Raw genomic sequence first — 255,264 nt, forward strand, 5'->3', positions numbered from 1 at the left:
ACATAACCCTTGCCAAACTCATTATGGAGGTCCTCATATAGTTTTTTTAGAAAAAAATTTCAGCTACCCAATGACACAATATCCATGGACTAATACACATGAAATTGACAAAAGTCGGATAATTTCTTAAAGTTGTGTGGTAAATGAACAAAATTCGTGAGTAAAACTGTTGGACTATACGTAATATTTTTCCAACTCATTACGGTGGTCCTCATATAGTTTTTCTAGAAAAAAGTTTCAGCTGCCCAAAGGCACAGGATCCATGGACTAATACACATCAAATTGACGAAAGTGGGGTATTTTCTAAAAGTTGGCTCGAAAATGTGAAGATATTCGTGAAAAAAACAATGGGACTATACGTAAAGCTTTCCAACTCATTACGGAGGTCCTCATATTATTTTTTATAAAAAAATTTAGCTGCCCAAAAGCGCAAGATCAATTGACTAATACACATGAAATCGTTGAAAGTCAAGTAATTCCTAATAGATGATTCGTAAATGCGAAAATATTTATGAAAGATATTTGGAACTATACTTGATGCTTTTCCAAATCATTATAGAGGTCCTAATATAATTTTTTCAGAAAAAAGTTTCAGATGTTCTCAAGGCGCAAGATCCATGGACTAATATATATGAAATTGTTGAAAGTCGAGTAAATTATTAAAAGTTGACTCGTAAATGCAAAAATATTTATTAAAGATATTAGGGACTATACATAATGCTTTTCCAACTCATTACAGAGGTCTTCATATTTTTTTTTCAGAAAAAAATTTCAGTTGTCTCAGAGGCGCAAGATCCAAAGAGTAATACACATGAAATTGGGGAAAGTTGGGTAATTTTTAAAAGTTGCCTCGTAAATAATGAAATATTCTTAAAAAAAATATGTGGGACTAGACGTAATTCTTTTCCAGCTCATTACGGAGGTCATCAACTTATTTTTTGAGAAAAAATTTTTTGTTGCCCCAAAGGTCCAAGATCCATGGACTAATACACATGAAATTGACGAAAATCGGGTAATTCCTAAAAATTAACTCATAAATGCAAAAATATTTGTGAAAAAAAAATTTGGGGCTATACGTAATGGTTTTGGTACTCATTACGGAGGTCTTCATATAGTTTTTCAGAAAAAAAAATTCAGTTGTCAAAAGGCGCAAGATCCATGGACTAATACACATAAAATTAGCAAAAGTTGGGTAATTCATTAAAGTTGACTCGTAAAAGCGGAAATATTCTTGAAAAAATGGTAGGACTATACGTAATGCTTTCCCAATTCATTACAGAGGTCATCATACAGTTTTTCAGAAAAAAATTTCAGTTGCCAAAGGCGCAAGATCCACTAACTAATACACATGAAATTGATGAAAGTCGGGTAATTCCTAAAAGTTGACTCGTAAGTAATGAAATATTCATGAAAAAAAACTATGGGACTATGCGTAATTTTTTTTCCAACTCATTACATAGGTCCTTATATATTTTGTTTTAAAAAAAATTTCAGTTGCCCCAAAGACGCAAGATCCATGGGCTAATACACATGAAATCAGCGAAAGTCGGTTAATTCCTAAATGTTTGCTCGTAAATGCGGAAATATTCGTGAAATAAACTATAGGACTATACATAATGCTTTCCAACTCATCACAAATGTTTTCATTTAGTTTGTTTATAAAAAAAATTCAGCTGCCCAAAGGCGAAAGATCCATGGACTAATACACATGAAATCACTGAAAGTCGGGTAATTCCTATAAGTTGGCTCGTAAATAAGAAAACATTAGTGATAAAAACTATGGGACTATATATAATTCTTTCCCAACTCATTACGGAAGTCTTCATATAGTTTTTTCGGGAAAAAACATCAGCTACCCCTAAGGCGCAAGATCCATAATTAATACACATGAAATTGGTGGAAGTCGGGTAATTCTAAAAGTTGACTCATAAATGCAAAAATATTTGTCAAAAAAACTATTAGACTATACTTAATGCTTTCCCAACTTATTACGGAGGTTCTTATATAGTTTTTTCGCAACAAAAATTTAGTTTCCCCAAAGGCGTAAGATCCATAGACTAATACACATGAAATTGGTGAAAGTCGAATAATTCCTAAAAGTTGGATCGTAAATGCGGAAATATTCGTGAAAAAAACTATGGGATTATAGATAATGCTTTCCCCACTCATTACAAAGGTCCTTATATAATTTTTCACAAAAAAATTTCAGTTGCACCAAAGGCGCAAGATCCATGGACTATAATACACAAAAAAAATGGCGAAAATCGGGTAATTCCTAAAAGTTTGCTCGTAAATGTAAAAATATTCGTGAAACAAAATTTTGGGACTATATGTAATGCTTTCCAAATTCATTACGGAGGTCCTGATATAGTTTTTTCAGAAAAAAATTTCAGTTGTCCCAAAGGTATAAGATCCATGGACTAATACACATGAAATTGGCGAAAGTTGGGTAATTCCTAAAAGTTGGCTTGTAAATGGGGAAATATTCGTGAAAAAAACTATGGGACTGTACTTAATGCTTTTCCAACTCATTACGGAGGTCCTCATATAGTTTTTTCAGAAAACATTTCAGCTGCTCCAAAGGCGCAAGATCCATGGACTAATACACTTGAAATTGGCGAAAGTCGGGTAATTCCTAAAAGTTGGCTCGTAAATGCGGAAATATTCTTGAAAAAAAACTGTGGGACTATACTTAATGCTTTATCAACTTATCATGGAGGTCCTCATATAGTTTTTTGAGAAAAAAATTTCAGTTACTCCAAAGGCGCAAGATCTATGAAGTAATACACATGAAATTGGCGAAAGTAGGGTAATTCCTAAAAGTTGGCTCGTAAATGTGGAAATATTCGTGGAAAAACTTTGAGACTACACATAATGCTTTCCCTACTCATTACGGAGGTACTCACATAGTTTTTCCAGAAAAATATTGCAGCTGCTCCAGAGGCGAAAGATCCATGGACTAATATACACATAAAATTGGCGAAAGTCGGGTAATTCCTAAAAGTTGGCTCGTAAATGCAAAATATCTGATAAAAAAATTTATTCTTTCACATCTCATACGTAGGTTCTCATATAGTTTTTTAAGAAAAAAGTTCCGGGTGCCCCAATGCGCGAGATCCATGGGCTAATACACACGAAATCGGTAAAAGTTGGATAATTCTTAAAATTTTGCTCGTAAATGAGAAAATATGCATGAAAACACAAAGGGACTATACATAACGCTTCCCCAACTCATTACAAGGAATTGGCTTGGAACTTCTCAACTGAAGTGGTTAGTGTGCACTGCCAGTTAAAAGACACCATTCCCCGTTTGGGATTTGTGATTTCTTTGTTTATCAAAAATGCTTGAACATGTTAACTCTATTGTGAACTATTACATTGAGTAATGAGTGACATAACCCAACGGCGAGTCAGGATTTTCATTATGGAGATTAAAAATATAACAAAGTAAACATACGAAGAAGTCGAGGGAATCAACATCTTAAAGACACAAATTAAGCTTTTCAACAAGATGACCACACAATTCAATATTGCATTACAATGGGTAGATGTCTTGGAATCGAGTCGCACCACCATCCATTATCAAAAAAATAAATAAAAATCAAATGCTTGATCATAATAAGGAATCAAGTCTGCACATGAAAGGGCGTGTTGAAGATATAACTTCTATAGCTTAAGTTCCAAATCAACATCTCCTCCTACTTCAGTATGCAAGTCACTTCCATGAGTTCCTTCTCGACCAATTTGCACCTTTGCAGATGGTAAGAACGCGAGGATCGGCTGTTGAACTGATATGCTTAGACCTGAAGGAGGCATATGCTCTGCAGCCGCTACCTGCGAATTAAAAATACATTCGTTAGATAGTGAAACCGAGATAAAACAGTACATGAACAAGAATATAAGCGTTAAAGGGCCTTTAGTCTCACCTGAGAGGGAACATAGTTGAATAGTTGAAGGCATTGTGGGGCTGAATCAGTTAAAGAACGCCGATTTACTGCTTCTAAATGTGTCGAAGCTGCTGCCGGAGGAGCTAAGCTGAGAAAATCTCCATCGAGAGCTTTAGTTTCTCTCACTGAAATCGATGGTTTGGACTCAGACAAAGCTCTTGACCTTGACACTATTTCGAATGGGTAGGGCCTCTTCACGCCAGCCATCTATATTAAACCAAAAATCAAGTTTCTAATGCAAATACAATAACGAAGAAGTCATGTTGAAAACAATTGATAAGGGAACAAGTAGCAACAACAAATAACACCCCAATACGTATATATATATAGCTCCACATGTTTATCTACGTGATGTACGGATCCCAAAAAGAGGGTCTATTGGACATAACCTTAACCCTGCATTTCTGCAAGAGGTTGTTTCCACATCTCAGCAACTTTACATTACGCCAAGGCTCCCCTTCTAGTTAAATATCATAAAGGAATACTTATAACTCAATGAAGCTGACTTACAGTTGATGTAGAACTAGTTTTCGGATGCTGTTGACGTCTTTGTTGCAGCACACCAGGAGAGTTCAAATTTTGCCCAAAAACAACAACTGGATGATGATCAACATTTTGATTCACACCTTGACTATACTCACCTTTCTGAAGAAATGGGGCAGATTGATTTGGTGTAAAGACACAATCTTTTGAAGAAGAATCAATTCTTGATGATGTTGGTATGAATTCGGGGCATTGAATTGTTTGAAAAATTGAATCTTGTTTGTGTTGTTCCGCTAATCTAATCCTCTCAAGTTGAGCAATACCGAGTCCTCTTTGAGGGACTTTTTTTTTCTCATTCATCTTTTTTGATGCTCTAATATTAGCCATTTTTTGTTGTTGACTATCAAAATGTTGAGCTAAATTTATAGTAAAACCAAAGGGGTATCTATATATGGAAAGAAAATCCATCCAACACAACAGATTATGATACCAAAAAACCTGAGTTTTTTTTGGTAAAACTCCAAATGGAATATGCAAGAGGCATTAAAAAAAATCTAAGGTTTTTCAAAGATCCAAAAAAGTTGTGACTTTTTTTGGTAAAACCTCAAATGGAAAATTTATGTTTTAGGAAAAAAAGTGAATTTCAATTAATTGATTACATCAAATCTTTCTTTAAAGATTCAATCTTTTTATGAAAGCTCTAATATTAGCCCTTTTAAGTTCTTAACCATCAAAAGATGAGAAATTTATACTCATTCCGTTTCAATTTGTTAGTGTTACTTACTTTCCTTTTTAGTCTGTCTTTTTTTAAAATGTCTCTTTTCATTTCTGGTAATTGTTTTATTTTAGTTTTCCACCTAATATGTTTAAGATAACAAGATTTTAATATATTTTTAATACATTCTATATATCTTTAATTTATGAATATTACAGCAGAATGGTTCCTATCTGTGATTATATGGTTTCCATTCTACTCCTACTGTCTTACTTTTTTTTCCATGTAATCCAAAATCCGTATATCGATTGCATTTCACTAACAGAATTCAAAATATAAAGAATGGCATAACACCTAAACAAACACTCAAACTTAGCCTCAGCCGGCTAGTAAGCACTCCAACTTTGAGTATGCACATCCAGACCCCTCAACTCATCTCTATTGTGTCAGTTAAACATTCCAACTTACAAAATGATCAACTAGAAACCTCCAAAAATTCACAAGACACAATGGGGACGAGTTGGAGTGCTTAGTTGCTCGTTGAGACCAAGTTGAGGTGTCTAGATGTGCACTTTCAAAGTTGGAGTACTTACTTGCCTGCTGAGACAAAGTTGGAGTGTTCACATGAAGAAACCAAGAGAATTCAATATCTACTGTAATTTCCAAATGAATCTTCTCGCTATGCCCCTATTGATGATTTTGTTGTGATCTTAATATGTTAAAACTGAAAGCCTTCCGAAAACCACAAGTAATTCTACAGATATTCCAGTCATGGATTCAGAAGAGGAGGCTAGAAAATATATAGCATGAGCATTTTGTAGTAAAAATACTAAAACAAGTGCAAAGATAAGTTTGTGTCAGTACCTGAGCTTAAACAACTTTTCATGTTTATCAGATCAAGAAATTAAAATTATATCGCGACAAGGATTACAAAACGGATGAGGTAATGGAAGAATTTGATCTCGACGATGATGAAATGATCAATATGGATGAATTTGTCAGAGGTTTCACCAGATGGATAGATGAAACAAAGGATGCAATGGGTAAAAGATACAATTCCATAAGATCCTTGAAAGGTATACTTTCCTAACTAGAAGTTGAGCCTTGAAGGCAAAGGTAGAATTCTTCTTCAATGAACTATAGTCTATGTTGCTCGGACTCTTAATGTCAATGGTTGAGTGTCAGATCCTCCAAAATAGTGCATTTTTGTAAGATCTGATACCATGTGCAACATCCTTTTTGGAGAGTCCGAGCATCTTAGCATACAGGTCACGAGTTCGAGCCGTGGAAGCAATGACTGATGCTTGTGTAAGAGTAGGTAGACTGTCTATGTCACACCCCTTGGGGTGCGGCCCTTACCCAAACCCTGTGTGAACACGGAATGCTTCGTGCATCAAGCTACCCTTTTTAAAAGTCGATAAGATATACAAAGAGTAGTAAATTCCACATTGGATTATGCAGATTCTGTAGGCTTGGCTCAAAAAGAAAAGGGAAGAACACGAAATGAGGAAACCTATTTTCTCAAATATTTTTCAACATGTCAAAAATACTGCAGTAGGAACTCTGTATACCGAAGATAGGAAACCAAATATTTCTGCTATTAAAAAAGTGACTAACTACTTGAAATGATCAACTATGTTGCTTGGACTCTTTGAAAAATTCCATCAGGTGCATGTCGGATCCTCCTAAAGTAGTACATTTTGAAAGATCCGACAGGGGTGCAACAACATTTTTTGATGCTGATGAAAAGGTAGACAGAATCATCAAACAATTTGATGTGAGTGGAGATAAGATGATCAGTGTGGAGGAATTTGTTACCGGATTCTCCCAGTGTCTACATGATGTAGGACATTGTTCTCATTTACCACCGGAGTCCAAAGATGATATCTACTAAGTAAGAATAAAGATTGTTGAATGCCTTGAATCGGACCCGCTACAAACAGAAAGGACGGGGATTCTGTATTGGGCCCTTAATTTTCTGTTGATTCTATATGTTGGGCCCAAGCCTTTTAGGGCGTAGCTTAGCACTATATATATAGACGCTATGGGAAATCCTATTCTGTAATTCTGTTTTTGCCTCTCCATAATAAAACTGCTCCCTCTCTTCCCGTGGACGTAGCCAATTTATTGGTGAACCACGTAAATCTGTTGTCTTGTTTTTCGCGTTTATATTTTCTCGTATTATCTCAAATTCCGCACAACAAATTGGTATCAGAGCCTCTCGGTTAATCGGTGTTCTTGGAGAATTCGAGATGTCTGCTTTGAACGTGAAAATCGACAAATTCACAGGGAGGAACAGTTTCAGTTTATGGCAGATCAAGATGCGGGCTTTGTTGAAACAGCAAGGTTTCTGGGTGCCGTTGTCGAAAGACAAGAACGCCGTCGTTACTCCTGAGATGGCGATTCTGGAGGAAAAGGCGCACTCGACGATCATGCTGTGTCTCACGGATGACGTCATCACGGAGGTCTCGGATGAAGAGACTGCTGCTGGTCTGTGGTTGAAGCTGGAGAGTTTGTACATGACAAAATCTCTAACCAACAAGCTGCTTCTGAAACAACGTCTATTCGGTTTACGAATGGCTGAAGGTACACAACTCAGGGAACACTTAGAGCAATTGAATACTTTGCTATTAGAATTGCGTAATATCGATGTGAAGATCGAGGATGAAGATGCTGCCCTGATTCTGTTAGTATCTCTCCCAATGTCGTTTGAGAATTTTGTTCAATCGTTCATTGTTGGGAAAGATACTGTGTCATTGGAAGAAGTCAGATCGGCCCTTCATAGCAGGGAATTACGGCATAAGGCTAACGGCACAAGTACGGACATACAGCCTTCCGGTCTGTTCACCAGTAGCGGAAAGGGAAGGAAAAACGGCGGAAAGAAAAATAAGCCGATGTCGAAGGGTGCAAAGCCGGATGATGTTTGTAATTACTGCAAGGAGAAGGGACATTGGAAATTTGATTGTCCGAAGAAGAAGAAGCAATCGGAAAAACAATCAGTGTCTGCTGCTGTTGCTGAAGAAGACACCAATTCTGAAGAAGATATTGCCCTAGTTGCGGATGAGCACACTCATTATTCAGATGTGTGGATTCTTGATTCTGGGGCATCCTATCACATCTGTCCTAGGAGAGAGTGGTTCACGACTTATGAGCAGGTAGACGGAGGCAGCATCTCGATGGCCAACAGTTCTGTCTGCAAGGTGGTTGGGACAGGCTCGATCAAGATAAGGACACATGACGGTAGCTTCTGCACATTGAACGAGGTCAGACACGTTCCATTGATGACGAAAAATCTGACATCTCTCAGTCTTTTGGACAGCAAGGGATTCAGCTGGTCGGGAAAAGATGGAGTCTTGCGGGTCTGGAAGGGTTCAAATTTGATTCTGAAAGGTGTCATGCGTGGTACTTTGTATTTTCTACAAGGTTCCACGGTTACAGGTTCAGCCCATGTTGCATCGTCAGAATTTCACCAGAAGGATATGACTAAGTTATGGCACATGAGACTTGGTCATATGGGTGAAAGAGGGATGCAAATTCTGTCAAAGGAGGATTTACTTGCTGGTCATAAGGTTAAGAGCCTAGAGTTTTGTGAACATTGTGTTTTTGGAAAACTACATCGCAACAAGTTTCCAAAGGCCATTCATAGAACAAAAGGCACACTTGATTATATCCATTCTGATTGCTGGGGTCCATGCCGTGTTGAGTCTTTGGGAGGCTGCAGATTTTTTGTGTCCATTATTGATGACTACTCAAGGATGACTTGGGTGTACATGATGAAGCATAAAAGTGAAGCCTTCCAGAAGTTCAAGGAGTGGAAAATTTTGATGGAAAGTCAAACAGGGAAGAAGATCAAGAGGTTGCGAACTGATAATGGGCTGGAATTCTGTTGGTCTGAATTTGATCAATTCTGTTAGGATGAAGGGATTGCTCGACATCGTACAGTCAGAAATACACCACAGCAGAACGGTGTAGCTGAGCAGATGAATCAAACACTTCTGGAGAGAGCAAGGTGCATGCTCTCTAATGCTGGGCTAGATAGAAGATTCTGGGCAGAAGCGGTTAGTACAGCTTGCTACTTGATTAACCGCGGACCACATACAGGCATACAGTGCAAGACACCTATGGAGATGTGGTCAGGAAAAGCTGCTGATTATTCAAATCTGAAAGCTTTTGGTTGTACGGCTTACTATCACGTCAATGAAGGTAAGTTAGAACCAAGAGCTAAAAAGGGAGTATTTGTGGGCTACGGAGATGGAGTGAAAGGTTTCAGAATCTGGTCTCCAGCAGAAAAGAGGGTTATTATGAGCAGGAACGTTGTCTTTGATGAAAGTTCTCTGCTTAGAACCATTGTGAAGCCTACAACTACGTCAGAAACTGGGAGTCTTGACAAACAGGTGGAGTTTCAAGTCATTCAGAACGAGAGCGATTTAAAGGAACCTGAAGAGGAGGATCAAGAGCCACAGAAAGAAACTGATATTCCAGAATCTATGCCATCAGATATCCATCAGAGTATAGCTCAAGATCGGCCAAGGAGGGTTGGAGTTCGGCCACCTACGAGGTATGGTTTTGAGGACATGGTGGGTTATGCACTGCAGGTTGCTGAAGAGGTAGATACATCTGAGCCGTCTACTTACAAAGAAGCCATTTTAAGTTCTGATTCTGAAAAATGGTTTGCCGGTATGGGAGATGAGATGGAGTCCCTACACAAGAATCAGACATGGGATCTGGTCATACAGCCTTCGGGGAGAAAGATTATTACTTGCAAATGGGTTTTCAAGAAGAAGGAAGGGATATCACCAGCAGAAGGAGTCAAGTATAAAGCCAGGGTTGTTGCCAGAGGTTTCAACCAAAGAGAGGGAGTGGACTACAATGAGATCTTCTCACCAGTGGTCAGACATACTTCCATCCGAGTGTTACTAGCGATAGTTGCACATCAGAATCTGGAGCTTGAACAACTTGATGTGAAGACAGCGTTTCTACATGGAGAGTTGGAGGAAGAGATATACATGACTCAACCGGATGGTTTCCAAGTTCCAGGGAAGGAAAATCACGTCTGCAAGTTGAAGAAGTCCTTATATGGACTTAAGCAGTCTCCAAGGCAGTGGTATAAAAGGTTTGACAGCTATATGGTGAAGTTGGGCTATACTCGGAGCTCATATGATTGTTGTGTCTACTACAATAGGCTCAATGATGATTTATTCATCTATCTGGTGCTTTATGTAGATGATATGTTGATAGCTGCAAAGAAGAAGTATGACATTCAGAAGCTGAAGGGTTTACTTAGTGCTGAGTTTGAGATGAAGGATTTGGGAGCCGCTTGGAAGATTTTAGGGATGGAGATCATTAGAGACAGAGAGAGAAGGAAACTTTTCTTGTCACAGAGAAGCTACATTCAGAAGGTCTTGGCGAGGTTTGGCATGTCTTCATCTAAGCCCATTGATACCCCCAGTGCTGCCAATATCCATCTCACTGCCATGTTCGCTCCACAGTCAGAAGAAGAGAAGGAGTATATGTCACGAGTCCCTTATGTCAGTGCCGTAGGAAGTTTGATGTATGCTATGGTCTGTACAAGGCCAGATTTAGCACATGCAGTCAGTGTAGTGAGCAGATTCATGGGACAACCAGGGAGAGAACATTGGCAGGCTGTGAAGAGAATTTTCCGGTACCTTAGAGGTACATCTGACGTTGGTCTCATTTATGGAGGTGATACTCAGTGCTTAGTTACTGGCTATTCTGATTCAGACTATGCTGGAGATGTTGACACAAGAAGATCGATGACTGGCTATGTGTTTACCCTTGGAGGATCTGTCGTCAGTTGGAAGGCAACTTTGCAACCTACAGTGACTTTGTCTACTACGGAAGCGGAGTACATGGCCTTGACAGAGGCTGCAAAAGAAGGGATTTGGTTGAAAGGGCTGGTTAGTGATCTTGGTCTGCATCATGATCAGGCTACGGTGTATTGTGACAGTTTGAGCGCAATTTGTCTAGCCAAGGATCAAGTCCATCATGAGAGAACCAAGCATATCGACGTAAGGTATCATTTTCTGAGAAGTGAGAAGAGAATCAAGGTGAAGAAAGTAGGAACTGCTGATAATCCTGCTGATATGTTCACAAAGCCGGTTCCACAGAGCAAGTTTCAACACTGTTTAGACTTGCTCAACATCAGAAGCTGTTAATTGCCCTGCGGGGCAACTCTGAGGAAGAGGGGGAGGCCTGGCACTATCATAGTGCGTCTGAAGAATCTGTTCGGAGAATTCAAGTTAAGGTGGAGATTTGTTGAATGCCTTGAATCGGACCCGCTACAAACAGAAAGGACGGGGATTCTGTATTGGGCCCTTAATTTTCTGTTGATTCTGTATGTTGGGCCCAAGCCTTTTAGGGCGTAGCTTAGCACTATATATATAGACGCTATGGGAAACCCTATTCTGTAATTCTGTTTTTGCCTCTCCATAATAAAACTGCTCCCTCTCTTCCCGTGGACGTAGCCAATTTATTGGTGAACCACGTAAATCTGTTGTCTTGTTTTTCGCGTTTATATTTTCTCGTATTATCTCAAATTCCGCACAACAAAGATGAATGTATGTTGCTTCAAAGTCTAGAATAAAGATGAATGTATGTTGCTTCAGAGTCTATAATCCATGAATATGTCTTATAATGTATGAATGATCAGTATATATAAGAACATATACCGTCAAACATCACTAAAACAGCGTCCTATGTGAATATCTTTTGGCTGCTGTAGCGAAATGTTGTTATGGAGAACATGTAACTATATAAGGCATAATACATAAACAAAACTCAAAATTGTCCTCAACTCGTCTCCATTGTATCAGTTGAACACTCCAACGTACAAAATTATCATCTAGACACCGCCAATATATATGCATAATGTAAGCGTCAAGTGTCCATGAGACACAATGTGGACGGATTGGAGTGTTTAGTTGCAAATCCAGACCAATTTTGAGGTCTCTAGATATGCACTCTCAAAGTTGGAGTGTTTACTTGTCAACTAAGGTCATGTTTGAGTGTTGCTTCTACGTATTATGTCATAATATAACTTAACATGATAAATCGATTCCCAAAAAACTTGGTCATTATAGAGAGGTATAACTGTATAATGAAATGATTTGTGATATGCAGAAGAATTTCGACGGAAAAGCTTCTGCAGAAGGAGACTGATAGATCTGCAATTGCATGAATAAAGACCATACTGTTTCTGGTAATTGGAATAGTAATATTAAGAGCGTAGGGAGTTTCTCCAGAGCGATAAGACTCCCCGTATATTGCAGCCATAATTAAGTAATTGAAAGTGTGTTTCTCTAACGATTTTTACTTTTAGATGAGATGATCACACAATTCACGACAAACATATTAGGTTCAAAATTTGCAACACAGCCTCAGTACATGAACCTAGCAAGATCAAGAAAAACTCAAATCTCCAATCAATAGAACTCAACTGAAAAGCGGAGTCTCGAGTCTAATGAAAACCTCTCTTCTGTAATTCTCATTTCACAATGTTTTTCAAGCACCAACAAGTACATAAAATTATCTACAAACTATGGCAGGACAATCACTCAAAGCAACGCTCTCTATCAAGTAAAAGAATTAAAGCCCCACGGACACACCTCTAACACGAGCCTTATGCACCAGGACATCACAAAAATATGGCATGGACTAACTTCTATAGCTTCAGTTCTAAATCAACATTTCCTCCAACTTCAGTATGAAAGTCACTTCCACGTGTTCCTTCTCGACCTATCTGTGCCTTCGCAGATGGGAAGAATCCGAGGATGGGTTGTTGAACTGATATACTTAGTCCTGAAGCCGGGGTATGCTCTGCAGCTGCAACCTGTAGATTAAACACATTCGGAAGGTAGTGAAGCCGAGTTCAAAGAGCAGAGTATATGAACAAGAATATAAATGCTTTAGTCCTTTTAGTCTCACCCGAGAGGGAACATAGTCGAATAGCTGAAGGCATTGTGGGGCGGAATCAGTTAAAGAACACCGATTTACTTCTCCTAAATGTGGCAATGCTGCTGCTGGAGGAGCTAATCTGAGAAAATCTCCATTGAGAGCTTTACTTTCTCTCAGTGAAATCGATGGTTCGGACTCTGACAAAGCTCTCGACTTTGACACAACTTCTCTGTAAAAAAATCCAAATAACTAATTATCAGGCTTACGAGTATTAAGACTAATCGATTTTCAGGTAAGATATAGAACCTTTTAAGCACATTTCCCTCTTCTACATTAATTGAGCACTCGTTTCTGCTGGAGGCAGATTCGTGTGATCTGGATACAGGGGAAACACAGCACTTTTTGCATTGAAACGAAGGGACATGCGAGTATTCTTGAGAGAACGGATAAGGCCTCTTCACACTCGCCATCTATATTACATCACCAAAAAACCAAACTATAGCTATTCAGAAAAATAGACATCAAATTTATCAAACATAGTATGTACGACAAACAAATTGAAATGGAGGGAGTATTAGTTTGTGGCGACAAAGGGGATTTATTCATTTTTATCAAGCAAACTAATAGAAGTACCTTAACTTCTTCAGGCAAATGATGTAAACATTTACAGCCATAATAACTTTGGTTTGAAGGGGGCTCCATCTGAAAACTTTGTGCAGATGATGATGATGATGAGATATTCACCTAAAATTTCCACAAAAAAAAAAGCAATTCAAACACAAGCCACCAAGAATCTAACCGAGACTTCTGGTTAAGTATATATAAAGAGGTGTTGTCTTGTGCACTAAACTTCTACTACATGCATGGACCGGAACACGGAGGTCTATTATATACAACCTTACCCTGCATTTCTGCAAGAGATTGTTTCCAAATCTATCTTCTGGTTAAGTACGAAGGAATACTTAAAACTCGATGAAGCGGACTTACAATTGATGTAGAAGTAGAAGTTTTCTGATACTGTTGACATCTTTGTTGCAGGACACTAGCAAGATTCAAATTATGCCCAAAAACTAAACCATGATGATCAATTTTTTGACTATACTCACCATTCCACAATTTAGAGGAATTTTCAAGAAAAGGGGTTGATTGATTTGGCGTAAAGACGCAATCTTTCGAAGAAAAATCAATTCTTGATGATGTTGGTATAGATTTTGGGCATTGAATTGTTCGAAAAATTGAATCTTTTTTATGTTGTTCCTCTAATCTAATCCTCTCAAGTTGAGCAACACCAAGTCCTCTTTGTGGGATTTTTTTTTTCTCATTCATCTTTTTTGATGATCTAATATTAGCCATTTTTTTGTTTTTCAACATCAAATATTGATCAAAATTTATAGTAAAGTTAAAAGGGTAGCTATATATGGAAAAAAAATCCATATAATTTTGCAAAGATACAGAAAAATCTGAGTTTTTTTTTTTTTTTTGGGTAAAACCTCAAATGGAAAATATATGGTTTTAGGGGGAAAAAAATTGAATTTTAATCAATTGATTATATTAAATCTTGCAGGTCATGAAGTCAAGATTGTATATTTTTCTAGAATGATGAGAATTTATAATATTTCCGTTTTAATTTATTTGTTTTATTTTTTCTTTTTAATTTGCTTTTTATGGTAATTTTTTTAATTTCAATTTTCTATGTAGTATGTGTAAGACAACAATATTAAAAGAAATTTAATATATTCTATGTATCTTTATAATGTTTGATAATATTTTAATTACAATTTTTTACATAATATGTGTAAGTGAATAATATTAAAACACATTTAGTAATATTTTATATATATTTTTAATTTACGATTATCAGATTCAAAAATCTTATTTATCTGTGTCGAAATGAATTTAAACATAGGAGTATGATTTTTTTTTTAGTAAAAGCCAAAAGGGTAGCTATATATGGAAAGAAAATACATCCAGCACATAGATTATCATTTTCCAAAGATACAGAAAAAAAATGATTTTTTTTTTGGTAAAAACCCAAATGGAAAATTTAAGAGGAATTAAAAAAAAAATCTATGGTTTTAGGGGAATAATAATAATAATAATTGAATTTCAATTTAAATGAAATCTTGCAAGTCAAGATTGGGTATTTAATTATTATGAGAATAATGAACAGTGAATATTTTTTATTTTTTTGATTGTTATAACAATACTATTATAGAAAATATATAATTACATGAGATTTAAAAGATGATGGCAAGGGAAAGTAATAGTGATCTTTCTATAACAAACAATTAATTTATCAAGAAACTTTTTAATTGTTATAGAGAATATATATTTAAAAATCAATTCAAAAAAAGAATTTTACTATTATACTAAAAAATTACTATTATACTAAAAAATTATTGCAAAGAATAATTGTTATAGAAAAGTACTAAAAACACCATATATAGTACGCTGTTTACAGACTACAGAAGACTCTCAATATAATACCCTAATAGACTTAATAAAAAAAATTTAGTGAAAAAATTAAACAAAATCTATATATACCACTAAGACTATATGATTCTATTACGATTAAAATTGATTTTAAAGGAAATTTGGTTGTTATAATAATTATTTTATAATAGCAGTATTTTATAATTCTATATATAGTAAAATATTGTTATAAAAAATATAATATAAAATTATAAATCTATTCCAATAAAATATTATTATGACTATATATTAATAGAAAATCTAGGGGGAAATGTATTTCAATAAATTGATTACATGAAATCTTGCATGTTTTAGAGTCAAATTTTGCCAAATATATGGGAACAATGAATACTACCCATTAATCATAAAAAAAGATTTTGTAACTTAAATGTGATTGATTTGTAGAAATAGGAAAGAAAAATATAATCAAGAACGACAATATTTTTTTTTAAGAAAAAAAAAGAAAATTTTAATTAAGATTTAAACTTTAATGCAAATCTAAAGAAAATTGATGGTCATTTTCAAATATTGTTGACTAAAATGTGGCTATTTTTAAATTTTAAAAAATTGTCTTAATAAGGTTCGTCCAAAAATATACAAATAAAACCTAATCTATGTATATATTATTTTATTTTTTGAAAGGGCATTTGCGACAATATTTATAAAAATAGGAATAGACTTCTCTTTTTGTACTTTTAAGAATATTAATCCATAAAGCAAAAGGCTACAACTCAATCGTCACATAAAAAAAAACATTAAAATCACTATATATATAGTCATTTAAAATTTACGAGGACCATATATAGGTACATAATATCAGTTTTGATCAAAAGCAGATTCAAAATTTACGTATATTTATTGAACTCAACATTTAACTTTTTATCACGTAACTGTTGCATTAATGACGTTATTATACTTTATATGACAATGTTTATTGTATGGAGAGTTTAAGAAAGAAAGAGAGAACATTGGCACGCATACTTTAGTATACGTAAAACTTGTGATCTTACACATGTCATGACATATTTCAATCAAAGTAAAAAGTGATCGACATTGAAAAGCAAATGAAAAGGTTACAGTTAATTAGCTAGTTACCAAATACAGAGAACCGTCCTTCTAATCTAGAAAACATTGAAAAACATGTCCCTTCTTTCTTTGAAAACTACATGCCCTAATGATGTCTAGGGTCAGGTCCTCCAGGACTTAACCGTTTCACGTTATATTTGATTGTATATCTTAATCTTTCCTTAATAATTTGTCGAGCGGTTTCCATCATCGTTATCGTTTCCCCTCTCCTCCGCGAAGATTGCCCGAGCGGACGACTTTCGGAGGGAGGACATGAAAGCAAGATAATAAGAATCAAGCATAACAAAAACCTAAACTTAGCCATTCTTGAAGATAGAGTTATTTTAATTTGCAAGATAACCTTGTAGGTAACTAATTTGCATGAATTAGTGTGTTATAGGTCTCTATTGAGATGTTTGGGGTTTATATAGGCCATTATGATCCTAATTAATTATATTTAATTAAGGAGGGGCATGAATTAACATTAAGTATGCGGCGAAGATGAAAAATGCCACTTAATTAGGTCATCACTACACTTCAACCACTACCTCTGTTCTATTTTACTTGTCACGTTTTTATATTATTCGAGTTAATTTGTCTATTTCTCAAAAATTAGAATTATTATATTGAAAAAACTATACAAAAAGCAGTATTAAAAATTAAAAACTTTCTCATATCAATATGATAAAAAAAATGTATATATTTAAAAATATCGATAATTGAAATTCATATCATTTAACTATAAAAAAAATATGACAAGTATTTTGAAACAGATGGAGTAGATAGTATCATTTAGGTATCAAAGTAGATTTTATATATTGCTAATTTGTTATCTCTTTTTAATTTTTTTCCGTCTTATTTTTATGCATGTCGATCATAATTTTTGTGAGTCGAGAGTCTAATCGAAATAATCTTTTAATCTATCTCATACTGGTAGAGATAAAGGTCTATAAATATTTTATCCTTCTCAAATTTTACTTGTTGCATTATACTGAATATTTTCTCTCTCTCCCTCTCTCTCTCTATATATATATATATTCTTGATGCACCTTGTTTTTTGTTTTTGTTTTTAGTCGATGGTCATTATCACACAGTGAACCAATGCATCTCAAGATTTGTGATGATATAATCATTCATTGCCAAAGGATAATATATATATATACACCTAAGCAATACCACAAACAAAAATTCTTACAAGACGATTTTTAAAAAAAATAAATACATTATTTTGTTTTATATTTATAGTGGCCGCTTCATTCTCCTAACTCCTTCCACTTCTCTCACTATAAATCATAAAAACTACGTCTTGACCTAATTGGTTTCAACGAAGAAATACGTTTATAGGACTTTTCCATCGAGGGAGCATAGATAATGAAAGGTTATAGTTCCGGTCTTTTGCAATGTTGAAAGCTAGCAAAGTTATATAATTTTTCGATAAAAAATGTTTAACCGAATGTTCCTCATAGTATGTGGCTTAGCCACTATACATAATATATATATATATATATATATTTCCCCATTGAGGTTCTGAAAGGTCACTGTTCCTATCTTAGCTCCTTGTCTTCACCAAATATTTATATAAAATTTGTTGAATTAAAGCTTACCTAAGCCTAGATTCCTTTAGGATTGGCAATTCATTGTTTTTTTTTTTTTTTCAAATCTTGCTATTCGTTTAATTTATATAATTCACCTAATTATATAAAGCAGAATATTATATAATTCGATTTTTCATTATATGAATTCAAGATTTGTGTATGTTTAATTATCCTAGCTATTTTTATACGATATAAATATAGTTCACAATAAATTATTCAGTTTGTATATTGGCAACTGTAATATATATACAAACCGCAATCAACATAGCAAATAAAACTATAGCTACAAAGCGCAATTATAAAAACTATAATTACATAGCCTTATTATGACTGTTATTTTTGAAAAAAGAAATCATAATAAAATAAAATAATATAGGGTGATTCTATTATCCAATATCAATGTTTTTTAATTGGAAACTATTTTTTCCATTAATTATTGCTTTCATTTTCGTGGTGCCCCTTCCTTATATATAAACCTAATATATTATTTAGCATTAACTTCTAACTTGTATATACTTAAATTGTTTTTTTGAAAAAAAAGTATAATTAATTGAAGTAGAATATTACTAGTGAAATTGCTTTATACATTACGAAATGTATCAAAACCCTAAATAATAATTAAAAGAAATATAGGGGGGAGGAGTGATGTATTTTAGGATTAAATTTCATAATCAAATAAATCTCGTATAATCCTAAAAGTAAAAGTAGCATTTTTATGGGTTTAACAAAAAGAAAAATTTTAAAAAATTCTTCTACTAATGCATAACTTTTTTTTATTGACATGCATGTTAGAGAAAATAATTCATAAAAAAAATGAAATTATTGATGCATGTCTTTTTCATAGAAAAAAAAAATGTGTGATTCAATAGAATCACAAGTGATCATTAATTATCTTTATAGTGGAATAAATTTACAAATAAATATTTAAAAGTATCAAAAGAATTTTTTGTGATTATTTCTAGTACAAAATGAGTCAATCATCCACTCTGATATCTTATTAATTAGTAAAATTATTCTTCTATTAATTAATAATTTTAATTTTTTAAGAGTATCACGATTATCCAATATAAATAACTTGTAAGGTTAACCATATCATCCTTCATCATAAATCATAATGTTGTATGGCTCTTAAATTACTTTTATAACTAAAATTAAAATAAAAAATTTAAAGTTGACAAGTAATTAGCGAGACTTGATCAAGTGGTTCAATATCTCCATCATCAATCGATGGATTAAAAATTCAAATTACGCGGAAAAAAATGAGAAAATTGTTAATCTTCTTTAGGACTGGATGAAGATTTAAAAAAGACAAAAAAAAAAAAGAGAGAGAAGAAAATCTAAAATTAAACTATTTCTTAATATATGAATCTATTATAATAATAACAATAACATATTTAATATATGTTTATTAAAAAATCTAATAAGAATAAGTGTGTCTCAATATATCCTAAAGTACTCAATAAAAAATTATTTTTAATATCTCAACTCAAGAATCTACTATGACGCATATAACTTTTAAAAATTGTCTTATTATGAACTCCGCAATATTCCACTATATTTAAATAAATAAACGTTGTTTTCTTAAAGGGAAAATGATGCAATTACCAACTAAAAAGTTTTAATCTGATAAGTAATATTAATATTAATACAATATATTTTGGTCAATCTTTGTGCGCATACCAATTTTAGTCCATACATGACCTCTATATTAATTAATTAATGATATGAACAAATAAATATTTTCGATACTAAAATAGTTGTTATATTATATTTTTTAAGAGTTAAATTTTATTAATTTGACTAATATTTTTTTTTTATATATAATGATATTGATATGAAAAAATTATAACTTGTATTACTTGTAAACATAAAATTTAAAATATTATATTAATTCAATCAAGTTCCAAAAATTAAGCGAATATTGAAAAATAGAAAAAGACAATCAATTTGAAATGAAATCAAACATGAAACTATTGTTAGGTGTGCAAATTTGTACACATTATATAAAAACTATTTAGAGTCGATGATTCGATAAAATAGATAAGAAAATAGTAAAGTGAATTAGCTCGATTTAGTGCATTTGCTCGTTTATGCTACCATTTCCGTAACTTTAATTCGTAGACATATATAAATTATCTGTATGAGAATAAAATCTTACGGAAAAAAAAGTTATAACTTATTATTAAAAATTATATGATATCAAACTAATAACTTCTATATCACACCAAGAACTAACATTATAACAATAACTTGGTCATTATATATATTAAAAAAATATTAAAATTACAATATATATATATAAAAGATACCCTAGTGATTTAATTTTTAGGGTTAGGTCCTCTAGGACTTAATCGTTAGACATCGTACTTAATGAATTAGTGCATGTCTCGATCTTATTTTCGTCTCTACCTCCTTTTGCGATTAATGTACCCTAGTGATGTTTAGGGTTAGGTCCACGAGGACTTAGTCGTTTCACGTCATACTTGATTGCATGCCTCATTCTCTCTCGTATAATTTTTCGAGCAGTTTCCATCATCGTTGTCTCCTTTCTCTTCGGAGTAAATAGCCCGAGTGGACGGCTTTCGAAGCGAGGACATGAAAGCAAGATAAGAATGAAGCATAACCAAAACCTAATTGAACTAGCCATTGTTTCTTTGAAGAAAATTAACCTTTTGTTAGGAACTCTTAATAAGGTAATTAATTGCATGAAATGTAAACAATGTTTGGGTTTATATAGACCATTATGATACTAAATTTCATTATATTTAATTAAGGAGGGTCATATATATCAAGTTGCACAAGTATATATGCGGCGTGAAGAATACCACTTGAAACAACAACTCAACTTAGTTTTTTATTACTTTCCATTTTGGTGTATTTGGTTGGCGAAGTTTTACGATTTTTTCATGTTCGATTAGTTAAAATATTTAGAAAATATTCTTGCTAGAAAATAAATTCCATAAAGATGAAGAAATAGACTTTTCTAATGGTCAAGTACGAAAAACAAGTTACACAGGTGACATTCTATATGGATTGTGTCCTTCAAGACCTCCAAACACACCTTATTTTCACGTCAAGAGCAAAACGGGCAAAAAAAAATTGAGCCAAAATTTCAAAAGGGCAATAAAAATTGAGGATCAAACCAAAAGGGCAACACTTGAATGGAAGAATAGATGTTGTTAAATCGTTGGTTGGAAGTCGCACGCTAACATGCCTTCTCGTAAGGAGCATGTTAGCGTGCACCGTTCAATCAAGGATTTAATGACGTTCATCCTTCCATTTAAATATTGTCTTTTGGTTTGATCCTCAATTTTTTATTACTCTTTTAAAAATTTTGCTCAATTTCCCCCGCGCAATCTTCACCTCCCATAATATATAGTTATCTAAATTATATACAAATTTATCATATATATATATATATATATATATATATATATATAACATTTTGAAAAACATTTTTATTTGTACCAAACATTCACTAGCCATTTGAGTATTCAAAAGAAAACAAGTGAATATTTCATGCAACTTTATATATATATATATATAAATAGATAAATATTTTTATTTGTACCAAACACACACTGAAGCCATTTGAATATTCAAAACAAAACAAAAAAGAAATTCAAGTGAATATTCATGCAACTTTTTGTGTTTGTATTTGTTTTTGTTTTTATGTGATGGCGTGTGACATACTTTGGTACCGTCTATTATCCATATGATTTGTGATTATACATATTACTAAAGGATATTTACATATATATATATATATATATATATATATATATATATATTCACATTATTATTTTATATTATATTATTAATTTATTTGTACACATCTAAAATTAATTTAATATATACTCGATAAGTCTTGTGAAAACGCAAAAAAGATTATATTGAGTCACATGATTGGATATCACAATCACTATTTACAAAATCTGAATCAATACTGTTTAAAACTCACCCGACTCTCGAGTCACTTAGTGTACATTATCCTCACTAAAATTTTACCTTTAGACATCATGATTCGCTCAACAAATTTATTTTATTACTCATTATTAAGTCACATATTTAAATGCAATTTACATCATTTTAAAAAGATAATTATAGATGAATCTACTTAATAAATATCTATATTAAATGTAGTAAATAGTAGTACATGATCACATGCCAAATTATGTTAATAATGTAAAAATTATAGACATTGTGGTTTGTCCAAGCCATAATTAACTTATGCTAAGACTTGGACTTTATATTGGCTAGCACACTAATGGAATTACATAACCTTGAAAGGTCAAATGAGTCTTATTATATAGCTTTAGCTCATTTAATTTTCTTCAACAATTATTATTTATTTATTTGGTATCGAATTATTAATTAGCTAAAAGCTAAATTATTCTATTAAAATTGACGTTTGTTTTGTGTTTAGATAAAATATCATCCCCACCACCCACCCATTAGACTATGAGACTATTGGATAACGGATATATATATTTTTGATAGAATAATTAAATATATAATTTATGTAAAAAAAAATGATCGAGTATGAGTTTGTGCATATATATATATATATATATATATGTATATGTATATATATATATATATGTATATATATATATATATCGACCCTCCATTCTATCCTCACAAACAAGATGTTGAGTTAGGAGCCTTTTGCTTGTTAAATTTATTAAATTGTCCTATAATCAAATAACTAAAACGCAAATAATATAACATAAAAGTTATTAATTATAAAAGTTACAGTTTTTCATAAAAAAATAGTAATTTTTTTATAAAAGTCTCATAAATCGCAACTTTTTAGAATCACATCTCTTCATAAAAATCACAATTTTTAATAAAAATCACAATTATTAATAAAATTACAACTTTTCATCAGTCACAGCTCTTTATTTTCTATTTACGCGTTTTAACATTCCAACAGTGCAAAACACAACAATCAAAAACAGAAAATCCACTCAAAACTTTTTTATTTTTTTCCATAAAAAAACCTCCCTTTTTCTTCCCAATAAATATTGCTTTCATTGTCATGAAGCCCCATTTGACTTCTTACATTCAATTTTTTCCCACTTTATTTGACTTATATATATTATAAAATATACTTTTTACTTTGAAAATTATATTTAAACACGAATACTTATTTTAAATATAATTATATATTTAACTCTATCTATATAAAGGCCTACCTAATCTCTTCAACATTATGAGTCAGCAGTCTCCTAATATATAATATTTTCAAATCAAAAGAATCTTTGTTCCATAAGCCTAATAGTATAATATTTTCAACCAATAAAATATTTTTGACTCATCATACTATATTTTGAATGGTATAAATGAACTCATCTAACACATAATAATTTAAAAACACATTTTTATTAATTTTAATATTTTTGACTTATCATACTATATTTTGCATGGTATTATGAGCTCATCTAAATATAATAATTTAAAAACACATTTTTATTAATTTTAATTTTTTTGACTCATCATACTATATTTTGAATGGTATAATGAGCTCATCTAAACATAATAATTTAAAAACACATTTTTATTGATTTTAGTTTTTTTTTTTACTCATCGTACTATATTTTAAATTGTATAATGAGATCATCTAAACATAATAATTTAAAAATACATTTTTATTTATTTTAGTATTTTTGACTCATCATACTATATTTTGAATGGTATAATGAGCTCATCGAAACATAATAATTTAAAAACACATTTTTATTAATTTTAGTATTTTTGACTCATCATACTATATTTTGAATGGCATAATGTGCTCACCTAAACATAATAATTTAAAAACAGATTTTTATCAATTTTAGTATTTTTGACTCATCATACGATATTTTGAATGGTATAATGAGCTCATTCGTACATAATAATTTAAAAACACAGTATTATTAATTTTAGTATTTTTGACTCATCATAAGAATTTTAAATAATATTTCGTTTAAAAAATTTAAATTAATAAAAAATATTTACTTAATTATATCTTCGACATATCGGTTACTTATGACCTTTGGGGTTACTCTATTGTCTTCCTTCTGGACTCCACAAGGTTAATTCCACTATGTTTTCTTGTTATTTTATAAATGGAAATATTATCCAACAAACCAAAAAATGTTAATTTTTGTATCACTATATTTTGGTCAACCTTATTAGTGCCTACCTCATATAGGTCCACATATGACATAATCCCCCCACAAAGATGATATATATATGTGAAAAAAATTATATAGAATTTTTTAAAAATTTTGATATTAATAAAGAAATCAAGATATTGAATATTGTGTTTTTAAAAGCAAAATGATATTCTATGTTTTTGGTGATCTTTATTATCGTCATATAATTTGAGCAATACTCTACTAACGAGTAACGCTCCTCAAATTATAGCTAATATTTAAGAGAGAAGAATTTAGGAATAAACAGACTGGATTCACAAATATTCATTAATAAAATCTCTATTTCATCAATTAAAAAAAGCTATTGTTATTTAATTGAAGGAGATTAAATAACTTTATTTATTTGATTCTACCATAACTTTCAAAGTTATGATATAAGATCTTTTAAAGCATATTATAAAGCCAATTATTTTTCTTGATTACACATAGACTTTCCACAAGTATCAAGGGTTTTAAGTATAAATTTTAGTTGACATCTAATCCATTACTAATCCTATATCATGATAATGACAATGCATAATATAAGAAAATCAACTTCATGATGTGGTATTGCATGTCTACTAATTAGTTCCATATATATCCATATGGTATTTTCTTTACAATAATTACGTAATAACAAAGATTTTTGTAGTACTAATTAATTAATTATTATTTGACTTTCTAAAAGTTTCTTCATCCATATTGTATATATCTAATTTTGCCACTTTGATGAAAATCCTACAAAGAAACCTAGTCATCCGTCTATAATTTTTTTATAAAATATATTAGTAGTTAACTTTTAACTTATGATTTTTTAGATTATAAATATTTTAAATTTGATCGAATTTTTAGTGAAACTAAATAAATATAAATACAGTCTTTAAACTTAATGATTGTTTCGTTTGAATATTAGAACTAAGAATCGTACCTAAACTCGAACTATATTGTACTCCTTTTGTCCGGAATTGTTTGTCATAGTGCACTTATTGAAAGTCAATTTGATTAATTTTCAAAGGTAAATTGAATCACTTTAATTCGATATTTTTTTAAAAGAAATAGATATTTTAAAACTATATGAAAAGTACTATAAATTGCAATTTTTTTGCATATTAATATGATGAAAAAATAAATGTTAAAATGTTAGTCAAAGTTTTTGTAGTTTGACTCTAAAAATAGAAATCATGACAAACAATACCGGACGGAAGGAATATATATTAAATATATAGACTTGCTAAAATAATACATCATTTTATCATACACTTGCCTCTAAATACACATCTATAATAAAGTTTTTTTTGTAAATTTTCTATAATATAAGGGTAGATTTGATTAATAATTCCATGTAGTCATTCTTATACTAGTGATTTTTCCCCATTAAAAAAAATCTATGTCCGTTAATTCTTCATAATTAGTGTTTTAATTAGTTATAAAATTTGGAGATAGATTTTAATTATTTATTTTTTAAAAATACTTTAATCCAAACTTATTTTTCGATTCTTCTTCATAAATTTAAAATAAAACATTTTCGTCTCATTTTACAAAATATATAATCAAACAATTAAATTCCAGTTGAAAAAAATATAAAAGAGACTTGATAATGAAGGATTACTCATAATTCTTCCTTCGAAACTAACATGTGTCAGTTAGGCCTAAACCTAATTTCATATGGTATTAAGCAGGGCTCAAAATCAAAATTGTTCATGCACTAGGCGTGAGTTGGGGTGTTAAAGAATGACAAAAGTCCCATATCGATGGTTAATGAGATGGGTGGACTCCTTAGATAAGTCTTGGACAACCCTCCTCCCTTTGAGCTATCTTTTGGAATGTGAGTTAGGCCTAAGACCTAATTTAACTAATTTTACAGTGTCAGCATCGAATTGTGATTTGTTGAGTTAGGACAAATATAAAATCGCTCACCAAATATTTCAATATCGTTCTATTTTAGATTTATTTTTATTTTTTTCAAAAATAGAAATAAATAGACTAAAAAAAACGATATTTGTATAAGTTAATGACACCAAAAGATTGATGATCATCACTTGCAATTGCAATATATAATAATCTGACTTTATAAATCAATATTAAATAAATCAAAAGTCATTTTAAATTTATGATCAAAACACCTACAAGGTCAAAATTATGGGTGAAAATTGTTTCACCTTAGCTTTCAATTTTGCTTTTAAAATTCAAACTCCCCCTCAACTTTAAATAAAAATCAAATTTCTCTATTTATCCTATGTGTTGTTCATTTTAGCCAATTTATTCCTCTTACTTTTTCTAATTATTTGTCCACTTTTAAATTGACACATTTATATATTAAGAAAACAATAATTGACATAGTAAATCTATCATTTTATCCCTATTAATTATGAAGTTAATCAATTAAAATATTCAGATTTTAAAAAAGTTTTACTTTTTAAAAATTAATTAATTAAGAGTATAATGAATAAATAAAAATTATCCTTTTTTTATTGTGAAAATGGACAAATAAAAATGAACAAATAATTATAAACTGAGGGAGTTACCACATATATCTAATTTACTTTAATGGAAAACTTGTTTCCATTAGTAGATAATTTAATCATAATTAAGTAATAAATAGGCATACATAAAAGTCAAAAAAACTTATTTTATGTTAATATTGGAAAAAAAATTCAAACAAAATTAAGAGTGGAAATAATTTTCACGCCAAGATTATTAAAGTGTTAAATAGCATAGAAATCTAGAAAATGGACAGAGAATTTAACAGCTAAATCACTGTCGGGAAGTGCCATGTCATCTTAAAAGTTGACTGATAATATTTATATAATTAAATTAATATTTTTATTATTACAAAATATTAAAAAAAAATATCCTTTGGGATGACTCAGTTTGTTTGGAGAGTGACTGTCCACACAAATGATCCGGGATCGATGAGCCCTCAATTCCTTCTGAGTCGAGCCTGCCAAATAGGGCTTATTTTGTGTGGTTTGCACGTTATTATACGGTTGGGGTTTACCTAACTTTCCAAATTGTTTTTTTTTTAATTTTCAGGTTAATGAATTCAGAAGAAACACAGAGATTCTCCAGAAAAATTTACACCCGGAGAAACAGTAAAACCCTAAGGTGGAGTAGAAGTGATGGAATTAGCTGGTAATTGTAGTGGTGAGGAGGTAGTTAGAATAATTTTAAATGAATCGAAATCAAATGAGATTAGAAATGTGAGAAGTAGGTTAGAGGGCGAGCTAGATGACGTTAGGAGAATGGTAAAGAAGGTTGAAGTTAACCAAGTTAAGTCATTATATAAAACAATTTACCAAAGTAATACATTTTTCTAAAATTTTACAAAACTAGTATAAACGTATTTCATGGTAACGTTTTAGGGTATATTTTATTTTTTAAAAACTAACAATATTAGGTTGATACACGGTACTGTATAACGTTTTACTTTTAAAACGTTATTTTCAGTAACGTTTTACTCCTAAAACGTTGCTGTGAGTAACGTATCAATCTGACGCCATCAACTTTTAAAAAATAAAATATATCCTAAAACGTTACTATGGAATACGTTTATACTAGTTTTGTAAAATTTTAGAAAAATATATTATTTTGGTAAAATTACTTTATATAATGGCTTAATTTGGTTAAAACCTCTGGAAAAGAAGATCGATCCAAAGGTGAATCAACATTACAATAGCTCTAATTATCTTCTTAGGAAAGACAAACTACCGTCTGAAATCTTTAAAAAGAAATCACAGAAAATAATTTTTTAAATCTAATTATATTCTGAAAATAATTAAATTCATTAATGTCCAATTAAAAAAAATTGTACGGATTTCAAAATATTTTAAACTATAATTTATACAGTTCTCCGTTAATACCTAGGTGGAAAATATTTTGAAACTGAAAAATAAAAAATAAAATAAAAAAAAGAAAAAAAATGGCACAGAAATTTAGACACCTGGTCGGAAAAAACGAGGTGCCACGTCATCATTTGGTCACTGAAAAAAGTAAATAAATAATCAAATTATTATTGCAAAATCATTCGGACAACTTAAAATTCCGGCGCCGACAATCTTCTCCGATAGGCCGGCGATTATCTCCGACCGAAAGCCGAACACCTCGGAAACTCCGTTTCCTCCTCCGATCTTCTACTCCGACCTGCAGCTAACTGGTAATCTTCGACGATCACTTCCGTTTTTTGATTTTTTTTTTGAAAACCCTAAATTCATAAACTAGGGTTTTTGTTTTTTTCAGGTGATGTCTTCCGAAGACAGACGATTCTCCGGCAAAGTTTATCGCCGTAGAAGCCGTAAGGATGTTTCTCCGGCCGCTGCCACCGATGTAACTGCACCTGAGACCAAGCAACCGGAAAAGGTCATTGATGTACCAAAAGATCAAACCCTAGAGAGAGAGAAGAGGAGCAGAAAGCCGAATAGGTTTTACGACAACTCTGAGTATTATCTCGCGAAGGACAAACTGCCGTTTGAAATCTATAAGAAATCGAAGAACCACAAAAAGGAGGCGAAGATCAAAGGTTTTGCTACTGGATTGAAACAAGGTACAAGTGGTAAGTGCCTTTTGTACGTACGTTGAATCATCGTCTTAAATTTAGTTAGACATAAAACATAACCATGTATCCCTTTTGTTTTTACGATTGGATAGGTGAAATGCGTACTGACAGTACTCATGTTGAAGGTGACAAAGAGACGGATAATGGAAACAGCGCTCCAGGATCATCCTAGTGGTAATTAGGAAACTGAATCTTTGTTTCCTTAGTCTTGTGTTGTTTCCAATATACTGAGTTTCTAATCCTTTTTAACTGTTGTTTTCTTGTTTTGCAGAAGATTTGTGTTACTGAGAGGGAGCATTTTGATTTAACCATTATGGAAATTTAAATAAATTGTATAACATAGTTAAGTTGCTTGATAAGACATGTTTATCTATTTTTATTGAATGAAATGTTTGTATGGAGACATATCTTTCTTGATATGTAGTTTGTATGTTACATCTACTTTTCAGTTGGTAGAAATGAGAGTTCATGAGATTCTGGTTTTTAATATAGTGTACAATATATTTTTTTTTACCAGTTATGTTGTTCGGACTCTAAAAATATTGTTACATACTATGTCAGTTCTTTAAGAAATACACTATTTTTTTTAAAGATCTGACATGTACTCATCGATATGTATTAAGAGTCCAAGCAACTGGTCTGGATGTCATATCCTTGTGGAGTTGAAGACACTCTAAAAATATTGTTACATATATGTCAGTTCTTTAAGAAATACACTATTTTTTTAAAGATCTGACATGTACTCATCGATATTTTTTAAGAGTCCAAGCAACTGGTCTGGATGTCATATCCTTGTGGAGTTGAAGACACTCTAAAAATATTGTTACATCTATGTCAGTTCTTTAAGAAATACAATATTTTTTTAAAGATCTGACATGTACTCATCAATATGTATTAAGAGTCCAAGCAACTGGTCTGGATGTCATATCCTTGTGGAGTTGAAGACACTCTAAAAATATTGTTACATACTATGTCAGTTCTTTAAGAAATACACTATTTTTTTTAAAGATCTGACATGTACTCATCAATATGTATTAAGAGTCCAAGCAACTGGTCTGGATGTCATATCCTTGTGGAGTTGAAGACACTCTAAAAATATTGTCACATATATGTCAGTTCTTTAAGAAATACACTATTTTTTTAAAGATCTGACATGTACTCATCGATATTTTTTAAGAGTCCAAGCAACTGGTCTGGATCTCATATCCCTGTGGAGTTGAAGACACTCTAAAAATATTGTTACATCTATGTTAGTTCTTTAAGAAATACACTATTTTTTTAAAGATCGAACATGTACTCATCGATATTTTTTAAGAGTCCAAGCAACTGGTCTGGATCTCATATCCTTGTGGAGTTGATTCTTCAACTCATGTTTGAACTTGGTTTGGTTTTCTTTCTATGCCTTGTTAGTTGCTTGTCTAATAACGATTCAGTATCCTTATATGGAGTTGTTCATTGATTTTGCATATCGTAGTATCTTGAATGATGGAGATATATATAATTGATATATCGTTATTATTTCTTATAGGATCCGTTTCATATGAATTAAGGATATATATGAAACAATTTTTCTACCTTCTAGGATATGAATAAGGTTTGTGTACCCACAATCCTCCCTAGACTCCACTTGTTATTAAGTCGCCAAGATGGTATCTTAAGACATAAGTTTGCCAATAAAAATGTTGTGTTTATATATCTAAAACCCTATTTTACTTTCAAAGAGCTAAATTTATTGCATCTAAAAATGGTAGTAATATTTCGTTTAGTTCTCGTTAACAAACTTCATTTCCTTATCGCATGATTAACCCTGCGATATATCACCTTATCTTCGTGAATCGATGATCCTTGACCAGAGTAAAAGTGTAAATATCATTTAATCAATGGTTAGCTAAGGTACATTTTCATATAAAAATGTGATATAAACGTATATATAAATAAGTATTTATCTACTTCGAAATGAAAACAACTATTGATTCTGACAATATCATACAACGAAAGTATTGATGGTAAAGACGGTTAAGCTTCAAAAGGCAAACTACTAATACTCTAAACTAGAAGAGGAATTAAATCTACAAATATTTAATCTTAACAAAGGTCATTTGAATTAATAAAAAGAACTAAAATATTATATTCTAAGCTCTTAAGGGTTTTCTTCATCCCAAAAGATTAAAAAAAAAAGTAAATTATTTTTACAACCCTTTAGATAAATAGGTAAATGATATTTATTATACTAGTATTAATTTTTAATACATGAATAACTCATTTTCTGATCAACAAATAAATAATTCGTTTATATATATAGTTAAGCCTTTAAGAAAAATTAATAATAATCAAAATTCAAGTATATTTTTATATAAGTGCATTTTATAGAGGATAATAATAACTGTACAAATATATTTTGATATAAAATGTAAAAATAATTCAATTCATCATGTCTAATTTTTTTTTTTATGGATTTTAAATTATTTTAAATAAAAATATAAATTGCACAAAAATCTAGAAAAATTGACACAAGATCCAAGAATCTCATCCTTGTCAGAAAAGTACAAAATCTCAAGTCATCATAACTTGTCTTAAAATATTTATATAAATCAAATTAATATTATTATTATTATTACAAAAAAAATAAAAAATCAGTCAAGTAAAATTCCGCCGCCGATCATCTTTCCGATCTGCCGCCGATTTTCTCCGATCAGTTTCATTTCTTCTCCGATCATCTTCTCCGTGCTGCCAGCGGTAATCTCTTCCATTTTCCTCTTCTTACACTTAAATTTTTTTAGGGTTTCCAATTTTGGGGGTTTTTGTTTTTTCAGGTTATGGATTCGGTTGAAAGACGATTCTCCGGCAAAGTTTATAGCCGGAGAAACCGTACACCTTTGAAGAAAAATGTTTCTCCGGCAACTTCTGCCGGTGTAATTGAACCAGAGATCAAGGTAAGAGTTCACACAGATCTTTTGATTAACAATTGTTTTTCGATTTTTTTTTGGAAACCCTAAGTTTCCTAATTGGTTTTTTTTGTTGTTGATATTTTCAGGTTACATTTCCGGTGGATTCGGAAGAAAGACGATTCTCCGGCAAAGTTTATAGCCGGAAAAACAGCAAAACTTTGAAGAAAGGTGTTTCTCTAGCCACTACCGCCGGTGTAATCATATGTCTCATTGTAATTTACATTATATAGGTAAGTTGCTTGATGAGACATGTCGAATGAATGTTTGTATGGAGACATTTTTCTTATCAGTTGTGTTGTTCGGACTCTAAAAATATTGTTATATTTATGTTGTTTTTTTTTAAAAAAAATACACTATTTTTGAATGATTTTGTACTCGTTGATATTTTTGAAGAGTCGAAGCAACTAGTCTGGTCATATTTATGTCATGTCCTGTGGAGTTGAGTCTTCAATTCTTGTTTGAACTTAATTGGTTTGGTTTTCTTTGGATGCCTTCTTAGTTGCTTGTCTCATAATGATTCAGTATCCTTATATGGAGTTTGTTCATTCATTTTGCATATTGTTGTATCTTGAATGATGAAATATATATATAATTGCTACATCGTTATTATTTTTTATAGGATCTGTCTTATATGAAATAAGGATTTATATGAAACAGACTCTCTACTTTCTAGGATATGAATTATGTTTGTGTACTCATTATCCTTCCTAGACTCCACTCCACTTGTTAAGTCACCAAGGCATTATCTTACATTTCAACAAGTGCACATAGTCTGTATCTTTAAAGACATGTCTATTTTATGAATGGGTAATGTTTCGTGAATCGACGATCGTTGATCAGGATAAAAGTGTAAATGTCATTTAATCAATGGTTAGCTAAGGTAGATTTTCACATAAAAAATTGATATAAATGTATGTACAAGTAAGTATTTATATATCTATTTCGAAGTGAAAAATCATGATAATTTTAAATGTAACAGCGATATCATAAATTTTGGCAATATCATAAAGCGAAAGTATGGTTAGTAAAGGCTCGTTAACCTTCATATCAAACTACTATTACTCTAAACTAGAAGAGGAATTAAATCTACAAATATTTAATCTTAACAAAGGTGATTAGAGTTAATAAAAAGAACTAAAACATTACTTCATATTCTAAGATCTTAACGGTTTTCTTCATCCAATTATTCAAAAAAATAAATAAATAAAGGAGATGGAAAACAAATAGAAGAAGTAAATCGTTTTATGATAATCTGGGAAAAAATAGGTAAACGATAAAAATATCCGAATAAATTTTCTTTACAAGTCACTTTTCATATTAATGAAAGGTACTTTTGTAAACAAATAACTTTATTCCTAAAATTTATAATACATATTATTTTGAAAGCAAAAAAGTGCAAACCAAACAATTAATGAGAAATACATAACTTATCTCAGAATAACTAATTACATCAGACCTTACATTTAAACCAAACGACTCGTAAATGATAAGTAACGATATATAATTATTATTTTTATTTTTGACACCTCTTTTTCTTGCAACCAATCTAATTAGGAAAAAAAGTTGGAAACTTTGTAAAATGCTAATCTAACACAATATTTAAAATGCTGAGCTCATTATGCCGATATTAGTTTTAATACATAAATAACTCATTTCCTAATTAACAAGTAAACAATTCCTTATTATATAATTAGCCTTTAAGAAAAATTAGTAACTATCAAAATTTTAATATATTTTTATACAAGTGAAAAGTATAGAGAATAATAACTATACAGATTCCTTTCATATAAAAAATAAAAAAAATTAAATTCTTTAATGTCCAGATCGAAAGTCAAATATTTATTACTTTATCTGTTTCGTGTTGGATCTTTCGACATGCACCTATCAACATTTCATGTCATTCAATGTCCTTGTAGAGTTGAGTCTTCAAACTCATATTAAACAAATTCTTTCGATTCCTTCTCTCGATAGCTTGTCTCATAACGATGCATTATCATGTGTAAGGTTTTATGTACACAGTATTCTCTTCCAGACTTTAACTCAATAAAAAATAAAATATTATTCTTGCGAGACTCTACTTGTAGAATTACAACGAATATGTTATTGTTATTTGTCTCAAATGAGTCTCCCAATGTGTTATCTTGCATTTGCAAGCCATAAAAAAAAAATTACCTTATTATTATTAAAAATTAATTCTATATAAAGTTCATTCTAATGTAATTTTGATGAATGAATGAAAATAAGTATTTCGAATAGCGGATTCCCAATTGAGCACTATTTTTATTTTGTATCTGTATTAGAACCCAATAATTAAAAATATTTATACAAATTAAGCACTACTTTTATTTTGTATCTGTATTAGAGCCCAATAATTAAAAATTATTTATACAATATTGCTTCTTGGCGTTAAGATAATCCTTGTAATTTCATCATACCAAATAAAATAATTTATAGAGTTTCGAAGAGGCTCTCAACGTTAAGACTATACATGTTTGTTAACTTTTTTAGTTGCTTTATGTAAAAATTCTATCAATACCAAATACAGTATTTGGTTATCATTTAACAACACTAACATAAATAAATTATGTATAAGCTATGAATCAATTTATATATTATTTTATTGATAAATGAGATTATAACTCATACATGAATAGCTCATATACATATAATAATTCTTGTATTACTAGTACATGCAATTTTACCCTTAAAAATGTCGATGAATACATATCCGATCCTCTAAATATTGTATTCTTTTAAAGAAGATTAGACAGAGATACGACAATATTTTTAAAGTCGTAGCAACATAGCTGGTAAGAAAATATTTGTTTTTTTTAATTCAAAAAACATAGAATCTCATCTACAAACATTCATCAAGACAGGCATATTATCTCCATATATACTCCATACAAACATTTCATTCAATAAAAATAGATAACATGTCTCATCAAGCAACTTAACAAAAGGCTGTTTAAATTATAATGATACATAAAATTCATTTCCATAAACAAAAGACTGTTTAAATTAAAATGCCCCTCTGATCAGTAACACAAATTTCCTGCAAAAGAAGTTCTAAAAAAAATTGGAAAGAATAGAACACTAAGGAAACAAACATTCAGTAAAATATTCACAACATTGATACTAACTGAGCATAAAGAGAGTAGTAAGTCGAAATACATTAGTTAACGAACACTTACTTACTTCAAATCCTAGCTCCTCATCCACTCGAGGATGATCCTGAATCACTGTTTCCATTATTCGCCACTCTTACATCTTCAACATGAATACTACTACTACGCGTTCCACCTATTCATCACGAAACAATGAGTGTCTAAATGGTTAAGACGATGATTCAACATACGTACAAAAGGCACTTACCACTTGTACCTTGTTTCAATCCAGCAGCAAACCCTTTGTTCTTCGCCTCCTTTTGGTTTTTTTTCATCGACTTTTTGTAGATTTCAAAAGGAAGTTTGTCGTTCTCAAGAAGGTACTCGGAGCTATAGTAATACCTATTCGGCTTTCTGTCCCTCTTTTCCCTCTCAACGATTCCATTATTAGCAATAGATGCAAGACTAGGTGGACGAAATGGATGTTTTGGTACATCAACACGTCCCGCTAAATTAGGGCAACGATTTTTCAACGCAAAATCAGCCGTGAATCTTGGAATTCTATAGGAGCTAATGGGACGAGTAGTTTTTAAAACTAAACCGCGATGTTTGCCTGAAGTGTGTTGAAGCTTCTCCTTGGCTTCAACCCTCGTCACCATTCCCCTAACTTCGTCAAGCTCGCCCTCAAAAACCCTCCGAGCTTCTCCAATGGCAACAGGCGACCTCGACTTATTTAACCTAACCCTAACCCTATCTTCAGCCCTAGAAATCAATGACCGGTCAGGCCGGCTACCTTCCCCCAACTCCACACCACCTTCGGGCACAAATCCCGAGGTGGAATCAGTAATCAAAAGATCTGCCTGAGGTATTACCTTGGCCGGTTGCTCCGCCTCTAGGGTTTCTGAAACCTTGGTCTCTAGAGTGGTTTCACCGGCGGCAGTGGCTAGAGAAACACCTTCCTTCAAGCTGGATTTACGGTTTCTCCGGCTATAAACTTTGCCGGAGAATCTTCTTTCATCTGAATCAACCGGAAATGTAACCTGAAAACACAAAAACCCCAATTAGGAAACTTAGGGTTTCCAAAAAAAAATCAAAAAACAAAAGATCTATCTGAGTTCTTACCTTGGTTTCTGGTTCAGTTACACCGGCAGAAGTGGCCGGAGAAACATTTTTCTTCAAAGGTATACGGTTTCTCCGGCTATAAACTTTGCCGGAGAATCGTCTTTCATCGGAATCCATAACCTGAAAAAACAAAAAACCCCAAAATTGAAAACACTAAAAAAATCAAAAAAAAAAAATCTAAGTGAAGAAGAGGAGAACGGAAGCGATTACCGCCGCCGCCGCCTCGGAGATGATGATCGGAGATAGAATCGAACTTGTCAAAGATGATCGGCGTCGGGTCGGAGAAGAAGATTGGAGAAGTGAAGGAAGTTATCCGAGGTGATCGGTGTTGGATCGGCGAAGAAATGAAGCTGATCGGAGAAAATCGGCGGCAGATCGGAGAAGATGATCGGCGCCGGAATTTAACTTGCCTGAATCTTTTTCTCTTCTTTTTTTTTTTTGTAATAATAATAATATAAATTTGATTATTTATACTAATATTTTAAGTCAAGTTATGATGACTTGGCATTTGTACTTTTCCGACAAGGATAAAATCCTCGGGATTTGTGTCTGTTCTAGATTTTTGTGCAATTTATTATTTTTTATTTATTTTATTTTTAAAATCCATAAATTTAAAAAAAAAATTGGACATCAATGAATTTAATTATTTTTATATTTTATATCAAAAAATGAGTTATTCATTTATTAAAATATTTGTAGATTTAATATTAGTATAATAAGTTTAACTTATATAATATTTTAGTTCTTTTTATTAACTCTAATCACTTTATTTAAGATTAAATATTAGTAGATTCAACTTCCTCTTCTAGTTTAGTGTATTAGTAGTTTGCCATGAAGCTTAACGGGCCTTTACCATCAATATTTTCGCTTTATGATATTATCAGAATTTATGATATCGCTGTTACATTTAAAGTTATCATGATTTCGTACTTCGAAGTAGATAAATACGTTTATATCAAATTTTTATGTGAAAATGTACCTTAATTAGGTAGCCATTGATTATATGACTTTTACACTTTTACCTTCAAAGATCGTCGATTCACTTAGATAAGGTGATATGTCGCAAGATTATAAATATTAACCATACAATAAGGAAATGAAGTTTGTTAACGAGAACTAAACGAAATATTACTACCATTTTTGGATGCAATAAATTTAGCTCTTCGAAAACAAACTAGCTAGGGTTTTAGATATATAAACATATCATTATTTTTCAGATTCGCAAACTTGTGGCTTAAAAGATGTCTCCTTTAGTTTATGGATTAAAATAGACATGTCTCTAAAGATGCAGATTCTGTGCACTTGTTGAAATGTAAGATAACACCTTCGCGACTTAACAAGTGGAGTCTAGGGAGAATAATGTTTACATAAATCGTATTCATATCTTTGAAAGTAGAGAGTCTGTTTCATATAAATCTTTATTTCATATAAGACGATAACTATGACGATGTAGCAATTATATATATATATATATATATATATATATATATATATATATTTGATCATATATGATATGCAAAACCAATGAACAACTCCACATTTATTATAGGGTTTTCAAAAAAAAAATCAAAAAATGAAGTTATTACGAGGTGATCGGCGTTTGGCCGGAGATAGTCGCCGGCCCATCGGGGAAGATCATCGGCGCCGGAATATAAGTTGTCTGAATGATTTTGTAATAATAATAATTTGATTATTTATTTACTTTCAGTGACCAAATGATGACGTGGCACTTCGTTCTTTCCGACCAGGTGTCTAGATTTCTGTGCCAATTTCTTTTTATATATTATATAAATTATGGTTTAAAATATTTTCAAATCCGTACAAAAGAATTTTTATTGGAAATTAATGGATTTAATAATTTTCAATTATTACTCTACAATTTTCACTTGTATAAAAATATATTAAAATGTTGATTATTATTAATGTTTCTTAAAGGCTAATTACTATATATTAAGAGATTATTTATTTATTGATTAAGAAATGAGTTATTTATGTATTAAAATTAATATCTACGTATTGAGCTCAGCATTTTAAATATTGTGTTTGATTAGAATTTTACAAAATTAATTTTAAATGATCGTGTATGTAATAATACTCTTTTTGTTAACTTTATTGGTTGAAAAAAAGTAAAATAGGTATAAAAAAATAAAAATAATAATTAAAATGTTTGGTTATCATTTTATAATCCAACATAACTAAATCATTTACTATTATTTTCTTCTTTTTATTAACTCTACTAATAACTTTAGTTAAGATTAAATATTTGTAGATTTAATTCCTCTTCTAGTTTAGAGTATTAGTAGTTTGTTATGAAGCTTAATCGGCTTTTATTATCAACACTGCATTTTATGATATTGTCGGAATCTATGATATCGTTGTTACATTTTTATAGTTGTTATTTTTCACTTCGAAATAGACGAATACTTACTTGTATATGCGTTTGTATCAATTTTTTTATGTGAAAATGTACCTTAGCTAACCATTGATTAAATAACATTCACACTTTTACCCTCATGAATAGTTGATTCACGAAAAATTAATCATTTGATATATCCCAGGATTATAATAATTAATCATGCATGCGATATGGAAATCAACTTTGTTAATGAGAACTAAACGAAATATTATTACCATTTTTGGATGCAATAAGTTTAGCTCTTCAAAAGAAAACTAGGTTCATTAGATTCACGTGAATCCATGGTCCGATCCCCCTCCCCGAGATCATATAAAATAGTGTTATATTTTTTAACAAAATATTAAAATACAGATATATGAAGCCACGAAGTATTACATAATACGATTATGACTGGGTGCACATCTCTGCGAGGTCAGAAATTTAAATTTTATATTTATCTTGTTCTATTTTTCTTTCTAAATGTCGAACTAATCAAATTTATATTATAGATCAATTTTTTAATAACAATGCATCCATCATCTCAAAATCCTGAATACGCCTCTGAGTCTAGAAAAGGATAATGAGTAAACAAACCGTATTTATATCCTAAAAAAGTAGAGACTGTCTCAAAAAATTCCTTAATTCATATATGAGACGGATCCTATAAGAAAATGACTTGGCAATTTATTTGAAATTTATGAATTCGAAATATAAGATCATATTATACATTACAACATTGTCATAATCGTGCGAAGACACAAACACTACCTGCAATGATGCCTTAACCATTCACCATATGAAATTATAACATTCATCGATAAACTGAAAGGATGTTGAAATAGTAGCATTGCAATGAAAATACTATCAGGCATGCATATCTTATTGCACATTCAACTACTAAGAGCAACAAACATCCTATTCAACCACGATTATGACTTCGGTGCAGTACAATTTTAGAAATACAAATTCCATACGTATCTACAGCGCGGCCTATTGATAATTTGGATCTCTTCCAGGCATGTTTTGATTCTGATGAAGGTTTCCACCAGGCGTATTCGGAGCATAGTTCTGACTTGGAGGGGGCATATTTGGGTTCTGATAATGGTTTCCACCAGATGCATAGTTCTGGTTTGGTCCTGGACCTGTTTGGTAAGGCATGCCGCCCCCATTGTTTGGTCCACCATTATATTGATTGTTTGGTGCTCCACCATAGTTATTGGGAGGTGCTCCACCATAGTTTCTGGGAGGCCCTCCACCATAGTTAGGCGGTGGCCCTCCCATGCCAGGCTGGTGCATCCCGCCCATGTTGGGCTGCTGTTGCTGGTGCATACCTCCCATGTTAGGTTGCTGCTGCTGCATTCCGCCCATGTTAGGTTGCTGCTGCTGCTGCATTCCACCCATGTTAGGGGGTGGAGCATTTCTCATATTGGGAGGTCCACCACCCATACTGGATCCAGGGTTCTGCATCTCTCTTCTTCTCTCAAAATTTCTGGATCTATCAAAGTTACGAGGTCGGTCATTACGTCTGTTTCTCTCATTAGCTCGGGCATTGTTCCTCACCCACTCCTCGTGGTATTTCGGGTCATAGGGTACAGCCTGCCCATTAATAAAAGGTTCTCCTGCAACATGCACCACATAAGTCATACAATACTGGTGGTACCAGAAGAGAACATAATTATATCAGAACAGGGCAAGATAGACATGTATGAAAGTTCCTTCTTCATGCAAATGCCAAGGTTGAATTTCTCATAAATTTTTCTTGTACCATCATTGCTCACAAAATAAATTTATCATGTGTATTAAATCATAAATGAATTAACTGTTCAGAATCGACCATTTCATATTTTCAACTGTATTTCTCCAATAATCTCCTGGTCTCAATTCATTCGACATTTTCTATCTTGGGACATTCCTTGACATACTTCAACTAATAACAGTACTTCATGCTAACTTTGACAAACTTCAAGGATTCAATTTCTTTTCCTTTTTCTTTTTTTGACACTAGTAACATTTACAAGGATTCAATTTCATTTAACAACTGCAGAGAACTACAGTATTCCTGATCAAATTTTTGCTACTATTTTGGAATTTTATTAGCTAGTACTTTAACTCCTCATTAAGAGGATGGCATATACTAGTCAAATGGAAATTTTAATATCTCCACGACACTTAAACTATGTAGCACAAAATAGGATTACACAAAAGTTACATATGTAAAGGAAATGGACAGGAAAGCAAATCCAGCAGATCGGAAGTGAATTCACGCAGAGAAACATAATTGAAGAAAGAAATCACTTCAAAGTCTATTAGGCAGGAGCAAGTACCTAGAGTTTTGTTATTGATCACATACTACTCACTTGAAGTTTTTTTTTTTAAAAAGATCATATAAATTCACAAGAATTGTGTGACAAAAAATACTAGTCACTACCTACCTCCATAATCTTTATTTTTAACATCCAGGTAGGAATCAGGAAGCACCCATCTAACCTTCGGCAATTCTGTACATGGATGAAGGAAAGAATGCTTAGTTTCACCTCGTTACCATTAAAAAATACTTGGATAAGATCAAGATACAACCAAAAAAAAATTAATGGAAAAGGATGCTAAAAATGCATCAACCTTTGAGCTTGTAAGAAAGTTCTTCGGATACAAGAGCTCCAAATGCAAAGTAATGTCTTGTCGAGACAGAGTAGATCTTCATTCTTGCTTCCTCCTCACTGCAAGGTGTATTAATCATATAAATCCTCCACGGTAATTAACTAAACTTCTTCAAAAGTATTTCACAAGCCCACGAACTCATACAGTCTGTGAGTATCCCATCAGCAAATGACCCACTTTTATTATACAGGAAGATTGCTTAAAACTATTTTTAAAGCAAACAACAACTAGTTGGGATTAGCTACATGAATTCTCAATATCCACTCCGATTAATTTAAACCCTATTTCATAAAAAACACTTAATAGTTTGCCTTCTAAAACTAATATTAAAAGATTCTCAAATTCTCAACATTATCTCCAGACATACAAACTCGACCCTTTTCCTTTCGTAATATTTCAATTTCTGACCAATTAATCATTACATAAGTTAGCTGCTCACATAGGGGAATATGCAGCCCAATCAAATGATTGGGAGCTGCCAATATATCTCATGGTTTAGAAAAATGTATTGTTCAGGATTATTTACTATCAAAAGGATTCATACTGCAGATACAAACTAGCTAGAGATTGAGAAGTGGCTTGATTGATGATCCAATGATTTCAGATAAAAAACAGAACTGCAGATCATTACAGGCATGTTGCTTAAACTATTTAGAGTAACACACAAACAACTAAGCCTCAATCACAAGCTATAGTTAGGGGTAGCTCTATGACTCCTCAATATCCATTCTGCTCCATTTGACATGTTTTATACTTACACTCAATAATTTGTCTTCTAAAACCAACCAAGTGGATCACATTTGGATGGCTACCTGATCTTTCAACTTGGTAATGAGGATTCAATTCCCCACCTTGTAATGCCCTCTCTTGTTTCCCCTTCCCTACCTATGATGTAATAAAAAATATTTTTTTAAAACGAACAATTAAGGATTCCCAAGTTCTCTACTTTTTCTACAGACACAAATTCATATGTCCTCCTCTCCATTTCTGATCAACTAAACATCTCAACACACTAGCAGTCCTCACAAGCTAATATGCCTTAAATCTCTAACAAATTTGTGTCGGCAATTTGAATGCATAGCACTATAGACAACAACAACAGAATAACAAGTCTAATCCCATAGGTGGAGCATGAGAAGCTTAGAGTGTACGGTACCTGGACCTTAGCCTTAACCCTCAGCTTAGATAAAGCATTTTAGAAATGAAAGCAGTAACTACAGAGCATTATGTACAACGAATTGATGCAAACAACAAAACAAAATACAAAAAAATTTCAATTCGAACCTTCCGACAATCGTAGCAAGAGTTTTGATGTAACTATCAATAATCTCATCTCTTGTAGGATCACCTTCAGGCTTCTCCATCACAACAAGCCAGTGCTCAAAATCACATCCATCAAGCAAAATCGTCTCCTTCGGTGGACGATTAGACCAGTTCGGGTTCGGGTCATTCAACGACGACGACGTTTGACGAGTCGCGAAACCTCTAAACGACGTCGCCGCCGTTAACGTCGCCGGAGTAAATGTTCGAAGATTCGCTGCGACGGCGATGAGAGGACGAAAACGGAGGAGAGAGAAAGAAGATGGAAGAGGTGTAGAGAGAGAAAGAGTAGTGTATGAGCGAGAGAGAGTAGTGAGTAGAGAACGAGTAAGATAACGAGTCGCCATTTCTGCCAAAAACCCTAAAAAAGAAAGTGAAGGAGGTGAAAGGGTTTTATATAATATGAGTGAGCCAAATGGGGTTTATCAAAAGACACGTGTATCATTCCTATTTGTTATAATTTCATTTTCCAAAATATCATCAAAACTATTTTTCTCGTCCAATTTATATGACACACTTTTAGTATAGTTCCTTAATTTTTGTAACTATATCCAACTTTGTGGAACTATACTTTACTTTTGTATTCGTTGATTGCTCGTATAGTTTCTTGATTTTTGTAACTATATCCAACTTTGTGAAACTACATCAGTATGTTACAATAGTAAAATTGTACTATCCTTGACTAAAGGTTTCGAGTTTGAGCTAGATATGAAGAAAATTCTATCAGAAGCGCTAACCTTAAATGGATCATGTAGTGCGTAATCTGAACTTAGTAGAAGGTTTCAATGCAAGCTCCAAACAGCGAACGAAAACCAAAATCCAAAAAAAAAAAGCATTGATTGTGCTCTTTTAGCCATTTGATAACAATAGTGTGTCGAACAAATATATGTTTATTTATAATTATTGTAGTACAACTTTACATTTCCTGTTTGAACTTTCAATAAGTAGAGTACTACAACATAAGGTCATGGATAATCAGAGCTTGGTCAAGTTACCTTTGACATAAAAAACAAGTATTCATGAGAAGACCTTGTGCGGTTGTTAAACGATATCTCCCTTGTTCTTGAGTAAATGTTGTGATCCTCCACGAGCAGATTGTGTTGATTACTTACAGTTGCTCAAACATCAGTGCTATAGCGCAAGGGGAAGCGACGGTGCAACATCCTTTGCAGCCATCTCCTACGCGGCTCTGGGTTTAAACAGATGAAACACTCTCGTTCTTCTGGATCCCTTACGAGATCCAAAGCATCTAAATACATTGCACTTGATTGTGGGATATCCTCCATCTCATTCAAGCACTTAACAACAGAAGTTATAGAGAGATCGGGAGTAGTAACAGCTACACAAGTCTTGTTATCTGCGCTAGTAGGCTTTGAAACTCCTCCGTTTGTGAGTTCAACGAGTTTACCTACACAAGCCTTCAACTCAGTCATCCATGGTTCTGAAATAGGATGGGACTTCACAGCAGGTTGTTGAGGAAGTTTTGAAAATACAGGCATTGATGCTTGGCTGACATAATCACTTTCTGATGCAGTGCATGTTTGACGTTCAATATCATCTAACCCCAATGGCAACAAGTCATCGTGAGCGTCAATTGACTGTTCAAAAGATGCTTGACCTAGTTCTTGATCAAACTTCCAAGGGTTAATACCAACTTTTCGGTCTATGCTACCACCTATATAGCTGAAAATTGATGGTGAGTTCTCCTTTTTGACTTTCTTAAATGCTGGGCATATTCCTTCACTTATATGACGAAGCAAATGAGTTGTTCCACTTCGGGTTGAAGAAGTGAAAATTTTGTGGCAATGATTACACTTGCATTTGTCACAAGTTCCATCCTCCTTTATTAGCTTTGTAAAGTGTTGCCAAACTCTAGATCTTAATCTTCCTTCTCTTTTTCGCTTCTCGCCTGTGCTTGCTTCAGTCAGACTGGTTAGATCTACAATACCCTCAGGAATAGCATCTGCCATCTAAATAAAAGCAAACACTTCACAAATATGAATCAACGAAGGAAATCCAACGCAGCTGATGCACGTTAAACATTTACATGAAATCACACAAGTCTCAATTTCAAAAGTGTAAACCCAAACTTTGAGCTCTTTATATGTCTGTATCTGAATGTCAACAACATGCATAAATTCATATAACAAAATATTAGCAACAACAGGTCATTTTGAAGATCCTATAATTCAACACCATGTCCAAGAAACGGAAGCTGCAGACACATTTTAAAGTGGATACATGATAGCATATCAATATGACCAACCATTGTCTTTTTGAGAATTATTGTATCACACCTTGTCAAGCACTGAATAGACTATAATCAGGTACTTCAAAGAGTTCGGCTTAAAGTTTTGTCTAAGCAAGGATCAAGCTTGGCAAATCACTAGCTACAACACATTGCATTCTTTTGTATTTCTCAGAGATTGTGGGAGCTTTAGTACACCGGGCTACCATTTTAGTCTTAGTCATCAGCAACGAATCCAATTAATAGACTGATTGATGACATGTCTAAATAATGCTAAGATTTTAAATTCTTCAGTATACATTAGTCCCACGGCTCAGCAAGATGGAAATCCTAAAGAAACATACTGTATCAAAGTAGCCTCTAAGAAAAAACATTTGCCATCTAATGTGTCCGTCATTATCATTTCAGAGACTGGGAATCAAGAACTTCTTAGTAGAGTGTACTTTACCCATTTAGTCTTTCCAGCGCGAATAGAGATCAGTCGGGCAAGGGTGCTTCAGATACCAGATGGTTAGACCAAAAAAATTTAACTTTTTTCACTCCCGTGCTACGACAAAAGTGACTCTTCGAACTTAATATTTAAATCTACAACCTCCTTTTTCAATGGAACCCCGAATAAGCTCATCGAAGAATCCCAAATTCATCACTAGAAGCTCCAAAACTAGCTGAATTCTACTTTAAGCTAAGTTTCCATGAATCATCAGTGTGCAAATTCGACGTCTATCAGCAAGGACACAGATTGAATCAATCAAACAAACTCGAGAGATACACAAAGCATAAAAACAAACTCTTTTAATCAACATCAACTCAAGCAGAGATACAGAACTTTTCGTCTTCAAAATGAAGATCCATTAGTGTATTTGTGCAAAGAAATTCATTAAAAATGTATAAACATTAGATTTAGAACTCAGTTTTTATCACTTGAAGTTGTCATTCTAAAACACAAAAAGCTCCGAGCAACAGTGACGAAGAGGAGTACTTACCGGCGGAGTGAGAGGTAAATCAACCGGAGTAAATTGAAGGCGGCGTTGGTCAACGGCGACGGGCGGCGAACTGTGAGGGTTTGGAGACGCCATCAGAAGCAAAAGTGAAAGTGAATTATTGGTCGTGGAGACCCAAAAGGGGATCGAAGAACGGAAACGGGCCTAAATGGGCTCGGAGAGAATGCATGTTTGGGCCTGACATCAAAGTTCGGGCTTGAAAATTCTTTGTTCATGTAGGCCCGGTGCTCATCGCATCTAATCTAGTCGGAAATAGTCTCTCGGGGGTTATATCGAATATGTAATTGTTATAAATAGTATTTAAATTTTTGCGTATCTACCGACCATGGTTGGCATTTGAGCATGTTGATTGAAAATTTCGTAAATTTTTTTAAATAGATTTATACTGAAAGAATCATATGTCGTAATATCAATTTCGAAACAAGTCTAAAATTTACATATGTTGAAGAAAAAAGGAACTAAGCCCATATATGATTAAAGAAATACCCAATTGAAATTTAATTTACCGTTTATCGAATTACTAAATCAAAATTAAAAAAAAAAGATATTTGATCTCTATTTTTAAATACAAATTATCAAATTCGAAATTTGAAAGCCCAAACCGAAATGTCCACACCTAATCGAACTTGCATTCTTTAAAATCCTATCTTAAAATCTTTTGACTCCAAAATTTATCTTTTAACTTTAAATCTCACCTTAACTCCACCTCGAGTCTCATCAATAAATACTACTATATCATTAACTCTTTTACAATAAAATTTTTTCATTATATTCTTCGAGAATTTAGAGACGGATCTAGAATAGCAAGAGCGAGTTCACGAAAACCTAATAACTAAAATGAGATTTGCTTATGCTTTTGTAATCTCCAACTAACACTAGAGGTTACAAGTAAAAACCATTCCAACAAACTGTCAGCTCAATATACATTTTGATGAGTATTCAGTTCAATTCAGTAGAAATCTGCAGCAATCAGTTTGTGTAATTCGATTCTTGAATCTTTTTTCAGATTTTCAACAACCCCATTTGCGTAGAAATGCCTTCAAACCCAAAAATTTTCACTGCTAGATCATCCTATTCGCACTTTTACCATTCCCGTAGATCGAAAATCTTGATTCTATGTTGTCTAATTGGTTTTGCTGGGTTTTTGTTCGGGTTTATTGCGATTTCGAGGAGGGGTTTTGGTGACAGCTGTAAATATGCTGAACCCAGATCTGTTTCAGTTGCTTGGGATAGGAATGTGATGAGTAGGGAAGAAAATGGGATTGGGGTTACTGGTGGAGGGTATAAGAGGCATAAAGTGATGGGTTTTGTTGGAATTCAGACTGGGTTTGGATCGGTTGCTCGCCGGAGATCGTTGCGCCGGACTTGGTTTCCATCTGATCACAATGGGCTTCAAAAGTATATCTTTTTTTTCTATCTATATGTAAATAATCTTTTATCTCTGTTGAGGATATTGTGTAAGATTTAAGTTTCAGATCATTTTTCCTTGATAGCCGTGATATCTAGACTAGCTTGCACGCACCTAGACTAAGTTTATACGGTTGGACAGATGGAAAGATTTTAGTCTCGGATCATAGATTGCTGGACAACAACAATATATCTCGTGTAATCCCACAAGTAGAGTAGGCTCTACTAATTTGGATTGAGGTGCAGTTGATTTTTGACTGATTGATAGATTTTAACTCTCTCTACTCCAGCTTTAGTTTTGAAAGTGAAAAGTAGCGTCATTTGCTTTTTTAATACAAAAAGGGGGCTTCTTTGAGTTTACGCAGCTTTAGGGGACGAGTGCGAGACTTCGAAGGGACATTCACACTTTGATTCGTGAGCAACTTCAAGTTGAAGTAGGAATATTTACAGAATGTGGGTTGATAGTGTGTAAGATTTAAGTTTCAGTTCATATTTATTGATAACTATGGTATCTGGACCAATTTGTGCTCACGTAGACTAATTCTACGGGGTTGGACAATGGGAAGAGTTTAGTTTCAGATCTTAAATTGCACTTGGATCTTAGTTGAGCAGAATTGATTCATATATGCCAACCCCAACTAGCTTGAATTGAGTGTAGTTGATTGACTGATTGATAGAGTTTAACTTCAGTTTTGAAAGTGAAAACTAGCTTCGATTTCCTTTTGAGAACAAAAGGTCAGGTTCTTTGAGTTAATGTAGCTTTAGGGACGAAGTTGCAGTAGTAATATTTACAGTGTAAGGGTTATCATTGTTGTTATAAAATGAAAAGTACGTCTTAAACTGTTTTTGGACGATGTGGTGGGACTACTTAATGTATTGTTTGTTGCCTTCCTAACCATAATGAAGATATATTTTGAATAATTTCATGTTCTCACCACTAATATGGTATCATGGAAGACACCCTATATGGGTGTGGTTTCCATAAATTTGATTCAAAAAATTAATTATTTCATGTTCTCTGAATCATTTGTCACATGCTTGCGTGATCTGACTGTCCTGAAACTTGACCAGCAAGAACTTACTGGAAAATGACCAATATGTTGTAGATTATTAGCTTATATAATGCACGCGAAAATGGAATATGAATGGAATGTGACTAAATGCTTTCTGCAAAGTCGTTAAGTTTAAGACAAAGGAGAACGGAAGAACTTACTGGCTGGAAGATAGTTAATCATTCAGGCACTTCTTAAGCAGAAGTTGTTGTTTTTCTAACGAACAACTTCAAACTTGTATCTCTTCCTCTGTAGTTTTTATTTTTTAAAGGTTCACTTGTTTTTGCAATAACCATGTGTATTGGCCTGCAAATTACTTTTATGTTTATTTGTACTACCCTAGATTTGTGAATTTTGCTGAACCAGCTAAAAAAAATTTGCAGGTTAGAAGAAGCCACTGGCTTGGCTTTTAGATTTGTTATTGGCAGAACAAGTGATAAATCCAAGATGTCAGCACTTAAGAAAGAGGTAGCAGAATATGATGATTTTGTACTATTGGACATTGAAGAAGAGTACAGTAAGCTCCCATACAAAACGTTAGTTCTGACATTTATTATTCATTAGTTTCTTCTGTTTGTGATTTACACTTACACCAAGATGCTTTTACAGATTAGCCTTTTTCAAGGCGGCCTATGCACTTTATGATTCCGAGTTCTATGTTAAAGCTGATGATGACATATATTTACGGCCAGGTAGCTAGAATTCTGATGCTTTGTTATTATTATTGTTCTTTAATTGAGGTACTCTGTTATGATTTCTATGCTACTGTAACTTTTTATGATCTCATGTTGCTTTGATATTCCGTAAACAGATCGCCTTTCATTACTCTTGGCCAAAGAGCGGTCTCACTCACAAACATACCTTGGATGTATGAAAAAGGGTCCAGTTTTCACTGACCCCAAGCTCAAATGGTTAGTCTGATTCTGATAGGAGCTTCCTATATACTTGTATAATTGGCAACATAATTTTTTCAAGTTTATTTGCTAACATATGAAAAAAATTCCAAGTTGATTATCCTAAAGTTTACTTGGCAGGACTACTAAGAAAGGGGGGGGGGGGTTCAAAAATGATATTTTTATAGACATGATTCATACTGGATGTCATTAAGATTGCAACTTACTCTCTATATTTCTAGTGATAAAGAGTGAAATATCAAAATGTGCTAAATGCCCCCAGGCTTAGTCAAGTGGCTAAGGTTGAGGTACTTGTGATGTAGGTCACAGGTTCAACCCCTACGCCATGCTAACTAAGCCTGTTAGTTAAGTGGAGAAGAGTAGGGAGGTGGAACCATTACAAGTTTCAAATGTTGCGGTTGGTCCAACAGATTTGGCTGAGAGAGATTTCCCGGTCATCAAAAATGAGAAGATCAATACGTGCTAAATTGGAGGAGAACCAAAACAGAAAAAGAAAACAAAAGCAAGGCACAAATTTTATGGTGGAAATTAAGTAATGCATAATAATAACACAGCAATACATTGTATTTTTATAATTATGTATCTTGTCCTCTTATTTATTTATTTTGAGAACACAATGGTCATTAGCAACCAACCAAAAGAATGATCATTAGCAGCTTATGCTTGTTTATATATGCCATGAAGCTAGTGATAATGTTGAGGAAAAGAACATGTAGATAAATGCATATCAATGACTAAATGTGAAGAAAAATTGTCCTTTCAATTACAGGATTATTGTTGTTCTTATCTTCAGTATTGTCTCATTGAATCTGTTCAACTGCTACAGGTATGAACCACTTTCATCTATTCTGGGGAAGGAGTATTTTCTGCATGCTTATGGTCCTATTTATGCTCTTTCTGCTGATGTTGTTGCAAGTTTGGTTGCCCTGAGGAACAACAGGCAAGTGTGTGCTTTTATTAAATATTTATGTCTCTCATCTGTTCTGAAGTGATTTATTTGCCACCCTACAAAGTGCGTATGTTCTATAACAGTTAGGTGGAAGTGTTTGTTGTGAATGATGTAAGACTTAATTCAAGAACATCTGCTAACTATTCATGTAATGCTGCTTCTGTTTTTCTCCAACTTGAGTAATGGTTATTATTTTCTGTCCTTGTTGAGTAAGTAGGTCTTGAAATTAGCTTGCCGTGCAGGTAACATGAAACTTCAAGTTGCTGTAGTTAGAATGCGTTCTGATCATAAGGCAACAGTCTGAGTATACAAAATTTTAAATGATGTGACTAATGGAGTAGCTTGTTTCATCTAAGCTAAGGTTACTAATTGGAAGTCGATCATTGTTAATATACAAGGAAAAAGGAGGATGTGTTGGCAACTTCTTTGACATGATGAGATGATTTTTATGTAAAACTAGAATTATCATAGATAAAGACATTTTTCAGTAGATTTCAGCAACTAGAAATTGCTCTTATAATTCTTCAAGTTGATAACGTCTATTGGCATTTGGAAGATTAAAAGTCTAGACTAAACACAAGATCTTTATGGTAAAAAGCTGGCTATATCCTTTCACATTACAGTCTTTAAATTTTGCTTCACGTCACAGTGTTTCTGGGATTCATTTTCTGTATTTTATTGAGCCTTTTGTGTCTGTTTCTTTTGAAGTCGAAGGAGTGAAAGCTCATTAGTTCTCTCCTTTTTCTGTGAATTCTCAGTTTCCGAATGTTTAGCAATGAGGATGTTACCATTGGAGCCTGGATGCTTGCAATGAATGTCGATCATGAGAATAATAAGCAACTATGTCAACCAGAGTGTACAGAATCATCTATTGCTGTGTGGGATATTCCAAAGTGTTCAGGTCTGTCCCTCAGTTTTTCATTAAGAGCAACACTCATAGGTGCTCTCGTGGTGTGTAAATTTGTGTTGACGAAATAGAAAATAGTGTTTTTGCTTGCGGATGAAAAATTGTTTGATTTCATGTGTATTTCCTACACGTGGTTCATTGCACATATTGCTAGGAAAAAATGTCCAGCATGCGTTATTAGCTTATGGTGAAGTTGAAGAGGAGTCTTCGAGCTGTGGAAACAGCCTCTTGCAGAAATGCAGGGTAAGACTGTGAACTATTGACCCTTGTGGTCCGGCCTTCCTCAGACCCCGTGCATAGCAAGAGCTTAATGCACCTGGCTGCCCTTTTTTATTATTAGCTTATGAAATATATTAGTGATGGTAAGGGTAACAATCTTGTGACGTGATTATGTTCCAAGCCTAACAAATACACTGCCTAGTTATTTGTTAATGCATTTCCACAGTTGTTTCTTTTTTCATCATTGATCTCTATGAATCGTCTGAGATGCTCCAAATTCGTTGAGTATGGTTAATGGTATCAAGTGCGATTACTAACGCTCCATTGAACCAGCTAGATGCCATTGATAATATTTCAGACACTGACAACATTTCTCCTTGGTTCTTTTCAACTATCTAACAAACCGCGTTTTATTCATTTTATCCTCTAGGTCTGTGTAATCCCGAGAAGAAAATGTTGGAACTCCATGCAAACGATGTCTGCTCAAAGAGTCCAACTCTACCATCAGAAGATGATTGATGGTCTTGATCGATCAACTGGAAGTCACATGTGCATTTTGTAAGCCAGTCATTCATGAGATATATAGATATAAGAAGTATAATATTGATGTTGCACAAAACTTAAATAGAGTGACATTGATACTGATAGATGATTCATATAGCCGAATTCAACTTGCTCGGGATTGAGACATAGTTGTTGTTGTACCATTGTTGCACAAGGCGATCGGAACTTTGATAGTAAAGGAGATTTTTTCAATTTGCAACTCTCTTGAGTTTGGTCTGTGAATATAGTCAATGATTTTTTAGTGATACGTGACCCCGACTTGGTTTTGATCAAAACTTTTCATGGACGTTTGTAATGACCTAATTACTGGCGTGAGTTGGTCCCGAGTGTTAAATAGATTAATTTCAAGTTCAAACGAGTTCAAATGCGGGAAAAACTAAATTTACCAATGTTCTTATGCTTAATAGTCCCATGAATTTTTTGTCATACAGAATTCCGCATTTTTTTGCCCAAAATTTTTCATGAAAGTCTGTTGCGATGCGATTAATGGTGTGAGTTGGTCCGGAGGGGCAAACACATATTTTCAAGTTCAAACAAGCCACAATGCAGGATAAACTAAATATATCAATTTTTGAAAAATTTTCATAGACGTCTATTAAGATCATTGAATGGCGTGTATTGTTTCTGAGAGGTAAACAGACGCATTTTCAAGTTCAAATAAGTAATACGGAAAAAATCAAAGTTATCGATTATTTGTGTATAGTCCATGAATTTGATGATACGTGATCCCGACTTTATTTGGCCAAAATTTATCATGAACGTCAGTTACGACCTTATTAATGACGTGAGTTGGTCATGAGGGGAAATCAAATGTATTTCAAGTTTAAACGAAGGCGTTGAAAAAATTTAAATTACCATTTTTGTTTGCTATAGTCCATAGATTTTCGGGGATACATCATCACAACTTATTTTTGGCTAAAAATTTTCATGGAAGTCCATTACAATTTTATTAATGGTGTGAGTTGGCCCCGAAGAGCAAAAAGATGCATTTTCAAGTTCAAATGAGCCTCAAAACGCTAAAAATCAAAGTTACCTATTTTTTGTGTTATAGTCCATGAATTTTTTATGATATGTGATCCCACTAATTTTTGACCCGGATTTTTTATGGATGTATATTACGACCTTATTAACGACATGAGTTGTTTCCAAGGGGAAAAAGAATGCATTTTAAGTTTAAACGAGCCCAAAGCGAAAAAACCAAATTTACAATTTTCATTTTAGTCCATGGATTTTTGGTGATACATCATCCCTGTTATTTTTTGGCAAAATTTTTATGGACGTCCATTACAACCTTATTAATGGCGTGATTTGGTCTCGAGGAGCAAAAATACGCATTTTCAAGTTCAAACGAGCTTCAATACAGGAAAAACCAAATATGCCAATTTTCGTGTGTTACATTCCATAGATTTTTGATGATACACGATTCCAACAAGCGGAAGCTCATTTGAGAGTTAATAGTTTTGAAAGTGTGCATTTGATCAAGCTCTTGGTCTTCTACAATTCAAGAACATGTTTACCATTAATCCTAATGCTTCCGATTATTTTTACAACATAAGTACAGGCATAGAGATTCAGTCATATCCAAGGACTCCTTTATGGAACAAGAGCACGGATTGTTGCTCACGGGATGGAGTTCATTGCGACGAGATGACAGGACAAGTGATTGCGCTTAACCTCCGTTGCAGCGAACTTCGAGGCATGCTACATTCCAATAGTAGCCTCTTTCAACTCTCCAATCTAAAAAGGCTTGATTTGTCGAATAATGATTTCACTGGATCGCTCATTTCACCTAAATTTGGTGAGTTTTCAAATTTGACGCATCTTGTTTTGTCTGATTTCAAGTTTTACAGGTCTTATCCCTTTTGAAATCTCTCACCTTTCTAAACTATCAGCAGTCTGAAAACACTAATAACTATAGATTTGGGAAGCAATAATTTGGTGGGAATAATCCCACATAATACATATATTGGATCCTAAACTTGCCTTCAAATTTTAATTTTTATTTAAAACTTTCATAGTGCACAAATAAACACTTTAACTATCATATCTTACAATAAATAAAAATGCGAGTCCTACCTGACAAAATGTGTGAAATGCACGCATTCTGAGCGAGTGAGGGGTAATTTTCGAGGCCCACAATGGTTAAAAAAAATGCTGAAATGACAATTCTATCCTTAATGAATCTCTTTTATAATTTTTTTTAGTTTCTAAATGATGTGTAAAATATATATTTTTTTTTAAAAAGACGTGTAAAATGTGTAATTAGTTGACAGCCACTGATTGACTCATTAATACACGTGGGAGTGTTTGCACTCCACGCACTTTGACTTCGAAAATCGCGTGTTTATTTGTTGAAATATAGGATAGTTAAAGTGACTATTTGTGCATTTTGAAAGTTTGAGGTTAAAGTTAAATTTTGAAGTCAAATTTAAAGTCTAATATATGTATTATGCTAAAAAAAATAATTTGTTATTGTTAGCGACAACATATCAATATAAAACTGTTCAATGTATATCAAATTTACTCTCTTTTTTCCGCTGCTATGTTTTCTTTCTTGATTATCAATTTTCATTATTTTTTTTGTTATCGTCACGCGCAAATTCTAACTCTCTTATCTTCTCGTGTTGAATTGTGCAATTTTCATAAATTCGATTTCCTATTGTGAGTTTCCATTTTTGTAAATAAAATTAAGAAATGATTTATGAAATTGATTTCTACGTTAAAGTAATGAATGACCTTTAATATCGGACCTTTTCAAATTCTTCAATTATGAGATTTACGATTACGATTTAAAACAATATCAATATAATCATTTATAAGAAAATGATAATTTAATGAACCTCAATTGTACCATTACGTAATTAAAATATTTATATTCAATCGAATTTTATTGACAACTGGGGGCGAAATGGTAATTCAACTTTTACAAAGCTCCGCAATAAAAGACTTATTTTCTTCTTCATTTCTTCTTTCTTCTTCTTCTTCGTCTTCAACAACAAGCTCTCTGTAAATGGCTTGTTTCTCTCTCTAGAAAAAGCTCACATTCATTCTTTGTTTCCACCATTGAAATCACGAGAACCCCATTTCCCCCCCCCCCCCCCCCCCATTTTCTTGTTGATGATTGCTTTACATTTTTCGATTACAGAAAAGCTGTTTCAGTCAATTTTTCGATTACAGAAAAACTCAGTTCAAGATTGAAGCTCTACATTGTTCAAAAATCACATTCTAGTAGAAGAGGAGATTAATGGGGTTTTAGAGAAATTCTGTTTTTCCCCATTTTCGTCGATTGATTTACTTATTGCAATGTCGGGTTCTAGAAGAAAGAGGGCGGGTGGTAGGTCTACAGCTGATGAGGAATGTAGAGATGGGGGAGGATCGGCATCGGTATCTGGTTACAGTTCAAGTAGTTCTGCTACTGTTTATCCGGAGCAGTTGAGTCCGGCAGTGTTGAATAAGATAGGGAATAATTGTTTGGTGAATAGAGATTATAATGAAGCTTTGAGATATTATGAAGAAGCTATTGCAATTACTCCGGACGATTGTAAATTACATTGTAATAGAGCTGGTGCGTTGATTGGTCTGATGCGATATCCGGAAGCAATGGCGGAATTTGAATTAGCTATTAATTTGGCTCCAAGACGTTATCAACCACGCCACGATTTCGGACTTTGGTTACTTTCGTAAGTGATATACAGTCACTCTGCTTTGTTTTTTGCTAATGTAAAACTTTCTTGATTGTTATTTGCATACAAATGTCAAACTGGATGCAGGATATGTGATGATCAACAATTTTCTGTTTCGTTGTTTTCTTGTTCGATTGTTCTCCGAGAAGTCCCCCTCTTTGTTACATTGCTAATGTAAAACTGGATGCAGGATATGTGTTGATCAACTATTTTTCTGTTTCGTTGTTTTCTTGTTCGATTGTTTTCCGAGAAGTCCCCCTCTTTGTTACTTTGCTAATGTAAAACTGGATGCAGGATATGTGTTGATCAACTATTTTCTGTTTCGTTGTTTTCTTGTTCGATTGTTCTCGAAGTAGTCTTTCTTTTTCCCCTCTTTGTTACTTTGGTAAGCCTTTGATTATCTTTGTTGGCCTTGTTACTTGCTAATGTCAAACTGGATGCAGGATATGTGTTGATCAACTATTTTCTGAATATGTTTGGCTGCAGAGCTATTTTCTGTTTCGTTGTTTTAGTGTTCGATTGTTCAAGTCTTCCTTTTCCCCCTCTTTGTTGCTTTGCTAATCTAGAACTGGATGCAGGATATGTGTTGATTGTGTTTTGCCCTCTAATTCCTGTAAAAAGTGCAGTTTAGGACAAGGTTGAAAATGCAAGGGAGCACTTATTTTCTGAATTCGTTGTTTTCTTGTTCGATTGTTCTCCGAGAAGTCTTTCTTTTCCCCCTCTTTGTTACTTTGGTAAGCCTTTGATTATCTTTGCTCATGTAAAACTGGATATGTGTTGATTGTGTTTTGCCCTCTAATTCCTGTAAAACATGCAGTTTAGGACAGGTTGAAAATGCAACAGATCACTTATATTTCCTGGGTCACAAACCAGATGAAGCAACGTCGCAGAAGTTGGAGGCAGTGAAGGAACATATCAACAAATGCACTGAAGCCCGGAGAGTTGAAGATTGGGCGACTATGAAAATAGAATCTAAGGCAGCATTTACTTCTGGAGCTGATTCATCTCCTCAGGTAAAAGAAAGCATCTCTTTGTATTTAGTGGTTACGTACATTCTGTGACTGACGAATGAAAATTCATTTGAAGCTATTTGCATGTCGAGCGGAAGCTCATTTGAAGCTAAACGACATAGAGTATGCTGAAACGTGGATTTATATAGCTAGGATGCATAAGCCATTCACAGCACGACAGTCAAAAATTTTTGGAATGGTCTCTGAAGCATACGTATTCTTTGTCCAAGCTCAGATTCACAGCAGTGTTGGAAAGTGAGTATTGCACGTAGTAGTATATAGAAACAAAAGAGGTTCAGCCATATTATGATCATAAATATCTACAGGTTTGCTGCTGCGGTTACTGCCATTGAAAAAGCTGCACAAATTGATAATCAAAATGATGAAGTTACTGATGAACTCGAAAACATTAGGCTGGTGGTTGAAGCTCATAAACATGGCGACGAGCATTTTTGTTCCGAAAGATATGAACAAGCTTGTACTTCTTATGGGGAAGGGCTCTGGGTTGATCCTTCAAATCCAGTTCTCTACTACAATAGAGCAGCTTGCTGGTCTAAACTTGGAGAGTGGGAAAAATCTCTGGCTGATAGCAACCGTGCTCTCCTATACTGGCCACAATATGCTAAAGCTCTACACCTAAGAGCTGCCTCAAATATCAAGGTGCGATATAAATTGGTTCATTTCACTTACTTTTTTCTCGATAAAATCATAAATTTGATCGTATGCGATGCATTACAGCTGAAAAGATGGGCTGATGCTGTGAGAGATTATGAGATTCTGCGGCAGGAACTTCCACGTGACCGAGAGGTTGCTGCAAATTTATCCCATGCCCGAGTTGAGTTACGCAGAGAAGCTCCAGAGGGGAAGGTGGAGTTGGTTTCAGATGTTGAGAAGTTCCAGGCTGTGATTGCATCTGGTAGGCTTTAAAAATCCTGCATCAGTCAGTATGTAACTCGATCAGTAGTAACTCGATCAACTATGTACTCCATGTAGGTGAATCTGTGGTCTATTTCAATGAATTAACCAACCCAGAATACGCATGGATGTCCTCGGTCATGGATACCTTGAGCGCCAAATATCCTTCAGTAATTTTTCTCAAGGTAAACAATCATAGGCAACACGTTGTGCTTTTCTGAAGTATACTCATACTAATTTATATTTGGTCTTTTCTGAAGGTGGTCGTGGAACAGAGCCGAGCTGCAGCAGAGAACATTACAACACTACCTAGGTTTAGGCTTTACAAGGATGGTAGTCGTGTGGGTACCGCAACTTTAGATGTGTTGGAGATCATGATTAAGGACAACCTCATCGATCCCATCTAGAAAGGATTTTACCCTCGTCTATTCGTTCATTTCATTCCCTATCTCCGATTCCATTTTAGAGTTAGAAAGTTGCTGTTGCTGGTTGGAGTTAGAGGAACTAGATCATAACATGTATACATTTTTCCCTATTCATTTGTACGTTATGCGACTTGTGAAATTACATTGGATGTATTCTTGTTGTTGATGATCAACTCTATTATATCTTCTTCGACTGTGTTACTCTATCTTGGATTCGTGGCAAACGAGCGACATTAGGGAGAGGAAATAAAAGTATTAGTTTTGGAGAGTACGAGCAACATAGATTGTTATTTGTATAAACGAGCGTTAATCCGAATTACAGAGCTGTGATGCTTGACTACGTTACTAACCTTTAAATCCTAGACATCCACATCTTTTTATCTTGGAGAATGTCCTTGATAAAATACATTCTCGATTACAGACGAATTCACGATTTTAACTTTACAATGTTCGGATTCGGAAATCCAAGTTAGACAACAACAACAGAAATAGGACCATTTATATAAATCTCAACCCATTTTAGTTGACACTACAACAAAGGAACTATTAGTGGCAAAAGATTTTTCTTTTAACGGCAATAATTATTGGTAATATTTTAATTTTAATTTTTTTACATGGAATGTTTAAAATCACAAGATTAAAGAATAATACTCTCTTTGTCCATTTTTACTTGTCATGTTGCGCTTTTCGAAAGTTAATTTGACTAATTTTTAAAGTTAAATTAGATCACAATAATTCGATTATTTTTTTAAAAAAAAAATTAGATATTCTAAAACTATATGAAAAGTGTTATAAATTGCAATTTTTTTGCATATTAATATGACGAAAAAATACATCTTAAAATATTAGTCAAATTTTTTATAGTTTGACTCTAAAAATAAAAACATGACAAATAATACTGAACGAAGAAAAAGTTACATATTTTGACATAATTTTAATTTGTGATAATAAGATTCAATTTTTTTCCATCAAATTCTATGACAATCAAACTAAATTACTCTTTTTAAAACGCAGAGAAGATTATTATATTGTAAAAGAAATTGAGTTGCATGAACACGTGAAAAGTGTACGTAAGAGTGAGATAAAACAAAAACAATTAAATATACTAAACTTTATGTATTTAATAATATATCTAAAGTTGCTATGATTTTCTGTGAAATAAAAGAGCCAATCAACAGTTTTTGTCATACGAAAATCCGACAAACTAATGATTGATTACTAAATATATATGTTTATTAATACTCGCTCCATCCGATATTGTTTATCACGATTTTTATTTTTTGAGTTAAATTATAAAAAAATTGATTAATATTTTAAATCATATTAATATGTAAAAAATTGCAATTATAGTACTTTTCATATAGTTTTAAAATATCTATTTTTTTATTTAAAATATCGAATTAATGTGATCTAATTTAACTTTGAAAATTAATCAAATTGACTTTCGAAAAGTGCAACTTGACAAACAATACCGAACGGAGGGAGTACTTGTTATTTCAAATCAGTGTACAAATAACATTATTTTTTCTATTTTACCCTTGAGAGCTATTACCTTTGAAAGTATGCATTTGACTCAATATAGGAAAACTAAGTTATTAATTCATGTTTATTGATCACCTTAATCAATAAAAACAAAATTAATTCTTGTTTATTTATTGAAAATATGACGTCTAGAGAACAATAATAAATTTACTTAGTTTCTTAAAAAAAACGTGAAACCTAATAATAACGATGGCGCCTAAATGGAACGAAGTGAGTACAAAATTAATCCGAAATAGACAACGACACATTTGTTAAAGAATATTTAATTTGTTGTCAGGGGCGGACCTACCCTATGCCGTGGGGGTGCACGTGCACCCAGTAACTTTCGAAAAAATCATTTGTGCATATGTATATCTATTTTGAAAAACTGGTAGAAAGTAACATATAGTCAACAGTGCACCCATAAAAAACATTAAAGTGCTCTTTGACAATTGGTAGAATATAGAGATACCACACTCTAGACCAGGATTTAAATCTCGCTTGAGGTTAACTATAATTAGAAAGTTTTTAAAGAAAATCCCATTAATTAATTTCAACTTTATATATTCTTCATCCTATGAAAAATATTTCTAACTAAGGAATAAATTTCAATTATTTTTTGAAAATACTTTTTCAAAAAGTCGTCATTGATTAACTTACAAAGAGTAAAAAAAAAATAAAAAATTAGTATATATCTTTTGCTTTAATTATCTTACTATTTTTATGGTTCATTTAATTTGTGTAAAGATAAAAACATTTACTACAAACCAAATGATCCGTGATGACAAAAACATTTGCTATATAGAGTATAATTATGGGCAATTAAGAGTATAATACTAGTTTTTGATAGATTAAGTAATTAAGAACACTCCTTATTATATTATTGTGCGATTTAATTAGTTAATTAAATAAACAATTATTATTAAACGGAGAAAGTAATATTTTATGATTTTATCGTATGCATCATGAATCTTTGTTGTTATCCACTAGAAAAACAAAACAAAAAAGATTCTGTTTATAGCAACACGTTGCATGTAATACAAGCAACATTTTTTTTTTTACTTCCAATGCAAATTTTTAATTAGTGCAATTAGTTCTTTTTATTTGATTATTTTACTATTTTATTATTAATATTTAAGTTTAGTTTTTATCAGTGCTTTGTTTGCTTTTGTGTTCTCTAAATGTGTTTTTGAAAATCAGTGTAATTTTATAAAGTGAGGTGTAGAAAAGATTTAATGTATAGCTATACTATCTTTATTTTAGAAGTAAAAATATTATTTTTAATAGACCTTAATTTTTTTTGAGTATTGAGCGAGGATTTATCGAAAACAATTTTATTATCTCACATAAGATACGAATAATATATGTGTATACTTTATATTTCACGTATACTTCAATTATATATTCACACACTGAGTATGTTATTATTATAATTTACGTTGTTTCTATTTTTTGTAACATATGCATAGGTCATCAAAAAGTTCCTCTAGGCAACATAGTTCATATATGTGGAAATTTATGATGATGTCACACACCGTATTGATGTAGGTTGGATGAAATATATGCTCACATCCAGATCCAGAGTCTTATGAGATAAAATAGTGTCATGAAAACTTATAGAAGTTTTTATAGGATGGTTGTTAGACCAATTATGTTGTACCAGAGTGTTGGCTAGTTAAGAACTCTCATGTTCAAAAGACGAAAGTTGTAGAAATAAAGATGATGAGATGGATACGTAGATATACTAGGAGAGATAGAATTAGAAATGAAGTTACCCTAGAGAACATGAAAGTTGCTTTAGCGAAGGAAAAGATGTGAGAAGCGAGATTTATTTATCTCGAACATGTAACGAGATGAGAAATATGGTCTCGTTAATCTCTATACTAATAGTCGTAGTATTATTCATATAGTTTCTTGTTCCTCAATTTTTATTATTATTTTCCAAATTCGTACTTCAATTATCTTTTAATTATATATTTATTTACAGTGTAATTCTTAATATTTTTTACTAGCTTCTTCATTTTTGTTACATCCTTTAATCCATATTGAGCCGATGTTCAATTAAAAATATCTAAATTTTTTGGTTAAAAATAAGGTCTGCGTATAGTACCTTCTCTATATTTCATTTTGTGAAATTAGATTAAGTATGATATTATTATTATAACGTATAACTAGAAAAGTAATTATTAAAGTAATTATTTACTTTTTAAGGAAAATAAAAAATATTCTTACTATTTGTGACACAAATATATTATATTGGGTGGGGCCAGCATAAAAGTCTATGTGGATGCCACATAACCATGTGGGCCCAAAACAAAATGGTGAAGTGTAATTTGTGACATGTGGTAACCTTTATATATATATATATATATATATATATATATATATATATATATATATATATGTTCATTTTCAAATGTTCATTGTAATCGCAAAATTACCATCGCTTATCTATTTTAATTTATTTGTCTTAGTTTGACTGAATTTTTTTTTGTCTTTATGAGTCAAACTAAATTAGCGTTTGATTACAGATTTTGTATCTAATTTTGAAAATTTATCTTTAGAAATATGTTTGACCATGTTCTTTGATTGGATTTGAAATTTAATTATTCAAATTTCAATTTGACCAAGAAATCAAATAGAAATTTGATAAAGTTTTAAAATTTTTCCTCAAATATCTGTTTAACCATAAAATTTGAGATATTTTGAAAATTTATATTCAAATATTTATTTGACCATGATTTGAATAGACTTACACTTTTGTCTTCAAAATATTTCAAGTTACCATTTTTTTAAAAATACAATTTATACTTATTAACACTCAATAAAAATTAATACTTAACAAAATGCTCATTAAAAATACTAATAATAAACTAATTATATTTCAATTATAAGTATACACTCAATATCAACTAATCTTTTATGACTTTTACGTCTAAAACACTCTAAAAACGAATCTCATCATTTATTTACGGTATTTTTTTTTCTGTTTTTGGTGCCAATTTTAAGTGTGAATAATTTTTTATTTTCTTTATATTTATTTTCAATATTTTATGGCTATGGTAAAACAGAATTAGTTCTAATAAACGTGAGGTGGTTTAAAAGGAACATATTAGACTACTAAAAATGGTGTAGCTAATGAGGCTACTTCTCTAAGAGTCACGGTTGCGAATTTTTTTTTAAAGAGCATTTACTACTTGATACGATCGTGATTAGTCGAGCTCTAATACGAATGTGGATCGAATAAAACAAACCAAACTTATATATTAGATGCAACGACCGAGGTTCATTTCGTAATTTAAGATACTTGTATCACCATATATATGTTAAACTCATAGAATATATTGTTTTGATAGCTTGAACTTTCTGATCTTTTGATCACAGGACAACAACTTGATATAAATCGATTAATATTTAATACTAAAATAATATTTTTTACGCACGCCATTAATTAATAATCAAAGATTTTTAACACATGCCATTAGTATATAATACTTTAACTTAATAAATGCATGTTCTCAATAAATAAATTAACTAAAAAACATATGATATACTTAGAGAGCTAATGTTTATATCATACTTATTTTTTATGATTTAACTCGAATATCAATTTGTAGAATTTTGTAATTTTTTATATGAATATAAATATGTAGCTATTTTTTTTTTAAAAAAAAATATTTTCCTGTCAAGACAAATAAAATAAAACAATAATACTTCTTTGTCTTTTAAAAGTTTGGATGGACTATATAATTTCTTTTATCATCATATTTTGTTATTTACTTAGTTTATCACGCCTTACTAATATTTATGTTTGTAATAATTCAATATTTGTTGTAATATGTCTCAACAATAATCATATTATGAAAATGAATTATAAATTGATTTAGTTAAATATTACAATCGTTGTTTGTCGTATCTCTTCTTCTGTCTTTTTTAAGGAAAAACTGATAATTATATTCTGAAAATATCGTAAATGATATGCACATACCTTTCTTCATACTCAATTCTGACGTCGGTGCCATGCCATTCAAAAACTATCTCATATATGTCATTCATCCTAACAGAAGACTAAATAGAACACGTGCATGTCACAATCTTATCTGTCGATCCAATATTTAATAAATATTGGATCGGTGGATATGATTATGACACGTGTATATCTGTTAGTATAAAATGTATATGTGTGCTAGTTTTTGAGCGTCAGAGTCACTAATGTCCCAGAAGTATGACGGAGAATATTTATACGTCATTTACGTTAGCTCAGAGTATATTTGTTCCTTTTCCTATTTTTTTTAAATAAAAATCTATTTCCATTGATAATATGAGCAAATCTATACCAGGGGACAATCCGATAAAATTGGAACGATACGGAAAAGATTAGCATGATCCCTGTGCAAGGATCACACGCACTATACAAGTGTACATAGTGATTCCTAATAAAGGAATTAAACAAATCAAATGTAAATTTTCAAATCGGCTATATGAATCATCATTCATCATAAATAGAGTAAATAAATTCTCACTGACTGTATTTGACTATTTAACACAATATGATTTAAAGTCATCTACGTCATATCTCGACAATAACCATAATAATTGTATTCATCATGATCAGTTAGTTTTATCCTGACTATCAGTTTGTCGCTACGCTTCTTCTTTATTCAGATTTAATTGGAACCAATAATCTGAAGACTTTTTTCACTCAAAATTTGTAACCGGTTATCTGAAGATAATTGTCATCTTATCGCGACCCTCCCCTCTTTACTCAAACTCGAAACCGTCCATGTGAAAGAAAACCATCAGTCATTTTATTACAGTCAGTCAGATTATTATGATCTTATCGCAATCCTTTTAATTCTTTACTGAAATTTTGAACAGAGTCACATGAAATTAACTATTATCTTATCGCGACTCTTATAAAAAAAATATGAACAAGCTTACACTAACAAGTGAGACAAACAAAAACTTAAATTAATTAATAATTAGTTTTAGAAAATATATTTGAAAAAATTAATTAAAATCATAATAATTAAAAAATAATAATTAGTTTAATACATGTTGTAGTATATAAATAGTACCTCCTTTCTCCTCCTTCTTCAACAATTCTCTGTAACAGTATACAGAGAGCTCTGTTAACCGCTCTCTGTAAACCGCTTGTTTCTCTCTCTAGAAAAAAGCTGACATTCGTTCTTTGTTTCCACCATTGAAATCACGAGATCCCCATCTTTCTTTTGCCCCAAGTTTTTCGTCTTCAGAGCCATTTTTTTTCTCCATTTTGTTGTTGTTGATGATTGATATGCAGTTTTGAATTCTCTAACATTGTAAGTTGTTTTAGTCAATTTTTTTCAATTATAAGAAAAACCCAGTTCAAAATTGAAGTTCTAAAGGGATATATGTATATATATTTGTTCAAAAATCATCTTAGCTTGTTGAATTGTATGTGTATAGAAGAAGAAGAGGAGATTATTTTATGGGGTTTTAGAGAAATTCTGTTTGAACCCATTTTTTTCTCCGTCCTTGTTCTTCTTCTTCTTCTTCGAAGCGATTTTTTTTTTCCATTTTGTTGTTATTGATTAGTTTTCAATTTTCTAACATTGTAGGTTCAAAAAAAAATGTGGGGTTCTAAAAAGAAGAGTGATTCTGAAAAGGGTTCAAGCTCTTCAGCTGATCAGATGAGATTTGAGGAAGGCGATCCTCGAATACTGAAACTGGGTTCACCTGTTTCAACATTAAGGAGTGGAATGAGTTCTAGTAATACAACGAGCACTTCGGGTTCATCTGCATCGGGATCAGGTCGGAATGTGAGTTCTTCGAGTTCGTCGGGTTCAAACAGAATTAAAATAGTTCCCCCCGGCAATATTTGCCCGTCCGGTAACGTGATAACTGGGATGCGTTGTAAGCCGGAAAGGACTGTGTTAAATGACAGTAAGATGATACCCGGAATTTACGGCTATGGAAGCATAATGCCTGGTGGTGCAATGCAGAGAACCCGTTGTGCGGAGGAGTTGAATACACAAGCGAATGAGATTTACAGGAAGGGTAATTTTGCAGAAGCGTTGAGTCTTTATGATAAAGCTATAGCAATTTCTCCGCGCGATGGTAGATTTCATTGTAATCGAGCTGCTGCGTTAATGGGTCTTAAGCGAATAATTGAAGCAGTGAAGGAATGTGAAGAAGCCATTAGATTATCTCCAGCATATGTTCGAGCACACCAGCGTTTGGGAACTTTGCTACTTTGGTAAGTGATATAATCTTTATTGTGTGTTCGCGAATCCGTGATCAATGAATCTTGTGAAATTTATCGTAAATTACGTGCTATATTTGGTTATTTTTGCCACTTAGGTAAGTGATATAAAAGGTTCAACTGTTTAGAATCTGTGCGTATGAGTGTTCGCGAATCAGTTATAAACGAATCTTGGAAATGTGGTGAATTGTAATGTGCTAATCTGTGCTACTTAGGTAAGTGATTATAAATTGTTGAAATGTTTAGAGTCTATGTGTGTGTGTTCGCGAATCAGTTAACAAATGTATAGGAGATTAAGTGTTAAATACGATAATTGATTATCTTGTTACTTAGGTAAGTGATATAAAAAGGGCGATACAACCTTTAGAATCCATATGTGTTTGCGAATCAGTTATCAACAAATCTTTGACTATCTTTGTTACTTAGGCAAGTGATATATAATGTACAAATCTTTAGAATCTACATGACCGTTCGCATATTGAAAACGTGGTGAATTTTCTGTAGGTTATATTACGCGGGAAATGTGTTATTTTGCTTATCTTTGCTGGCCTTGTTATTTGCTAATGTAAAACTTTCTTGATTGATGTTTTTTGTGTATGTATATTACCATTGAAATGTCAAACTCGATGCAGGACATGGTTGATTGGTGCCAACGGGCTGCACTTTACCATCAACTATTTTCTGTTTCGGTGTTTTGTTATTTTAGTTCTATTGTTCTCCGAGAAGTTGTGTTTTTCCCTTTCTTTTCCCCTCTTTGTTGGTAGCTTCCACCATCAATTCTATTATCAAACCTCTTTGTTTCTTTACAGTTTATAATTGAACTTGCCACAGCATTCGGTCAATTCCTTATCTGAATCTCATTCCTGTAAAACTTGCAGTTTAGGACAGGTTGAAAATGCAAGGGAGTACTTACATTGCCTGGATCAGAAACCAGATCAAGCCACGTTGGAGAAGTTGCAGGCAGTGGAGGAACATATCGGCAAATGCGCTGTAGCCCGGAGATCTGAAGATTGGACGACTATGTTAAAAAAAGCTGTTGCAGCAACTACTTCTGGAGCTGATGCGTCTCCTCAGGTAAAGCATCTTTAGTGGTTACATTCTGTGACGAACCGGAGAATGAAAATTCAAGTGCTGATATTGAATTCACAGCTGTTTGCATGTCAAGCGGAAGCTCATTTGAAGCTGCACCAATTAAAGGATGCAGAATTGTGGATTTATAAAGCTAGGACGTATGAGCTATCTGCCACAGAATGCCGGTCAAAAATTTTTGGAATGCTCTCTGAAGCATACATATTCTTTGTCCAAGCTCAGATTGACAGCAGTCTTGGAAAGTGAGTATCAGTATTCCATAGGTTGTAACATAGAAATAAAAGAGGTTCAGCCATATTATGATCCTTGAATATCTGCAGGTTTGATGATGCGTGTACTGCCATTGAAAGAGCTGCAAGAATTGATCTTCAAAGTGCTGAAGTTACTGGTAAACTCAAAAACATGAGGCTGGTGGGTAAAGCTCGTACTCATGGCAACGAGCATTTTAATGCTAAAAGATATGCACAAGCTTGTACTGCTTATGGGGAAGGGATCTTGCTTGATTCTTCAAATTCAGTTCTCTACTACAATAGAGCAAATTGCTGGTTTAAACTTGGAGAGTGGGAAAAATCTTTGGATGATTGCACCCATGCTCTCCTTATCCGGCCACAATATACTAAAGCTCTTTTTCGAAAAGCTGCCTCAAATATCAAGGTGACATGCCATGCCCCACCTTTAAATCATAATTGCTTCTTTTTACTTTTTCTGCAAAAATCATAAATTTGATCGTATCCAATGCATTATAGCTGGAAAGATGGGCTGATGCTGTGAGAGATTATGAGATTCTGCGGCAGGAACTCCCAAGTAACGAAGAGGTTGCTGAAAATTTATCCCATGCCCGAGCTGAATTAAGGAAGTCACGCAGAGAAGGTAATGGCAAGGTGGAGTTGGTTTCAGATCTTGACAAGTTCCGGGCTGCGATTGCATCTGGTAGGCTTTCCAGCATCGGTCAATATGTTAACCTCCTCCTTACATCATTTACTATATAACTTAACAACTACTGTAGGTGCATCTGTGGTCTGTTTTGATGAATTATCCAAACCACAAGGAACGTGGATGTCCTCGGTCATGGATAACTTGAGCGCCAAATATCGTTCAGTAATTTTTCTCAAGGTAAACAATCATTGCTTTTCAGGCAGACGGGAACACCTAGACTCTAAGCTGCTATTATATGCACAACAGGGGAATGAAGAAAACTCATACTAATTTGTATTTTTTTCTTATGTTTTCTACTGAAGGTGGACATGGAACAGAGCCCAGCAATTGCTACAGCAGAGAAAGTTACAGTAGCACCTACATTTAAGCTTTACAAGGATGGCAATCGTCAGGTGGATACGGTTACTGCAATTCCAGATTTTTTGGATTTCTTGATTAAGGACACCCTCTTAGATCCCATCTAGAAAGGATTTTACATATACCATATGGTTGTTCGTGGTCTACAGAGGGAAAGTCTAGTCTCCTTTTTTACCCATCTCCGATACTCCTTCCATTCGTACCTTTTTGACATTTTTAGCATTAGTGATTTTGCGGCAATATATAGCTGAAGAGTTAGAAAGAAGAGAAAGTAACTGTGCTAATTGGAGTTAAATAAACATGTATACACAAACTACTGTTGTGTATGTCTGGTGAATAAAAGTTTGTCATATTTTCCTATTCATTTGTCTTGTTTCAAATAGAGTACTTTATGCGACCTGTGGAATTACATTAGATTTATTCTTCGATGGCATACGTATTCACTGTGTTACTCTATGGTCTAGCCCTCAATCCTATCAGTTTTGGAAAAGGACACAACAGTGTAGAAAAGGTCCAAAATAAGAGAAAGACACACTACCAGTGATTGTGTACAAATTACGTTACACTTGAAATTTTGTAATATTCTCTACTCTTGTTTCATTGATAAAACTAACTTTTTGGTGGGTATCTGTGACTGACATATTAAATGGCGTGGATTTAGTTCAAAGGGGCAAACATAAGTATTTTGAGATCAAATGGGGCTCGGAATTGGAGATACGATTTTTTTCATTTTTGATGTGTTATAGTCGATGAATTTAGGGCGATATGTGCACTCAACTGTTTTTTTGGCTAAAATTTTCCGTGGACATCTGTGACGACCTATTAAATGGTATGTGTCGGTTCAAAGGGATAAATATCGGTATTTTCATGTTCACAGAAATTTTTACTGGTTTTCGTGTTCAATAGTCCATAGATTTTTGGTGATATGTGATCTCGACTTGTTTTTGGCCGAAATTTCTCATGGACGTATGTAACAACCATGTTAATTAAGTGAGTTGGTCCAGACGGGCAAACAGACGCATTTTCAAGTTTAAACGATCCCCAAAGCGGAAAAAATCAAATTAATGGATTTTTATGGTACGTGATTCCGACTTATTTTTGGCCAAAACTTATGGATGTCTTACGACCTTATTAATGGCGTGAGTTGATCGCGAAAGACAAACGTATGCATTTTCAACTTCAAATGAGGCCCAGAGCAGGAATGACCAAATTTATCTTTTACGTGACTATGTGAAAAAACTAAATTTACCATTTTTGTGTGATATATAAGAGTCAATGCTTTTTTTGTGATATATGACCCCGACTTGGTTTTGATCAAAACTTTTCATGGACGTTTGTTATGAACTATTTAATGGCGTGTGTGAGTTGCACCTGAGTGGAAAACAGATGAATTTCAAGTTCAAACGAGTCCAATGCGGGAAATTTACCAATTTTCGTGTGCTATAGTTCATGATTTTTTTGTGATACAGAATTCCAACTTGTTTTTTTGCCAAAATTTTTCATGGAAGTCTGTTACGACCTGATTAATGGTGTGAGCTATTCTAGAGGGGCAAACAACCGCATTTTCAAGTTCAAACGAGTCGCAATGCAGGATAAACCAAATTTACCGATTTTTGTATGCTATACTTCTTAAATTTTTGCTGATACGTGATCCCGACTTGTTTTTGACTTAAAATTTTCAAGTACATCCATTACAACCTTATTTATTAGCGTGAGTTTGTCCCGAGGGACAAACAAGCATATTTTCAAGTTCAAACGAGCCCCAATTCAGGAAAAACTAAATATATCAATTTTTGTGTATTATAGTCCATAGATTTTTGGTGATACTTGATCCTGATTTGTGTTTAGCCGAAAATTTTCATAGACTTCTGTTATGATCTAATTATTTCTGAAAGGCAACCCTAATACAGGAAAAACCAAATTTATCGATTATTTGTGTACTATAGTCCATGAATTTTGGTGATACGTGATCCCAACTTTTTTTAGCCAAAATTTATCATGAACGTCAGTTACGACCTTATTAATGGTTGATGTAATACATCATCCCAATTTTTTTTCTGCCGAAATCTTTTATGGACGTCCATTACAACCTTATCAATGGCGCGAATTGGTCTCGACGAGCAAAAAAACGAATTTTCAAGTTCAAACAAGCTCCAATATGGAAAAAACTAAATTTACCATTTTTGTATGCTATTGTCAATGATTTATTTGTGATACGTGACCCTGAATTAGTTTTGACCTAAAATTTTCATGGACGTCTTATGACATAATTAGTGGCGTGAGTTGGTCCGGAGAAAAAAATAGATGAATTTAAAAGTTCAAACGAGTCTCAATGGGGGAAAAACTAAATTTATCAATTTTCATGTGCTATAGTCTATGAATTTTTGACGATACGGAATTCCGACTTCTTTTTTTGCCAAATTTTTTCATAAAATTCAGTTGCTATCTTGTTTGGCGAGAGTTGGCCCAGAGGGGAAAATTTGACGCATTATTCAAACGAGCCCCAATGAGGAAAAAATTAAATTTATCGATTTTCGTGTGCTATAGACTATGTATTTTTGGTGAAACATGATTCCGATTTATTTTTCACCACAATTTTTCGTGGACATTTGTACGACCTTATTAATGGCGTGAATTAGTCCCGAGGGGCAAAGAGACACATTTCCAAGTTCAAACAAGCCTCAAAGCACTAAAAACTAAATTTACCGACTTCCGTGTAGTCTATGGATTTTTGGTGATACATGATCCTGACTTTTTTTGGCAAAATATTTTCATGGAAGTCCATTACAACCTTATTAATGGCGTGAGTTGTTTCCGAAGGACAAAAATATCCATTTTTAAGTTCAAACGAGCCTCAAAACGCTAAAACCAAATTTATCTAATATTTGGGTTACAATCCATGATTTTTTTGTGATATGTGATCCCGACTAATTTTTGGTCAGAGTTTTTCATGGACGTCTGTTACGACCTTATTAATGGTGTGAGTTTTTTTTTAAGGGGAAAACGAACGCATTTTCAAGTTCAAACAAGCCCAAAGCGAAAAAATTCAAATTTATTAGATTTTCATTATATAGTCAATGGAATTCTGGTGATTCATAATATCAACTTGTTTTGGCCGAAATTTTTCATGGGCGTCTATTACGACCTAATTAATGGCGAGAGTTGGTCTCGATGGTAGACAGACGCATACTCAAGTTTAAACGAGCCCTAATGCGGGAAAAACAAAATTTAGCGATTTTGTTAGCTATAGTCCATACATGATCCCGACTTGTTTTTTACCAAAGTTATTCATGGGCGTCTGGTATGACCATATTAATGGTCTGAGTTTGTCCCGAGGGTAAACACACTCAGTGGCGGATCTATAGGTAACCGTGGGGGTGCCACGACACCCACTGATCTCGGAAAAAATTTCGTATATATATGTATATATGTGTAAGAAACTAATTATATACTGTCTTTGCCACCCACTGAAGTATATGGTGAATAGTCCGATTGCCAAATCAGGCAGTTTGCCACCCAAGCAGCAAGTTCGAACCTTGCCTATTAATGAATCTTATTCACCATAATTAATTCTTAAGTTCTTTTACTTTCTCTTTCACTAATTAAAGATCTCATAATATGAGTGTCGTGTGTTTATATTTATCAATTAATTATTAGTGAATTATCAAATATTATTAAGAATACATTTAAATAGTAATTTTAAGAAACATAAGTTTTAAAAACGATGAATATTATTATAATTCTTTTAATATAAAGGTTCTTTTGATCTTAACCAACGTTCTTGCTAAGTAGGATGAGATTGACTAAATTTTGTATTCTCTTTGTTATATATTTGCAACAACACACGAATATATTAAGTTAACTCTATTAGATAGTTTATACAAACTCAAATTTTAATGTGAAAAATCTCTTTTATTCCTTATTCCTCAAAGTTTCAGTGAATAAGGCCCTAATTCCTAAAAAGAAATAAAAATTGAATTGTTTAGTTAACTCTAATCTCATATATCTGAAAAATAATATTAGCAACATGCATGTTTAATCGATTTGTTTATAAAAAAGAAAAAATAAAAAATAACTCGATTATAACCCAAAATTAAAGCAACCGACCCGCTTATCTCACTTGAATAATGCGGCACCCACGGCCTCCAAATCCTAGATCCGCCTCTGAACACACTCATTTTCAATCTCAACCGAGCCTCTTTGCAAGATAAACCAAATTTATCAATTTTTGTGCACTATAATTTATGGATTCATGGTGAAACATGATCTCGACTTGTTTTTTATTGAACTTTTTTATAGATGTTCATTACGGCCTTATTAATGGAGTGAGTTGATCTCGTTGGAAAAAAAATAATTTCAAGTTCAAGATAGCCTTAAAGAGGTACAAACCAAATCTACCAATTTTCATATGCTATATAGTCCATGCATTTTTTGTGATATGTGATCTCGACTTGTTTTCGGCCAAACATTTTCATGGACATCCTTTACAACCTTATTAATGGCGTCAGTTGATTCAGAGTGGAAAAATATGCATTTTCAAGTTCAAACGAGCTCCAATAGGGAAAAAAACCAAATTACCAATTTTCATGTAGTGTAGTCAATGATTTTTTGGTGATGCATGATCTCGACTTGTTTTGGCCGAAATTTTTTATGGACGTACATTATGACCATATAAATTGTTCGATTTGGTCTAAGGTAAAATAGATGCATTTCAATTTTAATCGAGCCCTAATTCGGCAAAAACCAAATTTATCAATTTTCGTGTGCTATATTCCACGAATTTTCGGTAAAACATGATCTCGATTTATTTTTGGTCGAAAGTTTTCATAGACATCCATTACGACTTTAATAATGGTGTGAGTTTGTTTTGAGAGGCAAACATACGCATTTCCAAGTTCAAATAAGCCCTATTGCAGGAAAAACCAAATTTATCCATTTTCGTGTGCAATAGTCCATGGATATTTAGTTATATATGATCCTGACTTGTTTTTTGCCATACTTTTTCATGGACGTCTATTACAACCTTATTTGTACTGTGAGTTGGTCTCAAGGGACAAGCAAATGCATTTTCAAGTTCAAACGAGCCCCAATGCAGGAAAAACTGAATTTATCGATTTTCTTATGCAATTTTCCACATATTTTTTGTGATACATGATCTCGACTTTTTATTGGTCAAAATTTTTCATAGACGTGTGTTACAACCTTATTAATGGCGCGAGTTGGTCCCGAGGGGTAAAAAAATTCATTTTCAATTTCAAATGAGCCTTAATGGGGGAAAATAGTTCACTAATTTTTGGTGATATATGATATCGAATTGTTTTTAGCCAAAGATTTTTATGGACGTCCATTATGACTTTATTTTTGGAAATGAGTACGTCTTGAGGGTAATACACACACATTTCATGTTTAAACGAACCCAAACAAGTAAAATCTAAATAAATTGATTTTCGTGTGCTTTAGTCAATGAATTCTTGATGATACGTGATCCCGACTTGTTTTTTTTTTTAAATTTTCATGGACACATGTTACGACCTTATTAATGACGTGAGTTGGTTTGAGTTGAAACCAAATGCATTTTCAAGTTCAAACGATCCCTAATGCGGGAAAAATGGTATTTATCAATTTTTATGTACTACAGTCCATTGATTTTTGGTGATACGTGATCATGAATTCTTTTTTTTTGGTTGAAATTTCTTATGAACGCCTGTTAAGGCCTTATTAATAATGTGACTTTTTCCTGCGGGTAAAACATACTCATTTTTGGTGATACGTGATTCCAACTAAGTTTTGGCTGAAATTTTCATACACGTCTGCTACGACTCTTACTAATTGCGTGAGTTTGTCCCGAGGGGCAAACTTTTGTAGCTTCAAGCTCAAATGAGCCCCAACAGGGGAAAATTAAATTTATCGATTTTTGTGTGTTACAGTCCATGAATTATTGGTGATACATGATCCGGACTTATTTTAGGTTGTTATTCTTCAAAGTCGTCCGCTATGGCATTGTTAAATGTGTGAGTTCGTCCCGAGGGAAAAACAGACGTATTTTCAAGTAGAAACGAGTCCTAATGCAGGAAAAACCAATTTTTTTGAGTTTCTTGTGCTAGTTCATGGATTTTTGGTAATACGTGGTCCCGACTTGTTTTTGGCCAATTTTTTCATGAAAGTCAATTACGATCTTATTAATGGCTTGAGTTGGTCCCGAGGGGAAAATGGACGCATTATTCAAGCGGGCCCCAAAGGGGAAAAAAACTAAATTTATCGATTTTCGTGTGCTATAGTCTATGGATTTTTGGTAAAACGTGATCCCGATTTATTTTTCACCGCAATTTCCTATGGACATCTGTTACGACGCATTTTTAAGTTCAAACGAGCTCCAAAGAGCTAAAAACCAAATTTATTGATTTTCATGTAGTCTATGAATTTTTAGTGATACGTGATCCTGACTTCTTTTTAGTCAAAAATTTCATGGAAGTCAAATACGACCTTACTAATGGCGTGAGTTGGTCTTGAGGGGCAAGAAGATGCATTTTCAAGTTCAAACGAGCCTCAAAACACTAAAAACCAATTTTTATCTATTTTTGTGTTATATATAGTCCAGAAATTTTTTGTGATACATGATCCCTATTAATTTTTGGCTCGAATTTTTCATGGACGTGCGTAATGACCTTATTAATGACGTGAGTTGTTTCTGAGGGGAAAACGAATGCATTTTCAAGTTCAAATGAGCCCCAACGTAGATAAAACAAATTTACCAATCTTCGTGTGCTATAGCTCATGAATTTCTGGAGATACAGTCCCGACTTATTTTTGGTCAAAAAAATTTCATAAACATATGTTACGACCTTATTAACGACGTGAGTTGGTCTCGAGGGACAACAAACGCATTTTCATGTTGAAACATATTAATATGTTGTATTTACAATTTGCTAAAGTTTTGTTTGTAAAAATACTCAAATTAGATGAGATATACTAGTTTGAAATCTTCAAAACTATTTCACAAAAATATGATTTGAACAAGTCACAATAAAAAATAAATACTAGCCATATAAAAGCTAACTATTTTCCTATTAAAATCATCACTATGTAGTATAAAAGAGACTTTTTCATCTTCTATTTGAAACCTTGTATGTACATTGTTGAATTATATAGAAAAAATCGAAATTCTGATATGAATTCTACCCCTTTAGCTGATCGGATGAAAAATGACGATCCTCGAATACTCAAACTGGGTTCAACGTTGAGGACCCGAATGAGTTGTAGTACTACAGGTTCATCAGGTCAGAGTGTGAGTTCTTCCGGTACTGGAAATTCGGGTTCGGGTTCAAGTTCGAGTTCATCTAGAGTTGAAATAGTTCCGGCTGGCAATATTTGCCCGTCCGGTAAGGTGATAACTGGGATGCGTAGTAAGCCAGTTAGGACTGTGTTAAGTGATAATGAGATGATACCGGGAATGTATGGGTACGGGAGCATAATGCCTGCCGGAGCTACTCGGAGAACCTGTGGGGTTTCCAGTAGTGATACGCCGGAATCCAGTTTGAAAATTAATTCGGAAGAATTGAAAGCGAAAGGTAATGAGAATTACAAGAAGGGTAATTTTTTAGAAGCATTATATTTTTATGACAAAGCTATAGCAATTTCTCCGAGTGATGGAAGATTGCGTTGTAATCGAGCTGCTGCATTGATGGGTCTTAAGCGAATGCCGGAAGCATTGAAAGAATGTGAAGAAGCCATTAGATTAGCTCCAGCATATGTTCGAGCACACCAGCGATTAGGATCATTGTTACTTAGGTAAGTTTTCTTTTTTTTTTTCTTTTTTTCGCTCTGCCCCTGATTTTGAAATTTGAATTATTCGTATTGTTTACAGTTTAGGACATGTTGAAAATGCAAGGAAGTGTTTATTTTCGCTAAATCAGATACCAGACGAAGCAGAGTTGCACAAGTTGGAAACAGTAGAGAACCATATCAATAAATGCACTGAGGCTCGGAGACTTGGAGAATGGACGAGTGTGTTAAAAGAAGCTGAAGCAGCAACTAGTCGTGGAGCTGAGGCGTCTGCTCAGGTAATTAATCAATCACGTTGTGGCCGGATGAGATGAAATGTTGGTTCTGATATTGAATTGATGATACAGCTATTTGCGTGTCAAGCGGAAGCTCATTTGAAGCTACATCAATTAACGGATGCTGAATTGTGGATGTATAAAGCTAAGATGTATGAGGCATCTGCGAGAGCATACAAGTCAAAAATTTTCGGGATGATATCTGAAGCATACATATTATTTGTCCAAGCTCAGATCGAGAACACTCTTGGAAAGTGAGTTTATTTATAATAATAAAAAGTCATAGTACGAGTTAACCGAACCAATCATGAATATCTGCAGGTTTGATAATGCGTGTGCTGCGATTGAAAGAGCTGCACAAGTTGATCTTCAAAGTAGTGAAGTTATTGGTTTACTAAAAAACATGAGGTTGGTGGGGCGAGCTCGTTCTCTTGGAAACGAGTTATTTAAATCTGGAAGATATATAGAAGCTTGTAGTGCTTACGGTGAAGGGCTTTCGTGTGATTCTTTGGATCCGATTCTCTACTGCAATAGAGCAGCTTGCTGGTATAAACTTAAAAAGTGGGAAAAATCTTTGGATGATTGCAACCGTGCTCTCCTTATCCGGCCACAACATACTAAAGCTCTTTTACGAAAAGCTGCCTCAAATATCAAGGTGACATGCCATGCCACCTTTAAATCGTACGTAATTTTTTCTTTTTACTTTTTCTGCAAAAATCATAAATTTGATCGTATGCAATGCATTATAGCTGGGAAGATGGGCTGACGCTGTGAGAGATTATGAGATTCTGTGGCAGGAACTTCCAAGTAGCGAAGAGGTTGCTGAAAATTTATCCCATGCCCGAGCTGAATTAACGAAGTCACACAGAGAAGGTAATGGCATGGTGGAGTTGGTTTCAGATGTTGACAAGTTCCGGGCTGCGATTGCATCTGGTAGGCTTTCCTGCATCAGTCAGTATGTTAACCTCTTCCTTATATCATTTACTATATAACTCAACAACTACTGTAGGTGCATCTGTGGTCTATTTTCATGAATTATCCGATCCACTATGCACGTGGAAGTCCTACGTCATGGGTACCTTGAGCGCCAAATATCATTCAGTAATTTTTCTCAAGGTAAACAATCAAAGTCAACACGTCGTGCTTTTCAGGCAGACAGGAACACCTAGACTCTACGCCGCTATTATATTTCATACAATGAAGAAAACTCGTACTAATTTATCTGTTTTCTACTGAAGGTGGACATGAAACAGAGCCCAGCAATCGCTACAGCAGAGAATATTACAGTAGCATCTACATTTAAGCTTTACAAGGACGGCAGTTGTAAGGTGGATATGGTTACCGCAACTCCAGATTTGTTGGAGTTCTCGATTAGGGACACCCTCTTATGTCCCATCTAGAAAGGATTTTACATATACCATATGGTTGTTCGTGGTCTACAGAGGGAAAGTCTAGTCTCCGTTTTTACCCTCGTTCATTCATTCCCCATTTCCGATACTCCTTCCATTCGTACCTTTTTGATATTCTTAGCATTAGTTATTTTGCGGCAATATATAGCTGAAGAGTTAGAAAGAAGAGAAAGTAAATGTGCTAATTCGATTTAGATAAACATATCTGGTTAATAAAAGTTGTCATTTTTCCCTATTCCTTTGTCTTGTTTCTTCGTGTTTCAAATGGAGAATACGTTATGCGACCTGTGGAATTACTTGTTGTCGATGATCAAGTCTACTATGTCTTCTTCGACGTATACGTATTCACCGTGTTACTCTATGGTCCGACCCTCAAAATAAGAGAAAGACACACTACCAGTGATTGTGTACAAATTACTTAAAACTTGAAATTTTGTAATATTCTCAACTCTTGTTTCATAGATAAAAACTAACTTTTGGTGGATGTCCGCGACGACCTATTAAATGGCGTGCATTAGTTCAAAGGGGAAAGCATCAGTATTTTGGGATCAAATGGGGCTCAGAACCGGAAATATGAATTTTTTCTATTTTTCATGTGTTATAGTCCATGAATTTAGGGTGCTATGTGTGCTCGACAGTTTTTTGGCTATTTTTTTTTTGTGGGCGTCTTTGACGACCTATTAAATGGTGTGTGTTTGTTCCAAGGGATAAATGTCGGTATTTTCATGTTCACAAATTTTTTTTAGTGATTTTCGTGTTCAATAGTCCACGAATGTTTATTGATATGTGATCTCAACTTGTTTTTGGCCAACAATTTTCATGGACGTTTGTTACAACCATATTAATTAAATGAGTTGGTCCAAATGGGCAAACAGACACATTTTCAAGTTCAAACGATCCCCAAAGCGGAAAAATTGAACTAATTGATTTTGCAAGCTATAGTCCATGGATTTTTTTATGATACGTGATTTTGACTTATTTTTTATCGAAATTTCTTGTGGGTGTCTTACGACCTTATTAATAGCATGAGTTGATCGCAAGGGGCAAACATCTGCATTTTCAACTTCAAATGAGGCCCAGAGTGGGAATGACTAAATTTATCTTTTTTTAGTCCATGAATTTTGGGTAATAACTGATCTCGACAATTCTTGTCCGAAATTTTTTTGTGGGCTTTCAATGAGACCCTTATTAATGTGAATTGGTCCTGTTGACACCCTTTGAACGGGGGTAACGTCGCGGCGATTTAATTAAAAAATTGTTAAAAGAATTTTTAAAGGATAAAAAGGTTAAAGGGGTTTAAAGGAAAAAGGGAGTCGCCACCTAATTTTTTAGGAAAACTAGGAAACCAATTAACTTAAAAGAAAGTCTGCGAAATCAATTGATTCTAAGTATGGGGTTCAAGTTATTTCGAAGGGAAGTGGTTAGACACCATTCGAAATCCACAATTGTGGTTCCCAACTGAGTTCATTTTTTTCAAATTGAGGAGGTGAATAAAATAAGGTACAAATATAATAAACATGTATACACAAGTAATATTATAAAACAATAATATAGAAATCGGCCTAAATTTGCCTACCGTCAATAATATACAATAATGAATAAGAGTAATATTCGAACCTAATTCGAATAGCTAAGGAGCACCTCGGGGTACTTGTAAAGACATTAGTAAAAGTGTTGGTAATAAATGAATATGAATAAAAATAAATAAACCAAATGATAACTTAAAAATAAAAGATTGTCTTATGAACACGAGAGACCTTGGATTTTCGGTGATACGTGATCCCGACTTGTTTTTTATCAAAAATTTTCATAGATGTCCATTATGACCTTATTTAATGGCCTAGGTTTGTTCGGAGAGGCAAACAAACAACAAGCCCAATGCGGGAAAACAAAAATTGCCGATTTTCATGTGTTATGTCCATTGTTTTATGGTGATATGTAATCCTGAATTGTTTTTGGCTGAAATTTTACATGGAAATCTGTTATGACCTTATTAATGGCGTGAGTTGGTTCGAGGGGCCAATGAACTCATTTTCTAGTTGAAAAACCAAATTTAGCGATTTTCGTGTACTATAGCCCATAGAATTTCGGTGATACGTGATCCCGACTTGTTCTTGGCCAAAATTTTCAAGGACGTCCATTATGACCTTATCAATGGTGTGAATTGGTTCAAAGGGAAAAATTGATGCACTTAAAGTTCAATCGAGACCCAACGCGAATTTTTTTACTGATTTTCCTATGTTATAAGCCATGAATTTTTGGTGATAAGTGATCCCAACTTGTTTTTGGCCAAAAAATTTCAGACATCCGTTATGACTTTATAAATTGCATGAGTTTGTCCTGCAGGGCACAATGACACATTTTCAGTTCAAACTAACTCCAGTATGAGAAAAACCAAATTTACGAAATTTCATATTCTATAGGCCATGGATTTTTAGTGATATCTGATTCCAACTTGTCTTTGGCAAAAAAATTGCATGGATATCTAATACGACTATGAAGGCATAAGTTGGTTCCTAGGGGCAATCAGATGCATTTTCAACTTCAAATGAGCTCCAATGCGCTAAGAACTAAATTTACTTATTTTCATGTTCTATAGTAAATGAACTTCTGGTGATGCATGATCTTGACTTGTTTTTGGCTAAAAATTTCATGGACGTCCGCTACGATCTAATAGTGGCTTAGTTGGTTCTGAGGAGAAAACTGCTGCATTTTCAATTTCAAAAGAACCCATTGCGGGGAAAACCAAATTTATAGATTTTAATTTGCTATAGTCCATTAATTTTTTTATTATACGTGATCCCGAGTTGTTTTTTGCCAAAAAATTTAATGAACGTCCAATACGACCTTTTAAATGGGGTGAGTTTGTCATTAGGAGAAAACAGATGTATTTTCAAGTTCAAACGATTCCTAATGCGGGAAAAATGAAATTTTCCGATTTTCATGTGCTAGTTCATGGATTTTTGGTGATATGTGATCTCAACTTGTTTTTTGTCGAAATGTTTTTACGGGGGTTAATTATGATCTTATTAATGGAGTGAGTTGGTTGCGAGGGGAAAATAAACGCATTTTTAAATACAAACGAGCCCAAATATGGAAAAAAAACAAATTTATCGATTTTTGTGATAGTCCATAAATTTTTGGTGATACGTGATCCCGACTTATTTTTGGCAAAAATTCTCATAGACATCCGCTATGACTTTATTAATGGCGTGGATTTGTCCTAGGGGCAAAAAGACGCATTTTCAAGTTTAAACAAGCCCAATGCAGGAAAATCTAGATTTAATGAATTTCATATTCTATAGGTCATGGATTTTTGGTGATACGTAATCCCAACATATCTTTGGCCACAAAATTTCAAAAACGTCTATTAGGACTTTATGAATGGCGTGAGTTGGTTCCGACAGGCATACATACGGATTTTTTTCAACTTCAAACGAGCCCCATTGGTTAAAAACCAAATTTACTAATTTTCTTGTGTTATAGTCCATAGACTTTTGGTGATACAATATCCAAACTTGTTTTTGGCTAAACAATTTTTGTGGATGTCCATTATGACCTTATCAATGGTATACAATGAGATGATACCCGAAATGTATGGGTACGGGAGCATAATGCCTTCTGGAGCTACTCTGAAAACTCGTCAGGTTTCCGGTAGTGATACACCGGAATCCAATTGGAAGATTAATTCGGAAGAATTGAAATCGAAAGGTAATTTTTTAGAAGAATTGTATTTTTATGACAAAGCTATAGCAATTTCTCCGGGCGATGGAAGATTGCATTGTAATCGAGCTGCGGTCGTTAATGGGTCTAAATCCAATACCGGAAGCATTGAAAGAATGTGAAGAATTAGCTCCACGAGCACACCAGCGTATAGGATCATTGTTAGTATTGTAAGTTTCTTTTTTTTTTTTTGGCCCCTCACTGCCCCTGATTTTGAATTTAAATTATTCCCCTGTTTACAGTTTAGGATTTGCTGAAAATGCAAGGAAGTGTTTATTTTCGGTAGATCAAACACCAGACGGAGCGGAGTTGGACAAGTTGATCATGAATCTCTGCAGGTTTGACAATGTGTATGCTGCGATTGAAAGAGATGCACAAATTGATCTTCAATGTATAGAAGCTTGTAGTGCTTATGGGGACGGGCTGTCTCGTGATTCTTTGAATTCGATTCTCTACTGCGATAGAAGCAGCTTGCTGGTATAAACTTAAACAGTGGGAAAAATCTTTGGATGATCGCAATCATGCTCTCTTTCTCGAAAAGCTGCATCAAATGTCAAGGTGATCGACGGACATTCCACCTTTAAATCTTACTACGAAAATCATAAAATTTGATCGTATATATGCAATGGATTATAGCTGGAAAGGAAAAGGGTCTGATATACCCCTCAACTTTGTCATTTAGAGCTGATATACCCCTCGTTATAAAAGTGGCTCATATATACCCCTACTTGTAGACAAATGACTCACATATACCCTAATCCTCTCTAACGGAAATTAAAAAAATAATAATTTTAATCTAAATTTTTATTTTTATTTTCTAAAAAATATAATCCCATATAAGTAAATTTAATCCTAGTCAAACATAAGTTTTTTGACTTTTTTTTATTTCAATGAATAATTTATAATTATTATTTTGATAATCAAATTTATTTATTTTTCACTGATATTCTTGTAAAACTTATTGTAGATGACCAAATTTTTTCTTCAAATACGAAATTTAATTACAATACACAGAAAAAAATAGTTTAAGTTTTTTTTCTTTAAACTAAGGAATGAAAGAAAAAAAACAAAATAAAAATAAGAAACTCAAATAATTATAATAAAAGAAGTCAAAAAATAATTTATGTATGAAAAAAATTAAAATATACCTTGAACTTTGATAGAAGAATCATATATACGGCCTAAATAATTTTTTTAAAAAAAATTAGAAGTAACAAATATAAATTTAAAACTAATTTTTTAACTTCCGTTAAATGAAGGGCATATGTGAGCCATTTTGTAACAATAGGGGTATATGTGAGCCGTTTGTATAACGGTAAGGACATATATGAGCCACTTTTATAACGAGGGGTATATCAGCTCCAAATGACAAAGTTGAGGGGTCTATCAGACCCTCTTCCCTAGCTGGAAAGATGGGCTGATGCTGTGAGAGATTATGAGATTCTGCAGCAGGAACTTCCACATGACAGAGAGGTTGCTGATTTTTTATTCCATTCCCGAATCGAATCAAACAAGTCACGAGGAGAAGATGTTCAAAATAGGACATTTGTTGGCAAGGTTTTGGATCTTGACAAGTTCCGCGCTGCAATTACATTATACGGTAGACTTTCCTGCATAGCTAATATCTTAATCTCCGTTATATCATTTTTACTATACAACTCTACTCAAGCTACATCTGCGATCCTTCTTAAAGAAGCATCCAACGAACAATGCGAGCAGATGTCCTTAGTAATGGATACGTTAAGCATCAAATATAGTTCAGTAAGCTTTCCTCAAGGTAAACAATCATAGGCAACGCGTATAGGAATGAATTAAAAAAAAAATCATAGTAATGTATATTTTTTTTCTATACGGAAGGTGGACGTGGAACAAAGCCCAGCAATCGCTGCAGCAGAGAACATTAAAACACTACCTACATTTAAGATGTACAAGTATGACAGACTCGTGATGGTATCGCTTGTCCCAAATCGAGAGAGGTGTTGGAGTGTTTGATTAGGAGCATAGTTGACATTTCATTCTGCTTCTCAGAGGGAAAGTCTAGTATACATTCGTTCATTCATTCATTTCTTTTCCGACTTCTTTGATTTTACAGCAATATATAGCTGAATAAGCGTTCTATCAATAAAAGTCGTCATTTTTCACCTATTCACTTGTCTTGCTACATACTCACTTTGTCCTCAACTTTATAATTGTTGTTTGCTTCTCCTTTTTTTAAAAAATGATTTAGTTTGATTTGGTATGATATATAAAAAAAAAATAAAGAAGATTTTTAAATTTTTTGGTGCTAAATTTAAGTTACGTCAAATATATCAAAATATTTTTTTAATTTCGTGATATTAAACATGCCACGTGAAAAGTTGAAACTAAAATATTATTAAAAGGGAAAGGAGCATTTTTATTAAACAGGATAAAACGAAGGAAGATTATTCTTTTTAAAATGAGAGAGTAATAAATTACAATAACAATAACAATTTATCCCGTGAAATCTCATAAATAAATTTTGACAAAAATGGCGTATATACAACATTATTTCTATCTTTGTGAAAACAAAGAGGTTACTTTTGTGGGCCCTTAGTACAATCTTCGCTATAAGAAAAATGTTAATTACACGGAGATTTCCCTGGAGATTAGTATGAAAATTCAGAGGAATTCTCTTATGGTTGCTTGAATATTCATCTGTATTTTATATAATGTCTTCAAATTCAAAGGCACCAGATTTTGAATTTTGTATTATCCGTTGTATAATCGAATTCAGTTATTTATTTTCTCTTTTCTCTGGAGTTTCTTTCGCAATTTTTTTATCGTGATCATCTAAGCATGAGTGGAGTAATTTGACTCTGCATACAGCTGAAAACATTTATAATGTACATGTGTGTCGTCTTATAATTGAAAATGAGTATCGCGATGCACATGTTTATGTTATTGCTATAATTTCTATCTTACCAGATTATGCGAAAAATGTTTAAGTTTGAAGCTAGGACTTGTTTGTATTTTCATTGGAGTTGATTTCGTGAAGTTTGTTAAATGTCATATTCATATTGATTCTTGATTGTGTACTTAAAGAACAGCGACGCAGTGTGCTTTACATGTAGATTTTATGTTATGTACTCTGATGTGGATATTAGATCGTGAATGTATGACCGATTTACTGTTAAATTAATTGTTGAAACTCGAAAGTAAAATGATCGTGCATCGTGATTGTTTCTTATTTGATGTAATTTTCTCTGCTGTAGCGATTGCTGGGCTCCGTTTTCAGTAGAAAACAGATAAAATTAGTACGAGTTTTCTTCATTTCCCCTGTTGTGCATTGTAAGAAATATAATAGCGGCTTAGAGTCTAGGTGTTCCCGTCTGCCTGAAAAGCACGACGCGTTGCCTATGATCGTTTACCTTGAGAAAAATTACTGAACGACATTTGGCGCTCAAGGTATCCGTAGTTGGATAATTCATCAAAATAGACCACAGATGCACCTACAGTAGTTGTTGAGTTAACATACTGACTGATGCAGGAAATCCAATCGCAGCCCCGGAACTTGTGCAGCTCTTTCAATTGCAGCACAGGCATTATCAAACCTGCAGATATTCATGATCGGTTTGGTTAGAGAAAAGACATATAAGATACCATCAAAGTTGTCTCGTATTTGCATAAAAACACCTCTTAACTTTTAAAGTGTCGTATCACCCACAGAACTATCTAATTTCTTTCGCTTTCCAAGAGTGTTATTTGATCTGGTTCTCCACTGTTTCCAACTTGTGCAACTCCGCTTCGTCTGGTGTCTGATTTAGCGAAAATAAACACTTCCTTGCATTTTTCAACCTGTCCTAAACTGTAAACAAATACGGATAATTCAGATTTCAAAATCAGGGGCAGAGCGAAAAAAGAAAACTTACCTAAGTAACAATGATCCTAAACGCTGGTGTGCTCGAACATATGCTTTAAGGTGTTTGTTGCACCCTCGAGACCCACTCGCGCCATTAATAAGGCCGTAACAGACATTTATGAAAAAAATTTGGAAACAAACAAGTCGGAATCATGTATCATCAAAAATCTATGGAATGTAACACACGAAAATTGGCATATTTAGTTTTTCCTGTATTGAAGCTCGTTTGAACTTGAAAATGCGTCTTTTTGCTCCTCGAGACCAAATCACGCCATTAATAAGGTTGTAATGGACGTCCATAAAAATTTTGGCAAAAAATAAGCAGGGATGATATATCACCGAAAATCCATGGACTATAGCACACAAAAATGGTAAATTTAGTTTTTCCTGCTTTCAGGCTCGTTTAAACTTGAAAATCTGTTTGATTTCCCTTGAACCAATTCACGCCATTAATAAGGTCATAACAGATGTCCATGAAAAATTACGCTGAAAAATAAATTGGGATCACGTTTCACCAAAAATCCATAGACTATAGCACACGAAAATTGATAAATTTAGTTTATTCCCCATTGGGGCTCATTTTATAATGTGTTCATTTTCCCCTCAAGACCAACTCATGATATTAATAAGATAGTAATTGATTTTCATGAAAAAAAAATTGGTCAAAAACAAGTCGGTATTACGTATCACCAAAAATTCATAAAATATAACACATGAAATTGGTAAATTTAATTTTTTTCTATGTTGGAGCTCGTTTAAAGTTGAAAATGCTTCTATGTGCCCCTCGGGACCAACTCACGCCATTAATAAAGTCGTTACAGATTTCCATGAAAAATTTCGTCAAAAAAACTCGAGATTACATATCACAAAAAATTCATGGACTATAACACATGAAAATTGGTGAATTATATTTTTCTTACATTGGGACTCGTTTGAACTTGAAAATGCGACTACGTGCCATTAATAAAGTTGTTATGGACTTCATGAAAAATTTTGTCCAAAAACAACTCTGCATTACATATAACTGAAAATCCATGAACTGTAACACATGAAAATCAATAAATTTAATTTTCCTACATTGAAACTCGTTTGAATTTAAAAATGCATTGGTGCCTCTCGAGACCAACTCACGCCATTTATAAGGTCGTAACAGACACCCATGAATAATTTTGGACAAAAACAAGTCGATATTAATTATGTATCACTAAAATTCCATGAACTACAAAATGAAAGTCCAATAAATTTGATTTTTCCCGCTTTGGGCTCTTTTGAACTTGAAAATGTGTTTGTTTTCCCCTCGGAAACAACTCACGTCATTAATAAGGTCGTGGCAGATGTTCATAAAAAATTACGGTGACAAATATATGAATATTAGTAGAGAATTATTATCAAGTTTGACGCAATTATTTATGACCGCGCGAAGCGTCAGCAAATTTCCTAGTGGAAAAATAATTATAAATTACTTATTTTATAAATCTAAAAAAGTTTTTTAAAAAATAATTAAAAATAGCCAATTTTTAAACTAGAGTAACTTTGGAAAAGTCAGAAGACGTCACTTGAATGGAAAAAATGTAATTAGATAAAGTCAAAATTAGAATCAAAATGTATTTTAACGATTGCAAATCTCTTAAAACACTTTAATGAAAAAAATGCAATTCATGTACCGTTAAAATTGGAGTCACAATATATTTTAAGGATTGTAAATCTCTTGAAACACTTAAATACCGCCAAAATTGCAGTCAAGGTGTATTTTAAATATTTTAAATTTCTTGAAACACTTGAACGGAGAAAATTTAATTCATGTACCGTCAAAACTAGAGTCAAAACGTATTTTCAGGAATGTAAATTTATCGAAACACTCGAATGGAAAAAATATAACTCATGTACCGTTAAAAATGGAATCAGAATATATTTTAAGGATTGTAAATCTCTTAAAACAGTTTAAATGCAACTCGTATACCGATAAAAGTGGAGTCAAAATATATGTTAAGGATTGTAAATCTCTTGAAACACTTAAATGGAAATAATGTAACCCATGTACCGTCAAAATTGGAGTCTACGAATCTTAAGGATTGTAAATCTCTTAAAACGCTTAAATGGAAAAAATGCAACTCGTGTACCGAAAAAAAGTGGAGTTAAAATATATCTTGAGAATTGTAAACCTCTTGAAACACTTGAATGGAAAAAATGCAACTCATGTACCGTCAAAATTAGAGTCAAAACGTATTTTAAGGATTGTAAATCTCAAAGAAAAATACATAATAATCAATTCATTTATATACTTGACTTAATCGCGAAATTAAAAAAAAAATATCATCACCTATAAATTGCGCAACTTTCTTTCCAAAGTTTCTCAAGCCTATTTTGTCAAACCATCTTCTTTTCCCAAAAACCGCTGTAATGACACAAACTAATATTATAAGATTGAACTGAAGATGATAACATCTAAAGCAAAACGCATGATACTTTTCAAGAAGCTATGGGCAAGTCTTGTCAAGGAAGTACATGAACTTTATATGACAACGGGAGCACATGTAACCCCACAAGTTAAGTTTGAGAGGATAACATGTACACAAAGCCTTACCCCTACCTACCTTTATGGGGTAGGTAGAGAGGTGATTTCCGATAGACCCTTGGTTCAAAAAGAGAAGTGGAGAAAGCAACCTGCTCACGCAACAAACGTTGTCCTCCAATTCAGTGATCTGTGAGATAATACTTTAGAACCATTTCTGGTCTAGAAGTAAAGACCAATTCAACTTGAAAAAAAGGTGCATCGTTCAATTGTACAATTTCAAGGACAGGGAAACAATTTTAGATGGGTAATTCAAAGCGTTCAGCTTCAGTCCTCCCAAGTCCCATTCGGATTTAACAGTGGATCGATAACATTCCACGGGTTTTTTTTTTTCACTAATTTATGGTCTTCAGGCACCACTTGCATAAAGACGTGTCCATTCTTTAGCTGCAAGGTTGAAGAAAGGAAACTGAATCAAGGACAAATTGCAAATGCATAATCAGGCACTGCGTGCCTTCAGTGTTCGACTTTGTACTGGTACATTATGGAAAGATCATAAAGACAAATTACCGGTTTCAACAGCTTCAGCCTCGTTTGACTTCCAGTGCTTTGCAATGTTCTCAGAGAGTGGATCGTCTGGGTTTGGAGCACTCAAAAGTGCTTGAATGCTGAAAAAGAAGCACCGATTGTTAACATCTACCATCTTATAGCCAAAATTTGGTGATGATATTTTTAAAATTCATTAGAACAAAGGTTATCAAAAAAATTATTTAATACCTCAAAAGAACGGTGCGAATCTGAAGTGCAGGACTCCACTTGTCCTTCAGAATATCAAGGCATATCCTTCCAAGCTTCATAATGATGGTCAACATAAGCGAGGCAGCTTGTGGCTTAGAAATTATGTATAACAGAATCAAATAATAGAACAAACCTTATCAATATTCGGATGATAGATTTTGGTGAGGAATCGAACCTGCAAATAGTATGCAACTTGATCAATGACTGAATTAACAGCAACTACAAAAATAGCACAAACTTAATTTGCGTTTTAATTCATACTGCAAGAACACAAACGAGCATATAATCTCTACAACCAATATGTGATCAACCATACATACTGCACAATACGTAAAAGCCATGATCATTTAGGAAGGGGCAAGCCTCATGCAAAGACCATGAACAAGGAGGTCAAGGAAGCTTCACATCTAGATGTGACTTTGGAAAGCAGGCAATATTTTTGCAACTTTTGTGTCTTTGTACCTCTATATGAAATCCTATATTGTGTTTGGCTATGAACCCAAGCATTATGGGCAAGCAACATAAAAATCATAGCATCTAAAGACCGGAGGCATCTTGTCCTCCAAGCGAGGTTCAAAAATGTGTCATGGTTGTAACTCAGTTCCCAGGAAAGCAAATTCAAGAGATGCTTATAAGATAATAAATATCTGCAGAGTTCACGATAACTATCATCTTGGAGTTAAAACCCACTGATACACAAAATGTTGCCCCAGGAAAAACAGCCTGAATGAAGATATTCATCACGAACAGGACTTATAAAGGGGAGAACCCCCCCCCCCCCCCCACACACACACACACACACAAAACACTAAAAGGTGTTTCAGCAACAAAAGAACACTTTCAAGAAGAGAAACACTAGCTATAACTGCTCTAATCACCATCGCGACGAGGAAATCTTCCTTTAACAGTTCCAGTTAATGACAGACAACCGATCTATTCCCAGAAAAAAAAATTGAAGCGGCATCCTGAACTAGTCAAAAAAACAAACCAGTTGAATTGATGAATGTACGGCTATAAACTTCTGAAAAACGAACATGAGTAATAAGGGTACACCCATAATTAAGGTCTTCAATAATTTTGGGATTTTGGTGATCTATGTCCAATAGTGCAGTACTAACTTGTGTAGAAGTGAGATCAAATTTTTAGGGAAAAATTTCATAACGGCGTTTAAGAATTATGTTTGATCATTCATACTTATTTTCCTAAAATTAACATTTGACAGAACTCATAATTTCATTGAAACTAACTTCTAGCTAGTCAAGTTAAAGGTAATACAACCCAACCATTGTGCACATCACTGGAAAAGGAGGGGAAAGAGAGAAGAGCAACAACCAGTACATATAGGAGAGCAGTCTTAACTTATGCCTAAACTTATGTTATCATCATCAGCGCTAATATCCATGCATTACACATTAAAACTGAACATTTACAGATTAGTACATAATGTATGATAATTGAGATGGTAAAAGAATACAAGTAGAGAAGTTCTCCAATTTAATATTCCAATGTAAAGAGATGTATCAGGAAATTTTGAACAATAAATCACAAGTTTAGACATGAAGACAACAGACTAACTTTCAAGCAAATAACTTCTAATGAGGGTTTCATAGCCGAATTAGAGATGGAAACTCCACAAAGCAGTGAATATCACAATCAACAGCAAAGATGAGCTGATACATGATTTGGAAAGGAGATTGCAGTTAATGCTTCTGGACAAATAAGTCCAATCAAGTAATTCATCTGTTCTGAACTTTGGGGGCACAATTAAAAAAAATGTCACTCCATACAAACACAAGCAATATAATTCTAGAATATGCAATTAGAAAAGCCTGACTGAGATTCTGATCATCTGTTAAAGATGCCAAAACATCCATAAATGGGTTCAAATACCTTTGGAGCGGCCATTGGGTACTCTTCAGGCAAAAAGAGTTCCAGTTTGAAAACACCTCCTACACAAAAGCAGGAATCAGTGATATTATGTGAAGAAAATTACAGCAGAAAAACACTATACAGGGTAGAAAAGATATATGTCACTCCAGTGGTGGAACTATGTAGTGACTTATTATGTACAAAATTTAGTAATTCATAGAAATATATTTAACTGAGCAGCCATTATATGTAGCAATTTCGGAGATAAAAATAGTTGAGCACCCATGATACAAAATTTCTGGATCCGCCACTGTGTCACTCAAAGAATAAAGAATAACATATTATGTATGGTCCAGCAATAAGGGTAAACCAGCTGAACTAAAAGCAAAAGAAAGTAACATAAATGCAAATCAAAGTAAACACTGGAAGATCAACGATAGATGTCTTTCATCTAAATGACACTCATAGTCAACACATTTCTACTAGAATTATCTCAAAAAACTGCAAAAGGACAGCTAGCTATCCACTATGTTGCAGTCAGAAATACGTTCAGATATACATAATAAGCATGCACACAATGATACTGAAACTATGGGATACAACCCTGCATCCTACCAGTATTGCAGTCAGCAAGTCAAGTTCATTTCAACTTTAGCAGGATTAATTAGTCAGGAGACCAGAAGATTTCATGTTCCGTTTATCTTTTTTACATTAAACTGACCCACAACAAGATTTGCAAAGCCAAATATAACTCAGATCCCAAACATTACAAAGAGTGACCAGGTAGGCAAATGAAAGTAGGAGCATGAAACAGGAAAAGAAAACTAGTGAACAAACTTACCAAAAACTATGTACAAGTGAAGAACCAATTCAAGAGAAAGGACACAATTTATTAAATGTGACACACAATAGCAACATGGACTTTCATGTACTTAGCATAACTATTTTTCTATTTTCTTAGCATAATTTATTGAGCAAATTACCTTCATAAGGAGACTGCGTTGGACCAAGAATCATGACATTAAAATATCGCATATTTTCTTCTGAGGGAGAAGCACTTATTCCTGGTGCTGCAATCAAAGTTAAACCACACAAAAACTTTTAAAAAAACTCTCATAGCAAGACAGATCATGAATCAAGCAAAACCACAATCCAATGAACAACCTCACAATAAGCCTCAAGGAGCATAAACATTTGCCCGTACCAAAGTTAACAAACAAAATCAAGTCTACTATACTCTGAAATTCAGGAAGAGAACACAAAAAATGCACCTAGGGTGAACAGAGAGGAGAAATAGGCAAGGTTGCGCGGACTCCTCATTTTCGCAGCCGCACCCATGTCAGTAGGAGATGGGTGCAGGAGAGGGATACATGTGGGATAAGGTCAATGCACATCGGATATTTTGATCAGAGTACATTGGCAAATTTGGGGATATTGAGATTTTGATTTCTCAAAATAGAAGATTAAATATATTTAAGACATGGAAAGTGGCACAACATCAATTTTATAGTCCTTTTGTCTCCTTTTTAGCTTTTCCTCTAGGTCAACATTTGTTGCTTCACATTCAAAGCCAAACTGAGAGAAACTAAGAATTCAAGCAGTTGTTCTGACTTCTGGGAGATAGTAGCAATGATTTATAAGGAGAGTTGGAAGGCCTAGAATGACTTTCTTTTTCTTTTTTGAGGGGAAGAACCAGACTACCAGAGAGTTTAAAAGAAGAAGTTTCGATCTTGGGGAAGATGACCTAAAAGATCTTTCAAGATTTCGAATTTCTTAATAGCTCTGTTTTATCATTTTAATTTTTTTAACCGAATCCCAGCATCCTTATCCATACTTGGATAAATACACCTGAACCTAAAAATTTAGATTTTGTCGAATCACATTAGCGTCGGATATCCGCACCCTAGTCCAATCAACCTAGGAAATACGTTCATGTAGTAAATGAAGATAACTTAAATGCTTCAAATAGCTCAAAATAGCATCTTGAATGGAAGGAAAGGAGAGAAATAGCTCAAAACTGATATCTTTGTAGTAAATACCTTTTAAACTGAAATTATTTGGAGGCAAGCTCAAGAACTTTTTAGCATGATTTATCAAACAACAATAGTAGGGTGCAGAGGCAGATGGGTGCAAAGGGACTCAATTATACTATTTAAACAAGGCAAAAAAATGATCTTTAATTTGCGTATATATAATTTGTTGAATCCCCAGCATAAGAACTTCCTTTTAGAATCCCCGTTCAAATTTCTAGCTCCGCCACTGTGTAAACAACTAAATCCCTAACTAGCCGAGTTCATCTATACAAAATCCTCCATATTCTCCATTCATTCAGCTCAAACTGAGGCAATTTCATTCCAATACTCAAATAATTTCACTTCTAATAAACAAATTTAAAAATCCAATACATGGCCTTCACAGATATATATATATTTACCAGGTTCACTTAGAAGACGCTGAGTTTCCTGTAAATAAAAAAAAACAACAAAATTCAAACTTAATCGAACTCAAAATCAAACTAAATCGAAGTACAGTAGATCAAAACCCTAGTGATCAAAAACAAAATGGGTCTCTAAAATTTTTACAAAAAAAAAAACGATCGATCGATAAAGGAGGAAACATTCACCTTGATGATTCTTCGAGGAAGATTGCTGTTAGCCATTGAAATTGAATCGATTGAAAAAAAAAGTTGGTTCGCAGAAAATTTAAGCTAAAACGCACTTTTTCTAGAGAGAGAAAGTAGAAAAATGGATTGGGAGTTTTAGAAGCACTGTTTCTCTCACTAAAAAGTTGTGCTTAATAGGGTTCGATTGAATTTTTTATTATTTGTTTTTTTTTTATTATTATTGTTGTCAAAAGCCAAAGATTCTGTCCAAAAAAATGAATTACTTTAAAAATATTGTTTTTTTAAAATTAAAAATGATTAAAATTCTCTCTATATTATTTTTATTTCATTATTTATTTTAAGGAACTTTCACATATAACCACTCAAAAATAGTCTAATTACTTTCTGTAGTTATAGTTTGATGATTACAATTCGTAGCTACATGTTATAGGAAAGAGAAAGGCGAGCAAGACTAGGAGAGAGAATAGAGGCGAGCGAGAGATGGCAAAAAGTGGGATAGAGGTGAATTGCATATGTAAATCGGTTAGATAATTGTATATTACACTATGTATTTGTATATATGGCAAGCGAGATCGGGAGAGGGAAGAGAGAGGCGAGAGAGAGGGCAGAGATGTGAATTGTATCTATATATCAGTTAGATAATGAAATATTATACATATGCATTTGTATATATGGCAAGCGATATTGGGGAGGGAGGTGAGAGGCGAGCAAGAGAAGGCACACAGGGAGAAAGGTGAAATATGTATGAATATCAGTTAGATTATTGTATATTATACATATGTATTTGTGTATTCTGGCAAATTATATATATACACAAACGTGACTATTATACAAATTCGAAGTCAACCCACATAATTAATTTATAATATTAATCGCGAATGATTAAATAGTATAAGTTTTTTTAACCGTGTTATTTTCCCTTATTTATTCACTATTAATCATCAAAAGGAAATGGGAAAAACTATTAATTTGTTTTCCGCTCAAAACATTTATCAATTTTAGAATTCAAGTAGGAATAAACTCAACAACACATAAAAACTCTCTCACAATCATAATCGAGATACAATAAACTGATTCAAACACTATAATTATGTATAATAAAAATAATAACACATCCAAACACCAAGAGGAGAATAAATTAGTTTCTTAAAATATGATCAAAACCTTCTCATTTAACAATACATCGACTAACTTGAACACTATAATTATTTTTAAAAACATAACACGTGAGAATTTAAAAATTCATAAAGTATAATCAAGATTTTCTCACTAAACGATACATGGATGGTGGAACTTTTCCTTCCCGAAGAACCAAGTTGATCAGAACACCATAATTATAAATATTATTGATATATGAATACACAATATAATCGTAACATCATAGTTAACCAAAAAAAAATGTAACAAGTCCAAACACCAAGAGGAGGAGAACAAAGTTTCAAAGTATGTGAAACGTTTTCTTTCATGAAAACTAAGTTGATCGTGATATGGACATTATAACTATACATAACTATCGAAATATGAGAAAGTTGATCATAACATCATAAAGTTATAACAAGTCCAAACATCAAGAAGAGGAGAACAAAGTTTATTAAAGACCAAATACATAAGTGGATTCCTAAACTTGTTGGATTTTTTTCCTACTACGTCATTTTTCTATTGAATCATTGAACCCTTATAATTTTTTTCTTTTAAACAAACACTGTTGTCTGATGTGGAACCAGATTTATGAGGGGTATTGATAGAGGATACATATGTTGTTCCACAACTCATTAGTCCAATTGATAGTGAAAACGTTCGATAATAATTGTGTTTTACTTAAGTCATTTGAACACATTAGAAAACAAATGAGACTAACACGGTTTGTTTTCATCCATTTAATTAAAATTAATACAATTCGAGCACAATAGAAGGCATTTACAATAGAAAAATCGATCAAAATCAACCAACAGTGTTTTAAAGGAACAAATTATGTGTGGTTCAATGATCAATAGAAAAATGACGTAGTTGAGATACCTGAGGAAAAAAACTCAACAAGTTTAGGGATCTATTTACGTATTTGACCTTTCTTAAAGTATGTGAAACGTTTTCTTTCACGAGAACTAAGTAAGGATATTATAACTATACATACTATCGAAATATGAGCAAGGGAATCAAAACATCATAAAGTTATAACAAGTCCAAACACCAAGAAGAGGAAAACATAGTTTCTTAAAGTATGTGAAACGTTTTCTTTCATGAGAACTAAGTTGATCATGATGTGGACATTATAACTATACATACTATCGAAATATGAGAAAACTGATCAGAATATCATAAAGTTATAACAAGTCCAAACACCAAGAAGAGGAGAACAAAGTTTCTTAAAGTATGTGAAACGTTTTCTTATACGAGAACTAAGTAAGGATATTATAACTATATATACTATCGAAATATGAGCAAGGGAATCAGAACATCATAAAGTTATAACAAGTCCAAACACCAAGAAGAGGAAAACATAGTTTCTTAAAATATGATCAAGATCTTCTCATTAAAAACAAATACATGGAACTTATCATCCCATATGAATACATATAAATGAGAAAATCCATCTTTTCCTCATATTTTTATTATTTCGCATTACAACATGAAAAGGACTAATTTATTTTCTGTCACGTTAAAAAAAAAGAAAAAGACTTTTTTAGAATTCAAGGGGGAATAAACCCAACTCATCAAGAGCTTCTTTGCATCCTTGAACAGACTCAGCCTTCATGAAGAAAAGTGGATTGGCAAATCTCACAGCATTGTGGATACCAACATTGTCACTACACTCAATTCTTGCCTTTTCATATCCAGACACACTCTCTTTGCAGTCCTCCCTTGGGCTTTTCACAACTGTCACCTCGCAAATATCGTTCTCGTGGTCTCCATTAACGGTTAATTTGTACTTGCCATCTTTATCAGTCACACCTTCCACTGAAAACGTCTCAGCCTCTGTGCTGATGTTCCTGCATTGCAACTTCACAGTTGCACCTATTTGCAACAAAACAAAACATAATCAATACGGAGTTATTAGATGAAATGAGTCTGAATAGAACAAAGTGAATGTATATATATATAAGATGAAATGAGTCTGAATAGAACGAAGTGAATGTAAATATACATAAGATGAAATGAGCCTGAATAGAACGAAGTGAATGTAAATTTATATAAGATGAAATGAGTCTGAATAAAACAAAGTGAATGTAAATATATATAAGATGAAATGAGTCTGAATAGAACGAAGTGAATGTAAATATATATAAGATGAAATGAGCCTGAATAGAACGAAGTGAATGTAAATATACATAAGATGAAATGAGCCTGAATAGAACGAAGTGAATGTAAATTTATATAAGATGAAATGAGCCTGAATAGAACAAAGTGAATGTAAATATATATAAGATGAAATGAGTCTGAATAGAACGAAGTGAATGAAAATATAGTATATACCTTCAAGGTTCTCGCTGAGTTTTGTTTCGAATTGAACGCGGCAAGTATCACAGTAGACCTTTCCTTCAACATCAAAAACTTCAGGGCGGCAATGTGCAAAATTGGCAAGGGCCAAAATGCAAAGAGCAGAGAGGAGCACAATAGCCTTTGCCATTTTAAATTGGAATTTTTTTTTTTGGTGTGTGTACTTTTTTTTTTTTTTTAAACACACAAATTGTTGTTTACTTTTATTTTATTGCTCCTTCTCTTTGTGTGTGTCTTGTTTTGATTATAATGAAATAGCCTTTTTATAGTGAAAATAAATTGAGAAAAAAATATGGTGGAGCTATTATTTCTCTAACAGTTTCATATATAACCACATAATATTAATTAAAATTAATAATGAAGTGATTGTAGCAATTGACTCGGTTTATTTTTTTTATTTTTTATTTTTTATGTTTTTGTGGTTGTAAAAATAGTATAGTAAAAAAAATTAGCCTCAAAACTTGGGATGGCTTAGAATTTGCAATAATTGAGAGGTCACGAAATATTTTTAAATGTATCATAATTATTTTAATGAATATAACGTTTGGATTAATGGTATTATTTTTCTACGTTACAAAATTATCACGCGATAGTAATTTAAATGATAAACCTACGAGAGAAAAAATAGGATATTGTCCTTCAGGATGACTTAGTTGATTTGGAGGGTGATTAACCACACAAATGACCCAGAATCGATCATTCCTCAATACCTTCTGAGTCGAGTATGTCGACACCAACAGACAGAAGACAATAATTGACTATATAGATAGAGCTACCCTTATCCAAGGGGTATAGGATGGAGCTCCAACAGAGAGAAGGGAACAATTGACTATATATGATGGAGCTACCCAAATCCGGGGTTCCGGAAAAAAAAAGATGTATATGAGATACATCTATACAGCAACAGACAGAAGTCAACAGTTAACTATCCTTATCCGAAAGGTTAAAAAAAAAAAAAGAGTTAGATCTATATGAGATACATCTACACACTAACAGATAGAAGACAATAGTTAACTATATACATGATACATTTACACACCAACAACAAAAAGAAGACAATGGTTAACTATGTAGGATGGAGCTACCCTTATCCAAAAGGTTTCCAAAAAAAAATACAGGGTAGATCTATACGGGATATGTCTACGCACCAACCAACAAACATAAGGCAACAATTGACTATATAGGATGGAGCTATCCTTTATCCAAGGGGTCCCCCCCCCCTCCCAAAAAAAAAAGGATACGGCGTAGATCTATACAGAATACATCTACACACCAACAAACATAAGGTCTATAATACTTGTCTATATATGATGGAGCTACCAAGGGGTTCCAAAAAATAAAAGGATACATGATACATCTATACTGAATACATCTACACACCAACAGATACAAGGCAACAGTTGACTATATAAGAGATCTACCCACCAACAAACAGAAGGCAAAAAATAGGATACGAGATAGATATACACACCAACAAGTTAAGTACATAGGATGCAGGATGGAGCTACCCTTATCCGAGGAGAGTCGATTGATATCCCTTCGCAGGGAACTTACACAATGTAGTTAAATCGAATTATTTTTAATGTATGTATACTAATGTATCAACTTTGTTTTGTGTTTGTAATTTATATATAAACTGTGCAAAAGATTTGACTGAACAGATAGCTCAAAATACTTGTTAGCTTCAATAATCTATTTATTCATCAACATACAAGAAGAAGAAAGTACAAAATGTGTCTCCGTCTTCGTTTACAGATCAACAATATTACTCAGATCCTCAGAAGAATCATGTATAGATTCATGTTTCGTTTCATCTTTGAATGCTTCCTCTGCCTCTGGTCCTCCATTTTGCGATTTCAACGTCTCTTCTTTCTGCAATTTTATTTTCAAAAATTCAACGAGCCCTCGAAGGGATATAGTTGGATTCTTGCTTTTCAACAGTTCCCCTGCAACATCTGCCGGTGTAACCTCCACAACTTGTAATAGCTCTCCGATTTGATCAAACAGTTCGTGATCATGAATATTTAAATAATTGAAAACTAATTGTTTAAACGCCGATGACTTGCAGTATGACATGTTGATGTGCATATCCATTCTTCCAGGTCTCAACAATGCTGCATCAAGTTTGTCAATGTGATTCGTCGTAACCACAATTACTCGTTCCTCTCCACAACACGACCATATCCCATCGAGAAAATTAAGTATCCCTGACAGAGTAACCTTTTGTGAAAAATCGAAACCAAAATTAGTTTAATAGGTAAGAACGAAAAAAAAAATGAAACATAGACTAAAAATTGAACTTAAAACTTACTCTGTTATGCTTATTTTCCTTTTCTTCCTTCTGTTCTCTGTTTTCTAAATTAATACTGCAATCAATGTCTTCGATTACAAGTATTGATCGGCCAGACATACCAAGTAGCAATGATCGAAGATTTGAATTGCTACGTACTTCTGTAAGATCTAAATCATAGATATCATAGTTCAAATGATTCGCCATAGCAGCAATCAAACTCGATTTACCAGTTCCCGGAGGTCCATAAAGCAAGTAACCTCTTTTCCATGCTTTACCAATCCTGCTATAGTACTCTTTCCCTTTAACAAAACTTTCTAAATCATCAATTAACGCGTTTTTTACCTCTTCGTCCATAGCTAGAGTATCGAATGTCATAGGATGTTTGAGATTCATTCCATCAGAACCCCAGTTCCTGAAATTAGAATACAATTTTATAACCCTGGATTCTTCTTTCGCGTTTTTTGATCTCTCCATAATGTAAGGTAAATACGATTTCATCACCTTCTCCTTATGTTTCTTATGAAATTTCAACTCATAACATCTCAGCTCCGAACACAATGCAGCTATCATATCCTTTATCTCATCGTTCTGGCTCCCTGACTCGATTCGTCTACATTCCATCCTCCATGTCACCTTAACATCCTCAAAAACATCGATGATCTCTTCGTCTTTATCCATTGTAATAACTAGCCCTTTGTCATTCTCCGTCTTCCCTAATCGAATACTCTTAGTAGAAGAGTTCACTATACTTCCTAAATAAACCTCAACTGCCTCGAACACGAGGTTTGGAGACGGACCCTGGAATTCATGAATCAAGATTGTGAATTGCGAAGAGAAACGATGAAAAAGGCTGTGGAAGCTATCAAAGACATAACTACGATATTCTTTTGGGATAAAGTCACTAGCTATGCTTCGAACAAGCATAGCTGTTGCAGTGACGGATGCAATAGTCGATATTAATGATTTCATATTCGACATTTCTTCAGGAGAAATTTTTTTTCTTTTTTTGTGAAATTGAGAATTGAGATTCTTTACTTGAATGAATTGGCTAAAGAGATCGAATTTTCAAATATATATAATGGGAAATCGTTTTATATTTTAATGGACTTTACAATAAAGTTATTATTTAAAGAAGACTTGATGTGGACTTAGGTAATTTCTAGGAAACAATTAAATCACCAACTATTGACCATGGAAATTTAATAGAAAGAATATAATCAACATATACATCATCAAGAAACATCATCATTTTCACCATTTTTAGTATATTAGTCGAAATCATATAAAATTGAATAGGTAAATACGTATGCCTTACTGAGTTTTATGTGGTAATTTGCATCCTATATGATGTTATTTGTGTAATATGTTACGTAGGGTGTGTGTGTCTACTTGCTCTGTTTTATATAAATTTAAATGTTTACTTGTGTATACTCAAAATTAAAAAACTTTAATATAAATAAAAAAAAAATTAAGCAACATATTTATATATATTATATTTTTAAAAATCACGATAAATAATTTAAAATAAACGTAGTAATTGAGCTTCACATGTAAGTATCCTTTCCGTGTGCACTAAGTATATCTCAAGATTGGTCAACAAATGGGGGCTAAGTTTCACTTTGATTGGTGACAGTGAATTTGTCACTATTATCTTTTGGTTGTTGTCATGTGCATTTTAACTAATTTTATATAGGATTATTTGTTACTTTTCACCAATTTTCGATATAAGTATTTGGATAAATACAAAAAATTTACTAAATATATTTATTTTTATCGAAATTTAAATCTAATATCTCTTTTATGAACAAATTGTTATGTTCAATTTTTTTTTATTTTTAGTTTAGTGCATGGAAAAGGTTTTCCGAAAATATATATGAGAGTGTTGATAAAAAAAAATTGACTACTGCATATCTTGATATATGTAATGTTTAATTCATCATTTAACTTAAAGTTAGTCAGTTCTATTTTTCGATAGGGCAAATAAGGTATGTAACTCAATGTGGTGGAATCTAACGTTCTAATCGGATTAGCTCCACTATCGTCTTTCAATGAGAATGAATAAGAAGCTCGTAAAATTGACGTGAGGGGGCGATGTGTCTAGAAGCAAACTCCGGGCGAATATGAAGTGCATGGTTACAATATACAATCTTTACCTAAAAAAAAAAGAGGGCCATAAAAATGGATGTTGGAAGCAAATAGATATTTCATTAAGCCAGCAAATGAGATTACACATGCTGGTGCAACATTTGCTCAACTGCAGTCTTATTCTCGAGGCGTTGCGACGAGCAACTTGATCAAACATGATCTCTATAGGGTGGGCATAAAATACAACACCACCTCAAACACACAACATAAAACAGAACAGGATGAAAAAAACATCATCTTTCGTAAACCAGATTGATGCTTTTTCGAGTATAAAATTACAAAAAAAAAACATGAACGAGGTTCTTTGCGTTTAGCCTGTGTTCTGCATTCCAGCAGCAATACCCTTCATGGTCAAGATAAGTGTGTCCTCCAATCCAGGGGCATATTCACTTGTCGGATTCAGTTTCACTAGTTCAGCAGCTGACTTTGATTCCATGTATTCCTTGGAAATATGAGGCCTCAGCTTGACATGGTAGGTTTGATCACGTATACGCTTTAGAGTGTAAGCTTGCAATACGTTTAAGGTTGTGATGTAGGAATCACGCAGCCTGAGTCGTTGTTTAAGGTAGGGGTCTCCCTCCAGAAGATCCTTGTGTCCAGCAATCTATTAAGAAAGAACAGTCAAAAATGTAACTTAGAACCATGGATTCTCAAGCAAATAAACATAAAAAAGGCAGCCTGATGCACGAAGCATCCCCCGTTTCTGTAGGGTCTGAGGGAAGGTACACTCTACCCTGACACAAGTTTTAGAGTAAAGCCTGTTTGGATTGACTTTTGGCTTATAAACACTTGTTTAATTTACCCAAATACTAAAACAGTGCTTAAAAGCTATTTGTGCTTAAAAGCACTTAAATAAGTCAATCCAAACAGGCTCTAAGTCATGATCTATAGGTCACACGAAAGACAACTTTACCATTGATCCAAGATGGATTTTAAGAAATCAGACATAAAAAGTGATAACCAATACTCCCTCTATTCCATTTTGGTTGTTTGGTTTTAACGTGGCATAGAGTTTAAGAATGTAAATAAACTTTTGAATCTTGTACCGTGTGGTATTAAACATGCTATGTGGAAAGCTAGCATTAAAGAGTTGTTAAAAAAGGAAAAAAATATTCTTTCTGAAACAGCCTAAAAAAGGAAAGGAAGACAAACAATTTGAGTGATACTTTTCAGAATTCATGAATAGTTACCTGGAGAAGGAGGGTTCTTGTCTCTTCGTACTTGGACCTCAAAAGCTCACCGAAGGACCACAGATCTTCTGAAACAAGAAGCTTGTCGTACAGAGCTGCAATACCCGGGTCACCCTTGGCGAACACCATCTCAACTAAGTCAATAGTTACCCTAAAGAATGGCCATGCATTGTACATCTCGTGAAACATGCGTAGGTTTTTGATATCCTTGTCTACAGCATACCTAAATGCTGCCCCAAAGCCAAGCCAGACAGGGAGATGAAACCTTGTCTGGGTCCAGGCGAAGATCCATGGAATAGCTCTGAGCGATTCTATGCCTCCACTGGGTTTACGCTTTGACGGACGGCTGCCAATGTTCATTCGACCATATTCTAGCTCAGGTGTGGCCTGTGATGGTTATCAAAAGAAAGAAAACAAGTTAGCTCAATGCAATATTTGTTGAGATAAGATATAATGCTGAATTTCCTAGCAAACTTACCAAGCGGAAATACTCAACAAATCGGGGTTCTTTGAACACGATTGACCTATACTTCTCTGTAGCAATAACTGCAATTTCATCCATAAGTGCACGCCATTCGGGTTTTGGAGAGACTGGTGGATTCATACCATGTTCAAGGGTAGCAGCAGTGAAACGTTGGAGAGTTCTAAAACACAAGTGTTCCTCCCCAAACGATTGCTCAATAACCTCGCCCTGAACTGTGACACGGAGAGATCCGTTAATAGTGTCAGGTGGTTGAGACAATATAGCAAGATGGGTGGGGCCACCTCCTCTTCCAACTGTACCACCTCTACCATGGAACATGGTTAGCTTCACACCATGTTCTTTAGCAACTTTTACAAGCTCCTCTTGAGCCTTATATAGCTGCCAGGCTGCTGAAAACCGACCAGCATCCTTACCAGAGTCCGAATACCCAATCATGACCTCTTGTTTGCCTTTAATCCGGTTTCTGTACCACTCAATCGAGAAGAGACGTGCAACAGCAGCAGGAGCAGCCTCCAGATCATCCAATTTCTCAAAAAGTGGAACCACTCGTAAAGGTTGCTTCACATGGCATTCACGTTGTAGGAGCTCAACTGCAAGCACATCTGATGGTGCGGTGGCCATTGAGATGATGTATGCCCCGAAGCAGTCTGATGGAAGTTCTGCTATGACATGGAGTGTATCCAAGACATCAGCAATTTCTTCTGTTTTTGGAAGATCAGGTCCAAATAAAGGTCTCTTGCCGCTGAGTTCAGAAAGAAGCCACTCCTGTCTACGTTCTTCAGACCACTCACGATATGAACCAATTTCCAAATGCTGAGTAATGGCATCAAGGACGTCAGTGTGACGGTCTGACTCTTGTCTTATGTCAAGTCTCACAAATGAGAGTCCAAAGGTAGAAACTTGTCTTAGAAAATCCAGAAGGCTTCCATCGGCAATGGGACGATCACCACAATCACAAAGTGATTTGTAGCAGAGCTCAAGAGGTTCCAAGAACTGCATAAAATGTTCAACACATAAGCATCACATTAGCGACTGTTCCCTGCTTAGATTTATAATATTCTTCATATAGAAGGTCACAAATATTAGATACCTGCTCAATGCTATTATAAGTTGCATCCTCAGGAATATCAGAGATTCCATGGGCTAACACTTGGCGAGTACGCTCACGTGTCTGATACAACTTATCTCTCACATCGCCAAGAATTACACGATATGGTTCACTTGGCGGAATTGTTTTCCAGAATTCTACATCAAAAGGAAAAGTTACAGACCGGAATTATACAATTGCACCATCCAAATAGAGATTGCAAGGGACTACTTGATGCAATTTCTGGTCAATAAACACTAATGTAGAACTTCATGTGTGTCCTTATTGATGTTGGTGCACGATACCTAAAAAACACACCTCGAGTATCACTTTTTTTCGAGCATCATACCTGAACTATCAAGTGTTTTGTGTTTCCTACATGAACAACTAGGTATGTTTTTGACCATTATCTTCTGTTTTTGACCATTATCGTAAAAACAATAACACTAGTTACCTATGTAGTGCTTGGTGTCTTGCCTTGAGGACCTGTAAAGTTCGTCTGCTCGAATACGAACTTCATCGTTGCAACGCCACATAGATAACTGAAACAACATACGAGTTAGAAGCATGTAAAAGACTATGGAACTGACGTAATGCTTCAGGATGGATCAAAGAGTAAACTGGAAAAACATTAAGTTGCTCTTTGATACCTCAAACATGAGCTCCTCTATTTGCGAATAGTATAAGTTCGCTGCCATCATTCTTGCTAATAAACAGACATCTCTTGTGACCTCGGGAGTCACTCTTGGATTGCCTGCATTTAGTATCAGACAACTGCTAAGTGACAAACTTAAGAGGGAGTCTTCCCAAATCGAGAACAGAGAAGTATGTGTGTGTATATATTAAAATATTATATATTAGAATGGAGCATACCATCCCGATCACCACCCATCCAAGAGGAGAATTGAATAACAGGAGCATTGTAAGGAACTCGTTCGTTAATCCCTATGTTTTTAAGAGCTGTGTCAACACGGCGAAGGAACTTAGGAACACCCTTCCAAATAGTTTCATGGAAGTAGCTCATTCCAGCTCTCATTTCATCTTGTGGAGTTGGAGCAGTCCTCCGAATCTCATCAGTGCGGAAAGCAGCTTGAATCTGCAAAAATCAGAAGATACAATTGTTAACAGAACCAAGGAATCCCTCTCAGCACTACATCATGATTCAAGAAGAGTTTAACATATTTTTTCAAATATGAAGCTCGGCACTACACATTTCAGTTTTACTTGGATGTCAAATATACAGATTAAAGAGAGTAAACAATCACTATTGCCTTCAGCTGCCAATTTTGTTTGATAGGACATGATTTGATTCAAGTAGAATAACGGTAAAGATATAGAGGTAAAATAAATATTTCTTATATTTATCATGTCAAAATGAAGAATGAAGAATGAAGAATGAAGGAGTGAAAAGAATGGTCACAATTCACATTGCTGGAGGAAATAAAGAGGTTGAGTTCGAACTCTATCAGAATGCATGAAGGACCTACAATTTCTTGGGATTCAAGTAGACTTAGCGAAAAATTAGCACAGTGGAAGAAAAAGATCTGTATAGGAGATACCTATAAGTTGAGAATATATTTTAGTCATGTTAGCATTTATACTTTATGTCCTATAATTTTATAGCAGTAATTTAATCTTTTTGAGAAGTAGAAAATATATAAAGAACTTCTAGTACTCCCTCCATTCTAATTTGTTTGTTGGTGTTGACTTGACACGGATTTTAAGCAAGTAAAAGATTTTAAGCAAGTAAAGAAGACTTTTGAACCTTGTATCTTAAACTAAAAATATGTAGAATTTACCAAAATTCCCTTTAATCTAATGGACTTAAACATGCCTTGTGGAAAGTTTAGAATTAAAGAGTTAGTGAAAAAGGAAAGAGGGTTTCTTTTTGAAACAGACTAAAAATGAAGCAAGACAAACAAAATAAAATGGAGGGAGTACTTTATACGTTTATTTTTATTTTATCTAATACGGGCTGAGATGACTTTAAATGGAGTAACAAGGTTAGTGAAAATTCATAAAGTCATCTCCAACTTGCTTGGGACTGAGATGTTGTAGTTGTTGTTGTTGAGTAGAGGTCACTTCCTCTAGTATAACAAGCTTACTAATGTTTTCGACAGTAAATTAAATAACCAAAGAGAACAAGAGTGAGTTTACAGAGATCACAAGTCATTCCTATTGTTCATGTCAGCAGTGTGAGTGAGTGACAGAACTTTAAAAATCTCAAAAGTTAATCTGAGCTCATATTATACGTATAGATAGATACATAGTGACAAATAGTCAGGAAGTCCATAGGAAAGCACTAGAAATTAACATTAAACTACAGAAATCATTCAGGAAAAATGACATGCATCAAGTAAAAAACAGATATTTTACCTCCCTCTGTAATGCCTCATCAAGCTCTTGTTTATCATCCGGTGTAATGTCTTTAGCATACAGCTGAGCCAAGCAATCTCGGATCCTAAACATAAGAAAAGTCAGAACAGGAAATACCTACAAGTCTAAGAATATGTTGCTTAGACTCAACAAAAATGCTGACGTTTTGTGTTGGATCCTCCAAAAGTAATACATAATTAGAGGATCCGACCTGGTACAGCAGCATTTTAGGAGAGACTGAGCAACAGTCTGTAACTTCTAAAAAAAAGAAGATTGGTAATTAATGAGCAGACCTTCCATGCTTTTGAAGCAAAGATCTTCGGACGGATTGAGTAGGATGAGCAGTTAAGACTAGATCCACCGTCTGGTTCTTCAGAGCTTCGAAAACTTCTTGAGGAGACTTTTTCAACTCCTCTACAAGTTTCTTGAAAGTTTCTTCAATATCAGATTCAGTTGTTGCATTGTTCTCATCAGCAAAGTCCCCCTTTCTCAACTTTTGTCGTCGACGGTAGGCAATCTGCACCTCCTCGGCCAAGTTGGCCAAATTAAGCATGTGAGAGAAAGCTTTAGCAATGACTATGGAATCCCCTGGATCCAAACTTGTCAACACATTTCCAAGCTCCTCCAGCTTCTTTGGATCATGCTTCCCTTCGTACTCCGCAGAAAGTTCATAACACTCTTGGACCTACAGTCAGATTAAAGAAAACATAAAGAACATTTCGATACTGACCAGTCTTACATGAAGTTATATTTTTCTAGATAATTGATCACTCTGTTTGTTTTCAACATCAAAATTCAATGGATAATGAGTCCACCTCTCTACCCTTCTCCACTTAAATACCCTATTGACATACGCTTGCTAGGCATCCCATGTTTTACCACCTTCGACATTTGATCCAAATCCTGAGGCCAGTCTTATAATTATAAGTACTTTGTCCATTAATCTATGTAAATAAAGAATAGTCAACTCAAAGGACACTTCAGGGAACACCAGCTTAGGATCTCATCAAATGACTATAAAAATCGGAATATTTTCCACTGCCTCGGTCAAACTACCCAATCAACAGCCACTTAATACAGTTTAGTTTTATAATGTTAAACACTGAATATTATGTTCAACTCTATCAGAATATATATAAAGGTCCAATCTTTAGGTTCAGACAAGAAAAACAAAGCAAAATGCATTCCCCCACCCCTTGCCCTCCCCACCAAATCCAATACGATTTTGCTCATCTAAACAAAGCAAAATCATTGAAAATTGGAAGCAATGTTGTTCAAGACTCTTCAAAATGTTTGTCAGTTACATGCTAGATCCGCCAAAAGTAGTGTATGATTGGAGGATTTGAAACAGGTGCTTGGAAGATGACCAAGAATTGGTTAATCATTGCCAGATTAAACATAATTCCTCAAAATCAGAACAATAAGTGTGGCTGTAACAACGAAAGTGAAACAAAAAACATAAAGTATATACCGTTTCCTTGAGATCCACTCCATGCAAATCCTGAAGGATGTCGAGGAAACTATCCAAAAGCAAAGCATCATACTCCACCAGCTTGTCATCCTCAGAAACCTTACCAGGAACCAAAGCCCTCAGTTGGGCATCAATGGATGCCAATTTCTCCAAATTCCGAGTCGTCATTTTCTCACTCTCCCACACCCTATCCACTCGTAAATTCAACTATCAAGATCCTACAAAAAGATTGTCATAACAAGAAATTGAAGTCATTCAGATTTTAACAAATCACAGAAACCATATAATATGAGGGTAAGGCCATTGTAAGCCACATTTCTATGCCAAAAGAAAAAATCCAAATGCAAAATCCAGTGAGTTAAACTCCTATCAACTAATACACACGAACGCGAACCCAAGATTCAAACTTTATCACTTTGGATTCAGATTCTACCACAATGCATTTTAACACACATACAAGGTTTGAGTCGAAACTACTGGATTAATTCGAACGAATTCATAAAGTAAGACTCTACATCCACTCCAAGATTTGAACTTTATGGGTTCGGGTTCAGATTCTACCACAACTCTTATACAACATATATAAGGTCTGAGTTAAAACCACTGGTTTCGAATGAATCCATAAGCAAGACTCTATATCCGCTCCAAGATTCAAACTTTATAGGTTCAGGATACCTTTTCTATTACAACTTGTTTCATTTACTCATTCAAAATCAATTATTAATGTTCATTTAGTGAATCATTTAACATAAATGCAGAATATGAATCAAAGCTAGAAGATGACCCCACAAGTCACAATCTACATCTGCCAAACTTACAATTGATGGATTTACACAAAATCAAAAGAAAAATTGTTAAGGAGATCTGATCCACATGATTCACACTGCAGAAATGGCCAATGGGTGTTTAAAAAGACATTTCTTTTATAAATATATATATATATATATATATATACAACAAGGTGGGATTAGGTTGAATTGAAATTGAAAAATGGAGAAATGGGTGTTTGAAATGTAACTGTTACACAGATACAGAGTACCTGAATCTTGAAATTTGATGTACAAACGAACAACAACAACAAGAAACACACACAAAACAATCTCTTTCCTACAAATGGAGGAAATTTAGGAATACCATATAGGGCAGGTCAAGTCAGTTGAATTCAAAAAGGTCAAAGATTCAAACTTTATGATTCAAATCCAATTATTTATAATTATAAAAAGAGTCTTTACAAAATCAAAAGAAAAATAATTGACATTGGATCCACTCAAATAACAACTACACACACAAAAAAAGGAGTTTATAACAAATTTCTTCACAAATGTAACTACATGGTGTGAGTGAATAAAACTAAAATATAATAATAAAGTTTTGAACTTTGAGAAAATTGGAAAAATGGGTGTTGAGTGTAACTATAACATAGATATAAGAGTACCTGAATCTTGAATTTTTTGATGAATAAAAGAACACACAACAATCTCTTTTTCCTATGGAGGCAAAAAAAAAATTTTTAAAAAAATTGATTTATGAGGGAAGAGAGTTGTTGTGATGCAAAAAACTATGAACAATGCTAGCTATATTTATAGATGGAGCCACTCTCTACTCCTATAGCAACTTTACCATTAATAATGTTGGGATTTATTTTATTTGAATTGATGTGATTGGCTCATTTCATGCCTCAAAAGTTTAAAGTGGTTTTGGAATTATTATATTTTTCGATTTGATGTTTGGTATCCGTCTTGTTATTCGAAGAACACGACCGATTTAGTGTTTGGTATTGATTTTGTGGTGTGATTCGGTTTATGTTAAAGCTCATTAGGGAAACTTCTTATCGAAATGACTTTTTTGTTAAGATTTCATTCATTTCAAGCTCGACAGATTTTTCTTTTATTAATAATTAAAGATCTTAGTCAATTTCGACACACGTCTTTTACGTTTGTTTTTTGCTATGTGATTGGCTCTTTTCATGCCTCGAGTTAAAGTTTAAACAAAACACAACTTGATCTTAACTGATACACTAATTGTGAGTATGTACATTTGACACATTAACGTGTTTCTAGTAAGTTAATTGAATACTCTAACTTACAAAATAATTGTTTAAACTATTATCTGTGAAGTTAAACTCGAATATTCACAAGACATAAAAAAAATATATTAGAATATTTAGTTATCAATCGATTAAGTTAACAAGTATATATATATATATTTTCGAAGTTAAAATACTTACTTACTAGCTAGACAGAATTTTAATATTTTATAATGCCTAAATTTGAAATGAATTACTTTTCAACTTTCAATAAAGTGCTTTTTGGTTCAACTTTTTTCTGCAAGGAATATGCCTAAAGATCTTTTATTGCCTTATTCAGGATTACTAAAATTTCAACAATCAAAATTCACCTTAAATCTGGTTCAATAATAATTTATTTCATAGATTTATTATTTTATATTTAAAAAAGAAAAATAATTTGAAAAATACTTTAATTTTGACTAAAATTATTGTTACGATATCAAATTTTATAGAAGATTTTTTACCCACGAACTATTTAATAGTGTATTTTAAAGGTATTTATGAGCCCAAGTATACACATTACTTTTTATAATTATATAAAAAAAATTATGTTTACGTGGCACATATATACCTTTAATATATATTATTAAATATTACAAGGGGCAAAAGATTTTTTCCAAAATTTAATATTATAACAACAATTTCAATTACAATTCGAATATATTTCAGATCTTTTTCCCATTTAAAAAATCACATTATAAAGGACTCATGACACATTTGGAGTTTTGGACCCTCAATTGTTAGCATTTTTTAATTTAAGTCATGTGATATTTAACTAATTATATTTAATTTTAATTAATTAAAATATGCATTTGATTCATTTGTTTGTAAATATTTATAAATTTACCAAATTTATTGTATTTTTACTCCCCATCTTATGGTAATTAAATTCTAAATTTTTATCTATTTTACATTAAAATTCCATTAATGATAAGGATTATATAAAAAATAATTTACTAACAATAATATCAATAAGGATATAAATGAACTAAAAGTTAAAGAAAATTTGAGAATTCAAAACTTTCCAAAAAAACAATTATCAATAGTCCGATACACAAAATATATCGTTTTTTGAAAAACGAAACAAATATAATATCTTAGATACATAGTGCTATTCATACACCACATCCACCATGTATAAAAATGCATATTTTGTATATTGTAATTAAGGAAAAAACTAATATAGAAATTATATATAATGTTTTAGAACACCTTTTGCATAGACTTTTAGATATTAATTATAGGTTTTAACTTCTATTAATTTTTATATTTATATATATTATATTTTCACTTTATCAAGTTATTTTTAACATCTTATTAAAAAAGATTAATTATCAACATGGAATGATTAAATTATGAACAATAATAGCAATTATACATTAATAAAAATTGGGATTTGGGAGGAATTCAATGAATATTGATTTAAATATATTTATGAAAATAAATTAAATGATTTTTTAAAATATACATTATTATAAGATGTAGGAATCTTGCAGTTGTATAATTAAACTATATATTATAGGATGATTCAGCCCATGTTACTAACAAATCATATTCCACTTTCTATTTGTGGATTTTATTATACAAAATTATTTGATTCAAAGACCCCAAAAATAAAATTGAGAGTGACCCAATTTGACTTTGTAGTTAAGAATTTATAGAAACTTAACCAACCTATTATTAAAAAAAAAAAAAAAGTAAAAGGCTAGAAGCCTAGAATGACGATAGACGTTTATTATATTGAATTTAGGAACGTCTAATTTAAAAACGATAGAATATACTTTATTTTTCTCATCAATTAATTGTTTTTAATCGTGACTTGAGACTTGAAATCTTTTAAGTTTTTTGAAAACATATTTTTAAAACTACGTAAATAATTGAAGTCAGAAAAACTGATAATTCTAAATATACTTAAAAGATATACAAAAAATCATCGACTTTTGAACTTCAACCAATACTACTTAAATTGAGACGAAAAAGATACTTATTTTGGTAGGAAAAATATTTTCTTAAGAACAATTATAAGAGTTTTTATTTTACCAGACACACTCAAAGTGTATATAATTTTTTTTTAAGGCAACTTTCACATATAGCAAACAAAAATTTCATATTTGTATGCTATAGCAAAGTTTATATAATTGCGCTCCGTAGCAAACATATAACTGTATAATTCGCTATACATATATAATTATATAACTTGCTGGCCTAAATTGTATAATTCACTGATCTCGCTATACATATACAATTGTATGATAAGCTAGCCTAAATTGTATAGTTCGCTGACCTATTTCGCTTAAATTGTATAATTCGCTGGCCTATTTCGCTGCAATTGTATAATTCGCTGCCTATTTCGCAGCAATATTTGTATAAAATTTGCTTTGTATACAATTGAATTGAAGTAAAATGTTTGTATATTGTATAATTATAAGTGTATAGGAAGAAGATATATGTTTTTCTCTCGCTTTATACAAAAACAGAAACACAATTTATACACTTCTGTTGTACAAAGCAAGAGAATATCGTATTTCACTGCAATTGTATAATTCGCAATTATATAATTCGTTGGCCTTTTTCGCTACAATATTTGTATAAAATTTGCATTTGTCTACAATTGAATCGAAGTAAAATGTTTGTAAATTATATAATTAAGTGTATAGCACGAAGATATATGTTTTTGCATGTATATATACAATTTTCTCTCGTTTTATACAAAACAGAAACACAATTTATACACTTCTGTGTATAAAGCGAGAAAGGCGAGCCGTGGGAGAGTGACGAGCGAGAAATTTAGGAGAGATGCGACTGGCAAACTTTTGAAAACGTTTACTATGGAGCACAATTAAATCAAACTATAATTATTCCATTTATTTTAATTTATTAATTTACTATTATATACCATTATCCTTTTTTTTTTTTATTTAACTTTATGTCACCTATTTTATTGATACATCATAAGGAAGTGGTATCAATTATGTTTGATTCTATTTTAACTTATAAAAAATGTTTTAGTGGTTGTGTAGTCAGTGATCGAAACGTGAGTGTATTAGGTTTAGGTAAGAATATATAAGTAAACTATAAAGAAGACCTAATAATAAAAAATAAATAATTAAGCATCCTAATTAATTAAATCATGAGTCAATGTGTCATGTGTGTTGGGATGTAAGCTTTAGAATTATGATATAAAATATTGGTAGAGAAGTCATAATTTTGATGGTAGTTTCAAAAGTTTTTCTAATAAAATCATAAATTTTAAAGTATTTTTATATAAAAATAGACGAAAAATAAATATAGATTAAAATAAAAATTAAGGTAATGTGTTACGAAGAATATTTAAAAAATCTCATCTAAAACAACATAGATTTTACAGAAGAAAATTTTTATTTAGTTAATTATGTATTGAATGTTAGTATATCGATGCTACAAAGAAAATAATAAAATTTTAATTAAATTAAAAATAAGTATAAACAGAAAAATGAAAAAATTTAAAGTATTTTTATATAAAAATAAACGAATAATAAATATAGATTAAAAATAAATAAATTAAGGTAATGTTTTACGAAGAATATTTAGAAAATCTCATCTAAAACAACATAGATTTTACAGAAAAAAATTTTTATTTAGTTAATTATATATTGGATGTCAGTATATCGATGATACAAAGAAAATAACAAAAGGTTTAATTAAATTAAAATAAGTATAAACAGTAAAATGATAAATTAAATCGAGAATTAATCAATTTATGACTTTAAACTTGTTTAAACTTGTAAACACTTCACTCTTAAACACTATTTGTATTACCAAACACTTAGATTTAGATACTAATTTGATCAATTAATAAGTTTAATTGAAATAATTCTTAACTTTGTTATGAATAAAAATGTTATGTACTTTGAAAAAATATGATTAAATAAATAATTAATTTCATCATTAAATAGAAGTTTTTGCATCCAAACTCTAAGAATAAAATTTTTTCTTTATTAACCTCTATATACAATACAAATTCAATTAATCAAACAATAAACTTCGAATATCACCTAAATAAATAATAATAATTGGGATTGTCAAGAGAGGAGACCAATTTGCCAACTTCCAAGTAAGAAAAAAATATTAAGAAAAGACATTATTGTGTAGTAAGTCAACCATGAATAGTAAGTTGCCAAGTATTTGTTATTCATATTTTTTTAAACGTGATATTTGATATTATATTAGAATCGAATTAAATATGTATTTATATATTAACATACGACTTATCTTTTAAGGTAACATTTTAAAGATATTTGTTGCTTAAATTCAAAATATCTAATCAAGAATCAAAATTTATATCAATCTACTATAGTATGATACAGATGATGAACAGAGCGATCTTAAGTGAAAACTCATGCTTTGATACTTTTTTTTTTCATTAAGAAAATGTGTGGTATCCAAATATTATACATTAATTATTATGAATATATATTTAATTTTTTATATCCTTCACCTAACTAAAAAGAAATGTACGTATCGCTTATTAAATTTTTATCTCCGTCTTTATAACGCATTAAAAATCTTAACGGCATTTGTTTCTAGAATCATCTTTTCTGCATACTATATAGTCAAACATGAATAGTCCAAACTCTCCTTTTTTTTTTGTTTGCGTTCAACATTCGTAAGAGTTGATTAAGTTTAATTTTTCATATTACAAAACTTATATGTAAGTGTGATAGCTTCTTATAAATTTAATATCTTCATTTAAAAAAAAACCTGAATATTTGAAATTTCTAAATGAAAAACAAAAATATATTTCGATTATTTTATCACAACTCAGATCAATTTCAAATTATATTGTTATATATCCTATAATTTTAGTATGATTTTTTTATTTTCTTTATAGAATGATTTTTACTTTTTAGAGCATATTCTTAGTCAAATTGAATATGCCAGTCTCTATATAATTAATTATTAACGTGCAACCGTTTTGTTTGAAATATTATGGTCGGTGATCTTTTGACTTTATTGAAAAATAAATATATGATAAGTTCAATGAATTATTACAATAATAAATAATTTTAATTATTCAACAACTTATCATTAAAGATCTCTTAATAAAGCTCCTTATCATATACAAAAAAAAAAGAAATTGTGAAATAATGTCATTACATACCTCACTATCAAGAATCAATATTTTAAAAAATTATAGGTTTTAGATTATAATTTTTTTAAAAAGTTTATTGGATTCTATATTTGCTATTTCACTACATTAAAAATGATCTTTTAGCGATAATTAATTAAAGACGGTAGCTTCCTTAGTGTTAACTATGTAATTTTAGGATAATTAGCAATGTTTGTATGTGTTCTTAAAACCTTTAGCGATATTGAATCTAATTAACTAATGTCGTTTAAGACTTTAACATTCTTTATTAATGTGTCTATTTATTGTTGCTAAAAGTTATTTTTATTATTGTATTTTTTTAATATAAAAATATAAGTTCTGAATTAAAATTATATCTGAATATGCTAAATCGGTGATTTTAAAATTAGACAAGTACCTAGTGTGAGGTAGTTGATGAAATTGGGGAACACGGCATGTGAGAGTTTTCTTATCGTACTAGGTGTCTACGTCGATCTGATTAATAAATGAATATATGTTCTTTGTATATATATATTTTGATTATTTTATTACGATTAATTAATATGTTGTTAAAAGATGTGTAGAATGAGAGATATGTATTTATTTTTTTAGGGAAAAAGGGACAAATATATTCTCAAATTATTGTAAATGGTGTGAGATACCCTCTGTCATACTTTAAAGATATTGGTACCTCCGCCGTCTAAAAATTAGACTATATATACCATTTATAGTAACGGATATACACGTGTCATAATCTTATTTATCGATCCAGCATCAGATTGAAAGATAAGATTGCATCGTGTGTTCAAATTTAGTCTTTCGTTAGAATGAAGACATATATACTCGAGTTTTTAGACGGCAGAGACATCAATATCCCAAAGTATGACGGAGGGTATTTACATATCATTTACGATAGTTCGAAGGTATATTTACCCTTTTTACACTATTTTTTACCTTAAAGGTTTTTAATTCGAATTCTATAAATAACTCGTGTTAGGAATTAAATTTTTTTTTTTTATCTTTTAAAGTGAGATTTTCTGGCTGGAAATGAATGATGGCACTAAATAACTAATAAAAAAGAAATAAAAAATAATACTTGTTTAATATGTTACCTAATTTTGATTTAATAATTTTCAGATCCGAATAAACCGCCAGCACAAGATAAGTCTATGGATCCAAACTTTATAGAATATTTTAATTTGAGTCCTTTAATAAATTAGTACAATAATTAAATGAGGCATTAATTTATTAACATTATTATTTGTTGACATCGATGGTAACTAATTTTTTATTTTTAATCAAATGCCTTAGATTTAAATTTTGAGGATAAAATTATTTTTGATAGACACTTAACTTATTAAAAAAGACTTTTTAACGCAAATCCAATTTAATTAACTGGGAAAAACTAGAGAAAATAAAAAGAGGAAAAAAGGCACTATTTGATTATTTCATTTATCAAATCTTTTTCTGCCATTATATAAGTTTTAAACTTGGATGGGTAGAACTTTTAGTTTCTTAATTATTTGATTAAACATAATTTAATTTTTATGATCTTTTGGTGCATTATACTTGAAATATACTTCTGACCCATCTTACTATGATTTTTTTTTTTTTAAAAAAAGCAGAATTATTAGTTATTTCATCATTCAGTAGATATGTTATGGCAAATTTATATTATTTACCATTTTAAGGCTTATATAGTTCTAAAAAGGGAAAATTATAAATATATTCTGATTAAAAATTGTACCCTATAGCAAACTATTGTTATTTTCGCCTCTCTCTGGTGGAATTTCCGTTGCCACTCTCGTTTGGTGTCAGTTTCGCTCGCCTTTCTCGTTTAAGCATTTGTGTTTGTATAAAGCGAGAAGAAATTGTATATATACATATATTTTCGTTCCCCTCTCCCTAATCTCGCTCGTCACCCTCGTCTGTAACATCTCGTAACTCGAAATAGCTAGGAATAAGCTAAAAAAACTAATAATCACTTTTGAAAAGAAAAGGCGAAATCTTGAAATTTTTCTTAGTTTAAAAAGTGAGTTTTGGTCATTTTCAAACGATCATAACTCCTTGCTAAGTATGAGTTAGAAGTAGTTCTTTATATGGTTGGAAAACCCTCTTTTCAACGCCGCCGAGTTTGTGCATTTTCAATATCATATGAGGGAGATATGTCTATCGGAAGTTGGTATGTTGGATTGAGGTAGGTCCCAATCCAGGTTTAAAGAACGACAAACTAGTCTTTTCACCTATTTCTTTTCTATTTCGTTTAGGAATTTATTTGGGGTAAAAATAAGTTTTAGTTCTTTTGTATATGTAGAACAAATTATACAACTTTTTTCTTTATATATGAATAGCGAATTATGCAACTACTTTTTTTTGTATATGTATAGCGAAATATACATATTTAATTTTTTTTATAGAGCACAATTATGCAAACTATAAAATCATATTTGTATGCTATAGTTATAGTATAAAATATTTAATCCATCAAACAGCACACTGTAATTAATTAAAAAAGTACATGTACTCATTTGTATATCTCAAGAATCAAATTAAAATATATTAGATAGTCGAGAGACCAAAATACTCATTTTATGTGATTGTTTATTTTTCTTTGAACCCCAGGATAACCCGTAGCCGCTATAATCTTAGCCCTTCGGTTGAGCATTTTATGCGCATTGAGTAAACCCTCAACTGTGTAATAACCTGCAAGCCACACAGGGGATGTAAACCGCACTAGGCAATACTTATGCGACATGCTCGACTCAGAAGACATTGAGGTAAGATTGATCCCGGGTAAGGACACTTTAATGTGAATGTTATGAAACATATTTGGAGTACAAAAATACAATTTTTGGATTGATTTGTAAATCATATCTGGACTGAGTAAAAAAATATAAATCTATTTACTCTGGAATACCTTTAGACATATATTGTCCAAAGCTTCTTATAGTTAAAATCTAGTCATTTTTTTTTCAAAATCTTTAGGTAGAAATGCTTGAACATCAACTATATCTAACTTCAATACATTTTTGTTTCAAGTTAACTTTAGTTAAAATTAATATAATATTTACATATACTTTATTTTCTTCGGATCCATAAGCAGAATTTGGTAGTTTACTCAACTCAAAGGGAAGAAAAATTGTCCAATTAAATAGTGTTACTTCCTCTGTCTCAATGATAATTGATATGTCATTTCTTTAAAAATCTTAAAAAAATTTATTTTTGCCCTTAATAAAATAATTTATAGTCATATAAATGTATATAGTTTGATTTAGATCACAAATTTTTTTTTTTAAAAAAAAATCTTTTAACTTTGTGCGACACCACCATGTTAATTGGGATTGAAAGTCTTTCTTTCTTTTAATGAATAATATGTTTTTAATTTTTGTTTATTTATAGTTAACAATTTTATACATTAAATTATTGTGCCCTTTAACTTGGTTTCGAATCACATTTATGCCTTTCAACTTTGGGTGTGCACAAGTAGACTTTTAAACTTGTATAAAGTTGAACAAATAGACACGCATGTCCTACATGTCATTCTATATGTCCTTTTTTGTCCTACGTGGTATTTTGCCATGTAGGACTCATGTGTTTATTTATTTAGAAGTTGGCTAGTTAATGCGTCTGTTTGTGCATTATGAAAGTTGGAGATCAAAGTTAAAATTTGAAACCAAATTTAGAATCTAATGCTATTACACTCTCTTTCTCTAAATATAAGTGGGCAATTGTTGCAACATACCTCACTTCTCATTCTATGAGTATTTGTCTACCCTCTTGTTCGTGCTCTAGGTTCTGGCTATTCTCAAAATTCAAGATTCTCTTGTTGGTCGATTTGGCATGTCTAAAGTTAGACTTTAGCAAATTTATATATTTGAAATTTAATTATTAAAATCTCAGTTTGAAGACGATTTTGAAATGGCTTGGGCTATGTTTTAAATAGAAAAAATTATATAAGTGAAGGTCTTTTATTTAACAATCACCACTTTTTAATTTTCAGCGTAGAATTGCAATGGAAGAAGGTAAAGGAAAGTCGCCTAGAAGAAGTCCTTGGATACTTGTAATGTTGATACTTCAAATCAAGAGGCTTATATTAGTTAGATGCGGGGTCAAATTTCAGCTTTTACTGGGTTTCTGTTTTGGGAAATTTTTTAAAATGTCAATATTTTAGCATTTAAGAGGACTCATTAGCAACAATTTCAATATTTAGTAAAAATGTCATTTTAGTTTGTTATGTATATTTTTATTATTTATTTTTATTTAAAGAATATAATTTTTTAATAACAAAAAGGAGAAAATTAAGGGGGGAGGCAAGCATCCTTAATTTTTTCATCAGTTACATTTTCAAATTAAATTTAAATTTTATTTTTTTTTCTCCAGAATTTTACCTTTTTAAAATTATATTCATTCCACAATATATTCTATCTATATTTATTATAGTTTTTTATTAGTTTGTATTTATTTCAATAGGTATGCCGAATTTATCTATATAGTCATTTAAGAAATATATTTGTATTTTCATATATTTTTTTCCTATATAGTTATTTTTTTCTTCAAAAATCCTGTATGTATTCATTTCAGTATGTATTTTATTTGTATTTCTATTTATTCTAGTTTTTATTTAGAATTTTGTATAATAATATATAAAATACAAAAAAATTAGTATGATGAAAAAGTGAATGAAATATAAAATTGAAAAGAAATAATTGAATATTTGGTGTACTCATTCTTAAATAAAACACATAACTAGTTGACATACCTTTAGAATAAATACAAATTAGAAAAAAAATATCAAATTCAGTTGACATACCTTTGTTAGTTTGTATTCATTCCAATATGTATGTCAAATAAAATGTAGCTATTTAAGAAATACATTTGTATTCGTATATATTTTCATTATGTATTTATTTTTGTTTTCAAAATCTTGTTTCCTTTTCTAAGTCGTATTCATTCCAATATGTCTATTATTTGTATTTGTATTCGAATACAAATAAACTAATAGAAAGTTGTTCTTCTTATAAATAAAATACATAACTAGTTGACATACATTTGGATGAATATAAATTTTTACGGACAAATACAAGATTCATAAACCATGCAACATGAAATTTTTAGTAAATATAAATATTGATAGTATACATAGTGATTTGAATACAAATTAAAGAAAGCATACCAAATTCTAAAAAAGAACTGTAAATACAAAACAAACTAATAGAAAATTGTTCGACAACTATCCGATCTTCGTCGTCTTTTTCAAGATCCTCACGAGTAGACAAAGATTCTACATTTGCGTTCTGAATTTGAGGAAGGTTTTGCACACCAATGAGTCTTGCAAATGTTCTTACCCTCTTTCTTCCCTCATTTTAGCAGCGGATCATACATTATACACTATTTGTTAAATAATAAATAAATTAAAGGATGAAAAGTCACCAGAAATTGGTTGATTAAGATGAATACCTCTAGTAAACCTCTTGGATTCAGCCATTGGAGAGTAAATCATAACGGAAATTGAAAAATACAAACAATATTTTTTTAAGATTTAAACAAAAATAAAATTAGAAAAGAAATCTGAAAGTAGGATAAAGATTAGAGATACCTTAATCAAAGGGATTCTAGTTGATTCAATTTTGGATTAAAAAAACAACCAAAATATATGGCAAAAAAATATTTGCAACTTGAATATTGAAGGAAAATCAGAAAAGATAACCATGAGAGAGAAAAAAAATTAAATGGGAGAGAGAATTAACAATTTGAAAAGATAAATATGAGAGAGAATGGTTTTTTTTTTCTAAAAAAAGGATATATAGAATTAATTGAAAAAGAGAGATAAAATAGGAAAAAAATTGGGACACATAAATTTTTTAAAATAATGCTAATATTTATAAAGTATGAATATTTTTACTAAATATGTTATTTATTTTGACTAGTTTACTAATTTTTCCTTCTTTTTTTTAAAAAACTTTTGAGATTTTAGTAATAGTCAACATGACAAAACCTTACATCTCCACAAGCATAGCCCAGCCCAAAGAAACGTCTCATAACAATAAAATAAATAAAATAAAACCTATGCTATCAAAAGAAAGCCCAGCCCAACAACCAGCTGAGACTTTATATATTAGTAAAGTAGGGTTTTCAAAGCAAAACTCCTCTTTCCATTCCGTCTTCCTGCTGCTCTTCTCCTTAAGAGTGTTGACTTATTGGTCCAACCAACTCCATTTCCTCCTTTTTTGGGTGATCAACATTCACCTTCGTGGGTCTTCATCCCTTCAATCAACTTATAGAGTAAGTACATACCTCTAATCTATGTTATTTTTTCAGTTGTGTCCTCACCAGCTTTTCTGTCATTTTCAGTTGTGTTCTCTTGTGGATAAGGATTATCTCCTTTTTTGGTGATTTTATAAGGTCCTTCGTCTTTTGGGAGAAGCACCTTAGGTACACTTTTAACTTCATTCTTGACTTTCTTTTTTCTTCTTCATATTCTTCGTACTTGTTTATCTTCAAGGTGTAGGTGGTATAAGATAATGGAATGCTCAGAATCACCAGACCCTTTCAGTGAATGTCAATTCCCAGGTGCCAATCTGACCTAATGACTCTCCCTTTTTGTTGCGAGTCCTTTTTGCATGCTGAATTTCTATAGGCTATATTACTGTTTACTTGTTTTTGTTATCGTGTGGCCTACATATAGTCTTATGATAGACCTAAGTTGTAGCCCTCCCTCTACATTTTACTCTTTTGTTAAAGAAACTCTGACAGATGATAAGGCAAGAAATTTCATCCCGCAAACGCAATTCAATAGAGAAGTGTGCGTTCCACCTAACCTGGTGACTTTCCTTAGCCATTTATTGCGTGTTTATTGACGAAGTTAATGACAAGTCCTAATTTTAATTTAGAATTTCACAAGTATCGGGTGAGTAGAATAAGGATAAGAGAATGCATGTTTATCGCAAGGTAATCCCACGCATACACTTTAGATCCTCATTCATGTTTACCCTGTTTGGATATCATTTTTAGCCTATTTCTCATAGACAAGGAAACATTCACTTTTAATCAACCATATCAAAAAAAGCAACTCATGGCAACAATTCAAATAGCATACAACATTACAAGTAGTATTAACATCAAATGCAATTGCCATTTAGTCACAAGCACATTTATTACATGAGTCATCATGACAAAAGAGAAACCTACCATAACTACTCTCAAAGCCTACTTGTGTAATATATTGATGAAGTCTCATACTCCCACCAACATTAAGTAGTACTTCTTGAATAACTATAGTTCATCCTAAACTTGACCTTGTGGGAATTAACTTCAACCGACATAGACAAGGAGAGCATAATTATGGAATTTGGTGTATATGCCACAACGAAAAGAGGTTATCCTACTTGCCTAAGGTAGGATCAAACTATTAGTTTAGGTGGATCCACTAGTTTATGGGATAAGGGGAGCTACTAGAAAACCTGGTTTCTACTAACTGAGAAATTCTATCCCAAGAGATTGTTCCTAGAAATTCGGCCTCTACTATCTTGAGGACTTCCATCTCATATCACTATCCACGCAGTGCTAAACATCATCCCCGTTGAGTTCATATTAAGTATTGACTTAAATTGATAATTATGGAAGAGTGTCTTGACACTTAATCCACCAAACTCATGCTAAATCTCCTAGATTCAATAGGTGAAACTAGTTTTCCAACCTTAGAATCACTATATGTGACAAACCTTTCACGTTATATGATATTCATACCTAAGTGTGTACATGAGTGTAATTATTTAATCAACACAATAATTAGATCATAGTATATTCACTTTACTCTCGAAGCAATCTAATTCACTTTACTCTTAAAACAATCTCATTGCGAACACACAAGTCTCATTCACATAGCAAATTCTCATGTTTTGCCCTACAAGAACTATAGATCACATTCAACCAACATATCTAGAATTACTACATTAGACATGGATGGTAACATGATTCAAATAAATAAACTACAACAATATAATCTCCTAATATTTATCTCACAACAATTCACCCAACCATAAAGCCACAAATTGGGGACTTGAGGGTTCATGGGTTTTTAGAGGAAATTCAACATCAAAACAATACAAATTCCTAAATTAATACATAATTCAAGTAAATCGATTGATCACGTTCATAATTATGTAATATTTAACTTACATCAATCAATATACACACTTAAGATTCATTTTGAGAAAATAAGGGAAATACATGGGTTCTTGAGGAATTCAACTTGAAATAATTTTAAATTATCAATATATCCATAAAAACATAATTCAATCAATTAAAGAGAATTTGAAAGTAATCCATGAGATCGAAGTCAAACCCTAACTTTTAGTTTTCAAGTTTTAAAATTAAGGGTTTTGGAAGGGCTCTATGGGTAAAGGCTACCCATAGATGAAAAGCTACCGTACCTTAATTCAGACTCACCATGAATTTGGGAAGAAAAAGTTAGATTCTTCAATCCTAGCTTCTCCTTTCATCATCTTCTTCTTCCTTGAAATTCTAGAGGGAAGATTTTAGGAAAAATTAGTTATGGATTTTGGTCTTTGGATTTATGAGGTGTAAGGATTAGTTAATGAATTGAAAACACTTATATAAGTATATTAAAACAATAAAATGACCCCACATCAAATAAAATAAAAAGGAAGTTACCAAAAAGTCCCTAGCATTGGCCGAAAGGGGGCAGCCCCACGGACTGTGGTTGGGTCTGCGGTACATGCTGCAGGTCTGTGGTTCATAGCCTGCATCTCCTCACCTTGTCCCTTGACCCACGACACCCAACCATGAGGCATGGGTCCACCTATCGGCCATAGGTGCCATCCGTAGGTGTGTCTTTTTTGGCGATTTTTGGGTGAACTTTTAGGGTGCTTCTCAAGGACCCTTGGTTGGTTCTTAAGAAATCATACCTTGACGTTTAAATCCTAAACCCTTCATTCTAAGTACGATAATCCATTTTACAATTCTAACCCACACACCAAACTCTAAAACTCTTACGTACAACTCTAGTTTCACCTACTAGTTTTGGGTGTTACATGAAAATCCATTGAAGGATGCAAAAATCAGATTAATAACCCAAAAATGTCATTATATCGGAAAGTAGAGACCCAGTATGTTATAGTATTTTGAATCTATTTCTATGTGTTTTTCTTTGTTAATTGTTGTTTAGGAATGATTGTTTGTGTAACTCATCTTCAATTCAACTTTAGTACGTAGTAATACATTTTTAGTTCAACTTTAGAAAAACAACTTAGACTTGTTCAAGAATACCTATTTTGGTCACTTCAATATTGTCTATTGTCTAGTTGAAGCTTCTCTTTATTCTGCTTATATAGTATGCCTCTTTTCTTAATGACCTTAACAACTGCACCAAGATTTTTTTGTGGTAAATTCCTAATACCTCTATTAAGTTTCGGGATATTTTTAGTCGTCATGTCCCTCTTATTCGAGGACTTTTTCTTTCTCGGATTGATTAGTTGTTTAGGTAATTGACCTACACCTTTCTGAAATTCTTCGATGAAGGATATGTCTAAGTATTTGATACTCATCGAGAAAGTGAGTATCTCTATTAGTGACTATGGGCAAGTCTATCCGTTCCTATTAAGGGGAACCCCTTTGTTCTTGTTATTATTTGATTTTTTTTACTGATTCTAGTCAATAGTCCCAAGAAAATATTCAGAGTTATTGTAACCTTACGTATCCTCTTGTCCATCTGTAAAATTCCACAAACTGTGGGGTGGTAATTAGGACTAGATGCCCGATCGATCACATAACCAGTAAAGTGTGAATATCTATAAGATATTTTAGGAGAATGAGAATTCAAAATTGTTGTTACCACTGTAAAAGGAAGTCTCCTTAACTTCAATCTTCTTTACAATTCTCCTAACTTCGTCTAGCTCGCCTTCTAACTTACTCTGGACTTTTACTCATTAAAAATTATCGTAACCACCTCTGCACCACTACATTAATAACTGAAATGTCAGTAGTTAGTTAGAAGGGGAGATAGATGAAGTTAGGAGATAAGATTGAAGTGAAAGAAGACTTTACTTTACAATCAACAGACGTCGTCTAATTTTGATTTCTTACTTGACCACCTAGTCCTAATTACCACTTCACAGTTTATAGATTTATATAGAGAGGGAGAAAAGCATCCTTGAGGTGAATCAATTTTACAATAGCTCTGTTACTTTCTTGAGAAAGATAAGCTACCGCCTGAAATCAATAAAAAATTCAAAGAATAACAAAAATTAGAGGAAGAACAAAGGGTTTGCCCTCAAAGGTCCTATAAGCCCAAGAGTCGAGGAAATTTTTTAAAACAACAATATTTTAGCCACTCCTTAGCAATAATTTAACTATTTATTAAAAATGACAATATTTTAGTTTGTTAAAAGATGAGTCATGCATTTATTTTATTCTGATTAATTTGAAAGAATACAAATAATTAATAACAGAATAGATAAAATCATGGAATAAAAAAATTTAAAAAAGGAAAAATTGATTTTAAATATAAATCAGTTACGTTTGGAAAGAGTATATGTTGCAATTTTATCTTTTGAGCGTTTTTTTGCCCTGCATTCTTAAGAATTCCAAGAAAGTTTTTGCAAAAAAATAGTTTTGTCTTCCGAATCATTCAATCGATAGTCTTCATAGCTTGTTTGAGTTGACTTCGATATATTCATAAAACAAATGTCTTCAAAATTCATGACTATAATTTCGCCAGTTCCATCGAATTCGAGAAATTTTGACATCAAGTATTTTTGTTTTTGTTGATTATTTTATTTGTTTGGATAATATATTCGTATATCAGGTATTTTTATTTTTCTTAATTATTTTGAATCGGTGAAATCTTTGTATGGTTTAATATTTTTAGTTCTTTAAAAATGTTTTGTATCCATTATGTTTAATGTTAATAGTAACAATATGAGATTTTCGTATCCCATTAGTTCCTCGATGAAATTATATGTTTTATTTAGTTCAAATTTTTTTTTTTAAAATACAAATATTATTTTGTATCCCAGTAAATTAATGTAAATAGTAATCTAAGATATATTGGACATCGTTCAACTAGTGATTAAAATTTGTAAAGAAATTAAGAATTGTTTATCGATATTTAATAGGTTATTGGTTAGAGTTTGGTCCAATGATGGACTCTTTTAATAAATAAAATGAAATATAAATAATAAAACATGGATACAAATTATTTTTGAAAATATTATCATTCTGACATTTTAAATAAATAATTTAAAGTATTGTTATTTCGACTAATTATGCTAAGTATTATAACTAGATAGCTAATTTTTCCAAAATTATATATTTGCATTTTACATAAATCCCACATTTTTAATATGAAATTACAATTTATCACTCTTTAGTTTATAAAATCACTTAAAAATAACATAAATCGGATATATAATATGTAGCTTGGATATATTAAAGAGTATCTCGAATATATTATATAACATAAACTGGATACATAATATGTTGCTCGAATATATTAAAGAGTATCTCGAATACATTATAACACAAACTGAACACATAATATGTAGCTCGAATACATTAAAACTAGTTCGGATACATAATATATAGCTTGATTACATTAAAAAATTAGTTCGGATAATTATAAAATAAATCATATACATAATATATAGCTTAGATACATTAAATATTGGCTCAGATACATTAAAGAAATAAGAACTTTTAGAAACTTTTTTAGAAATAGAAGGTAATATTGAAAATAAGAAAAACGTAAGATGTGTATTTCAGTAATTTCCGCTTATATTTTTGACTATATGCAGCCCAACAAAAGTAGCCCACTGGGCTTCATAATCCATATGTTTTGAATCTCCAACAAATTATGTTAAGCCCAAGTTCACCTTAGGGTAAAGTTCATATTAAACAAAGATCATACTAGTTAAAATTTGTAAATAGTAAAGATTTAGAGTAGTTTTTGATAGTAATTTCTAGTTTATACTCTCACATATAAATATATATATATATATATATATTTACACATAGATATGTTTCAATTCATAATCTAATAAAATATCAAAATATTTGAGCCTAAAAGTAAATATCTATAAATATGGAGACTTCTTGAATTATACATATTTCTTGAAAAAACAATTTCAGAAAATACCATTTACTACATTCATAATTTTTTAAAAGATAATCTTAATAGCTATAATATGAAAAAAAAAGAAAGAATAAAGAAGAAACTTTCATTCTACAAACAAACATGAAAATTATAAATTAAATGAGTTCTTGAATTTTTAAGATCAATATTTATTTTTTAAAAATACTCTTTAATTTGTCACTTTCAAATGAAATTCCCTATCAAAAGTCCACTTTAAATCACATCAATGAAATAAAACTTTAAAATGATTAATCATATAGAAGTAATTTCTTGATCCATCACTATAAAGAATTTACCCTTGACTTTTTTGTACTATGCATTGTCACACACAAAGAATTTACTCTTGTCTTTTGTGAATTGTACATTGAATCAAAGATTAATCATAATTAAAGTTTAAATAATTTCAAAATTAGTTAAATAAAATCCTTGATTTTTGAACACTAGCTACTAAGAAATTAAGCAAAATGTTTTTAAATTCATATTTTATTTTTAAATTTCAATATTTCTTTTATCCTATTCTGTTCCTTGTATCCAACACTTCCCATCCTTAAATTTTTTTAATAAAAGCTACCCCTACCCCAAAACCACCCCCTTCTCCAAACAAAAAATAAAATTTTAAAAATTATTTTTGAAATATATTTCAAATTTTTAGTTTTTTTTTCACCTCAACCAATCCCGACTATCCCTACCCCTTCCTCCTCCCCCCCCCCACACACACAAAAAAAAAAATGTTTCGATAAAAAACTTTAAGCTTTTAAAATTTCATTTTTTACCTCACCTCATACCCTAATCCTACGACCCCCACCCCCACTCTTCAATTTATTTTAAAAAAATTAAAAAATTTTTAAAAAATATTTTAAATTTTAAAAAAATTTAAAACATTTTTCAGAATATGACTTTAGTCATACCAAACCACTTACTGAATTGTCGTTTTCATTTGTAAATTTCATTACAACTTGTAAATATATTTGAGAAAAATAACATGTAAGAACATGTTTAAATTAATTTATTTTAAAGTAGTTTATGATTTATGGATTAAAAAAAATTGAATACTTATTTTAAGTTAAATAATAAAAATAAAAATAAAAATTGTAAGTTCTAAATCATGCTTGTCAAATTTAATTCATAGATCACATTCATCGAGTTCATTTATTAATGGCATTTCAATAACTAATATGCTTGTTTTAACTGTACAACTCAAATTTAAATTATTCTTAATTAAATTTTTTTGATAATTAAGATACGAAGCTTGTAAAATGAAAATAGTTAAAATATATTTTTGATCTAATCTTTTTTTAGAGTTGAGTGTCCATCGAAAACATCCTCTTTATCCCGTAAATATATCATTTACCATTATGACTAAACTTTGGTAGCAATATTAATTTAACACTTCTACTTGAATAATTATCACTTCCATTTATAAATATGAGCTGGTGAACAATATTCTATTTGGAATAATTATTGTTATATTTGCAATAAAAAATTAACAGCTTAAGATGTTTAATCTTAAGAAGCCACTAATTAATTAGGAATTATTTGCAAATTATAAGAGAGTGATAGTAAATTACCAATTAATTTAGATTCAAAATTAGAGAAGAGCCACCCAATATGTTACCTCATTTAACAAATTGATCAAAATGACTTAATTAGTGCATAAAAATGGATTAGTAGGAATTAAGTGGGGTTAGTGCATATGCTTGTTTTAAATGTACAGCTAATTATCTAATCAAATTAGAATTAAAATTGATTAAATCTTTTTTCATAGTTAAGGTATAAAACTCAAAAAATCATAACTATTTAGATGTATAATTTTACCATTAATTAACTCTTCTTCTTTTCTTTTTTTCAAAAAAAAAATCGAAAGTTCATTGAAAACATCCTCTTTAATCTCATAAAAATAAAAATAAAATTTATACATATAATAAATACTCTCTCTAAATATCACTCGTAAAATTACACTGATAAATTAATTTTATTTATATATTAGTTCACACATTCGTGTTCATTTAGAATTCACCCCTTTTTGTTGACATGTATTTGAGTTGTAATAAATTGAATTTATAGTTTTAAAAAATAACAAATCTTCTCACATGGAGAAAGAAGCCAATAAATAAAACTAACTTCCATAGAAAGCTTTATTCATTCTTTACCTTTTTTTTTTTGGTGCCTTTTGATATTTTTAATTTTTTAATTCGATATTTGATATTCGTATTGAATAACTGTGTGATTAGAGCATTTCGGACAAATACAAAGACATTTACCTATACTTTATATTTATATTTAAAAAATATGAATATATATTTAACAACAAACACAATAACTAAGAGGAGCGTCTATGACTATGAGATTAGTGACTAACTTAGACCGTAATTCATAAATTTTGAATTCTGGCTCATTTTGTGGTATTGTGCTTAACTAATTTTAAATCCATGCTAATACGTCTTACATTAAAATAAAGCAACTTCATAATCAAGACACGAATACAATATCTGTAATTAAAAGAGAAGTACTTATCATTCTATCATAAACTTAATTTTACGTAGTGTTATACCGTTTTGAAGTGAAATAACGAGATGATAGCTGCCTAAGGCCCTTGAGCGTAGGTGTGCGACCCAAGTTTGGGTCTAGGCTACATCATTTTCGATTTTAGCTGATAATTTAAAAAGACCTTAAAAAGTATAGGTGACAAGTTATAAATATTCAACCTAACGTACGTAAAGTGATGCCCAAGTCATCGGTTCACGAAATACACGAGCTATGAAATAGTTATATTATCTAAATTTATATTTATCTTTGGGTCTAGATTACATTTTTTCAATTTTAGCTAACAATTTAAAAAGGATTTAAAAAGTATAGGTGACAAGTTATAAATATACAACCTAACGTACGTAAAGTGATATTTAAATCGTTCGTTTACGAATACACAAGCTATAAAATAGCTATGTTATTTAATTTATATTTATATATTAGTATTACTTATTTATCTTCAAATTTTTAATCTGCTTTCAACTATAAATATATTATTAACATAGTAAGTAATTTAAAACCCTAAAAGATCAAAACAAAAAATGAAAGGACAAGGAAATTAGAGCCTCAAACAAAAAACAAAAACAAAAACATGAGTGACACATTAAAAGCACATTATTAGTATTTATAATTAGTTGGATAATAGTATCATTAAGCATTATGAGCAGTGCTGTTGAATGTGTGATTATAATTAGGAAAATATTATTAGTGCCACAGCTGTAATAATCAACTAGCTTAATTAAATTCTTATGACATTAATACGTGTCTTGTATAAAAAAAACTTCTTTTTGCATATATATCAATGGGACGATTGAAATTTCTTTATTTTTAATTAAAAAATTTAAAATATGAAATTTCAGTGGAATGTTAATCGGAAAAACTTTTGACAAGCCAATTGATAATTTTGCTAAGAAATTTTCGTCATTTTTCAATAATAGATAAAATTCATAAATAATCACTTTAATCTCTTGAACTCGCATTATCACGAAATTTTAAATTTTTATAAATGAATTTTAAGATATTATTAGGAAATTTCACATGTGAAATTTAAAACGCCACAATAATGACTATTTTTATTAAAAAAAATAGTGTCCAAATATAGCTAGTGGATATTTTGTCAAGAATTTCTTGATTGCAATTTTTTCTTCGACAGATAAAAATTAATTTTAGAAATTATAGTTATTATTAGTTAAGTAACCATATAAGAAATCTTCTTGTTTTAAATATTATAAACAATTTCACTTTTACAATGACTTAGTTATATCTATAAATAATACCTTTTAAATGGTCCAATATTATAAAATTTTTACATTATATATAAATTAAACTCTAATGCGATTTTTATAAAATCCCTAATTACTTCCTTTTCTTTTTAATGTATATTTTCTTTTTCCACCAAAATAATTGTTATTTTAACAAAAATCATATCCATTAAAAAAATAATAAATATAATGTGCACTTAACTAAATTATTTTCTTTAATGGGATAATGCCCAAGTACCCCCTCAACCTATGTCCAAAATTCTAGAGATACACTTATACTATAATTAGGTCCTATTAACCCCCTGAACTTATTTTATAAGTAGTTTTCTACCCCCTTTCAGCCTACGTGACACTAGTTTGAAAAAAAAAAGTCAACCATCATTGGATCCACAAGATAGTACCACGTAGGCCGAAAAAGAGAAGAAAATTATTTAAAAAATAAGTTCAGGGGTAATAGGACCTTAGTATATTATAAGTGTGTCTCTGAGATTTCAAGCATAGGTTGAGGGGGTACTTGTGCGTTATCCCTTCTTTAATAAATACTTCTCGAAAATTTAAACATTATCAACAAATAATACAAGAATATAGGTGAAGAACAAACTAATCATATTTTTTGCTTCTTCCTTTTTTTTCCCGATACGTCTCTCTATCGTTGTTTGATCATACTAAAATTATGTATTTACTTATTATATTATTACTCCTGCTCGATAGTTTTTTAAATAGTTTTTTTAATTAAACTAATCTTATTTTAAAACGAAATGGTGGGTAAATCTACAGGAAAATCAATAATAATAGTAGTTAGAAAATTTTTGATAGAAAAATAATTAAATGGGACCATATCTTACATAATAAAAAAATAGAAGTAGCCATCACTATTTACAATTTACAAATACACCTTTCATGGTTGTCTCTTTCTTAAATACTAGAAAATGATGATTTTCCTAGCGTAACAGACTCTTATTTGTCTGATTAAAAAAGTTAATTAGCGGAATTAGAGTATTCGTTACGGATTTAACTGAATATAATATTATTATTTTAAATTTTGTATTTTTTTCATAAAAATTCATGACATGTGTAGATATTATTAACTTAAAATGTAGTAATTTAAAAAAAATACTATAAAAATTCAAAATACGTAAGCTTTAAATCTCGACTCCGATTCTGTAAATAAGTTACTAATGAGGGTTTTTTTGGTATCTTAATTCTTAGTTTTCAACTTCTAAATATAATGACTAATTAGACAACTCATAAGTTGGATTTTTTTCTAAAAATATTCTTGTATTGAGATAAGTGCTTGTATTTTTTATTTTTTTCGTAAATCATTATCGCCTAAACTGATTCAGAATTTTAAATTTATAATTTTCAAATTTTAAAAAAATGCAGTATAGTGGATGTCAAATAAAATTCAGTCATTTTTTCAAAAACACATAGGATTTACATATATATAGAGAGAAAATGTTTAACTTCTATATATTAACCACATATGAATCGATGTAAAATTGTTATGTATTCATACAAATTAGTAAATTAGCCAAATTCCTATACATTTCATGATAAATTTTGCATACACTTTACTATAGTTTAAATACAATTTACTATAGACCATAGCTTGTAACTATAGGGTTAATTAAAGTGCTTGATTTTACTATAATATTCTTGATAATGATTGCATGTATGATGCTCTAGCACAATTTATATTTAAAAAAATAAGGAAATTTTTTCAAAAAGCCAATCTTATTGCTAATGGTACAATTAAAGAAAAATAAATAAAAAATCAATATAGTGAAAGAAGAAAAGATGAATTAAAGCACTTCCATTTGGACCCCATATCATGTCTCCTTAGTGCCCCCATGATTAATTTGATTTATTTCCAAATTTTTTTCTCCACTATACACACTTCTTCTTCTCTCATCTCTTCATTTATAACATTTTTATAGATCAAAAAAATTCACAAAAAAAAAAGAAGTTTCATTTCACCTAGTGTTTATATTACTACATCAAACTATGATGTCAAGTGAGAAAATAAGAGAAGTAGGAGAAGGATCATCATCAAGTGGTGGTGCTATTAGTATTATAGCAACCCCTCTTAACAATCATCATCGTCAGTCATCATCATCATCGTTATCAACACTAGCACCAACACCAGCATCATCATCAGCACCGCAGTTAAGTCGATACGAGTCGCAGAAACGTCGCGACTGGAACACGTTCGGCCAGTACTTAAAAAATCAACGACCGCCTATATCGTTACCTCAGTGTAACTACAATCACGTGTTAGATTTTCTCCGATACCTCGATCAATTCGGAAAGACTAAGGTTCACTTACATGGTTGCCTATTTTTCGGGCAACCCGAACCGCCTGGTCCGTGCACGTGTCCATTAAGACAAGCATGGGGAAGCCTAGATGCCCTAATTGGTAGACTTAGGGCAGCCTATGAAGAAAATGGTGGTTTGCAAGAAACTAACCCTTTTGCAAGTGGCGCTATACGTGTCTATTTAAGAGAAGTGAGAGATTCACAAGCAAAAGCAAGAGGAATTCCATATAAGAAAAAAAAGAAGAAAAAGAGGCCAAATTTGCAAATTAAGGCTAGTAACAACAATGATGGGGCTACTTCTGCAAATTTTCAGCTACAATCTACTACTTGATTGCTATGGAATAAAGATTGGAATATCAATTTCATCGAGATCGACGATAAAAGAGAAAGGGTAAAATTTTGAGTTTTTAATTATAATTAATAAAAGTATTTGTTTTGTTATGTGTTAATTAATTAATATAGTACTTACTATACATATAATTAAATACTTTTGAATTATGGTGTTTTAATTTTTCTATGATGCTTGAATTATTGGAATATTGTTGTTGTAGATATTGCGGATTATTATATGGACAAAAATTTTATTTAATGAGCTCGATTTGGAATTTTATCTGAACTCTGAATGTTTTTTTATTATCTTTTGGCTATGCTTTTACTGTTCGTATTCGTGCTAAAAATTGTTAGACTCGAATCGAATTTACTCAATAAAACCCTAGCTAAAACTAGAGTTTGAAAACCCTAAATTACATAGCTTGTTCTTAGTTTTAAGTTATGAAAAATTGGCTGATCAGTAAGAATATATATTATTAAAAATAAGAGAAAAAATGGATTCTTATTTTGGGCACTATCAATTTTTTATTTATGATAATCCTCTCTCTAGAAATGTATATCCTTGTGCTTTTTATTTTATAAAAAAAAAATTGTGATATCATTTGGGATTCTACTATTAATTAGTTGGTGCCATTGAGCATAATTTAGAAGATTAAATTAAGGTCACGTAGCTATATAGTATAATTCTTGTGTATATAGAAAATAAAAATAGAGTCTATCATAGTATGAGGAAGTAATATTTTGATCGTAACTGATAAATTAGTTGTTGTCATACGATCAAGAGGTCACGAGTTTGAATTCATATGAAAATAGCCTCTTGTAAAAAAGTAAAATCAGACTGTACATGAGTATAATAGATCCTTGTCATTTGACTCTTTTTTAAACACCGCGTATAATCAAAGCTTAGTAAACCGAGTTTTCTATCATAAATGTCAAACAACATAATATGAATTCCTTTGGAAGATGTTCAAGAACAAGAAATAATTAATCACTTCCCTTTTTGTAAAATATTCCAAGTTATTATAAAATGTAGTTGTTTTCACAATATTATAAAATTCTTTAATATTATTGGTGTATAGATGTTATTTATTTGAATTATTATTGCTAGCCAGGATTCAAAATTTCAAGAGTGTTAAGAGAATTAAAATAATCTTGTTAAATTAAAATCTACTTTTGCTGATGATGATCCCTCATATATTTATGTATACCATGTATTTTGCAAAGAAATACTTCAACCTAGAAATCAAGTTTAGGTTCAAGGTTTGAGTCAAAACGACCTTCCTCATTCCACGTCATGATATGATCGTTTTATCAGTCTAAAAGTTTAAACCGTCAAAGAAAGGAAATAACACATTTATTAATTTTATATTTACATCAACATATCATCCACCACCCTCCATTTTCCTCTTGCTTCCATCCTATTATACCATATATATTGCCCCAATCAATTTAAATTCGCATCAGAAAATTTTATGTAATGATTAAACTTGATTTGAAATCTTTGATTAAATACGAAAAAACTCAACCTTCGATAAAATATTATCTCATGTTCTAATAACAACTAACTAACGAAGGATGTTGTTATTTTTCTTCACACCTTTATTGACATATGAAAGTTATATACATTTGATGTGATTAGCAATAAGTTGAAATAATATGTGAAGTTATCTAGGGCCCACTTCATAAATAAACTTCTTTATTAAGCAAACCTCAATATTTAGGGTAAGAACTATCACCATAAATCTCTAGCTATGAATAGAAAAAGAAAATTCAAATTCATTCTATACATGTATATACCATATAGTGTCCTTTTGCTTATTGAATAGACATATTATTGTGGTTATTCTTGATTTGAAAGATCATAATAATGTTCTTTTGTTTTTTTTTTAAGAGAAAATCATTAATTTAAGATAAGAGATACAGTTGCAGTTTATCTTAAAATACCTAATACAAATTTAACTAAAAAGTATAATATGATGAAAGAAAAAAGATTTATAAAAGGTGATACCTTCTGACATTCTGCGTCTCAAAATATTTGTCATATTTTGATTCTCATAAGTCTATTTGATTAATTTTTGGTGATAAATTGGATAAAATTAGTTAATATTGAATTATTTTTTAAAAATCCAAACTAAATGAGAAGTACGATATAAGTCACAATTTATCTAAAAAAAATACATCTCAATATATCGATTGAACTTTATATAGTTTGATTCTTAAAAAAAAAATATGATAATTAAAAGCTCACATTTTTACTTTTTTGGTGATTCAAATTTACGATCTTAAACTTAGAGATGATTAATATGTACTTGCTACTTACCATCTGATCAACTCCTCGTCAATGGAGAAAGTACCAAGTGGTTGGGAATATGCTTTGCTCATGTTATTACATACATTTATTTTAGGTCTTTTGCTTTCTAGGATGTCTTAATCCTCCTATTAGAAAATTTAATTTTATGTCAATCTATATATAAAGAACTATATTTATTACTTTAATTTTGTATAATATTAGTATAAGATGAATTTAAATAATAGAGAAATATAGTAAGTGGGAAATAATCATAAAGTGAATCTCATTTTGTATTTGACTGATTATCTATCATTTATTCTAGATTATCGATCAATTTTTTTATAGAATTATATGCAATCATTTTTTAAGTGTAAATAACTTTTATACTTTCTATGCATAAAATTACAAAAATCGAATAAATTAAATATTTTATGAGAAAAATATTTTTTTCTTTTCAACAAAAAACTTGTTCCGATGAATCGTTAAGACATTTTAACTTTGTTGAAGAAGGTGATTAAAAATAGGTTATAAAAAATATTCTCATGGAAGTACCCCTGGTTATTAATTAATTAATTCTTAAACAAACAATATTAAGATTATGTACAAATTAGTTTTGTTAAATAAACATATAGTAATAAAGTGAATAGGAAAGAACAATAATACCAAATAAACATATTGAGAAAAAAAAGGATCTTTGCCTTGTAAAATATCAATCAAACAAAAAAAAAAAGAAGCAAGAGATACCATATCTAGAGAATATATTTAAAAAAATTATAAGAGGCCCTATTATTTTTTTCCAACTTTACACAAATCTTTCAACTTTTCACTGATATGGACATTGACCAAAATTGTAATTAGTCTCCATTTTACTAATTACCAATCCTATTTTAAGGTGAATTTTTCTTGGTTTTAAGTCTTAAATTAAACTTTCTTTCTAAGTGGTCCCCCGAGAATTAAATAGGAAGAAGGATTTGTGATTTTTTTTTCCAAATTCTCATTGATGACTATTCTCTCTCCCTCCCTTCTTTTTTTTTATAAAAAAAATGCGCAAGTACTCCTCAACCTATATCTGAAATTTCAGAGATACACTTATACTATACTAAAATCCTATAATAAGATCCTGTTACCCCCAGAACTTATTTTATAAGTAATTTTCTACCCCTTTTTTAGCATACGTGGTACTAGTTTGAAAAAAAAAAGTCAACCAATCTGGGCTCACAAAATAGTGCCACGTAGACCAAAAAAGGGGTAAAAAATTATTAATAAAATAAGTTCAGGGGGTAATAGAACCTTAGTATAGTATAAGTATATCTCTGAGATTTCGAGCATAGATTGAGGGGGTACTTGTGCATTATCCAAAAAAAAAACTAAAATAATTAAAACTAGATTAATTATAATAAAAGTTAAGTTTGGTTTTTGAGCTGAGAATTTATGTGAAATAATTTTTATCATGAATGTGTCCATAAATAAAATTTTCCTTTGTCATCATTTTTTAAACTTTTTGAAGAGATTTGCCAAACCTTAGTCACCCTTTTTGTCTTGTTTCTAATTGACATAGTACTATGTTTCTTTTGCCACCTTAAATTCAAATCAACCTAAAATAAACAACATACTCCTTTAACTTTTTCAAAAGGTTGTCCATGTTTATTCAGAATTATTACAAGGTGTTTCTCTTTATTCGATAAAAATTCGATTATTATAGTGAAATGTTATCGTAGAGATATAACTATAGTATCAAACGTAAATCATCCTGTTTTCTTGACTTTTTATTGATACATTTTTGTTTATCATGTTTTCTCTTATAAGAATTGTCGAGAAAATTCACAATTGCTATTTTTCGAAATGTATATTCAATCACTAATCCTATAGCAAATCAAAATTACACTAGGCAAATCTGATGCGATGAACTCTTACCGATAAATTGGGTAAGCTTTCTCTTTTTTATATTTGGTCAAACATATGCAGGGGATTTTGCTGAGTCATGTTTGCAATGGTGGATGTTGGAGTTTGAACCAGAATTTATTGGGTGGGGATGAGACTTTGGGGTATCAATTTTTGTCTAAAGAAAAAAATTAACATTGATGAGAGTGGGGTCGGGCGGATTTATCATTGAAATTATGAATTCGATTAAATTTTTAATAATTTCGCGCAAGAATATATCCTAGACAATGAAAGAAGTTTTAGGTGGTGTTGGGTCCCATTTCCTTATCCTAACAAAGAATCTAGAAAAAAAAATTGATAGAAAAACTGATAACGAGCCCAACACACTGTACAAAGCATCCCGCGTTTACATAAGGTCCAGGAAAGAGTTACACCCTAAGAGGATGTAATGCATGTAGTCGATTTGACACAAAGTGATTGATTCTATAACTTGAATCCGTGACTTACATGTCACACAGAGATAACTTCCCTTCTGATAGAATAACTAATAATATAACAAATTTGCTCGATATTTCGAAAAAAAGAAGATAAAATAAAGATGCTAGTTTATTCACAAGCATTAGTCTCCTCAACCAACTCAAAGGACCTAAGGTGAAACCAAGCATCCTAGGCTTCCAGCCTGCATTACAAAATTGTTGTCTTCAAGCTACAACTTTATCTGCCTCAGATACATGATCTTCAACCTTGTCAAAATCGAAACTCTTAGCAACATCAAAGAAGTGAGCTACGGCTTCTTCAGGCGTACCCACGAGCACACCGTGGCCAAGATTGAGGATGTGACCACTACTCCCTGCACTCTTGACAACCCTGTCAAAGAAAAACAGTCAGATCCTTTTCCCAGAACTAGAAGAGATGTCGAATGCTCCGTGGAGCCCTTTCAAACGAACTATCTAACACCAACCACCTCCATCGGTTTTTCGTATTTTTCATGGTTTCATCAGAAATCATTGAACACAGGCACTATTCGCGTTAAAGTGGTACATGAACAAGAAAACATCTTCCAACTACTACCTTATCATATCTATAATAAACTCAAATATATAAGTGGAGAAGGGTAGAGGAGCGAAGTCAGAGTATTTAAGTTTGTAATTTGTTAGCGATGATTATAGCTTAAGGTTCAGTTATACAACAACAAACCTTTTAATTTCATCTGTCAATGCAGGAAGAGGACAAAACAAGGTAGCGGGATCCACATTCCCCTGTATACCAATATCTGTTCCTAGTCGCCGCCTTCCATCTGCCATATCAACTGTCCAGTCAAGTCCAATTACATCAACTCCAGTTGTTTTCATCCGTTCAAGAAGTCCACCATTTCCGTTAATGTAGAGCACAAGAGGTGTTTGTGGGCACTTTCTTTTAATTATACCAACTATCTGCATTCAAAAATCTGAGAGGTGTTCAAAATGGAAATAGAATGAGAGAAAGTTTACATAATGATTAATAAAGAAATGACATTTCGACACAACCAGCTATTAAATCACCCAAAGAATCCTCCTCTAATCCAAACATCATTCATGATATGTAACACTTATGACTCTAATGTATGAACCTTATTTCCATGCCTAATCCACTAACTACTTTAAGGACTCATCAGTTATATATATATGCATCAGATATCATATGCAACGCTACTCTTCCTAAAATCACATAATTTTAACTGATTACCAAACATGCCTTGAAAGCATTATTGAACAACTAAGACTTCCTGGGATGCTTCAATGTTACCCAAATTAGAAATCCAGTAAATTTTCGCAATTGACCACCCCATCCAATCTATGCCCCCATACGAATGTGCTATTTGGGCACAAGGAATTGTTTGTTTCCCTGACTAACCAAAAAAAATGAATAATCTAGCCTACCTCATCAATATAAGGCTTTGACCAGCAGTCCCACATATGAGGTGGGAGTTGTCCACCCCATGAATCAAATATCTGGATGCAATGAGCTCCAGACTCCACTTGATACACAATATACTCAGCAATTGCTTTTGATAAATGAGATAACAAAGCTCTCAAAACATGAGGAGCGGTATGGCACATGTCCTTAATCTTCGTATATGTACGAGTTGTACCTCCTTCAACTATGTAGGTAGCAATTGTCCAAGGCGCTCCGACAAAACCCAAAATTGCAGCTTGTTCTCCAACCTGACATTTCGTGGGAGAGGAAAAATCCTTAGCTTTTAATACTTTGTCGCATTTAACTTTAGATCAAGAGACATCATAATAAGAATCCTTTCAGCACAAATAGCATGGAATTAACAAAAATACCTCCTTCCTCAAAATACTAAGTGAGTCTCCCACAAATTGTAGTTTCTCCAAGTCAATGGAGTGCAATGCTTTCAATCCCTCTTCAGAACGAATGGGAGACTGAATGACTGGGCCTCTTACATCTTCAATGTCAAATTGGACACCAAATGCAGGTAGCGGGGTAAGTATGTCCGAAAAGATGATTACACCATCTGGATGAAAAGCTTCCCAGGGCTGCAAAGAAATTTCCACAATGAGATCAGTTGTCTCTGATCTCTCTCTGAAGGATGGATGTTTCTCCGCAAGCTTTCGGTAAACAGCCATATACCTTCCCGCTTGACGCATCATCCAAGCGGGTGGGCGACTCACCCGTTCTCTTCTTGCAGCCTTCACCAAAAGAGGATCTGAAAAACATACATTTGGAAGCACAATGTTGAGTTCCCCACAAAGAATCTGAAAGATGAACTGAAGTGACACAGAAAACCTGATAGCTTGAACTAACCCTCAATCCCCCTCTCTGGCGCAGAGGGACAAAAGAGCTTGTAGGTACGTAAACACTATACACTCTTACAACAAGAAAGCTTTTGCATTATTAGGGTATCTATAATGCAGTTTTAGGATCTGGCAAGATCAAGTAAACCAATAGCAACTAAGCAACATGGTTCCGCTATGAACAGTTAACACCTTGAATCGTGACTAGAGCACCGTTTTAAGTTTATCAGTTTATCTCAGTATTTGCTCATAATGGAAGAGAGGGAGTAATTGAAATTCTGGAGACACATTCTTTAAGACTACAATGTAACCAAAATTAAATCTAATATCCAACCAGATATACAATCATAAGCTACAATGCAGAGGGATAAAACAATTTATACCATTGCATTCCTGAAGGATCTGGAAATATGTTAACCATTCAATAAGAAGGTACTAATATGAAATAATCATTACACATGTCATAGATATAATTGTAAGGGTACTTTATTTACCAAGTTCTAAGAGTGATAAAAGTATTTGAGAAAATGTAATGTTACACATCAATGATAACGACAACATACTGTAAGAGTACAAAGAATCACAAGGCAAGAGATAAGTTGCATTCTGAATCCTCACCAAAAAGTTGCAGCTTGCTCGTAACTACAATTTTAAGAAAACTGAACAAAGTGATCCACCTTCTAAGAACTTCTCTAGCTTCTCGCCTTTTCACAGACACCCTAATTAAGCATTATGATCCATCTTCATAGAACCATCCACCTACGCTACTACAAATACTACTCTCTCTTCCCGCCTGTAATTTCTATGCTAGTAATGTGTACTTGTGTAGCAATGGATGAGCTCATGGTTGAACTACTGTAGTCAAGACTTGAGCTTGATCGAGGATGCTTGATTACGCATAAAGCTAGATCTTTCTTCCTTTCCATCATCAAATACGATACACAATTCCATTCACCTCAAAAGCCCATTTGTTAAGACGTAAGATCCTGATTTACTCGATAGAAAACCCAAACCACAGTTTACTGGGACTGAGTATCTTACCAAAATCTACACCGAAGGATAAACATATGTTACTCCCTCCATCTCATTTTACTCCTGAATTACTATAACATGTAGTCAAAAAGAATTTCCTTCAACTATAGTTCTTCAACATCGGTTAAGCATTATATTTTACTATAATACCTCAATCTAGTTCCTAAATATTTAAACTTTACCCAAAACTTTACGGAATCATACCTGAATGCACACAGAAAATTAGGTACTTCAACCCTCCTACACGACTCCGTCAATTTACATCGAGACAGGGAGAGTACTCATTACTATAACAACGACAATTACTACTACAACACCTTAATCCCAAACAAGACAGAGACTGCTATATGAATCTTCACTTCTTCATTTTAGCTCATTTCATATCATCATCATACAAAATAAACTAACAGATGATAAACTCAAATTACAATAACCAACCAAAATATTTGAGCAATGTGTAAAAATGTAACCATATATAAAGAACACAAATACATGAAGAAAACAAAAAGTCAACTGCAGGGGCTATAGATTTATACCAGAGTTAGAAGAAGAAGCACATGCCCGAAAAACTTTACTAGCATTGAGCTTTGCGGGTTTAGCAGAAACCCCTTTTGACCCATTTGAAACAAACCCTAATTCCACAAACAAGCTCGATGATTTCCAGCTTAATCCAAGATTGCAATAACTACTACACCCACTACACAAAAAAAAAAAAAACCCAGAAAATACATTAATTCAAAAATTCTGCACAGAGAAAAGAATTCCCTAAAAAAGAGTTCAAATACAGAAATGGGAAAGTGAAAAAGGGAAGAACTTTGTGTAGAATAAAGCTCAATTCTTGTTGTTAATGGAGAAAAACCCAGAAAAATGCATTAAATCAAAAAATTATGTAAATTAGCAAAAAAATTGAATTATAATAGAGAAATGGGAATGTGAAAAAGGGGAAAGTGGGTACTTTAAAAAGCTCAAACCTTGTTGTTAATGGAGAAAAAGCCATAGCCATTTGATTGAGGGAGAAGGTAGACTCCCTCTGCTCTCCTTATCTTTCTTGTTTTCCCCCTTATTGGATCACCCTTTATAAACTTAGCTAATTGCCAAAATAAAATAAAATGTTATAACATATATATAATAAATGATCGTTTTTTATCGTTATATAATATTTTTTTTAAATCTAAGATAATTTATAGTCGTTATAACTTTTGCCATAGCCTTTATCCTTTGGATAAGTATTTACACGTACAGGATAAATCCTCACTATGTAATAGCCTACAAATTATACATGAGATGTAAACTGCATTAGATAAGTCATACGTGACAATGAAAAGTCTCGAATCAAAAAATTATATAAATTTAAAAATAAAGATACTGGACAAAAAAAAAAATTAGTATAAAATGATAGAGTATAACGTAAAATAAGATTATTAGATGATAAAATAAGGGAAAAATAGAAAATTGTAACAACTTAAATGGTTGTTATAACATTTAAGAAATTGTTTAGAGTGGTTGTTATGTATTTTGATCATTACATAATATTATACGTCATAATTTAAAGATAAATTTATATAATAATAAAAAGTAAATTGAAGTATCGAAAAGAACTATAATAAAATGGTAGAAGGTAAGTTAAAATAAGATTATTAGATAATAAGTCAAGGTAAAATGAGAAAAAGAAATGATGAGGTATTACATGATCATATCAGATCGATTGTTACATAAAATGATACTACTTTTATCGTTAGATAGCAATGAACTCAATAATATAATATAATATAATTTAATTAACAAACACAATAAATCAACTAATTGAAAAAAAAGGAGAAAAAAAAGAGATAATATATATATATATATATATATATATAAAGAAAATGTGTTTATTTTTCGTAAAAATATCATTTAGTTTTCTTAAGAATTATCGTGTAAAGAAATACCAATTACAAAAATTTATAAATATCTGAAAATAGTTTTTTTGAAAATAAATAAATTAATTAAAGAAAGCAAAATTGGCAAAAGAATAAAATAAAAGAAATTCCTCGCATTATTGCCTTTGATTCCCAATAAATTTCGACTTGAGGGCAATTTTAAATTATATTTGCTGATCGATTTGAAATGTGTTTTTTAAAAAATTTAGACATATGAAGTTTATTTATTTCGATTTGAAGTTTTATTGATCACAAGGGCGAAATATTATTAATAGCATGAATATATGAATGGATGAATAGTACCAGGGCGAATTATTTCAAAAATAGAAATTATATTACATAAACTAAGACAAATAATATAATTTTTTATTGATCAAGATGAAAATTGGTAAAAAAAAATTAAAAAATATGGACCACAAACTTGTTAGTTGAAGTAAAGGAAACTACAAATGAAATAATATGATAGTTGAAGTAAAGGAAACTACAAATGAAAGTAGACGAAAGTAATCACAGTATCAAGTAATGATCTTTCCATTTGGAATATAGATTACAGATCAACTAAGATCATACTTGCTCCCACTAGATCAAGATTTATCAAGTTCATACAACAATACCTCAAAATACAGCTTCGAGCTAACAACAAGAAGACGGACATACCCAGTATAATCCTACAAATGGGGTCTCGGGATGGTAGAGTATAAACAGACCTTATCCCTACCTTGACAGGACTAAAGCTTCGAGCTAAGGAGAAGATAAAGTTTCAAAATATAACTTTTGTTGCTTCTTCAGCCAGAAACATTTCACGTTGAGCCAATAGGAAGAGAAACCTGGTATACTTTTCACAAAATACCAAACTTCAAATGCAACTATGTTGGCTATGCCAAAGTCATTGAAAGCTGAACAAAGTTCTTCTCATGAAGATATAGCGTTATGTAGAAAGAACGTCTACGAAGTTGCATTTTGAACAAATCTTCAACCTCTTCCCCCTCCCGAAACCAATAGAGTGGCAGTAGAGGGGTGAAACAGGAGCAAAAAGAAGCCACCAAGAAAGAATGGATCTAACAAATTTCTCAAGGATTGTAGGCCTGTAAACTTTGACAAAATACTAAATTTTCTCGTGTTTGAAGAAAGACGTAACAACAAAAGATAAATAGGCAAAGTCAAGTTTCAGAGACAACTCATTTAGCAAAACAGCATGCATATTAGCAAAATTAACAAGTCCAAGAATACAAGAGGCACTGCAGTGGTGCATTTGCATCATAATAATAAGTAGCTTTAGCAGCAAATGAGTGAAAGTGGAATTCGGAAGAGTCAAGATGAGATTGCAAAAAAGGACTCTTCAACCAGGAAGAGACCGCTTTTTGTCAATCCTCAAAGGCCAATGAGACCAAGTACTATTGCTGCAGCTATTGCTTACCTTATCGTAAAGTATTGTGTAATTTGAGCTGCTTATGTTCCTGGAGTAGCAGCACGAATCATCGTTATGTTTATATACTTGTTGGGTACTTCCAAGTCCTTTGACTACTAAGTGGCCCTTTACAATCATATAGCCCTGCGCGTTTTGCAAATTATTCACAGAGCTGACTGAGGATCCATACTTGGAACCCTTTACCCTCTTGTCATCTAATCCCAACGTCAAGTTTGATATCGAGGTATAGCTTTGGTTTCCTTGATCTACATTGTCAGAATACAACTTCAACAGATACTTTTTGAAGGACTCAAGCGAGTGAACATAAGAAGATGGCGTCGTGGCATAAACAGTATCATTGAATTCGATTATCTGATCCACTATTTGCAAGTTCCCTTCATTTCCCATTACCATATGGTTGCTATAACTTAAACTTTGAGACGACTTAGTAGTGATAGTTCCATAAGACGACTTCACCATTCCGGTCAATGTGATGGACCTACTAGCATTCGTGATAAAGGATCCATCAAAACCTGTAAAATTGGTCAGCACCGATAAAGAAAGGGGCAATAAGCTGTATCTCAACAACTTCCCTTCCGTTTTCTTACTTTTCCCGTCCAACCAAAGATGCAAATTTGCATCAACATACCACACGTTCAGAGCATCCGTGACTCCAAATGAAATCTTATGACTATTTCCATCTAAAATCTTTCCTAACAACGGGGTAATTTCAATGTCATAAGAAGGAAGATCGAACGATCCAATTCCACTAATCGGTCTCCAAAAGAGGGGATTAACACCCCCAGTATAGATCACAGTAAAAGGCCAAACTACACCAACTACCATTTCATCCAAACTAACCACCACCTCCCTGAAAGCTCCATTCCCCGCGATACTAAGATTATTCGAACTTATATACTCATTAGGTGGATTCCCATTCCAAAACTCATCATTCTCATGAAATGAAACATAAACTTCCAATACAGCCCTATACACATTTGGGGGAATCTTGAAATCCTTTGACTGTACATCTGTTGAATTTTCAATCTCAAACCACAACCCATCATTCAAATGCATATTTCTTGAAATGGGAACAATCAAATCAGCCCCAGAATCAAATCCACCCAATCTCACTTTAGCAGGATAAAAGTGAACAAAAATTTCCACATGGTACACACCAGTATATGTACTATCAACAATATTCCCTAAATAAACAGCAAAGATTTGATTTTTCATAAGCAAAGAAGAATACCTAGTAATGTCCTTCTTGACAGTCCAAAAGATCCCATTTTTAGTTGGTTCAGCAGTGCAGCTTCTGAAAATCTCAACCCCACTAACCCAAACACCAAAAATTCTATCAAATTGTCTACCTTTACAAGTTGCTCTCCATTCCAGCACAATTTTGGAAAATTTCTGAGATGGGCAATTAAAAGGGGGTGTGTAGTTAGCAAGAATTGGGGGTTTTCTGTAGGTGGAACCAAAATCATGTTCAAGAATTAGGTGTGAAAAAGGTTTGGTTTTGGGTAATTTTATAGGTTTTGTGACTTCAAAAAATGTTGTGGGGGTGGCATTTTTGGGTGAAGATTCTTGCTGAGTGATGAGTTGGGATCTATAAAGAGAAGAAGTACTGTGGAGGGTTGCTGTGGAAAATAAGGGTAGCAAGAAATAAACTAAGAAAATGGAAGAGGAGGCAGCCATTGATGATTGAGCTTTGTGAGTATCATCAGCTGACTAAAATATACTGTAGATTTTGAGTAAAAGAAACAAATTCTTATTAAAATAGAAAAATTATAAAATCGCATAATATATTATTACAAACCTATTTGTTTCCACTTAAATAACTATTTAATCAAATAACTAGTCTTTAATATAATCCTCCCACATAATAATGACAATTTTCTCACGTTGGATTTGCATTTCTCGATCATATGACCGAGAAGATGATCATATCTCTCAGCACATGATGAAATTAGGTTGTCCATGACCAATCAAATTATCTATGAGTCCTATTTTTAACGCCATCAAGCTTGTCTCATTTCGAGATTAGAGTAAAAAGTTTTGGTCATTCTACTAGAGACTACAACGATAGAGTTTTCTGAAACACTGAACAACGAAACCCTTCTACTTATCGCAGTACTGTCAAGTCGTAAAAGAATCTCAGAAAGTCAAATTTCGGGGTTCAATTCTTACGGACCCATCTACATGTTGTGAAACCTTGTACATGCCATAGTTTAGGCCGGTAGAATGAACTTTTAAGCCTTAAAATTCAATATATATCTTATGGATTGGATCTACCGTCCATTGATTTAAACTTCTATTGATTGTAGTTTGAACCCATTGGATCAAATTTAATATAAATTCCAGTGATGGAATTTGTGGTCCGTAATCCTCATTCTTAGCTCATGATCATAGGCTTTAAGTGTCTGTCTCGTGTTCAATATAGTAATCGAATACTGAACAAGACCCACATGATCCTTAAACCTCTTGCTCCAATCTTTTTTATCTATTTGAGGAAAAGGATTTCGTTTGCTACTATAAAAATGTCGGAGAATCATCGAAGATTGAAGGATTATGAGCAAACTCTCCGATCTCGATGAAGAAATGGGGTTTTAAAAGCATAAATTGAAAACTGAAAAGAAGAAGTTTTGGGTTGCCCAAAACAGAGAGCGTCAAGAAAAAAGAAAAGAATATAATTTAGGTTCAAACTTGATTTGTTTTTTTGGGTTTCCACTCGCTATTTAAATAGCCTCGATTAAATCTGAATCTGTTCAGATTTAATTGGTGCTCTAATATGGACTCCAAACAAATGAGTGAAAAGCAAAAAATTATAAATAAAGTATGTGTTACAATATTTTATTTTCTTTTTTAAAAAAAGACAAAAAAATTTATTAGGTTTATTTTAAAATTTGACTTTAGGCTCCATATGTATATATACTATTTCATTATTAATTATAGATGACTAATATATTAAACCAATAAATAATATTAAATAAAATTTAACCCAAATTTTGTTGAAAGTTGAAATATAAATAAAAATTGAAATTGAATGAATATTCAATATTTTTGACAAATCGAATCTGAAAAAAAGAGCATCCCGAAATCCCTTTCTCAGTTCCCGGTTTCTGCCGCCAAGAAACCATTTTTCTTCACCGGAATCGGAGATATCGCTCTGAGCCCTTCATTTTCCGGCGATTCCCCGGCATTTAAACAGTAGCAACCAAAGCCCTTCTGCTCAAATAGTCAAGAATGTCACGTTTTCCGGTGATTCCTTACGATGAGCAGAGATTGATAGAAGAAGTTCACTACCTCCATTCTTTATGGCATCAAGGTCCCCCCCAGCCCCACCCCCATGTCCACCCTAATCTGCACCCCCAAACCCCAGTGAGTCTACAACCCTCCGGTTCTACTCAGTTCAAGAAAAGAAATAAGCAGAAATCCAAAAGGCTGAAGGAAGCTATAGTAGATTCTGGTGTTGAATGGGTGTGTCCATCTCCTGCTGAATCGAATCCGGTCACTGAATCCGGCTGGCCCAGTTTCACTGCACAACCAAAATCGCGACCCCATTTGCCCACTGCTGAAGAATTGGCTAGTGTTGCTGGGAACCGGGCTCAGCAACAGGCATTGAAGGCGGTATCGGAGTATTTGAAGTACTCAATTGATGATGAGGAGGAGGATATGTATGAAGATGAAGATGAGGATGATATGGAAGTGGACAAGGGGGAGAAAAATTTGAACTTTTTCGCGAAGTTGTTTGAGGAGAATGATGGATTGAGAGAGTATTATGAGAAGAATAGTGAAAATGGTGGGGGATTTATTTGTCTTGTGTGTAGTGGGGTTGGTAAGAAAGGGTGGAGGAAGAGGTTTAAGGATTGTGTGGGTCTTGTTCAGCATTCGATTACTATATCGAACAAGAGGCAGACACATAGGGCTTATGGTCAGGTCATTTGTCGAATTCTTGGATGGGATATTAATAGGCTTCCATCCATTGTTTTGTCCGCTGGTGGTAAGCCTAGTGAATCTTCTGATAAACCGGTGGAGGCTCAGGTAATTTACTGTTATTCAATTGGATTTATCAAGGCATTGTCGTTGTTGTTAATTTTGTGTTATGTATTAAAGAGATTAGTATGAAATGTGTCCCGAAAGAGTGGAACAGATGGAGAATTCATATTGGCAACCTAGTTAGTTTGAACTGTTTGATTGCTTGTTATGTCCGTCGAGTATATTGAAAATTTCACGAAAAATACTTCATCATGAACTCTCATATAGGGAATTCTCGTAGCTTGAGGCACACTTATATAGGGAATTCTCATAGCTTGAGGCGTGTCAAAAGACTGTCCTTAAGGATACTGAGGATTTAACAAGCTCTAAATTAGAAGCACAAAAACTGGCAAAGATTCAATTTGTGAAAAACTCAACGCAATCTACTATTAGAAGAAGAATTTATCTTTTAACTATTACCAATAAGGGTTACCTCTCATGTGCGGTTTACGGGCTATTGCATAGGAGCAGAGTTGTTACCCAATGGGCACCGAAAGGGTAGCAACTGTGGTTTTCCCTGTCATAAAAATAAAATAAAAATTATTACCAATAAGAAAAGGACTCCAATGGTCACAAAATTACTCATAATCAGGAAGAGCATTTCATTGGTGGTTCTTTTTGGCAGAGGGGAGAGTTGGGAAGGGAAGTGAGAACAAGGAAACAGAATTGTGATACATTTTTTTGTTGTTCCCTTTTACATTAAAAAGTATAAGTTTATATCAGTGTGGTCAAGTTTCAGTTGTTAAATCATGAAGGCATAAGTTCAACCATTCTAGTTTGCATTGATTTTGCAAGCAAAGCAAAATACTGGTTGTACAAGTATTGTTGTTTCATAAATTGTAACTTTTTAAAATATGCAAATACCAAGAATCGAACAGGAAATCGAGAGAGAATAAGGGAAAGCTCTAGGAAGTACATGAGATAAAACCACAATATATTTCATAAAATGAAGAGACTAAAAGAATAGTCTGTCTATTCTAGAAAAGTCTAACTGTTTGTATTCACACACAGTAATCATAAACAGAAATAGTATTGTATTTGACTGGGGTCTATCTTTAGCTATTAGGCTCCAAACTTCAGACTTCAAGTTTGGTCAATTTGAATGACAAATTCAATAAAACATTGCAGGGGAATAAGGATGCTGGTGGTAAAGATGATACGAGTGGTCTAAGCAATACAACAGATGCTGTAAATATTGGCAGTGATGAATTATCTCAACAAAAACAGTCTTTTAGTAATGAAAACCAACAAGAAAATGGTGGTGGCTCCAGAAAATTAGAGGTTAGTTTTATGCAGTTTCTATATTCTTGATCTTATAAAGTATTGGATAAGATTGTGAGTGGTAGCTTGTATTCTTTCTTTAGAACAACTCCCTAATTGAAGCCAATATAAGCAAAGTGATTCCTGAAACAACAAAGGAGAACACAGAGGGTGTATCCAATTGTACGGTAAGACTTTTGGTTGTTGAAAAGTTGTTTGATGAAAACCTACTTCTGGGTTACTTACCTTATTTAGTTTGTGTTTCTGAGATCAAGCTTTCTCGAAGATCCACTGCTACCCCTCCTTTGTCTCTTCCTTTCTCCAATGAAAAATTCCATTTTCATGTTCATCTTAGACATGGTGTGTCTTCTTTCAGTCCTTTCTGGCTTATGTTGTGGTAAGTGGTAACTATTCTTCAGTGCTTAGTGAAGAAGCGTTTTAAGGGAATTGGGGTTTTTGGGTAGGATTCTTTGAATGTTAACGGAAACGAATACGCGTTTGAGGTTGTGGATGATGAGTCAGGAGTTGAGAATGAGGATCAACTTTCTGTTTTGCCGGCATTGTCCGATTGTTAATCGTCAATCAGAGTAAAAACCCTAGCATTCCAACACATATTCACACCATTTTTACTTTCCTTTGAAAAACCAGATCTCACCACAAAAATGATTCAAGTTGAGGAGGAAAAGAAGTAAGAAGACCAAGTTCTTGAACTAATGACAAAAGAGGAACAAGTGACAAGGCGGCTAACTATGGATTCAGAATTTTGAGAAAGAGAAAGGGGTTCTAATGGAAATAAAAAGAGATTTAATGCTTAAAAATTGTGAAGCGTGTGTAATAAACACAGAAAAAGTGAAGCACATGTAATAAACACAGAAAAAAAGTGAAGCGCGTGTAATACACACAGAGGATGCTCATTTGGTTATTATGCCACATCATCATTTAGGGTGACATTTATTTAATTTAAATTAGCTTAGGAATAATAGGACCCTTGTTAAGGTTATGTGTGTCGCAGGGATTTCAGGTATAGTTCGGGGGTACTTGTGCCTTATTCCAAGATATAAAATAAAAATTTGTGAACTACCACTTTATTGTGAGCAGTTCTTCCAGAAACTCGTATATATCTAGTGTTTAATATTTTATAAAATGAAGTTAACTATTTACATCTTAGAAAGTTTTCTAATTATAGGTTAGATCTGTGGATGAAAGATAGCTCGTCACAAAAAGGAATTAATCCTAAGCAAGATTATGAAGGTATGTTACCTGCGAGTATGATTGTGACTTGTGAGAAAGAAGGTATGTTCTCTAAGCTCTTTGGCCGTCTACAACTCCACACAGGATAGGCTTTTCTAAATATTAGTTAGACCTATAGATGATATATAGCTCATCATGACAAAGGTGTTGGTTTTAATTTCTAGACAAGATTGTGGAGTAAGCTGCCCCATGATTATGGTTGTGAGAGAGAGTGTTGTTTCTGGGACCTAGTTAGTTGTCCGAAAATCTAATGATGCCCCCAAATCACACACACATTTGCCCACTCCTGAAGAATTGACCTGTTTTGTCATTAACGAGGCCCACAGGCTCTGAAGGCTGTATCTGAATATTTGAGTACTCAGACAATGCTGAGGATGATGATGATGTTACCGAGGTGGAAGAGGGGATGCCAAGATTATAACTTTTTGTGTTAATTTTTGGGGAGGATGCTTTGTTGTGATAGTATTGTGATGAGAACCGTGATAGTGGCGAATTTCATTGTCTTCTGTGTTACTGGGGAAGAAAAGGAGGAAGAGGTAGTAGGTTAGTGGAGCACTTGTTCTGCATTCAATTGTTGTAGTCAACACAAACAAAAGGCAGGCACATCAGGCTTGTATCCATTGTTTTATCTTGGATGGTGCATATAGGCTTCTATCATTGTTTTATCTGCAGGCTGTAAGCTTGGTGAATCTTCTGAGAAATTTTAAGGCTCAGGTTAATTACTGATATTCCATCGGGTTTTAATTGGACATAGTCATCACCAATTGGGATTAGGGCATGATTGTTGTTGCTGTAGTTACAGTAGGTCTTGTATGGATAAATGTAATTGAATCTGTAAACATTTTGAAAAATATTGCAGGGGAATGAGGGTGATGGTGGTAAGAACAGTTTGAGTGGTCAAAGCAATACCAGAGATACTGTAAATATTGGCAGTAGTGAGTTATCTCAGCAAAACAGGTCTTCCGGTGATGAAAACCAGCCAGAAAATGGTGGTTTCTCCACAACGTTAGAGGTTAGATCTATTCAGCTTCTATATGTTTGGTCAGATACCTTATATTAGACCATATTGAATGAAATAATGTCAGTGGTAGCTGACCTGTACTCTATCTTTTGCACTAGTCCACAAGTGAAACCAATGCAAATGAAGATGTTAGCAATGATATACCCGAAACAGCAAAAAAGAACGCAGATGGTGCATCCAATTGTCTGGTAAGGCTTTTGGTCTAGCATTCTTCATTGAAAGTTTGTTCTGTTAAGATCTGTTTCTGGTTTGTTGCCTTCTTTGTGTTTCTTAGATGAATAATTTGTTAACTATCACTTTTCTTGTATCTCTTCCAGCAACTCAACATATATCCATCTTTTAATAGTTGATAAACATATACTTAACTAATAAAAAAGGAAGTTTCTAAATGTAAGTTAGAGATAGCTCATCACAAAAATGAGACAATCCTAGACAAAATTTTGGAGGTAGGTGACCGCTAAGCATGGCTGAGAGAAAGAGGGTTGTTCCTCCAAACGTAGTTAGCAGTCCACACAGGATAAGGCCGTTTTTTTATTTATTTTATAGAAATTGTATGGTATTGATCTTCCATTAAAAAGGTACATGATGATCTGAGGGAGGTTACAATGAGTGAATTACTCCTCCCAACTAGATATGAAGGATACAAGATCCTATATGAGATGAAGTAAATACAAAAGATAGCATTTGTCAATTGGCTTTCTAAGTAAAGAGCCTGTGTGCAAAAAGATATAATTGACTAGTCTTCGCAAGGTCCTTATGGAGGATCCCATATTAAATCCTGCTTCGTCTTTTGTTTGGTTAGTAAATTGGTCTCCGCATCTGTCCATGGTCATGAGTCCCTTCACTCCAGCAGGTAGGTCTACAAAATCTTCATAAAGTGTGTTTCCAGGATTCGAGGAGCTCATGGATGCTGGTGCATCAGCCACCTTATTCGCCTCTCTGTAGTGATTAAGGATGAATCCAGTATTTTCCATGTGATCCTTCAGCTCCTTTCCTTCATCATGTATTCTCCAAGGGGTGATGATTAAGTCATTCACACAATTTACCAGCAACCTGGAGTCGCTCTCTGCTAAAATGAATTCATATTTATTACTGATGCACCATTGAACTCCATACAACATAGCTTTTGCCTCTGCCGAGTTGCTAGTTCCTTGGCCGAGGTTCAAATAGTAGGTGAAACTTAGTGAGCCCGACTGATCCCTTATCACTTCCTCGCCTCCACAGTATCCATCCTTGCAGCTACCATCCGAATTAATCTTCAAAAAGCTGTTGGATGATAGATAGATAGCTCATCAAAAAAATGGAGTTTTATCATAGACAGAATTTGGAGCTAGGTGGACCGTGAGTACATATGTTAGAAAGAGTGTTGCTTTTCGGACCAGGTTAGTTGTCTATTAAGGATAGGCCTCTAAAGTTTAAAACCACTGAATCTGACTTAAAGTAGTCAGCAATTCATCCGCCTTTTTGCAGTCTCTCAATGTTCTCTCGTCGGTGATGTGTTGCATCCCACTCAATGCTCCCATCTATAATCTCATTCTAAAAGTGATCAAACAAAATAAATTAAGATGTAAAACTTTCACATGGTTATAAATCACACATCACCTGCTTTTACCCATTCTACCAAAAGGAATTGGAATCACTGTTTACACAACGGGTAAGATGGAAAAATTTATAAAGGATTACACATAATTCTGAAGCATATTTCACGTAGTTAACTTGTCTTTTCTATATCCACTGCCAAAGAGAAAAGTGCTACTCAGCATTGAGTTGTCACTTCCCGGGTTCTTGCAATTTCCCAGTGTCCCAGTTTTATCGTCATTTAACTACTAGTTCCCTCTTACTTTCTTAGACTTGTAACAAATTCATATATTCGATGTCATTACTTTTGATCTAAAATATGGATACTGTCTGTCATCCAGGAACCATTGCCAGATGATATCATTGTTGCAAATGAAGAAAACAATGATGTTTCAAAAGAGATAACAATCGTCAGCGAGGAGAGTTGAATGTTGATGGACTTATTATTCAAGAAGTTTGAGAATGCAACGTGAAACAGCTCATGCTTTCGAGAGCTCCCGTTCCAGGAGATCATCTCCTTCATTATAATGATTAGTATATGATTGAGGGAAAATCTATAAGTTAGTGATATAGGTGAAATTAGTTTGTATGAGAAGACATAACTTTAAAACTGATGATACCTTAGTGATTTGTCTGTATTGTATGTATGAAATTGAGAAGATGCACTCATCAGTGGCTGTGCTGTTGAGAAAGTTTTTATACTTGGGAGGCCTATGCTTTAGTTATTATCTTTTCGCCCCATGTTTTATTTACAACTATGATGGTTGAGGCTTGTACGTTTCTCGATTAATTTCACAAAATATGTGTGAATCTCCTGCCACCAGTTAGTTTTTACCCGTATCAATTTAGATAGACCTTTGTGGCTTCAACGCGTTATTGCTTCAAGAGAAAGTCCAATCGAAGTTCACTATGAATCTTTAGGTACTTTTTATGAGATTTATGAACGATCCCCTTTTCTATGTCCCTGTGTTCCCCGGTTTGGTGACATGGAGGAGAGAAAAGGAAAGAGAAAGGATGAGGTTTTCCTCGCTGTGCGAACCACTGATAATTGCGTCGTTGTGCATCAATCACCTCTACTAGCCACCATCACTAATCACACATTATCACAACCATCATTGCCAACCCCCTCTACCAACCATGATGACGAACATTGCCATTCACTACTTCAAAAACCTTCATCTCAATAAAGTAAAATGTTATTTGAATTTTAATTCATATTCAATTGCTAAGTGATTCTAATTCTCCAATATTTTTATCAATTTATATTAAATATGCGTTAGTTTTGAAGGAACGGACACACAATCTATTACATTTTTAGATATTCGAGCAACATAAAAGGTTAAGGATAGTGACAAGGAAAACCTTGAAATGGAAAATCCCCAAAAGGCCCTTTCTCCCTATATATATATAAACTACGAGACAAACGCATTTCTTCAAACAGTAGAGATATTTCAGAGAAGAAGAAAAAACGATGAGTGGAATATCGCAAGACTGGGAGCCGGTAGTTATCAGGAAGAAGGCGCCTACCTCCGCCGCTCGCAAGGATGAGAAGGCCGTTAACGCCGCCCGTCGCTCCGGCGCCGAGATCGAAACCGTCAAGAAGTGTATCTTATCCTACCTTTTTCTCTATCTCTATCTATCTATGAACACGCTTTATCTATGTATCATCTAGTGTAGAAATCTATGTGATAAATTGTTTGTTGAGCTGTTTTTGTGAAATAAAATTTCTGAACTCAGTTTTGTCATCTCTCGATCGGTCGAGATTTCCTCTCCGTACTATCTCATATTTGTAGAAAGTGTTTGTTGAGATGTTTTTGTAGAATAGGAATCTGAGTTAAGTTATTTCAATTGAAAAATTGCTATTATCATCCTGGTTCCATTTGAATTGCTTGTTTCTCTCTGTACGTTTTTTGATGGTATTGAGGGAATTGATATGGAGAATTTACCTCAACTAGCTTGAGATTGTGCAGTAGTACTAGTAGTAGTAGTTATACTGTCTTCAGCTTAATATCTCATATAGAACTTTTGTAAAAAATGCTTGAGCTGTTTTGTGTAACAGGATTCTGAACTCAGTTTTGCAAACGAAAAAAGTGCTTCTATCATCCCTAGCTCCATTTGTATTGCTTTTTTCTATCTCTCTCTGTTTTTTTGGTGGAATCTAGGGAATTAATCTGGAGTATCCACCTAAACTAGTTTGAGATTGTGGTGTATTGGTAGTTGTTGTTAGCCTGTGTTCATCTTAGCATCTATACTATCTTGTGTAGAACTTTTTTGTAAAATGTTTTTGTTGAGCTGTTTTTGTGAAGTAGGATTCTGAACTCAGTTTTTACTATCATTTTCGTCATCCCAGGTTTCCACTTGTATTGCTTGTTTCTCTCTCTCTCTCTCTCTCCTCTCTTTTTTTGTGGAATCTAGGGAATTAATCTGGAGTATTCACCTAAACTAGTTTGAGATTGTGGTAGTTGTTGTTTGCCTGTGTTCTTCTTATCATTTGTACCATCTTGTGTAGATATAGGATTCTGAAACAGCAGAGCAATAATTCAAAACTACAGCCATGACTAGCATAAATTAAACATATTTATTAAATAGATTTAGGTCCATTAGCAATTGTAAGCATATACAACAAATTGATCATTGATAAATTGACATATGTGCAAATTATCTGATAATCTAACAGAAAAAGGATATATCCCAGCGAAGATAGAAGTAGCATTCAGAGTGCACTGAATTTATAGGTAGACAAATTGAAGTAACAAATCACAAGAAATAGCTACACACAGATTGACAATAACTACAATTACGCCTATTTGAAGTTGGCTATATGAATCTCCATGTCTATTATGTTATATACATACTATAAAAGCAAATATGAGCTAGAGATGAAAACAAGTAATTGAGCAAACGACAAAACAGACTAGGATTCTGAACTCAGTTTTTACTATTGAAGAACCATTTTGTCATCCCAGGCTCCACCTGTGTTGCTTGTTTCTCTCTATCTTGCTCACTCTTTTTGTTGTATATTCAGGAAATTGATATGGAGAAATTTGAGAATTCTTCACCTCAACTACTTTGAGATTGTGGTGTAGACGTGTGGTTATAGTTGTTGTTAGCCTGATGTACACCTTATCAACTCTATCTCTTTTTATTACTGTATTTATTATAATTCTGTATTTAACAGATGAAATACGGAGAATTTTAGCTACCTCAGCAAGTCTGGGATTGAGACATAGCTGTAGTCATTAGTCTGTTTTGTCGTTTGCTCAATTACTTGTTTTCATCTCTAGCTCATATTTGCTTTTATAGTATGTATATAACATAATAGACATGGAGATTCATATAGCCAACTTCAAATAGGCGTAATTGTAGTTATTGTCAATCTGTGTGTAGCTATTTCTTGTGATTTGTTACTTCAATTTGTCTACCTATAAATTCAGTGCACTCTGAATGCTACTTCTATCTTCGCTGGGATATATCCTTTTTCTGTTAGATTATCAGATAATTTGCACATATGTCAATTTATCAATGATCAATTTGTTGTATATGCTTACAATTGCTAATGGACCTAAATCTATTTAATAAATATGTTTAATTTATGCTAGTCATGGCTGTAGTTTTGAATTATTGCTCTGCTGTATGTGCATGTTATGCCTAATATGATCGATTTTTTATCAGTCTTTCATACTACCTTTGCAATATCAACATGCAATTTTACCTTATGTGTGTGTTGATTGCTCTTGTATCATGATCCTGGTGTGCTGGTAGAGTAATTTCTATATTCAGATTTATTGTATTACCAATGTTTACTAACTGAAATCATGAGAAATTAGAAAATGGTAGTATCTTAAATTCCTTCCAAAATATAACTGAACTACTGAGGTTGGATAATTGGTTAACTTGAACTTTGAAATTTGTTAACTGGGGTCACTCTCTTGGAATCAATGACCTTCTCACTTCAGCAGTTCTTGTTGTTTCTGATCGATAAAGTTGTGGTAACAGAATGCACTTATTTACTCTTTGGTCTATCTTACCTACTTTTCTGTATTTTTTGATGTTGGTTAATTACTGAAGGTTAAAAACTTACATTGTTAGTGTGGAACCTTCTGTAAACATATGCTCATTTAGGTGTGAACACAATTGGAGTGTTCTCTTGCTGGTGTAGTTTTTTTTCTCTTCAAGTTCAGCTATCACTTTTAACATTCAGATGCTTTGTTCCCTGTTCCTGTTCCTGTTCCCAAGTCGCATGTTATTGCTTTTGTAGTCTCTTGGAATTCTCTTGAGGTGATAAGCTGTTCTCTTGATGCCTTTTTTTTCTAATGCAGCTAATGCGGGCTCAAACAGGGCTGCCTCTAGTAGTACATCATTGAACACTAGGAAACTTGATGAAGACACCGAGAACTTGTCTCGTAAGTTTTGAGCTACACCTTTTATTGCATAATTAAGAAAACTTCTGGTGGAGAACTATGATGCTTAATCTCTCTGTGTATGCGAGTAAAAGTCATAGTATTTACTAAATATTCTGCCTACTCTATAAACTGGATGGACATGCAATATCTTCAATTTGAAATAGTTGAGGAACATACATTTCCCAAAACACATTGTGTACTTCTTCTACATCCTTTTGTGTTGCCCTCTCTCTATACATCCATTACACTTTCGAAACAAAAAGAATTCACAATCTATACATTTTAAAAGGAAAACTAATTCACTAGTCATCTCTATGAAGTTTCTCCTAGGCATAGTATTCGATAGTGTCTTTATAGTTTGTTCCCCTGTTCTTTTTTCCAACGTTGTATTAGCTACCCAACTACAATTTGCCGTGTATCTTTTACTTGCCACATATACAAATAATGGGGCTTCATCCTAACACAACCCAAACATACATTTACCTCACCCGATTTAGACTCGGTCAATTCCTTAGATCTTTAATCTATTCTTTCTATCTTTTGTTTCCCCTAATCAGTGTCTTGATATTTTAGTACCTGGGATGTTTGAGCAGTTCTGCCTTCGTTCTAATGTTATTTTGTCCATAGTGTATTCCACGATATCATTCTCCTTTGAAAGCGTCTGACGTCACTTTGATTTATTTTTTCAGATGAAAAGGTACCAACTGAACTGAAGAAAGCTATCATGCAAGCACGACAAGACAAAAAGCTGACTCAGTCTCAACTTGCTCAAGTAAATACCTCTTTACTCACTTTGGACTTCCCAAAAGGGAAAAAAATTTTGAAATAGACTCATGCACAGGGGATTGTTAATTTGTCGCAAAATAAATCTGATAAGCTCCTTTGTTATTTGCAGTTGATAAATGAGAAGCCACAGATCATCCAAGAATACGAATCAGGAAAGGCAATTCCAAACCAACAAATAATCTCAAAACTGGAGAGAGCTCTTGGAGCGAAACTTCGAGGGAAGAAATAAAATAAAGTGTGAGCGCACAATTGAGCCTTATGGATTGTCACTGTCTGTTTGAATCCAAAATTTGGTCATGTACACAGACTTTTCTTTAATCATTGGCTATGTTTTTGCTTCGTTATGCCTGGATTGACGTATACTGTTTTCTCTGTTGAATTAGCTGTTTCTTCTGTGGAAATTTTGAACTCTCTCTTTTACAGAACCTTTTTTCTGCTTATATTCTTTACTGTTCTTCATAGGATTACAGATTACTCTTATCGTTATGAAATCAGGTTTTCAGCCATCAAGTTCACCAAGAAACTTAATGTTATGTGAACTTAGGATGTACCCAATTTTACCAGGTTTGCTTGGTTAAATTTTATGGAAAATATTATCTATAGGAAAATAAGTTTTTAGCAATGACGAAAATGACTTAAGTAGGAGAAACGTTGTGCTCTACATTGATTGTATCCTTTCATCTTTTAACCCATCTCATCCTCACCACCCCACACTTCCAAATTTCAATGCATAGAATTTATAACTCGATTTGATACACACCGTGTACTAAAACACACCTAAAAATTGAGTAAGCCAATTATCAATGATTCCTTTTACTACAATATTGCGATAATATAATAATTTTCTATATGAAGGGTAAAACACACAATGTTATGTTGAATCTATCACTCATTTTAAATTATGTTAGGATATATCACATATTTTTTTTGTTTAAACTAATTAATCAACCAATCAATCATCGTATATAAATAAAAGCCAAAAGTAATTCTTTTAAACTCATGGTTAAGCTAGGAGTACATTTTCTCTATTGCTATTGGTTGAGACTTGTACTTCTCCCCATCTGGTCATCAATGTAAGTAGCAACAAGCCAGAAGATTGGAAGGCTAGACCACAAATCAAGCCCAACCATAAACCCTGCATCACATAATTTTCGAAAATAAATAATATATCGCTGTAACTTTAATTTGTTATAGCGAGTTATCTACCTTATTTTCCAGGTTACTAAATTTCAATCATTATGAACAGTTACATGTAGTTAAAACTCTTTTACTTTGTCAGTGTATAGAAGTTATACTGGAAGTATGGCGTGCGCGGTGCACTTGAATTACCTGAGAATGTAGGTTGAACATGAAAGCAAGGAGGCCGGCTATTGGCATGCCGATGAAATAAAATGTCGCCAAGTTGATGCACATAGCCAAATGTTGCCATCCACAACCCCTAGTAACCCCTGATCAATTCATTTACAAGTTCCGTTATAGCTCGTTCTACTGAATGTATAAATCTAAAAAAAAATGACTTACACGAGCACACACAAGTGTAATGCATTGCAACAACAATAACAACATATTTAGTGTAGTCTCACTAGTAAGGTTTGAGCAATGCAGACCTTACCTCTCTACCTTGGGAGGTAAAGAGATTGTTTCTGATATCTGATAGACTCTTGGCTCAAGGGGGAAAAAATGAAAGCATGTCGGAAAAATAAATAAATAACAGGAGTGCAGAAGTCATGGCGCATAGTGCATTGCAGCTATGTAAAATTTTAACCTGAGAGGATTCCTTGAATGAAATCGAACACAAAGGAGATCAAGAGGAGAGGTGTCATGGAGGCAAATTTGTTAACTATCTCCGCGCTATCACTGAATAGGCTAGCCCAGACATCATGACCTAAAAATAGAGCCAAATCAACTGCAATGGCAAGAAGAACAGATAGCTTGAGAGTAACAAACATAGCATGCTTAGCTTTATCAGGATTTCCAGCTCCTAACTCGTTTGCCACCCTAGTGCTGCACGTTGAAACATAATTAAGTAAATACAAGTACGTTTACTCTCTCTAAATCTGGTTACATAATTCTACATAGTACCAGAGCAAGCAGGTCCGAAGTTCAAATTCACCGTAATTCGTTATCAGAAAGAGTTCTCGTGTTTGAGCCTTAGTCATCCGTAAAAAAGAACCATCCGCATGTTAAGGGGCGAGTTGAAGCATAATCAAATAAATAAACGTATGATCACTCTAACAATTTAAACATTTAGATGTGATTGTCACACATATCAACACTACACGGTCATTTGGTAGCTGGTTGTAGGTGCGTTATGCATATATTAAATCCTACATAAGTAATACCACGTTTGGTGGCCCGTTAGGAGGTAAGTTATTCACGTATAAAATTAAGGCATATGTTTTTTTTTTTTTTGCAATTTAGGAACTTACATAACTAATACATGTATAAGTTATATAAGTTATGAGCGAATCTATGAATTATTTTGTGCAAAATAAAACGTGGAATATCTAAACCTTCATAACTAATACATGTATTATACATGGATCCACTCATAACTAACCCATATATTACTATTACCTGCATAACTCGAACCAACTACCAACAACATTTTTTCGCATTCGTATTTGGTATTAGTAACAAAACTGATGGGGAGAAGGGGGTCAAAACTATAACAATTTTTTGTTGGTAACATTACCTTGCAGCTGCACTCAGACCATAAGATATCATGTAGGCTATGTTTTGTGTATTTACACTGAAAGGTCATAAACCAAAACAAATTGGTGTCAGAAACTAAAACTCAGTCTTCAAAATCATGAAAATTTGTTATATAAAAAGGACAGAAGCTTACCACATAGCTACCACAGAAGTAGTTGTTCCTGAGTTTGGCATCAAACCAGCCAATAACACAAGAAGCTCAAAAGCCCAGTACTCCAAGCTGGTATACATCAAATAAGGAAATTATTAGTACGACTTCGATGACAACATGTTCCATTCTGTGAGGATTTAACTTATATTCACTGACATTCTAATGAAAATTTTAGGCAAAATAAATAAACAGACACTCAAACTTGGCCTCAGTTGGCAAGTAAGCACTTTAGCTTTGAGAGCGCACAATTAGACACCTCAACTGCAACTAGACGTTCCACCTTGTCCTCGCTGTGTACTTTCTTGTGGAACCTAATGCTGACGCGAAACACAAGTTTTTGATGTGTTTAGATGATCATTTTGTAAGTTTGAGTATTTAATTAACAGAAAGGAGACGAGATGAAGTGTGTAGATGTGCATACTCAAAGTTAGAATCTTCACTCGCTAGCTGAGGTCAAGTTCGAGAGTTTGTGAATATATTATGACAAAAATTTATATTAGCAATGTGATTTAACATGCTATAGAAGGTTACTAATCTTATTTTACAAGTAACTAATTTTACTCGTTATGATTAGTTGCCTGTAATTACCTCTGTGTAAAAAGAATATGAATATATAAGTTAACTCTTCTTGAATAACAAAATTTTTACAGTTAATTCTTACCATACCATGGCAGCAGAGGGCAAAGCCAACTTCAAATTTGTAAGGATATGATGAAATGACTCGAACGAGAGACCATCTCTCCAGATATGGTTGAATCTCTTCGAAAGGAGCACGTATAGGCCCAACGTGAGAAGTGCGATCCAGATCGAAATAGAAGCCGCTAATGATGCTCCTTTAAAAGCAAGACCTGTCCAATGAACCAAGGCATAGGAAATCCCAATGTGGATAACTAAAGATCCAACAGAACAGAAAGCCAGAGGCATGATGATTGACTGTGACTGAAGAAACCTCAAAATGTTTTGCAGAAAACTATATGCAAACAATCCAGGAATGAGGAACCTCAAGAATATGCCGGCTTCTCTAGCTATGTCAGGATCTTGATGAAGTAAAATCAGAATCATATCAGAATACCACCAAATGACAGAAATCACCACGGAAAAGAAGAACGATATGATGCACGATGCCTGCAAATGTATACCCAACATTCTGTACATTTTTGCTCCGTATCCTTGGCCGCATAATGTCTCAAGTGCACCACTTAGACCAACCTATAGATTGTTCACTAACAAGTTTTTAAGACTTGCTTCAGTAACATTGGAAGCACAGGGCATCATGTAAAAGTTGGATTCTTAGCTTGGATAAATGGAACCTAATAACTTATTTCATTAAACATTTACAAATATTTGATTGTAAATCCAGTTATTATATGTTTACTCGAGATTTCGTTAGAAACTCATAAACTTCAAGTCCTCGATCCCCCTAGTTCTGTTCGGATGTTAATGGTCAAAAACACATCTAAAGTGTTCCCATTTTTTGAGTTTCATATACCTAAATTTTCTTTTTATGCAAGGGAAACCTCTATCCTTTGGGTGGGCACAGGGTAAAATCTCCGTTCCTATACAATGGCTCGCAAATCGCATAGGAGAGGTAACGCGCACTAGACAAGCCAGGTGCGACACGCTCGACCCAGAAGGCAAACCCCTTGCTTTCACTGACAAGGAGTTTCGAACACCTCAACAATCCATCGTTCCTTTGTCCTACCTGAAAAGATAGTGATATTTCAGGTAGGAAAAGAGAACAATTGATAGTTGAAGTATGTTCGATAAATTAGTTAGTAATATTTAATGTAGGAAAATTCTCGCACATAATCATTTATATATGTTTTTGATCGTTACGCTTATACATACTAATAAAAGTATAATGAAATTTTCACACTATGATAACTATAAATTAACCTTTTTTAAGTGATTCGATTATATAAATATTTTTTTCATCGTCAATACGTAAAACTTTTAAAGTTGTAAATCTAAAACAGAGCAATCAGTTTTTACATACCATGAAACTGAAACCAGTAACCATAGCCCATGAATTAGCGAGATTTGAAGCAGCAAGCTCGAGTTTCCCGAGGTGTCCGGCGAACATGACGGAAACAAGGTTGATGAAGTAGAAACAACTGTTCACTACAATCATTGGCAATGAAAATAAAATCTGATTCTTAGCTTCTTCTACGTCGATCAACTTTGCACACAAACTGTTCGATGAAATGCCTGATGATGATGATGAAGACGCTAACAGGGGAATTTTCGGACCGGATGAAGCCATTTTTTCTGATTTTTGGGCTCTGCTTTGAAAGTCTACTGGTATTTTTGATTGGGAAACAAGCTACCATGGAATTTGGTTAGAGATATTCATTATATTTTCTCCTTTAAAAAAAAAAAAAATTTTTATTTTATTTTAGTCGGTTTTCAAAAAAGAATAACCTCTTTCTTTTTACATATGATAGGTTTAAAACCACAAAATTAAATAACAATTTTTTGTATATTTTGAAATAACTTTTATTTAGGATCACATTATCAAAAATTTTCTTTATTTTTTTTAAACTTCGTGTCAAATCAAACTAGATTATTCTTTATGAAATGGTGAATGTGTAGGAGTTAGTAATAGATTTTTGGTTACCTGATTGAGATTTTCATTTTTACACGTAAAAAATCTAAAGAAGAAAAATCATCTTCTATTCACTATTCTGTCTCGATTCTTATTTACTTGTAAAATATTTCCTCATTAATTAATAAAAACAACATGATAAATTGCTATGGTAATTATTGTTTCTCTACTAAACGTGTCAAATCAAAATTTAATAATTTACTATTTTAATCCATTCTTATTCATTATAGTTTTTATTTTTAGAGATAAATCATAAGAATTTTAATCAATATTTTAAGATGTATTTATTTTATCATATTAATATTCAAAATTGTAATTTATAATATTTTTATAGAGTTTTTTAATATTTAAATTTATATTTTAAAATATCAAATTAATGTAATTAAATTTAATTTTAAAAATTAATCAAATTAATATATAACAAATAAAATTAATGAAACGAATATTGACAATCTTTTAAGAATTAATTACTTCTAGATGTTAAAACATAAAAGATAAAAATAAAATTCTGACTCCACTTTTTATATAATAACTTCTTGGGAAAAGGGTCTGATATACCCCTCAACTTTGTCATTTGTAGCTGATATACCCATCGTTATAAAAGTGGCTCATATATGCCCTTACCGTTATACAAACGGCTCACATATACCCCCGTTACAAAATGACTCATATATACCCTTCATTTAACGGAAGTTAAAAAATTAGTTTTAAATTTATATTTATTACTTGTAATTTTTTTAAAAAAATTATTAGGGGTATATATGATTCTTCTATCAAAGTTTAAGGTATATTTTAATTTTTTTCATACATAAATTATTTTTTGACTTTTTTTATTATAATTATTTGAGTTTCTTATTCTTATTTTATTTTTTTCTTTCATTCCTTACTTTAAAGAAAAAAAATTAAACTATTTTTTTGTGTGTATTGTAATTTAATTTCGTATTCGAAGAAAAAATTTTGGTCATCTACAATAAGTTTTACAAGAATATTAGTGAAACATAAATAAATTTGATTATCAAAATAATAATTATAAATTAGTCATTGAAACAAAAAAAGGTCAAAAAATATGTTTGACGAGGATTAAATTTACTCATATGAGATTATATTTTTTAGAAAAAAATAATAAAAATTTAGATTAAAATTATTTTTTTCATTTCCGTCAGAGGAAAAGAGTATATGTGAGTCATTTGCTTACAAGTAGGGGTATATATGAGCCACTTTCATAACAAGGGGTATATCAACTCTAAATGACAAAGTTAAGGGGTATATCAGACTCTTTTCCTTTAACTTCTTATTATTTATTTGGTTATTTATGTGATGCAACTCCCAACTTGTCAAATTAAATGATGCACCACTTTCTATGTTATTGACTAAAATGAAGTACTCTGATCCATTCAAAAATATATATTTTAATTTAATTTGATGTAGAATTTTATAAAGTTTTAAAAGAAAATTTGAAATTTCATGTCAAATATATTAAAATGTCTTTTAGTTTTATTGTTTAAAATTTTGAGTATATATAAGTAATAAAGTAGAGTTTTAAAAAATTGCTAAAATTCTTTTTTTTTTTAAAAGATTAAAAAAAAGTATGACAATTAAAACTAATAAAAAGTCATACCTCAATTTCTTTTTGATTTTTCTATTTTTACATTATTAAATTTTTTTTATAATATTATCATAAAGTACATTATAAATTCTTTAATGATCATAGAATATCTATCTTTCTCTAATTTTTATTTTCTTTATGTTGGTAGTTAATAAAAATTCTTTATTTCATTTGAATTAGTAAAATAAGACTAGTTTCTTTTCTTATACTTATTCACGTTAACTTTTTTTTAATCTATTATTAAAAAAAATTATTAAATATTCTGTCACGTTGTTAAGTTGTGTCTAATTGGTACAATTTGAGCATAGATTATGTGTTCGATAGCTAGTAAGCTTAGTTTAAGTATCTAAATAAAATGTCTCGATAAATTTAAAGTGTAGTGTATTTTGCCTATTAGCAAGTGACAATGTGATTAATTTCCACACTTATTTAGAAAGACTGGTACTAAATAAATCGCTTCTCAAAATCTTCTCTACAAAATTATTTTTTTGAAAAGTTATCTTGACAAAAAGTCGTTCATTAAAATTCAAACACAACAAAAGAAACACGCTTAAGGACCGTAATCTATAGATTTAGATTTAGACCTTCATAAGCGCAAATAAAATAATGTCTACATACACAATTTATTCAAAAACTACGTCGATACGTCAAAATTTTTCTCAACATTACAAATCAAATGAATTAATTAATTATCAATGATCAATGCAAGTAAATTACATGATAACCTCTATGCTTAATTTAAGGTTGGGATTCATTTTCATTGTTGGTATGCTTTGAGACTTGATCTTCTTTTCCCCATTTTATAAAGAATGTCAATAGCAACAAGCTAGTAGATTGGCATGCTAGACCACAAATCAACCCTACCCATAAACCCTGCATTATTCACAAAAACGATACTCTGTCAGTATATAAAAGTTAAACTTTTATACAAAACATATTGAACGTGGATTACCTTATATCCTTTATTGAACTTGAAAGCCAAGATTGCGCCTATTGTCATACCAACGAAATAGAAACTTGCCAAGTTGATGCACATTGCGAAACGTTGCCATCCACATCCTCTTGCCACTCCTGATGATCAACATTCATTTACAAGTTAAACGTTTTAGCTTGTTCGATCCTACTGATCAACATGTTAAAACTAAGATGTAAATGTCGCGAACACACACAGATATACATATATATATATATATATACGCAAAGTAAGTTGATTAACCTGATAGAATTCCTTGTATGAAATCGAACAAGAAAGAGACTAATAGGAGAGGTGTCATTGAGGCAAATTTACGAATAATCTCCGCTTCCTCACTGAAGAGGCCAGCCCAGGCATTGTGACCAAAACCTAGGGCTAAATCAACTATGAGTGCAGCAACAATAGCTAGTTTGAGAGTAACAGCCATAGCTTGTTTAGCTTTGCGGATATTTCCTGCTCCTATCTCGTTTGACACCCTCGTGCTGCACGTTGAGAACATAATTAAGTTAATACGAGTTATACGTCTAATCACAGATGACATGGTCACACAAGTCAACATAGTGTTCCGTGCAGACCTTAGCATAGGAAACAGAATCAGGCACACACATTAAGAGGCGTGTTCAACCAAATTAAGTAAATGAAGTCGCGATATCTCTAATGATTTAAACATTTAAATGAGATCGTCACACAATTTAACACGAGATACATTTTAAAGGAAACATTTTTGTGCGTGAAATTACCTTGCAGCTGCACTGAGGCCATAAGATATCATGTAGGCTATGGTTTCTGTATTTACACTGTAACACACAAAAACTAGATCAGCAACTAAAATTCGACTTTCAAGAAATACGAAAAATCTGCTTGTGTTTCAAAATCGCGTTGAAAACTTACCACATTGCAACAACAGAAGTAGTTGTTTCCGCGTTTGGCATCAAACCAGCTAACAACACAAGAATCTCAAACGCCCAGTACTCCAAGCTGTTACACATCAATTAGAGACTATGTAACTAACATTTCACTACAACGACTAAGTTTTTCTTTGGAACCAATTTTCATGTTATTATGTGATAATAACATTTAACAACCAAAATATATTCAGACAAACAATGTCATTATAGAGAGGTTTGACTTTAATAGCAAAAACTTACCACACCATGCCAGCAGAGGGCAAAGCCAACTTCAAGTTTGAAAGAAGATGTTGAAGTGGCTCGGATGAGAGACCTTCGGGCCTTATATGACTAAACTTCTTGGAGAAAAGCACGTATAGACTCAACGCGATGAATGTGATCCAAAATGAAATCGAAACAGCTAATGCTGCTCCTTTGAAACCAAGATGTGTCCAATGAACCAGAGCATAAGCAATGCCAATGTGGAGAACTAGAGCTGCAACCGCGATGCAAGCTAAAGGTAAGATGATCGATTGAGCTTGAAGAAACCTCACAATGTTTTGCAAGAAAGCATACGCAAACAATCCCGGTATGAGGAACTTCAAGAACACCCCTGCTTCATGTGCTATTGCAGGTTCTTGATGAAGTAAAATCAGAATTCGATCCGAATACCACCAAATGACAGAAACAACGATAGAAAAGAAGAACGATATGATGCTCGATGTTTGAAGATGTATCCCTAACATCCTGAACATTTTCGCGCCGTATCCTTGACCACATAATGTCTCAAGTGCACCACTTAGCCCGACCTATATATAGATGATCAATCAACGAGTTCACAGTTAAAGATATAATTAAGTAAATAAAAGTATAGTACTCTTTCTGACAACTTCAATGTTTAGACTAAATAATCACACAATTGAACATGTTACATAATGTCTCAATATGTTATAATACTACAATACTAATTATTGGATTTGCTCTGATTATATATAGAGTTTGGATCAAAGTTATTACGTTAACGTAAATTTAAAATTGACATTGTGGATCCACCTTGACTATCACTAACTTTTTAATGAACATATTATTTTTGTATACTGTCAATGCATAGAACTTGTCATTTGTCATGTATTTTTACGTACCATGAAAGAGAAACCAGTAACCATGGCCCATGAATTAGCGAGATTCGAGGAAGCCAGCTCGAGTTTCCCGAGGTGTCCGGCAAACATGACGGAGACGAGGCTGATGAAGTAGAAACAACCGTTCACTACGATCATCGGAACGGAGAACAACACTTGATTTTTCGCTTCTTTACAATTGATTATCTGTCCGCATGACTTGTTCATTGGATTGTTCTTTTGTTCAACCAATGTTGATACCGGTGCCGGAGTTGGTCCCAGTCCCGGAGTTAGTGCCGGTGCCGGAGTTTTTTCCGGTGGCCGTGCTGGAGTTTGTTCCGGTGACCATGCCGGAGTTTTTTCCGATGACGGTGCCGGAGTTGGTACCGGTGCCGGTGTCGGGGTTGGTGCCGGTGATGATGCTGGTGCCGATGGGACGACAATCTCCTCCGGTGACGGGGCGTTCAAATTAGTTATTGTCATCGTGAAAACGAAATTGCTAAAGCAGGAATAGGAATAGAAATAATAATAAGATGTTTGAGAGTGTAGTAATTTTTAAAAACTCGAAATTATGAATAATGACTTTGATATATATATATATATATTTTTTTTGTATATTTATACATGAAAATAAGATTTTGGTTGAGACAATCTTGGGATTTGTTACTGTCAGACAGCTATAACTAGCGAAAAATGCTCAATTGAATACGTTTGTATCGAAGGTATACCAAAGAGATGAGTAAAAGTTGCTTAAGTAACAAATTTTCTAACTAATATTACTAAAAAGTAAAAAATACTAATAATAGTTATGACATTCAATCTCATATTCAAAGAATTTCGGTGTAAATACTAAAAATGATTGAAAAGTCTACGCATCCTTTTATTTACTTAATATTGTTATATATTAAGTATTTAAATTTCGAATATTTTAAGTGAAATTTTAGAGTTCTTATTATGTGATAAGTAATTTGCATTGTAAAATGTGCACATACATATCAAAACAATTACTCAATTATTTTCCTCCCCTTTTCTTTATGCAAAAAAATCTACTATTTATTCATAATGAAATTATTTACACAATAATTATATTTAAATTTGCATATTAAAAGTTACACGTATAATGCAATTAAATATATATATATTATTCATGTAAATTCGAATTTTATTTATTTAATATCAAGCACTTCGTTAAAAACTAAGATCGCATGATGTTATTTTCATGAAATTATGTGGAGGAGAGAAGAAAAAGAAAGACGAGAAAAATATTAGATATACAGAGTTCGATTTAAGATTTAAATATAAATATGTTTAATTTTTAAGATAACTGGAACAAATGCACCAGTAGCCTCTCAATCTATGTCCAAAATCTCAGAGACGCACTTATACTTTACTAAGGTCCTATTACCCTCCTGAACTTATTTTATAAGTAATTTTCTACCTCTTTTGACATAGGTGTTACTAGCTTGAAAAAAAATCAACCGTCATTGGGTCCACAAGATAGTGTTACGTAGGCCGAAAAGGGTTAGAAAATTATTAATAAAATAAGTTTATGGAGGTAATAGTATTGTATAAGTATGTTTTCAATATTTCGAATATAGATTAAGAAGGTACTTGTGCATTATCCATATTACGTATTTAATATATAATATTAGAGTCACTAAAATCACTCAATTTTGTTTTATCTTACAAAAATCATTCAACTTTTCCTAGTTAGATTTCATAGTTTTCTAACTTTGCCTAGTTAGCTTTCATTGTCATTTTATCTAAAAAATACCGTTTTTTCGATACTTATTTAATGATGTCGTAGCTTTAAATTTTTAGGGAAAAAATTATTTCAATGTATTTACGATTGGACTCATTCTAAACACAATTCAATTTTGACCTAAACCGCTAAAAATATCTTTAATAACATACCATTAAAATTAGGAATCTGCATCGGTCGATTCGGTTCGTCTTGTGTATTATTGGTTATTGTTTTTTAAATATGCAAACCCAATAACTCAATAATAAGAAATCGATATTGAATCAATAACTGAGAAGTCGGACGACTCTTCAGTAACCTAGGGTGATCCGACCCCTTCCACGCTTTTTTCGTTGTATACCCCCTCCCCAATAATTAAAACATATAATAATTAAATAATATTATTAGCGCATTTCTAATATTTTTGAAGAATCATTTACTATCATAATCGTTTTGATTCGAATAACGATTAATTTTGCATATGAGATCTGACGTACATTGCCATTTGCAATCCCATCATTGGAGAAGTAAGATTTCGAAATTCAATGTACCTCACGAGGAGTTTATTTGTTCAATAGGTTTTGAGCCCGAAGAAATCAAATATAAAGTTGTTTTGACTATTAAAATTTGCATGAGTTTTCACTTTAGGCATAGATTATCTATTGGTTTATCTATTGTATGGTTGCGTTTGATGTTAAATTAGAAATTTCACAAGTATCACAATGTCGACTGAATTAATTATCACTTTAAATCATTGCGATTTTGACACTATATGTTAATAGAATTTAATGGAATATTAGGAATCTTAGAATACTTTGGTTGATTTTAGGGGTGTCAAATGAGCGGGTTGAGTTGAAATTCGAGATATTAAAATGGGTTGAAATAGATATTGGGTTGAATCCTCACCCCACCCACCCACCCAAGTGGACTTTAGGCTCAAATGTGCTTAAAACGGGTTGGGTCTTGACCCACGCAATATCAATCATTTTAATTTGTTATTTAAATTTCATAACCACAATTTGAATCTCAACTCAAGAAAAAAAAATTGAAAAAAAGAAATTACGAAAGATAGATAAATCTTAAAAGATAAAAGTAGATTGAAATGCATTTATTCAATATAGAAACAGACGTTACATCAATGCAAATAAAAGATTTTAAAACATGTCGAAACTAGAAATTAAATTAGGCTCAACTGAGGATTCTATTAAAATAGATTGAGATTGAACTCAATTCAAATTATCTTGAGTCCAACTAGGGGTGTCAAAAATGAGCCAAACTATAGCTCACCCGTTAAACCCGTTCAGAATTTTAAGAGTTTGATGAAAATAACTTGAATTGTCGTGAATCAATTGCCGCCGTCAGATCAGCCAACACAATCAACAGGCTGATGCAGACACCACCAAAAGCTGCAGCTGTTGATATATAGGGTTTCAACTCCTTGAACAAATTAGACTCCTTGTGCCCAGGCATTACCATTTACGATAGTTCGAGATATATTCCCTCGATTAATCATCAATGATCAATGCAAGTAAATTACATGATAACCTCTATGCTTAATTTAAGGTTGGGATTCATTTTCATTGTTGGTATCCTTTGAGACTTGATCTTCTTTTCCCCATTTTATAAAGAATGTCAATAGCAACAAGCTAGTAGATTGGCATGCTAGACCACAAATCAACCCTACCCATAAACCCTGCATAATTCACAAACAAAACGAAAAAACGATACTCTGTCAGTATATAAAAGTTAAACTTTTATACAAAACATATTGAACGTGAATTACCTTATATCCTTTGTTGAACTTGAAAGCCAGGATTGCGCCTATTGTCATACCAATGAAATAAAAACTTGCCAAGTTGATGCACATTGCGAAACGTTGCCATCCACATCCTCTTGCTACTCCTGATGATCAATATTCATTTACAAGTTAAACGTCTTAGCTTGTTCAATTCCAACTAAAATGTTAATGTCGCGAACACACATATATATATATATGCAAAGAAAGTTATTAACCTGATAGAATTCCTTGTATGAAATCGAACAAGAAAGAGACTAATAGGAGAGGTGTCATTGAGGCAAATTTACGAATAATCTCCGCTTCATCACTGAAGAGGCCAGCCCAAGCATTGTGACCAAAACCTAGGGCTAAATCAACTATGAGTGCAGCAACAATAGCTAGTTTGAGAGTAACAGCCATAGCTTGTTTAGCTTTGCGGATATTTCCTGCTCCTATCTCGTTTGACACCCTCGTGCTGCACGTTGAGAACATAATTAAGTAAATAAGAGTTATACGTCTAATATCATACGACATGGTCACACAAATCAACATAGTGTTCCGTGCAGACCTTGGCCTAGGGGGCTAGGAAACAGAATCAAGCAATTGAAGTCGCGATATCTCTAATAATTTGAACGTTTAAATGATATTATCGCATAATTCAACGGTAGATATGTTTTAGCATTAGAATTAGAAGGAAATAAATAGATAAGAAATTACCTTGCAGCTGCACTGAGGCCATAAGATATCATGTAGGCTATGGTTTCTGTATTTACGCTGTAACACAAAAAAACTAGATCAGCAACTGAAATTCGACTGTCAAGAAATACGAAAAATTTGCTTGTGTTTCAAAACCGAGGTGAAAACTTACCACATTGCAACGACAGAAGTAGTTGTTTCCGCGTTTGGCATCAAACCAGCTAATAACACAAGAATCTCAAACGCCCAATACTCCAAGCTGTTACACATCAATTAAAGACTATTAGTACCGTACAGTCAAACCTCTCTATAATAGTCATTATTTATCAAGTACAACTTTTTCTTTATAACGACTAAGATATTCAGACAAAGGACGTCATTATAGAGAGGTTTGATTGTAATACCAAAAATTAACAGATACGAGACAAAATATTCTTACCACACCATGCCAGCAGAGGGCAAAGCCAACTTCAAGTTTGAAAGAAGATGTTGAAGTGGCTCGGATGAGAGACCTTCGGGCCTTATATGACTAAACTTCTTGGAGAAAAGCACGTATAGACTCAACGCGATGAATGTGATCCAAAATGAAATCGAAACAGCTAATGCTGCTCCTTTGAAACCAAGATGTGTCCAATGAACCAGAGCATAAGCAATGCCAATGTGGAGAACTAGAGCTGCAACCGCGATGCAAGCTAAAGGTAAGATGATCGATTGAGCTTGAAGAAACCTCACAATGTTTTGCAAGAAAGCATACGCAAACAATCCCGGTATGAGGAACTTCAAGAACACCCCTGCTTCATGTGCTATTGCAGGTTCTTGATGAAGTAAAATCAGAATTCGATCCGAATACCACCAAATGACAGAAACAACGATAGAAAAGAAGAACGATATGATGCTCGATGTTTGAAGATGTATCCCTAACATCCTGAACATTTTCGCGCCGTATCCTTGACCACATAATGTCTCAAGTGCACCACTTAGCCCGACCTATATATAGATGATCAATCAACGAGTTCAGAGTTCACTTCCGTTGAAAATATAATTAAGTAAATAAAAGTATAGTACCGACAACTTTAATGTTTAAACGAAATGATCACACAATTAAACATAATGACTCAAGTGCTAAGAATTTGTCATGTATTTTTACGTACCATGAATGAGAAACCAGTGACCATGGCCCATGAATTAGCGAGATTCGAGGAAGCCAGCTCGAGCTTCCCGAGATGTCCGGCAAACATGACGGAGACGAGGCTGATGAAGTAGAAACAACCGTTCACTACAATCATCGGAACGGAGAACAACACTTGATTTTTCGCTTCTTTACAATTGATTATCTGTCCACATGACTTGTTCATTGGATTCTCCTTTTGTTCAACCAATGTTGATGCCGGTGCCGGAGTCGGTGCCGGAGTTTTTTCCGGTGACCATGCCGGAGTTTGTTCCGGTGCCGGTGCCGGAGTTGGTGACGGTGACGGTGACGGGGCGTTCAAGTTAGTTATTGTCATAGTGCCAATGAGATTTCTAAAGTAGAAACAGGAATAATAATAATAGTAAGTTATGATCGAGAGTTCAGTGATTTCTAAAAACTCGAAATGTTGAATGATGTATTTGATATTTACTTTTTTTTTATATTTATATATAAAAAAAAAGGATTTTGGTTGACACAATCTTGGGATCTATTGTTGTTAGAAAACAGCTGTAAATAGCGAAGAATACTCAGTTAAATACGTTTGTATCAAAAGTATACCAAAGAGATGAGTAAAAGTTGCTATGTTAACAAATTTTCTAACTAATATTAATAAAAAGTAAAAAATATTAATTATAGTTATTACATTAAATTTCATATTCAGCACTTAAATTTGAATTTTATTTTATCTAATATTTAGCATTTTTTTAAAACTAAGATCACGTGGTATATTGTACATTATTTTCGTGAAATTATGTGAAGGAGAAAAAAAAAATACAAGATCAAGAAAAATATGGGACAGTTAGAGTTAGATCTAACTTTTAAGATTTAAATTTAAATATATTTAATTTTTAAGGTGATTAGAATAAAATTTATTACACTTTTATATTATGAATTTGAAATATAATATTAAAATTAATTTTGTTTTATCTTTGAAAAGTCATTCGAACTTCTCTTACTTAGATTTCATGGTCATTCAAATTTGCTTAGTTAGCTTCCATAGACATTTTATCTGAAAATACAGTTGTTTTTTTTATGTTTATTTAATGATATCGTAGCTTTAAATTTTTAGGGAAAAATATATCAATAATATTTAAAAAATTTATTCATTCTAAACTTATTCAATTATTTCTAGGGGTGGGCATTCGGTAATTCGGTTTGATTTTGGTTTTTTTTCGATTTCAGTTCTTGTACCATGTGTACTAAACACCGAACCGAAATAATTCGATTCGGTTCGGTTTTTATTATTTCGATTCGGTGTTGTTATTTTGGTTTTTTTAATGGGCCTGCTTGGACTTTTAAAAATTTGCAATTTTTTTTTGTTTGTTTCAGCTTAATAGGCTAAAAATAGTTACGTCAAAAAGTGTCTTTTACTTTTTAATTTTTTATTTTAAATTATAATATTTATTATTTAACATTAATAATTAATATAATATAAATATATATTTAATATAATATATTTCGATAAATCGAAATACCGAATAACACAAAATTACATACCAAAAATCGAACGGAAATATCAAAAAATACAAAAACATAAACCAAATCAAAAATCAAAAAACCAAAACCAAAATACAAAAAAAAAAATCGATTCGGTACGATATTTCGATTTTCTGGTGTTAATGCCCAGCCCTATTTATTTCTCCTAATTGGTTGATCATAAGCAAATTTTTTTTAAAGAATTTAAACTTATATGATACATATGATAAATTAATAATTTCTCGTAAGTGATAATTGATCATAAGCGAACTTTTCTTCAAGAATTTAAACTTAGTTGCGACTTAAAATATCGAATCTAAATAGTAAAGTTACATGTTTAAGATCATAAAATTCAAAAATTCTCATATCCACTCGACGAACAAATTGAATCATAAAAGTAGTAACGTACATGTTCTAACTAAAATCTTGACTTTGCACAAATAATCAAATAAAGAAGGATTTGCAAGCAATCTGGAAATTTACACAATAGACTTGCAAATGCTCAGTTATATAACTCATTATGAAACACCTTCAAAATGTGTGTTAAATGTTCCTTCAAAGATTTTCACTAACCTTATCAACTAGCAAGAATAGTAAGTAACTTTGATACAAAATAGATTATACCTAGTCAAGCTATAGTTGATACACGACGTAGAAGCTAATCACAAACGCAGTCTTCTCTGATCTCGGACTATATAAGAGAAGGAAAACCTACTTACACATTGCAACGCGATAGAGAGTAAACAAAATTGAATTGAGGCGTTGTTTTAAAGACCAAAGAAACCCATTTCACTGGCTTTTTCCTTCTCAAATGTCTCGAAATACTGGTAGATGATAGTAACAGCCAATAGAATTCCTGTCCCTGAACCAATTGCCCCCATCAGATCAGCCAACACAGTCAACAGGCCAATGCAGACACCGCCAAAGGCTGCAGCTGTTGGTATATAACGGTTCAACTCCTTGTACAAATTCGATTCCCTATGCCCAGGCATCACCATTTGTTGTTCCTGGATAAATAAAAGAAAAGGATATTCTCGATTACAAATCCGTCTTGCAGTAAAATCTACACTGAGAATCTTCACGCAGAAAAAGCAATGCAATTCTATTCTGGTATAATCACTACTTGTATCTGTCTAGCACAAACAAATTTAAGCCACAAGCAAGCTCTTTTCATTGTAATTCTTCTAACTGTGAAGTGTTGTCCCCATTTATTTGCTCGTATAAAAGCACACAAGAATGTGAAAATAGACAAAATCATCAGCTTATACCTTTAACTGCTTAGCCACATCTCTTGCTGATGATCCTGATACTTCTATCCAAGTCTTTGAGAATAAGGCACATGCTGATAGCATGAACACAATGTAGAATATAGCGTGGAAAGGATGTGCTACCATATCCGCCAAGCTGCAATTGGGAGTCATAAGTGCAAGTGAAGTTTTGAAAAAGAAATTCCCATATATTGAGGCTTATTGTGAGACAGAGAGATAACTTACCTTGATGGTGCAGTAATATAATAGGCAAGACCACCGACAGGTATAGATTGACCAGAATATTCAGATTCTTTCCACTTGCCCAAGAGGTTTACAAAAAAATTGCCACTGTACTTCCTATCCAGCAACTGCGAACATAAAAATGTATTCAGATGATGACGCTGTAAAGAGCTTACAGAACTAGGTAACCACTAACATTTGTTTAATGTTATCTGCAAAAAAGGCATATACCTGGGAAATGAAGTAAACATTGGATACAAGTGCTGATTGTAAGATAATGGGCATATTGGAAGTGTAGAACAGCTTAATTGGATATGAACCCTGCTGTCCACGGGCATTCTTTGACCTTACGGGCAAAACAACACGGAACCCTTGCAGGTAGATAACAATAAGGAAGATCAAGACTGTGGCAAGCAAGTTTGTTACGTTCGGAAGGTTCTGCCGGTAGAATGCCTCACGAAGTCCACGAACCTTGTCAGTTCGAGTGATCAATAAATGGAATAAAGCTATAACAGCTCCTTCAAATTCAGCTCCACGACCACTGTTGATTGTGGTTGGACTAAATGCTTTCCAGATGATGTTCTCGCTGGAGAAGAAACCAGCAAAATTTCAATAAAGTTTGGAACAAGTTGTAGTACCTGTGTAATTGAGAGGAGATAAGATCAGAAGCTTACCACATGTTGGTAGCTATAAAAAGTGAGATACCGGAGCCCAGACCATATCCTTTCTGAAGGAGCTCATCAAGGCAAATAACAATTATGCCAGCAAACCACAGTTGAATAATTATCAGCACTGCGTTTCCAACCCCAAGCTGACTAACACTGCCATACATGCCAGAGAGAACATATGCAACTGCTTCACCAATAGCTATGAGAATCCCTAATAACTTTTGTGCACCATTCCTGAAACAAAAAAGAATACCGATGAGTGATATCATGAAAGTGCTGCGAGATTATTATAGCTAATCAGAATGACTACATAGTCTAAAAATATAGAAAGTGGAGCTACAAAGGCATACAGACGTAACAAAAACTCACGACTGGTTAATTGAGTGAAGTGCAATGCCACAAACAAAAAATGCGGAAAGACGAGCTTAAAATTTCACTTGACAGATAAGATGCACTTAAGAAACAGATATCACACCCAAACTTTCAATTACTTCATTTATAGTCTTCCATCTATTTTCTTTTTGCAAATTGAACATACTTATCCCAAAAATAGTTAATACTTTCTTTTTCACTTTCTCAGTCAGCAAACAGCTGAGGAATAAATGGTCTCTATTGTCTATACTAGTATAATCCGGGCAAAACCTGCAACCGTGCAGGTTCTTGTACAGTGCCTGTTGAGGTCTGGCCTCGTTCTTGGAGCCAACAAAGTTTGGCTATCTTTGGAACTCAAATACACTTGTTCCACTAGCAGACTCAAGGTGGTCAACCAATAACTTGGGATTTTGACCATAGCTTGGGTGATGTAAGAGGAGAAAGGTGCAGTTCTGTGTCATCTCTGTCTAGAAGGGTTAAACTGACATTGCTTGTCTGGGCTAGCATAAACCATTCTTGATGAAAGATATAATTCCAATTCAACTTCAACATTTCTACAACTTATTATCAGCAATATGCAACGACTGTTGCTAACTGTTAAGATACTGACAAAAGGACAAACCGGAGCCTGGAGCTTACAAAGTTTCCATCAGCACATTTTTTGCTGGCTTACATTAGAATTGGGACTAAACATGACTAAACAGTAAGCACAAGTATGCAGAACCATATAAGGATTGCGAGCATGTTGCACAGATAGGCCGGTTTGCTTGACATGTTCCCAAATGCATCATCCTAATAAAATTGTTGCATAATCGAGCTTAAAAGCTGAGTGGGAACCAATCAAACACACAGCTCAACTGGAACTAAAGGGAAGCAACATGCGAGAGAGGGATCCAGCAAGTTTAGGATAACCAAACATCAAAACATATTTACTGAACTATAGTACTTACAGAAGTGCTCGGTCCTCCCGAACATTGTTGTCAACTTCAATGATCTTTGACCCAGCTAAAAGTTGCATAACCAATCCAGAAGTCACAATTGGAGTGATTCCAAGTTCCATGACAGTTCCACGGTTTGAAGCAAGGATAACACGCATCCAATAGAACGGATCGGCACCAGTTGTGGAGTGTATGCCATACAAAGGTAACTGACTGCATACCAGGAAAATAAATAGAGAGATCACAGTGTATAAAACCTTCTCTCTGAATGGAATTTTTCGATCAGCACTCTGAACTTCAGGCAGGAACGAGAGAAATGGACGAACAAGATGGAGTACTCTGAATCCACCTCCCATCTTGTTTTCTACAACTTAACCTGCTTGTCCAAATACAAATTCGTATTAAAACGGAAAAACTAATCAAATACGTAAAACACTCTACTAAAACAGGGATTTCAAAACTAAGATTTTTGCCAATCAAGCAAACTAATTTGTTTTGATTCAAAACTATTCAATCAGTCCATCAAATATACCTCAATCTCAACCAAATTATCTATATCTAAATATAAAATCGATTTACTTGCAATTCAAAAAACAAATAAAAGCTAAATAACTCGAAATAAAACTTCAAAATGAACAAATGCGTATAGTATTTTGGAGAAAATACATAGAAATATGAGCCTTAACTCGCCGAAGTGAAGGCTTGTTGATGTATCTGAGATTCAATCAAATCAATCATCAATCAAATATATATCAATCTCAACTAATTTATCTATATCTATAACCGATTCACTTGCGATTCAAAAAAAACAGATTAAACGAACAAAATTCGTAGCTAAATAACACAAAATAAAACTTGAAATGAACAAATACATACAGTAATTTCGAAGAAAAATGCAGAGAAATTCGAACCTTACCGGAGATTTGGACGACGGAGGAGGAGGAGAAGAAGGGTTTTTCTCCTTTCAGATCTATGAGCTCCGGCGGCTTTGATTTTTTTTTTTTTTAAAGAGGAAGGAGTGTTGATTTACCATGTCATTGTTCCAATCATATAATGACACGTATATAAAAGCTGAATTGAACAATTCGATAAAATTTTAATAAATAAATTGAAAAGTATTAAATGTTTGAAAAATATTTTGGAAGTGTTCAACATTTTTATTTCATGTAGAAAAAATTAAATTAAATTTCTTTTACTCCTTACATTTTAAAAAAAATGAATAAGTCAAAGTATAATTTGAAAAATAACATAGATGTATTTTTCGCTCTATTTATTCACAAAATCTCAAAATAATTTCAATTTATATTCATCCTTAAACACAACTCATTTTTCAAATATAATTTTCATTTTGGAAACAAAATGTAAAAGGAAAAATGACCGATCTTCCACTTTTTTTCCCCACATGTATTATTATGTGAGTAATAAGTTCAAGCCTACGAGATCTCTATTGAATGATGGTCTTTTTTATACGTTGATAATGAGACATAACAATTGAGTAGAAATGTTAAGTAGTATCGCTACTCACGATCATCTTTTTCGCAATATTGTATGCAGAACATAATAATTTTGGCTCAAAATTTGTATCATGTCAAACCTATTAAGGAAAACTTTAGCTTCGCCCCGGATTATATAGGTAGGTTCATATGATTTATGAGGTTTACAAAATGAAGAGCTTGAAATTCTTGATGACCAAATCGCGGAGTTATCAATATTAAACTTCGCAAAACAATGTGATGTATATAAAGTATAATAATCTCAAGATAAAACGCAAGATTATTGTATCCTAAATAGTCATTGAATTATCTATACCGTAGTAATGAAATAATTTATCCCATTAGAATAATTTATCTCGGAATAATTTGTTTCCGACCAATCGGCACCAAAGTGCATGATGAGAATACTGCAATGTATAAAAGAGTGGTATGCCTTCTTCACACAGTATGTAAAGGAAAGAAGAGATGCACCACATTACCAACTTCTGTAAGTTTGAGCATTAAGTAAAATCTGCAACTTTACAAACAATGAAATGTCACAAGTCATGCGGAAACAGGGTACGCTCCTTACAATCAAGTGGTTGAACACCCCTCTCTAGATAAGAAGCAGAACGCGCCATCACCTACAGCCCTTTCCTCTACCAGGGACTTCACGCATACAAGAAAGTGATCCAAACTACGCCCTAAAAAAGCTATGCATTCGCGAATCAGTCTAAAGTTCGATTACCTTTTGGTAATCACATCTCTAAGCCTTCTTAAAAAATGATAGGATATTTCCTTGTTTAGGATCCTTATTTCCTGCTTTCTTGTTTCCTGCTTTACTGGCTTGATTTGTAGGTGCAGTACTTCCCAGAGCGGGAGACTTCTTAGCCATAGGTGCTCTGAAATAAACCGCAAGTCAGGTAAATACAAACAGTTTACAAAGTAATGTTAAGAGATTACTAAAAATAGAAAGGAAGTCAGGAAAGGGTGACAACAAGAAAAAGGCTCAAAAAATGAAGAAGGTAGTAATCACAACCGGAGTTGCACGTAAACAAATAGAGATGATCTATTATCAAACCTAGAGGCTGATGGAATCTATTTTCTATGGGTTCAACTGAAACTCTGAATTTAATATTTTTTACATGGAACATATATCAAACCCAATAAGTTCAAATCCTGAATACACCTATGATCAAACCTTCGGCCAAGCTAATTGAGAATAGCTGAAATTCTCTGCAGACCCAAATACACGCATAGCTTGGTTCATTTTAAGACCACAACAGTAATGGTATCCACTAGTTCAGCATTTGTACACAGAAGGTGACAGTAACCATGCCTCAAACTAAATCTTAGCTGAAAAACATAGGAAAGTTTTGTATGTTTGGCTAGTTAGCATCAACGCTCTACAAGCCTCTCTAACATGCACATACTTTTAATTATATGTCATTAATTTTATCTCTGGACAAATACATACACGGCCCCATAAACTCACCGGATCTTTTTATTTAGACACCTTATCTAAAAGTATGATAATTGATGGAAAGTTTAGGGGGTGGTCAATGTATTTGACCTTTCTTTTAATATATATATATATATTAGGACATGGAATGTCCAAAATAAGAGCAACCATGCAAACTATCCAGACATCAATGAAAAGACTGCAAAATAATGTTCACCTGTCACCAGTACTATTAACTGGATTGTTGTCAGCTTTCTTCATTGTATTGCTGTCAGCCTTTGTTTCTGTATCTTCACCTTCCCAAACAACCTCGGTCACTGGAGAGTGTAAGCAAATGAATCAGTGCAAGGAAAAAATCATTTAGGCAGTTATATTGGAATTAAAGCATAGAATCTGCCTACTCTTAAGTAGAAAATCAGTAGAGAGCTCATCGTATCGATGTGAAAGGAATTGAATTCCATATCATAAAATAAGTAAATATGGATCAAGAATAAAAATTCATTGAATGGTAGAACAGGAACTGACAAAATTTCAATGCAAATCTTCTCGGATGGGTCAACTACTTAGCTCAGTAAGAATTCATCTTTAATTCACTAGGAGATTTCTTAAGATTGCTCTAAATTGCCTGAAAGCAACAATCGGGAGGCTTGTGACTACAAGGATTTCTTGAAGAAGCATAAAAATACATTATTAGATGCCTTTATTTTTTCTTTATTTTAGATCATAGGATAACGCAAGTACAGTGAGGAAAAGTCGACTCACGCTTAACTTTATTCACTCCATCGCATGACCCTAACCCATGCAAACTGTTATAATCAATTTAGACAATTATATCTGATCACAAGTCATACCTTCTCTTCCACGTTCATCAATTCGTGTCTTCATTACTTTTCTCCTTTTAGGGGAAGTTGGAGCAGCATTGGTGACTTCATCCTTTACAGCGGCATTCTTAGGACTGGCATGTTCTGAAATAATCTCAGAAGAATGCAACTTAGAAGACTTACGTTCGCTGGTAGGTAAAGGTTTTCTTTCTTGCTCATGACTCCTTTTTGAGAATGTTTCTTGCTCAGGACTCTTTTTCGAGAACGTTTCTTGCTCAGGACTCTTGCTGCCAGCCTCCATTGTTTCTTGCTCATGACTCTTGCTGTCCTTTGCTTTCTTGACTTCCCGCTTTTCCAGTTCTGGAGTACTAGGAGTTTGTTTTGATCCTAAAATAGATTTCTGCTTTGGAGGTTCAGGTGAGGCTAGGTTGACAGCGTCCTTGAATCCATCTTCTTCATCCGAAAAATCAAAAATTACCCTCCTTTTTCTATTCCCCTCACCATTTGATGTCCTCCTGATGCTGACTTGTTGATCATCGTCATCACTGATCCTATCTTCTATTCCTTCTGGAGTACATATCTGAGCCGCATTACCTAAGTAAACATATGTTCCAAAGGGAAGGAAGTGGTCAGTCAAGTGCAATTCATAATCCAAGACAAAAGAAACAAAACATAATGCAAATTCAATCACAAGACCAAACAGTGAAAGGTACAAACCAACGGGATTTGGTGTGGCATCACTGCTAGCAGCAGAAACAATATCAACTTTTGGCTTTGTAGGTACGCGACCCCACATATTAGCCAATGCCCCACCATTTTTAGAACTTTTCTCAGACTGAACTGCCTTCTTAGCAGGTGGAAGTTGAGCAACTTTGTGTTTATCTGCGACAAACTTACTACCCTCTCCAGGACCTGATGTGCCACGACTCTCACTTTTGGCATCAACCACATGTGTAGATGGTACACTGGCACTAGGACTTGGTAGTTGAACCTTTTTCTGCTCAGGTTTCACTTGAGCAGTAGAGTTACTATTACAAAGTCCTGATGCTTCACTTTTCACCTGAGAAACAGCATTAGTGCTTGGAATTGTTCCTCCACCGTTGCGCGTGATGAAAGGATTTGAAACTCCACAAAACCTATAATATACCAGTAAGCATCACAAAGGGAACAAATACCACCCGGCACATGTGTATTTCATAGCATGGATTACCTAACCAATTTTGAAATAATAAATGGTTCTCAAAAGTCATAATGATACGCATATCAGGTGTGGGGGAAAAAAAGGTCACTCCAGAGTAGAGATGAAGGCTTATCTTGAAGACTCTGAAACACAAGTACTATACCTATTATCGAGCAAACAATTATCAGCTGAGAGGGACTGCCTAAAAAGCTCTTCGGCCTGGACAAATTCATAATTCCAGAGGGCCACTGGATCCTTTGGGATGCAAGCTTGCACGCTATAGACCTGGACTGAGCAATCATCTGAAAATTCTTTCTTGGCTTCTGCATAGAAATAGCCGGTTGGGCTTTGATAAGTAGTTGCAACAACTTGCCACAGAACAAAAGCGCATGAAGAAGAAGTATAAATGTAGAAATACATAATACTTAACTTCTGGCATATCTCCATCAAAATGCCACACACATAAAAAGCTTAAGGAAAAGGTAAAATGGCATTTCTAACATGCTAGATTCAAACAAATATCAACTTCTCAAAAGCAGATGAGGGTAGGAAAGCTGCAAACAAACTTATTTAACAAAGAACCCTCTTAAGTGTTAATGCACTTCTTCATCAGAATTGATATAGTAAACCAGTTTATGATGTCATGAGTTGGATCAAGGGCATTAATCCAATAATATTTCTAATAATAGTCTCAAACTCTTCATCTTTGTTATTCGTTTCTTGCAGGATCAATAGAGTTAAACTACTTGCTAGATCTGAAAAGAATCTCAACCACACCAAACAAGGTTGTTATTAAAGCTTGTATAACTTTAAGAGTTCTAGATTTTCAGAATGCTGATATTGTCATTAGCATTTGCTGAACCAAATACTAAGCTTATGAACGCCAAACATATTCTCACTGTAACTTACCAATGTAAATAAGAACACAGTTATATTAAAGAGAAATATTAGCCTTGTACGTAATGTTACTCTTTGTTTCTCTATGAAGAAAACCTTTTTTACTTCAAATAACTGAGATTTTTAGTATGAAAGAAGTGGTACCAAGAAGATACACACCAGTCTTTAGACATATGGCAAAACCATGAAGCAACTAACGAGAATTTAGTTCAGCTATCAGCACCCCAATACTGGCTTGACAAAATTTTGAAGTTGATATATCACGAACATCCTTCATATGGTTCCAACTAAGGTGCTAAATTGGTGAGACAATGACAAAATAATGATAAAAGATCGAAAAAGGCGCAACAAGCTCAGCCCACTCCAACGCAAAAATGATATTAAGGATAGAGATGATACAGCAGTGATAATGTAATGTACCGTGGAATTACGTTCGGTCAAATAAATTATTTTATAACAAAATAACATTTAAAAGGATATCGAACCTGCGAGGTTAGCAGAAGTGACAAGTCTTATATGGTAGGTTGAAGGGCTATCTTTCAACCAGCCAGACAAGCTGTAGACCACTTCAACACCATTTCCATGCTTTTCAACAAATTTCTGAAGCAACCTGTTGTAAACAACCAACTAGCCTTGGCATTACCAGGTGAGTAAACCAAAACATACTTCACAAAAAATTAAAAAAAATAAAAGCTCACCTCTTTGCAGAATTTGATGATACCAAAAAATTTCGACTCAGCCACTTGTACGAAACCTGCAGGCCAATAAAAATAGAAGCTTAGATGATTGTGAAGTTAATTAGTTACAACTCTGGTTGAGCAGCTCGTGATTCATTTATTCCATTCCAATCTGTATAATAAAGCTGTAAAAAGTACACTTGGGATTCACTGAATGAAATACAAATTCTTTCTTCTCTAAACTCTCTTCTTCTACAGTTAGAAGTCTTGAACTCATTTCTTGATCTAGCTTCCATCTTCGAGAGCTATTAGTTCCTGGATTGCTTCTCATCATTAACTTCGTATTATATCAGGGATCAAAACAGCACTTGGATATTACTGAAACCATATTTACAGTAGAGCTCTAGTGTCTTCTCTCTCTAGCTAAAAGGATTTTAAAACATCTACGGTACTCACCGTATCATTAGAGTAAAACTGATTACACCAAAAAATAGCAGTAAGATGAAGTTCAACTGGATCTTCTGCTCATCATTATCCTAGTCTTTTATTACAAATTTATCAAAAGTAAGGAGCTGATGGAATCAAGAATCACCTTCAATAGGTCAATTACTATGGAAATCATAAACATAACGATTGCAAGCAACAAACTTTCTACAACAACATAAAAAGTGTAATCCCTCAAGTGGAATCGGGGAAGGGTAGTGTGTAGCCAGATGAGATTGTGTCCGATATACCCTCAGTTCAAGAAAATAGTAGGAATGAAGAGATTAACACAAGCAAAAAACATTCTGAACAACAAAAAAAAAACTGAACTTCGTAAACCAATAAAGAAAAATGGCATCTTTTTAGCAAAACTATCAAAATTAAAGGAGCTGATGGAATACAAAATAACCTACAATGGGTCAACTATAGATGCAACTATAAACACAAAAATCGAAACTTTATCGTAAATTTAACAGTCAAAAAAGGAACAAAAACTGAAAAAAGATATAGATGTACCACTTGAAGTTTGTCTGATACAAGAGCTTGAATCTCATCGACGATGCCTAGGGTTTCGATATCCGCCATTATCGGGTACGTCGAATATGGGTCGGGTCAAATCTCACAGAGAAGAAAAGAGAATCCAAAATTTCCCTCCTGAGGGCACACTCTATTTCCCGCCATTGTAATGGACTTGGAGCTTTTTATATGCTAGGGCCTAGAGATTTTTGGGAACTCACGTGCATTTCACGTGCTTGGAGATAGTCTAGTCTAGCATAAGAGAATTTACAAATTCGATGTTATTTTCGCGGAAACGGATTCGGAATTTGAAGTTTATGAGATTGATTCTAGCCTTTTTATATTTGGGTTTTGTCAAACTTATACATTTTACTCTATCCCCGCTTCTATTGTGAATTTACAGTAGTAACCTGCACTAGGCAATTCAAACTTCGATTTATTGGATTATATTTGAATTCGAAATTTAAAGTTTATGAGATTGATTCTTATGCATTAGCTCGCAACAACGTAGATGTAACCCGCACTAGGCAATTCAAACTTCGATTTATATCTTTAATCACCTTCTTTTTACAATGACAAAATAAAGTTTCTAATTTGTTGGGTGGGGGGGGGGGGGGGGTAATGAAAAGGAAATCAACAAGAGTTGTAGTGAAGTTGAAAGTATTGTTTCATCATTAATTAGAGTTCACAGGTTCAAGTCTTGTTACGTATGAAGTCGGAAACACCTGAATCAATGAAATAGAAAAAAGAAAAAAAAAAACCTCTAAAAAGATTCAAACTAGTGTATGAGAAAAACATTGATCCATGTTGAATCACCTAACAAGTGTCAACTAGGTTCCAAACACTTTGATACTTAGTTGTAAGCAAACAATATCACTAATGATGAATGAATGTTTATCAATATAAATTATCTTCCTTTATAGTACAAAACATAAAAATTTGTAATTATTACAAACACTTGGAAAGCATAAAGGTTCAGAGACTTGTGCTCCAATTCAAATCATGCAAACCTGAATACAGAAGGTGGATGATGGAACAATTATAAACAATCATCATCCAATTAGTGTAAAGTAATTCGTTTTCTGGGAGATCGCTGAATAACTGGAAATTTGAAGACGAGCACAACCCGTGATCAACATCCACTAATGACATGTATCTTCATCTATAATCTTTGATCATGCAATTAGTCGATGCTTTTGCAGTTCACATGCATCTACAGAGAGCTCAAGGTAGGACGCGGAGTGAAGAGGTAGACCTCCTCAAAGCTCCCCCTACATTACACAGACACGAGAGTCTTGAATTTTGTCTTGTATTCTTAAGAAGAATCTCAACTAGTGAAGAGGGTGATGTGAACTTACCGAACCTTCCCAGCATAAGAGGGACTGTAATTGTAGATGAGGTTGTCAAGTACTTTGCTGGTCGCCGGCTTATTATTAGAAGATTTTCTAGCTTCACTGTAATTTACAAGGAAAAATAAATAAACGAAGAGGCAAAACAAGAAGCACGGCTTTATTCAGAAATTGATAGGTTTCAGCATAACTTTGTCTCACTTCCTACTGCAGACAGAGAGGGAAAGAAGTTTGAAACGAGCTAATAATTATGGATTACGTAAAGGGTTGTTCTTGTGCTTTTCTCTCATTTTCTTTGATGATGTAATAGAACAGTCGTCACTGGTGAGGTGAACAGTAGGAGGACCAGCTTATAGCTTCTCATCAGAAAAGCATGAGCTTTCTGAAACATTTATTGCAGCTTCATTTTGTAAGCAAATCAATGTCAAAATCATTTTCCAAAATTAAAATGTGAACATCATATATTAGAAATTGGAAAGCATTATCCTGCCTCCCTATTGTGTGCTGTGTCTGAACTAATTCCAAGATTCCGCACCCTTACGGAGCAAGAACACTGAGAAGAAAAGGTCAATACCTGATAAAATAGTTGGCAACATGTTGACTCACTTGGATTGCATCCTCGGTATGTGGAATCTGTGATGAACCCCACTCGAAAACATTTTTCTGCAATTACCATGACGAAGTAATGCAGTTAAATTTCAAACTTCAAGTGGAAAATGTCGTCAAAGGGCTTGAGTTATCGCACTAAGTTCAACAATTCCCTTCAAGAAATAGCCATTCAGGCATGTAAAAAACCGTATCACTATTCCTCACTTAATAGAACCTCACAAGTCATGCAATCACTCCTATGGTCATCCCTGGCTAGGCATGGGAGGAACAGAATACATACTGTTGATAATCATTTCAGAGACAAAATCTAAATCATGCAGTCTAGAAAAGACAAGGCGTGATATAAACTTTAAGGCATGCTTGTCTGACAGAAACCTACCCTCAATCCGCAGAGCAGACTGTGATGAGATATTTACATAATAGGGAAAAGCAACAAATCCACACAAAATAAAGTAAGAAACTGTATACTACCTAACATGTTATCAGATCTAACAACAACGTTTTTGTACTTCAAATAACAACTAAATCCTGTTTATCTCAGATGGAATTACAGACAAGAAGACAGTAACCAAAGACAGTACCTCTGGGTGCCACTGGAGTGCAGTTATGGGATAGTGTTGTGCTTGAACACTGGAGACATAGACCTGAATCAATTTTTTAAACAAATCAGAAACAAAAAGGTTCAACACTTCAACTACTTTATACTAGACTCCGTACAATTTGATGAGATTCTCACAGATATTCCAGAGAGGGGCGAAGGGATAAAATATGTCATGTACCTTGTTTTTCTTATCAACACTAGTTGTCAATATCTTGAAAAAGCCACACAGGTCATTATTTGCTTGAAGCCTTTCTGGTGATATACCAAACTGTGGCATGAGAAAACAATTATTCAGCCTCATCACAGTAATCCAAAAGTGCCAAATAAGGTCCTTGGGACTAGGATAATACAGATAAAAGTTGAAAGCCAAATGGCAATATCTAGCATGCATAGAATTCATTCTAAGATTAGCATATATTCGTTTGAAACTGATTTCTCCCCCGTCATTGCACTAACAAAGTCCTTTTATGCTGTAATCACAAATCGCTGGAAGAATGATTTGATCTACAACTATGAACCATACAATCTTAACCTATCAAAAAAGTTATTAATAACAAGGGTAGTTCTCTGGCCCAATGAGCATACACTACCCAATGAATCAGGATAAAGAATTTTTCCAATGTAATAGTAACAAAGTCTAGTTCATATTTAAGTAATGTTACTACTGATGACAAATACTCATTAGGAATATGAAGAATGTTGTCCAGAGAAATCACAGTAGAGCTGCAGAAAAAAACTTGAATGAATTCGGCAGGCAATGAAACAGATATGAATGTAATCCCAAGGCAGGTAAAGATGCCCAATTATTCGTAGTGAAACCAAGGAATCCTGGTATTTCTAAGTTCTAACCATTTCAGACCTGATACAAGACATAAAACTACACAAAATCGCTGGAATACTTTTTCTGTAGAGTACATTCGGGAGTAATCATGATCTCACAAAGTACAAAGAGTATCATCGTGAAGTCATCACAGTCTCCACCTCAAGAAGAGAAAAAAGATAGTAAATCTTGTACTGACCAAAAATAATGTACAGAGACGGAAGTGCGACGAATGGAAAAGAAAAACCTATCATGTGAAACGCACACGATGATTTTGCATCACAAGACAGTGTGTAGTCATCTTCTTTAGCAGCACAGGTGGAAACCTGCAGGAAACTGTTCATTAGCCAATTGTCTATTGTCAAAATTAGAATTACCAGAGGGCCCTTCATACATTATAAAACTGTTGATGTAGGTGTCAAATAATATAAATATCCAATTCACATGAGTTACTATATTTGTTTCTTTAAAAAGAAATTGGCAAATGTGTCTTGTTACAGTTCAATTAGAATGCAGGGAGAAAAATAAGAGACAATGCCTTCCCACTAAGCTCATAACCTACTACATGAACTTGGTTATGGATACGTATCCCATTGCGGGTGGCCGGTGGGTGTAAGTATCCGGTATTATTACACGCAATTTATTGCTAATCTCTAGACATATTTTCAAACCTAACTAAGAGTTCACATACATGTCACACCAGTTCAAAACTGGTGCTACATGTATTATAGCTCATAATACCACCGATTCCCTTTTATTCTTTTAGGATCAGTCTACACTCAAAACGATTGTTTCAGAACCACAGGTGCAAGAAAATATGCACACTTATAGCAAATCAGATTGCAATGCCAAATCTTAATCTTGGTTGTTCAAATATCCACACTTTCCTATTATGTGATTACTAATACCACATAGGGAAAAAAAGTATTATACAAACCCTTTGAATTTTCAAAATCTGAAAACACACACTATTTATGATATCCTGTCATTCAGGCACTTGAACTTGAACTTTTTTTTAAAATCTAGCATTTAAAGCCTTTAAATGAGGGTAATCTGGGAATTTCCCAAGTGGAACATAAATAGAGGAGGAAAGAAGAGGGAGAAAGAGAAGAGAGGGGAAAAAAACTAATAGTCAACGATAAGAGAAGGCGTGAAAAGGAAATATATACCTTCCAAAAACTGTTCCTTCAAATTTTATATTTTCTACAAATTGTACTGTAGACGCTTGATGCAATGCACTGAATTCCTCAAGAATGTTATTGTCCTATAACATCAAAAAAAAGTTTTAAAAAATGTTAATATCAACATAACAGAAAAAAACAGGAGTGAAACACTGAGCAGAGTTGTTTGGTTCACACAGGTATTGAGGAACAATGATCCCCTACACTACTTTAAAAGGTGGTCTCTCACATCATGTGTTTGGGTCATGGGTTACTTGAGAGAAACACAGTAGCTTTGATGTGTCAAATAATTTATTCCAGAAGTAATTAGCAAAATATCAACAAGGCATGAATTATAGTCAAGTACAGTTAGTAGAATATTGTGAAATTGGGCATAGGTAAAAACAAATTAGAACTCACTGCACAAATTTGAATCAGAAAGAAAAAGCAAATATAATGTCGACCAGAATATATAATTATATACCGATTACTGATATTATCTGCAATAACTTCTTACTCCTCATCAAGATATGATCCAACACCCCTTTTTATGTTCTACCTCAAAATTTCCTTTGGAGTCCTCCCCAAATAACTACTCTAGGATAATAGAGTAATACCACAAACAATGAGCATTTATATACCTATTAATAAAGATATTTGAATTTTTGGATATACTAAGGATGCACAAGTATTGAGAGCTTAAACTTTATCCGGAATGTGTAAGCTCTTTCTGACTTGCCATAGAAATTTTACACCCCGTTAAAGTTTGTTCGCTAGTCCAGAGATTTCACATCAAGTGTATATTGAACAAATTACTCTGTGTTAAAACAGTTCCCGACTTCTCAAATTTAAGTGCCTTCTGATAAACTTAAGAGTACGAACTCTATCTTCCCTTACGCCTTCATTACCTTGGAGATGATCATTGTTAAAAGTTCAAAACCCAAGCAGATGGCAAGAAGAGGAAAATGCTCACCCGCGTCATTCTTCTCCAGAACTTTCTGCAATATCAGGAAAAAGCTTACAATCATTGTACAAAAAATGCTGATACAAACATCTTCGAACAAAACAAAAACAACCCTTAAGATGATGATAATGAGCAGATAATGTATGTAAATTAAAGTATACAAGCTCGTAGATATCCTATTCAAAGTAATTGTTTGTGTCAAGCTTTTGTCCAGGTATCATGCAGGTTCACATACAGGGTATTTTTCAAGTGAAGAAAAAATGCAGCAGCAGTGACATAATTAGCAGAAAGTGTAAAAACAGGAGAAAGTTACCTCGAATATTCCTTTAACAACTTCAAAGTAGAGACCCTTCTTGCTCCACCCTCCAGTGAAGATAATTCCATTGACTAGATTAAGTTTCTGCACATACATTGAATAACATATGTGAGATGCCACACTGCAAATGCGAAGATGAGAGATAATAACATGCTTTGTCAGGTCTTTTAAAATAGCTTAGTGGTTTTTAGATGCCTTCAGGCCAATATGTACGCAATCATCATTTAAATATACACAATAAGAAGTTTATGTAGTGAAAGATTGAAGGGATCATTATTATTTCCAAACACAAGAGCAAGCTAAAATTAGAGCAAAAAGAAGTGTGAAAAAAATAGACTTTGGGCCTAACTCAACCGCATAAGTAAGCTCATAAGGGGAGCACTGCCCAAGACCATATAAGGAGGATCACAACCTATTCTCTCAACCAATGTTGGACTTAACACTCCACTCCACGCTAGGATTGAACAACTAGAGTGTCAATAACATAACAAGGAGATCCAACATTAAGAAACATAACAATAGAGATCAATGGGTTTGACTTGATACCAAGTGAAGAAATGGGTTTTGGGCCTAACACAACCCCAAAACAACCTCATGAGTAGAGGATTTCCCAAGACCATATAAAGTGGGTCACAACCCATTCCCTCAACCAGAAAAGGATGGTAAACTTTTAGATCAGATAAATCAACGTGTTTGGTCTATATAAAAGAGTCAGGCCCCGCGCTTGCTTTGAGGATGGTGACATACTTAAATGATAAAAGACGGTAACATACTTAAACCATAAGGATCTAAGTAGTTTTGGGAACTTGTACTAGGCCAATCAGTCAATCAAATCAACTATATTTCAAACACAAACTAGTTGACATCAGCCATACAAATGCTTTTTGAATCCATACACTCTACTTAGACCCATGGGCAGAGCCAACTTGTGGTCAGGGGTTCATCCGTATCCCCTTCAACGAAAAAACATACTATTTCTACATGGTTAAAACTTAAAACTACTTTTTATACATATATATTAAATGTCGAACCACTTTCAGCTAGTACATGGACGTTCAGATGATTCATCATTAGAATATTATACTCAGTTTTAACTTTTTGATAAGGTAAGATAAACATCTGCTCTAACTTATTTATGCTCAAGTTTAATGCAGAGCTTTTTGGTTGTTAAATTATATCATCAGCTCTAGTCCTTCTGGTTACACTAAACTGCCTTGAGTATTCCTCGAGGAGTCTGATTATTCTCTCCGTCTGACCTTTCAAGGATATACTGACAGTAGATCGGCTTCTAACACTACGTACAAGTTTTCAAAAGTCAACTTCATGTACATCAAACACAATCACAGAAACTGAAACGAAGGAGATAGTAAGTAGAGCTAAAATTAAAGGTAGGAAGTAAAAATATTTACTTGATTGATAATTTCAGGAGGCTCTGTATATATAATCGGGATAACTCTAGCACCAGCCATTTCAGCAAACTTGACATAAGAAGCAGCTATGTATGAGACATCACTGGCGTTGTTGAGACGACCGGAAGCTCCGTCGCCGGGATGACTCACAATTCCGATGACCGGCCGGTAATTAAGTGCCGGATCAGTCGCCGGACAGCTAGGAAAATTCAATTGCGACTCGATCAGCTGGGGTTTCACATGAGTAGACATCAATTGGATGAAAATTGTGAAAAATGGAATCAAAAAATTGGTTTCCATTTGCATTTTGATGAATTGATGAAATTTGAGGAGAATTGATTTTCTCCTCTTCTTAGTATTGTGTGGTCTTTGAGTATTGAACATGAAAGTTACATTTTTTGGTTTTTTATATGAAATATTATTTTATTTCTATTTTTTTATTTGAACTATCTCGTTTTTCTACTTGAAATAGAATCATAATTTATATATATTTGAAAAGAAAACAATCTATTGTATGTTACATTAATAGTTGGTATATTTTAGGTAGAAATAAAGATGTACAACGATAGATTCGGTTTGATTTATCAGTTTTCAATTTAAATAGGTTAAATTAATAAGTTACTTTTTTAACGATTTTTGGATTTTTATTTAATCAATAATAAAATACTTATAAAACAAATATATGAATTCTCCAACAATTGAACACGAAAAGATAACAATAATAGCTAACATGAAAAGAACTATACAAAGTATAACATAGAGAGAAATTAAAAGAAATATGTTCTTACTTTATTTTTTGACGTATTGTATAATGTAAAGTTGTAAATTCAAAGTCACCAATAAAATATAAATAGAATGCTAAAAGGCAAAGACAATAACTAGTAAGGTACTGAGATTAATATTTACGTATAGATAAAATAGAAAATTACTATAGTCTTAATTAGTTATCAATTTATCTATTAACTCAAATTAAGAAACCCAAACCAAATCCATAACCCGATAATTTTTTTTATAAAATCATTAAAAAGTCGTAACGGACGCCCATGAATAATTTCGGCCAAAAACAAGTAGGGATCATGTATCACCAAAAATCTATGGAATATAACACATGAAAATTGGCAATTTTGTTTTTTCCCTTATTGGAACTCGTTTGAACTTGAAAAATGCGTCTTTTTGCTCCTCGAGACCAATTCACGCCATTAATAAGGTTGTAATAGACGTCGACAAAAAATTTGGCAAAAAATAAGTCAGGATGATGCATCACTAAAAATCCATGGACTATACCATATGAAAATCGATAAATTTGATTTTTTCCAGCATTAAGGCTCGTTTTAACTTGAAAGTGTGTTTATTTTCCCCTCGGGAGCAATTCACACCATTAGTAATGTCATAACAGACGTCTATGAAAAATTTCAACCAAAAATAAGCTGAGATCATGTATCACCAAAAATTCATGGACTATATAACACACGAAAATTGGCAAATTTAATTTTTTCCTTATTGGGGTTCGTTTGAACTTGAAAATGCATCTTTTTGCTCCTCGAGATCAATTGACGCCATTAATAAGGCTGTAATGGACGTCCATAAAAAATTTGGCAAAAAATAAGTTGTGATGATGTATCACCGAAAATCCATGGACTATAGCACACAAAAATGGTAAATTTAGTTTTTCCCGCTCTGAGGCTCGTTTAAACTTTAAAATACGTTTAATTTCCCCTCTTGACCAACTCATGCATTAATAAGATTGTAACTGACATTCATGATAAATTTTGGCCAAAAAAAGGGATCACCTATCACCAAAATTCATGGACTATAGCACACAAATAATCAATAAATTTGATTTGTACCATATTGGGGCTTATTTGACTTGAAAATGCATCTGTTTTCCTCTGAGAAACAATACACGCCATTCAAGATCATAACAGAAGTCTATGAAAATTTTTGGCCAAAAACAAGTCAGGATCAAGTATCATCGAAAATTCATGGAGTATTTAATTTTTCTTGCATTGGGACTCGTTTGAACTTGAAAATATGTCGATTTGCCCCTCGGGACCCACTCATGCTAATAGATAAGGTTGTAATGAACATCCTTGAAAATTTAAGTAAAAAACAAGTCGGGATCACGTATTAGCAAAAATCCATAGTATACAAAATACAAAAATCGGTAAATTTTGGTTTATCCTGCATTGCGACTCATTTGAACTTAAAAATGCGGTTATTTGTCTCGCGGGACCAACTCACACCATTAATTAGGTCGTAACAAACTTTTATGAAAAAATTTAATAAAAAAGCAAGTAAGAATTTCATATCGCCAAAAATTCATGGACTATAACACATGAAAATTGATAAATTTAATTTTTTCCCGCATTGAGACTCGTTTGAACTTTGAAATTCATCTGTTTGCCACTCGGGAAAAACTCACGCCATTTATCAGGTCGTAACAAAACTCATGGACTATAGCGCACGTAAAAGATAAATTTGGGTCATTCCCACTTTGGGCAAGTAATTCCGAAACTGAATACACGAGGCTATAAAAGATTACCAAATGTTACACATATTTGGAATTAGGATGAATAACAGAAAATCAGGAAATTAGTTGAGCCACAACAGAAATTAGTTAGTTAATACCGAGTTAGTTAAAGTTGTTAAGACTATTGTTGAAACAGTTAGTAGATATTTTCCTTTCAACTAATTTAATTGTAAATCCTATATAGTTCTGAATTGTAAAGGGTTTCAGCATGAACATACAATATAACTCATTCCTCTCTTAAAATCTACATTTTTCTTCTTCTCTTCTTCTCTATTTTTCCATTATTCTTAACTGTTCTTTAGCAGTTACTTCGTTCAATCCTCGAATCTTAGTTGATTCCTGCAATTGAGGTTGTAACGATTCAAAAAAAAAGAATTATATAAATAAGAATAAATAGGTATTTAAGGGCATAATTGTCCTTTCACGTTTTAAATGAATAAATAAATAAATAAGTAAATAAATAAAACAGATTTATATTTATTTATTTTAAATGTTATTTGACTAATTCTTGAATTAGTCTCCTAATCCAAATAGTCCTCTCTCTCTCACGCTTCTTAACTCCCTCTCTCACTCTCCATCTTCCTCACATTATTTCTGTCAAAACATCAACAGTTTTCATGCTGGAAGAACTAACAAAAATTTTTAAGCAAAAGAAAAAGTAATCAAAACGTCAAGGCTAAGAGAGGTTTGTCGAGAGAGGTGTACGTTGAAGTGAATTGGGAGTGGTTTGGAGGAGTTTTCCGGGCAGCAACATTAAAGTTTGAACATCGATTAAGGTATGGGTTTCTTCTCTCTCGGTCCCTTTCCCAAGAGACCCCTTAAGGTTCAAGATATTCATTCCGAAAACTAGGGTTGTTCCCTTTTGTATGTCCTTGTCACTAGCTCCCAATGAATTTTAGGTTGGGTATGATTGCTGGTAGATTTAGAGGTATATTATGTTTTCGCGATGAATATGATTATGTTTGTGTACTTGGAATCGTATGAGTGGCAATCATGCTTTTCTTGAAATTTTGTGTAAGTACGTTACGGTGAATGAGGTTCTTTATGTAATGCTCCAAAAGTTTAATGTAATATGATTGTATTTATTGTGTATTTTATGTGTATTTTATGTGTAAAATGGGTGTACAAGATGATGTCCATCATGGTGAAATATATAGTAATTGATCAACAATCTTTTAGCCAAACAAACCCATAAAAAATACACTTAAAATGTGTTAAAATAGTCTACGAATTTTCTTAGAAATTCAAGTAAAAATATGGATAAAAACGAATTGAAAAATGACCAAAAATTCCAGCAACAATGCAACTTTAATTTGGACTAAAGTTTAATGAAGGAAATCTGGAAATTTAATAAATTTTAAAGAGATGAGGCACCAGGATTCGAACCTGGGACCTCACCCGCGAGGCAGCAATAGTTCGCAGAAAAAAAAAAGAATGTTGGGGGCGGGGATCGAACCCACGACCCCCATCCGCGAAAAGAAAAAAAAAGATTAAAAGGGAATGCTGGGGCGGGGGATCGAACCCACGACCCCAGTTCGCTAAAACGAAAAAAAAAAGATTAAAAGGGAATGCTGGGGCGGGGGGATCGAACCCACGACCCCAGTTCGCTAAAACGAAAAAAAATAATAATAATAAGGGGATGCGAGGCGTGGGGATCGAACCCACGACCTCAGGGCTGAAAGGGGGAGTATAAATATTAAGGGAAAAAGGGTGAGGCTGTGGGGGTTCGAACCCACCACCTCACAGCCTCCATTCCCAGCGAATTTAAGAGGAAAATAAGGGGGGTTGTGGGGGCTCGAACCCACAACCTCCCTATTCAAGCGAATTTAATTAAAAATAATAATAATAATAATAAATTAAAATTCTAATTAAAGTTGGAAAATTTATTCTCTTATGTAAACATTGAGATTTAATTTAGAATTTTAATTAAAAGTAGAATATTAATTCTTTTTTTTTGTAAATATTGAGATTTAAGTTAGAATTCTAATTAAATTAGAAAATTATTCTTTCATGTAAATGATTGAAATTTAATCTAGAATTCTAATAAAAATAGAAAATTTATTATGTCACGAAAATGTTGAGATTTAATTTAGAGTTCTAAATTACGAATATTAGAACTAAAGTCAATAAAAAAAATATAAATGGTATCCAAATAATTCAAGATTTGGGTTCTCGTGTCCAAACCTCCGTATTGATACATAAGTCATACGTGAGTGAAATATTCAAGAGTAATGTCGTATTGATACATAAGTCATACGTGAGTGAAATATTCAAGAGTAATGTCGTATTGATACATAAGTCATACGTGAGTGAAATATTCAAGAGTAATGTCATCTACTTAGATCAAAAATCAAAGATCTTGACATATATACAAGATACATAAGTCTTGTAATACATAATCTTAGAAAAATAAGAATCACTTAACGAACTATAAATGAAGCTCCATGGCTTGTATGTATAGACACATAAGTTTAACATACGTTCAAAAATAAGTGGACCTAAGATATACGTAATGAAATGAAGAATGTGGTGACAACCATAATGTGAGACTAATGTATATGATGAGAGCAATCTCAAATGAGCCTAAGTAAAGGTTACCAATACGTACTCACCAATGAGAGTTTAAGATAATGAAGAGATCAGTCTCTATGAATACTCTAATGAAAATATTGAGAGTAAAACACTTAATACAAATGATGAGATGAGAAATCATCTATTGAGCTATGATGTCCTTATACTAGAAGCCAACTTCCATGATGTATGATTGAACGTAATGGAACTTTATACCGAGCACCGATAGGCTAGCTATGAGCGGTGATGCCTTCTTTCGGGAAGGGCGGAGGTTCACGTAACTCTCATGAGATGAGACTGTCCGGCTTGCCGGGTATGGGTCTCCATACATCTCCTAGTCTTTGAACCTATATTGCCACTATAGGGATCTGGCGGGGTTAAATTCCCATATACGCTAGCATGTTATTGAATCGCTTTGGCCGGTGATTCCACCTCTTTTCGGTGTGGGGAAGACACTGGATTTCATGATGCTCACATGATCTATGTCGATTAAAGTTAAAGTTCCCAATGAATGAATGAGGCCAGCCTCAAATGAATCATATAAAGAAATGAATGATACCGAAGGTGTTAGGATAGGATAATCAAGAGGTGAGCTAGATTCAGGTAATGACATTAGGTCATTCCTGATCATTGCACAGCAAACCCGATGAAAGTCTTAAACTACATCCTAGGTATAGCTGGTGTTCGCACTGGCCTATGAATGAATTGAAATGAAATACGAATGAATGAGTGAAACAGACTCTGTGTTTGCTAAAGAAGGCTCCCTAGTTGAGGTCCCATATGTTGAGCCCTCATTTTGGAAAGTCTTAAGGTTAAGTCTATGATAATAAGGTCTCATGGTATATGAATGAATAATATGAAAGAAACTATGTGTTATATGTTATGTGATATGTGAAGATGTTATGTCTTGTGTGCAATACGATGATTATAATGATGCATGTCACTCTCATGGCATAACTTTCCTAATCTCATTTTAGCAAGTCCACTGACTTGACTCCCAAACATCATGTTGTTAGAAAAGAGCTCTTCTTCCTCATGCATGTCCCTGGTGTGTACTTGCATATACCCATACTTAGTACAAGTGTGTACTAATTCCATACGAACATCTACTTTTAGGTGCAGGCACAGGTGGACGCTAGAATTACAGGTTCGTTGTTGCAGCTATCCGGACGTCAGTATTCATCCGGAGTTTGGTAGGTCCTCATGCTTTCGAGGATGCTACTGTTTTACATTCTAGCGTAGTTTTAGAGTTGAGCTAGTGGAGCATGTTCCACTAGCGTTTCTTTCCTGTTTTGGTTCAGACTTTGTATTAGTGCTATTTTGGCCGATATACGATTAATACTTAATGAATTATTTCTTTCAGTTGCTTATCTCTTAAATGTTAGATGGTTGATGATGAACGATTATGAAATGTTAAGAATATTCAGCAAGTATGATTAAAGAATAAAAAAAAAATTCAAATTTTCCGCTAAAATTTATCTATGTAAAGTAAGAATGACGTAAGTAGGCTTGTCTGCGACCTCTGAGAGGTCAACGACGCCGGTCTCGTCTGGGGTCTAGATTCCGGTCATGACAGAGGTAACACCAAACCAACTGGGGGGAAATACGAGGGTGTTCTTAATCAATAACTCCAACGAATCTGGAGTTAGCATAACCGTTTCCGCCACACGACTGCCATTGTTGTAAAGCTTAATCCTAGGTGCTACTTTAATTTTCTCTGCTGTAGCGATCGCTGGACTCTGTTTCACGTCCACCTTCAGTAGAAAAAAAATAAATTAATATGAGTTTTCTTCATTCCCCTGTTGTGCATTGTAAGAAATATAATACTCCAGCTTAGAGTCTAGGTGTTCCCGTCTGCCTGAAAAGCACGACGCGTTGCCTATGATTGTTTACCTCGAGAAAAGTTACTGAAGGATATTCGGCGTTCAAGGTATCCATGATATAGGACATCCACGTGCTTTCTGGGTTGGATAATTCATCAAAATAGACCACAGATGGACCTACAATATTTGTTGAGTTATATAGAAAATGATATAAGGAAGAGGTTAACATACTGACTGATGCAGGAAAGCCTACCAGATGCAATCGCAGCCCGGAACTTGTCAAGATCTGAAACCAACTTCACCATGAAATTACCTTTTCTGCGTGACTTCCTTAATTCAGCTCGGGCATAGGATAAATTTTCAGCAACCACTTTGTTACTTGGAAGTTGCTGCCGCAGAAACTCATAATCGCTCACAGCATCAGCCCATCTTTCCAGCTATAATGCATTGCATACGAACAAATTTATGATTTTTGCAGAAAAAGTAAAAAGAAGCAATTATGATTTAAAGGCATGTCACCTTGATACTTGAGGCAGCTTTTCGATAAAGAGCTTTAGTATATTGTGGCCGGATAACGAGAGCGCGAATGCTATCAGCCCGAGATTCTTCCCACTCTCCAAGCTTAAACCAGCAATTTGCTCTATTGTGGTAGAGAACTGAATTTGAAAAATCAAGAAAGAGCCCTTCCCCATAAACACTACAAGCTTGTCTATATCTTTTAGAATTGAAATGCTCGTTGCCATGAGTACGAGCTTTATCCACCAGCCTCATGTTTTTGAGTTTACCAGTAACTTCAGCACTTTGAATATCAATTTGTGCAGCTCTTTCAATGGCAATAAACGCATCATCAAACCTGCAGATATTCATAGGATCATAATATGGCTGAACCTCTTTTATTTCTATATTACAACTTATGCAATACTGATACTCACTTTCCAAGACAGCTGTCAATCTGAGCTTGGACAAATAATATGTATGCTTCAGAGAGCATTCCAAAAATTTTTGACCGGCATTCTGTGGCAGATAGCTCATACGTCCTAGCTTTACGAATCCACAATTCAGCATCCTTTAATTTGTACAGCTTCAAATGAGCTTCCGCTTGACATGCGAATAGCTGTGATCAATTCAATATCAGCACTTGAATTTTCATTCTCCTATTTGTCACAGAATGTAACCACTAAAGATGCTTTACCTTAGGAGATGCATCAGCTTCAGAAGTAGTTGCTTCCGCAGCTATTATTAACATGGTCACCCAATTTTTAGATCTCCGGGCGTCAGCGCATTTGCTGATGTGTTCCTCCATTGCCTGCAACTTGGCTTGATCTGGTTTCTGACCCTTCCTTGCATTTTCAACCTGTCCTAAACTGCAAGTTTTACAGGAATGAGATTCAGATAAGGAATTGACCCAATGCTGTGGCAAGTTTAGCTATAAACTGTAAAGAAACGAAGAGGTTTGATAATAGAATTGATGGTGGAAGCTACCAACTAAGAGGGGGAGAACAATCGAACTAAAAGAAGAAGAAAACACCGAAACAGAAAATAGTTTATGGCCCGTTGGCACCAATCAACACATGTCCTGCATCGAGTTTGACATATCAATGGTAATATACATACACAAAAAACAACTTTAACATTAGCAAATGACAAGGCCAGCAAAGATAACAATATCTACAGAAAATTCACCACGTTTTTCAATATTCATGATCAACAATAAGCGAACGGGCATGTAGATTTTTACATTACATATTTCTTGCCTAAGTAACAAAGATTTGTTGATAACTGATTCGCAAACACACATATGGTTTGTAACAAGATAATCAATTATTGTATGTCACACATAATTGATTCGCAAACACACACATAGACTCTAAACATTTCAACAATTTATAATCAGTATAAAACATTTACCCCTTGATCTCATTCGCTTGTGTATTCAACTCCTCCGCATTGGTTCTCTGCATTGCACCAAAAGGCATTATGCTTCCATAGCCGTAAATCTCGGGTATCATCTCAATGTCATTGCTTCTCTGCTTCGACATTTTTTTTCAACCTACAATTTCACAAAATTAAAAACTATAAAAATCGCTTTGAAGAAGAAGAACAAGGACGGAGAAAAAAATGGATTCAAACAGAATTTCTCTAAAACCCCATAAAATAATCTCCTCTTCTTCTTCTATACACATACAATTCGACAAGCTAAGATGATTTTTGAACAAATCTATATATATATATATATATATCCCTTTAAAAACAACTTGCAATGTTAGAGAATTCAAAACTGCAAATCAATCATCAACAACAAAATGGAAAAAAAAAATGGCTCTGAAGACGAAAAACTTGGGGCAAAAGAAAGATGGGGATCTCGTGATTTCAACCTGAGGTGATTTTTGAACTGGGTTTTTCTATAATTGAAAAAATTGACTGAAACAACTTACGATTTCAGAGAATTGAAAACTGTAAATGGTGATCTCAAAAACTTCTTGTTATGAAGGAGGAGAATGAGGAACTATTTATATACTACTACATGTATTAAAAGTATTTTTTTTTTAATTATTATGATTTTAATTTTTTTTAAAAACATATTATTTAAAACTAATTATTAATTAAGTTTTAGTCGGTCTCACTGTCTGTGTAAGCTTGTTCATATTTTTTGTTCCGAGTCTGAATAAATGAATAAGAGTCGAGATAAGATGATAGATTTAAAATTTGAATAAAGAATAAAAAGGATTGCGATGAAATCATGGTCAAACAAATATTTCAATATAAAATTTTAAAATCAGTCAAATTTTATGGTCAAATAAATATTTGAAGATAAATTTTCAAAACCTCATCAAATTTCTATTTGATTTTCGTGGTCAAATTGAAATGCAAATAATAAAATTTTAAATCTAATCAAATGTCGTGGTCAACATATTTCTAAAGATAAATTATCAAAATCTGTAATTAAACGCTGACTTAGTTTAAATCATAAATACGAAGAAAATTCAGTAAAACTAAGACAAATAAATTAAAATTAATATATTTTGTGATTAGAGTAAACATCTGAAATTAAATATATATAAAAATAAAAAAGGTTACCGCATGTCACAAATTACACTTCACCATTTTGTTTTGGGCCCACATGGTTATGTGGCATCCACATAGACTTTTATGTTTGGCCCAACCCAACATATTTTGTGTCACAAATAGCAAGAATATTTTTATTTTCTTAAAAAGTAAACAATTATTTTCTTAATTATATGTTACAATAATAATAACACACTTAATGTAGTTCACAAAATGAAGACCCATAATCCCACATAATCAAGTAACCAAGAAGAGGAACCATAAATAATGTCTTGCTTCATATAACATAACATCATGTGTAGTCATCATCATATATATATCAATTTAGACCAATATTATGTTCATCATAAGAACCAACATATATACATTTCATGATATCATAAGTATATAATAACACAAGAACAACATCCTCAAGGCCAACTTGTGCAATGCATAGATAGAGTCTCATACCCCTACCTACACTAAGTAGAACCACTTAAGTCATCCTAGTTAGTGTTCACCTTTATTACTTCATTCATTCATTTTACTTTCAGGAACAATCGCCTTAATCGACAATAGACCATGTGAGCTAAACATGGAATCCGGTGTCATGAAACCCTATACCGAAAGAAGGTGTTCTACTTGCCAAGGTAGAACCAAAACATAAACATAGCATTCTAGGTGGATCCACTAGCTAGTATTCCTATGTGGGCAACATAGTTTAAGAACTAGGAGATATACTAGAGACCCTCTTTATGCACATTTGCATTGTAATATCATTGTGAACCTACCTTTCCACATTTTGGGAAGAGACACCTCTCATATCTAGTTCACTTGGTGCTAAGCTAAGGTCCCTTTTTGAAATGTCTTTAAGCCTTTCTTAATAATCATATCTTAGTATAGGCCATAGGAGACTAATCATGACCCTTGTATATCATGTCATTAGCTCATATAGATATGGCATGAGAATTCCCTTTCATAACAACCCTTCATTTGTGAGATCAACACATCATCTTCATATAGTAGTAAGGCACACAATTATTTATATTCCACCTTGTATAATCATACCCTTAACATGATTACACAATTCACATAGTCAAGACATTTCATCATATTGATCAAATCATCACCATCTTAACCTAATCACATATAATACCTCAATTGAACATCATCATCAAATATAAACCACCATCATTAAAGTAAAGGATGCAAGATCATAACGTCTTACCTTCATAAGTCATCTTACCATCAAACCAATCATATTCACCCATCAATATACTTAATAACATCATAATAGTAATCTATATAAGAGCTAAGTCAATTGTATCATCACTAATCAATCAAACTCAATTCATGATCTAGGATTAAGGAAAATGGTTCATTCAATAGGATCAACAAGATCAAAACCCAATAAAAACATGTTGCATAAGAATCCATAAAGAAATAATACTATCAACACCAATATATCAACCCATAACCCCATCATCTTTCAGCAATATCAACCAAAATCTAAGATTTGGGGAAATTGGGGAAAGGTCATGGATCACATGAAATTTCAATTAATCAACATCAATTACTCAGCAATATATACTTAATTACTCAGCAATATATACTTAATCAGCAATATATACTTAATTGCTGAGTATATATACTTAATATATACTCTACAATTCATCATAATCAATCATCAATTTTAAATTTAGAAGGAAACTCATATGTAGAGGAAAACCATTGATAATGGGTGATTCGAAAATCAACTTTGAATGGACCTGTTGGGGAAAGGAAACCCAAGAGTGAAGAATCCATACTTAATGATGACTCAATTCACTAAATTAGAGAAGAAAAGTTGAGAAGTTGGCTATCCTTTGCAAGCTTCCAATGCTCTTCAATGGTGGTTAAGAAAATATATGCAGATAGGAAAATATATGTATTATAATAACATACTCAGTGTGAATACATAATTGAAGTACACGTGAAATATTAAGTATACACAGATATTATTCATATCTTATGTGAGATAAAAAAAATTATTTCTGATCAATCCCCACTCAATACTAAAAAAACTGAAGTCTATTGAAAATAACATTTTTACCTCTAAAATAAAGATAATGTAGGCATACATTAAATCTTTTCTATACCTAACTTTGTAAATTACACTAATTTATCGTTTTTGTCCTCATTACCTCAAACTCAAGAGAAACATTTTCAAAAACACATTTAGAGAACACAAAAGCAAACAAAGCACGGATAAAAACTAAACTTAAATATTAACAATAAAATAGTGAAATAATCAAATAAATAGAACTATTTGCACTAATTAAAAGTTTGCATAGGAAGTAAAAAAATGTTGCTTGTATCATATGCAACATGTTGCTATAAACAGCATTTTTTTTCTTTCTAGTGGATAACAACAAAGGTTCATGATGCAAAGGACAAATTCATAAAATACTACTTCTTCCGTTGAATAATAATTTTCCACTTAATCAACTAATTAAATTGCACAATAATATAATAAGGAATGTTCTTAATTACTTAATCTATCAAACACTAGTATTATACTCTTAATCAGCCCATAATTATACTCTATATAATAAATGTTTTTTTATCTTTACACAAATTAAATGAACCATAAAAATAGTAAGATAATTAAAGCAAAAGAAATATACTGATCTTTTTTTTACTCTTTGTGAGTTAATCAATGATGACTTTTTGAAAGTATTTTCAAACAAAAATTGAAATTTATTCCCTATTTAGGAAGGTCGTGATGCAAAGGGACAAAATATTTTTCATAGGAGGAAGAATATATAAAATTGAAATAAATTAGAGGAAATTAAAATTGTTTAGAACTTTCTAATTATAGTGAATTAAAGAGTAATTACAGACAAATAATTAGGTTTTGTCTTGGTCAAAACACTCACGAGAACTATCAAGAGAATATAAATATTTTTGATTGTACAAAAAAGTGATTATAGTTGGATCACACAAAATTTATTGTGTTTTTTTTTTTATAAAAAAATTAATCGTTTCATTATAGTAAAATAGCTTAAAATACTCACAACGAGTATCAATGTTACATAATGCCTAACAATAAGCCATATAAAAGTAAACTCCTAAACTTTAAGTTCAATGTCATACAATTACCTAAATTGAGATGAGAGAAGTATTAATTAATATGAAAGAATTTCAAATGATGCTCTTTTGTGTAATTTTCATCCTATTATATAAGAGTGGACCTCAAAGGATCGTGATTGTAGGTTTCTTTATCATAAATAAAAAAAATTCAACATGGCAATATTGTTGTATATCTCACTTTTAATTGTCGATCTGATCGTTTAGTACTTCCTCTGTCTTTTTTTACTAGTTCAATTTTAACTTTTTACTTGTCATTTTTGACAAATTAAGAAAAAATTAATATTTTTTATTTATTATATCCCCAATTTATTTAGAGATATAATGATTTTGAAAAATATAGAACATCTTTAATAAGTAAATTTATTTTAGAATTTTATCAATTAATAGAGATAAATGATAAATTCACATTGTCAATTATTATTTTGTTAATAGGTATATCTGATAAAAACTCTAGTAAATAGAGACAAATAATATATATATATATATATATATATATATATATATATATATATATATATATATTGCGAAAGTTTAGATCCAAAGAATAGCAACGATAGATTTTATGTTCGGAAGAAAAAAAATTATGGCAACACTGCCATATGCTTCACTTTGGCAAAAGGATAAATGAGTTTTGGAAAGAAATTAAAATTTATATTTTGCTAAAAATAAAATAAAGTATATTACAACAAATTAAATACTACTCTTTAACAAATGTGCCGTTATCTATTTTGGATTAATTTTGTACTCAAACGTCATATTTTTAATAAACGAACATGAATTAATAACTTAATTTTTTTAACTTGGTTAAATGCACACTTTCAAAGCTAATAACTCTTAAGGGTCAAATAGGAAAAGTAATATTATTTGTGCACTGGTTTGAAATAACAAGTATTAATGAACATATTTATTTAGTAAGAGCGAGATGTAAATAAGAATATAAAGAATACTCTCTTCGTTTCAAAAAAATTGATCTAGTTTGACTTGGAATGAAGTTTAAGAAAAGAAAGAAAATTTTTTAATCTTGTAAATCTAATTTAATGTTATGTCAAATGTACCAACATACCTTTTAATCTTGTGGTCTTAAACATGTCATGTAGAAAGTTAAAGTTAAAGTTAAAATGTTGTCGAAAAAGAAAATAAATCATTCTTTTTGTAATAGACAAAAAAAAATAGAGTCATTTTTTTCAAATGGAAAAAGTATAATTTTTGCTTATTGGAAATCATTATATATAAATTTTCGACGAAAAAACTTAAATATGATGTCCAACTATTTAAAAAAATATATATTTATATCATTGTAAAAGTTTATTCGGAAAGCCCACACACAATGATTCAATCATTAGTTTGTCAGATTTTCCTATGACAAAGACTTGTTGATTGGCTCTTTTACTTCACGGAAAATCAAAGCAACTTTATATATATTATTAAATACATGGAGTGTGTTTCGTACGAATGAAAATATTTTTCAGAAAATATTTTTTAATTTTTTGATGTTTGATTGGGACAAAAATTATGGAAAATATTTTTCAAATCAACTCATTTTTCTCAAAATTAAGGAAAATGACTTCTCTTTAAAAATTAAGAAAACATTTTCCAAAACTATCCTCCAATTTCAAATTACATTTTTTTTTTGAGAAAAACATCCATTTTAAAAAAATATTTTTAATTTCAAAATTTTATTTTTTCACCTGATCCCTGACCCCACCCTCACCGGCCAGCCCCCCCCCCCACACCTCCCCAAAGAATTAACCCTACGCCCCGGCCCACCCCACCCCATCCCCCCAAAATAATAATTTTGATTTTAAAAAATATTTTCAATTTTATAATTTATTTTTTACTCTAATAAAAATAAAAGATGTCTCTCAAAAACATTTTTCATTCATAAATCAAACACCTAAAATCATTTTCGGAAAATATTTTCTAGTCACCAACTAAACATGAAAAAATAAGTCCAAAATCTACTTGTGTTTTCCTATTTCTAGGAAAACATTTTCTATGAAAAACATTTTCACGTGTTCATGCAACTCAATTTCTTTTACAATATAATATTCTCTACATTTTAAAAAGAGTAATTTAGTTTGATTGTCATAAAATTATAAGAAAAATAAATTGAATCTTATTATCACAAATTAAAATCATTTCAAATGTAATATTTTATCCGTTCGATATTGTTTGTTGTTATTTCTATTTTTATAGTCAAATTATAAAAATTTTGATCAATATTTTTAGATGTATTTTTTTATCTTATTAATATGCAAAAAAATTCAATTTATAATACTTTTCATATAGTTTTAGAATATCTATTTTTAAAAAAAAAAAAAACATCAAATTATTGTGATCTGATTTAACTTTAAAAATTAGTCAAATTAACTTTCGAAAAGCGCAACATGACAAATAAAAGTGGACAAAGAAAGTATTATTCTTTAATCTTGCGGTTTTAAACATTTCACGTAAAAAAAATTAAAATTAAAATGTTACCAAAACATGAAAGGGTTTATTCTTTTAAAATAGATAAAAAAAAATAGGACATTTCTTTTTTGCAACAATAATTATTGCCGTAAAAAGAAAAATCTTTTGCCACTAATAGTTTCTTTGTTGTAGTGTCAACTAAAATGGGTTGAGATTTATGGCATAATATTTTTTAAAATGTGGTATATTTGAGTGATTAACTAATGAGCATTAGAGAATAGACGCAGAAAATCTAGAAATTAAAGAAATATTTTGGATTTAAAATTCAGTTAGTCTGAAAATATTGAAAAATCTTTTCACATTTTTTAAAATTGTGAGTATAATTAAAATGCATCAAATAAATTTAAACAAAATAAAGGATATATTAGATTAAAAGTTACTCAAAGAAAGAGAATTTTCCTCATGTCTTGCCAAATGCCAATTGAACATTATTAAGTGTTTTTATATAAATGGTCCTACTTCTGTTGTTGTTGTCTAACTTTGGATTTCCGAATCCGAACATTGTAAAGTTAAAATCTTGGATTCATCTGTAACTAAGAATTTAGTTTATCAAGGACATTCTCCAAGATAAAAAGATGTAGATTTGTAGGATTTAAAGGTTAGTAATGTAGTCAAGCTCGATAATTCGAATTACGTTTATATAAATAACCATCTATGTTGCTCGTACTCTCCAAAACTAATACTTTGGTTTCCTCTTCCTCAGTGGCGGACCTAGGATTTTCGTTGAGGAGGTTCGGAAATTAAAAGTATAAACATCTAACTTAAAAAAAAAAAAAACTGAAACCAAAAAATGTAAAAATAAAATGTGAATGCAGGGATTCGAACCTAAACATCACGCATAACTTTGAGTTATGCTACCACAGGGCTATATCACCCATTTGTATATTAGGGTGTTCAAACCGTATATATCAATACAAATTCAGAAAATTCTATCGAGGATGTTCGGGTGAACACCCTGGAGATAACGTGGGTCCGCCCCTGCTCTCCCTAATGTCACTCGTTTGCCACGAATCCTAGATAGAGTAACACAGTCGAAGAAGATATAGTATAGTTGATCATCAACAACAAGAATATATCCAATGTAATTTCACAAGTCGCATAACGTACAAATGAATAGGGTACATGTTATGATCTAGTTCCTCTAACTCCAACCAGCAACAGCAACTTTCTAACTCTATAATCTTCACTAATGCTTCTAAAATGGAAGAGTATATTGGAGATAGGGAACGAAATGAACGAATAGACGAGGGTAAAATCCTTTCTAGATGGGATCGATGAGGTTGTCCTTAATCATGATCTCCAACTCATCTAAAGTTGCGGTACCCACACGACTACCATCCTTGTAAAGCCTAAAACTAGGTAGTGTTGTAATGTTCTCTGCTGCAGCTCGGCTTTGTCAAGATCTGAAACCAACTCCACTTTGTCTTCACTGCGAGACTTCCTTAATTCATCTTGGGCATATGCTAAAAAGTCTGCAATATCACTATCATCTGGGTATTTCTGACACAGACTCTTATAATCAATCACAGCATACTCCCATCTTTCCAGCTAAAAATATTTATAAAAGTGAAATAATTAGGTCACTTAAACAACTGTAATATGACTTATAACATATAACAGTTACCTTTAAATTTGACATAGCTCTTCTTGAAAGAGCTTTAATATTTTTAGGCAGGATTGAGAGAGCCTGATTACTATCAGCCAGAGATTTTTCCCACTCTCCAAGTTTAGACCAGCAAGCTGCTCTAGCGCAGTACAGAAATGAATTCATTGAATCAGTCGGGGGCGCTTCATCATAAACACTACAAGCTTCTTTGTATCTTCCAGCACGGAATAAAGCGATACCAGAAGTAATTTCCAGTAAAGCAAACACTTCAGCATTTTCAGGATCATGCTGTGAAGCTTTTTCAATAGCACTACGCGCTGTATCAAACCTGCAGAAATTCAATATCGGTTCATTTACAATTACAATTTTGCTGAACTCTTTATTTTTATATTACAACCTATGCAGTTTTAACAAGTGGTAAACTCACTGGCCGAGAGCTACATTATACAGAGCGACTACATAGCATATGTAAGCCTCTGAGGAAAATCCAAATATTTTGGATTTGTTATATGTTGCGGCAGACGGATCATACTTCCAAGTTTTTAATAGGCAGGATTGAGCCGCATTTATTTGGCGTAGCTTCAAATGAGCTTCCGTTTGACATGCAAAGAGCTGTGAAATTTAAGTTAGCAATTCAGAACCATGAAATTTTCGGTCCCCTATTCGTCACAGAACGTGACCACTAAATATAGCTTTACCTGAGAAGACACCACAGCTCCAGAAGTAGTAGCTTCCATGGCTTCTTTTAACATCGCACACCAATCTTGACGTTTCCTTGCTTCAGTGCATCTTCTCATATGTTTGGTCACTTCTTTAAGTTTCAGTGAAGTGACCTCATCAGGTCTATGTCCCTGAAAAACTAAATGGCTTCGTGCAGTTTCAACTTCTCCTAAGCTGTAAGTTTTACAAAAATTAGAAAAGAATAAGCAAACAGTAAAATTCAGCACAATTGAACAAAAAAGTGCATTGAATTCCCTATTACAGATTAACAATACAAGCACTATTAAAAGATTCCAAAGCTTCATGATACTTGCCGTGGTCTAAACAGAGATACCCATTTTTTGCAGATTCACTTTCTAGAACAGTGGAACTCGAAGAACTCACACTTCGACCTGATCCCGATGCAGATGAACCCGAAGTGCCCCTTGTATTACTAGAACCCAGTTTCGGCATTCGAGGATCGCCTTCCTTATTTTTCATGTGATCAGCTAAAGAGCTTGAACCCTTTTCAGAATCACTCTTCTTTTTGGAACCCGACATTTTTTCTTGAACCTACAAATGTTAGAAAACTGAAAACTATCAATAACAACAAAATGGAAAAAATCGCTTTGAAGAAGAAGAAGAACAAGGACGGAGAAAAAAAAGGGTTCAAACAGAATTTCTCGAAAACCCCATAAATAATCTCCTCTTCTTCTTCTATACATATACAATTCAACAAGCTAAGATGATTTTTGAACAAATATATATACATATATCCCTTTAGAACTTCAATTTTGAACTGGGTTTTTCGATAATTGAAAAAAATTGACTAAAACAACTTACAATGTTAGAGAATTCAAAACTGCAAATCAATCATCAACAACGACAAAATGGAGGAAAAAAATGGCTCTGAAGACGAAAAAACTTGGGGCAAAAGAAAGATGAGGATCTCGTGATTTCAATGGTGGAAACAAAGAACGAATGTCAGCTTTTTTCGAGAGAGAGAAACAAGCGGTTTACAGAGAGCGGTTAACAGAGCTCTCTGTATACTGTTACAGAGAATTGTTGAAGAAGAAGGAGAAAGGAGGCACTATTTATATACTACAACATGTATTAAACTTCTTTTTTTTTTTATTATTATGATTTTAAATTTTTTTAAAAATATATTTTTTAAAACTAATTATTAATTAATTAAGTTTTCGTTTGTCTCACTGTCTGTGTAAGCTTATTCATATTTTTTTTATAAGAGTCGCGATAAGATGATAGTTAATTTCATATGACTCGATTCAAAATTTCAGTAAAGAATTAAAAGGATTGCAATAAGATCATAATAATCTGAGTGACAGTAATAAGATGACTGATGGTTTTCTTTCACATGGATGGTTTCGAGTTTGAGTAAAGAGAGCAGGGTCGCGATAAGACGACAATTGTCTTCAGATAACCGGTTACATAATCTGAGTGAAAAAAGTCTTTACATTATTGGTTCCAATTAAATCTGAGTAAAAAAGAAGCGTAGCGACAAACTGATAGTCAGGATAAAACTAACTGATCAAGATGAATACAATTATTATGGTTATTGTCGAGACGTGCTCGTTTATGACGTAGACGACTTTAAATTATACTGTGTCAAATAGTCAAATATAGTCAGTGAGAATTTATTTACTCTATTTATGATTTATATAGCCGATTTACAATTTTTACATTTGATTTGCTTAATTTCTTTATTACGAATAACTATGTACACTTGTATAGTGTGTGTCATCCTTGCACAGGGACCATGCTAATCTTCGTTGTATAGTTTCAATTTTATCGGATGTCCCCTTATCTAGACTTGCTCATATTATCAATGGAAATAGATATTTTTTTTAAAAAAAAAATTATTACAAAATGAATAAATATAACCTGAGCTATCGTAAATGGTATGCAAATATTCTCCGTCATACTTCTGGGACATTAGTGACCCTGACGTTCAAAAACTAGCACACATATACCTTTTATACTAACAGATATACACGTGTCATAATCTTCGATATTTATTAAATATTGAATCGACGGATAAGATTGTGACATGCACGTCTTCTATTTAGTCTTCTGCTAGGATGAATGACATATATGAGATAGTTTTTGAATGGCATGACACCAACACTAGAATTAAGTATGACCGAAGGTATGCACATACCATTTACGACATTTTAAGGATATATTTATCATTTTTTCCTTAAAAAGGAGAGAAGAAGAAGAGATATACGACGAACGATCGTAATAGTTAACTTAATCAATTTATAATTCATTTTCGTAATTTATGATTATTGTTGAGACATATTATAACAAATATTGAATTATTACAAACATAAATATTAGCAAGACGTGATAAACTAAGTAAACGTTACCATCTGAGAAGATTTTTAATAACAAAATATGATCATTTTATTATTTGTCTTTACGGGAAAAGATAAATAAAGAAAAAAAGAAAACAAAAGTAGCTACATATTTATGTTCATATAGAAAATAACAAAATTCTACAAATTGATATTCGAGTAAAATCATAAAAATACATATGATTTAAACATTAGCTCTCTAAGTATATCATATTTTTTTTTTTGGTTAATTTATCTATTGAGAACATGCATTTATTAAGTTAAAGTATCATATACTAATGGCATGTGTTAAAAATCTTTAATTATTTATTAGTGGCGTATATTAAATACTAATTGATTTATATCAAGTAGTTGTTGCGTGATCAAAAGATTGGAAAGTTCAAACTATCAAAAAAAATATCATATGAATTTAACATATATGGTGATAGAAGTATCCTAAATTACGAAATGAACCTCGATCGTTGCATCTAATAAGATATCACATACTGATATTAGTTTGGTTGTTTTATTTGGTCGATATCCATATTAGAGTTCGACTAATCACGATTCGTATCAAGTAGTAAATGCCCCCTACCAAAAAAATTCTTAGTTGTGACTCTTAGAAAAGTAGCCTCATTCGCTGCACCGTATATTTTTAGCAGTGTAATATGTTTCTTTTAAATCACCTCACGTTTATTAGAACTAATTCTGTTTTACCATAGCCATAAAATATTGAAAATAAATATAAAGAAAATAAAAAAATATTCACACTTAAAATTGGCACCAAAAACAGAAAAAAAGAAATACCATAATTAGTTTATTATTAGTTTTTCTAATGAGCATTTTGTTAAGTATTAATTTTTATAAGTGTTAATAAGCATAAATTGTATTAAAAAAAAATTGGTAACTTGAAATATTTTGAAGACAAAATTTTAAGTCTATTCAAATCACGATCAAACAAATATTTGCATATAAATTTTCAAAATGATTCAAATTTTATGATCAAACAGATATTTGAGGATAAATTTCAAAACCTCATCAAATTTCTATTTGATTTCTTGGTCAAATTGAAATTTGAATAATTAAATTTTAAATCCAATCAAATATCATGGTCAAACATATTTCTAAAGATAAATTTTCAAAATTAGATTTAAAATCTATAATTAATCGCTAACTTAGTTTAACTTATAAATACAAAGAAAGTTCAGTTAAACTAAGATAAATAAATTAAAATGAGTGAGCGATAGGTATATTTTGTAATTAAAATAAACATTTGAAAATGAATATATATATATATATATATATATATATATATATATATATTTTAGTTTACCACATGTTGGGCCCACGTGGTTATGTGACATCGACGTAGACTTTTAATATCTTTGTATCACAAATAGTAAGAATATTTTTTATTTTCCTTAAGAAGTAAACACTTATTTTCCTAATTATACGGTATAGTTATAATAATACACCTATGTAATTTCACAAAATGAATACAAAGAGAGTATTATTACGTAGACCTTATATTTATCAAAAAATCTAGAGGTTTCTAATAGAATATCGACTCAATAAATACAAATAAAAATAGATTAAAAAGGAAGTAACAAAATGAAGAAGACACTAAAAAATATTGATTACAAAATAATACACACGATAAATAAATAAATAATTAAAAGACAATTGAAGTACAAATTTGGGAAATAATAATACAAATTGAGGAACAAGAAGCTACATGAATAATACTATGGCTATTAGTATAGAGATAAACGAGACCATATTTCACTACCATTATTTGTACCCTCTGCTTTGAAGTACTTGTGCATCTCCTCTCTTTACATGTTCAAAGACAAATCAATCTAGCTTCTCACATATTTTCCTTTCACTAAAACAACTTTCATGTTCTCTAGGTTAACTTCGTAACTTCATTTTTAATTTTAACAACTCATCATACAAAATGTTTCTTTCGACATACATCCCTACTGAATCGGCTCCTCGTTTTTTACTATCCTCCGAACGCCATATGAATCGATTTTTCTTCTCGACCCATTCACCACGACAATCAATTCCTACAAATAATGACATTGTAGCTGAAGAAAATAATTAAAAAAACAATTACTAATTATGAAGAACAAGCATATGTAGCAACATATGATTATTCAGTTGCGAGATGTAAGTGATATGTTGCTACATATTACTGTTCTGTTGTGAAAAATAAGTCACATGTTGCTACATTTTTTAGTTATATCATATATAGCAACATATGACTATTCTGTTGCGAGATGTAAGTCATATGTTGCAACATATGAGTATTCTGTTGCAAGATGTAAGTCATATGTTGCTACATATGATTGTTCAGTTGTGAAAATAAATCACATGTTGCTACATTTTTTAGTTATATCATATGTAGCAACATATAACTATTCTGTTGCGAGATGTAAGTCATATGTTGCTACATATGACTGTTCTGTTGTGAAAATAAATCACATGTTGCTATATATGACTATAATATGTTATAATAGTCAATTGTTGCAACATATATAACAATATGTTGGAAACGCGAATGCAAATTATTGAAAAAATTGCAGGTTCCCAGATCAGATGATAATGAATTGATTTAAATAACTATTAATTATACTTATCAAAAAACAATGGTGTATAACTCTTATGCAGTAATTCCAATTGAACAAAACGAAATTTGGTCCACCAATTACAGATAAGTAAAAAGTTGATTCAAGAAGAAGAAAGCACAAGCACTACCAGCGAAGACCCGCAATGTACGAAAATAAAAAGGAAAAGAAGAGGAAGATGAAGAGAGCAGGAAGAAAGGAAAGCAACCAAGCAAAGAGAGAGCAGAAGAGGACGAATACGACGGTTGGAGGCGGGGAGAAAAGCTTTTATTTCCTCTTTTGGCTCGATATTTTCCCACCAAAATTGGTTAAATTAGATTTTGTGTAGTCAATTTACCATTTTACCCCTCATTTAATTCCAACCAAAAGTTGGTTAAATAAGTTATAGTGAAATTACCCTTTTACCCTTCATTTAATTCAGTGGACCAAACTGTCAACTTATAAACTTGAAGGCAACTCCACAATCCTTAATCATTAATCACATAATTGTCACCTACATCTAATACTTAAGACTTATGTCACCACCCATTTGTTTTGAAATTTTAATGTCACCACTTTTTAAAAGTCTCTTACGAGGTGCAGTAAAGATAAGATATGTGCAAAACTTATTTTCCTTATTTCATTTTTATAAAAAACTATTTCTCTTAATTTTAAATAAAAATACATTTTCTAAATATTTTAGGGCAACTTACACATATAGCAAACAAAAAATTCATATTTGTATAATATAGCAAACTTTGCATAATTACGCTCCATAGCAAACATAAAAACTGTATAATTCGCTATACATATACAATTGTATAATTCGCAGGCCTAAATTGTATAATTCGCCGGACTATTTCGCTGCAATTGTATAATTAGCTTTGCATACAGTTGAATCGAATTAAAATGTATGTATATTGCATAATTATAAGTGTATAGCAAGAAGATATATGTTTTTCTCGCTTTATACAAAAACAGAAACACAATATATACACTTCTGTTGTATAAAGCTAGAAAAAATTGTATTTCACTGCAATTGTATAATTCACAATTGTATAATTCTTTGGTCTTTTTCTCTGCAATATTTGAAGTAAAATGTTTGTAAATTATATAATTAAGTGTATAACATGAAGATGTATATTTTTGCATGTGTATATACAATTTTCTCTCGCTTTATACAAAACAGAAACAAAAATTATACACTTTTGTGTATAAAGCGAGAGAGGCGAGAATGAGAGAGTGGCGAGCGAGACTTCTGGGAGAGAGACGCCTGGCAAATTTTTGCCAATGTTTGCTATGGAGCACAATTAAATCAAACCCTAGTTATTCCATTTAATTTAGGTTATTAGTTTGCTATTATATACAATTTTCCCAATATTTTAACCAACGAAACATAAAATCGAACACACCCCTAGGCCCTAACCCATAAGGAACTTCATTCACTTTTATATTTTGGCCCAACCCAATACATGTATTGCTTGCAAAACCCCTAAAGCCCCTCGAATGACAGAACTTCATCTTCCCTGTATATGCTCATCAATGGTTCAGTGACCAAATTACCAGTAAACCCACCAATGATATACCTGAGAAAATTCAATTCTTGGCGTGTTTTAACAGTTCTTCAACTTACCCCGAACTCATTAGCATCAACATGCTTGAATTCATCAGCCCCATATCAATTTTCATCGTTTTTGGGGAGACCCTTTTCGTTTTCAGCTCAGTCTCAGAAAAAATCAGCAAGTTCAGATAGTGTAGCAAAGAAACCATTGGGTGTTTTCTTTCAAGAAGCTGTTGGTCTATTAGAAAAGTCTGAAGTATCAGAAAGTGAGAATGAAACTGAAAACAAAGAATTGAAGTGTAAATTGAGAAAATTGGAGGAAGAAGTTAGGGTTTTGCGGGAGAAGAGGAGAAATGAGATAGCTAATAAGAAGGAGGAAGCTGGAAATGGTGATGGGGTGTCAGAAAATGAGGGGAAGAGTAAGAAATTACATGAATTGTTTATGAATGAGGAGGTTAGGAGTGTAAAATCAAGGAAGTCGACGCCGTTAAGCATGGAGGATCATACTGTGTTCAAAGAGCTTTCACCTGATATGGTGATGTTTGTGACTCATTTATACAATGAAGGGTACTTTAAAGATTCAAACTTTTTGCCTAGGAAGAAGTTTGATATTACTTGCTTCGAGAATAGCTATGCCCGTGATTTTGTGAAGTGTGCAGCTGACCAGTTTGGTAGAGATCACCAAGAGATTGCAAAGTAAGAATCAATTTAGTTACATTTGCCCATTTCCATATTGATTGCTACTATTAGTTTTCTGTTTGTTATATCGAAGTTTGTTATTCTAATTTTGTTTTGTTAATCTAACTAAATCGTCAACAATGAATTCAGTATGCTAATTGTTGAACAAAAAGAAGGAAGTATTTGCTTATATCTTATGCAAAGGTAGAAGCTGACCGGTAGTTAACTGATAACGTCGAATAGTTGATGATGTTTCGGTGTTTGGCGAATAGATCATTATTTTGGATTACTCCAGTATAGAAAAATGTTTTATACACAAAATTATCTACGTAGCAGATATGATAGCCGTAGCAAAATTGAAGGCTTCGGGGATACTTTCTAGTGGAAGAGTCATCTCTTCTCTCTGCTCACATACTTCACTAATCTAATACAGCTACTTGTACATTAGAATCATGGCTTTGTTTACTAATTCTTTTTTGTATGTGGTCCCTTCTTGATTTATTTGTTGGAAATTTATGGTTATTGAACCCGTGGTTGGGGTTATTTATTCGTTCTTGGTTCCTTTGTTCATTGTATGCCATTAGATTGGATCCTTTTTTTGTTCTCATATCACCGGCATGGTTCCTATTTCCTTTCTTTTACGGCTAATGAAAATGCTGGGTTGATTTTCAATTATGGGGGGATTTGGGTCTAGAAACCTCAGTTTTGATTTATACTAGAAGACGGATACGCATGTGACCCTGCATTTAGAGATTAATATAGTGAGGAGTTCAAGGTGTTAAGAAGGGAAAGGACTAAAGAAATCAATGAAAAATTAGACAAGTACAAAGATTAGAAAAAGGTATGGATTGTAAAGATATCCAGAAGCTAGAGGAGTTATATGCATTTGCTACTGGTAAGAGTTCAAAGATAGAAAAGAGTGACTCAAAATGTCTTAGATACAAATGCAACGTTAAATGTCCTTGTTTTATATTTAAGGACGGGCAAAACCAAGCCTTTTAAGATCAAGACTTTGAACTCCAAAATCCAAATCACCATTGTAATCCAAATTACCAGAATCGTGGAGGTGATGCTCAAACTTTAGCACAATACTTTAGGAGAAAAGTCCAGAATAGTCCTAAGTATAAGAGGAATGACATAAGAAGGTCAAAGATATGAGGGGAGACTGGGAGGGAGAATTCATCTTAATGTTAGCAAGTTAAAGATGAAAAGAGTTAAGAGGATTGTTTTGGAGAAGTAGTAGGGAACTACCCGTAGATTTGAGGCATTTGCCCAAGAATTGAGAGAGAGTGTAATCCTGATTCTGATGTGGTGATAAGTATCCAAGGTACCTCTGGCAGAAGGTAAAAGAAGATCTCTTAGGATGTACGTGTGCTTCCAAGCCATGAACATGGCTTTGAAGATGGGGGTTGAGACCATTAGTTAGGGCTGGATGGCACATAAACCAGTATTTAAGTCTCCTTAGAGTTCCATCTATGCACCTCAGTCAAGTGGTACTCTTAACATTTTAAGCTTGAATTCTCCCCTCATATTAGTTACAACTCTAATCTATAGTGCTAGAAGAAACTTTGGTATTATCAATAATACTAGGAGCAAACATTCTCTTCACCATCATCTAATGCAAATTTTTTAGTACATTGAATACAATACACAACAAATATTTATGGATTCTAATACCTCCAAATTCCAATACATAGAACCACCATGTGGCCTCATAATTAACAAGTACATTATCTCACTAAACCTTAGCCTTTTCCTATATTCTCGACAAATCTTAATATATGACAATAGGTCTACATCATACCCATGCCACACGTGTATCCATCTTTTAATATAGATGAACTAAGGTTTCTGGACCCTATTACACCATAATTAGAAGTTAAGTATGCCTTCCATTCATTCTTTCGAAACTAGCAAATGCAAGCTATAAGAGAAAGGAAATAGGGACCACACCAGAGATATACAAACATCACAAAGTATAAGAATTATGAGTTCTGAGGTTCAGATCTCAGTATCCCGTGAAATCAGTCGAGGTATGCAAAAGCTAGTGTGGACACCATAGTTAATAACAAAACATAAATCGTAGCCGAGACAAAAACACTAGGTGATTTCTTCACATGTGTCTTAGCCTTAGTGAGCAGAGTTACTTGTTGCTTGTGGGAGGTGACAAGTATTCTGTGGAATTAGTTGAGGTGTGCGAAAATTGATCCGAACGGCAAAACTACTATTATTGAAAAAATATTGGGTCTAACAACATACAACAAATAATGGGACCATAAACGAATAAATGACCCCATCTACCAGTTCAATAACCATACAAATCAAGAAGGGGCCACTTGCAAAAAAAGAATTACTCACTCCGTCCCAAGTTATGTGACATCATTTGAGTTGACACAAAGTTTAAGAGAAAAGGACTTTGAAGTGTGTTTTCTAGACCTAAAGGTCAACCGTGGGTATTTATGAACCATTTCAATCAGTTGCAGGTATTTTTGGCTCTTTTCCTAACTTGAAAGGTATGGACTGATGTTGTATTTCATTTCGGATGGTTTATCTTGACGAATTCCCACAGTTTGCTTGTACGGGATGTTTGTCTTTGTTTAGTTTAGACATTGCTTGATACCCCTTAGCTTTCTTCATTCAGTTCTTTAATTTATTAAACTTGGTTGTTCAGATGGTTGTCTGGCAGTGACTTGAAAAAAGTCGCCCTTTTTGGTTGCCCTTCTATTGCAAAGAAGAACGTTTTATCTGCTAAGATGTTGCGTACATATTTCAGAATTCAAGAAGATAGTGTGAGTCACTTTTGCTCTTAAGAACTTCATCCCTTTCCTTCTCTGCTCCTAAGATCAAATAAGATTATGTAAAATTTCTTTTTTTTGGGATATTCTCGAATTTCTTCTCACCTTTCTCCTGTATTCCCCTTATGACCTGAAACTTTACGTGCTTTTACTTCAGGTATGTAGCAAATGTGCTTTAAAAGCATCATGCAAGTTTGTGAATCAGAATCTCCGGAAAAGCGTTATGACAAATTTACACTTGGCTGTTGTAATGAGGGTCATTACTCTGTATGCGCTGGAATCAGTTCCTCCTCAGTTAGTAATACCAGATGAAATAAAGGCTTCTGTCAGTCGGTTGCTGATGGACATTTTGCGACTTAGTAAAACTGTGTCTTAAACGCTTCTTCAGAATCCGATCAGTTGATCAGCAGCATACAGGTAAGACTGGTCTCATTGTCAGTGAGGTGCTTATAATCCGACAGGATCATGCTAGTTCTACGCCTGCTTGTCATGCTTAGTCACGACTAGTAGTGCCTATGGTATTCAGGTAATGAATCCATGAGCCAAGATGGGCGTTGGGATTGATTCTCTGGATAACAACGGAACCTTAGTTGGTCAAGGTGATCGAAGCCAACTGCTCGTTTCTCATAAGAAAACTGTAAATGCATCTCCTTCGAAACACATCTTTCTTGATCCAAGATCTGAGATCTTCAACAAGATTTCGTTCAATTTCGCAGGTGAAGTTTGCAGGAAATATATCAAGAAGTTCCTCCAATGGATGTACTAAGATTTTACTTATTTAGAACAGAAATTTGAACATACTTTCCTATTTGTTATCAATGTTTAATACTGAAAATATTACTTATTAATATTCATTTGATTGAATTCAATGTCCATACAATAATCTTATTGAATGGAAAAATGTAAAGCAAGTAAAATCGTTCTTTACTCTCTACAAGTATTTCGCTCCTGTGAAAAGTTAAAGTTAAACTCAACCCAAACACATCCTCTAAAAAGAAATATGAAATCGGCCTTTGAACTAATTATGGGAAAAGAAAAAAAGACAATTCATGGATCGATCTCATCATCTCTATCTAGTTGTAACTACGAGATCATTCCATGGACCGTTTTGGCGTTCAGGTTAGACCAACGATCAAAAATCAATCATTCACTCACTCTTAAAAATGATGTTAAGAAAGTGACTTATATATAACCCTTATTATTATACAAATAATTCACATATTCTTTTTTTGCCTCGAAGGAAGTGAAAAAAGTAATTTTAATTTTGATTTTTTAAAAATATTTTGTTAAGAAAATATAATCCCATATGGTATATTTAAACCTCTTCACACATTTTTTGACTATTTTTTTTGTTTCAATGACTAATTAAAATTTATTATTTTGATGGTCAAGTTTATTAATATGTTTCACTAATTTTCTTTTAAAATTTATTATAGATGACTCATTTTTTTTAATCTAAGACAAAAACTAAATTACAATAGCGAAGAAATAGTCTTAAATTATAATATAAACATAAAAAAAAAATAGTTTTAAATTTTTTTCCCTATACACTAAGGAATGGAAGGAAAAATAAAAATAAAATAAGAAACTCAAATAATGATAATAAAAAAAAAGTCAAAAAATAACTTATGCATGAAAAAGATTCAAATACACTTTATATTCCCCTACATGAATTTTTTAAAAATTAAAAGTAAAAAAAATACTAAATTTAACACAATTTTTTTTTCACTTCCATTGAATAAAGAGTATATGTGAATGGTTTGTGTAACAGTAACGAGGGGCATATCGGCTCCAAATGAAAAAGTTGAGGGGTATATCAGACTCTTTTGCCTTTTAACTTTTTATGATCTTAAATTAAAGTTATTTATAATGTGACAAAAAATTTTCTAATATAGTAATTTTAATACGTTACATGCAATGATAAATTTAAAAATCATAACTATTTCTTTTTTAAATCATTTTTGAAAAAAAGATTTAAAAAAAGTAAAAGATAGATAGATACATTTTTCGTATGAAATTATTTGTCGTGATTTATAATAATCTGTTTTTTATTTGTAATTTTAGAAGTCTAAAACTTATTTTAGTAGTAATAGACTAATAGTAATTGCTCATAATTGTGGAGAGATTGGAATATAAATAGAGTAAATATTTAAGAAAAAAAATATGATTTTGGTGTTGACGATATATTTTATATCAGATTTTGTTATCTTTAAATATATGTTTGATTGTACATTTTAAAAGTTTATCTTTTAAAAAATAATTGACCATATATTTTAAAAAATTATCTCTAAATATATATATATATATTTGACCATATATTTTTTTAAAAATTATCCTTATTTGACTATATTTTGAAAAAAAATCTTCAAATTTATGTTTGACCAACTAATAATTACACACCAAAAATCTACACACAAAATTATTATAAAACAGTACAAATTTCTTTTTTACATCAATTTTTAGAGCTCTCGATTTGAGTTTTAAATTTTTCACCATGTCTACTAAAAAATGTACCAAAATTTACCTTTTTGTTGTTGTTTTTCATCTATTAATAGTACTTTCTTATGAAGAACAACAATTGAATAGTTGTAATATTTTTGAAGGAAGTTGGATTTATGATGAATCTTATCCAATTTATGATTCTTTAAAGTGTCCATTTATAAACCAAGGTCTAAATTGCATAAAAAATGGAAGAAAAGATAAATTTTATCTCAAATATAGATGGCAGCCTAATGATTGTAACCTCTCAAAGTAAGAAACTTTTTTCTTTATTCCACCTAAATTCTAATGATTTTTTTTTTTTAGTATGACGATGATATAAAATGAGCTTATTCAGATAGCCGATCTTAACTTGTAACTTGTTTAGGCAGTGCGGAGCCACCATAGGTTTAGGGGTTCATCTGAACCCCTTCGATGAAAAATTATATGATTCAAATAATTCTTAGGTATATAGTATATGCCGAACCCCCTTCTGCTACATTATATATCTATTTCTTCAGATTTTGAACTCTCTTATTGAAATTTTCTGGCTCCGCCATTGTATTTAGGAGTGAGGTCTAGTTGTTGTTATTAGTATGTTTGAGATGCGTATACACTACCCTCTCGAAACTCTACTTGTTAGATTATACTGATATTATATGTTGTTGTTGTGGTTGTATCTTAATTTATGTGACATTGCTTGAGTCAAGCTTTTGAATATGAAATTAATAAGTTTTTTCTGTTTGAAATAAAATTTATATATTTGGAAACTACGATATTATAATGTTATTATGGTGTGATATGTAGGTTCAATGGTGAAAATCTACTAAAAAACTTTAGAGGCAAAAATTTCATGTTTGTGGGAGATTCTTTGAGCAGTAATCAGTGGCAATCACTAGCATGTATGCTTCATGCTGCAGTTCCAAATTCTAATTACACATTTGACAGTACAAAGGATCGTTCCGTCCTCTCGTTCCCGGTAGGTCAAATTTAATCGTTGTCCCTCTATCATCTTCGATTTGGTAGACTTGAATTCTATGTAAATGATTTCGTTATTATTTGTTATGTATGCATTGCATCTAACATTGATTTGTATGAGTTACTTGAGCTGAGGTTGCTTCGGGAACAACCTCTCTACCTGCACGAGGTAGGGGGTAGGGGTAAGGTCTGGGTATATCATACCCTCTCCCAACCCCCCACCTAGTGGGATTACACTTGATATATGTTGTTGTTCGGGCCAATCGAGGGGTGCCCCTTCTTCCCATCACTCTCCATTCTGTAGTACAAACCTTTAGTCATCGAAGCCTTTTTGAGTCTACAAACCCTGGCGTGCATACTTGACTAGTGCTTCAAAAGGCTGTGACTGACACTTCAAAAGGTGAAACTCTTGGCTGTAGTTTGGCGACCTATGTTCAAGGGGGGAGGGGAGGGGGCGTTAGTCTTTTGATTAGAGTAAAGGTCGTGATGTTGACAGGTTAAAGGTTCCTGTCACTTGCAAAAAGGTATTTGCTTTCTTTGGCCTCGCGAGGAATTAAAGCTTGTAAAAACAAGTAGTAATAATTTAATTGATTTAGTATGATTCGATATGATCCGACCCCAATTTCAACAATGCTAGCATGTTAAAAGATCGATAATAAGTAAATGATCTTAGATCCTGCAAAGGGGTAGATTGCTGGAATTCTTCCTTATAGATTCTTTCATTTTGCAAATTTTCATATGTTATTGTGGTGGTTAGTGCCAAGATGTTAGACTGTAATCGTTCTTCGAATACTTAGAGCAGCGATGAATTTTCTGTCCGACATAAAGAAGCATCAACTGCTAAAAAAAACTTGAAATAGATTCTGTTAGCATGACTTCTTATTATTGTCTATGTTTTGGTCGGATCCTCCAAAAATGTCGCCTGGTATGTAACAGATCCTCTGAAAGTATTGCATTTTCAGAGGACCATACATGAGTACACCAACATTTCTTTAGAAGATTCAAGCAACGTCGATTCTTGTGGGATTTGATGAACACTAAAATCTCTTCTTGTTCCGAAACTTCTGATATGTACTCTTCTCATGCTCTCTCTTTTGCTTCTGAAGGAGTTTAACTTCACTGTCACATTCTTGAAAGACGGATTTCTCGTTGACTTAGTGGTCGAGAAAGTAGGACGAGTTCTCAAGCTCGACACTCTCAGCCAGACTGAGCAGTGGAAAGGAGTTGATGTCTTGATCTTCAACAGCTACCATTGGTGGATACATACTGGACGCCAACAAACGTACACTTCTTCTTCACTAACTTACTAAAAACCGAGCTTCGTTACTTTACACTGTCCTGTTCTTTTTGTAATCTGTCCACAGATGGGACTATTTTCAAGTTGGTGACAAACTCTACAAGGAGATGGACCATATGGCAGCATACAAGATTGCTTTAACCACTTGGGCTAAATGGATCGATTCCAACGTTGATCCTGCTGTGACTGAAGTGTTCTTCCAAGGAATTTCTGCTGTTCATGCTCGGTAAGGTCTAAACACAGCTTCTCATTTCTCTCGTAAATATTTAGAGGTTGTTCGATTGATCATAGTAGGATAACTTAATCCAGGATTGAGTAAATACAGCGTTCTGTTACTAATGCGTTGGAGCAACAGTAAAGTTGTCTCAATCTGACCTATAAGTCACGTGTTCAAGTCGTGGCATTACTCTCTAATGCTTGTATCAGGGTAGGCTTCATACACTACACCCCCTTGGGGTTTGGCTCTTCTGTGAACGCAGAATACTAGTATGTTATACTGTGAACCAAACAACACCTTAGTCTCGATGATTTGTCTTGTAGAATTCTAGATCGTTATCTTCAACTTGGTTCTGTTTCCGCTATCTTTTCAGTGGCAAGGATTGGGATGAACCACAGGTGAAGGACTGCAGCGGACAAACGAAGCCAATAGAGGGATCAAGTTATCCAGGTGAAAGATATCCAGGAGAGGCAGTGGTGAAAAGTGTCCTAAGTAACATGACAATGCCTGTCAATTTACTTGATATTACTCTGCTAACACAGCTACGAAAAGACGGACACCCCTCGAGAGTTGCTAGTGGCGCGTTGAACGACTGCAGCCACTGGTGTGTAGCTGGTGTTCCAGATACTTGGAATGAACTATTGTACACAATGTTGCTGCAGAAATGATTTTTGAAGCTAGTGTGTATTGAATCTTGATCTATAATTTTCATATATAAATGAAAGTTGATGGCTAGGTGGCTTTTATCTTTGCTATTGTTATTGCTTTTTGTTTCTTTTGTTCTCGAGCGAGGATTTATCGGAAATGGCCTCCCTAACCTCACATGACAGGACTAAGGTTTGCCTACATTCTACTTTCTCCGAACCCCAGCTTGTGAGATTATACTGATTATGTTGTTGTTCAAGTGGTGGTTTGATGGCTAGGTGGCTTTTATCTTGATGTTGTTATTGCTTTTTGTTTCTTTCGTTCTTGAGTCGAGGGTGTATCGAAATACTGTTACAGAATGGATAAATTCGAAATTCAAAAGATCATCATTTTTTAATAAAAAATCAAGTTTAAGTTATATAAGTATATGATACTGAAATTCTAACAAGAAAGTAATCTTCTTCTCATACCTTCTCCGCAAATTCTAAATACCTTTTCCATTGATATATATATATATATATAAAAGTCATAAAAAATTATTTCTTGAAATTTGATTTCTAGAATCTTTTTGTATTCGGTACATAGGCAAAATTCTGATAATAATTTTATATAATCGAAAGAAATATTATGAAACTAAAGACGTGGGATACTGAAAAGATGAATATGATCGATCTTCGTCACTTATAGAACTTATTTTTTCTCTATTTTTATTTTAAAACAAATATTATAAACTTATTTTTTCTCTATTTTTATTTTAAAACAAATATTATAACCAATCCAACGTGAAAAAAATCGAAAAACAAAACTAACCCCTAATCCAAACCCGACCCATAAGGAACTCCATCTAGTTTAATTTGGGCCCAAATAGATGTATTGCTTGCAAAATCCCTAAAAGCCCTCTAATGGCGGAACTTCATCTTCCCTGTATTTGCTCAGTTCAGTTCAGCGACCAAATTATCAAAAAACTCACCAATGATATACCTGAAAAAGTTCAATTCTTGGCGTTTCCGAACAGTAGCATCAACATGTTTGAATTCTTCAACCCCATATCAATTTTCATCATTTTTGGGGAGACCCTTTTCATTTTCAGCTCAGATTGAGAAGGAATCAACTAGTTCAGATAGTGTAGCAAAGAAACCATTGGGTGTTTTCTTTCAAGAAGCTGTTGGTCTGTTAGAAAAGTCTGAAAACAAAGAATTGAAGGGTAAATTGAAAAAATTGGAGGAAGAAGTGAGGGTTTTGCTGGAGATGAGGAAAAATGAAAAGGAAGCTAGAAATGATGATGGGGAATTGGAAAATAAGGGGAAGAGAAAGAAATTACATGAATTGTTTATGAATGAGGAAGTTAAGAGTGTAAAGTTAATGAAATCGACTCCGTTGAGTATGGAGGATCATACTGTGTGCAAAGAGCTTTCACCTGATATGGCATTGTTTGTGGCTCATTTATACAATGAAGGGTACTTTAAATATTCAAACTTTCTGTCTGGGAAGAAGTTTGACATTACTTGCTTCGAGAATAGCTATGCCCGTAATTATATAACGTATGCAGCTAAGCAGTTTGGTAGAGATCACCAAGAGATTGTTAAGTAAGCATCACTTTAGTTACATTCACACATTTTCATATTGATTGCTACTATTGGTTTTCTGATTGTTATGTTTATTTCTCGAAGTTTATTAGTCTAATTTGTGTTTTGTTAGTCTACCGAAATCTTTAACAATATAAAATTTAGTATGCTAATTATTGCGTAAATACGGGAAGTATTTGTGTTTGCCTTGTGCAAACATAGTTTGTGAACTGAATAATGTTCATGATAGTGGAGGAAGAGAATTGGAAAAGCTAGTAGAGGATGGAGGCTAGAAATGATAATGGGGTGTTGGAAAATGAAGGGAAGAGTAAAAAGTTCGACGGTTTTTTTGTGGATGAGGAGGATAATGAGAGTGTAAATTTAAGAAAGTAAACGGCGTTGACCACTGAGGATCATACTGTATACAAACTACAAAGAGCTTCCACCTGATATAGTGATGTTTGTGACATTTATACAATAAAGGCTACTTTAAAGATTCAAACTTTTTGCCTAGGAAGAAGTTTGACATTACTTGCTTTGAGAATAGCTAAGCCCTTGATTTTGGCAAGCTGGGCAGTTTGGTAGAGATCACCAAGAGATTGCTTTTCTTAATCAGAACTTTGAAAATGATTTATGAAGAAGAATCCTTATACATCCATTGAAATTATGACCCTAAATCTTCCATTTGAAGCACAAAAGTTTAGCCTTAAATCACTTATCACGTCTAAGCCTAGAGGAAATAACAGATGCTTTGGGGATTCCTACTTGTGGGTCTGGGGAGGGATCAGAGGGTGGAGTGTACGGAACCGTTATCCCTACCTTGTGGAGGTGGAGAGGTTGTTTACGAAACACCCTCATCTCAAGTGCATCAAATAAAAAAAGTTCTATATATAGTAGTAAAAAGAATCACCTTAATAACAAGACTTTTGAAATTAATTCTTCAAAAAGAATCCTTCAACTTCCAGTCTCCTGTTTGAAGTACAAAAGTTTAGCCCTAATCGCCCATCACATCTAAGCTTCTAGGAAATGAAGGATGCTTTGGGCAGAAAAGATTGTATTGGGTGATCAATTTGTAAAATGAAAACAGGTTGGATTTTAAGAGTGGGATTTAATTTAATCCTATATTGAAAATGTGGCTAGCTTAGAATGATACATGACTATTTTAAAGACCCAAATTTGACCCAGGCTGGTCTGTTAGTTTCGAGGCTATGTTTGAGTCTAAAAGAAAACGTTAAGGGTATTTTTAGACCAAAAGGTTAACAAAAGTTATTTGTTAGCCATTTTCAATACTAGGGGTGTTTTTTTCCCCTTTTAAGTTTTGTTAAGACCCAAGTCCATAAGTTTCAGAGGTATGTTTGAGCCTCCTAAAAAAAGGTTATCGGTACTTTTAGACCTAAAGGTTAATGGAGGGTATTTGTGAACCATTTCAATAGGTTACAGGTATTTTTGGCCTTTTTGCGAACTTGAAAAGGTGACTGATGCTGTCTTTCCTTTGGAATGGTTCATCTTGACGAATTCCCACATGTCGCTTGTACTGTGTTCTGGATGTTTTTCTTCGTTTAGCTTAGACGCTGCTTTATGCCCCTTAGCTTTCTTCATTCAGTTCCTTAATCTACTAAACTTGGTTGTTCAGATGGTTGTCTGGCAGTGACTTGAAAACAATTGCCCTTTTTGGCTGCCCTTCTATTGCAAAGCAGAATGTTTTATCTGCTAAGAGGTTGCGTAAATATTTCAGAATTCAAGAAGATAATGTGAGTCACTTTTGCTCTTAAGAAACTTCATCACTTCCTTTCACTGCTCCTAAGATCAAATAAGATTACGTAAAATTTTCTTTGGGACATTCTCAAATTTTCTTCCACCTTCCTTCTATATACCCCTTATGATCTAAAATGTTACGTGCCTTTACTTCAGGTGTGCAGCAAATGTGCCTTAAAAGCATCATGCAAGTTTGTGAATCAGAATGTCAGGAAAGGCGACAGGACAAATTTACACTTGGCTGCTGTATTGAGGGTCATTATTCTGTATGCGCTGGAATCAGTTCCTCCTCAGCTAGTAATACCAGATGAAATAAAGGCTTCTGTCCGTCGGTTGCTGATGGACATTTTGAGACTTAGTCAAACTGTGTCTTAATGCTTCTTCAGAATCCGACAAGTTGATCAGCATACAGGTAAAATATCATGCTAGTTCTATGTCTTGTTCTACTCTATTTTGTCATGCTTAGTCACAACTAGTAGTGTCTATGGTAATGAGTCAATGTGCCAATATGGGCGTCGGGTTGAATCTCTTATAACAACGGAACCTTTGTTGGTAGAGGTAATCAAAGTCAATTGCTCGTTTCTTATAGGAAATCTGTGAATGCTTCTCCTTCGAAACACATCTTTCTTGATCCAAGACCCTAGATCTTTAACAAGATTTCATTTAACTTTGCAGATAACCTAAATGTACCAAAGTCAAATATTTGCGTTTGCATGAAATATATCAAGAAGTTTCTCCCATAAATGTACGAAGAATTGCTTCTTTAGAACAGAAATTTGGTGATATTGCCATATTCGTTATTGATGTTTAATACTGAATATACATCTGGTAATTCCGTAATTGTGGTATTCATTTGATTGAATTCAATGTAAACTAAACGTGATGTTCATTTAGAATGTAAATGACTAATAATCTCGTTGAATGGTAAAATGAAAGGCTACTGAAATCATTCTTTACTCGCTATAAGTATTTCCCTCTAGCCCGTGAAAGTGAAGTTAAACCCAATCTGACACATCTTCTAAAAAGAAATACGAATTTGGTCCTTTACACCACATGTAGCAAAAGGAAAGGAAAATCCATGGACTGATCCTGTCATCTCCACCATCACCTTGTAGGAACTATGAGATCATCCCATGGACCCTTTCGGTATTCAGGGTTAGATCAGTCACATTTCCTTTCAAGTTTCCATTTAGTATATGATTTTTCTTCTAGAATTCTAGACCATTTTCTTCAACTTAGTTCTGTTTCCTCAATCTTTTCAGTGGCAAGGATTGGAATGAACCAAAGGTGAAGGACTGTCCAAATAGAGGGATCAACTTATCCAGGTGAGGCATTGGTGAAAAGTGTCCTAAAGTAACATGACAAAGCCTGTCAATTTACTTGATATTACACTGCTTACACAACTACTAAGACAGATAGATACTCCTCGAGAATTGCTAGTGGCGCGTTGACAGACTGCAGCCACTGGTGTGTAGCTGGTGTACCAGATGTTTGGAATGAATTATTGTACACAATCTTGCTCCAGAAATAATTTCTGAAGCTAATGTATTGAATCTTGAATCTCAATTTTCATGTATAAAATGAAAGCTGATGGCTAGGTGGCTCTTATCTTGCTGCTGTTGTTGTTTTGTTTCTTCTGTTCTTGAGCCGAGGGTTTATCAAAAGAGCCGAGGGTAAGGTCTGCCTACAGTCTACTCTCTCCAAACTCGCACCTTGCGGGATTATATGTTGTTATTATAGTTTGATGGATAGGTGGCTTCCCTGCATAAGGAAGTGTCTTATAAGTATCAATAGGAACAAGTCCAAGCTGAAGCTTTTAAGTAAAAAAAAACAGACAAGTTTAAAGGTCATTTTTGGATTATTATATGATGATTTTCTAACTTTTCTATAATATATAAAAAAATAAATAGAAAGAGATAGGACTAGAAATGATATTTTACAAAATATATATATATACAGTAAAATAAACACCAATTTTAGAACAAGAAGTAAAGGTTAAGTACCTCTATAGTTTCACAAGCCAAATTGCAATAGTGAATTCATAAGTAACACAAGAAAGAGTTAAAAAGTAAATCATTTTCATTATTTGTCGTATGCACTTTTCGGAAGTTAATTTGATTAATTTTCAAAGTTACAGTATTATAAGCATAAAATTTAAATATTAAAAAATTATACGAAAAGTACTATACATTGTAATTTTTTTACAAATTAATATGATTAACAAATACTTCGTAAAATATTAGTCAAAATTCGTATTGTTTAACTTTAAAAAAAGGAAACCATAACAATTAAAAATAAACGGAAAAGACGGAAAAAGTATTATTTCTATATTTCATTCAGTTAAGAGATTACACTAATTATATTATTGTGTTGAACGTCGATTATATTGAATCACATATCATAAAGATCCTATAAATAACTATGGACCAAAAGTAATTTTTTTCCGTTTAGAAATTTAGAAATAATAAAATCCAGAATCTTTAAGAAAAAAATAAATCTCAAAAATAATATAATAAAAAAGAATATCCATTTTAACTAAATTCACCTTACTCTAAACCAATCCTGACCCGATCCGGATTCGGGTACATCTTCAAAAACGGGCCCTTCAAATGTGTGAACCACCCAAATTCCAGATCACGCAATCGGGCATTCTTACCGGATCTTCCCGGTTTCCGGTTCGATCTTCTCTTCTCCGTTTAATAATCCAAAACCCTAACCCTATTCACTTTCGGATCCTCCGATCGGATCTATCTGACAAAAACGTCAACGGAAAAGTTCTTCACTTTCTCAGGTTTGCATTTTTTTCTATTATTAGCCGGATTTAAACCCGATGTCTTGTCAAGTATAACTATTTGAGCTCAATTTTGATGATTTTTTATTGAATTTTTTTTGTACATTTTTTGATATATTGAGGCTGAATAGAGTTGAATGGATGTAGAGGATTTTGTTTAATGGATCTCAAGTAGTTTGGTATTCAGGGGTTGTTGACTGATTGATTGACTTTTTTTGGGCAAAGATTGATTTTTTAATGTTTTTCTTCTGTGGATTTTGAATTATATCTAGTTTTGTTGTTGTGATTTGGGTTTTGGATCATGTGGGTGTTTTGTTTACCAGAGAGACAATGATGGCAAGTGTTGGAGATTGGTTAAGCTGGTTAATGAGCTTAAGTTGGGTGGGTGGGTGGGGGGGGGAGGTGGGGGTGGGTGTAATGCATATAATTTTCCTGTGTCAAGTTACTGTGGCAATTGTCGTGGATCAATGTTGTCGTTAATTTTGTGAACACGTATCCTTTAGGGAAATGCCACGTCGATCAAACCTGTAGTAACCCGCTATTACTGCTCTCATTTATGTATTTCCTTTTTCAAACTGCTTGGAAATGCTTTATTTTTAAGGTGAGGGTATATCGAGAACAACATTTCTATCTCTACGAGGTAAGGGTAAGGTACACTCTACCCTTTCCAAACCCCAATTGTGGGATTACACTGGGTATGTTGTTGTTGGGTGGGTAATCTCTGGCTTTTTATAGTAGAGGTCACGATGTAGAAGAACTTGCGTTTCTATTGCTTTTGTCTGTATGAGTTGTTTGTCCCATTGTTTATGGATGTTGATTGGTGCAATGGGTTCGTCGTGTCAATTATGTATAACCTTCTCTTGTAATTCGGCGGATCTTTAGCTGTGTGGAGACTTCTGATTTCTGTCTCGTGACTAGTTTATGTGTCGCCTCACCATCACCCCAAACCTCACAAAAGAAAAAGAATGAGGAAACAAAAGATCATATATGCTACTCATCATTATTTTGCTCTCAGTCTGTTGTTTTAGTTTCGTTATGAAAAAGTTGGTTATGATTTATTAAATAGAGAAACATGGTCAGTGAGGATTCATATAACCCCAACTTGTTTGGTGCTGAGACTTTGTTGTTGTTTCGAAAAAACAATGTTATGTCAAACTTCCGTCTAGAAAATATGTCATATGTATGCACAAGCTGATAAAGCTCATGCAGAGAGATGGATTGAGCATAAATCAGATAGAAAAACTGACTCCAGTTGAAAGATTTGTGACGAGTATTTGTCTGGGTCCTTTAAAGTTTCAAGATTGCATACATAAAAATCTAAGCAATGTTCTTTTTCTAAATAACAGAATCTACAGCAATGTCTACAATCATCAGAATAATATTATGAGGCTCAGGACTTTCTTTTGCTTCTCTGTTCCTTTCTTCAGATACTGTATTTGGTTAATAACTTTTAAGTACAACCCTTTTTCAATTCCTTTAAATCTGTCATTGCATTCTACTTGGTTGCTGTTGGTTCGCCATTTAACAGCATTTTAACCAAACCATTTGATGATAACAGATCGGTTGATTTGGCTCCATCCATACCATGGAAATTCCAACCGAAACCCCAATAAAGAAACCAAAGCGATTGACATCCGTTGTGTGGAACCATTTTGAAAGAGTTCGAAAGGCAGATATCTGTTATGCCGTCTGTGTGCATTGCAAAAAGAAACTTAGTGGATCAAGTAACAGTGGAACAACTCATCTGAGGAATCATTTGTTGCGGTGTCTAAAAAGATCCAACTATGATGTTACCCAAATACTTGCAGCGAAGAGAAAGAAAAAAGACCCTACTCTTGCAGTTGTCACCTATGAAGAAGGACAAAGGAAAGAAGAAACTATTAGTCCTGTGTCAGCCTTTAAGTTTGATCCAGAGGTAAAGAAAGAGGAAGTTAACGTGCCTATCAACCTTGGCAGTGTTAGATTTGATCAAGAGCGGAGCCGTTTGGATCTTGCCCGTATGATTATGTTGCATGGTTATCCTTTAGCTATGGTTGACCATATTGGATTCAAAATATTTGTCAAGAATTTACAGCCACAATTTGAGGTTTTGACTAATAGTGCTGTTGAACTAGATTGTATGACTATTTATGCAAAAGAGAAACAGAAGATGTATGAAGCGATCCATAACTTGCATGGAAGAATTAGTCTTTCTGCTGATGTTTGGGATTCATCGGAAAATGCACGGTATATGTGCTTGACTGCTTTTTACATTGATGAAGACTGGAAGCTTCAGAAGAAAATGCTGAATTTCATCACACTGGACCCTTCTCACACAGATGACATACTTTCAGAAGTTGTTGTAAAAAGTTTGACAGACTGGGCCATTGATCGTAAGTTGTTTTCAATGACTTTCGATCATTGTACGGGCTATGAAGAACTGATTTTTAGGATCAAAGACTGGCTTTCTCAAAACAGGCCTCTGTTAAAGAATGGTGAATTGTTTGATGTGCGCTGTGCAGTACAGTTAATGAAATCAATTGTTTCCGATGTCATGGAAGCAATTCGAGATGTGACCCACAAGGTCCGAGAAAGCATAAGGCATGTTAAAAGTTCACAAGTAACCCTAGGAAAATTCAATGAGATTGCTCAACAAGCTGCGATTAGTGGTGAGAGACCTTTGATTCTTGATTGCGGACAGCAGTGGAGTTCAACATACTTAATGCTTGAAGCTGCCTTAGACTATAGGGGAGCCTTCTGTCTACTAGAAGAGCATGACCCTACCTACACCAGTGCCTTGTCTGAAACAGAGTGGGATCATGCTAGTGTCGTTGCTGGCTATGTGAAACTTTTTGTTGAAGTTACTAATGTTTTCACAACAAATAAGTATTCAACTGCCAACATATATTTCCCAGAAATATGTGATATTCACATCCAGTTGATTGAATGGTGTAAGAATCCTGATAATTTTCTAAGTGATATAGCTCTAAAGATGAAAGAAAAGTTTGACAGATACTGGAGCAAGTGTAGTTTGACTTTGGCAATAGCAGCAATACTGGATCCAAGGTTCAAGATGAAGTTGGTGGAGTATTACTATCCTCAGATTTATGATTCTGATGCGCCAAATCAGATCAAAGCAATATCTGATGCCATAAGGGAGCTTTCCAATGAGTATGCTATGGGATCATCTTCACTTGATCCAGATACGGCTGGTGCTTCTGGCAGCTTAGCCAGTACCACTATTGGCACAAGGGACAGACTTAGGGGTTTCGACAAGTTTCTCCATGAAACTTCACACAACCACAACATGACATCAGATCTTGACAAATACTTGGAAGAGCCAGTCTTTCCACGCAATTATGATTTCAGCATATTGAATTGGTGGAAGGTTCACACACCAAGGTACCCTATATTATCGATGATGGCACGTGATATCTTGGGAGTTCCTGCATCCACTCTTGGACCAGAGTTGGCATTCAATAACAGAGGCAGGGTGCTTGATTATCATCGCAGTTCACTGAATCCAGATGCTAGAGAAGCTCTGATATGCGGTCAAGACTGGTTGCGCATGGAATCTGAAGGTAATTGCATCTAATTTACATCTTCTTCTGCTAAACCTTTTAGGTGCCGGCATAAGTTATGGTTTACTTTTTAAGTTTATAATGGATGTTTGAACTTCAATTGCCAGAATATAACTCACCTCACATCTACACTGCTGTGCCACTCACGGTGGAATCAAAGTAGAGCATGCTTGGTAGGTTTTCCTTATCTTCACTATTTGTTTCTTAGTCCAAGCCTTTCTAGTGTGTTGTTGATATTCTAAATTGTTCTTTATCCTTTTTGCAGTTTGATTGGAGATCAGGACACCAGTGTTTGATTTCTTTCAGTAACTTTGAACTTAAATAAGTATCAAATTAGTGCAAAGAGAGTAGATTAATTTGATTCTTAAATACAAGTATTTCTCTAGGATCAACAATTTTCTTGTCTTCTTTAAATTGTAAATGTTGATTGCAGTCGAGATACGTTGTTCCACCCTGGGAATGCTGTGGTGGTGGTGGGTTCCTATGAACCGGAATTTTCACCAGTTTCCTAGGGGGGGGGGGGGGGGGGAGTTAAGAGGGAAATGTTGTGTTCAGATGTGGTGTTATGAAAAGATGTCTCTTTTTATTAGTTTAATGTGTAGTACCTTTCTTTTTTTCCTCCCTCTTTTCAGGTAGTCTATCTTAACATGAAGCAAATAGTTCTATACTTGACGGTCTTATTTGACGTCCACCTTCTGGTAAGTAATGCCAATCTCAGTCACTTATCTTGTGTTTTTTGAGCTCGATAAGACGTATCAGAGTTGATATCACCAGAGCCCCAGGGCTTTGGTGTAGTGGTAGGAACACAAACCACACACGTCTAGATGAGCAGCTCATTATTCTACTGATGCTTCCCTAATAGAGGGATTGTGCCAATTGAATAGAGTTGAGGACCCTTCATCTTCCTAGTTTCCATCTTCTTACAGTGAGATGGAAACGAAGAGGGGTCGAGAATCTGTGTTCGATCCAAAGAACCACCATTGTCCCCCTTTCATACTACCATGACTTCAAAATTCATCGTAAATGTGATTCATTTACTCCGATTTCATGCATTAAACTATCATAACATAATTCTAACATTGAGAGTTTAATTTATTTACACCGCGAATGCAAACTTCACTGTATTTAGTACAGTTATAAATCTTCTTATTTTTCATTCATTAATCAAACATTGAAAAATATTTTCCATGAAAATGACTTACGTTGTACCAACACAATACTATTTTGTGACAACAAACGCGAACTTTATAATTTGCCACTAAATTACTGTTAGAAAGCAATTAAAAGTCTAACTGCACCTTCTGTTGTTATAAATGATGGTTTAGGTAGAAAACACAAATACCTAATAGTTCAGACATGAAACTCGTAAAAACGTGATTACTAAAAGTGTGTTTTTTCAATCATTTATCTAAAAGAAAAAAGAGTAGTGAGGTTGAGCAAGAAAAAGTTCATACATCCATATATCAAAGTCAACAAAGTACACAAGATCTTTAACACAAACTCATTTAACAACAGATACAGGGAACACAGCCTATCCAATATTCCAAATCTTCCCCAAAGAAGGCACAGATTATGAATTCATACAAAAATAACAAGGAACAACAGCTAAATCACTAATGAATATCTAGCGAATTCGAGGAACTAATAATGAAATAATAGCTAAAATAGCATACACAATTCCTGAGAACACGGCCTTTTTATGCAGAGGTTTTCTTGTTTGGTTCAAAAACGTACTTGATCAGCGACTCTTTAATTGATAGCAACTCGGGGAACTCTTTCTTCAACTTTGATGCATCCATCTCATTGTTACTGCGAGCTGCAACGATTACCTTGGCCTGCTCTTCCACCGTGAAGTTGGCATAAGTAAATGCTGGATCGATATATTTCTTGTACATTTCCAATATCTCATTATGGCTCACAACACCCGGGTTTGTGAAATTCCATATGCCTCTGAGATTACGCTTTGCCATCTCAATTGAAATAGGAAGAAGCTCATCCAATATGGTCATACTGTTAGGAATATTGACCACCTTATTATAGCGGCTGATCTTGGTAATGAAATTGCGAGGGTTGCTGAGATCTGAAGATATTGGCATGCGAACTCTCAGTGTGCAAACGTTGTCATAATTTTTCAACAGATCTTCAACCTAGTTAAAGAAAACAAGAAAACATGTTAATGCCTAAATAAGAGAATGATGTATTATGGATCAAAGTCTAAACAAGTGCTTACCATGGCCTTGGTCTTTGAATAGAAAGAACCAGCAAAATTGGGTGTGTCTTCCTCTTTGAACCCAATACCAGAACCTTCTGGATGTGCAGCATCATACTCAAATATGCAGCCAGTGGCAAAGTTCACCATCAGGAGTCCATTCTCTCTGCAAACATCTGCCAAGTTTAGAGTACCAGCAACATTTGTACGAATTGTTTCTGGTTTGTGACTCTCACACCAATCAACGTTGGGTCTGCCAGTGACACCAGCAGCATTGAATACATGTGTGGGCTTGACAGAATTAATGTCTGCCAAAAGCTTTGAGCGATCTTCCAAACGTCCCTTGCCATACTCATAAGGAATACCCTGTTTCTCACACAATTTCCCTAGCACACCGCCAATCCACCCAGTCCTACCATAGATCAAGAACTTAAAAGGGGATTTCTGAGGCACATTGCTGGTCTTTGAAGCTGGAGCTGCCGTTTTGGTTTCGTTGGACTTCCCTGAGAATTCGGTAGATCCAGAATCATATTTCTCAGCTCCATCCAAATTTCTTTCTATATCACCAGGCATCATCAGCATTCTAGGATGGGGAAGCAATGCTCCCGAGACATCCCCCCACCAATCAGGGTTATTCTTATACCATTCAATAGTCTTTTTCAGACCCTCTTCCCACCTGGTCGTCTCAGACCAACCCAAGTTCTTCAACTTCTGATCATCCAGAAAGTACCTTTGGTCATTAAACGGCCTGTTCTCCACAAACTGAATAACTTTGTCTGAATCTATGTCAAAGAGTTTGCATATATCTTGGGCAACATCAATCACTCTTCTCTCTTTTGTAGTTCCAATGTTATAAACGTGACCGACCTCTCCCTTGTGTAGAACACATTCAAAAGCCTCAGCAACATCCTCACAGTAGAGATAACTACGAACATTACAACCATCCCCGTGAATAGGAAGAGGCTTTCCCCTCATGGCTAAAAGTATAAACTTAGGGATTAGTTTCTCAGGAAATTGGTTAGGACCATAGACATTGTTACCTCTAGTGGTTATAACAGGTAACCCATATGATCTACCATAAGCCATAACAAGCATTTCAGCCCCAGCTTTTGTGGCTGAATATGGGTTAGTGGGAAGGAGTTGTGAGGCTTCGTGGTTTCCTACAACAGCATCCTCATCAGTCTCCCCATAAACCTCATCCGTACTCACATGGATAAACCTTCTGATCTGACCAGTCACTTTGCAGGCCTCTAATAGTACATGGGTACCATAGATGTTATTCTTAGTGAACTCAAAGCTATTACCAAAGGAGTTATCAACATGGGTCTGAGCAGCAAAGTGCATTATAGTGTCAATGGACTCAGTAATGAGAAGGTAGTTAACAAGATCTGCACTAGCAATGTCTCCCTTAACAAACTTGAAATTAGGGGAAGATCGGGAAGGAATGAGGTTCTTCAAACTTGAACAATAGTCAAGTTTGTCAAGGACAACAATCTTGTAATCAGGGTAGCTCCGAACAAGCCTGTTGGCTACATGACATGCAATAAATCCGGCAGCTCCAGTAATGAGTATATTCTTTGGGGTGTATGTTGACATCTTGAAACAGCTTCTAACACATGCAAAATTCCAAATCAATATCAAGATTTTGTAGCAACCTTAGATCCATAAGTAAAAAGAGCATAGAAAAACCAAAACAATATCTAGTTTCTAATCGATCAACCTAACTACTCCTAGTAGCTTAGTTGGTTAGCTACCTGAACTTTCACGTTGTTGCTAAAACTTTGATTGCTATACCTTGTAATCCCCTCACTCATTTCTCCTCCATCTACCCCCAACTATTTCAATAAAAACACTAATTATTTCTCAATACAAAACTAGTCGGAGTTGGCAATATGAATCCTCTACATATTCTACTCATTTCAATCCAACAACTTATTTCTCTAAACCTAATCCCTCGTTTCACCATTACAAACCAAGAAAAAAACCCAGATCACTAGATCCGAATTTTCCCCAACAATGATCACCAATTCAAATGATTATCTCTATTAGATCTACATAAATTAATCAATGCTAAAACAAAAAAACAGATCAACACCATCAAATTATCACACAGATCTAACCAAGATACAAATGCTGTAACAGAAAAATCAATACTGGAACATTTTCTTCGATTCAAATTGCAACAGATCACACGAGATCAAAATAATAGCAATAAATCATGCAGAAAAAATTCAATAAATTAAAAATTGATGAAAACTTACTGATTCAAATCCCGATCAGGATCCACCCCAACTGAGAGAGAAGAAGAAGAAAAAAAGAGTACAAAATCGCCGAGTGCTTCGGCCTTTATAGAGAGTGAATCAGACAATAAGCGTGTTTTTCTCTATTTATGGATTCACTTGCCAAATAAAATAAAAAATAAAGAAATGTATGCAAATCTCTACTTAATTTTGCGTAATAATACAAATAAGTCATATTATTTAAATTATCATCGAGTTTCATACTTTAATTATCGTTCGTTTTATATTAAAATACATATCATATATACATCTATTATCGATTATAGACAAATATGAGATATGAAATACACAAAAAAATAATATAGTTTAAATAGATTCATATATCGTTCCTTCTTCGAAATCAAAATTTCATAAATCTAAAAAAAAGAAAAAGAGCGAGTTAGCGTTTTATGTTAAATAACACTTTTGATACTTTAATTATATGAAAAAAAATCTTGAAGCAACAATAGAGTTATATTTATATAATTTATAAGTTATAGGTTCGAGCAGTTAAAGTTGCAGTATCTACAACTATTTTCATTAGGATAAATCGTCAATATCACATTTCTTTTGAGTACAATTTTTTGCTAGATTTTTGAATATAAAATATTTTATACATTTAAATGTCTTTTCATTTATTATAATATCTAACTAAATCTATTTAATCTTCATTTCATTCATTTTGAAATGTGCACTTTGATAATTTGCGCATATATATATATATATATATATATAGAATATGTGAATAAAAGAATAAAGTACTATAGAAGAAATGCCTTTAGAAGGAATGAATATGTATTTTCTAACATGTCTATCTCTCTTTAAATATGGTTTCCTTGCTGAGGATTTTCTAAGAAAATATCACCAATTTTCAGAATTATTAAATATTTTATCATTGTGTTAGATGAAACTTGTAATATTAGTCCATATTTGAGAATAGATATAATTGTAAGATAGTTCAAAATATGATATATTACAACAAAAAATCAACATTTTAATTAGTTAAAGTTAAATGTATTGTGTAATATACCTCAAAGATCAAAACCATAATTTACCAATAAATGAAGAAACAAAAATATAGTTTTCTCTTTATACTTTTGATCCCTCAGTTACTGATACTATTTTTATTTTGATTATTATGATATTTAATTTATTTTCTAAGTCTTTTTGATAACGCAGGCTTGAATTTAGCCAAATTCTATTATACTATCAAACGTGTTATAAAGTACGGTGTTCAGCAAGAACCTATCAATATTTATGCTCTTTTTTTTTTTGAATTTATAATTAACAAATTCAAACTATGAAAATGATCTTTTATAAAAACACAAAATATGCATCTACAATATGCTAGGTTGCTTAAATTTTTTGCTTCTCATAAGTTGATACATATTTACTATACAAAAATTTGTGAATATAGTAAAGCAAAATTCATAGCAACAAGTCCTTCAAAGTAGTTCTCCCAACAACATCCACATTTTCCTGAAAATATAGGTGCAAGAGTGAGAAAAAAACAAAAACAAAATAATAAAAAATGCATTGTAATTCGTTTTAAAATAAAAAAATTTACTAAAAAATTGAAACATGAAAAAATTCAAGAAACTTTGTCACACACACATATATATAGATAGATATATATACCATAATGACGATAAATCGTACAATTATAATATTTTATATTTAAATTTTTAAAAAGAATGACATCTTTTTATAACCTCAATTTTTTTCCATTTTAAAACCACATGTTAAGAAAAACATTTTTGGTATATTGACAAAAAATTTTAACATATTCCTTTTTTTCATCTTCTTAAATTTTATGTCTAATTATAATAAACACCACATGCAAAATGATATAAAGAGAAAGTGAACTAATCAATCAATTATACATCAAATTCCAAATCTAATTAGATCAACTTATAAATCCTATACATCTAATACTTCCATTCAAGGATCATTTATTCTCAATATTAGCAAGTAATTTGTAAATTGAGTAAACGATAGATTCTTAAACTTAACTCAACCTAAACAGAAAATAAGTGATTCGATAAATATGAATTCATATATAGAAAAACTATGCACAAGCTATTTGCAAAAGAAACTTCTCACAAACATGTGATAAATATACAATTAAGGATAAATATTTTTTACACTATCAATATAATAGATATACTATATCGTTCAGAGTTGTTCTGGAATGCATGTTGAAATTTTCAAATATAGTATATTTTCAATAGATTCAATATAGATATTTTTAAATATTTCGAACAACTAAGTGTTTTATAACCTATAAAAACTTATTATTATTATTTCCATCTAATAGTCAAAAATAAAAGAAATCATTATTTTAGTAAATAGATATTATTTGAGTGACCTGATTAACGATGAATGAATCATTGTCAACATGATGCACCGGCCTTCCTCTCTCATCATACAAAATAAGCCCACTAAACCTCGGTAGCTCACACTTTTCACCCATCAATATTGGCCTTTGCCACACGGGCGAGTCCGAGTTGTGACTATGCCACTGCCCAGACTCGCCCTCGAGTAACGGAGAAACTCTCTCCGTATTCCGACGCTCCTCCCACTTACTTGGCCCACTCCACCTCACCGTACTCGTCAGCAATTTCTTCACCGAACTATTCAAACTCAATAACTTTGATTCAGACCATTCTACGTCGATATCCGTGGGGTCTTGGCCCACTAACCCCTTTCTCCTTGTGGTTGACCTTCTTTTAAAACAAATAGTAACCAAACAAATTACAATGATTAAGGAGCAAATGCAAATGAAAAATGCAATTGATTTTTGAGTTGTGAGCTTCCATTTGTCTTCTAAGTTCCATAAAATTGACTCCATTGTTTATTGTTTTCACAAATTCACTCAACAAATGCTAAAGAGAAGAAAAAAATAGAATTTTCTCTGTATAATTTTGGTGTAAAGTTTGTTGTGTAGTTCATCGACACATAATTTGATGCAAAGCATTTATTTTCTCACCGTTTTGGTTTTGGAGAGGAATTAAAAGCCATTCACGAGATATATCATGTAGAAGGAATTAAAGAATGATATCATTTATATAGGATCGATGGCGGAGTCGGTATTTTCATTTTTCACTGAGAGTTCGTTTGGTAGAGTATATTAGAAAAAGATAATGTATTGGATATCATATTTTTCTAGTCTTGTATTAGTTATACAGTTTATTGTGTATCGAGGTGTGTATTGCTAATATCATTATTTTTTTTATGTATTAGTAATATAAAGGGTTTCAACACGTGCATTAAATTGATTGATGATACATTTGTCACTCTAAGCCCTCTCTGGTATTTTCGTAAACAAATATTTTTATAGAAATTTTGCAACTGCAAGGTTTGTTATTTTCAATACGTCAAATCAAATGGTGTATAGTAAATACAAACATTACTAATACATTATATTCGATATTGTTTTTATGCAGCCTATCAAAACGATATTTAAGGAATTTAAAATATGAAAACGTATATACATGTATAAACAATGTAATTTGGTTAACCCTACCTAGCCTCTACTAATAGTGATAAGACAACAATAATTGTGATCTCATAAGTCGAGTTTTAGGAGGGTGATGTGTAAGAAGTGTTTACATTTAGATCATAAGTGTGATGTAACATATGCAATATCAACATGAATGCTGATGGAATGGTCGAAAATTTTGAGATCTCTTCATCTATAATATCGCGTTTGAATTTTAGATACGAAAATTTTTATGTTTAGAGTGAAAACATGTTTACTCGTGACCAATTCAAGTCAGTGATCATCAATCTATTAAGGGTGGTTGTAGAGTTGATTGTATGAGCTCGACAAAATTCAATAGCTTTGACTCAAATTTTGTCTTTTTAAAAATAATTTTATACAGATCCTTAAGTATGTTTTCGGTAATTAAGAAAAAAAATGATAGTCGATAATGATGCACTAAACTTTCACTATGCATAGTGTCCGAGGAAAGACAAGACTCATATATTTTTTATATGACAATAATTTTATCAATTACGTCAAGACTCTCTTTCATTTATATAATAAATGAAATCGAAGTTTGAGCTTTTGCACAGATCTTGAAGATGAAAAACAGGAGAATCCATGACTATAATTATGGTCTTACAAATAAAAATCATTTAATTATTTGGTTGGGACTTTGAATATTGTTGAATGCACTACTTACACTCCACTCCATTTGTTATTTAAATAAAATAAATAAATCAGTCCAAAAGGAGTAAAGACTTCTGCCTCTATTAATTATGATCCATGCAAATTACATATGATGCATTTTATTTTATTTTTTATATATATATAACTTTAATAAAAATAATATTATTATTTGATAAAGATAAAATAATTATGTTCGTTAGTGATAGTGAGATGATTTTTTGTGGTGGCGATTGTGATGTTAGTGGCTACTCATGTGATGATAATTGTAATGGTGTGGTTGATATAGTGATTTGCGTAATAATGATAGTTGATAGCGATGATCGTAATAATGAAATTGATTGATGTTAGTAGTTGTCGATGTTGATAGTGATGGTGATGGTTGAAAAATATGTGATGGTTGACGATGTGTTAGTGATAGGTGATGATTATTCTATTTGTGATTCTAGAAATGGTTGGTATGCGGTAAAGTATGTGGTATGTAGTTGATAGTGATGACGACTAACAACAATGGTTGGTAGCATCAGTAGTTGCGAGTTATGATTGTAATAATAGAAGTGGTCGGTGATGATAATTAACGACGGTGATGATTGATGTTATGGTGGTTATAATGACAAATATAATTAGTGGTGGTAACCGTTCGATATTTGTATGACTAACTATTTTAGTAATAGCAATAAGATGGAGTTTAAAATCAAATTATTTCTAAAAATTGAAAAATATTGCTCTCGTTAAACATACTAAAATTGATGATGTATCACATAAATTGAGGTAATTATGATATCTTATAATAGTAGAACATATTTCAAAAAATACTTCCAATTTGATCATAAATATTGTTTGAAATATGCCTCAAATTTTTTTAACTTTAAATTCTATTTCAAGTTGAAAATGAAATACAGTCTCTACATGCTTTTTTCCCCATATGTTTTTTCGATCGAGTTCGTTATGAAATTTACCTAACTTCACCATGGATGAGTGAAATTTCATGTGATCAAATTTAACATTCAAGTTAGAACTCCTTGTTAAGGGTCAGACAAATCGAAAATTTCCTTTATTGGCAGAGATTAGACTAAAATTGTAAAGAAGCATCAAGTTACTCTTCGAACAGTACAAGAGCAAATTTGACCCTTTTCCCTATTTTGTTCAAGGATTCAATCTCACCGAGTTGCTTTATGATAATACACAAGATTCTGATTCTCCATAGTTTCTACTACCAACTCGAACTTTTCAAAAACATCACCGATGCATGTCAAATCCTCATGAAGTAGTGTATTTTTACTTTTTATCTTGAAGAATTCGATATATGTGCAACATCTTTGAAAAGTCCGAATAACATAGTAAGTAGTTGCCCCAAGGGATCGTTATTACTAATCAAAGAGTCAGATTTGACAAAGAAAAAAGGATTGAAAATTGTCATCATCCCCTCCATAGACCCTACTTGATTTATCCGAGGTAAGGTCTCTGTACATCGTCCTCTCCTTTTAAGGAGATTATACTGAGTATGTCGTTGTATTAAAAACAATTCGGATCAAAATGCAACAAGAAGCCTCGTCGATAAGAAAAAAATGACATGTGAGGAAGCAATGGCGCGAAGAACAGTAACTTTTATTCATTAATAGAATCAATAATGCAGCAGCTACAGCCTAAAATTTACAGGAGCATAGGTACTAACTCACAGGGTAAACTGAACAGAGAAATGCCTAATTTAGGCAAAGAGACCTAACCAGAAGTATGATGTATGTTTTTCATCATTGAATCTTCGATAGGGCTGCTTTGGTTAGATGAACATGCAGTCCTAGAATTCTTTCACCTCCAACGCGGATTTACACCGTTCATTGAAACAACGTCTGAATACAGTTTGCTAAGTCAGGCTATACTGGATGGTGCCAACCTCTCTGTGAGCTGCAACTGCAACAGCTGCAGCACCGACAGCACCAAATTTGGTTTGTGCCTGTAGTAGTTTTGCATCTATTGCAATTTGACCACCCAACTGTGCTACTTTTTCTTGTGCTGGATAATACGGGTTGGTGTTCATCTCAACACTCATGTTGCATTGTGCAGGTAGGGGTCTAACTTGAGTGGCGTCCTTGGATTCTGTCCCACACTTCTCTCGATTCCCCGGGTTCATCCTGAACATATAATGTGGAGAAATGCCATGAGGAAGGAGGCCAGTATTCTGTGTAAGCATTCTTCCGTCATATGGTAAAATTGGCCCTACAACTCTCCCAGGTTTGGCTGAAAAGGATAGAAATGACTAATTGAGAACAACCATGTAATCATGTGCTATGTATGTACATTCGTCGAGGGTCTGAGTAAGACACGATCAAGTCTGATTCACTTTCGATTTACTCCACTCCATGCGAGAATAAATTTAGACGCAGTTGAGTTACACATGTTATCAAAATTTACTTTGTTTCATTGACAGGCATTTGATATAATATCACATCGGACACTAGAAGACCAAACAGTAAACGCATGTTTACCTGTACCTGCATGGACTCGATGTGGTGGTCGTGAAATGTTTTGTATAGTTCCTGAAGTTTTTTCTGCGACTCTAACATCAGTAGATGATTTTTCTGTTACTTGCGTATGATCAAACACAGAGAAGTTCTGCCTAGCTTTTGGGGGATCAGTACTGGAATTGACCGCAGATCTGCACACATTTAGGAACATATGCGATTTAGCCCGAGATAAACAGAGAAAATATGAGACAGCAAGGACAGTAATTCCCATTATGAAACAGCTCTTGTTATTCCCAAGGACTTGAATGGTTTAAAAACTTCGTAAGCAACTTACCTTGCTTTCTCAATCACAATCACTTCTCCAATAAATATAAGAAACAAAAGAACAAAGAGAAGCTTACATAACGCGAAGTTGTACTGGTGAAAACTAAGCAACAAGATTATATTGACAAAAACGAATCCTGCATAATCTTACCGTGGAAGAGAAACGTGCTTTCTACCAAGAGGAATAACTGGCCCACTTTTATCATTATTTTCCTCAAGATAAGCAAATTGCCTTCTAAACTGATCAGTTGCACTGCAAGTTTAAACAACTTCCACAAAGTTAATCACAAATTGAAATTAGATAAAATATGCAACTAAAATAAGAAATAAAATGAGTCTAGGGAGCCTTTGTTAGAACCTAGGATAGAGAAAATTTGTGCCATCATTTCCAGCAATGTAATCCTTTTGAAGTTGAGGATGATATTCCAATATCTCCCGAAAAATTAATTCCTTAATGTCCTCCTTTGTTACCCTTCGTCTCTCAAATTCAAATTCCAGATTTGAGATTGGTCGACAAGAAGGTTCCCTCTCAATCTTGGCCAGTCCTTTGAAATAAGGATCGGATAAAGCCTAAAGGAAATGGAGGAAGAGGAAGGGAACCCGCAGAAGCAAAATTAGAACCAACTATGAGCAAGGTAAGGATGAGAATGGAAGGCTACTATTTATGCTAATGTTAAAGTTAGGACATATTAGGAGGCAAAAATACCTCTTCAGCAGTAGGTCGATCCTTTGGATCAAATGCTAACAACCTCTGCAACAATCGGAGCACCAGAGGATCTGCACCTGGAAATTTCTCTGTAAAAGGAACTGGATTCTTTTTCCGCATGCTTGTCAAATACTTTCGTGCCTTCTCATTACGAACCTACACTCAAGAGAGGACTCCAATATTAATATGTTGCAAAATAAGGCTGACATCCAGTTATCCACCAAAAAACAAATAGGCTGAAGTTTTTACCCCAGATATGGAATCAGCTGATGGCGTCCCAAGAAGATCAGTCATCAAATCTAACTGATGAACAACACTTTTTCCCGGGAACAACGGTTTTCCTGTCAGTACCTCCGCAAAAATGCAGCCGATACTCCAAATATCAATGGCAGGTGTATACTGAAGGAATGCAAGCACAAGATAAAGATTTAGATAACAAATCTGCAAAAGCATCAGTAAGACCCCGCAGAAAAATTAACGCAGGACCTGACACAGTTACCTGAAGAATAGATAATTCAACTTCCAGGAGAGTTCAATTGTCCTCCCTGAACAAGAACGGTTGTAATCTACACATCACTCAAATACACTTATAATGTATTGACTTATATAAAATTGGTATTCTAACCAAAATACCACAGTTTCTAACAGTAGCATCAGCACATCAGACGCTGCAAGAAGAGTGGGACAAGTACCTTTTTGCCTTCCTAAAGCCATTGGAAAATAAGAACCGATACATGATACTTCAATGGCATCAAAACTAACTAAAACTTATGCTCAATCCCTGGCCTAGTGCATAAAATGATTGACTACAGAATCTCCAAACCTGCAATCCTAAGAGGGACAAACGAATCGAACACAAAACTGTTCATGTAAACTTTCCATTTCAACTAATTATGTGCACCATCTTTGGTGGTGCTTCTCTCTATACCCTTCTCCTTGTCCAAACCCCCGGGATGAATGTATTCGAAGGGACGTAAGAGTGCATTGTTATTACACGAAAAACTACCATTCCTGCTAAGAAATTATTAAATAAAAGACAGAGCAAGTGGCACATTGTTAGCATGAACTACCTTGGAAAAGAAAGATCCACATAGTTCAGGAGCCCTGTACCACCTTGTAGCAACATAATCCTGCATGGTGTGTCAAAAGACACAGTCAATAAAAATTATTACATCAAAAACTGAAGATATAAATAATGCATGATTTTGCACTTCCAAGTAAAGTTTACCCAATATCAAGAATAATAAAAACACCATTACTGACATTGATCATGGATGGGACAAAGATCTAAAGAAAACATACCGTCCAAAGTGCTGTGGTTGGAGTATCACTGAATGAAACCCTTGCCAATCCTAAGTCACATATTTTGAGTTTACAGTTTGCATTTGCCAATATATTTTTCGGCTTAAGATCTCGATGGTACACATTCGCTGAAACAGACACATACAAGTCAGACATTGATAATATAGAATACCTCGTACCCGCTCAGAGAGGGGGGGAAAAGTACTAGTTACCTACCATATTCACAAGATAATTTACCTGTGTGCATATATTTCAGTGCTCGTAGCATCTGATATAGAAAAAAGCGATGGTGTTCATGTGACAAGTCATCATTAGCCTTAATAACATGGTGAAGATCAGACTCCATAAGCTCAAAAACAACATAAATATCTTTGAAGTCTCGTTTTGAAGGTGGTAACATGATTCTCTTGATGTCCACGATATCAGGATGCCTTAAAAGTCTAAGCAATTTAATTTCGCGCAAAATTCGAATAGCATCAGAGGCGTGCTCGAAAATATCAGTTATTTTCTTAATTGCCACTTTTTCTCCAGTATGGGTGTCAATGGCAGCACAAACAACTCCATAGCTTCCCTTCCCTACGACTTCCAGGATTTTATACCTATTTGCCTCTCCATACTCTGTAAAGAACTCCACTTCTTTGGTATTCTGAAACATTAAAGAAAGTACCAAATAAATACTTCCAATGACAAGTGCATTTGTTATGAAACAACGGAATTTTACATTGATATTTTTGAACTATACTTCCACAAGGTAGTCCACCAAACCAAGTTACAAATATGATTTGTATCACTTAATAAGCAAACCATTTACAGTATGAAAAACAAGGAATGGTTGTCAACTGAAAGCAGAGGTTGATCTACTTTCACAACCAAAAAAAAAGGACAAGAAAATAAGAACTTGATATCCTTCAACAAATAGACCAACTAGCATGAAGTAAAGAGTAAGAAACCTTCTTAATCATAAGGTTGCCTTTTTCCTAAGAAGCAATTGATAACATTCTTCAAAACTATGAGAGAAGAGTAACTAGAAGGCTGTCTTCAAACACAAATAAAATCATAAATTCCAAGAACCATTTTTTCACACATAAAGGTCATGCAGATAGAGATTTAATAATACTAAATAACATCAACAAATAGAAGAATAGTTAAGTGATTCACCTACATACCCTCAAGTTCCAAAAACAAAAATAATTTCTACCCTAATAAAGCTGCTTTCTTTAACAGCAATATGGGCCTGAACTTTTTCTAGAAAAAACTTATCCTTCTTAAAATCAAGAAACTAGAGGAAAGGGCATGGATATGGGGATTTTTTCCTTTTCTTTTTCAAGAAACATTTCAAAACATTGTCTGGTTATATATTGGAGTGATCTTTTGGTTAGTTTTTGAAGGATTTTTCAAGTTTGATGATCAAGAACAGCTTATCAAGTGATTATTCTTTTTCCACACACAAAACCAACTTCTTCACAATTAAAATGCATGTCCAATCACAACTTCTTACTTCCAAATACCATTTTACAACTTCAGCTTCAAAAACAGTTTTTTTTCCTCAAATTTCAACCAAATCTATTGCGAAACACTTACTTAGAGAACTGACCAGAAATTAAGAATTCCAACTGACACTAAACCCATATTTCTTCAGCTAGATTCAGTTCAATTTTGCTTATGGTGATTATATATTCAATTCATGCAAACATTATTGAGCTAAAACTTCTAAGCTCTCAAAAAGCAAAATTTAAGAACAACACCCTCATCTTTCTTCAAGATCTCTCCTTGAGTAGCAGCAACAACAACAACAACATAGCCAATGCAATCCCACAAGTAGAATCTAGTGAGGGTAAATTTTCACAGACCTTACCCCTACCTCCCCAAAGGTAGAGAGGTTGTTTCCGATAAACCCTCGGTTCTTGAGTAACACAAAATCAATTTTTTCACAGTGAGAAAGAGATAAAAAACCTTCTTGCGATGATCTTGTTGCATCATAATTCTGAGAATACCCAACAACCCAATTCACCAATAATCTCAAAAAATGCCTACACTATATCCACTTCAACTTTCTCCTATTTTTTCCCAGATCTTACACAAAATCAAATCAACCCCAAACTACAAACACCACAACCAGAATTAATCAAAAATCAGCTTCAATTCCACCACCTGCAGCTGCTCCGTATCACCAAAACCGAAAATCCTCTTCGTTTTACCCCAATTCACGAGCTTAACAAACTGAAAAAACTCCACTACCAGCTCACTCATCCAATTCTAAAGAACCCCACAAAGATCCCTCACACTACTACTCAAAAAACAACAAAAAATACCAAAAAATTCGAAAAAAAACTGAACAGAAACTCAAATACAGAACAAACCCTTAATGGGTTTTGAAGATCTAATGGTAATTGACTGAAGAGACAGAGAATTGACGGAAGAACCGATACGAAAAGGAAGACAGGAGAAAGAAGAAGAGCATTTGAGAAATAGAGGGGTCCTTTTATAAAGGATGAAAAGTTTGTGGACCGAAAAAGATTAAAAAAAAAAAAACTTTATCCGTTCACTGTAATTGGTACTGTCCTTTTATACGGCTAGGGGCATATGTTTAATTTAATGAACTTCATGGGCTTATCTTTCAATACTTCAAAAGATAAGGTGGTGAATTTGACTTTTTATATTAATCGATTTAACTTATTATGATTAATTAATTTAATAAAGTGAAAATATAAATTTAATTAGATAGTTTGTTATTGTTGAGTTGCTTTGTGCTTTGTTAATTTTAGCTATTAGTATAATATTTATTTTTTTGTTATGTCATAATCAATCTTATTAAAAGAGAGAGTTTCTGAATTTTGGGTAATTTTTTTGTTTTTTTATTATATTATTATTAAATTGTCTTTCTTTAAAAAGAAATTAAAATCGAATTAGGGAAATGTTTCATATATATGTATTTACGTATATATAAATATAATGATAAAATTTTAGATATAAGCATAAAAACTACATCATTATATTACTTTAATAATTTATTCATTATTGCTCACTTTTAAAAGTATTGATGCCATTTATTAAAAAAAAAAAAAAAGACTACTATGTTGATCTTAGTTTCTCTGTTCGGAATTATTTGTCATGATACGTTTATAAAAAATCAGTTTGACTAATTTTTAAAATTAGATCACATTAATTTGAATATTTTAAATAAAAAAATTAAATATTCTAAAACTATATGAAAAATACTATAAATTACAATTTTTTACATATTAATATGATGAAAAAATATATCTTAAAATGTTAGTCAAATTTTTTATAGTTTAACTCTAAAAATAGAAATCACGATAAACAATATCAGATGGAAAGAGTATTAAACTTGTTTATGTAAAATATATATTGTAAACCAATTTATAATATATTGTGAAAAATTATTATTAGAGTAGATAATTAAATTCTTTAAAATATATATATAAAATACTAATCTTAAATTATCCGTCACGTGATGATAACTAAAATGAAAGTGTGAATACCACGTAAATAAAATAAGTCAATACACATGCAAACATTTCATATAATTAATAATATACAAATACAAGTCTTTTTTTAATTATTTTTACTAATTCATGAATCATGCCTCAAAGATCATGGTTAATTATACACTTAAATAATTATTAAATACTAATAATAAAGTGAAAACAACATCTCCTAAAAGTTAAAAAAAATTAAATTTTTAGTGTTTGGATGTTTCCATAATGTCTTTTTGTACATTAGTGTTGCCTTTATTATTACTAATAAATAATTATTTATTATTAATCAATTGTTTATTAATAATCCTTTTCTAAAAATAAATTATAAACTTAGTCATTACCTACTAAATATTACATTGGGATATTATTCAACCACCATTCATAATTTTGATGACAGAAAGTTCCAACTAACACCACATATAATAACAATATAAAAGTTGCTTTGTTTTTTTTAATTTTTATTTGCTACCATATATTTTATATTTACACCTAATTATAAATATTTACACATATATTTTACTTACTTAATCGTAATTAATTAATATGTATTTTCATCAACAATCCAACCACATGACCACAAAAAACTAATTAAAATGAAAAAAAGTAAGTAGAAATTTTATTTATAATTATAGTTCATTATAAAAAGTGTGATAGAGATAAAAATAAATAAAAATATCTCAATTAAAAATCAAGTCGCACTTCTATTAATGAATCATGAATCTTAAATTTCTTTTCTAATAATAAACCACATCATTTAGATAATCTAAATTAATCGAGTCAAAATTTTTGAATATTATATCATTATATATATATATATAAAAAGAAAAGGTAATTTCCCGCAATAATTGAATCTAGTAGATTGTGTTTAAGTTGCTCTCTCACAATCAACTTTTAAAAACTTAAAAATAAACTTTCTTATATGATTAAATATGTGTGGCAAATAAAATATTTTTATTATAAAGAAAAGTTAAAGGGTTAAAATCACGTGGCACTTAATTAGATGTGAGGTTGCTTTACTTAGTTGCCAAATTAATACATAGCTTTTTTTTTTTTTGTTTAAGCGAGAAGTCAGATTTTAATATAAATATCGTATATTGTGAAGTCAGATTTTAATATAAATATCGTATATCGTGGGATAGGATAAGTAAAGGGGTTGGTGACTTGGTGTATATACAATATAAAAATGGATGAATTATTGGTGGGGCAATTAAAAGATTTGTCTAAAGTTGATGAACACAAGATTGGGAGGTGAGGTAATGA

At 32.9% G+C, this 255,264-nt stretch overlaps 31 protein-coding genes, 4 long non-coding RNA genes and 2 other non-coding genes across 51 annotated transcripts; 15 read left to right on the forward strand and 22 right to left on the reverse strand.

Annotated features, from left to right (window-relative positions):
- Positions 1-28,073: 28,073 nt before the first annotated feature.
- Positions 28,074-29,396, forward strand: LOC104649479 (uncharacterized). Of its 2 annotated transcripts, none has more exons than XM_010328820.3 (4): positions 28,074-28,523; positions 28,607-28,919; positions 29,015-29,096; positions 29,194-29,396. In XM_010328820.3, the coding sequence occupies exons 2-3, from the start codon at positions 28,610-28,612 to the stop codon at positions 29,092-29,094; spliced, it is 390 nt and encodes a 129-aa protein (XP_010327122.1). In that variant the 5' UTR covers positions 28,074-28,523; positions 28,607-28,609; the 3' UTR covers positions 29,095-29,096; positions 29,194-29,396. The 2 variants fall into 2 exon arrangements, with proteins under 2 accessions (XP_010327122.1, XP_010327123.1); XM_010328821.3 differs by having other exon boundaries at positions 28,607-28,910.
- A 5,367-nt stretch (positions 29,397-34,763) lies between these two features.
- Positions 34,764-36,592, reverse strand: LOC104649478 (transcription factor GTE4-like). 4 transcript variants are annotated; one of them, XM_069290529.1, is made up of 5 exons: positions 36,310-36,592; positions 36,100-36,219; positions 35,255-36,017; positions 35,069-35,173; positions 34,764-34,925 (listed from the first exon to the last, which is right to left on the reverse strand). In XM_069290529.1, exons 2-4 carry the CDS (start codon positions 36,214-36,216, stop codon positions 35,085-35,087), a joined length of 969 nt encoding a protein of 322 aa, XP_069146630.1. In that variant the 5' UTR covers positions 36,217-36,219; positions 36,310-36,592; the 3' UTR covers positions 34,764-34,925; positions 35,069-35,084. The 4 variants fall into 4 exon arrangements, with proteins under 4 accessions (XP_069146630.1, XP_069146628.1, XP_069146627.1 ...); XM_069290527.1 differs by having other exon boundaries at positions 35,246-36,017; positions 36,310-36,588; XM_069290526.1 differs by having other exon boundaries at positions 35,065-35,173; positions 35,246-36,017; positions 36,310-36,588.
- Positions 36,593-39,158: 2,566 nt separating this feature from the next.
- On the reverse strand, positions 39,159-42,992 carry LOC101263164 (multiple organellar RNA editing factor 8, chloroplastic/mitochondrial). The gene is made up of 4 exons (XM_004248201.5): positions 42,437-42,992; positions 41,114-41,211; positions 40,927-40,992; positions 39,159-40,113 (listed from the first exon to the last, which is right to left on the reverse strand). Exons 1-4 carry the CDS (start codon positions 42,817-42,819, stop codon positions 39,485-39,487), a joined length of 1,176 nt encoding a protein of 391 aa, XP_004248249.2. The 5' UTR covers positions 42,820-42,992; the 3' UTR covers positions 39,159-39,484.
- Positions 42,993-43,344: 352 nt separating this feature from the next.
- On the reverse strand, positions 43,345-46,103 carry LOC101262864 (uncharacterized). Its single transcript, XM_004248200.4, has 2 exons — positions 45,704-46,103; positions 43,345-44,442 (listed from the first exon to the last, which is right to left on the reverse strand). The coding sequence occupies exons 1-2, from the start codon at positions 45,794-45,796 to the stop codon at positions 43,591-43,593; spliced, it is 945 nt and encodes a 314-aa protein (XP_004248248.1). The 5' UTR covers positions 45,797-46,103; the 3' UTR covers positions 43,345-43,590.
- A 216-nt stretch (positions 46,104-46,319) lies between these two features.
- On the forward strand, positions 46,320-51,932 carry LOC101262359 (probable beta-1,3-galactosyltransferase 14). Its single transcript, XM_004248199.5, has 7 exons — positions 46,320-47,119; positions 48,564-48,716; positions 48,790-48,872; positions 48,992-49,091; positions 49,921-50,034; positions 50,802-50,944; positions 51,600-51,932. Exons 1-7 carry the CDS (start codon positions 46,755-46,757, stop codon positions 51,686-51,688), a joined length of 1,047 nt encoding a protein of 348 aa, XP_004248247.1. The 5' UTR covers positions 46,320-46,754; the 3' UTR covers positions 51,689-51,932.
- A 2,894-nt stretch (positions 51,933-54,826) lies between these two features.
- LOC101267453 (TPR repeat-containing thioredoxin TTL1-like) lies at positions 54,827-57,939 on the forward strand. Its single transcript, XM_019215887.3, has 7 exons — positions 54,827-55,413; positions 56,234-56,429; positions 56,503-56,681; positions 56,753-57,086; positions 57,165-57,342; positions 57,420-57,526; positions 57,602-57,939. The coding sequence occupies exons 1-7, from the start codon at positions 55,037-55,039 to the stop codon at positions 57,746-57,748; spliced, it is 1,518 nt and encodes a 505-aa protein (XP_019071432.1). The 5' UTR covers positions 54,827-55,036; the 3' UTR covers positions 57,749-57,939.
- A 5,680-nt stretch (positions 57,940-63,619) lies between these two features.
- On the forward strand, positions 63,620-63,722 carry LOC112939945 (U6 spliceosomal RNA). Its single transcript, XR_003244176.2, has one exon. It is a non-coding gene; the product is annotated as a U6 spliceosomal RNA (small nuclear RNA).
- Positions 63,723-64,396: 674 nt separating this feature from the next.
- LOC101267166 (inactive TPR repeat-containing thioredoxin TTL3-like) lies at positions 64,397-68,277 on the forward strand. The gene is made up of 8 exons (XM_010328813.4): positions 64,397-64,608; positions 64,888-65,525; positions 66,410-66,605; positions 66,681-66,862; positions 66,941-67,274; positions 67,367-67,550; positions 67,627-67,733; positions 67,859-68,277. Exons 2-8 carry the CDS (start codon positions 64,900-64,902, stop codon positions 68,018-68,020), a joined length of 1,791 nt encoding a protein of 596 aa, XP_010327115.1. The 5' UTR covers positions 64,397-64,608; positions 64,888-64,899; the 3' UTR covers positions 68,021-68,277.
- A 6,804-nt stretch (positions 68,278-75,081) lies between these two features.
- On the forward strand, positions 75,082-77,614 carry LOC101266873 (TPR repeat-containing thioredoxin TTL4-like). The gene is made up of 7 exons (XM_069290452.1): positions 75,082-75,701; positions 75,778-75,973; positions 76,043-76,224; positions 76,292-76,625; positions 76,720-76,903; positions 76,980-77,086; positions 77,209-77,614. The coding sequence occupies exons 1-7, from the start codon at positions 75,082-75,084 to the stop codon at positions 77,368-77,370; spliced, it is 1,785 nt and encodes a 594-aa protein (XP_069146553.1). The 3' UTR covers positions 77,371-77,614.
- A 3,222-nt stretch (positions 77,615-80,836) lies between these two features.
- On the forward strand, positions 80,837-83,247 carry LOC109121315 (uncharacterized). The gene is made up of 2 exons (XR_011212195.1): positions 80,837-81,272; positions 81,345-83,247. It is a non-coding gene; the product is annotated as an uncharacterized lncRNA (long non-coding RNA).
- Positions 83,248-87,903: 4,656 nt separating this feature from the next.
- Positions 87,904-92,820, reverse strand: Ubc13-2 (ubiquitin-conjugating enzyme E2 36-like). The gene is given in 8 exon segments (NM_001287787.1): positions 87,904-87,941; positions 88,065-88,162; positions 88,272-88,345; positions 88,426-88,467; positions 90,183-90,241; positions 91,145-91,231; positions 92,596-92,623; positions 92,785-92,820. Coding segments are annotated over 8 exon segments (462 nt in total).
- A 2,625-nt stretch (positions 92,821-95,445) lies between these two features.
- LAT52 (anther-specific protein LAT52) lies at positions 95,446-96,421 on the reverse strand. Its single transcript, NM_001309250.1, has 2 exons — positions 96,256-96,421; positions 95,446-95,796 (listed from the first exon to the last, which is right to left on the reverse strand). The coding sequence occupies exons 1-2, from the start codon at positions 96,407-96,409 to the stop codon at positions 95,465-95,467; spliced, it is 486 nt and encodes a 161-aa protein (NP_001296179.1). The 5' UTR covers positions 96,410-96,421; the 3' UTR covers positions 95,446-95,464.
- Positions 96,422-97,941: 1,520 nt separating this feature from the next.
- Positions 97,942-99,708, reverse strand: LOC101261461 (AAA-ATPase At3g50940-like). The gene is made up of 2 exons (XM_004248195.5): positions 98,591-99,708; positions 97,942-98,499 (listed from the first exon to the last, which is right to left on the reverse strand). Exons 1-2 carry the CDS (start codon positions 99,548-99,550, stop codon positions 98,029-98,031), a joined length of 1,431 nt encoding a protein of 476 aa, XP_004248243.2. The 5' UTR covers positions 99,551-99,708; the 3' UTR covers positions 97,942-98,028.
- Positions 99,709-100,757: 1,049 nt separating this feature from the next.
- Positions 100,758-108,984, reverse strand: PEPC4 (phosphoenolpyruvate carboxylase). Of its 3 annotated transcripts, none has more exons than XM_004248194.5 (11): positions 108,761-108,984; positions 107,326-107,543; positions 106,148-106,539; positions 105,855-105,939; positions 104,352-104,574; positions 104,129-104,232; positions 103,933-104,020; positions 103,482-103,636; positions 102,386-103,384; positions 101,908-102,294; positions 100,758-101,321 (listed from the first exon to the last, which is right to left on the reverse strand). In XM_004248194.5, the coding sequence occupies exons 2-11, from the start codon at positions 107,491-107,493 to the stop codon at positions 101,028-101,030; spliced, it is 2,895 nt and encodes a 964-aa protein (XP_004248242.2). In that variant the 5' UTR covers positions 107,494-107,543; positions 108,761-108,984; the 3' UTR covers positions 100,758-101,027. The 3 variants fall into 3 exon arrangements, with proteins under 3 accessions (XP_004248242.2, XP_069146632.1, XP_069146633.1); XM_069290531.1 differs by lacking the exon at positions 108,761-108,984 and adding an exon at positions 108,144-108,758; XM_069290532.1 differs by lacking the exon at positions 108,761-108,984 and adding an exon at positions 108,365-108,504.
- Positions 108,985-120,639: 11,655 nt separating this feature from the next.
- LOC104649476 (uncharacterized) lies at positions 120,640-123,833 on the forward strand. Its single transcript, XR_011212196.1, has 3 exons — positions 120,640-120,782; positions 120,852-120,932; positions 121,003-123,833. It is a non-coding gene; the product is annotated as an uncharacterized lncRNA (long non-coding RNA).
- A 7,043-nt stretch (positions 123,834-130,876) lies between these two features.
- On the forward strand, positions 130,877-133,343 carry LOC101260873 (protein LIGHT-DEPENDENT SHORT HYPOCOTYLS 10-like). The gene has a single exon (XM_004248193.5). The coding sequence runs from the start codon at positions 132,444-132,446 to the stop codon at positions 133,083-133,085; it is 642 nt and encodes a 213-aa protein (XP_004248241.1). The 5' UTR covers positions 130,877-132,443; the 3' UTR covers positions 133,086-133,343.
- A 4,374-nt stretch (positions 133,344-137,717) lies between these two features.
- LOC101260578 (uroporphyrinogen decarboxylase 1, chloroplastic) lies at positions 137,718-142,213 on the reverse strand. The gene is made up of 6 exons (XM_010328812.4): positions 142,057-142,213; positions 141,622-141,782; positions 139,583-139,965; positions 139,175-139,459; positions 138,453-138,688; positions 137,718-138,122 (listed from the first exon to the last, which is right to left on the reverse strand). Exons 1-6 carry the CDS (start codon positions 142,086-142,088, stop codon positions 137,957-137,959), a joined length of 1,263 nt encoding a protein of 420 aa, XP_010327114.1. The 5' UTR covers positions 142,089-142,213; the 3' UTR covers positions 137,718-137,956.
- Positions 142,214-144,309: 2,096 nt separating this feature from the next.
- LOC100316898 (peptide N-glycanase) lies at positions 144,310-146,115 on the reverse strand. The gene has a single exon (NM_001247780.2). The coding sequence runs from the start codon at positions 146,108-146,110 to the stop codon at positions 144,344-144,346; it is 1,767 nt and encodes a 588-aa protein (NP_001234709.2). The 5' UTR covers positions 146,111-146,115; the 3' UTR covers positions 144,310-144,343.
- A 1,295-nt stretch (positions 146,116-147,410) lies between these two features.
- LOC101259888 (uncharacterized) lies at positions 147,411-154,288 on the forward strand. Of its 3 annotated transcripts, XM_004248190.5 has the most exons (6): positions 147,411-148,456; positions 149,579-149,731; positions 149,815-149,898; positions 151,821-151,973; positions 152,081-152,170; positions 153,902-154,288. In XM_004248190.5, the coding sequence occupies exons 1-6, from the start codon at positions 147,659-147,661 to the stop codon at positions 153,986-153,988; spliced, it is 1,365 nt and encodes a 454-aa protein (XP_004248238.1). In that variant the 5' UTR covers positions 147,411-147,658; the 3' UTR covers positions 153,989-154,288. The 3 variants fall into 3 exon arrangements, with proteins under 3 accessions (XP_004248238.1, XP_004248239.1, XP_010327113.1); XM_004248191.5 differs by lacking the exon at positions 149,815-149,898 and having other exon boundaries at positions 147,461-148,456; XM_010328811.4 differs by lacking the exons at positions 149,579-149,731; positions 149,815-149,898 and having other exon boundaries at positions 147,471-148,456.
- Positions 154,289-154,995: 707 nt separating this feature from the next.
- On the forward strand, positions 154,996-159,171 carry MBF1a (multiprotein bridging factor 1a). Its single transcript, NM_001247412.2, has 4 exons — positions 154,996-155,164; positions 157,880-157,963; positions 158,653-158,735; positions 158,859-159,171. Exons 1-4 carry the CDS (start codon positions 155,032-155,034, stop codon positions 158,976-158,978), a joined length of 420 nt encoding a protein of 139 aa, NP_001234341.2. The 5' UTR covers positions 154,996-155,031; the 3' UTR covers positions 158,979-159,171.
- A 449-nt stretch (positions 159,172-159,620) lies between these two features.
- Positions 159,621-164,033, reverse strand: LOC101259583 (protein DETOXIFICATION 18). The gene is made up of 7 exons (XM_004248189.5): positions 163,612-164,033; positions 162,277-162,824; positions 161,598-161,684; positions 161,445-161,501; positions 160,515-160,753; positions 160,079-160,197; positions 159,621-159,884 (listed from the first exon to the last, which is right to left on the reverse strand). The coding sequence occupies exons 1-7, from the start codon at positions 163,876-163,878 to the stop codon at positions 159,753-159,755; spliced, it is 1,449 nt and encodes a 482-aa protein (XP_004248237.1). The 5' UTR covers positions 163,879-164,033; the 3' UTR covers positions 159,621-159,752.
- Positions 164,034-166,322: 2,289 nt separating this feature from the next.
- On the reverse strand, positions 166,323-169,402 carry LOC101266567 (protein DETOXIFICATION 18-like). The gene is made up of 7 exons (XM_026027782.2): positions 168,829-169,402; positions 167,948-168,495; positions 167,691-167,777; positions 167,540-167,596; positions 167,043-167,281; positions 166,779-166,897; positions 166,323-166,699 (listed from the first exon to the last, which is right to left on the reverse strand). The coding sequence occupies exons 1-7, from the start codon at positions 169,285-169,287 to the stop codon at positions 166,565-166,567; spliced, it is 1,644 nt and encodes a 547-aa protein (XP_025883567.1). The 5' UTR covers positions 169,288-169,402; the 3' UTR covers positions 166,323-166,564.
- A 2,222-nt stretch (positions 169,403-171,624) lies between these two features.
- On the reverse strand, positions 171,625-174,630 carry LOC101266272 (protein DETOXIFICATION 18-like). Its single transcript, XM_004248448.3, has 7 exons — positions 174,170-174,630; positions 173,458-174,005; positions 173,191-173,277; positions 173,040-173,096; positions 172,559-172,797; positions 172,329-172,447; positions 171,625-172,238 (listed from the first exon to the last, which is right to left on the reverse strand). Exons 1-7 carry the CDS (start codon positions 174,521-174,523, stop codon positions 172,104-172,106), a joined length of 1,539 nt encoding a protein of 512 aa, XP_004248496.1. The 5' UTR covers positions 174,524-174,630; the 3' UTR covers positions 171,625-172,103.
- A 1,545-nt stretch (positions 174,631-176,175) lies between these two features.
- On the reverse strand, positions 176,176-180,372 carry LOC101259292 (uncharacterized). Of its 2 annotated transcripts, none has more exons than XM_004248188.5 (7): positions 180,068-180,372; positions 179,164-179,527; positions 177,848-178,075; positions 177,405-177,759; positions 177,177-177,301; positions 176,952-177,087; positions 176,176-176,690 (listed from the first exon to the last, which is right to left on the reverse strand). In XM_004248188.5, the coding sequence occupies exons 2-7, from the start codon at positions 179,505-179,507 to the stop codon at positions 176,451-176,453; spliced, it is 1,428 nt and encodes a 475-aa protein (XP_004248236.1). In that variant the 5' UTR covers positions 179,508-179,527; positions 180,068-180,372; the 3' UTR covers positions 176,176-176,450. The 2 variants fall into 2 exon arrangements, with proteins under 2 accessions (XP_004248236.1, XP_010327112.1); XM_010328810.4 differs by having other exon boundaries at positions 180,063-180,195.
- Positions 180,373-181,119: 747 nt separating this feature from the next.
- Positions 181,120-186,963, reverse strand: LOC101258997 (uncharacterized). The gene is made up of 8 exons (XM_004248187.5): positions 186,660-186,963; positions 185,682-185,737; positions 185,469-185,593; positions 184,250-184,409; positions 183,624-184,042; positions 182,937-183,500; positions 182,303-182,402; positions 181,120-181,525 (listed from the first exon to the last, which is right to left on the reverse strand). Exons 1-8 carry the CDS (start codon positions 186,726-186,728, stop codon positions 181,390-181,392), a joined length of 1,629 nt encoding a protein of 542 aa, XP_004248235.1. The 5' UTR covers positions 186,729-186,963; the 3' UTR covers positions 181,120-181,389.
- Positions 186,964-187,516: 553 nt separating this feature from the next.
- GGH2 (gamma-glutamylhydrolase 2) lies at positions 187,517-194,258 on the reverse strand. Its single transcript, NM_001247511.3, has 10 exons — positions 193,888-194,258; positions 192,476-192,562; positions 192,107-192,196; positions 191,208-191,302; positions 190,304-190,364; positions 189,397-189,486; positions 189,199-189,261; positions 188,583-188,671; positions 188,018-188,113; positions 187,517-187,930 (listed from the first exon to the last, which is right to left on the reverse strand). Exons 1-10 carry the CDS (start codon positions 194,191-194,193, stop codon positions 187,873-187,875), a joined length of 1,035 nt encoding a protein of 344 aa, NP_001234440.1. The 5' UTR covers positions 194,194-194,258; the 3' UTR covers positions 187,517-187,872.
- Positions 194,259-200,401: 6,143 nt separating this feature from the next.
- LOC101265968 (TPR repeat-containing thioredoxin TTL4-like) lies at positions 200,402-203,326 on the reverse strand. Its single transcript, XM_004248447.5, has 8 exons — positions 203,247-203,326; positions 202,720-202,861; positions 202,004-202,175; positions 201,744-201,925; positions 201,331-201,664; positions 201,065-201,248; positions 200,882-200,988; positions 200,402-200,742 (listed from the first exon to the last, which is right to left on the reverse strand). Exons 2-8 carry the CDS (start codon positions 202,848-202,850, stop codon positions 200,545-200,547), a joined length of 1,308 nt encoding a protein of 435 aa, XP_004248495.1. The 5' UTR covers positions 202,851-202,861; positions 203,247-203,326; the 3' UTR covers positions 200,402-200,544.
- A 7,903-nt stretch (positions 203,327-211,229) lies between these two features.
- LOC138339023 (uncharacterized) lies at positions 211,230-213,003 on the reverse strand. Its single transcript, XR_011212007.1, has 3 exons — positions 212,606-213,003; positions 211,762-212,335; positions 211,230-211,675 (listed from the first exon to the last, which is right to left on the reverse strand). It is a non-coding gene; the product is annotated as an uncharacterized lncRNA (long non-coding RNA).
- A 488-nt stretch (positions 213,004-213,491) lies between these two features.
- LOC112939943 (U6 spliceosomal RNA) lies at positions 213,492-213,593 on the reverse strand. Its single transcript, XR_003244174.1, has one exon. It is a non-coding gene; the product is annotated as a U6 spliceosomal RNA (small nuclear RNA).
- A 4,597-nt stretch (positions 213,594-218,190) lies between these two features.
- LOC101258699 (uncharacterized) lies at positions 218,191-222,626 on the forward strand. Of its 2 annotated transcripts, XM_010328808.4 has the most exons (4): positions 218,192-218,985; positions 221,639-221,756; positions 221,920-222,179; positions 222,289-222,626. In XM_010328808.4, exons 1-3 carry the CDS (start codon positions 218,261-218,263, stop codon positions 222,136-222,138), a joined length of 1,062 nt encoding a protein of 353 aa, XP_010327110.1. In that variant the 5' UTR covers positions 218,192-218,260; the 3' UTR covers positions 222,139-222,179; positions 222,289-222,626. The 2 variants fall into 2 exon arrangements, with proteins under 2 accessions (XP_004248234.1, XP_010327110.1); XM_004248186.5 differs by having other exon boundaries at positions 218,191-218,985; positions 221,920-222,626.
- On the forward strand, positions 222,310-227,569 carry LOC101265374 (protein trichome birefringence-like 42). The gene is made up of 5 exons (XM_019215893.3): positions 222,310-222,521; positions 225,048-225,219; positions 226,325-226,500; positions 226,583-226,741; positions 227,106-227,569. The coding sequence occupies exons 1-5, from the start codon at positions 222,310-222,312 to the stop codon at positions 227,398-227,400; spliced, it is 1,014 nt and encodes a 337-aa protein (XP_019071438.1). The 3' UTR covers positions 227,401-227,569.
- Positions 227,570-228,214: 645 nt separating this feature from the next.
- LOC101258412 (uncharacterized) lies at positions 228,215-232,305 on the forward strand. The gene is made up of 4 exons (XM_004248185.5): positions 228,215-228,963; positions 230,576-230,693; positions 230,854-231,109; positions 231,960-232,305. Exons 1-3 carry the CDS (start codon positions 228,350-228,352, stop codon positions 231,070-231,072), a joined length of 951 nt encoding a protein of 316 aa, XP_004248233.1. The 5' UTR covers positions 228,215-228,349; the 3' UTR covers positions 231,073-231,109; positions 231,960-232,305.
- LOC138338994 (uncharacterized) lies at positions 231,457-233,382 on the reverse strand. Its single transcript, XR_011211936.1, has 2 exons — positions 233,243-233,382; positions 231,457-232,458 (listed from the first exon to the last, which is right to left on the reverse strand). It is a non-coding gene; the product is annotated as an uncharacterized lncRNA (long non-coding RNA).
- LOC104649474 (zinc finger BED domain-containing protein RICESLEEPER 1-like) lies at positions 233,346-237,715 on the forward strand. The gene is made up of 4 exons (XM_010328807.4): positions 233,346-233,488; positions 235,047-237,048; positions 237,156-237,221; positions 237,314-237,715. The coding sequence occupies exons 2-3, from the start codon at positions 235,074-235,076 to the stop codon at positions 237,209-237,211; spliced, it is 2,031 nt and encodes a 676-aa protein (XP_010327109.1). The 5' UTR covers positions 233,346-233,488; positions 235,047-235,073; the 3' UTR covers positions 237,212-237,221; positions 237,314-237,715.
- A 765-nt stretch (positions 237,716-238,480) lies between these two features.
- LOC101257808 (trifunctional UDP-glucose 4,6-dehydratase/UDP-4-keto-6-deoxy-D-glucose 3,5-epimerase/UDP-4-keto-L-rhamnose-reductase RHM3) lies at positions 238,481-241,750 on the reverse strand. 2 transcript variants are annotated; one of them, XM_010328806.3, is made up of 3 exons: positions 241,519-241,750; positions 239,279-240,866; positions 238,481-239,195 (listed from the first exon to the last, which is right to left on the reverse strand). In XM_010328806.3, exons 2-3 carry the CDS (start codon positions 240,851-240,853, stop codon positions 238,746-238,748), a joined length of 2,025 nt encoding a protein of 674 aa, XP_010327108.1. In that variant the 5' UTR covers positions 240,854-240,866; positions 241,519-241,750; the 3' UTR covers positions 238,481-238,745. The 2 variants fall into 2 exon arrangements, with proteins under 2 accessions (XP_010327108.1, XP_004248232.1); XM_004248184.5 differs by having other exon boundaries at positions 239,279-240,863; positions 241,519-241,689.
- A 1,138-nt stretch (positions 241,751-242,888) lies between these two features.
- Positions 242,889-244,483, reverse strand: LOC104649472 (uncharacterized). Its single transcript, XM_010328805.4, has 2 exons — positions 243,905-244,483; positions 242,889-243,015 (listed from the first exon to the last, which is right to left on the reverse strand). The coding sequence occupies exons 1-2, from the start codon at positions 244,385-244,387 to the stop codon at positions 242,965-242,967; spliced, it is 534 nt and encodes a 177-aa protein (XP_010327107.1). The 5' UTR covers positions 244,388-244,483; the 3' UTR covers positions 242,889-242,964.
- A 2,811-nt stretch (positions 244,484-247,294) lies between these two features.
- On the reverse strand, positions 247,295-253,364 carry MAPK10 (mitogen-activated protein kinase 10). 4 transcript variants are annotated; one of them, XM_019215831.3, is made up of 10 exons: positions 252,458-253,364; positions 250,742-251,150; positions 250,505-250,632; positions 250,273-250,332; positions 249,452-249,601; positions 249,203-249,358; positions 248,855-249,066; positions 248,648-248,749; positions 248,200-248,363; positions 247,295-247,839 (listed from the first exon to the last, which is right to left on the reverse strand). In XM_019215831.3, the coding sequence occupies exons 1-10, from the start codon at positions 252,482-252,484 to the stop codon at positions 247,835-247,837; spliced, it is 1,413 nt and encodes a 470-aa protein (XP_019071376.1). In that variant the 5' UTR covers positions 252,485-253,364; the 3' UTR covers positions 247,295-247,834.
- Positions 253,365-255,264: the final 1,900 nt, after the last annotated feature.

The sequence above is a fragment of the Solanum lycopersicum genome, chromosome 10 (assembly GCF_036512215.1).
Source record: "Solanum lycopersicum chromosome 10, SLM_r2.1".
Taxonomy (NCBI): Eukaryota; Viridiplantae; Streptophyta; class Magnoliopsida; order Solanales; family Solanaceae; genus Solanum; species Solanum lycopersicum.

Excerpts from the sequence above, each read along its gene's own strand:
- LOC104649479 (XM_010328820.3), top strand. The coding sequence starts at position 28,610 with ATGTCTTCCGAAGACAGACGATTCTCCGGCAAAGTTTATCGCCGTAGA. Across the intron at positions 28,920-29,014 it reads ATTGAAACAAGGTACAAGTG|GTGAAATGCGTACTGACAGT; the intron begins GTAAGTGCCTTT and ends ACGATTGGATAG.
- LOC104649478 (XM_069290527.1), bottom strand. The coding sequence starts at position 36,216 with ATGGATTCCGATGAAAGACGATTCTCCGGCAAAGTTTATAGCCGGAGA. Across the intron at positions 36,018-36,099 it reads TAACTGAACCAGAAACCAAG|GTTACATTTCCGGTTGATTC; the intron begins GTAAGAACTCAG and ends TTGTGTTTTCAG. Across the intron at positions 35,174-35,245 it reads ATTGAAACAAGGTACAAGTG|GTGGAACGCGTAGTAGTAGT; the intron begins GTAAGTGCCTTT and ends CGTGATGAATAG.
- LOC101263164 (XM_004248201.5), bottom strand. The coding sequence starts at position 42,819 with ATGGCGACTCGTTATCTTACTCGTTCTCTACTCACTACTCTCTCTCGC. Across the intron at positions 40,993-41,113 it reads ACTTTCTTACAAGCTCAAAG|AATTGCCGAAGGTTAGATGG; the intron begins GTTGATGCATTT and ends ATCCATGTACAG. Across the intron at positions 40,114-40,926 it reads TAAAAATAAAGATTATGGAG|GAGAACCTTTTATTAATGGG; the intron begins GTAGGTAGTGAC and ends TGCATGTTGCAG.
- LOC101262864 (XM_004248200.4), bottom strand. The coding sequence starts at position 45,796 with ATGGCGTCTCCAAACCCTCACAGTTCGCCGCCCGTCGCCGTTGACCAA. Across the intron at positions 44,443-45,703 it reads ATTTACCTCTCACTCCGCCG|ATGGCAGATGCTATTCCTGA; the intron begins GTAAGTACTCCT and ends GCTTTTATTTAG.
- LOC101262359 (XM_004248199.5), top strand. The coding sequence starts at position 46,755 with ATGCCTTCAAACCCAAAAATTTTCACTGCTAGATCATCCTATTCGCAC. Across the intron at positions 48,873-48,991 it reads TGACATATATTTACGGCCAG|ATCGCCTTTCATTACTCTTG; the intron begins GTAGCTAGAATT and ends TTCCGTAAACAG. Across the intron at positions 50,945-51,599 it reads GGATATTCCAAAGTGTTCAG|GTCTGTGTAATCCCGAGAAG; the intron begins GTCTGTCCCTCA and ends TTTATCCTCTAG.
- LOC101267453 (XM_019215887.3), top strand. The coding sequence starts at position 55,037 with ATGTCGGGTTCTAGAAGAAAGAGGGCGGGTGGTAGGTCTACAGCTGAT. Across the intron at positions 56,682-56,752 it reads ATTCACAGCAGTGTTGGAAA|GTTTGCTGCTGCGGTTACTG; the intron begins GTGAGTATTGCA and ends AAATATCTACAG. Across the intron at positions 57,527-57,601 it reads CTTCAGTAATTTTTCTCAAG|GTGGTCGTGGAACAGAGCCG; the intron begins GTAAACAATCAT and ends TCTTTTCTGAAG.
- LOC101267166 (XM_010328813.4), top strand. The coding sequence starts at position 64,900 with ATGTGGGGTTCTAAAAAGAAGAGTGATTCTGAAAAGGGTTCAAGCTCT. Across the intron at positions 67,275-67,366 it reads AAGCTGCCTCAAATATCAAG|CTGGAAAGATGGGCTGATGC; the intron begins GTGACATGCCAT and ends AATGCATTATAG. Across the intron at positions 67,551-67,626 it reads CCGGGCTGCGATTGCATCTG|GTGCATCTGTGGTCTGTTTT; the intron begins GTAGGCTTTCCA and ends CAACTACTGTAG.
- LOC101266873 (XM_069290452.1), top strand. The coding sequence starts at position 75,082 with ATGAATTCTACCCCTTTAGCTGATCGGATGAAAAATGACGATCCTCGA. Across the intron at positions 76,626-76,719 it reads AAGCTGCCTCAAATATCAAG|CTGGGAAGATGGGCTGACGC; the intron begins GTGACATGCCAT and ends AATGCATTATAG. Across the intron at positions 76,904-76,979 it reads CCGGGCTGCGATTGCATCTG|GTGCATCTGTGGTCTATTTT; the intron begins GTAGGCTTTCCT and ends CAACTACTGTAG.
- LAT52 (NM_001309250.1), bottom strand. The coding sequence starts at position 96,409 with ATGGCAAAGGCTATTGTGCTCCTCTCTGCTCTTTGCATTTTGGCCCTT. Across the intron at positions 95,797-96,255 it reads ACTCAGCGAGAACCTTGAAG|GTGCAACTGTGAAGTTGCAA; the intron begins GTATATACTATA and ends TGTTGCAAATAG.
- LOC101261461 (XM_004248195.5), bottom strand. The coding sequence starts at position 99,550 with ATGTCGAATATGAAATCATTAATATCGACTATTGCATCCGTCACTGCA. Across the intron at positions 98,500-98,590 it reads AGGAAAATAAGCATAACAGA|GTTACTCTGTCAGGGATACT; the intron begins GTAAGTTTTAAG and ends TTTTCACAAAAG.
- PEPC4 (XM_004248194.5), bottom strand. The coding sequence starts at position 107,493 with ATGACGACTCGGAATTTGGAGAAATTGGCATCCATTGATGCCCAACTG. Across the intron at positions 104,233-104,351 it reads GATGGGTGGTGATCGGGATG|GCAATCCAAGAGTGACTCCC; the intron begins GTATGCTCCATT and ends TACTAAATGCAG. Across the intron at positions 102,295-102,385 it reads TTGTTGAGTATTTCCGCTTG|GCCACACCTGAGCTAGAATA; the intron begins GTAAGTTTGCTA and ends TAACCATCACAG.
- LOC101260873 (XM_004248193.5), top strand. The coding sequence starts at position 132,444 with ATGATGTCAAGTGAGAAAATAAGAGAAGTAGGAGAAGGATCATCATCA.
- LOC101260578 (XM_010328812.4), bottom strand. The coding sequence starts at position 142,088 with ATGGCTATGGCTTTTTCTCCATTAACAACAAG. Across the intron at positions 139,966-141,621 it reads TGCTTCTTCTTCTAACTCTG|ATCCTCTTTTGGTGAAGGCT; the intron begins GTATAAATCTAT and ends TATGTTTTTCAG. Across the intron at positions 139,460-139,582 it reads TTAGTATTTTGAGGAAGGAG|GTTGGAGAACAAGCTGCAAT; the intron begins GTATTTTTGTTA and ends ACGAAATGTCAG.
- LOC100316898 (NM_001247780.2), bottom strand. The coding sequence starts at position 146,110 with ATGGCTGCCTCCTCTTCCATTTTCTTAGTTTATTTCTTGCTACCCTTA.
- LOC101259888 (XM_004248190.5), top strand. The coding sequence starts at position 147,659 with ATGTCACGTTTTCCGGTGATTCCTTACGATGAGCAGAGATTGATAGAA. Across the intron at positions 148,457-149,578 it reads ATAAACCGGTGGAGGCTCAG|GGGAATAAGGATGCTGGTGG; the intron begins GTAATTTACTGT and ends AAAACATTGCAG. Across the intron at positions 151,974-152,080 it reads GTTTCTCCACAACGTTAGAG|TCCACAAGTGAAACCAATGC; the intron begins GTTAGATCTATT and ends CTTTTGCACTAG.
- MBF1a (NM_001247412.2), top strand. The coding sequence starts at position 155,032 with ATGAGTGGAATATCGCAAGACTGGGAGCCGGTAGTTATCAGGAAGAAG. Across the intron at positions 157,964-158,652 it reads AGACACCGAGAACTTGTCTC|ATGAAAAGGTACCAACTGAA; the intron begins GTAAGTTTTGAG and ends TTATTTTTTCAG. Across the intron at positions 158,736-158,858 it reads CTCAGTCTCAACTTGCTCAA|TTGATAAATGAGAAGCCACA; the intron begins GTAAATACCTCT and ends TGTTATTTGCAG.
- LOC101259583 (XM_004248189.5), bottom strand. The coding sequence starts at position 163,878 with ATGGCTTCATCCGGTCCGAAAATTCCCCTGTTAGCGTCTTCATCATCA. Across the intron at positions 161,502-161,597 it reads ACTTCTGTGGTAGCTATGTG|TGTAAATACACAAAACATAG; the intron begins GTAAGCTTCTGT and ends ATGACCTTTCAG. Across the intron at positions 160,198-160,514 it reads CATTCAAGGAATCCTCTCAG|GGGTTACTAGGGGTTGTGGA; the intron begins GTTAAAATTTTA and ends TGAATTGATCAG.
- LOC101266567 (XM_026027782.2), bottom strand. The coding sequence starts at position 169,287 with ATGACAATAACTAATTTGAACGCCCCGTCACCGGAGGAGATTGTCGTC. Across the intron at positions 168,496-168,828 it reads TTACTGGTTTCTCTTTCATG|GTCGGGCTAAGTGGTGCACT; the intron begins GTACGTAAAAAT and ends ATCTATATATAG. Across the intron at positions 167,778-167,947 it reads CCCTCTGCTGGCATGGTGTG|CTTGGAGTACTGGGCGTTTG; the intron begins GTAAGTTTTTGC and ends GATGTGTAACAG.
- LOC101266272 (XM_004248448.3), bottom strand. The coding sequence starts at position 174,523 with ATGACAATAACTAACTTGAACGCCCCGTCACCGTCACCGTCACCAACT. Across the intron at positions 174,006-174,169 it reads TCACTGGTTTCTCATTCATG|GTCGGGCTAAGTGGTGCACT; the intron begins GTACGTAAAAAT and ends ATCTATATATAG. Across the intron at positions 173,097-173,190 it reads ACTTCTGTCGTTGCAATGTG|CGTAAATACAGAAACCATAG; the intron begins GTAAGTTTTCAC and ends TTTGTGTTACAG.
- LOC101259292 (XM_004248188.5), bottom strand. The coding sequence starts at position 179,507 with ATGGGAGGTGGATTCAGAGTACTCCATCTTGTTCGTCCATTTCTCTCG. Across the intron at positions 178,076-179,163 it reads CGGGAGGACCGAGCACTTCT|GAATGGTGCACAAAAGTTAT; the intron begins GTAAGTACTATA and ends TTTTTGTTTCAG. Across the intron at positions 177,760-177,847 it reads TTTATAGCTACCAACATGTG|CGAGAACATCATCTGGAAAG; the intron begins GTAAGCTTCTGA and ends TTTCTTCTCCAG.
- LOC101258997 (XM_004248187.5), bottom strand. The coding sequence starts at position 186,728 with ATGGCGGATATCGAAACCCTAGGCATCGTCGATGAGATTCAAGCTCTT. Across the intron at positions 185,594-185,681 it reads TCATCAAATTCTGCAAAGAG|GTTGCTTCAGAAATTTGTTG; the intron begins GTGAGCTTTTAT and ends TGTTTACAACAG. Across the intron at positions 183,501-183,623 it reads TGCCACACCAAATCCCGTTG|GTAATGCGGCTCAGATATGT; the intron begins GTTTGTACCTTT and ends ATGTTTACTTAG.
- GGH2 (NM_001247511.3), bottom strand. The coding sequence starts at position 194,193 with ATGCAAATGGAAACCAATTTTTTGATTCCATTTTTCACAATTTTCATC. Across the intron at positions 188,672-189,198 it reads CACTCCAGTGGCACCCAGAG|AAAAATGTTTTCGAGTGGGG; the intron begins GTACTGTCTTTG and ends TGGTAATTGCAG. Across the intron at positions 187,931-188,017 it reads TCTTATGCTGGGAAGGTTCG|GGGGAGCTTTGAGGAGGTCT; the intron begins GTAAGTTCACAT and ends TGTGTAATGTAG.
- LOC101265968 (XM_004248447.5), bottom strand. The coding sequence starts at position 202,850 with ATGTCGAAGCAGAGAAGCAATGACATTGAGATGATACCCGAGATTTAC. Across the intron at positions 201,665-201,743 it reads ATTGACAGCTGTCTTGGAAA|GTTTGATGATGCGTTTATTG; the intron begins GTGAGTATCAGT and ends GAATATCTGCAG. Across the intron at positions 200,989-201,064 it reads CCGGGCTGCGATTGCATCTG|GTCCATCTGTGGTCTATTTT; the intron begins GTAGGCTTTCCT and ends CAAATATTGTAG.
- LOC101258699 (XM_004248186.5), top strand. The coding sequence starts at position 218,261 with ATGCTCATCAATGGTTCAGTGACCAAATTACCAGTAAACCCACCAATG. Across the intron at positions 218,986-221,638 it reads GATCACCAAGAGATTGCAAA|ATGGTTGTCTGGCAGTGACT; the intron begins GTAAGAATCAAT and ends TTGGTTGTTCAG. Across the intron at positions 221,757-221,919 it reads TCAGAATTCAAGAAGATAGT|GTATGTAGCAAATGTGCTTT; the intron begins GTGAGTCACTTT and ends CTTTTACTTCAG.
- LOC101265374 (XM_019215893.3), top strand. The coding sequence starts at position 222,310 with ATGGGCGTTGGGATTGATTCTCTGGATAACAACGGAACCTTAGTTGGT. Across the intron at positions 225,220-226,324 it reads GTTCCGTCCTCTCGTTCCCG|GAGTTTAACTTCACTGTCAC; the intron begins GTAGGTCAAATT and ends TTGCTTCTGAAG. Across the intron at positions 226,501-226,582 it reads CATACTGGACGCCAACAAAC|ATGGGACTATTTTCAAGTTG; the intron begins GTACACTTCTTC and ends ATCTGTCCACAG.
- LOC101258412 (XM_004248185.5), top strand. The coding sequence starts at position 228,350 with ATGATATACCTGAAAAAGTTCAATTCTTGGCGTTTCCGAACAGTAGCA. Across the intron at positions 228,964-230,575 it reads GATCACCAAGAGATTGTTAA|ATGGTTGTCTGGCAGTGACT; the intron begins GTAAGCATCACT and ends TTGGTTGTTCAG. Across the intron at positions 230,694-230,853 it reads TCAGAATTCAAGAAGATAAT|GTGTGCAGCAAATGTGCCTT; the intron begins GTGAGTCACTTT and ends CCTTTACTTCAG.
- LOC104649474 (XM_010328807.4), top strand. The coding sequence starts at position 235,074 with ATGGAAATTCCAACCGAAACCCCAATAAAGAAACCAAAGCGATTGACA. Across the intron at positions 237,049-237,155 it reads GTTGCGCATGGAATCTGAAG|AATATAACTCACCTCACATC; the intron begins GTAATTGCATCT and ends TTCAATTGCCAG.
- LOC101257808 (XM_010328806.3), bottom strand. The coding sequence starts at position 240,853 with ATGTCAACATACACCCCAAAGAATATACTCATTACTGGAGCTGCCGGA. Across the intron at positions 239,196-239,278 it reads ATTCAAAGACCAAGGCCATG|GTTGAAGATCTGTTGAAAAA; the intron begins GTAAGCACTTGT and ends TTCTTTAACTAG.
- LOC104649472 (XM_010328805.4), bottom strand. The coding sequence starts at position 244,387 with ATGGAGTCAATTTTATGGAACTTAGAAGACAAATGGAAGCTCACAACT. Across the intron at positions 243,016-243,904 it reads ATTCATTCATCGTTAATCAG|GAAAATGTGGATGTTGTTGG; the intron begins GTCACTCAAATA and ends CTATATTTTCAG.
- MAPK10 (XM_010328666.4), bottom strand. The coding sequence starts at position 252,484 with ATGATGCAACAAGATCATCGCAAGAAG. Across the intron at positions 251,151-252,457 it reads AACAAGATCATCGCAAGAAG|AATACCAAAGAAGTGGAGTT; the intron begins GTTTTTTATCTC and ends TTAATGTTTCAG. Across the intron at positions 249,067-249,202 it reads ATCGACCTACTGCTGAAGAG|GCTTTATCCGATCCTTATTT; the intron begins GTATTTTTGCCT and ends CATTTCCTTTAG.